General features: G+C 39.2%; 1 protein-coding gene and 3 pseudogenes across 14 annotated transcripts; 1 reads left to right on the forward strand and 3 right to left on the reverse strand.

The window, feature by feature from the left end:
- Positions 1–6,675: 6,675 nt before the first annotated feature.
- LOC101445251 (myotubularin-related protein 10 pseudogene) lies at positions 6,676–9,216 on the reverse strand (annotated as a pseudogene).
- An 8,755-nt stretch (positions 9,217–17,971) lies between these two features.
- On the forward strand, positions 17,972–137,335 carry LOC101443274 (zinc finger protein 596-like). Of its 14 annotated transcripts, none has more exons than XR_009183908.1 (10): positions 18,011–18,099; positions 18,880–19,055; positions 27,183–27,347; positions 39,863–39,934; positions 44,466–44,551; positions 113,821–113,879; positions 122,211–122,383; positions 124,879–124,974; positions 127,799–127,870; positions 132,861–137,335. XR_009183908.1 is itself a non-coding variant. In XM_058289655.1 (10 exons), exons 7-10 carry the CDS (start codon positions 52,459–52,461, stop codon positions 55,586–55,588), a joined length of 1,464 nt encoding a protein of 487 aa, XP_058145638.1. In that variant the 5' UTR covers positions 18,011–18,099; positions 18,880–19,055; positions 26,448–26,479; positions 27,183–27,347; positions 44,466–44,551; positions 47,194–47,288; positions 52,366–52,458; the 3' UTR covers positions 55,589–59,490. The 14 variants fall into 14 exon arrangements, 11 of the variants coding, with proteins under 11 accessions (XP_023446970.1, XP_023446972.1, XP_058145639.1 ...); XM_058289655.1 differs by lacking the exons at positions 39,863–39,934; positions 113,821–113,879; positions 122,211–122,383; ... (1 more) ...; positions 127,799–127,870; positions 132,861–137,335 and adding exons at positions 26,448–26,479; positions 47,194–47,288; positions 52,366–52,492; ... (1 more) ...; positions 53,757–53,848; positions 54,299–59,490; XM_058289656.1 differs by lacking the exons at positions 18,880–19,055; positions 113,821–113,879; positions 122,211–122,383; ... (1 more) ...; positions 127,799–127,870; positions 132,861–137,335 and adding exons at positions 47,194–47,288; positions 52,366–52,492; positions 53,119–53,166; positions 53,757–53,848; positions 54,299–59,490 and having other exon boundaries at positions 17,992–18,099.
- A 51,130-nt stretch (positions 137,336–188,465) lies between these two features.
- On the reverse strand, positions 188,466–189,638 carry LOC139437775 (myotubularin-related protein 10 pseudogene; annotated as a pseudogene).
- A 52-nt stretch (positions 189,639–189,690) lies between these two features.
- On the reverse strand, positions 189,691–190,454 carry LOC139437776 (myotubularin-related protein 10 pseudogene; annotated as a pseudogene).
- Between the last annotated feature and the right edge of the window lie 97,904 nt (positions 190,455–288,358).

Genomic DNA, 288,358 nt, shown 5'->3' on the forward strand with positions numbered 1-288,358 from the left:
GTGAGATGATAATCCTTTTTCATTCTTTGCATATGGATATCCAGTTCTCCAAGCACCATTTGTTGAAGAGGCCATTCTTTCCCAGTTGAGTGGGTTTGGTAGCCTTGTCAAATATCATATGACTGTATATATGAGGATGTATATCAGAATTCTAAATTGAGTTCCATTGGTCAGTGTGTTTATCCATGTGGCAATACCATGCCAATTTCACTACTGTAGCTTTGCAGTATGTTTTGAAGTAAGGTAGTGTGATTCTTCCAATTTCATTTTTCATTTTCGATATGTCTTTGGGTATTTGGGGCCTCTTCCTTTCCAAATAAATTTCATAGTTAGTTTCTCTAGTTCATTAAAAAATGCTGTGTTGATTTATATTGGGTTTTTCATTGAACATGTAGATCAGTTTTGGTAGGATAGACAGCTTAAAAATGTTTAGTCTTCCTTTCCATGAACAGGGAATATTCTTCCATTTATTTAGGTCTTCTTTGATATCCTTAAACAGTGTTGTGTAGTTTTCTGTGTATAAGTCTTTTATAACTTTACTTAAATTTATTCCTTGTTATTTGATATTTTTATTTACTATTGTAAATGGTATTTGTTTCTTGATTTCCCCCTTAGATTGCTTATTATTGGTGTACAGAATGGCTACTGATTTTTGTATATTAATCTTATAACCTGCGACTTTACTGAACTCATTCATATGTCCTGGAAGCTTTTTCGTAGACTTCTCAGGGCTTTCTATGTAAAGGACCATGTCATCGGTAAATAGTGAAATTTTGACTTCTTTCCTTCCAATCTGAATGCCTTTTATGTCTGGTTCTTGCCTCAGTACTCGAGCAAGTACTTCTACCACAATGTTAAATAGAAGGGATGATAGTGGGCATCCTTTCCTTCTTCCTGATCTTAGAGGAAAGATTTTAGTATTTCATCATTTTAAGTGATGTTAGCTGTGGGCTTTTCATATATACACGTTATCATCTTCACAACCTTTCCTTCTATTCTGATCTTTTGCAGTTTTTTAAATGAATAAAGGGTGTGGTATTTTGTCAAATGCTTTTTCTGCATCTATAGATATGATCATGTGATTTTTTTCCTTCAATCTGTTTATGTGGTGTATTACATTAATTGATTTCCTTATGTTGGACCATCCTTGAATACCAATAATGAATCCCATTTGGTCATGGTGTATAATTCATTTAATGTGTTGTTGAATACCATTAGCATTTTGTTGAGGATTTTCACATCTAGGTTCATTAGAGAGATTGGTCTATCATTTTCCTTTCTTATGGTGTCTTTGTTTGGCTTTGGTATTAGGGTGATATTGGCATCATAGAATGAGTTAGGCAATGTTCCTTCTTTTTTGAATTTTGGAAGAATTTAAGCATCATTGGTGTTTGTTCTTTCTGGAATGTTTGATAGAATTCCCCTGTGACACTATCTGACCAGGGTTCTTCTTAGTTTGGAGGTTTTCAATGACTGATTCTATTTCTTTACTTGCGACTGGTTTGTTGAGATTGTCAATTTCTTCTTTCATCAAAGTAGGCTGCTTATGTGTTTCTAGGAATTTGTCCATTTCCTCTAAATTGTCCTTCTTGTTGGAATATAGTTTTTCAAAGTATCGTCTTATGATAGTCTTTATTTCTGTGGGGTCAGTGGTGATATCCCCTTTTCCATTTCTTATTTTATTTGCATCTTTTCTCTCTTTATTTTTGTTAGTCTAGTTAAAGGTTTTTCATATTTATAGATCTTCTCAAAGAATGAGCTCTTTTGTCTATTTTTCTAGTGCTTTCTTATTTTCTATTTCATTTAATTCTGCTCTGATCTTTCTCATTTCTTTCTTTCTTCTTCCTTTGGGTTTAGTTTTTTGTTTTTGTTTTTTTACCAATTCCTCCAAGTGTGCAGTTAGTTCTTCAATTTTAGCTCTTTTTTCTATTTTTATGTATGAATTTATGGCTATAAATTTCCCTCTTTGTATAGCTTTTGCTGCATGCCATTAGTTTTGATATGTTGTGTTAACATTTTCATTAGTTTCAAGGTAGTTATTAAGTTCTTTAGAGATTTCCTCTTTGACTCACTGTTTTTCTAAGAGTGTGTTGTTTAATTTCCATATCTTGATGCCAAATCTGGGTCTCTGGCCCTTACAGATTTCCAGCTTCATTCCACTGTGGTCAGAGAAATTATTTTGTATGATTTTGATCTTTCTGAATTCATTGAGAATTTCCTTGTGGCCTAGCATGTGGTCTATCTTGGAGAATGATATATGTGCAATTGAGAAAAATGTATATCCTGGTGTATTTGGGTGTAATCTTCTGTTTATGTCTATTAGGTACAGCTCCTCTAATATATTATTCAAAGTCTTTGCTTCTTTATTGGTTCTCTTTTGAGATATTCTGTCCAATGGTGATAGTGGTGTATTAAAGTTCCCCACTATAATTGTAGAGGCATCTATTCCTTCACTTAGTTTTTCTAGTGTTTGCCTCACATATTTGGATGTGCCCTTCTTAGGAGTATAAATGTTTATGATTGTTCTTTCTTCTTGAAAGATTATCCCTTTCACTAATTTCCATCTTTGTCTCTCAAAATTTTTTGCATTTAAAATCTATTTTCACCAATATTAATGTAGCTACTCCTGCCCTTTGTTGGTTATTTTTTGCCTGTAAGATTGTTTTACAGCCATTCACTTTCAATCTCCTTGAATCCCTTGGTCTAAGATGTGTTTTTTGTAGACAGCATATAGATGGGTCATATATCCTTGTCCAAGCTTCCACTCTATGTCTCTTAACTGGTGAGTATAACCATTGACATTCCATGTTATTTACTTTCAAGTTATTACTTATATTAGCCATATTTTCTTTGGCTTTGTGTTTGTCATATTTCATTTGTTTTTTTCTCTGTCTTTTATTTGTTCTCCAACTCTGTCTCTCCTGTTTTTTTTTTCTTTCCTCCTGCAGCACTTCCTTTAGTATTTCTTCAAGGGCAGGTTTCTAGTTGACATACTCTCTTAGTTTCTGTTTATTTGTGCATATTTTGAACTCTCCATCATTTTTGAATGTTACCTTTCCTGGATAGAGTATTCTTGGTTGGAAATTATTTTTCTTTTAGTACTTTGACCATGTCAAACCCCACCTTCTTGCCTCCATGGTTTCAGATGAGAAATCAGTTCTTAATCTTATGGATCCTCCTTTGTATGTGATGGTTCTCTTTTCTCATGCTGCTCTCAGTATTTTCTCTTTGTTTTTAGCATAAAATCATTTGAAAAATATATGTCTTGGGGTAGTCCTGTTGGGATTTGTACTATTTGGGGTGCATTGTGCTTCTTGGACATGCACATCTATCTCCCTCTATAGACTTGGGAAGTTTTCAGCCATCATTTCCTCCAACACACTTTCTGTCCCCTTTCCCTTCTCTTCTCCTTCTTGGATGCTTATAATGCATATGTTTGTGCATCTTGCATTGTCATTCAAGTCCCTATGTCCCTGCTGGATTTTTTCTATCTTTTTATCAATCAATTCTACCATCTGTTTGATTTCAGATGTACTGTCTTCCACATCACTAATTCTTTTCTCTGCCTCTCCAAATCTGCTATTTGCTGAGAGTTTATTTTTGATTTCTTGAATTGTGCTGTTTATCACCATCATATCCATTATCTTTTTGCATATGATTGCAATTTTTTCTGTATGCATTCCAAGTGTTTTCTTAATATTCTTAATCTCTTCTTTCACTTGAATAAATTGGTCCATGATATATGTTTTGAGAACTTTGAATATTTGTTCAATGTTCTGCTCCTTTTCCTGGTTTTTAGTTTGTTCATTGAATTGGGCTATGTTTTCCTGATTATTGGTTTGATTTGAAGTTTTTGTTGCTGTCTGGTCATCATTTTATCTTGATGGGTTTATTCAGTTGATTAGTTTCTTCATCTACTCTTGGGGTTATTTAGTTGTTATTTTTGCATGCATGCTAAGTCTTCTCTTTGTCACTTTTTTCTTCTTATTCTATTTCCTTTTTGTTGGCTAAGTTCCCTTGATGGAAAATATTAGCTCCAGAGAAAGCAAAAGTGGTAAGCAAAGAAAAAGTATAGCAGTAGTATTGAAAGTACATGTTACAGAAGAACCATGTGAGATCTAGCAGAATGGATATTAAAATTATGTAAGCTGTGTAGAATTGTAACAGTAAGAAAAGTGGAGTACCTATAATGAGATAGTAAACTGAATTTGGGGAGGAATATATTATGAATTAAAAGGCCAGTGTTGTCAAGAGAAAGGGAAAGAGAAAAGAAAGGACAATAATATAAAGAAGCAATAATAGATAGAAAACAGAATAGAGGTATTAGAAATAAAAAGTCAGAAAAATTGGGGGCTAAACAAAGAGAGGTGGAATGTAAGAGAAACAATAAACAATGGAGGATAGAAAATGTAAAGGAAAGGGGGTAGCATTGCTAGCCAAAATCAGTACACACAGAAAAGAGGGAATCGAGGATGAGGAAACAAGAAACACTACATGCAGCACCTTGATCCAGCCCTACTTTTGTCTCAGTCACTCCAGATCAACATCCAGACACCTCCTGCTTTGTAGGTTCTGAAACAGCCTACTCTGGCAAGATTCTGACCCCATTGAGCCAGTTCTTTGAAAGAGAGATTAAGAGGTTGTACTCATCTGGACACCATCTTGTCCCGCCTCATGGATAATTGCTTTTTCAAGTCCTTTGCCCACTTATAACTGGATTGTTTTTCTTTTTATTGTTGAATTGTATGATTTCTTTATATAGCATGGGTATTAAACCCTTATCAGATATGTGATTGCCAAATATTTTCTCCCATTGAGTCAGCTGCCTTTTTACCCAGTTGACAAAGATCTTTGAAGTGCAAAAGTATTTAATTTTGAGGATATCCCATTTATTTATTTTTTCTTTTGTTGCCCATGCTTTGGGTGTAAGTTTTTAGAAACTACCACCTACTACAATATTGTGATGATGTTTTCCTATAATTTCATCTAGGAGTTTTAAGGTTGTCACCTGCTATATTTAGGCTCTTGATCTATTTTGAGTTAATTTTTCTCTAATTTGTGAGATCAGGATAGACTTTATTTGGGATATGGATATCCCATTCTGCCAGGACCATTTGTTGAATACGCTGTTCTGGCCAACTTTGTAGGTCTAACAATCTTCTCAAAAATCACTTGATTACAGATGTGAGGGTCTATTTTTGAGTACTTGATTCAGTTGTATTTGTCAGCAGGTCTGCTTTATGCCAGTACCATGCTGTTTTTTCCACTAGTGGTAAGTAAAATTCTTTTTCTAAAATTTTAATAGAATTTTTTTGACTCATGTTTCCCTCCCAGTTTCTCCTTATTGTAATGAAAATGGTTATCCTTTCTCTGTCCACTTGTGTATTGGAAACAGATAAATTGTTTTGTAAGCTTCAGAGTCTTTAGCAGACAGAACTTTGCCCCAAGACAAACTGAATTTCTTTAAATTCGTTGTGATATGATTTAGTACTTGCATTGTTACTGATTTAAGTTTATTTTTAAAATATTGTAATGTCTTTTTGGAATTCAGAGGGTGGAGTATAGCAATTTGATATGGTTATGAATTCCAAAAATAGATATTTCCTTATGTTTGTAATCTGTTCTGTACCTTGGCATGAGTGAGTTATGATTAGGGCTTTGATTGGGCCCTTTGGTAGGAGGGGACTCACAGATAAAAGGCATGGAAAAGGATAGAGTTGGGGTGTTTTAATGGGGAAGTAACTTATGCTTTATGGCCTGGTATCTGTAAGCTACTACCCTAAATAAATACCATTTAAAACGGCCATCAAATTTCTGGTATTTTGCATCAGCACCCTTTTGGTTGACTAATAGTCATACTTTCCTTAAACTCTTTGAATTGACTTAGGAGATTTGTGTGTTATCATGCTTGGTCTGAAATCCCATATCTCTTTTGAATATTTGTCTTTTTCATTTGCCAGGGTCATCTCTTCCTTTTTTCTGATATGGTCTGTAATTCTTTGCTGATGTCTAGGCATGAATATATTGGTGAATTTATTCTGATGATCAGTTTCTTTCTCTGACCTATTCTTTCTTTTTTCACATAACTTCTTTGATATTAGATTCAACTTATTCTGTGGTTTTAAAAATGTCCAGCTCAAGTTATCAAAATTGGGCCTTGACTCATTAATAGTGTGTAGATTTTCTCCTAGGAGTTTGGATACAGAGATATCTCAAAGCTGGTTTTTCATGCAATTTCCATACATGCCTGTAGATGGCACTTGCAGTGCATCTTTCCACTGAGGTGTTTATTTCAATATCTGTTTTCCTGTGTTTTGGTATGGCCAAAGCTCAGATAGAAATCAGACTCTGCTGCCTGAATTCATTGAAGAAAGTTCCCCCAATCCCTTTTCTTTTCCCTGTAACAGCTCACAGTTAGGAATATGTTCCCCTCTCAGTCAGCTGCGGTAAGGGTTTTACCCCAGTTTGATATCTTAGGGTTCAGGAATGGAGCCCTTCCAGAATGCCACAAGGGTTTGGTAACTTACACTTGTTGTTTTACATTCATCTCTCTGTCCCTTACTCTCCTATGAATTGTGAAGCATTGTCCTGGTTTGCTGTCCCCAAAAGCAGGCTCCTTGGACAGCTTTTGGCTCTTTCTCATTGTTTTTGTGAAAGAGTTGAGCACTCTCTGCCTCATATGATACCATCTTTCCATAATTCTGGTTTCAATTGTAATATTAGGGAGCTTCTCCTTTGATGAAATAATTGGTCACTGATGGATCCATTCTTGAAGGAAAAGAGCAGTCCTATTATTGTGGAGCTGTAGTTTATCTTTGCCCATTTAAAAGATTTCATAGAGCAATTCTGTGAATAAAACATGCTCTTCCCACTGTATAAGGGGTTACAGAAAATGGGGTGATGCTTTACTGTACATTGAAAAGACCAGTCCCAAACCAATGTGAATTTTAAGCCCTTTTAATCACCTAATTGACTGTTTTCACAGACAGCAAATTCTGTGGTTTGCTTCACCCACTGATGAGGACAGATGAATAGCAGCATACCTAACAGGGAGATGTGGGTGCTATTGCACAGGACCAGTAAGAAAGTTTCAAAGAACTTGAACATGGCTGGATATTGTTCTAACAGTTGCCATGTGGCATCCAAGAATCACAAAAATAAGAGAGATTCTATTTCTGATCACTTTAAATGGCTGTGTCTCTCCAGGAACAGATAGCCAGCCATAGAAATTATGAAGTAACTCAAATCTACTCTTCCGCCTATTGTAGGATTACAGTGGCATATTTGCTTTCCAGTATATACATAAGTTCTACTGAATGTTTAAGGAATGCCAGTACATATTATAACCACCTAGTACATTCCAATGAAGATAGACATTTCTATTAAGTTTCTTCAAAAGGCACATTAACATGTACTTGCTTAAGTTTTACAAATACCTTCTGTATTTCTTGGATATTAGACAAGGTCTTATTCAAATCTCATTTGTAAACATCACTTCTCGATGGATGATTTATAGTTATTGCATTACAGATACTCTGATCAATTTTTCTCTGCTGCAACATATCTTTTTGAGGGCCATTCACACCAAGAACTGCCATATGGTGGCTCCAGCACAGGAGTGGCACCCTTCTTCCAACAAATAATGGGAAAACTACTTTGATCTGCTAAAGAACTTGACAGTAAAAAGGATTCTGGAAGGCAAGGGGATATCATGTAACCCTAATGGAACAAACTCTCCACACAGAAACACCCATCCTATTGATTTCTCTGTCCCATTCTGAGTAACTTTCCAACCACCAGCTCTAACACCTCCTCCTCAACCAAGTGAGGGTATCCTTTTATTTTGCTGACTGAACTGTGGTAGTTTTTCCTAGCATATTCAAGTATAAAAATGAGATGCAAGTCTGTAGGCTAGGAATAGTGAGAAATTGCAACATTTACCTTTTAGCAGTTTTAGGATATGAGTTATCAAAGCAAAATCTGACATTCCTGGAATCTTTACAAAAAATAACTAACTCCGTTGGATTAAATTTGAGTGTTTGTTTGGACTTTCTAGGACTTTCTGCTTCTTTTTGTGGTCATTTACTGTGACAATTTGCTCAATGCATTACAAAGGAACATCGTGTTCACCAAGAAGAAGGTTTTGTAATGGACTTTCTGTAATGACGTTGGATCATCTGGAATAAAGGAAGTTTTTTAAACTTTTTAAAAATTGAAGTTTAATTCATAAATGAAAATCCATAAACAATAAATGTATAGAAAAGTTGTGAACTTACAAAACAAACATGCATATCAACATTCAGGGCTCCCATGTATCACCCCACCGCCATTACCTTGCATTATTGTCAAAAAATTGTTACTATGAAAGAGCATCATGAAAACATTGCTATTAACCTATAGCCAGTATCTTGCATTAGGTGTATTTTCCCCACAACCACTGGTTAGACACCCTGTATTAGTATTTTAAGCCTATTATTGTTCACAGGAGAATGTTCTCATATTTGTTCATTTAACCACAATCCATCTTCCACCAAATGATTCATTGTGTTATACAGTCCCATGATTTGTAAAATCCAATCAAATTTTGCAATAAGTGGCTCTCATATTCATAGTGGACTTGTACTGTCATCACCTCAGTTTTCAATCATTTTCCTTACTCAAAAAAGAAAAAAACCCATAACCGCTTCTACACCCCAGGAAATAGAATCTGGGTTGAGAATGAGATGCTTCATGTATGTAGACTTTTTAGTAATGTTTCCTGTAAATGTGTGGAAATGAGTAGATTTGATGATAATACATTAGAGTGAGTATAAGTAACACTGCTGATTTATAAATGTGATTGTGACTGAAAGAGGTAGTCTGTGGCGGTAATATTTTAATTGAAAGGAAGGTAGAGAATAATGAAGGGCTGTATAATATAGTGATCTTGGTGATGTATGAAGATCGTGATTAATAGTATAAGAATATTCTTTAATGAAGTGTTAATAAGGGAAACTTTAAAATTACTGGATATCAGCTTTCCCCACAAATCATATTGACTTGTGTCTGTTGCAATGTATTTTTGTACAAAATTTACTTCATTTATGATAATTCTCCTGGCAAAAGAACTAGCTTCAGTTTTTTAATATTTGGTTCCAAATTAAATCTATCATCAGTCCAGGTCAGCATTAGGGCATAGGATCTAAATGTGAGTCTAGGCAGCTTGAAGGAGAACATTTTGCCTCCATCTCTTCTCCCAGGATCTGCCACTACCAGTGGCAGCACTGAGGCCTCCCAACACCTCCAGACACCTCTGGGCATAGAGCTCCAGTTGCAGAGTTCTTGCCTGCCTGGAGCATGGCTGGGCAGACTGACAGTCCAGGACATGAAGGAGCAACTGCCCAAGTGGAGCAGGGACAGGAGAAGGTCTATGCTGGTGAAAGGGCCCATCATCCGAGGGGGCCTACCACCCCACTGAGACTACACACAAGGCTTGTGACCTGCATCTCAGGACCACTAACTGCTTGTATTTGAAGACAACATTGGGTCAAGTTTTTGACTTGCAAATATCTGCTAAATCAAGGGGTTTTGTGAGTGCAGAACTAGCAAAGTTGATGCTGCTATAATTTGACCAAAGAGCCAGAAACCAATTAGTAGGATTAAAGCCCCCAATTAATGGGAGCTAAATGTAAAAGCTCCCAACAGTCCTAGGTTTTGCTCAGATAGGTGATGAGAAGGACTCTGTTGCAAAATGGTTTTAAATCATATGGCCAAATTTGGGAGCATGTAGTTAATAATGTGTCAGTTTGTTTGGTAATTAAAATATTTGTGAATGATACTTGAGCTCCCGCATTAGCCTGTAGTCAGCTCCTCCAATCTATCCAATTCCCCTGGGTGATTTGCACCAATTGTTTCCTCAAGTGGGGATAGTCAAGTCAGCAAGGTGTTTGTTCAGCAGAGCTTGTATTAGCCAAATTTGAAGGTATATGCATCTCAGCATTTGACATTTTTTTTGTAATAATTGCTAATTTGGCAGATTTTAGCCCCTGGATTACAAATCACAGAACAAGGGAAAAAAAAAAAAACAAAAAAAACTAATGGAATGGTGTAGCTCTGCATTTCATAGGCTTTTTCTTGGCTTATTCTGTTTCCCTTCCTAGCATGAATAATTATCAATAATAAAATTACAATTAAAAATATTGCTAATATTGCCTGGTTTCATCAGGGTGGGAGAGGGTTTTTGCCCCACATTATTTTCTAATGTAATTATAATTTATCAAGTGGAATTGCTAATCTCCCTGGTGGCACATACCTTAATGTAAAAATCCTGGAGAACTAATTTGAATTTACTGAAGGATATTCATTGAGAAAGAGTAGTCTTCCATCTCATATATTCTGAAAAATGTGGAACATTTCTAGGTGGTGCAAATTTAGGTTTAAATGTGTGTTATAACAAATAGTGCCTTAATACATCCTGGGACTATATGACAATCTGTTACTAATGGGCCCACGTGAGTATCTATCTCTATCTGTCCTCCAATCCTGATGGGTTGGAGGCAAAACAGAAAGCCCATATTCATGAAGAAAGATAATATGGAATGGTCTCATGTATACAGAATCCTCATAAACATGAAGATAAGACATGACACTTTTAAATATAGAAAAGAGCAATAGAAATGTTTATAAAAATTAGGAAGTGATATAAGTCTTACAAAAGGTATAGAATTAAAAGAAATTAAATTTTGGGCAAAAGTGAAACCCAGGCAACAAAAATCAATGGTGAGAGTTCTGGGAAGACAGCACCAGAGTAGTTCAGACAGGATGCAGGTCTCATAAAAAAAAATGAGAAAGCATAGATATCATCCAAGGGAGCTAGTTTGGGGACCTGCAGGAAAGAAGAGTGCAACATTCATCATTGAAGAGAAATGGGGATGGAGATACTGTGGGCCCAAAAGGAAAACTTTGTGTTGCTGATCCCACACCTGGGAATGGCACCCATCCCCAACCCTCAAGGAGAACAAACTCCATAAAACCTACAGTTCTGCAGCCAATGGAGGAGGAAAAGGACATATACCTCCCAGGGAAAAGAGAGGGTGTGGCAGAGGCCTGACTGTGGTTTCTGTTAGGAGAGGTTAACCAGTAAAGTTGGTTTTGCATCTATGACTCAGAAGTCAATGAAAATTGAAGGATTCATCACAGTGGAAAGATTTGACAGAGCACCATCTGATGGCCAGTCAGGAAAGAGAAGAAAGACAGGCTGTTTTGCCCCTGATTCTTTCCTAGTCACCTTAGATCTACTCTGTGCCCAATCAGTGGATCCCTGACCCTGCTTGGATAACTTAAACAGGGAAAACTTAAAAGTTTTAGAAAAAACTGAACCAGAAATCAAAGAAGAGCTATGAAAAAAACCACTAGGCAAGAGAAACAAATTGATGAGCAGAGTAAGATCACCAAGATGACTAATGCCTAGATTAAAACAAAAACAAAAACAAAACATGTAAAGAAAGGAATATATGGTGAAGCAAGGAAACAAACCAAGAATCCAGATGAGACAAATATAACTAATCAGTGATGCTCACACAAATCTCCTTAACCAACTCAAGTATTTGAAGGAAGATATGACTAATGAAATGAAGATATTAAGATGACATTGTGTGAGCATAAAGAATAATTTGAAAGCCTGTAAAGAAAAGTATAGAACTTATAAAATGAAAGACAAATAGAATAGATTAAAAATACATTAAAGGCATATAATAGCAGATTTGATTTGGTTGAGGAAAGAATTAGTGAATTAGATGATAGAGCATCTGAACTTGAAAGGACAGATGAAACGAATGGAAAATGTGAACAGGGTTTCTAGGATTTGTATGATAGCATGAAACACACAAACCAATGCATTATAGGATTCCAAGAAGTAGGAGAGAATGGAAAAGGGGCAGAAAGAATTTTTAAGGAAAGAATGACTGAAAATTTTCCAAATCTTACGAAAGACATGAATATTAATATTCTAGAATTACAACTACCCTAATCAGAATAAGTCTAAGTGCTGATGTCTCATCAGAAGCAATGGAGGTAAGGAAACAGTGGCATAATATATTTAAGGTAATGAAAGAAAAATCTTCCAGCCAAGAATTCTGTCTCCAGAGAAACTATCCTTAGGAAATATTTGAAGTCTTCACAGACAAAGAAAAACTGAGAGTATGTCACCAAGAGACTGTTTCTACAAAAGATACTATATGGTACAGCCTGAAAGGAAACAAAAAGGGTGAGAGTCTTGGAGAAGAATTTAGTGATGAAGATAATAAATAAGGGTTATTGGAATAGTTAAAGGAGAGAAAATAGTAAGATATGACAAGAGAAAGCCAAGGGATAAAATGGACAAGATAAGTAATGTCTTTAGAGTAATAACATTGAATGTTAATGTATTGAATACCTCAATCAAAAGACAGAATTGCAGAATGGATAAAAAAAAATACATGAGACATCTGTTTGTTGACTGCAAGAGACTCACTTTATTTTTTAATTTTAGTTTTTTTTAGTTTATTTATTTTTAGTTATTTTTAGTTAATTTTTTTTTAGTCCTGGGGATTGAACCCAGAACCTCATTCATGGGAAGCAGGCACTCAACAACTGAGCTACACCCTCTCCCCAAAAGACTCACTTAGGTGCCAGAACACAATCAGGCTGGAAGTGAAAGTTTGGAAAGAGCTCTTCCATGCAAATAGTAATCAAAAAGGATCTGGATTGAGCCTGGGACCTCATACATGGGATATAGTCACTCAATCACTTGAGCTATCTTTTCCCAAGAAGTATTCATCAAATGCAACGAATGAGCCACACCAATGAAACAGGTTGTTTAATAGGAGGAGTGGGGGTCTATGGGAACCTCATATTTTTTATGTAACATTTTGTGTGATCTATGTATCTTTTAAAAAAGTTTAAAAAATCTGGAGTAATAATACTAATATCAGATTCTAAATGCAAACCTGTTATAATGGATGAAGTAGGTAACTATATATTAATAAATGGGAATAGTAAATGAGAAGAAATAACAATAACAAATATTATGCACCTAACTTAGTGCCCCAATGAACATGAGGCAAACACTGGCAAAACTGTAAGGAGAAATTGGTGTGTCTACTTTCAGAATTGAATTGAACACCTGGACAGAGGATAAATAAGGAAAATGAAAGCTTGAATAATATGATAAACGAGTAGATCTACATTTATAGAACATTATACCCCAAAACAACATGATACACATTCTTATTAAACTTTCTCCATGATAGAATTTTTGTTGGGATATGAGTCAGATTTCAATAGGTTTGAAAAGATTGTAAATAAAGGACTGTCTCTGATCATAATGGAATTAAGTTGGAAATTAATAACAAGTTGAAAAAATGGAAAATTCACAAATATATTTAGATTAAACAACACACTCTTAAATAATCAGTGATTAAAAGAAGAAATTGCAAGCAAAGTCAGTAAATATCTCAATATGAGTGAAACAAAGGCACAACATATAAAAACATGATTGGGAAGCAGATATGGCTCAGGAAACTGGGCTCCTGCCTACCACATGGTAATTCACTGTTTCAGATTCCCATGCCTCCTAAAGAAGACAGTGACTTGGCATACTGGGTAGGCATGGCAAGCTGACACAACAAGAAACACAAGAAGAAAAAGTATGGTGAGGGACACACAATAGCAGTGAGCATAGGTTCCTGGTGCCTCCTAAAGAAAAATCAAGGATGATGAACAGGCACAGAAGTGAAAAACAACAAGGGGGCAGAGAGAAATAAATAAATAAAATAAATCTCTAAAAAAAATTTAAAATGGGAGGGCAGATGTAGACCAAGTGTTTAAGCATCTGCTTCCTATGTGTGAGGCCCTGTGTTCAATCCCCTGTACTTCCTAGAAAAATTATGGCAGTGCTCAGAATGGAATTTAAAGCCTTCAATACTTACTTTATAAAAGAAGAAAGAGCTGAAATTAAAGTCATAACTGTACATGTGGAGGAACTAGAAAGAGAGGTGCAAACCAACATAAAAGCAAACAGAAGAAAAGAAACAAAGATCAGGGCCGGAATAAATAAAATGGCTAATAAAAATAGACAAAAGAGAGAATTAGCAGAAATAAAAGATGGTTCTTGGTGAAGATTTAAAAAATATAAAAATCCTTATCTAGTTTAAACAAAGGAAGAATAGAGACAATGTAAATAAAATCAGAAATGAGATGGGGGACTTGAATACTGAATGAGCAGAATTTAAAATATCAAAAGAGGATACTATTAACAACTATATGCCAACAAAATTGACAATGTTCATGAAATGCATGAATTCCTAGAAATCCATAAACAAACCTCACTGGCCCTAGAGGAAATCAAAGACCTCAGTAAGACAATCACAAGTAAAAAAAAAAAGGAATAGTCATCAGAAACCTCCCCCAAATCAAAGGCCCAAGACCACATGATTTCACAGTGAATTCTACCAATCATTCAAAGATGACCTAATAATGATCTTTTTCAGCCTATTCCTAAATTTGAGCAACATCCACTCCCTGATCATATGGGTTTTAGAACAGGTATGCAAGGATGAGTCAACCTAAGAAAATCCACACTAATAAATTGAAGATAAAACAATCACTTCATTATGCAATTGATCCAGAAAAGGCTTTTCACAAAATACAACATGAGTTCTTGAGAAAAACACCTGAAACATAGCAATAGAAGGAATCTTTCTCAATAGCATAAGGGGCATTTGTGAAATATCCAAGACAAACATGGTAGTGAATGGTGAATGATCATTTTTCCCAATGAGACTGGGAAAAAAACAAGGGTGTTCACTATTTCTACTGTTATTCAATATTGTGCTAGATGTTCTAACTAGAGCAATTATGCAAGTAAAACATATAAAAGGCACCAAAATAGGAAAGGGAGAAGTAAAACATTCACCATTCCCCCTGATGTTATGAATATCCTGAAAAATCCAGAACAAAATTACTAGAACTAATAGACATTTTAAGAAAGTGGCAGAATAAAAAATTAATACGCAAAAAATCAATAAAGTTTCTATAAACTGCCAAAGAGTAAACTAAGGAGGAAGGTAGGAAAAAAATTCCATTTATAAGAGTGACTAAAAGAATGAAACATTTTAGAATAAGCAACCAAGGATATACAGGGCCTGTACTCAAAGAACTACAAAACATTTTAAAAAGAAACCAAGGAAGAGTTCAATAAATTGAAGAACTTTCCATGTTCATGTGTTGGAAGACTAAATATCACTAAGATGTCAATTTTACCCAAAGAGAACAATAGATTTAGTAAATGCTGATATAAGTTCAAACTGCCTTTTTTAAAAATTGGAAATGTGAATTATCAAATTTCTCTGGAAGAACATGGGCCCCTGAATAGCCAAAAAATTTTAAACTAGAAGAGTGAGGTTGAAGGACCCTCATTCCTGACTCTAAAGCATATTATTTACCTAAAGTGACAAAAAAACCCAACATGTACTGGTATAAAGATAGATAGATTGATGGGATCAAATCAAGAGTTCCAAAACAGACTCTCATATCTACGGTCAAGTGATTTTTGACAAGGCTGTGAATCAAACACAGTTGAATAAGAACAGCCTATTCAACAAACGGTGCTGGGAAAACTGGATATCCACATCTCAAAGAAAGAAAAGGATCCCTGTCTTACACCTTATACAAAAATTAACTCAAAGTATGTCAAGGACCTAAATGTAAAAATTACAACCATAAAACTCCTAGAAGAAAATGTAGGGAAACAACTTTTAGATATTGTGGCAAGTGGTGGTTTCTTGGCCCTTACACCCAAACACAAGCAATGAAAGTAAAAATAGATTAATAGGTCTTAAGAATTCCTCAAAAAATGTGGCATTGGTGTGGGAAGGGTGGCCATGGTGGCTGCTGGGTGCAGGGAATGGGAGATAGAGATGAGATGTGGAGGCACTTTCGGGACTTGGAGTTGTCCTGGGTGGTGCTTCACGGACGATTACGGGACATTGTAGATCCCCCCAGGCCCACTAGATGGAACGTGGGAGAGTGTGGGCTATGATGTGGACCATTAACTATGAGGTGCAGAGATGCCCAGAGATGTACTTACCAAATGCAATGGATGTGTCATGATGATGGGAGAGAGTGCTGCTGTGGGGGGAGTGGGGGGTGGGGGCGGTGGGGTTGAATGGGACTTCATATTTTTTTAATGTAATATTTTTTTAAAAATGAATTTAAAAAAGCAAAAAAAAAGAATTCCTCAAAATTAAACTTTTTTTGTGCTTCAAACAATTTTTTAAGAGGGAGAAAAGGCATCATATTCAATGGGAGAAAAACCAACAAGGGTTTTATATCCATATTTTATAAAGAGATCACATAATTCAATGACAAAAAGACAACCTAATTTAAAAATGAGCAAAAGAATTGAATAGACATTTTTCCAAAGAGGAAATACAAATGGCCAAAATAGCACATGAAACATTGCTCAGGATCTGTAACCATTGGGGAAAATGCTGATCAAAACTACAATGTGATAATATTTCATGCCATACAGAATGGCAATTATTTTTTAAAAAAACAGAAAACTATGGTTGTTTGAGAGGATGTGGAGAAAAAAATGCTCTTTCACTGTTGGTGGGAATGTAAATGGTGTTGACTCTGTGAAAGATGATTTGGTGGTACCTCAGGAAGCTAAATATAGAACTGCTCTATGATCCAGCAATCCTACTATTAGGAATATATACAGAAGGAATGAAAGAAAAGGTGCTAGCAAATATTTGCAAATCAATGTTCATAGAGGCATTACTCAAAATTGCTAAAAGATGGAAACAACTTAAATGCCCATCAAACAATGAATGGATAAACAAAATGTGGTATAAACTTACAAGGTAATAGTATTCATATGTAAGAAGAAATGAAATGAGGATGCATGTCACAACAAAGATTAACCTTGAGGATATTATGTTGGGTGAAATAAGACAGAAAGAAAAGGATGAATATTGTATGTTCTCACTGATCTATACTAAATACTATTATTAAGCTTATGAAATTACACTTTAGACTATAGGTTAGTAGGAGATAGAATGCTGGCTAAGAAGGGGGACATGATATGGAATGTATATAAAATGTTTAATAAGGTAATTGTAAATATGTTGCAATGGATAGAGGTGAGAGTAGTACATTATAATGACTATTATACACACAGCTTACTTATAGCTTGGGATTGTAGTGGAAAGATGTACTCTAGGGAGCTTAATTTTAATTGAAAGACAGGTATAGGACAGTCTATGGGCTGAATAACAGTGATTTTGGTGGTGGATGAGATTGTGCTTAATAATATAAATACAAGAATGTTCTTCAACTATAAGATGTTAAGAATTTGGTGATGAATAAGAAAAAGACAACTAATATAGACTACAGTTACCAATAATACTGTAATATATTTGTAAGAAAGGCAAAGAAGGTACTATATCAATGCTAAAGGTAAAAAATAGGTTTAGCTTTATGAGACATGAGTAAGGTTAAAAGTTTTTTCTTTATTTTCTTCATTATGAAGGAAACGTGGGTCATATCATTTGACCAATCTCTGCTCATTTATTTATCTTTCTGAACACTGGAGAAATAATTGAGTTTGTTTTTAGGATTAAATATGGTAAATGTGAATGGACAGAAATTTTTAGATTAATGCTTTCATAATTTGTTAAGCTGCCTTTTGTATATTATTTTATTTTTTGAAGTTGAGATAGTTAAAAAAATCAATGAGGGAGTGGCTGTAGCTCAAGTAGAGTAGTTATTTCCTGCTTCTCATGTATGAGGTCCTGTGTTCAATCCCTGGGACCTTCTAAAAACAAATCAAAAAATGAAATGAACCAACTCTCACTGAAGAGTGGATCTACCTCAGTGGTTGAATGCTTCCTTCCCATGTAAGAGGTCTGAATTCAATCTCCCGTACCTCTTTAAAAAAAAAATCCTTGGCTGGGGGTGACGTCACAGCCCAGCAACGGAAGTCAAACCCTGAAAAAACCTCCGCAGATACCCTGGAGGATGGTAGAGACTGGAGAAGGGCTCCACAAATGCCGAGTTGAAGAGAGAGAGAAATATCAGGTAGGAAACTTCCATCCGGGAGATATTGGTCCTCTTCGCCTCCCTCTCGGTGGGTCCTGTGCAAAAGCAGTGCTGAAAACAAAAGCCCCCATTTTGGGGGACTGGGGAGTAAAATCGCTGCAGAATGGCTGTGGCGAGTGGTGCACTCGCTACTTCTAATTTCTGTTGGTTGAATTCCCTAAATGCCGAATCGAGTTTTCTGCAATGACCCTCTCTGACTCTCTGAGGCAGGATAACCTAGCAGGGAAGAAACTTTAGGGAGAAAAGCCTCACAGAGAAAAATGAAGAGGGAGGGTTAAACTGAACTGCTGCTGGACTGGAGAGTTCCAGAAATGAAAAGTGTAAGGAAAAGGGGGCCCTGGGTGAGGAAGAGACTAAACAAATCATAGAAGCTGGGGACAAAACTCTACACAGAAACAAAGAGAACACATCAAGATTCCTGGAGAAGGAAGCGAGGAAAGAAACTGGCATGTTATGGCAGATTGTTATGTTTCAGGTTCTGGGGAAAGGAGCACTTAAAAGAGCTAGGAACTAAGTTGAGCTTCGGTTTGCTGATGTTGGACTTAGCATAAAGGTCTTCATCAAAGGTCTACTTAATTTATTTAGCAATTTATCCCAGTTTGATCTGGATCTCAGCCATTGAGAGTTGTGATAAAAAATTTAAGGTGTTGAAATCATTTTCATTTACTGCCTGAAGTCTTGGTTAGTATTTCTGGTTGTTTTCATGTTGTGCTCATAGATGGCCATGATGTCAGTTTTTCCATGATCATAATTTTTTAGGTCATCCCAGACATAAAGAAATCATTTGCTGGGTCACAAGTGGTTGCGGACACACATTCAAAACTCTTGAAAAAAACCCAAAACACTCCACCAGAGAGATTATTGTAAGGAAATTCTCTGGGCCAGAGCCGGAAACAGGCTTTATTGGAGGAAAACCTGCCGGGTGGTACTCTCAGGTAAGGAGAGGAGCGCGCGCTTTCCAGGGAGTCTTTATAAGGGCAGGTAGGCTTAGCTGGGTGGCTTGATAAGGTTCATATAAGCGGGCGCATACAGAAGCAGAAGTTTGCAGTTATCATACAGAATCAGAAGTTTTGGATCGGTGACTAGCCAGGCGGCTTCCTTTTATCTGGCTTGTGGGAGCTGGTGGTTGTGGGGGAGGAGGGAAGGGGGTAGGGTGAGAGTTATACAATTATAATGAGTACTGTGAGTGATAAAAGGTCCAAATGCCACCTCATTGGATATGCCTAAGCCCAGTTCCCATGATTTGACCCAAATGAAATCAAAGTGATCAAATCAGAATCTTGAGGAGGGCCTTAGCTGATTTAATCATGTAGTGCATGTAATTATTTCATGCAATTGTGCCTTAACTTCCACCAAAGTGTGTACTCAAATACAACAAGTGATGTTGGCAATGACAAAAATGCCTCCTTGTTCAGCTAATAAGTGGCACGTTTGGCTTAGAAATCTAGTGACTTGCTGTGCAGCTATTGCTCTACAATAAATTCAGTAATTTCTCCTACTGTGATTGATAGATATCTAATTCTGCTTTCATTTGTGTTAACCCCAAGCTAAGGTAGCAGCAATCTGCCCAAAGAACCAAACCCAGAATCTTATTAACTCCCTGGGTAAATCCTCTTTCCCCTGAGACTGTACACTGAAGGGAGTAGTCCTGTGAGAAGTCTCAGATTTATCATAACTTCCTAAGATTTTAGCCATTTGTGTTTCTTCTTTGGAGAAGTATCTGCTCAAATCTCTTGCCCATTTTTTACATGGGTTGTTTGTCTCTTTATTTTGAAATATAGGATTTCTTCTTATATGCTAGATATTAGGCTCCTATTAGATATATGATTACAAAAGATTTTCTTGCATTTTGTCAGTTATCTTTTCACTTTCTTGATAAACTCCTTCAAGGTGAAAAAGGCTTTAATTTTGAGGAAGTCCTGTTTGTCTATTTTTTCTTTCATACCTCATTTTTTGGGTGTAAAGTTCATGAAGACTTTTCCTATTACAAGTTCCTGTAGATGCTTCCCTATTTTTTTCCCAAGGTCTTTATGGTCTTGGCTCATATATTTAGATCTTTCATACATCTTGAGTTGATTTTTGTATAAGGTATGAGATGGTATTCCTCTTTCATTTTGCATGTGGATATCCTGTTCTCCAAGCACTGTTTGTTGAAGAGGCCATTCTTTCCCAAGAGAGTGGGATTGGTAGCCTTGTTGAGTATCAGATGAAAGTATATGCAAGGATCGATATCAGAACTCAAAATTCAGTCAAGTGGTCAATATGTCTACCCTTGTGCCAGTACCATGCCGTTTTGACCACTATAGCTTTGTAGTATGTTTTAAAGTCAGGTAGTGTGATTCCTCCAATTTCATTTTACTTTTTAAATATATCTTAGGGTATTTGGGGCCTCTTTCCCTTCCAAATAAATTTGATAGTTAGTTTTTCCAGTTCAGTAAAAAATGTTGCATTGATTTTTATTGGGATTGCATTAAATCTGTAGATCAGTTTGGGTAAGATAGACATATTTAGTCTTCCTATCCATGAACTGCAATATTCTTCTATTTATTTAAATCTTCTTTGATTCCTTTAACAATTTTGTGCAGTTTTCAGTGTATAAGTCTTTTATATCTTTAGTTAAATTTATTCCTAGGTATTGGATTGTTTTATTTACTATTGTAAATGGTATTTCTTCTTGATTTGCCCCTCAGATTGCTCATTATTGGTGTATGGTAATGCTACTGATTTTGCACATTGATCTTATTACCTGTTATTTACTGAACTCATTTATAAGTTCTAAAATATTTGTTATAAATTACTCAGGGCTTTCTATTGATAACATCATGTCATCTGCAAATAACCAATTTGGATGTCTTTTAAAAAATTTTTATTGTATGTTTTTGAAGATACATAGATCACAAAAAATGTTACATTAAAAAATAGAAGAGGTTCCCATATACCCAACCTCCCAACCCCCATCCCCCACTCTTTCCAAATCAAAAACTTCTTTCATTATTGGGGCACATTCATTGCATTTGGTGAATACATTTTGGAGCACTGCTACACAGCATGGTTCCAGTTTACATTGTAGTTTACGCTCTCCTCCAGGCCATTCAGTGGGTTATGGCAGAATATGTAATGTCCAGCATCTGTCCCTGCAATATCATCTAGGACAATTCCTCAAGTCCAAAAAAATACCCCCACATCACATCTCTTCTTCCCTCTCCCTGCCCTCAGCAACTACTGTGGCCACTTTCTCCACATCAGTGCTACAGTTTCTTCCATTACTAGCCACAATAGTTCTATAGTAGAATACCATTAAGTCCACTCTAATCCATAGTTTGTTCCTCTGTCCTATGGACCCTAGGATGGTGATATCCACTTCACCTCTCTATTGAGAGTGGGGTTAGGTCCCACATGGTTGATGGATGCAATTTTCCTGCTTGGAATTATAGGCACTCTCGGTTTCCGGGTGTGGTGGTTGACCACTTTCACCTCCCTGTTAGCTGACCTGGGTAAGTTCAATGAATCAGAGAGTAGGAGTTGCAACTCTGCTGAGGGTCAGAGCCCAGCTTACACATGGCCAGTCCAGAGATTCAAGTCTCTTAAGTATACACCAACCCCAGTGCCAACCACAGGTTCAATAAAAGTGACAGAAGAGGCATGGTTTGAAAGGTCACATCTGAGTGCAACTCCATCCCACTCAGGAACACAAATTCCAAAGTAGAGCCCACTGACAAGGCACTGAACTCCAGAGCCATCTGCTGTGACCATAGAACCTGTGTGTCTCCATAGCCCTCAGGAGCACCAGTACCAGGGGTTTTATCTACTTCAGCTGTCTCTGGGATCCTGCTCAGCATGCATAAGTGCAATCCCTCTGATGAGCTCCAGCTCTTTTTTGAAAACTCTAGCCATTTAAACTCATTTGTCTTTATGATTTCCCCCTTTTATTCAAGGCCTTTTTCTAGTTGTATCACCAGTTAGTGATTGTTAGTTATCCCTTGGCACCAGGGAGGCTCATCTCCGGGAGTCATGGCCCATGCTGGGGGAAAGGTAGTGCATTTTCATGCTGAGTTTGGCTTAGAGAGTGGCCCCATTTGAGCAATATGGAGGCTCTCAGGCGGGAACTCTTAGGCACATTGCAGCTCTAGGCGTAGTACAAATTTTAGGCACAGAGGCTCATAAGCGTTGTCATCAGTATCAAGGGCTAATCATTGGACCATCCTTCTTCACTGGTCTTTGCCCTTGCACTTGGGGACTTATTGCTGTTCCATTGGGGAATGTGACAGAACTCCCCTGGCAAGGAACTGAGCACTCCCTCAATTTTTGTTTATATCTGTTTGCCTCAGTGCTCAAGCAAGTACTTTTAACAGTGTTAAATAGGAGGGGTGATTGGTCATCCTAGACTTTTTCCTGATCTTAACAAGGAAATGCTTTTTGCTTTCACCATTATAAATGATGTTAGCTGTGGGTTTTTTTATATATCATGTTCAGAAAGTTTCTTATTATTGCTATATTTTGCAGTGCTTTTATCAGGAAAGGGAGCTGTATTTTGTCAAATGCTTTCTGCAGCTATAGATATGATCATGTGATTTTTTTTCCCCTTTGATCTGTTTGTAGTTTGTATTACCTTAATTGATTTTCTTTTGTTGAGCCATCCTTGCATACCAGGGATGAAACCCACTTGGTCATGGTGTGTAATTCATTTGTTCTGTTGCTGAATAAGATTAGCAAGTATTTTGTTGAGGAATTTAGCATCTAGGCTCATTAAAGAGATTGGTCTGTAATTTTCCTTTCTTGTGTGTCTTTGTTTGACTTTTGTATTAGGGTACTGTTGGCATCATAGAATGAGTCAGGCAATGTTCCTTCTATTTTGATTTTTTTGGAAGAGTTTAAGCAAGATTGGTGTTAGTCCTTTCTGGAGAGTTTGGTAGAATTTACCTATGAAGCTATCTGTCCCAAGGCTCTTCTTAGTTGGGAGGTTTTTAATGACTGATTCTATCTCTTTACTTGTTATTGCTTTGTTGAGATCATCAGTTTATTATTTTTTCAATGTAGACTGCTTATGTGTTTCTAGGGATTTATCCATTTCCTCTGAATGTCCTCCTTTTTAGCATATAGGCTTTGAAAGTATCCTTTTATGATACTCTTTATTTTTGTGGGTTCAGTGGTGATATCCCCTTTTGCATTTCTTATTTTGTGTATTTGCATCTTTTTTTATTTATTTGTCTGGCTCAGGGCTTGTCAATTTTATTGATCTACTCAAAGATCCAGCTCTTTGTTTTATTTTTCCTAGTGATTTCTTATTTTCTATTTCATTTAGTTCTGCTCTGATCTTTGTTATTTCTGTCTTCCTTCTTTCTTTGGGGTTAGTTTGTTGTGTTTTTTACTAATTCCTCCAAGTGTGCAGTTATGCCTTCAATTTTAGCTATTCCTTTTTTTTTTTTTTTTTTTGATAAATGAATTGGTACTGATTTTGCTGCATCCCATAAGTTTTGATATGTCTTGTTGTCATTTTCATTGGTTTCAAAGTAGTTACTGATTTCTTTTGAGATTTCCTCCTTCATGACTCACTGTTGGTCTAAATGTGTTGTTTAACTTCACATCTTTGTGCCTATCTGGTTCTCTGGCCATTGCAGATTTCCAGCTTCATTCCATAGTGGTCAGAGAAATAGTTTTGTATGATTTTAATCTTTCTGAATCTATTAAGAGTTTCTTTGTGGCCCAGCATGTGGTCTATCTTAGAGAATGTTCCATGTACACTTGTGAAAAATGTATATCCTGCTGTATTTGGGTGTAGTGTACAGTATAATTTGTTTCTCTGATTTTCTGTTGAGATGTTCTGTCTAATGGTGATAATGGTATATTTAAGTTCCCCACTATAATTGTACAGGCATGTATTCCTCCACTTATTTTTTCCAGTGTTTGCTTCATGTATTTTGAGGTGCCCTGGTTAGATGCATAAAATGTTTATGATTGTTCTTTCTTCTTGAAAGATTATCCCTTTTACTAATATGTAATGTTCATCCTTGTCTCTCACAAGAGGTTTGCATTTAAAGTCTGTTTTGACCAATATTAGTATAGCTACTCCTGCCCTTTTTTGGTTATTGTTTGCTTGTAGGATTTTTTTTCCAGCCTTTCCCATTCAACCTCCCTTATTCCCTTGGTCAGAGGTGGGTTTCTTGTAGACAGTATAAAGACGGGTCATGTTTCCTTATCCTTTCTGCCAATCTATGTCTGTTGACTGGTGAGCTTGATCCCTTACCATTCAGTGTTATTACTCTCAAGGAGTTAGTTACAGTAGCCATATTTTCTTTGCATTTGTGTATGTCATATTTTGTTGTTACTTCTCTTTTATCTTTTTTAGTTGTTCTTACACTCTCCTCCAACTCTGTCTATCCTGTTTTTTTCTTTAACATGCAGAACTCTCTTTAGTATTTCTTGAAGGGCAGGTTTCTTTTTTTTTTTTTATTTTTTTTATTTTTTATTTTTTTTTATTGACTTTGTAATAATATTACATTAAAAATATATATGTGAGGTCCCATTCAACCCCACCCCCCCACCCCCCACTCCCCCCCCCCCAACAACACTCGTTCCCATCATCATGACACATCCATTGGATTTGGTAAGTACATCTTTGGGCACCTCTGCACCTCATATACATTGGTTCACATCATGGCCCATACTCTCCTCTGTTCCATCAAGTGGGCCCTGTGAGGATTTACAATGTCCGGTGATTAGAAGGGCAGGTTTCTTATTGGCATACTCTCTTAGTTTCTGTTTATCTATAACAATTTTGAAATCTCCCATCATTTTTGAATACCAGCTTTGCTGGTAGAGTATTCTTGGATGGAAATTTTTTTCTTTTAGTATATTGACTGTGTTGTACCCCTGCCTTCTTTTGTCCATCGTTTCAAATGAGAAATCAGCACTTAATCTTTTTTAAATTTTTTTATTTGTCTTTTTAAAAAAGATACATAAATCACACAAAAAATAAGAGGGTATCATATACTGCACAGCCTACTCCCCAACTCCTTCCACTTTAACAACTTCTTCCATCATTGTGGTAGGTACACTTTGGAGCACTGCTGCACCACATGGATTATAGTTTACATTGTAATATACACTCTCCGCAGTCCATTCAGTGGGTTATGGCAGGATGTATAATGTCCAGCATCTGTCCTTGCAATATCATTTAGGACAACTCCAAGCCCCCAAAATTCCCCCACATCTCATCTCTTCTTCCCTCTCCCTGCCCTCAGCTACTACTGTGGCTAGTATCTCCACATCAATGATACGGTTTCTTCCATTGATACAGTCACAATAGTTACTATATAGTAGAATACCAGTAAGCCCACTCTAATCCATATTTTATTCCTTTACCTGTGGACCCTGGGATGGTGATGTCCACTCCACCTCTAAATCAACAGGGTACTTAAATCCCACATGGCTGATGCATGTGATTCTCCTGCTTGCAGTTGTAGCACTTAATCTTATTGTGCTTCCCTTGTATGTGATAGTTCTCTTTATTTTGCTGCCTTTAATATTTTTTCTTTGTATTGAGCATTGAATAATTTGACAAGTATATGTCTTGGAATAGGCCAGTTGGGATTTCTACTGTTTGGGGTATGCTGCACTTCCTGGACTTGTACATCCATCTCCCTCAATAGGTTTGGGAAGTTTTCTGCCATTATTTCCTCCAACAATCCTTCTGTTCCCATTCATTTTTCTTCTCCTTCTGGGATGCCTATAATGCATATGATTGTGAATTTTGAATTGTCATTCAGATCCCTACATCTGTGCTGGATTTTTTCTACCTTTTGATCTATCAAATCTATCTGTTTGATTTCAGATGTAGTGTCTTCCACATCAATAATTCTTTCTTCAGCCTGTTCAAATCTCTTGTGATTTGCTGAGAGTGTATTTTTGATTTCTTGGATTGTGCCATTCATCGCCATCCTATTCATTATCTTTTTACGTATATTTACAATTTTTTCAGTATGCTCTGCAAGTGTTTTCTTAATATTTTTAATATCTTCCTTCATTTCATTAATTTGGTCCATAATATTTGGCTGGAGAGTTTTGATTAGTTGCTCAGTGGTCTGCTTCTCTTCCTGGTTTTTGGTTGTTCGTTGGACTGGGCAATGTCTTAGTGATTACTGGTATGGTTTGTAATTTTTTGTTGCTGTCTGGTCATCATTTTATCTTGATGGTTTGTTCAGTTGATTAGCTTCTCCATCTAGTCTCAAGTTTTATTTAGGTGCTGTTTGGGTGTGTGTGTTAAGTTTTCTCTCTGACATTTGTTCTTCTTTTTCTATTTCCTTGTTGTTTTCTATGTTCCCTTGAAGGAAAAAGATTAATGCCATGGAAAGCAAAAGAGGTAAGAAAAGAAAAAGTAGAATAGTGGTATTGATAATAAATTTTAGCAGAAGACCTATGTAAGACCGAGGAGAATGAATATTAAACTCATGATGCTGTGTGGAGTTATAGCAATAGAAGAGTGGAGTACTTACAATGAAATGGGAAACTGAATATAGAGAAGAATATAGTATGAATTAAAAAGCCAGTGTGATGAGGAAAGGGGAAAAGAGAAAAGAAGGGATGATAACAGAAAGAGTTAATAAAAGATAGAAAACAGAATAGAAGTGTTAGAAATAAAAAGCCAGTAAAAGTGAGAGCCAAAAAAAGAAAGCTGGAATGTAAGAGCAACTGTTGAAAGATGTATTGGAAGATAGAAAGATGTAGAAGGAAAAAAAATAGTGTTGGTAGCCAACATCAGTGCACATAGAAAAGAGTTAAATACACAACAAATGGGAAACAAGCTGGCATCCCCTCATTTTAAAAAAGTGGGGGTAAATAGCAAAGAAAGATAAGAAAGCAAAAAACAGACAAATCCACAGACAAGGAGTCAACCAAACAAAGAAAAACCAGACTTCCTTCTTAAGCCCTGATGGAGCTTTTCAGGCTGCTGGTGTTTGTCAATTAATTACCCTGCAGCTTTTTTGTTGCAGCTTTTGAAGTGAGTTTTAGTAAGTAAACTAAGTTAAATTATCTAACAAAAGTAACCTTTTTTTTTTTTTTAGGAAAAATAAGAAACCCAAGGGAAGCTAATACAAGGATAATGTCTAGGTTTCCTTGTCCTAAAGTATCAGCTAGATGCTTACTATCCCAGTGGGTCACAACTCTCAGAGGAGCATAGAGTTGAACTGGAGACCATGCACATTCAAGGCTGAAACTCCTCCACTTAGGTAAATGTTTTTTCTGGGTTGATTTGCTCTTCAAAAAGAGTCCCTTTCCCCTTGGCATGATTGATTCTTTGCAATTGGACAAACTGCTAATTAGGAATCTATCCTCCCCCTGCCCCCATTTTTTAGTTGCTTTCTCTCTCTGGGTGGCAGGAAGCAATATCTTGTGTGAGAGTTCCCATTGAAATTAAAATGAGACCCTGGTGAATTAACTCACCACAGAAAATAATGAGTCTCAGTCTCTTTGAAAGAGAGCACCCACACCTTGTTGGGAACCCTGAATATGCTCTTGGAAGCTTATTAAGCACTTCCTGTTGTCCCCCTCCCTTAAGTGAGTTGCACAGGACTAGTTAATTGCTTGGCTTCACCTTCTCCCATACAAAATTTTCCTTTCCCAGGGAGGTTATTTAGGTAAATCAGGCTGCCTCAGCAGATTCACCTCCCCCCCTTCCTGGTTTTCCCTCAAGCCAGCTGGTATGCTCCTCAAAGCTCAAAAAAGAGGGTCCAAACAATTGAACCCACACTCATGGTTCCCCTCTCCACTCATGGTTCCTCTCTCCACCCTTCATCAGAATCTTCCCACTCTTGGAGTTTGTCTCCTCTGGCTGTGTGGCCATCAAGGTTCAGGGAATGCCCTGGCTTCCTGACCTGAGGGAGGGGCTTAGCCATGCCACAGTTCCAGCCTCAAGCACCAGAAACTCATGGTTTTAACTTGGGCAATCACTCTTTTTGTTGCACTCTCTCCAGATGGAGATCCCAAAGCTTCCTGCTTTGTGGTTCCCAAAACAGCTCACTCAGGCAAGATTTTGTCCCCACTCAGCTTTTTTTTTTCAGGAGAGATGATGTGGGTGCACTTTCTCTGACACCATCTTGCCCCTCTTCTACCCAATACAGTTTAAAGTCCAATTTCTGAGACACTGTGAGAAAGTTTAGTTGCTAGGCAAGCAAAGAGATCATTAGTCTAACAACGGCCCAAAAATCTGCCTCCTTGATTTTGAGGAGTTTTGGGTTTTTATGGTTTCAAACAGGGGAGGGTGGAGTGGTTACAATCATAATAGTAAATATTCGCAAGCCTAGTTTTGAAATAACCATAAACAAAGGTAAGGTCAGACTGGAATAACCATCACAATAGTATGTAAACTCAAAGGTGTGCCTCCTTTGAAATAATCATAAAGGGTGAGGTTGACCTAGCCAGTTTCTGTAATACCAGGTATTATCTTTGGGCTATTCTATAATATAGTGGAAAATTTAGGGAAAAATCATCTGTATGAATCAGTAAATATAAACTTTTGCTAATTCTTAATTCTCAGTTATAGAGTTACAGGCCCAAGAAAGCTTAAAGTAGAGTAAATAAGACCTTGGTTCTTGTGTTCATATTTGATATGAAATAAATGGTATAGCTTGATCTGAAGAGACTGAAGCATTTGGGATAAAAAAGAAATTAGTTATGGGTAGAACTATGGGTTCCCTTGCAATGTGCATATATCAGGATTTATGTTGACAATTCAAATGGTCTATAAGGTTACATTCCTTTGAAAAGTCCTTGGAGAAACAGACAATGATATTGTCTTTCCAGGCCAGTGCAAGGGCAAAGCATAAGGAATTATAAAGATTTTATGTATTATGAGTATTATTAAGGCAGAGTCTGTGTGAGGACTTCTTTATGTTAGGATTTGATCTGTCACTTTGGGAATAAGTAGTCTACTTTGTGACATTGTCTTCTTCCCTTCCTGGCTAGTTGGATTTTTAAGTCTCCATAATTAGTCCAGGAGTCAGATGGAACCTTTTTTAGTTGAGTAATGTGGACCCATGACTCAAGACCTTGTAATTAACTTACATTACCAGAAGTTAGGGGAACTTGGCAGAATTCCTTTTAATGAGGATCTAGGGCTATATTTTGTCTGCATCATTTCCGGTATACCCATTACCCTCGTGTCAGATTGTGATTAATGGAATGTTTGTCATGTTGGACAGGAAAAGTGTCCTTTATTTATTGAAGGTAATCTTTGGCATAATGAATTAAGGATTTACAAATTGGGTCATGTCATGGTGTGACAATATTCTCAATTTATTCCCAGAGATAGGTCTGCTAGGAAAAATTTCATTTGAGGAGAATTTGAGTTTCCTAAAATAAATGCTATGAATAAACAGAGGGCCAAAGGTAAAATTTTGGACCTGGAAAGGCTAGGTTCTTCAGTTAATTTAGATAATATTCATATAAGTTTATAATTATACCTATTTTAGTAGTGGCTGTTTTTGAATGCAAGTATGCAAGTGCATTTTAAAAATACTCAGGCTCAGTCATTTTTGTGTAAGCCTTTATGTTAATGATAGCAACAGTAGATGGGAGTAAAATGGTAGGAAGGAGATAAGTTACTTGTCCACAATTTTCAGTTGACATACCAGATGAAGTGAGGAACTCTCTTTGCTTCCAGAGCTTGCTGAAATCACTATAGATCAGGGGTTCTAAACCAAGACTCTGTGGAGATTTCAGGGGAAAGATTTCAGGGGATCATTTAGCTTGAAAATTTTAATTTAAAGACATGCCAATGTTGAGTGTAGTAAAATTATCTGCTGCTGCATTCCATTCTAAGTAGGTGTCCATGGTGTTCACCTGACTGGAAAAGAGGTCCTTGGAACAAAAATGGTTAAGAATCTCTGTTATAACTGTTAACAGAATTTCCTTCTGATAGAAGCAGGGTTGGGTAAGAGTACAGAGTTCATCCTTTTTGGCAGAAGAAAATTTTGGAGTGCTATCTTATTCAATCAGTATGTGGTTGATAGTAAAGAATATACACTCTAGAACAATGAAAATTTTCCTTGATTTTTCAGCACAAATATTTCTACTTATATAGTTACATGGGTAGATTTCCATTTCTCTTAGATATACAGATTAGTAAGAATCTTTTTGCTGTAGGTGCTTTAGAGTACTTGCCCAGGACAACCAAAATCCATAAAAGTGTGACATATCTTTGAAACAGGAAGGTTGGTTTTGAGAGTTTTAGAAGGAAGGAATGACACAAGGTGTGCCTTGAGTTGATTTCTCTTGACTAACATCTGTGTTAATCAAGATGTGTATTTTGAGTTATAGGACTGATGATGTTATAACTACATTAAAAGAGAGTTTACCATCAAAATGGTGGTTTTTCTAGAGAGAAAGAAGCTCTGAACTAAACTTGTGATGAAAGCAGCTTTATTAAGACTTGGATTCCTTGCATTCTCAGTTCATTTGGATTCTCATGAATAAGGGAGTGAATTTTAACAAGGTGGGGGAGTCCTCATTTATTTTTTAAATAATTTGCTTTTTCATCAGTATATATTATTTTTGACTGAAGGAATTGGATCAAGGCCATCTGAGGTCAGATTAATTTATTGTGGATATATAATTATTACTCATTTTATAATTATTTACTCATTTTCAAAGGGAAACTCACTTAATATATTACCACTCAAGGAAGGGTTTTATGCAATTAGACTGGGGGAGAGACCAAAATATGAACAAAAACCCAAAAAATTATGCTATGAAAAATTATATGAGTTACCTGAAGGAATAGTAGAATTTTAATATATGCTATACAAAGGGCAAAGGATACTTTTGGTTGGAGTTTAGTGAAGATTCTGAGGAAATGACAAACAAAGACTAAAAGAACATGAGTATGATGTGGGAAGTTTTTTGAGGGGATTTCCACAGAAATGAAGGGTGGTTACAGTGTTCAGTGCTGAAATAGTAGCTAATATGAATGTATTTGTGTGTTTCTGAGTATTGAATTCTTATTCAATCCTTGGATGCCTGGAAGAGCCTTAACTTAAAATTACTTAATTTGAAGGGAAGTATTTTGTTAAAGTGGCATATCTTGATTATATTCCTCTTGATTTACATCTAGCTTAATCAAAGAGTTAGCTCTAGAAAAAGAGAATTTTTATTTCAAATTTCTGGGCTCATGGTGGTAGTAATGTCTCAAGTTATATTGGATTTTTTGCCTTTACCTATGAAAATAGAGATGTAATAGAGAGTCTCATTTTTGTGCCAACAGTGGTGTAAAATGAAGCAATTGAACATATGTGTGATTGTCATGATAGTGTAGAGAAGTGGGAGAGAAAGGGGCTACAATTCAGCCTCGAGATGTTCTAATAATACTGTTTGAGTACTGCCATGCAGAATACAAGAAGAAGGAATACACTTAGGGAACTGAGATATCAGAGATGTCTGGGAAAAAGAAATTTCCCAAAAGATCCAAATCTTTACTTCCAAGCTATAGACTGAAGCACACACACTGAATTTATTCATGGGGAGCTTATTGGAGAGGCTGGCATGACTTACTTAGGAGGAAGCCTGCCGTGTTAGTAAATCATCATTTAAGGTTGTGTGAGTAAATAGTGAAAGTGCTCATGTAGATTGTGAAAAAAGGAAAAGTAATATAGCCTGTGGATGAATTCAAAATTATCTAATTCTGTATCCAAGTGTGCCTAGTTTCTAAAATGCCAATTAAGTAATATAGGCCTAGGCTTTAAATATTCAGAAAGGATGTAGACTGAATGTGTGTTCACAGTTACATCCAGACAGAATGGGGTGATATGTTAGTTCAAGCTTACCTGGAATGTGGGCCATACGTTAATTCAAGCTTGTTTGGAATGTGGGCAATATGCTAATTCAAGCTTAGCTGGTTTTCAAACAAATGGCTAAACCTCTCCCAGGCCCCACCATGTATGTTTCTTGTATAAAAATAACCTAAAGCCCATACATGGGGCTTAGCTTTTTGGGGATGAGAGATATAGAATAGATGGAATCAGGGTAACTGGGGGACAATGGAAGTGTTCCACAAGATCATGCAATGATGGATATAGGACATGTTAAATTACACCAAAACATGTATAAAAGTCTACAGGCTAAAATGTAAACCATAATGTAAAACATAACATATTTAAAAATAGAACATTGTATAATCTAAAATATAAACCATAATATAAAACCCAATGGAACCATGTTTGAAAGCTATTGTTTCAATATCTGTACATCAGCTGCAGCAAATATAATATGAACATGTAAAAAGATCATTGCTGGGGAAGGGACAAAGTGTTTGATATTGGATATGTGGGAATACCGTATATTATATATGTGAATTACTGTGATCTAAAATTATTGTGAAGAAAACTTAATAATTAGCAAAAAGAAAGTATGTAGACACTGAGGAAGAAATGGAAGAAATTGCCTTGCCACTGTACACTTATTGCACTGATGAAAGGCAAAACATCAAAAACAAAGCTTTTTCATTTTTTCATTTTTTGATACCCCAATTTATTTTTACTTTAATTTTTCTAAATTAGTCTGTATTCTATATCGAACCTTTAAACTCATCACTATGTTCCATTTTACTATTAATGGAATGTGGCAATATATTAGGCTTCATTTTTGAAGAAGTTTTGGACCACAGAGAGGTTCAACTATGGCAGGGGAGGAACACGGTTGTGGGGTGTTATTGATAGGGGGTCACATGGTTGGGAGGGAGTTCTCCAGGGCATGTATACAGGGTACATAAAGATGTTTGGATATTTTCATAGTAGTTGCAGTTAAAAATGACAACTGAGGAAGTGTTGAGTTCCTAACGATGGGAGCTCTATTACCTTCACCCATGGAACAGCAAACATCCCCCAAGTGCAATGGCAAAGACCAATAAAGAAGAATGGTCCAAAAATGAGCCCTTGATACTGATGACTGTGCTTATGAGCCTGTGCACCTGAAATATGAACTAGGCCTAGAGCTGCAGGGATCCTAAGAGTTACCTCCTGAGAGCCTCCATTTGCTCAAAGGTGGCCACTCTTTAAGCCAAACTCAGCATGTAAATGCATTCCCTCCCCACCAGTATGGGGCATGAGTCCCATGGATGAGACTCCCTGGCACCAGGGGATTACTACCAAGCACCAGCTCATGATGCAACTAGAAAAAGACCTTGAATTAAAGGGTCAACTCAGACTAGCAGAATATCTCACCCTACATGTATTATTAGGTGTTAAAAATTACTTTTTGACTTTGAATAAAAGGGGATATGGAAAGGAAAAATGAATTTATTTGCTTATGCATCTCCAAAAAAGAATCAGGAGGTCATAAGAGGGGTCACACTTATGCATGCCTCACCAGGGTCCCAGATGCAGCCAAAGTAGATACAAACCCAGTCATTGGTTCTTCTGAGTGCTGCAGAGACCCACACGTTCTATGGTCATGGCAGATAATTCTGGAGTTCAGTGCCATGTCAGTTGGCCCTACTTTGGAGTTTGTGTTCCTGATTGTGATGGAGAAGGACTCAGATGTGACCTTTCTACACATGCCTCTTCTGTTAGTTTTACTGGACCTGTGGTTGGTGCTGGGGTTGGTGTATACTCAGGAGACCTGAATCTCTGGACTGTCCATATCATAGCCAGGCCCTGAGCCTCAGCAGACTTGCAACTCCTACCATTTGGTCTATTGGACTTACCCCAGCCAACTAACAGGGAAGTGAATAAGATCAACCTCCACACCAGGGAGCCAAGTGTGCCTACAGCTGCAAGCAGAATTACATCCATCATCCATGTGGAATCTAAGCCCCCTCTTGATATAGAGGTGGAGTGGACATAACCATCCCAGGGTCCACTGGATGGAAGAATAGAGTATGGATTAGAATGGACTTATATTCTACTATGGAATTACTGTGATTAGCAATGGAAGAAATTGTAGCATTGATGTGCAGTAAGTGGCCATGGTAGCTGCTGAGGGTAGGGAGAGGGAAGAAGAGATATGATGTGGGGGCATTTTCAGGATTTGGAGTTGTCCTGGGTGGTACTGCAGGGACAGATGCTGGGCATTGTATATCCTGCCATGGCCTACTGGGTGGATAGGGGGAGAGTGTAAACTACACTGTAAACCACAATCCATGTGGTGCAGCAGTGCTCCAAAATGTATTCACCAAATGCAATTATGTCCCACAATGATGAAAGAGGTTGTTGATGTGGGAGGAATTAGTGAGAGTGGTGGAGGTATGTGGGGACCTCATATTTTTTAATGTAACACTTAAAAAGAGAAAATAAATAATTAAAAAAATAAAAACCTTGCCATTTTTCATCTTCTTTAGCTTAACTGAAAAGAAAAATGCCTCTTTTCATTCCTATCATAAAAACTGATATTAATATTTTATATCTAATCCTGTTGTCTACTGCAATTTCTCTCTGAAGTTAAGCAACAACATAAAATAACTTAAAAAAAATACTGTTTCCCACCAACTTTAGGAAAATGCCACATTTGCAGGCACCTGACCTTTTCTACTTCTGTGGTCCAGTGTCCTCTTAGTGGGACCATATATTCTCAAAATTCTAATTATTTATTTCTTTCAGAATCAACATCTTGTTAGTCATATAAAAACTTCATCCAGCTTCATAAAGGATGCCAGATCCATCTTCTTCCAATCAAAATAGGGCCTTCAGCCCCAAACCAGCAGGAAGTAGCTACAGAAGAAAGATCATCTCCCTTCAGCACCCCTTAAGATTAAAGACGTAAACTTTCTGAGGGGGTAATAAAGCAGGCTAGTAAGATAGGAAATCGATAGATGGGTCTGGAACCTTGCAGAGAGTCCACGTGGACATCAGTAACCCCCCAGATGGCTGATGGAAGACCCCCACCCCCAGGATTCTGCTATCCAGAACAAAGACTTCTAATAGCAAGGAAAAATCCCAGATATTCCCCAAGGACTTTATCACTGGGCCCTCACTGGGGGATTGATAAGTGGGATAATCAAATCAGCAAACAGGTGCAACTCCTCCCATGCTCTTGTTACTGGATTTTTTTTTAGGTTCTTTGATTATGCTGGAGAAATGAATTTCAAGGGCACATTGATCCTAGAAGAAAAGCTTGATTAGAATTTTGAGAATATATGGTCTCAGTAAGAGGACACAGGACCACAGGAGTAGAAAAGGTCAGATGTCTTCAAAGGCTGCATTTTCCCAAAGTCTTCAGTAGAATAGGAAGAGGCATTGCCCTTTTTAGTTAAGCTAAAGGAGATGAAAAGAGTTAAGTTAAAGGGATGTCTGGTTTGCTCTCCCTCTAGCAATAGGCATTTGGGCTAGAGTTAGAGGGAACAGCTGAATTTAACACAGACATTACTTAGCTTTTTCTCTTGAAAAGGTATTTCAGGCCTCCAATGACTGGCATTCATACATCCCATTAGGTGCCTCAGGTGAGCTGGCACTTTTTTGGGCAGCTGGCTTCACTCAGGTTTAGTGTACCAAGCTGGAAATTCCTTTAATTTTAATAAGGACTAGGAGGGAGATCTGGGCTAAGCACATTCATTTCTTACTTAGAAAATGAAGTTTACCAGGACTTTTAACATTTTTAATGTTTTTCTGCACATGATTTAGAATAGAAAAGATAACACTATAATCATCAGGCTTATATCTAGAACAGGATAAATGTACATTACTTAATAATAAATTAATGTACTGAATGCATAAGTTTTTCTTTGAATTGTAATTAATAGATTTAAGTTTCAGGTTTGCATTACCTTACATGTTATCCCTCCATGGGAGCAGGCCATAATGCCAGTTTGTATTTAAGTTCTACCTACAGTACACTGGTAATTATGGCTCCAATTGGTATGTCCTTCACACAATGAGCAAACCGCAACACCATTGATCCTAGAGAGAAGCTGAGAAGGTAGTTTTCAGTATTCCACCAGCCTGGTGCATAGCGCTCTTTGGCCCTATGAAACAGTACCAGTCAGGAGGCGATATCTATTGTATATTTGGCTATACTGAGCTACTGTTGGCTGTTTCAGGAGTTTGATACTGCCACATAGTTTCCATTGACTTAAGGAGCACAACCATAAATGTAGTAGATAACTTTATTGTTTTAGTGGTCAGTGACCAACCTAGGCAATAACTCATGGAGAGGCAAACTGCAATGTATTCAAGGCCTGGTTTGAATGCATGAGAGTTTGACAATGCTGAAGTCTATTTCTTGGTTTTTATATACCTTTTAAAAATTTCCAATGCCGTGTGTTATGTATCAAGTAAACTTAACTCTAGTACTTTGCTTACTTCTAAACTTTTACCATGAAGACATTGGCAGGTATTTTACTTAAGCAGTAGAGGAAATACTATTTTTCCATTTTTAAAATGAAAACTGAAGATTCCCAATGAAATCAAAGTAACTTTTCATTACCACCACTTGAATATGCACATTGAGGTGAATTTCAGACATGTTTTATTGCTATGAAGTTACTTTTGGCCATTAATATCAATCTAGGTTTCTAGTTAATAGTGGCTTCTTAGAAATGGAGCCATTTAAATGCTTCAGTTTGGAAGATGCTTTTAGAAACTCCTTGTAATTGACCACAACCACAGACTGGCTGATTTACCTCAGACTACAATTGACAACTAATGGAATTTACTTTATGCATTTAAGAGAGGGCAGCCCCACATTTCTTTAACTTAGTTTTATAAAATATTAACTTTGAGTTGTCATTTGTTAATTTGATATTATCATCTTGATGTATGAAGTTATGCACTGAGCAAATAGGGAGACATGAATAGTTTGACATGGAAACACAACTTAGTTACTTAAAATTTTCATTCTTTTACAAAATAAGTTTAACTGTAAAATAATATTTGAAAGATCTTCTGGAAGGCTGTATCTTTAATTTGCACTATGACCATGCAGTTTTGTACAAGAATTTTGTTTCTTAACTAATGGCATATAATCAAAATGTCCCCAATGCTTTAATATGATTTTCCTTTGTTTCAGAACTTTATATTTTACTTTGACTTTAGTAGACTTTGGATGAGCAAGACTAATTCTATGTATATTCACCGAGGCTATTGAAGCCTCAGCGAGACTGGTTTCTCTCATGATCTGCCATCTTAGGAACCCCAACAGTCAAGGCAGAGGCCTCCTTCACTTCCCAGGTCTCAGGGATAAAACGTCTCCAGCAGCTGCTGGACTGGGAGAGTGGACGTTCAAGCCTGAGGGTCAAGAATTCCACCAGGCAGCAGTTTAGTCTATAGTTGGAGCCATGAGAGAAAGCAGGGTCACTAATACCAGTAGGACAGGAGACAGGGATGTCTCACATTTGCTTTACCCTGAGCCATAGGGGCAGAAGTTGTTATGAAATAACCATAAGCAAAGGCAAGGGGTGGGGTATAGGCTTGAAGTGACCATAAATGAAGGTAAGGTTAGTTTAGAATTTACACTTACAATAATAGGTTCAGTCTAAATTCACCCAGTTATAATTTTAGTTATTATTCTTCTGCTATTTTATAATATAAATGCATCTACAAATGATCTTAACTTTTAGTTTACAATTTCTAGTAAGTTTTTACCTTAAGGTGAATTGAGTACCTTTATTAACTAACTCTAGAATTTTATTATTAAAAACTTTGTGAAGTTTTTCTGCTTTTCTAGTAACTGAATTACTTTTACTCGTGATTTATGCCTTAAATCCACTAGCAAGATGTTATTGACCTTTAAAGACTCATTTTCATGTTACCTTTCACCATTTTTCAGTTTGTAGCAGGTGAACCCCAAATCTCATTTCCTAGGTGCAAGCAAATTGACAAAGTTAAACAGGTTTTAAAGTCCAACACAAGATTATGCACACATTAAAAGAGAAGAGAGAACTTTATACCTTTAGCATTTCAAGGAACTCTTTGACCCTAATTGATGGCTTGTGAAGTTTTTTAATTTTGATCACTATTCACACCTTTTATAGGCACAATTGAGTTTAAACTGAGAATTTTGAAGTTTATTTCCTCGTTTCTTTAAGCAGACATGACATGAGGTTTCTGGGCCTCAGATTTATCTGTTCTCTTTTCTTAGACTGGTTTAGCTTGAATTTAGGTTCTGTGCAGAGGCTGCTCTTGCCTATAGTGTGGCCACGTGGACCAGCAGTAGGTAGAATTTCCTGATTCCTAAGTGACTCCTAAGGGGAGTTTGCTGGTTGGCTAGAGACTTACACCCATTATTCTAGGAAGAATGAGAAATCACCCTTTTAGTTGATGGTTTTAGTTGAAGGTTCTGGTCTGACTGGTTCCTAGTCTGACTAAAAACATTTACAACCTGGGGGATATCTGATGCTTCCTCTGGCAATCAGATCAGTGCACCCAAGCTGAATTGCTGAACTGGTGGGAGGCTTACACAGTGGCCCCAAATCAAAGCACCTGAGAAGTCTGTCTCAGGACATATTTGGCTGCTCTCTGAATGGATGGTCCCAAGGAATGGGAGCCATTCAGTTTCCTGCTCTTGTTCTCAGCATCCCTACTTTTCAGGGTCCAAGACTGCCTGACCCAAACAGAAGTTCCTGAGTTCAATCTCCGGAAATGTTTGGCTGCTCTCTCATTCCCACCACCCCACAGAATCATAGAGCCCCTGATGTTGGGCATTCCTGGGGCAGTCCCGGACTTGGGGGTCAGGCTGAATAGATTTCAACCTGAAGCTGTCAAGCTGAATTGTGCTTCTTCCTCCTATCTTCCAGAAGTTTTAGATGTAATCTTAGTTCTATGATTTTACTGTCTGATAGTTTCCCAGTTAAACCAGTCATCAAAAGGCCATTAAGTGATTAGAGGTGAATTGCTCAAGCTAATAGGCTTTGGTGTCCTGAGGCAATAGCTTCTTTGCTAGACAAAGGCACTTTTCATTTTCACAGTTTTTAAAAAAGACCAAAGCATTCTAACACAAAGCTGTAAAGAGAAATTCAGTAGGAAGAAGTAGGGAAGGTAAAACATGGGTAAACATTAGAAATTCCAAGGGTGTCCTGGCCTGTGACATCCCTGGGGAAGGGAACTCCCATGGCATCCATCTTGGCTCTGCCATCCACTTTCCTCCTTCATCCCCCCAGGTAGCTGGGTGTGATTAGATAGGAAAGCTGCTTGCAAAAGCTTGGGCCTGGTGGGAGGGGTAAGCCCCCAGGGCTTTCTGCTATTGCCATGCTGCCTCTGAGGGGAGAGGGCTGGAGAAGGCAATGGCAGTAAGGACTGAGGACAAAGCCCCCAGCTGCTAAAATGGCTTGAAGAAGCTTTGCAGGGCCCTGGGCTCTCCCAGGGGACCTCTGTCCTGGCAGGGCCTTGATTTAAGCCACTGCCCTATGACACAGCCATCCTGGCTGGGGTCCGAGTTCATAAGTGGGTGTGTGGTGCAGAAATGGAGAATTCCGGAGCTCCAGTCCCCTTCCCTCCATGGATTATGACCTTTGCGCACTCCTAGGTGAGCCTGTTTAAAATAGAGAACCAAAGAAAGGCATTAAGCAGTAGGTCATAGTTTTACTCACCAATAACCTCCTGGACTGGCTAGCCAAATATGTTACTGGATTTCATTTAGGTTTTTTGACTATGCTGGAGAAATGAATTTGAAGAGCATGTTGGGTGATTTAGGCCAGTAATTTATTCAGGTAGGGAGGGAAGAGAACTGGGAGAAAATAACAGAGCAGGGGTCACAGGTAGAGAGGATGGGGCTAAAAAGTGATAAAGAGGGCTGATTTATAGGCTACAATTCTCTATTATAGGTTATAAATGCCCAGGTTTTACTTGCATGGTGATCCAAGCAGGGGAGAAGCAGCTGGAGCCCGGGTCCAGAGGTAAGAGTGCACGAGAGACAGAACTTGGGCCCGGTGCCATTTTTTAAACTCCTAATTATTCCACCCCTTGCTAATGGCATGGGAGAAGTTCCAACTGTTCACCACTTTGATTGCTTATTTCCTCAATCAATCTCCGAAGAGGGTCCAGTGATAAAGTCCTTGGGGGAATATCTGGGGCTTCTCCTGGTTCCAGAGGAAGCCTTCTTCTGAGTGGCAGAATCTTGGGGGAGGGTCTTCCAGCAGGCGTCTTGGGGTTACTAATGTCCACATGGACTCTCTGCCAGGTTCCAGATCTGTCTATTCCCTATCTTACTAGCCTACTTCACTCTTATCATACTTCCCTGCTTTCTCCCCTTAATCATAACTAGAGTACATGCTTTAATAAATAATACAGTAAAAACACAAACAGTGGCCTGCCTCATAACTCTGGAAATAGTGTTGCCAAAGCTTAATAAACTTAAGCAAGGCCTCAAAGGGGGGGATATAATATAGCCTGCACATGAATTCAGAATTATCTAATTCTGTATCCAAGTGGGCCTAGTTTCTAGAGCCAATTAAGTAATTCAGGCCCTATAGGCTTTAAGTATTCAGAAAGGATGTAGATTGAATATGTATTCAGGTTTACATCCAGATGGATTGTGGACAATATGTTAATTCAAGCTTACCTGTAGGGTGGGCAATATGTTAATTCAGGCTTAATTGGAATGTGGGTGATATGTTAATTCAAGCTTACCTGGAATGTGGGCAATGTGGTAATTCAAGCTTAGCTGGTATTCAAGCAAATGGCTAAACCTCTCCTGGCCCCCAGCACATATATCTCTTATGTAAAAATAATCTAAAGCTCATACTCAGGGCTTGGCTTTTTGGAAAGGAGTCTTCTGGGCCCGACCATTTAAAATAAATCTTCCTTCTCAGAATATTCCTGAGTCCTAGACTTCAATACATGATCATTGAATCCTATCTGCTTCTACAACAAAAGATCAGGCACAGGAGATGAAATAGGCACAGGGGGCACTTAGGTTCATAATAGAAGAGAAACAGTAAGGTTAAATGATGAGGTGATTGTGATAAGAGAGAGCAGTTGCTGGTACTCATTTCCAAAAGAAACAGGAAAGCCAGGATTTCAGTTTGAGACATTCAACTCTAACAAGTGGCAAATCCCTTCAATGAGAGAGGAGTAACTAATCGGTATGAATGCCGGGATATCTGTAGACACTGTTATGCTAAGTTTAGGTAATTTTTTAAAATTACATCATTAACCTGGTTATTTCAATGTTAATCTCATCTCGTAAAAGTAATGTGAAATGTGAGAACAGGTGGTATTCAAACCATAGGACTTGAAATGATTATGGAAGATGGAAGAATGCCTTAATTATCAAAATATAGTCTTTTTCCCAGATGTATTTGAAAGCACTATGAGTTGTGATTGTGTGCTTAGTCATAAAATAAGAGCTTAGTAATATGCTGTGTGACATGCAGTAATAAACATGACACAAAATTAGAGTCTCCTATGGACAGATATGGAAAATAGATATCGATTGACACATAGGGTAAATACAGTGGCATCAGAAATGTTGCTCTTGGAAAAAGACCTTTACAAAAAGGCGGAAAAGGTAAAGACAAATGAGTTTATATGGCCAAGAGACTTCAAAGCATGTTGGCACATGCTTCCAGAGGTTATGATTATGCCCATCTCAGCAGGATCTCATAGACTGCCAAAAGTGGATACTATCCCAAATAGCAGGGCTCCTGAGATGTTGAAGACATCCAGACACTATAGTTAGGTCAGATAGCTCAGGAGTTTGGTGCCTTGCCCGTGTGCTCCACTTTGGGATTTATGTTCCCCAGGAAGATAGAGTTGGTCTAAGTTTTGGTTTCCCTACACATGGCTCATAGTTAGGTCAGATAGCTCAGGAGTTTGGTGCCTTGCCCGTGTGCTCCACTTTGGGATTTATGTTCCCCAGGAAGATAGAGTTGGTCTAAGTTTTGGTTTCCCTACACATGGCTCTTCTGTCCTTCTATTTGAACCTATAATTAGTATTAGAGTTGGTAGGTGTACATCACAGAGACCTAAATCTTTGGGCTCTCCATGTGACAGCTGGGCTCTGAATCTCAAAGGAATTGCAACACTTAACTATTTCATTGGTCACACCCAGGACAACTAACAAGGAGATGACAATGGACAGTTTCCATACCAAGGAACTGAGAAAGTCTGCAACTGCAAGCAAGAGTGTTCCATCCACTAGCCCTAATGGATCAGAGCCCCCTCATAATTAGAAGTGGAGCAGACATCACCATCGTAGAATCCTCAGGATTGGGGAATGAACTATGGACTAAAATAGACTTACTGGTATTCTACTATAGACTTACTGTGATTCTAGCAATGAAAGAAATTTTATCATTGCTGTGGATGCAGTGGCCACCAGAGGTTCTGAGGGATGGGAGAGGAAAAGACAGGTATTTTTGAGACATTGGAATTGTCCTGAATGACACTACCATGACAGATACAGTCCTTTATATATCTTGCCATAACCTACAGAATTGCATAGGACAGAGTGTAAATAAACTGTAAAGTAAACTTTAATCCAAAGTTATTGTCCAAAATGTGTTCATCAGTTGCAACAAATGTATCATGCTAATGAAGGATGTTGTTAATGTGGGAAAATATGGGAGTTGTTGTGAGTGGGACATATGGGAATCTCCTACATTTTATGTAACATTTATATAATCTAAGTATCTATTAAAAATAAAAACTAAGTAAAATTTTAAAAAAACGTTCTCATGAGACATATGCTGAAATATACATACTTGCTTAGAATACATCTGGCAGTAAATATTATATGAGGTGGAAGGTAATGTTGGGAAATAGGTTTGAAGCAGGCTACTTAGGGAATCAGTAAATCTGGAACCTGGCTGAAAAACCACGACCATTAAACATGTAGGTATTGGTACCACCAAGATGGCTGCTGGAAAAAGCTGCAAGAATCGATTCAGAATGAGATTTCCTCTGGAAGCCAGGAGAAGCCCTGAATCTTCTTCAGGGGCCTCATCATTGATCCTTCTAGGGGGATTGATAGGTGGGGTAATCAGAACTGCAAACAGCTGGGACTCCTGTCATTAGCAAAGAGGTGTAATAATTAATGGTTCAAAAGCAAGTGCAAAGTCCAAACTGGCTCTCTCTTGTCTTTTGACCCCTGTTCTGGCCTTCTTCACCCCTCACCTAGATTAATACACAAGTAAACCTGTGGATTTATAATCTATAATGGAAATTGTCAGTCAACCCTCTTTATCACTCTTCAACCCTTTGCTCTTTACTTGGGCCCCATGATCTTTTATTTTCTCCCATTTCTCTTCTCACCATTCTTTAATAAGTTCCTGGCCTAGCTAATCCAGCTTGCTCTTGAAATTCATTTCTTGTAGCTTAGAGAAGAACATAGAGAAAATCTGGTAACAAGTTCAATGCAAAGGTTTCTTGAACAGGTTTGCTGTTCATGGTTGTGAGTATAACACACTGTATTAAGAGGAAGTTTTGACAACAGGGTGAGGACCTGAATACTGAAATGAGAGGGGACATTCCATGTAATACCTAGGTGCGGTATGTAACCCTTAAGATATTTGAAATTGGGAAACAGAATGAAAAAATTCAAACTCTAGCTATATCTTTCAGCGGCCCTATAAATTTGTCATTTTACTTCAGCTCTCAGAACCTCCATTTAGGACATTTGTCAACTGAGTAAATTAACCTATATCAGTTGGGTAACTGAGAAGATTAAATTTTTAAAAATATGTAATTCTCCAAACATATTGAATACAATCATTTTCTTCCTGGACTCGAGGTACAAATGGCTTTGTTAATCTTGGGTCTGATACACCTCATAATAACATATATTCCTTTTTTCTTTTTCCTTTTATTTTAATAATGTATATTCTTAAGTGTCTTAGTTGATTTCCAAATACATTTGGGTGGAATATAAAACTCAGTGTTGAGTAGTCTGCATTGTACATATGGAAGAGTAAAGATGTTTTAGGACAAGTGTATCCAGAAGGTCAGATTCATGGTAGAGCAGGAAGGGAGTGAGAATCCAGAAATCAGAAATGTATGCGAGAGAATGAATGCTATTGCAAAAACCAGTAATAATTATAACTGAGATATTCTAGTCTGCTTCCTTTTGTAGTGAGAACCCAATTCCAGCTATGATGTTGTTGGTCAGGGATTCCTATGTTTTGAAATCAGCAATGAATTAAAAGTCTCCAAACATCATGGGCTAGTTAATAAATACAATTCATGGATTTTCATGTTCTTATCTATAATATGAAGATAATCCTATCTTTATTAGCCAGAGAAAAAACGACCTCCAACATCTTGACCCTGGGAGAGGAGAGTCCTCTCTTACTTCTCTCATGCATACCTCATGTTCCTTTTGTTGTTTGGGCAGGGAATACTCCTAGGTGAAAAGTTGGGCATTCATGACAGGGGGATCTGAAAATTGTGGTCAAGACTTGAATCTTAAAACTTCTTTCTCATTCTCAGCTTTGCTCTCCTTCTGTTTGTCTGATTGTGAGTGAAAATCCAGAGGAAGATAGATGCCGGCTAAGGTCTTGGCAATGCAAACACCTGTGAGTATGTAATTCTCTTTCAACTGAAATTGGACCTCAGTTGCCAGCAGATGGGAAGATTTTTCTTCTTGGTATAAATATTTCAAGTGTACTCAGGAGTTATTCAAAGATCTTAGCTTAAGTTTATGTAGGTCCTCATCAATGAGTAATCTTCCAAGGTAATTGCAAGAGTTGGCTAAAGCTACCATAAAAACTGTGTATTCTCTGAGGAGATGGCAGAAGTTTTCTTTTTCTCACCCATCCCATGAGCTCTTTGTATAAATAATGAATCCATGAATCATGTTAGTGCCTGAGATTGGCCTGGGCATATGATGAATAGTGATGACAGAGATGAGTAAGAAGAGATGTTTATAGTCAGAAGGGAGGCTGAGTCTTCAGCTGTGCATTCAGTCAATCCAACATTACAGGTACTGGAGTATAGGGAGTAGGTATATTTGTCAGAAGCACATGAGAAGTTTTGTAAATTAAAGGAAATGAAGAATGATGTATTTATTTTCCCCAATTTTAGTTTTCTTCAAGTTTTGATGGAATAAATTTGTACATTTTGAAATTCTTTTTGAAAAGATTTTAAAAGTGTATGTATTAACTCCCCCTCATTGTTTGCACTCACTGTGTACTCCCTGTGTCTTTTCATTGTGTACTCATCTTCTGTTTAAGAGGAACCAGGAACTGAACCCAGGACCACCCATTTGGGATGGAGATACCCAATGGCTTGAGCCATCTCTTCTCCTGCATCTTGTCTCACATTGTATTTCCTCTTTGTATCTCTTCATTGCATCATCTTTTTGCATTGGCTTGCCATGCCTGGCCATTGCATCATTTTCTCTTCATTGCATCATCCTGTTGTTTCAGGTTGCTATTCCAACTCATCATTATAGCTTGCTGTCTTGCTCATCTCCTTTAGGGGGCACCAGTAAACAAACCCAGGGCTTTCCATGTTGTAAGCAGGAATCAACTCCTTGTTCCATATATATTCCCCTTGAAGTAATTTTTTGAAAACTTCAATTCCCCTTATCATCTTGTTCAAATTTCCCAACTTCAATTTTCTAAATCAAATTTATTCAAAATTTATAAATGGATGTCATATGTAGGAATGATTTTTTCCTTCATTTGTGGCTGTGGTTTCAGAAGCTAATAGTTGGAATAAAATTTATGTCTCTGTGAAAATTTTTTAAGATTTGTGGAGGCCAGAAGTATTGAACAGGATTATTCTAATCTTTCACAGACAGATGAAATGAAGATAAAAGTGAGGCAACGAAAACTGGTCTTTGTACACCCCAAACAAATTAGGATTGAGAGACCTCCTACCATGGGAATGGTCAGTCTAAGGCCATCTATCAGTACAGCTGTCTCAGGAGTCCCTGGTTTGTGACCTGGAACCATCTGTATTTATACATTACGAGGAATACCTGAGTTTTGTAGCACTGAGAAAAGCAGCATTATTGATTTGGAAATTATTCAGTGTTGTAAAATTCTGGACATTTCTTCAAGATTCCCTGTCATTATTTTAATAATAGACATTTGAATTGAATTTAGATAGAAAGCAATTCACACCTTAATTGACATTTGTCAAAATGCATTCCATATTCTTAAATGATTTTATTTTATTTTTTAACTTTTTTATTATCATTTTTAAAGATACATAGATCACACAAATTGTTATATTACAAAATAAAAGAGGTTCCCATATACCCCACTCCTCATACCACCTACTCCTCCAAAATTGACAGATTCTTTCATTACCATGGTACATTCATTGCATTTGATGAGGACAATTGGGAACATTGCTACAAAGCATGGATCATAGTTTATGTTAAAGTTACCCTCTCTCCAAGTCAGTGGGTTATGGCAGGATATATCATGTCCTGCATCTGTCCCTGCAGTATCATTGAGGACAATCCCAAGTACCAAAAATGTCCCAATATCATCGCTTTTTCCCCCTCCCTGCCTTCAGCAACTCCTGTGGCTAATGTTCCCACATCAGTGATATACTTTCTTCCTTTGCTAGAGTCACAATACTTCTATAGTAGAATACCCATAAGCCCACTCTAATCCATATTTTATACCTTCATCCTCTAAATTGAGAGGGGGCCTTAGGTGCCATGTGGTTGATGGATGGAGTTCTCTTGCTTGCAGCTGTAGACTGTCTTGGTTCCCTTGTGTGGTAGTTGACCATCATCATCTCCCTGTTAGCTGACCTGGGTAAGTCCAATGAACCAGAGAGTAGGTGTTGCAACACTGCTGAGGCTCAGGGCCCAGCTGGCACATGGACAGTCCAGAGATTCAAGTCTCCTGAGCATATACCAAACCCAGTGTGAAGCAGAGGTTCAAAAAAGTGACAGAAGAAGCATGTGTAGAGAGATCACATATGATTCCAACCCCATCACACTCAGGAGTGAAAATTCCAAAGTAGGGCCCCCTGGATAAGCATTGAACTCCAGATTCATCTGTCATTACCATAGGACATAGGTGCCTCTATAGCCCTCTGAAGAACTGTTACCTGAGGTTATGCTTACTTTGACTGTCTCTGAGAGCCTCCTGAGATTTGCATAAGGAAGACCCCTTGGATGACCTCCTGACTCATTTTGAAGTCTCTGAGCCATTCAAACTCATTTGTCTACCATTTCCCCCTTTTATTCAAGGTATTTTTCTAGTTGCGTCATCAGCTGATGTTTGGTGGTAATCCCTCAGTATCAGTGAGGCTCATTCCCAGTGTCATGGACCATGCTGGGGGAAGGTAATGTATTTACATGGTGAGTTTGGCTTAGAGTGTGACCACATTTGATCAACATGGAGGTTCTCAGGAGGTAACCCTTAGGCATCAAGCAGCTGTAGACCTAGTTCAAATTTCATTCACACAGGCTCATAAGCATAGTAATTTATATCAAGGGCACATCATTGGACCATCCTTCTTCACTGGTTTTTGCCCTTGTGTTTGGGGGATTGTTGCCACTTCATTGGTGAGTGTAACAGTGTCCCAGAATGGGAACTCAGCACTCCCTCGGTTGTCATGTGAAAGTCTACCCCCTATGTCAATACCAACAAACACACAACCATATCGATATACCCTATATGCATGCCCTGGAGAACTCCCTCCCACCCATGCATCCCCCATCAATGATACACCACATCAGTACTCCTCCCCTGCCATAGTTGAACCCCTCTGTGATCCAAAACTTCTTCAAAAATGAAGTGTAATATAGTGTCAAATATAATTAATAGGAAAATGATATTATATTGGTAGGTTTAAAGATTAGAAATAGAATACATAATAATTTAGAAAAACTAAAATTTAAGTAAAAAATTAATTAGGGTATTAAAAAATGAAAATATTATACAAAATTTTTGTGATGTTTTGCTTCTTCATTGCTGTAATAGGTGTTGCCCTGTATCTACAATGGAAGGTAATCTCTTCCATTTCTTCCTCAGTATCTACATTCTTTTTTTAATATGTCTTCAAAAATGTTTTATTTCACAGTAAAGCCACATATAGAATATAGGGGACACCCATATACCCAACATGAAACACTTTTCCCCCTTCCCAATGATGATCTTTTTACATGTGAAGGTTACATTTCCTGTCACTCATGTACAGATATTGAAACATAGCTACAAACCATGGTTCCATTATGGCTTACATTTTAGACTTTACACTTTTATATATTTTTGGTTACAGTATGGTTTACATTATGGTTTACGTTTTAGACTATACATCTTTAGAAATTTTTGGTGATATTTTAACTTGTCCTGTATTCATCATTGCAAGATGATGCCATTGCCCCCCAGCTACCCCCTCTTACAACTACTCTATTCCTCTCTCCCCTACCCTTGGGGCCCCCAATGACAACCAAGCTTCACTGCTTGAAGGACAAGATTTTACTTGCAACAATACTGAGGGCTGACACTAGTCTCTCCTCCCCCATAGGAAGCCACCCATGCTCTTGAGAGACACCCTCCACTCAGAGAACATCAGGCCTCCCCATTATGGGGGCATAACACCTCCCCACTCATTGTATGGGCCTCTACATGCTTATGTAACACATTATGACATGATGAGCACCCACACCCTCCCTAAAAGCCTGCCCCAGGTGCACCCTGTGCCAGATGCTCCCCAGCAAACATCTTAAACCAGTAACTCTTCCTTCTTACAATTTCTAAAGAGTTTTCTCAGTGTTATAGTTGGCCCAGAAGAAGGGTATGGCTCAGACAAGGAGTTTCAGCCTTGAATGTGCAAAGTCTTGGTTCAGTTCTTGGCTCTTCTTAGAGTAGTGACCCACTGGGATATTAAATATCTGGCAGATACTTTGAGACAGGGAAAACATAGACATTATCCTTGTATTAGCTTCCCTTCAGTCTCTTATTTTTCCTAAAAGAAAAGAGAGATTACATTTGTTACAAAATTTGACTTGGGTTTACTCACTACAACCCACTTCAAGGTCTGCAGTGAGAAAGCTGCAGAGTGATTGATTGGTGAACACTAGCCACGAGACAGGCTCTCCAGGAGTGTGGGAGGGAAGCTGATTTTTCTTAATGTTTGTTTGACTCCTTGCTTGTGGGCTTGTCTGAGTTTTGCTTTTTGTTTGTTTTCTTGTCTTTCCTTCCTCTTTATCCCCTCCACACTTTCTTTTTTTTTTTTCTTTTTCAGTTAGGTGCTCCTTGTTTTTTGCTGTGCTTCCTCATCCTTGATTTCCTCTTTTCTGTATGTACTGATTTTGGCTACCAATGCTATCTATCTCTTTTCCTTCTTGCATCTTTCTATATTCTACCTTCTGTCATTGCTCTTATATTCCACCTCTTGTTTAGCCATCAATTTTTTTCTGGCTTTTTATTTCTAACACTTCTATTCTGTTTTCTATCTTTTATTAACTCTTTCTATTATTGTCCTTTCTTTCCTCTTTTCCTCTCTCCCCATCATACTGGCCTTTTAATTCATACTATATTCTTCTCAATATTCAGTTTCCCATTTCATTGTAGGAACTCCACTTTTTTATTCCTATAACTACACTGCTAATGTGAGTTTAATATTCATTCTTCTAGTCTTACATGGTTCTTCTGCTGATATTTAGTATCAGTAATTGTGTTATACTTTTTCTTTTCTTACCTCTTTTGCTTTCCCTGGTCTTAATCTTTTTCCATCATGGGAACTTATAGAACATCAAGGAAATAGATTAAGAAGAACAAAGTGTCAAAGAGAAGACTTAACACACACATACAAACAGCACTTAAATAAACCCTGAAACTAGACAGAGAAGATAATTTACTGAAGAAACCCATCCAGATAAAATGATGACCAGAAAGCAACAAAAAATTATAAAACTTACTAATAACCAGGAAGACATGGCCCAATCCAATGAACAAACTAAAAGCCAGGAAGAGGAGCACAACATCAAACAACTAAACAAAGCTCTCCAAACAAATATCATGGACCAACTTAATGAAGTGAAGGAAGTTATTAAGGATATTAAGAAAACACTTGGAGAGCATACTGAAGAAATAGTAAATATACACAAAAAGATAATAGATATGATGATGAATGGCACAATCCAAGAAATCAAAAATACACTCAGCAAATAACAGCAGATTTGAACAGGCAGAGCAAAGAATTATTGTTGTGGAAGACAGTACATCTGAAATCAGACAGTAGAGTTGATAGGTTAAAAGATAGAAAAAATCAAGCAGGTGTTTAAGGATTTGAATGACAATGCAAAATTCACAAACTTATGCATTATAGGCATCCCAGTAGGGGAAGAGAAAGGAAACCAGACAGAAGACGCGTTGGAGGAAATAATGGCTGAAAACTTCCCAAACTTATTGAAGAAGATGGGTGTATATGTCCAGGAAGGGCAATACCTCCCAAAGAGTATAAATTCCAACAGGCCTAGCCCAATATATATACTTGTCAAATTATCCAATGCTCACGGCAGAGAGAAAATACTGAAGGCAGCAAGAGAAAAGAGAACCATCACATAAAAGGGAAGCTCACTAAGATTAAGTGCTGATTTATCATCTGAAACCATGGAGGCAAGAAAGCAGTGGTATGACATAGTCAAATACTAAAAGAAAAATTTCCAGCAAAGAATACTCTATCCAGCAAAGCTGGCATTCAAAAATGATGGAGAGTTCAAAATATTCATGAATAAACAGAAATTAAGAGAGTATGCCAATAAGAAACCCGCCCTTCAAGAAATACTAAAGGGAGTTGTACAGGAAGAAAGGAAAAAAAACCAGGAGAGACAGGGATGGAGGAGAGTATAAGAACAACTAAAGGGGAAACGGACTTTGGCCCAGCGGTTAGGGCGTCCGTCTACCATATGGGAGGTCCACGGTTCAAACCCCGGGCCTCCTTGACCCGTGTGGAGCTGGCCCATGCGCAGTGCTGATGCACACAAGGAGTGCCGTGCCACGCAAGGGTGTCCCCTGCGTGGGGGAGCCCCACGCGCAAGGAGTGCGCCCGTGAGGAAAGCCGCCCAGCGTGAAAAGAAGGAGCAGCCTGCCCAGGAATGGCGCCGCCCACACTTCCCGTGCCGCTGACGACAACAGAAGTGGACAAAGAAACAAGACGCAGCAAATAGACACCAAGAACAGACAACCAGGGGAGGGAGGGAAATTAAATAAATAAATAAATCTTAAAAAAAAAAAAAAGAACAACTAAAAAGATGAAAAGCAATAAAAGCAACATATGACATACAGAAATGCAAAGAAAATATGGCTACTGTAAGTAATTCCTTGGGAGTAATAACACTGAATGTCAATGGATTATACTCACCTGTCAAGAGACACAGATTGGCAGAATTGATAAGGAAATATTACCCATGTATATGCTGTAAAGTAAATAACCATAAAAGGGCAGGAGTAGCTATGCTAATATCAGAAAAAAATGTACTTTAAATGAAGAACTATTATGAGACACAAAGATGCACACCACACATTAGAAAAAGGGGCCATCTTTCAAGAAGAAAGAACAATCATAAACATTTCTGCACCTAATCAGGGCACCTCAAAATACATGAGTAAAACACCCGAAAATATAAGTGGAAAAATAAATGCCTCTACAATTATAGTGGGGGAATTTAATACACTATTATCACAATTAGACAACATCTCCACATAGAATCAATAAAGGAACAAAGACTTTGAACAATATATTAGAGTATCTGGACCTAATAGACATACACAGAATAAACCCAAATACAGCAGGATATAAATTCTTCTCAAGCACATATGGATCATTCTCCAAGATAAACCAAATGCTATGCCACAGAGAAAGTCTCAATGAATTCAGAAAGTTTGAAATCATACAAAATAATTTCTCTGAACACAGTGGAATGAAACTGGAAATCGGCAAGGGCCGAATGATTTTATAAATAAGAAAAGTGAGCTCATCTATATAGGAGAGTAATCTAACCATACTCATTTTTTTAAATGATATATGTCATGGATATTGTTTGCCTTATAGTAAGTCTACACATTTACTTAAAATTGTTGAGCAAGATTGATTTAGTTAAGAATGCTCCAATGAAAGCTTTATAATGAGCAGCAAGAAGGCATAATTACAAGTTTATTGGGATATTTCCAGGTTATATCACACCCTATGTCATGTGGTTTTCTTTTACAGTGAGTTCAGAGTATGTCTGTGAGTGCATGTGACAAGCAGGTGGCAGTTCAGCATTGATAATGATATTACTGTTACCACATACACGTTTTAAGTTTTATATACACATTTTATGCCTCTTTAGTGCTATTATTTTGTACATCCCACTCAAGACATTGGTAAGAATAACCCTGTGTGAACAGAAATTTCTGTGATGTTCTAGGAGTTAGTGACCTTCAAGGATGTGGTTGTAGACATCACTCAGGAAGAATGGGACCTGCTAGACACATCCCAGAGAAAGCTGTTCAGAGAAGTGATGCTGGAGAATATCAATAACCTGGTCTCAGTAGGTGAGACTCTCAAAATGTATCTACATCTATCTTTTATCTATCATCTGTCTAATTTATCTACCTATATATTTATCATAATCTTCCATTTTTAATTGAGATATCCAAATAAGTTTTTCCAAATTTTATCATCTTTCTCTTAACATTATATTTTTATATAATTTTAATGAATTTATATTATGCTAAAAAAATCCCAAAATGAATTTGTTTCCTCATTTTTTATTTACATCTAGTTCACCCAATAGAATTTAATCTTCATGACCACAATTTAATGTTTCTTGATCTCAATTTCCAGCACTCCGGGCTGTGCAGAAATTATATATTCTCCTTAACATAATATTCATTCACTTTGGAAACATATTTCTCTCTATTTAGAAATAGACAATTATGTAGTCTCTTTTTACAGTGCCTGAGTAACAACAACCAGTGGTCCTTATTGAAATAAATGAAAGGTCAAGAGATAGTTTTTGTTGAAATATTGTCTATAATCTAAGTTCGTTTTTATTGCATTGTGACCTTCAGTGCTTATTTTGGTTTTTTTTTTTTTTGATAACTTGTGATATGCATCATGATCATGCCATGTTACTTTCATAACTCAAAACCCAGGTAACTTTTTTTCATACAAACAGGATGTCAAGTCTGCAAAACAGATGTGCTTTCCGAGTTGGAACAGGAAGGTATGTGGAGAGAAAGAATAGCTTTTCCTCAATACCAGTATCCACATGAGCTCTAAAGACCTGTGCATTAGAAGAGGGGTCTCATGAATGCTTGAGTATTTTTTAACTTCAGGATTCCTTAAGTGAGTAATGATTTCTTCAGTGTTCCTGATATGAGTTTTTATTTCAAAAATGTAGATGAGGATATTGGGGAAATTTTAGTCACATATGTTTGTTCCATACACTTCTCAAGCTTTATTGAGTGTCATTGGCATTAGGAAAGGGATATTCATTTGTTATTGCAATTACTCCTTCACATAATAATCCTTGTTCTGGTCCTATTCTTGGAAGATTTTTCCCTCTTTTTTTACCCCCCAGACATCCCAATTTTTTTCTTATATTCCATGCCTCAAAATCTTTTCTAACTGTAATGTCCTACAATTATCTTACTTATGAATACTTATCCCTAAAATATTCATTTCTTTGATGTTATTTCCCAGCTGATTGTGAATGTGGGAAACATACTGAAAGGGATACTTGGAACTTTCTAAACTTCTCTTCCCCTAGTACTATTCTAGCAACTTATTCTGCTTTTTTCCCAATTACTACAGGGAGGAAATGTGCCTTTAAAACATGGGAAATCATAGAAATGTTACTCAATCAACCTACCTGTAGGAAAGACACTTCTAAGATTATGTCATTGGTAAGCTCAATTTTGTGAAACCTAGTATTCCGAATAGATACCTAGGGATAGAATAAATTAGGAATTCAGTAAAATAATGAATTTATAATTAATGTTTAGATTAAGTTCTAATCCAGCAAAAAGCTGTGATAGTTTGAATTTTAGGTAAAAATTAACTTAAATACAAACTCTAACCTTAGGTCACATGAAAAACAAATTGTACAAACAGATTTCATGAATGTAATCTTGAAACATCATGAAGCTCAAAAGCGATCTGGTACCTCTGCAATTAGATTGTTATATTAGAGAAAACCTGTATATGGAGTAGAATAATTTTTATATGAAACCAACATGGCAAATATTTTAATTGGAGACTACCACTACTGGATTAGTCTAAGTTTCATATGTAGGGAAGAAGGAATTCATGTAAATGGATAAAAGTTTTACAGTCTCTCATCTAATTCCCCACAGCACTGCTCTCACACCCAAAAGAATTCCTTCAAGTGTAATTCTTTCCAAGAAGATTCCTCTCATACTTCCACAGTGAGCCAATATGCCATGATTCACAAAACAAAGAAATCCAATTTCAGGAAACAATCTGCAAGAGTCTTCAGTGGCTATTCATATTTTAAAGAACATAAGCATCGTCACCATACAAGTAAATCATGTGAATGCTACCAAAGTGCTAAAAATTTTATCCAACACTCTGACCCCAGAGAAGACAATGTGACTTCCATTGGAAAGAAAGCCCATGAATGCCATGTGTGTGAGAAAACCTTCACCACAACCTCTTCCCTTAAACAACATGAGAGATGTCACACTAGAGAAAAACTGCGTGAATGCCATCTGTGTGGGAAAGCCTTTAGTTATTATAGTTCCCTTAAATATCATGTGAGTACTCACACTGGAGAGAAACCCTATGAATGTCGTCTTTGTGGGAAAGCCTTCATTCAGCTACCTAAACTAAAACAACATGAGACAACTCACACTGGAGAGAAACCCCATCAATGTAATCTCTGTGGGAAAACCTTCACTACTTTCTCTTCCCTTAAACAACATGAGAGGTGTCACACTGGAGAAAAACCACATGTATGCCATTTGTGTGGGAAAGCCTTCGTTCAATCATCTACCCTAAAACAACATGAAAGAACTCACACTGGAGAGAAACCCCATGAATGTCATCTATGCAAGAAAGTTTTCAGGCAATATTCACATCTTCAACAACATGAGAGAACTCACACTGGAGTGAAACCACATGTATGCCATCTCTGTGGGAAAGCCTTCACTATATCCTCTTCCCTTAAAAAACATGAGAGAGGTCACAGTGGAGAAAAACCACATGTATGCCATCTCTGTGGAAAAGCCTTTGCTACATCCTCTTACCTTAAACTACATGAGAGAAAGCACACTGGAGTGAAACCATATGAATGCCATCTCTGTGGGAAAGCCTTCATTACATCCTCTTACCTTAAACTACATGAGAGAAAGCACACTGGAGTGAAACCATATGAATGCCATCTCTGCAGGAAAGCCTTCACTACATCCTCTTACCTTAAACTGCATCAGAGATGGCACAGTGGAGAAAAACCACATGAATGCCATCTCTGTGGGAAAGCCTTCACTACATCCTCTTACCTTAAACTACATGAGAGAACTCACACTGGCGAGAAATCCTATGAATGTTGTGTATGTGGGAAATTTTTCACTTTTAGTTCTAGCCTCAGGAAACATGAGAGAATTCATGCTGGACAGGAACCATAAAAGAGAGAACATTTATTTTTCTAGCCTTAAACAACAGGAGATTACTAAACTAGAGAGAATCCCTGTGAATGCCAAAAATTGGACAAATCCATTAGTCAATATTCTTACTTTAAATGTAAAAACTAACAGTATAATAGTTTTGGATATGGAAGAGACTTCAGCCATAGATTTAACCTTTAAACATAGAAAAGAACTCACACAGTGAATAAACAGTTTTTAATCTGTTTAGTAGCTCCTGTAGTCATCCATATTACTTCAGATAATCTAATAACTTTCCTGCTGGTGGAGAATCCATATACATGTCATCTAAATAGCAAAGTCCTACGTAATTAAATGATATACTATGTGAGAGAACGCATAATATAAATATAATGGAGTTGGAGAAGGCTTTTCTACCACTCTGATAAGCTCACCAGAGAAATCACATTAGGAAGTCTACACCTGTACTCAATGTGGGATTGCCTTAAATCCTAATTTATCCTCTAAATTAATTGAGTGAACTCCACAATAGTGAAACAATAGGTCTGTAATCACTATGCAGTACCATTCAGTCGAAGCTAGGTCTTAGTGTGCTAAAGGAAACAGTTTAAGAATAACCACAAAACATTAAATAAGAGTGAAAAGTCTCTATTAGGAGGATGACATCCCTTCAGAGATTTCCAGAAAATTCATGATGGAGAATGCAGTCAATAAAAAATCATGGGAAATCATTTATTCAGAGATTGGGGAGGATGTGTGCATCAGTAATTGTGTTACTCTGAGGGATATTGTTTGAGGTGCCTGCTGATTTTATGAATATCAACTGTGGAAAATGTTACAGGTTTGGGGATAGAAGAATGTGTGAAGTCTGTGATTTTGAAGTCTTTCCCACATAGATGACTATATTTAGTTGCCTCTTCTGGGTCAGTGAATAAATAACTGAAGGGGAGGAACACATTTTGCCTCTTTGTTCCCAATCTTAAAGGAAACAATACTTCAACTCTGTGACTAGGATCTTTACCAGTGGGCATGAGAACCATGTACTCAGTCATTCTCTGTAACAGGCAGAGATCCAGATCATTCATACTTCCCATGGCTAGTTTCCCTGTAGGAAGTATCCAGGTAAAATGCACTGCAATAATCATCTTATTAATAATAAAATACCTGATAGAATTCAGAACCTTCAATGCCCATAGTCAATGCAATTCTGATGGTCGATATTTGGAAATTCTGTCCTTGGCATCCAGAGTGTGCAAACACGGAAATCTTACAGTTAAGTTTTAGAACAAATCAATTTTTTTTTATACATATTAGAGAAGCATACAATCCATCCAAAGTGTAGAGTCAGTGGTTTTCGATATAATCACATAATTGTATATTCATCATTTCAGTCATTATTAGAGCATTTTCATTATTTCAATAATGATAAAAAGACAAAAAATAGAAATTTATCACATCTCAATCTCTCTGTGCTTCCCCTGCTGTATATAGCTGCTCTTTCTGGGTATTCTTCCATATTTATTTTAAAGCAGATTTATTGAGATATATTTACATACCATACAATCTACCCTGAGTATGTAATCAATGGATTTTAGTATAATCAGAATGTTATGCCTTCATCAAAAAAGTTTTAGAACAATTTCATTACTCAAAAAAGGAAAACTCCACACCCCTTTGAAGTGACCTCACAATCCCTCTATCCTTCCACAGCCCTACATAATTCCTAATCTAACTTCATCTTTATAAATTGATTTATATTTACATTTTAAATGGAATCATACAATTTTGAGTTTATTTTTGTATATGGTGTGAAATAAAGGTCTATTTTTTACTCATGGTGGTTCAGTTTTCCCAGCACCATTTGTTTAAGAGGCAATTCTTTACAGATTGAGAGGTCTTTTCCACCTTGCCAATTATTGGTTGGCCAGAAATGTGAGGGTTGAATTCTGAGATCTCAATTTGATGTCATTATTCTATATATCTGTCATTGTGACATTACCATTGGCTTTTGATTATCATGCCTTTCTTATAACTTTTAAGATTGGGAAATGTGAGTCCTTCAACTTTAGTTTTCTTTTGAAAGATGGCTTTAGCTACTCAGGGCCCATTATCCATCCTTATAAATTTTGTGATTTTCTTTTCCATTTCTGAAAATAAACTTGTTTGTATTTTAATTGGAAATGCTTTGAATCTGCAAATTACCTTGGGCAGTATTGACAACAGGTTGATATCCAATCCATGAACATGGAATAGCCATCCATTTATTTAGATCTTTTAAAATTTCCTTTAGCAATATTTTATTGTATTCTGTTTAGATGTCCTTTTATACTTGGTTTATATAATCTTTTACATTTGATTTTTTAATCTGTTACTTTGAATGGGTTTTTTTTCTTCCAATTGTTCATTGTATGTAGAAGCACTAGTGATTTTTGCCTCTTGATCTTCCCTGACATTCTGCTGAATTCATTTATTAGTTCTAGGAATTTTGTTGTAGATTTTTCAGGATTAACTGGATGTACAATGATATTAAGTGCAAATAGGAAATGATTTACTTTTTTTTTTTTTCAATTTGGAAGTCCTTGTTTCTTTTTCTTGCCTCATTGCTCTGGCAAAACTTTAGTGCAGTATTGAACAACAGTGGATAAAGTGCACATCCTTGTCTTGTTCCTGATCTTAGATGGAGAGCATTCAGTTTTTCACCACTAAATAGGATGCTAGCTGTGGGCTTTTCATATGTGCCCTTTTCATGTGGAGGAAGTTTCCTCCTATTCCTAGTGTTCTAAGTGTTTTTATGTACAAAGGGTGCTGTATTTTTCAAATGCTTTTTCTGCTTTGATTGAGATGATCATGTGGGCATTTTCTTTACTTCTGGTAGTGTGGTGGATAAAATTAATTAACTTTCTCATGTTGAACCAAACTTGCATATCAGGAATGATTACCACTTCATCATTCATCATGTATAATTTTTAAAATATGCTGCTGGATTCAGTTTGGTGGTATTTTGTTGGGAATTTTTACTTTTAAGTTAATGAGATTTTTTTTCTGTGGTTTTTCTTTTATGTGTTATCTTTATCTGGATTAACTGTTAAGGTAATGCTGGCCTCATAGAATGAGTTAGGTAGTTTTCCCTCCTCTTCAGTTTTTTGGAAGAGTTTGAGCAGATTTAAAGATGTCTTCTTTAAATATTTGTTAAAATTTTCCTGTGAACCCATGTGGTCCTGGCCTATTCTTTTTTGGGGACATTTTGATTATGGATACAATCTCTTTGTCATTGATTTGTTAGATCTTCTATTCCTTCTTCAGACAATGTAGGTAGTTTATGTTTCTAAGAATTTGTCTTTTTCATCTACATTATTTATTGTATTGTCTTACATCTTGTGACGTGTTTGCAGTTCCTTTATGCACCCCAGAAAGGAAAAGATTAAGTTTGTGAACTATTCCCTTCCTGTGTCAAGCCCTTTTGATTGGAGTACATCACTGAAATGTGACACAGTTTGGAATTCTGTCCTTAGGCAAAACCTTATGTAAATATGACAGAGAAAAAGGAAACTGTCATTTTTGTTCCTGCCATGTGAGAGACAGCACGGAACAGTTCATGGTCAAAGAGATCAGACATATGCATTATAACAGATGACATTTGGAAGAAAGCAAAGCAGCCAAGACTGAAGAGGAGGCCTTGAAAGAGAGAATCCCTGTGACTGCTTGTCCACAGGTGAGCTCCATGTGATGGTAGGTTCTGTAAGTGAATTAGGGAGCTGGAGAGAGAATGGTGACCATTTTGCTTTGCTGTGTGGGAAAACCCCAATGTCAACAGTAGCTAATATTGGTGAAAAATGCATCTCTGTGGATAACTTGATCTGGACATTTCATAGCCTCAGAACTGTAAATTTTTGCCTTAATAAAATTCTTATTATAAAACCCAACCATTCGTGATATTTTGCATCAGCAGCCTGTGGCAAACTAAGACACATCTGTCCATAGAAGCCACTTATGGCCCTTTTATGTTTCACTAAGGATAGTAGTAATATCTCCCTTTTCATTTCTGATTTTATTTGTATCCTCTCTCTTTTCTTCTTTGTCGGTCTAACTAAATGTTTGTTGATTTTATTGATCTTTACAAAGAATGAACTTACGGTTCTTTAATGCTCTATTGTTTTCTATTTCATTTGTCCCTGTCCTTATCTTTATTATTTCCCTCCTGCTTGCTGTTGGTTTAGTTTGCTCTTCTTCACAACCTACCAGTTTTGTGGTTATGTGTCTGATTTGAAGTCTTTTTTCCATTTTAATGTAAGCATCTGGAGCTATAAATTCCCCTCTCAGTACTGACTTTGCTGCATCCCAAAAGTTTTGGTACATAGTATTTTCATTTTCATTCACCTTAAGATATTTCCTAATTATGCTTCTGATTTTCTCTATCTCATTGGTTATTTTAGATTATATTGTTTAATTTCCACATATTTGTGTATTTCCCCTTTCTCTCTGTTATTTATTTCTAGCTTCATTCTCTTATGATCAGAGAACTTGCATTGTATGATTTCAAAATTTTTAACTCATTGAGACTTGCACCCCAGTATATAGTCTAGCCTGCAAAATGAGCCCTGTGTACTTGAGAAGAATATGTACTTGTTTTTGCCAGATGCAGAGTTCTACATATGTCTGTTAGGTCAAGTTGGTTATGTATCTTATTCAAGTCCTGTAATACCTTAATGTTCTTATTAGATGGTCTATCCCTTATTGAGAGTGGTGTGTCAAATTCTTCTATTAATGTGGAACTTTTAATTTTTCTCTTCAAATCTGTCAGTACTTGCTCCATATATTTTTGGTTTCTGCTGTTAGTTGCATGTATATTCATAATTGTTATAACTTCATGTTGAATTGTTCCCTTTATCAGTATGTAATGACCATCTTTGACCCTTATATATGTTTTTGATTTAAAGACTATTTTGTCCTATATTATTATAGCCACCTCAGTCTTTTTGGGGGACAAATTATATGATATTTTTTTCCATCTTTTCACCCTCAACATATTTGTATTTTGAATGTAACATAAGTGTCTTGCAGACAGCATATAGTTGGTTCATGCTTTTTAATGCATTTTAGCAATCTCTTCCTTTTGAGAGGAGAGTATATTTCATTTACATTTAAGGAAACTATTGGTTATTTTTCTATTTTTCTATTTACCTTTGTAAGTCTTATACTATTTTTGTCTCTCATTGTAGCATATATGGATTTAAATTTTTCCCACAACCGTTTCATTTCTTTCCCCTTTCTAGTCACAGAAACATTTCATTTCTTAATAGTTACACAGCAATTATTGAGAAATAACTGAGCTCATGACAGATAAAGAAAATGTGTGCTTTGACTTCTCTCCCAGAACCCCTATGAATAATGTGATCTGTGAATTGCTTGACCACCTTTGTATCAATAGTTTCCTTAGGAATTATAGAGTCGTAACTTCAGCCCTGCTGACCAACATGGTAAATGCTTATTTTACACAGTTCCTGTGAATGTGTAAATTCTGCCCTGCTGGAAAATACTATGAATCACTGGGCATTGATTATCTCTCTGGAGCACTGCACTTTTAATCATACTCCCTCCTCATATGCCCTCTCCATCTGCACATAGACATGTGGTATCAAAGATTCCTCTTGCTTTGTGGCAAGTGTGTTGCAAGCTTCAGAAATGCCATGCTCTTTCTGCCTACTGCCACAGATCAGGATTTAGGCCATGACCAGTTTCAGATTCTGTAAGAGAGAGGATCTCCCCTCTGGACCATCAAGTTTGAGCCCCCACATAAGCCCCCTATAAAATGTTCTTTGTCCACTAAGTTTGACTTGTCTGAGCCTTTCTTTGGTCTGATGTATCCCTCTCAGTTTGGTGGGAAGCTGTCACTTTACATGGTGCCCTGCTTGGAACACTCAGTTCTATTTAACAATAATTTGCTTTCCTGTGTTGTACCCATATTGAGTGCCTCCCCAATTCTATCTGGATATGTTTTTCATTTGTTTTTAACCCATGAGTTTAAAATTTAACATCCTAAGTATCTGACAATTATCTTCAGTTTGATAATTACTTAACTTCAATAGCTTGCATGTATATTATAGTCCTCTGAACCCCCACAATTTTTTACTTGTTACCACTTATATGTTTGTGCATTGTAGTACAAAAGGCCTTATTAATGCCTTTTTACATTTTCATTTAGGCACTTATAGGAAGCAAGATGTGGAGATACATACCAAACAATGCAATACAATAATGCCGGCATTTACAATTACCCAAATGGTTACCTGTATTGCAGAACATTGTTTCTTTAGGCCGTTTTAAAGTATTTTCTACTGTACTTTCATTTCAGTCTAAAAACTCCCATTCGCTTTGCTTGCGACACAGGTCTAGTGGTGATGAATTCCCTCAGCTTTTGTTTAACAGAGAACATCTTAATTTCTCTCTCTCTTTTTTCTCCCTGCCACCTGCTCTTTCTGCCGTGTCCATTCACTGTGTGATTTTCCATGTCTATTTCTCTCTTTTCTTGTCTTCTCTTGTTTTCTCCTCCAGGATTCACCAGGATTTTATCCTGGGGACCTCCAACATGAAAAGAGGTTCCCTGTCATTTATGCCACCTCAGTTCCTGGTTTCTGTTGTGTCTCACCTTGACTCTCCCCTTTGTCTCTCTTTTTTTGTTGTGTCATCATCTTGTCTAGCTCACTATGTGGACACTGCCTCACTGCATGGGCACTGGATCACTGCAGAGGCACTGGTTCACTGTGAGAGTTGCTGTAAAGTCACTGGTTCACCATGCATGCATTGGCTTGCCATATAGGTCACCATGCAGGCACTGGCTTACTACTTGGGCACTGGCTTATGACATGGGTTGCCATGTGGGCACTGGCTCCCTGCATGGGTGCTGGCTTACTGTGCAGGCCTGGCTTACTGCATTGGCCTGGTTCGCTGTGTGGGCATGCCTTTATCAGGAGGCCCTGGGGATTGAATCCTGGGTTCTCCCTTTTGGTAAATGGAAGCCCAATCTCTTGAGCCACATCTGCTTCCCTCTCCTTCATTTTCGAAAGAATTCACTGTATATAAATTTTTGACTGGCAGTTGTTTTCCTTCAGCACTTTGAGTATTTCAACCCTCTGCCCTCTTGTCTGCATTGAGTTCCGATGAGAAATTAATCACTCAATCTAATTGGGACTTCCTTGTATGTAAAATGTTACCTTTCTCTTGCAGCTTTCAAAACTCTCTCCTTTTCCTTTGAATTAGGTAGTGTAATGTATGGTGGGGAATATTTTTACATGGTCATCCCATTTGGTGATCACTGAGCTTCTTGGATTTGCATATTCACACCTTCTTAAAAGTTGTGAATTTCTCTATTTTTTGAATAGCCCCTCTGGCCCTTTTTATCTTTCTTCTGCATCTGGCAGACCCTTATATTTTGGTATGCAATAGATGTTTTAGGCTATTTTCACTTTTAATACTTTTTTTCTCTTTGTCTTCCTCAGCCTGACTCATTTCAAACATCTTTATTCAAGATCACTGTCAGCTCCAGTCTACACTTGAAACACTCCTGATAAATTTTCATACCAGTAATTGTGGTCTTCAACTCAAGGACTATTGTTTTGTTACTTTTACATTTTTCTCTTTAAACGTTTATATTGCTCATTTATTGTTTTTCTGATTTACTTCAGTTCTTTATCTGGACTTTCATTCACCCTCTAGAATTTTTAAGACCTCTTTTTAAAATACTTTGTTAATTGTGTCCACATTCTCATCTCCTTCATTGGAGTTTTCTGTATTTTTATCTGCTTCCTTTGGATGGACCACCATTTCCTGTTCCTCTGTTTGTATTTTGTTTTTTCCTTGCACAATCTATGTGTTAATATGTAAAATGATAATTTTTGGATTTGTGCATGGAATGTATCTTTTTCATTTTGTAAACAGCTGATGAGAAAAACATTTTTTGGGGCTTCAGCCCTCCTATCAGGAAGGTTTGTCCAGAGAAATGGAGTGTATAGGGTTTTCCTTGTCTTTCTGGGCCTCTATCTTGTTCTGTGGCTTTGCTTGTTGTTTTGCATTTTCACTGTTGACAGGAGATTGGTTTTCTGCTCTTTTTATAGTATATAGACTATCCTCTCCTGAGTATTAGAAGCTGCAGGCTTTTACTCACACAGTCCACTTCTATAGTTTTTTACACTCCTTTCATTGTCTCACACTACTTTTGTGTACAGGAAAATTCTGGTAGGATGGTCACCCCAGGGAAGAATTTCCCAAGTTGGTTTTTCCCAGCCGTAACAAAGCCAGAGACTATTGAAAGGTACAGACTTTCTCTAATGTGTCCTATGGAGAAGAACAGTAAGGGCAACAGAATTTTTTTGAATGGCTTCCTAAAGCTTAGCTTTTCTAGCCTGGCAAGCAAATGCAGTACTTCAGCTTACTGTCCCTAGGGAACTACTGCTTCATTAAATCACCACTGTTTCTGCCTATGTCCAGGAAAGACTGAAATATTGTCTCCAGCCACCTTAGTGCAGAACAGGTTGTATCAATAACTTGTCAGAGCCATTACCCAGTGATCTGAACACTCCCAATGGGTTAGGGCAGTTGAATATGTCAAGCCTTTGACATTGTTGCAAGTATCTCTCAATATGGCCCTTCAAGTAATGAAAATTGATTGTCACTGTGGGTCCTGAGGTGAGGGGGAAAGAAGTATTGAAGAGATGGAATCAGTGTAAGTGTGGAGCAATGGGAGTGTTCTACAAGATCATGCAATGATGGATAAAGGACATGTAAAATTACATAAAAAATGTATAACAGTCTGTAGGCTAAAATGTAAACCATAATGTAAAACATAAGATATTTAAAAATTTAGAAAATTGTATAGGCTAAAATATAAACCATAATGTAAACCCAAATGGAACCATGTTTGAAAGCTATTGTTTCAATATCTGTACATCAGCTGCAGCAAATATAATATGAACATGTAAAAAGATCATTTTTGGGGAAAGGACAAATTGTTTGATGTTGGCTATGTGGGAGTACTGTATATTGTATATGTGAATTACTGTGATCTAAAATTTTTGTGAAGACAATAAGTAGGAAAAAAAAGGACGTAGACACTGAGGAAGAAATGGAAGAAATTGCCTCGCCACTGTACACTTATTGCACTGATGAAAGGCAAAACATCAAAAACAAAGCATTTTCATATTTTGATACCCCAATTTATTTTTACTTTAATTTTTCTAAATTAGTCTGTATTCTATATCCAACCTTTAAACTCACCACTATGTTCCATTTTACTATGAATGGAACCTGGCAATATATTAGGCTTCATTTTTGAAGAAGTTTTGGACCACAGAGAGGTTCAACTATGGCAGGGGAGGAACACAGTTGTGGGGTATTATTGATAGGGGGCACATGGTTGGGAGGGAGTTCTCTAGGGCATGTATACAGGGTACATAAAAATGTTTGGATATTTTCATAGTAGTTACAGTTAAAAATGACAACTGAGGGAGTGCTGAGTTCCTAGTGATGGGAGCTCTATTACCTTCACCAATGGAACAGCAAAAATCCAAGTGCAATGGCAAAGACCAATAAAGAAGAATGGTCCAAAAATGAGCCCTTGATACTAATGACTATGCTTATGAGCTTATGCACCTGAAATATGAACTAGGCCTAGAGCTGCAGGGAGCCTAAGAGTTACCTCCCGAGAGCCTCCATGTTGCTCAAAGGTGGCCACTCTCTAAGCCAAACTCAGCATGTAAATGCATTACCTTCCCCACCCTCCAGTCCCCAGCTTGGGGTATGTCTCCCATGGATGAGACTCCCTGGTGCCAAGGGATTGCTATCAAGCACCTGCTGATGATGTAACTAGAAAAAGACCTTGAATAAGAGGGTCAACTAAGACCAACAGAATATCTTAGTCTACATGTAATATCAGGCGTTAAAAACTGCTTTATGACTTGGATAAAAGGGGGAAATGGAAAGGACAAATGAGTTTATATGACTATGAGTCTCCAAAAAAGAGTCAGGAGGTCATCAGAGGGGTAATGCTTACACATGCCTCAGCAGGGTCCTAGAGACAGCCAAAGTAGATAGAAGCCCAGGAACTGGTTTCCTGAGGGCTACAGAGACCCACAGGTTCTATGGTCATGACAGATGACTCTGGAGTTCAGTGCCATGTCAGTTGGTTCTACTTAGGAGTTTGTGTACCTGAGTGTGATGGAGATGTACTCAGGTGTGACCTTTCTACACATGCCTCTTCTGTTACTTTTATTGGACCTGTGTTTGGTGCTGGGGTTGGTGTATACTCAGGAGACCTGAATCTCTGGACTGTCCATGTGACAGCCAGGCCCTGAGTTTCAGCAGATTTACAACTCCTATCGTCTGTTTTATTGGACTTACCCTGGCCAGCTAACAGGAAGGTGAAGAAGGTCAACCACCACACCAGTGAGCCAAGAGTGCCTACAACTGCAAGCAAGAGAATTGCATCCATCATCCATGTGGACTATAAGCCCCCTCTCAATTTAGAGGTGGAGTGGACATAACCATCCCAGGGTCCACAAGATGGAGGAATAGAGTATGAATTAGAATGGACCTACTCATATTCTACTATGGAACTATTGTGATTAGTAATGGAAGAAATTATAGCATTGATGTAGAGAAAGTGGCCTCAGTAGCTGCTGAGGGTAGGGAGAGGGAAGAAGAGATATGATGGGGCATTTTCAAGACTTGGAGTTGTGCTAGGTGGCACTGCAGGGACAGATGCTGGACATTGTATGTCCTGCCATGGCCCACTGGGTGGACTAGGGAGAGTGTAAACTACACTGTAAACCACTATGCATGTCGTAGAACAGTGCTCCAAAATGTATTCACCAAATGCAATAATGTGCTATGATGATGAAAGAGGCTGTTGATGTGGGATGAGGGGCGTGGGGGGTATATGAGGAGCTAATATTTTTTGAATGTAACATTTGAAAAATAAGGGGAAAAAAAGCTGCAATCAGTGATCAACTGTGCCGCCCATGTTCTAGGGGAATAGGATTTTTAAATACCTTTCTGACAATAGCAGCTAGCCAGAGACTGTACTCCATGGGGCTGGTCTGTTGTGATATTGTATGATGGACACAAGTAGCTGCCACTCAGAGACTGTAATTAGAGTTTTTTACTATAGTTTCTTTTCCTCCTCCTGCTCTTCCATGGATGTTGTTCAGTGTTCTCCTGTACTGTGGACATTTCAAATAGATGTTTCAGATGTTCCCTGCCTGTTTTATAATTGTTGTAGTAGTTGGATTGAGTACTGGAACTCCCTACTCTGTCATCTTCTTATTGTCTCATAATTTTGATTTCACCTCCAGGTCACCATATTCAGTTCTCATAATCTGAACAATCACTGGCCTCACACTCACCACGATATTATTCTTGCAGGCATGATTTTAATCCTGGTTCTAGAATGAATAGAGATAAAGGAAACCATGGGCCAGGCACTGGTACCCTCAACCTCATTGATCTCAGGATTAAACCAGCTAGACAATTCCCTGGTATTCATGGGGGATTCTTAAAAGCCATTTATTTATACCCTTCCTCAAGAGGATGTAGACATCATGCCATAGGTACCCCCGCTGTGGGGCTTTACTCTGGATTGTAGACAAGTTTGAAACATTGGCTGTAACCACCTATGTACAGTCCAGGTTGAAACAATAACTTTCCCCAGAGCCATTACCCAGTGATCTGAATTCAATAATCAAAAGCTGTGATCATTGGTCAGCTACAGTTTACTCCATAAATATACCATTCCTGCTTTGCTTGAGACACCACTGAACAAAAGGTATGAAAGAAAGATGAAAATAATTGCCAAAATTCATCCCATTCCATAATTTTCAAGATACTCAGCTTGCAGCCCACAAAATCAGTGGATCAAGTTGCTCTTTAGTGCATCTTGGGAACACAGGTTCAGACACAAAACCTCTTCTAGTAAATGAACAGTTTATTACTTAGCACAAATGTCTGAAAGAGGAGGGGAAAAGATTCAATCATGGCCATTTTCCCAGTCTGGCCAACTACCCAGGCCAGAGTTGGTAGATGGCTGCTTTTTATGCTTCACTAGGAGAGAATTGACTGTATTCTTTCAGTATTGAGTATTTATACACTCAGGGGCAAGAGGACAATAAATCTTGACATATTTGATCTTATTCATTTCACAATTTGGAATGCTTTGCACTTACATGCACTGAAAATCTGGCATTATGGTAAATCACTGTCACCTTGATGGTGCTTTATTACCAGCAATCCTAATTAAATGCCAGAAAAGATGTGTGGAGGTGTTTTCAGGACTTGGAGTTGTCCTGGGTGATGCTGTAGGGACAGTTACTGGACATTGTATGTCCTCCCATGGCCCACTGGGTGGAACGTGATAGAGTGGGCTATGATGCAGACCATTGACCATGAGGTGCAGGGGTGCTCAGAGCTGTATTCACCAAATGCCATGAATGTCTCATGATAATGGAGGAGATTGTTGTTATGGGGGGAGGAGAGGGGTATATGGGGACGTCATTTTTTTTTTAATGTAATATTAAAAAAATAAATAAAGACAAAAAAATAGCAATGCTTCAACATTGGTTCATCGATTTTAACAAATGGACCACACTAATCTATGATGTCAATAATAGTAATCATATATGGGTGCCAGGATGTTGTATGGGAATTCACTATATTTTATTGTAATTTTTCTGTAAATATGAATCTAAACATCTCTAAATATAAAGTTAAAACATAATCACACCAAAGAGTAAAAGAATAAATAAAGACTACTAGATCACTAAGAAAGTATAGGTGACTACAGAGATATCCTTTCATGTGAGATGAAGAGGCCTTCAGGCTTAGTTATGAAGAATTTGAAGGAGGCAGCCACTCAAAGTGCTCAGAAAAGAGCTTTCCTGCTAGCAGTTATAGGAAAGGCAAATGTTTTAAATGGGGAAAGAAGTTCCCCAGTTCAAGGAACAGAAAAGAAAGTGGGGAAAATTGGTTGGGAATGCAGTTGGAGAGCTGAGAAGAAGGCAGATCACATGGGACTTTGGAATCTCTATGGAGAGTGGTGGGAGCAGGGTAGAAGTGACTGGAGGAACATGGCATGTTTCTTGGTAAGTTAACCCTTCTTTGTTCTAACCTACTATGGTAAGGAAGAGTCAAATGGGTAAAAAGATGTTTCTGCCTAATTTACTTAATCTATCCTAAGTATTGGGTTTTAGAAAAATATGCCAATTGATGAACAAGATACTTGAATAAGAAAATATTAATAGGCCTAGTTCAGTTGGCCTTGACTATGTTACTTCTCATCTTTCCACAGCTACCTTGCTCAGTCCCTTCAGATGTCTCCTCTCTCTCTCTCTGGCTTTCCCTTGACACATAAGCATGCTTTTCCTCTTTTTGTCTCATCCAGAACTGAGATAACAGCTTTACTGAAGGCTTCCACCACTGTAAGTACTGCTCCCTCAATCTCCTCTCAGAGCTAAGGTTCTTAGATATCTGAGTCTGGGGTCATGACCTGGCACCATTTATACTCATTTCAAGTTCAACTAGCTGTGATCTTGTCACACTTCAGCCAACTACTCCACTGAAACTGCTCTCTTAAGGCTACATTCTAGTTTTCTACTGTAATGGACACATTCCTTTCTTTATCTTCTTGATCTTTTCTTCCTGATTTCTCATTATTTTTTATAGGTTTGATTATATCTTTCCCTACCCCCACCTTGGCTTACCCATATCATCCTTTCCAATGTTCTTCCTACTTCTCTGTTTCTTCCTTCTCAGTGTAGTCTTTCATCATTTATTCCTTTCCTGTTGATGCCCAAAGTTTCAATCTCCTGCCCATATACACCTCACTCTAATACATTTTTGGAGTGGTCACTTCCAAACTTTGGATTCAACTGAATCAAAATACAAGTGAACCAAACTCTTCACATCTAATGAGAACTATCTCCTCAGCCCCACATCTGAATTGCAGTTGGACTCTCATAGATACCTCAAACTCAAGCTCTTCATACAATGTGCTTCCCCCTCTTCCCTGTCAGGGTACATATCACCACAGATACTCTAAGCCAGAAGATGGAAGATCTCCTTTACATGTCCTACTCTTTCATTCATTAGTGCATTTAGTGATAATATGTCTACTCCCTAAAAATGTTTTCTTAATTTCCTTCCTCTTCTCTGTTTTTCCTGCCATAGACTTAGCCCAAGTCTTCAGACTATCACACTATTGTAGCCAGACTATCACAAAATTCCTACTAGTTCCTCTGCCTCTTGCCAGGGCTTTCTCCAATTCATCCTCTGTACTGATGCTATTTAAAAATACAAAAACCTTACCAAAATCCTTTCCTTTGTTTCTGTAGTCTGCACAATAAAGTCCAAATTCTTCAGCATTTCATACCAAAAATCTCATGGTCTGTTCACAGTTCATGTCTCCAGGCTCACTCTTACCATCTCTTCACAGTTATGTTTCACTAGAGGTCAGGATATTCTAAAAAGGATTCTGGGGAGAAACTCTTAAGTTATTAATACAATTCTGGACAAATAATTTTCATTTGTGAAAGTGGGGAAATTGGTTTAAACACAGTAGAGGGCATAAAGAATATCCATGAAAAGAACAGAATGCAAATTTTCCTGTTTTTCATTGAAAACCCATTAACATCACTAGGAATTCAGTTTAGAAAAGTGCTACTGAAGGCATTTGGAACAACTTATAACAGTTTCTAGAATATGCTATGCTCCCTTGCTTCTCCATCTCTGTGTGGGGTACCGTCCATTCATTCATTTACTCCTCTTTTTTTTATGCAAAAGTATTTATTGTATATCAGCTGTACATACTAATACTAGTATAGGTTGGACATTCAGAGGGAGAACATGATCTACATGAGCTAAATTAGTAAACATATGCTTGAAACAATCAGTCTAAATGCTATGAACTTGGCAGCATCAAGTATGAGGAACTGAATTGGGGAAAATCATGTGACAGTAACCTTGTTCCCTCCTTCACAGGGCTATTGCTAAGGTAGGTGTCAGGGGTTTATTTTAGTCATTTTGAGGCTTAGATATTAAATATGCATTTATTTAAAATTATAATTTATTCCTGTATTGATTCTTTTCTTATGAAATATCCATCATTGTCTCTAATAATATTTCTTGGAAAGTCTATTTTGTCTGATTCTAATGTAATTACTCCAATTTTCTAATGGTTTCTGTTTGAATGATATATCTTTTCTCATCATTTTATTTTTACTCATTTGTGTTTTTAATCTGAGATGGGTCACTTGTAAAAAATACATACTTAGAGCTTGTAAATTCATCCAGTCTGATGGTCTCTAACTTTGATTAAGCTGTTCAGGCAATTCACATTCAATGGGTTTGTTGGCATTTCTGGATTTATGTATCCCATATTAGCTATTTTCTATATGTCCTTTCTTGTTCTTCTGTATTGTGTAAATTATTATTTAGTGTACCATTTATATTGATTTGTTTACTTTTAATATGTCCTTTAGTTATTCCTTTGAGACTCTAATTGAAAAATTAAAATACAGCTTATTTTATGACAGTCTACTTCAGATCAACCCAGAAATATAGAAACTTTGCTCCATTGTACCTCCATTTCTTACCCCCCTTTTTTTATCTTGTTATGGTATATATTTTTATATGTTACAAATGCTTCATGTAGTATTATAATTTCTGATTTATACAGTTTTACATCTCTTAAGTTAAAACAAGAAATAAAAGTTATACCTATAGAAGCTTTTATATTAACCCACATGTTTATCATTTCTTGTGCTCTTCATTGCTTTCCAGTGGAGTAATATCTTTTCAGTCTGTCAAACTTTCTTCAATTTTCTTGTAAGGGATGCATGGTAGTTGAAATTATTTGTCCCCAGAAATGCCAAATTCTTATTCTTAATCACTATTAATTTGCGTATGAACATATTGGTAAATAGAACCTGATACTGGATCCTTTTTAAAATTTAATTTAATTTTTATTGTCTTTTTTAAAAAGTTACATAGACCACAAAAATGTTACATTAAAAATTTTAAGAGATTCCCATATACCCCACAGCCCACATCCTCATTCCTCCCACATCAACCTCTTTTGTCATTGTGGCACATTCATTGCATTTGGGGAATATACTTTGGAACACTGCTACACTGCATGGATTACAGTTTACATTGTACTGGATCATTTATAGGCAGAATTATTTTGGCAAGCATCAAAAGGACAAAGTCAGAAGTATAGATATATGACATCATCATGTGATAAAGCACTGCTATCACCAGAATGACTGACTGGAAAAGAAAGTATAGCCTTGCTGACATCTTCATTTAAGATGGCTAGTTTCTGAAATTGTGAGTGAATAATTCTTGTTATTTAAGCAACCACCTAAATATTTGGTATTCATCTATCTTGGATTGTCTTTATTTTACTTTCATTTTGCTGGATATAGAATTCATGCTTGACAATGTTTTTCCAGCAGTACTTTGAACATGTCATTCCACAGCTTTGTGGCCACCATCCATTAATTTTTTTTTTTAAGATTTATTCATTTATTTATTTCTCTCCCCTCCCCCCCCACCCTGGTTGTCTGTCCTCTGTATCTGTTTGCTGCATCATCTTTGTCCCCTTCTGATGTCAGCAGCTCAGGAATCTGTGTTTCTTTTTGTTGCATCATCTTGTTGTGTCAGCTGTCCGTGTGTGTGGCACCATTTCTGGGCAGGCTGCACTTTCTTTCATGCTGGGCGGGTCTCCTTATGGGGTGCACTCCTTGCACGTGGGGCTCCCCTACATGGGGACACCCCTGCATGGCAGGGCACTCCTTGCTCATAACAGCACTGTGCATGCGCCAGCTGCACATGGGTCAATCTGGCCTGGAGTTTGATCCATGGTCCTCCCATGTGGTAGACAGATGCCCTAACAACTGGGCCAAGTCCGCCGCCCACCATCCATGAATTTTATTTCTACTTCACTTTATGTAATGCATCATTTTTCTCTGGTTGCTTTGAAAATTTTCTCATTGTATTTGATTTTAATTTGATTTTAATTTTCTTTTTCTTTCTGAATTAAACTTTGAGTGTGTCACATATTAAAGGAATGCATAAGACAGAATAATTCTACCAAGTAACCGATCTTTAAATGATCTACCTACTAAAGTAATTACCATTCTGCAGGAATGATTAGACATACTGGATTATTAAAAAATATAACTTATATGGGAACAGTAGCAGAGGAGTCTTCTGATGTGGCAAATCAGTTTTGAGATTGATTTTCTGCTGGGCCCTCACATGGCAGTGGTATGTAGAAAACTGGCCTAGTTTCTCTGACTATCGCATGAACCCATAATTTGTTTTTTTGACTTAAGGACTTTTCACATGTGATACACTTGAAGGGCTTCTCCAGTTTGTGAAACTTCTGGTGCACATTGAGGTCTGATATCTGGAAGAAACGTTTCTGACACATGGTAAAAAAAAAAAATGGCCTCACATTCCTGTGTCTTCTCTGGTGTGTGTCTCACTGAGCTGGTACCTAATGATCCTGGGACAGTTCTCACACTTGTATGATGTTGGGGATCTGTGGACACTTTCTTGGTTTCTTTTTTACATCTGGATATTTCATCATTGCTTTGGTTGGTAGAAATAGGCTTAGGGCTACTTGATCTATCCTGGGAAGAAACTGGTTCCACCTACATAGGGACGTCTTGAGAAGAGGGTCCTCCTAGGGATTCTTCTGGATATGGAGGAGCCAAGATTTGCTCTTCTGGAGTGAGGCAGGTTCTCCCAAGATCCATACCCCTCTTCCAGCTTAGGGCTATAATCTTCCTGAATAATAACCAGGGAAGGTACTTGATAGCCTTGATTAGTAATATATTCATTTACTTGATTGGAATATCACAGAATGTTGATATTCATCTGCTTGTCCTGTTTGAAGGGGAATATTTTGGGAACCATGGAGGGGTGTCCTCATGCTCACTCCTCTTGGGGTTCCTGCTGGCATTTTTTTACATTAGATGAATGACTTCCCTTAAGATCATATTCTCTGAGAAGTGGGCTTTCTCTGCCTACTTGTGGACATGGACAAAATCAGGTGACTTCATGCAGTCATTGGTCAGATCTTCCATGAGTTTCCCTAGGATTCTTCCACTTGAACCCCAGTTCCTTCTCAAACTGGATCTGTTTCTACAGTATCTTTTCATCATAAACAGTTCCAGGACCAACTAAGAAATAATTTCTCCTTGTGTTTTTCTGGCTGAAGCCACACAATTCCTCCTTTTTGAATGAGCAATTGTTGGTTTGATATAAGCTGAACTGAGGTCTCTGAAACTTATAGTTCCCATCTTTCTTCTAGACATTGTTTCCTTTTATGGGTACTTGTATTTGGTTTTCATAGTTTGTCTGTGATGTGCAGATCTCTTTATATACATCTTAGCTTTTTTTTTTTTTAACTTCCTGGACATGAATATTGTTTATCATTATATCTAGGTAATTTTTGGTCTATATTTCTTGAAATATTTTTCTTCCCCTTTCTCTTCACTCCTTTTAGGAGTTCTGTTACATGGAAGTTGGTATATTTGATGTTTCTCACAGGTAACTGAGGTTCTATTAATTTCCTGTCAGTAATTTTCATTTGGATTCTGGAGAATGGATTATATTTGTTACTTAAAGATTCATTCTTTTGCCATCTTGAATCATCTGTTGCATTCCTCTACAGAATTTTTCATGAGTTTTTGTTTCACCAACACTAAAATGTCCTTTTTTTAAAAATAATTTTTATCTTCCTCTATAGAAATTCCTTTTGTTGCTTCATTGTAGTCCTACTGTTTTCTCATTCATTAAACATGATCTTTAGTTCTTGGACATATTTATAATAGCTGTTTGATGTCTTCATTTGAAAGACTTCTGAAGATAGTTATGGACCATTCCTATTCACTACATTTCCCCCTGTGCATGAATCACCTTCATTTTCTGAAAAAATGATCATTCTGGATGACTTAATATATTTTAGCATATTTGGAGTCTTAGCTTTAATTGTTATGGTGCTTACTGTTGCTGCTGTTAATTTTTCTCATTCATATTTTTATTTTGGTCTTGGCTTGGCCTAAATCTATGACTTCTCTCTCCCCTATAGTATACAACAATTTATGTCTGTTCTTGATATATGTGTGTGTATGTATATGCATAAACACAAATATGTAACATGTTTTATATAGATATATTGCGGCGGCTTGCTCGGTCGGTAGAGGTGGGGTCTGGCTGCGGACGAGGGGTTGGTCCAGCTCTGGACGAGGGGTCGGTCCCGCTTGGGACGAGGGGTCGGTCCCACTTGGGACGAGGGGTCGGTCCGGCAGCAGACGAGGGATCGGTCTCACAGGGGTTGTGCGGTTCGGCTGACGGGGTCGCCCGGCGAAGCCGGCGACAAAGGGGTCGCCCAGAGAAGCAGGCGACGAAGGGGTCGCCCGGAGAAGCAGGCGACGAACTGGGGACAAGGGAGGCCAGGCCCTTGTGGGGGGCTCTCAGGACTGGAGGGTGCACAGCAGAAGAACTACCGCGGAGACAAGGTAAACACGCAAGTCCACTTTATTGAGGGAGAGGCAACAGTTTTATAGGGGCTGGGGAAGGCTGATTGGTCGAAGCCACGTCCTGTTCTGATTGGTTGCCGGCGAAAGGTCAGTGGGCGGTACTGGACGGGGGAGGGGTGGTGATTAGGGATTGGCTGTCGCTGTTGCTGGGGGAAGGGGCAGGGTTTAGGGATTGGTGGCTGTTGCTGGGGTGGAGGGCAGACTGGAGTTTCCCGCCCACGCCTGGCTGTTGCTGCTGTCAGGGGGAGGGAAAAGGGCAGACTGGATTTCTCCACCCACGCCTGGCTGTTGCTGCTGTCGGGGGAGGGGAAAAGGGCAGACTGGAATTTTCCGCCCTGCGCCTGCACAGGGAGAAAGAAGAAGAAGGGTGCCGCCCCACAGGCATCGTGTGGCGCCATCCGGGAGGAGGGGCGGCCAGGGAAGCATGGCTGCCGAGAAGGGGAGACCCGAGGGCACTCTGCGCCCATGCCGAGCTTTCTTCAGGGGTGGCGGTGAGTCCGACCAGCCACCCTATTATGGGGGCAGCGGCTTGGCCTGCCGCGGCTGCTCCCCCACCAGGCCAGCAAACCACACTTCAGCCTGAGGGGTGACCGCATATATTACACATTTTTTTCTGGCTTCCTATAGGCTGTACCCATTTCTGTGTAGATTAACTGTCAACTAATAAATGGGCAGAAGTGGTTTTCAACCGACTTTGACCATAAGGGTTCAATCCTTTGCTCATCAGTCTATGGAGGTAGAGCATTATTGAAAGTTCCCTGACATTTTTGTATCTGCTCTGATGTTTTCTTTCTGCTGTGCCCTTTCATTTCTCCTATGTGCATGTGTATAACCTAAAGATCAGCTAGGAGTATATGGATAATGGGGCCTCTATTAGCCAGCCAAAGGGATCCTGATGCAAAATATCAGAAGTCTGTTGACTTTTATAAAGGGTATTTATTTGGGGTAGGAATTACAAATACCAGACCATAAAGCATAAGTTACTTTTATTGTCCCTCACCAATGTCTATGTTGGAGAAAGATGGCTGCTGATATCTGCCAAGGTTCAGCCTTCCTGGGTTCCTCTCTTCCCAGGGCTTGCTTCTCTTTCCTCTGTGTGCTTATTTCTCAGGGCTACAGCTTAAGATTTCAGCATCAAACTCCAACATTTAAACTCCAATATCAAAACTCCTAACTGTCCTTTGCCATGTCTTTTATCACTTGGTGGGTGGGGACTCACAACCCTACTGACATGGCCCAATCAAAGCCCTAATTATACTTTAATTATACCCAGGTATAGACCAATCCAATATCTACTTTTAGAATTCATAACTATATCAAACTTCTACAGGGCCCTATCTTCCCTCTACTACTCCTGCATGAAGCCCCATTTAGACCTGTAGTTCCCTACAACACATCCCTAGGTCATCCCCTATTTTCTGTCCCTGCTATCATCATATCAACTGATTATGCTGCTAGGAATGGGTGTGCCCACTGCTCCATATTTGATGAGACCCCTTTTATAGGAATTACCAGGGATTGAAACTGGGACCTCAAACATGGGAGGGAGTCACTCAGTCACTGAGCTTCATCTGTACCCATTGAGCCCTTTCTGACTGTGTGAGTGGTGCTCTTGGTATCATTGCATATCCTGCCTTAATAGCACCTCTACAATGACCAAGCTGGAGTGGGAGAGTGAATGGGAGCAGACTCAGATCAGATGCCACAGACTTCTAGGCTTCTTAGAAGTACTAAGATTATTGTATGCCTTTGATCTCTTCTCAGAGAGCTCAAATGGTTGTTTGGTTAAGCTTTACAGCTCAAGGTCTTATTTTGGAGATAGAAGTTCTGGAGGCAGGCCTTTTAGTTAAAAATGAGTAGGCCTTTGAGGGAGGGTAGATGAGTTGGCACAAGAAATAAGGAGTGAAAGACTAAACAGTAGCACAAGGTGAGAAGTTGAGTGGTTGGAGAAAAGTTAACTCAGCCATCCTGACTCATCAGCCACTTTTGGCTACTTGTGTCATGGAATTTAAAGTAGATTCCCAAATCATTAGAAGGCATGATCTGGACAAGACTGAATATCATTGAAGCCCTTACTGAAATCAGAAGAACCAGAAATGACAGGAAGGAAATGCTGAGAGTAAGACACTATCTAGAACCTTCCATTTACATGGCTGGTATTTATACAGAAGGGCAAAGAATGACTTTATTATAAGGATAAGTTGCAACCAAATATATGAGATTGAGTGTAGGAAAATTAATTTTGTATTTCAAAATCTGTATCTCAGGAAAATACTGATATATATCCTTTTTGAGGTATATAACCTTCTGAGAGAGTCACCTGTGCCCTGGCACATAAGCCTCATACTTAAACCAATATCCCCACATATTCTTGCCAAAAGTGTAGATTACTGTACTTACTGATACCTTGTGAGACAGGTGGAATGTTTTTTAATTAGTCTCATATTTAACACAGTGGGTGGAAAGAAACAAACCTTAGTTCTTCACTTCTATTTGATACATACCCACTCTTCTCTGAAAATGCAAGAATATTGCTCTGACAGATGACAAATATCTTTAGGGTTGTAGAGCTAGCATTCCAAACTACTTATCTAATGGCTACCAGTTACCAGTGTACACACAAGGTGGAATAAATTCCTGTGCCTTATTCTGATATATATCTTTGTATGATAAATATGGTAAGTATTTAAGACACTTGGAATTCCTGAATAATTAAATGTTTGAAAAAACTGGAAAATTAGTACAAAAAAAATACAAATAAGTTAAAAGCAGTAATAAAATGTTAAAATCCAATGAGACCTTTTCTTTTTAAACATGAACTCATGAAAACTTCTAATATTGTTCAAATAAATTGTATACTGAGTACAAAAGTAACTAAGATTGAGCATATTTATAAAATTATAATGTTACAGTGACACACCCCTTAGAAAGCTATCATATAAACTGAAGGAATGGCGGCGGACTTGGCCCAGTGGTTAGAGTGTCCATCTACCACGTGGGAGGTCCATGGTTCAAACCCCAGGCCTCCTTGACCCATGTGGAGCTGGCCCATATGCAGTGCTGATGCATGCAAGGAGTGCCATGTCACACAGGGGTGTCCCCCGCATAGGGGAGCCCCATGTGCAAGGAGTGTGCCCTATACGGAGAGCCGCCCAGCACGAAAGAAAGTCCAGCCTGCCCAGGAATGCTGCCGCACACACGGATAGCTGACACAACAAGATGATGCAACAAAAAGAAACACAGATTCCTGTGCTGCTTACAACAACAGAAGTGGACAAAGAAGAAGATGCAGCAAATAGACACACAGAATAGACAACTGGGATGGGGGGAAGGGGAGAGAAATAAGTAAATAAATAAATAGATCTTTAAAAAATCCCTGAAGGAATGTCATAAAAAATTACAAACTCTAGGTTGGATAAAGAAGAAAGCTGAGAGAAACAATGTGGCTCAAGCAATTGGGCTCCCACCTACAACATGGGAGTTCCCTGGTTCAGTTCCTGGTGCCTAGTAAATAAGACACTGAGCTGACATGACAGGTAAGTCTGGCAAGCTGACACAAGAAAAGGATGCAATAAGAGATGCAAGAAGAGAAGCATAATGAGAGACACAACAAATCAGGGAATGGAAGTGGCTCAAGTAATTAGGCAACTACCTCCCACATCAGAATTCCAGGGTTTGATTCCCAGTGCTTCCTAAAGAAACAAGGATGAGAAAGAGACAAAGCAAGTGGAAACAATGATGGGGAGTGTGATGGTTAGGCTATTGTGTCAGCTTGGCCAGGTAATTGTGCCCAGTTATTTGGTCAAGAAAGCCTTGAACTAACTGTAATGCAAGGGCATTTATAGACCTTAGTTACCACTGACTTCTGAAGTGAGAAATTAAGATAGCTGGTTATAATTCCATCGGTCAGGGAGATTACCATCAGCAGTGAGTGATGCTTAACCCAACCAGTTGACTGCCTTAAAAGGTGAAGTGATTCTAGTATTGAGAGAATTTCCCAGCTCATCTTGGACAGCGAACATCTCCCAGAACTTGTCAAGTATCTTCATTGGACTTTCATTGGAGCTCCTGGTAGCAGCCTGCCAGTGGAACCTGGACTTGTGCATCCCCACACCTCATGAAAGACTCTGATATATCTTTTACTATCAATGGATATCCCTTGTTTATTCTGTTTCCCTAGAGAACCCTGACTAATACAGGAAGAAATACATAAATAAAACGTATCCTTTAAAAAAGAAGAAAGCTGAGACACCCTGACCTGTCAAACTGGGAAAATGATGATTTCTACTTCACCATATTCATGCTTTTTCTTAACCCACAGTTATGTGCTCAGCAGCCATCTTGAGCCTCCATGAATACTATAAGCACTCTGTCCTAGACTCTGACTTTCACTCACACCTCTTCCACCTTTCCTATCTTGGGTTGGCTTTCGAAACACCTTGCAGAACAGAGCAATGGCACTGAGGTTTGCAGTAGGGTTTGGGCTGACGCTGCCCCAACACCACACACCATTTAAGCTCATGCCAACCCCATATCTACCCCCACCTCGAACCATTCTGCTTTAGGTGGGTGCAGAGATCCTGAAGTTCTGCCTTAAGGGAGGAAGGAAAATGGTGTGTGCTATTTCCACGATTTTGGGAAAGCATAGATTGAGGTGCTTCCAGGCACTTATGTGATCTTTCTCTCACTGGGCTCTGATCTGGAGGGAAGAAATCTCAGATCCTCAGCCAGATGTGGTGGAGGTCAGAGGCCCTGGACCTGGGCTCTCTGTTCCAGTGGGTGACTGGTGGACAATGAAGAGTGCCCAGGATGGAGAGGGAATGGTGAGTCAGAAGTTCATGCTTGGGCTGGACCAAGACAGGAAGACACTGGCCTGGGGCTGGGAATCAGAGAGATTGATTCCCCAGGATGTGCCACTGCTGCCACTGGCAGTCTCTAGTGGCATCTTCCCTTCTGAATCCTGCCAGTCTGTGTGGGAGGACCAATGGGTCCTGGTATGTCTTCCTGTGTGCTTATTTCTCTATTTCCAAGAGTGTTTTTTCTCATTCATCTACTTAGGGGCCCCCTGGAATTACTGAAAATGCCATGCATGTTTGCTAGAGATCAGAGGCCATGAACATGTCTAAGGGGGCCTGAGGCATAGGTGATGTGTCTTGCATTCTGGAGACTGAAGTACAATGGGGGTGTGTAGAAAGGAGTCAAGTTGCAAAGGGAAGGGATAGTTCCCTCACTTCATCAATATTGTGCCAGTGAAGGCAGCATAGGACAAGGGTGGCTTCTTTGGGGCCCATTTGCATGCAGGTGCCAAGGGGATTTAGGGCCCCAATGGCCAAGAAGAGGTCTAGCATGTGAGGGTTCTTTGTTTCTAAAGTTGCAGTCTCCTCTGCCCTTGTCAGGCCTGGACTTATGCTGATTGGGATGATCATATTAATGGTTGGGACAGAACTGCCTACCTATGTCCCAATGGCATAGGTAGAGGTGATGGTAACAGTGCAGGGTTATTGCAGAGGGACAGGAGGCATTGGTGAGGGAGTCATGCTCTGGGCAGGTGCTGCCAAAAGAAGAGGGAAGAGAGAGAGAAAGAAAGAACATACATGCATTATAGAAATGCTGCTGTTAAATTCTACAACATCTAATATTCCCAAGCAGTCTCCCATGCAAATACTAAGCAGATCCTACCCAGATTAGCTTTAAAAATCAGACATCAGTCTGTATCAGACATGTTCAGGGTGGTATAGCCATAGATGCTGGTTGTCACAGCCTGGAGCCTCAAGAGTATGTGCTGTGCATTGCTGCTAAAACTTGTCACTCTGCAAGCTCTAGGAGCCACTGGACCTGCTAATGTCCACTAGTCATCTGGGTGTCCTTGCCACCAAGTTACACCTCACTCTTGGGTTTTGCTCATACCCTGACAGCCAGCGTGGCAGCCAAAAGGCAGGCCAGGCATTGAGATGGCCCTGACAGTGCCCAGCTACCCATATAACAAACCAGAGGCCAAGGGCTCCCTGGGGTACCAGTCTCTTTGTTAGGCAGTTTCCAAAGAAGCTTGCCTCCCCTTGTATTCTGACATCCCACCAAGTCAGAGATCCTCTGATTCTGTGACCTTGGTCCCTTGTGTGCCCCACCCTTCCCAATCTGGCTCAGTCCCCATCTCCACACAACTACACACACACCCAGCCCACAAGTGTTCCACACACATCCCTGATGTGTATAGCTGGAACCACTACTCTACCCTGATGGCCTGCCCAGTCTGCAGGCCCTTCCTAGAATGCCCTTGGGCAGCCCACCTGGTCAAGGCCCCACCAGCCCAGCAGAATTGATCGAATGCACCAGGCTAGTGTCAGGAGGATGCCAAGGCCTCATTTTCCACACAATACTCAGGAACATCACTCCTATAGGGAACTTAGGCCAAGCAGTTCCCATGCCTATCTTCCCGTAGGGTGCAGCCATCCCAGAAGATGTCTTCCCACCCATGTGGCCACAGCACTCTTGCTACTGACCTCCATAAAATAAGTACACATTTTCTAGCCCAGGCTCTGTCCTCAGCCATCTGAGCCCAACCAGAATTACTCAAGGTGGAAAACTGACATCTACTCCGAGAGCTGGTGCTGGGGGAGCCACTGGCACCAAGATCCCACCTAGTCCACCCATGCAAATTCAACCAACACACACACACTCTGCAATGGAGCACCTGTTTAACTCAGCAGTGGGAGCCAAATCATGGCTCTGATGCAGTCCACTAGAATGGGAAACCCTAGCCATGGGCTGTGATGGACACTGGTGGACTTAGGCTTGGAAGCAGGTCATCTGAAGGCATGAGTGACTGGGAGAAAATGCCCCTGGAGCTGGGAACTTAGATGACCTTGGATAGACATATCTCAAGGTATTTGCAAGGAGAGGTGGGGCTCTAGAGTCTCCCCGTGATTCCCTGTCAGCAGCCTCCACAGTCCCATGCAGTGGGTGGAACCTCCACTGCCATCTCCTGTGCCTTTGCCATCTGAAAGCAGTCTTCCTTGGAAAGGCCCTTGAAGCTTATAACTGTGGTCCTGGTGGTGCAGTTGATTAGGTAAGGTGCTGCCCTAACACTTCACCCCCCTAAAAGCCCTCATCCACACTGTCTACACCTCCCATGGGCACCATCCCACTAGACATCCCTGCCACAGTGGATTTTGCCCTGGGCAGTACCAGAGCCCCTGACCGTCCTTCTGAGGGTGACTGGAACACATTTGATGCTGTTTTAAAGACCTTGGGATTTCATCAGGTACTTCCTGCCTCCTTGGGGTTCCTTTTCATAATGGGCTATCCCTTGGAGGACACTTCAGAATTCTCCCTAGCAAGGGAACCCTCCATCTCTACACACCCCAGATGGCTAGATCGACTCACTGCTCTGTTTCTCAGTGGTCTCCACCCACTTGACTCTAAGCCCTGTTAGCTCAGGCCATTCAGCCCTCTTTTCCCTCATCCTGGGGGAAAAATCCTAGCACAAGGTCGACCTGCAGCCAGTTTGCCACCTCCAACCCAAGGGAAGGAGGTGCGGAGGTGTGGTCACTCAGTCAGGAATAGCCAAGTTTGGGGGATTTGCCTCTGCTGTTGGCAGTGTCTCTTGACATCTTCATGCTAGAATCCTGCTGTCATGTGTAGGTTGGGGCCCTTGGATATGTGTGTCTCCCTCTCTGCCTGCCTGTCTGCCTAACCTACCTGACTGTTTCCTGGGTAATTTGTTCTTTGTCCAAATGATACAGTATTTTGCTGGAGCCATCATCCTAAGCAAATATTTCCACTCTAACAGCATTTAACCATCAGTCCATATCATTCCAGTCAAAATGTCAATATTGTGGACCACTCTGGTGAGCTGGTGGTTTTCCCTAGTGTTTCAAGGACACCACTCTATAAGTAAGAAGGATAGAGTCCACTGGCCATGGGAGACATCTTTTGAAGCCCAAGGACTTCATATACAGTATCTCAACCTTGGGGAAGAAATCTTTTGTATTGAAAGCATAAATGTCACCAGGCCACCCCTGGAAGAAGTTCCACATGACTACTGTTACAAAACAGTGGATTTGATTCTGAGGATTGTTTCTTTTGTGCTCACCTGAATTTAATGTTACAGTGGGCAGCAACACTATTTCAGGAATGACATAATAGCCCAATATACAATAATGGGTGCTTACAGGGAGCACATTGGAGAATCTAATACACTGGGGAAGTCAGAGATACACCTAGCGACCATCTCTCAGGCCTTATCTACTCCCATTTCTATTGTGTATGCATGCCTTATGTTTCTATTCCACAGCCTGGTGTCTATGTTAGGTCTAATGGAGAAGTCTGAACATCCCTTAAATGTAGAAACTGGAAATACTTAGCCCCACCTGCTTATCAGGGAGAGAATGCTCATTGCCAGGTCATCACATGCTGTGGTATATAAATACTGAACATTCAAAGATTATAAGTCTCTCCTCTCCAAGGAGAAGCATACAGAGCTGTCACTTCCAACAGTGGCACAAGCAGTTAGCCTTCCTGGGAGACTGGCCATGATGGTATCTTTTGCCCTGCACTTTTGGACAATTTGGACACTTTGTTCTGTGCAAGGAATAAGGTGTTCATTTACTAAAAGTTGTTGTTGTGCTTGAGCCTGTGTTCCCATTATGCACCATAGAGCAAATTGCTCCACAGGTTTTATTTTGGCAAGCACAGTGCATGGGGAAGTACAGAATGGAGGTTTTGTTTTGTTTTTGTTTTTGTTTTATGACCATTTTCATTGCTCTTGCATTCTTTTTGTACAAGAGCATTTTGGACAAAACAGGATGGGCTAAACTGAAGGTTCACCCCTTTCCTACCAGAATGGGTAGAGGTAATGGCCCACAGGTGGATGAACTAAGCATGTTGTTTCCATCCAATGGAACCTACCCAGGAATTCCAGGGAGTTAGCTGGATAGTTACACACTGAGTTTAATGAGATTGGGGCTTCAACTACCTGGAACACATAGATGAGATCTGCTCTCCAGTGGAGAACTTTGAGGAAAATATAACCTAGAATAAGGGTCACAGGCTCAGTAGGCACAATCTAACTCTTCCAGATCCACTCCCCTCAATTGCCAAATATAGACAGTGGAGGAAGAGCAAGTTGGAAAGCTCCTGCCTCCACCTTCAAATGTGAATGAAAAGTCTGGCCCCTGGGAGCATTCTCTTAAACAAGACATGACTAAATTGAAAACAGCTGAGGATTGTGGCCAAGAACTCCAGTAATTCTCCAGGACCCTAGGCCATATGCCTCAGTGTATATACATTTTGGGGGTAGTGAACAAAGCTTTATATCATTGTTGGATACAGATACCCATGTCACTATCATTCTAGGAGATGAAGAGGGGAGACCTTGGGCATTCCACAAGGGTTTGGAGATTGTAGGTTACTGCTACCCTGTTTATTGTTCCATTGGCCTCTGGCCACCACTGTGTTCATGCCTCCTGCCACAGAATACATTGTAGCAATTGATATCCTGTGCCACTGCACATCCCAAGCATGACAACAAGCATAAGCTCCCCAATGCCAACAAATTCTGGTTATCATAGTTGGGGGGAGCTGGGCTCAGCATTTCCCAGTGCTCCCACTTTTCTTCATTGTCCAACAGTGGCAATACTCCTTCCTGGTGGAGAAAAGGAACTCATAAAAGACCTTCCTTCTGCAGCTGTCCTCTGTTCCACCATCTCCATCTAGAATAGCCTATTGTGGCCATTGGTAAAAGTAAGTGGAGCATGCTTAACTATTTGCAGACTGTTGGTATTTGAAAGCAGAAGTATTGCCTCCGGCACATGGAGTCCCAGACATTGTGACACTCTTGTAAACCATCCTGGCTTCCCCTGATATGTGATATGCTATTTTGATCTTGTGAATATCTATTTTACCTTCCCAGTTTGAGAGGAAGACCAGAATCAATTTTTTTCAATAAAATGCCTACAGTGGATTTTCATTGAACAGCCACATGTGTATTTAAACTCAACCACTATCTGCCATCAATGGATGGGACAGGATTTGAGTAAGCTACATCCTCCCAAAGATCTCCAAGTGTTCCCTTATATTGTTGATCTCATGATGTTTGGCCAGGGTTAAGAACAAAGTGCTCAGAGAGAGCATGCATTGTTAAGTAGGACTTGGCAGTTTGGTTTGGTCATAAATTCTAACAAGATGCAAGTCCCAGCTCAACAGGTCAATTTCTTTGTTGGTGTATCAGCTCAAGCCAGCACTGGGTCCCTGAAGCAGTGCAAGAGAAATTAGCATTCCCAAAGCCATCCAAGTCCAAAAAGGAATCCCAGTAATTTATTAGGCTATTTGCATATTGGTGCTGACCTATTCCACATCTTCAAACCCTCCTGGCACTACTATATTGAGTCATATGGAAAGCAGAGTTACATGCTTTTAGGCCATAAAGTTCCCAGACAAAACCCAGAACTAGTCCTTCAAAGGAAATTTCTGATATACTACTGGACTTTGGTATAAATAGAAATGGTAAGGATTACCAAGAGCTCTCAGATCCTCCTAAGTCTTGAAATCCTCATCAGATAACATGTCCTGGGTAATCAGAACACTATCCAGGATGTGCCCAATGACAGAGTATTATCAAATGGAAGTAGTAAATTAAAGACTGTTCTTGGCTGGGCCTCCAAACAATTACATGCCTGCATGGAGTGGTGACAGAAGCCTCCCTCAACAATGATCCTGTTGTAATATGAGATGAAGGCCCTCCCCTCCCTGCATTGGAATCCAGAGGGCCCCAATTCAAGGATGCCCATCAGAGGCTGTTTCATTGATGGATAAGCCAAGCAGAAGGCATTGGCATCCCTTGAGCAGCAGCTGCTGTGTACCTAACCTCAGAAAGACAAGCTAACTATGGCACTGGGGGAAAATACACAATGTGCTGAACTATAAGTGATCTGCCTAACCATGGACAAAACTTGGACAGGAATGTTTACTGCCTCATGGTGGGAATCATAAACATTATCATGTCTCCAATCATGGGCAGAACATGATTAGAGAATCAGGAGTTCCTAGGTACAGCAAAGGGGTTAATGGAAACAACGGGCATTGTAGAAAGGCACAATTTATGTTACTCATGATGTCAGGGACAAGGTCTATATAATGATAGACATCTATAGAATTGTAGAAGTTGAGAGAGGTTCAATTGTTTACATATAGAAAGGCCAGGACTCAGGTGGTGGTGCCAAAACTTAAGGGAACTTGGACTTGGTCCCGAATGGGAAATATAATGTAGCCTGTGCATAAACTCAAAGTCAACTAATTATCCAAGTGTGCCTAGTCTCTAGAAAATCCAGTTAAGTGATATGGGCTTTGAATGTTCAGAAAGGATGAAAGACTGAATGTGTATTCAAGGTTGCATCCAGATGGAATGTGGGCAAGATGCTAATTCAAGCTCACCTGAAATGTGGGTGATATGCTAATTCAAAACCTATCTGGTACTCAGGCAAAAACTTAACTAACAAAGAAAGTAGTTTTCTTTGATAAAAGCACCATTTGACTTCCCACCTTGTATAAAAGGAACTTGAAAATCTTGTTGGAGGCTCGGGTTGGAAACAGAAAGCTCCTGAGTCTGGCAGGCCATCAATAAACAATTTTTCCCTTCTCAAAATCATTCCTGAGTCCTGCCCTTTCTATATGCAAATAATTGAACCTCTCTCAAATTCTACAACATTTTTGCGGGCTCTCCCGGGATTGCAAACGAAGGCCAGAGATGGTAGCATTTTGCTGCCCATTCCAAATCGCCGAGGAAGCCGGGAGGACTTGGGTGAACTACAAATCTGGCTGCCCCTGGATTAAATTTAATCCAGAAAAGATGTGGGCTCCACCAGAGTCTTCCCAACAAAAATTGAGGGCAATGGAAGGTCTGAAGAGAAAGATTCTGGGAACGAAAAAGAACTCCGAACATGGAAGGAGGTAAGACTCCCCGGGTGAGCACAGTCTGGAGAACCCTAGCTTTAATTGCTAGGAGGGGGAAGCTGATCACCTCCCGAGAGAACCCTAGTAGCCCCAGAAAATTGGAGGGAAGCCATTCTCTCTAGGTCTGGAAAAAGGAAAAAAAATGGGGAAAAAGATTGGAGTTTGAGGTTTGTCTAACTGCATGTTAGAATCTGGTACTATTCTTATATCCACTGAAGGAGTGGAGGCTTGATTATAATAGGAAGGGTTGTTTATAGGTTGAAGTCCTAATGTCCAGGAAATTGGTCTGGATTTTTTAAAAAACTTGGTTACAGGAAAATGGATCAGCTTTTCTAGTGAAGCTTGGTTGGGTGTAAAGTTAAACAGTGAAAAAAGGTCAGCTGGAATCTTTTGTTACGGTACTGAATTGCAAATGAGTTGTCTTTATACCAGATATTAATGTTAAGTGTTCTCTCTAAGGTTTGTGATGGCTGTGGGGGCAGCCATGCTGGAAAAATATATACATAGAACTTGTGGGTCATATTAGTGACCTTTGTGCTTCTCTCTGTGTCAGCTCAATGCTAGTGTTGGAGTTGTGTGGTTATGTAAAGTAGAATGTAGTTAAGCTGGAACCCTCCCTTGCCATTGGCAAGGGGGTGATGATTATGGGGCAAAACTGAGGAGTCTGGATGTTTGTGAAGTCTAGATGTTTGTGCATGCTCTGCTGTCTTGTCTCTGGTCTGCCCCTTTGCCAGGGCTTGGAGGCCATCTGTGTCTGCGCCATACACCCAAGTTTGTTGGGGCTGCCCCAGTCAGGGTGGCTGGGCCCCCGGGAGAGTTGCTGAATTTGAGTAGGTTCTGTCTGCCCATTTTGGCAGAAAACTGGAAAGGGGGGAGCGGCTTGCCCCTTTCCAGTGAGTCCACACCTTCTATTCATAAGCTGCATTCCTATTTGATTGTTGTGCACCCAACTGCCTGGAAGGGGGGGAAGTGAAGGGGGTGAAAAGGAGAATCAAAATAAATGCAGTAAAGTTCCCTCCCTAGGGCCTCAAGGCCAAAATATCTCTCTCTGTAAAACTGTAGAAATGCTTTGGAATATATTAGAACTGTAAAATCATCTGAAGAAAGGAAGCTATGACTTGAAACAATAGACCTCTAATCACTTAATAGCCTTTTCAATGGTCTGGCTAAGAACTTCAGGGTTGTGAGACTGTAGAGGGAAAAGAAAAAAAAAAATGAAATGCCACTTTGAAATCTATGTTTGACTTTTGTCAGTTGCTGGCACCTAAGAATTCATGGTAAAAAGGTAAAAAAAAGTAGTTTAAAATGAATCTTTAAATGCCAATACTCTCTTGCTAGTGAATTAAATGCATAACTTGCAGATGAGAATTTGTTCTATTACTAAGAAAAGGCAGGACTTCAAAGAATTTTTATTAATAAAATTCTTGCAGCTTAATAAAAGTATCCAATTCACCTTAAGGTTAAAAAAATTAATAAAAACTGTAACTAAGAATTAAGATCATTTCTAAATGCATTTAGAAAGGTAATAACTGAAATTATAACTGGGTGAACTTAGCCTGAAGCTATTATTTAAGTGTAAATTCTAAACTAACCTTACATTTGTTTATGGTTGCTTGGAGACTAGCCTCACCCCTTGCCTTTGCCTGTGGTTGTTTGATAACAGCTCCCGCCCTACTGCTATTAATAACCCTGCTTTCTCTCAGGAATCTAAGTGTGGACTGGATTGCTGCCTGGTGGAATGCTTAGCCTTTGGGTTTAAAGGACCACTGGAGTTTTATTATCTCCAAGGACTGGGGGAGAATAAAAGGAGTGGCAATTCATGAGAGAAACCAGTTTGTCTCCCTGAGGCTTCCAATAGCCTCAGTGAATATACATAGAATTAGTCTTGTTGCTTATCAAAATTCTGCTAAATTCAAGGTAAAATATAAAGTTCTGGGGAAAAAAATGGTGCGAAAGCATTGGGAACATTTTGGTTGCAAGCCATTAGTTAAGAAACAAAATTCTTGTGTAAAACTGCATGGTCATAGTGTAAAACTGCACAGTCATAGTGCAAATTAAAAAAAAGTTTCAGGAGTCTTTGAAATGTTTTGCAGTCACACTTATTTTGTAAAAAAAATGGAAGTTTTAAGTAACAAGTTATGTTTTTGTGTCAAACTATTCATGTCTGCCTATTTGCTCAAATTGTTGAAATTAAATATGCAGTTATATATGTGAATAAATATTCTTGGAGCCCAAATTAGACTAAGTAGGATGAAAAGGTCATATAGAAATCTGTAGGAACTATTGGGAAAAGGCCTCCTCTTTGCAAGAGCTTTGAAGGCAAAACTAGGTGTGGCAGATTAAACCTATCTACTAGGCTAGGGAATTAAGAATCAGTTTGCCCTGTAATTTCCCAGTTTAAACCTTTTGCCAGCCATAAAATGTAAAAAAAAAAACTGAGATTAGTTTAGTTTTCACATAAAGGAAGAAAATATTGATTAATGTAACCTGGCAGCCTATTGCCTCAGTCTCCCACTCCTGGGTTAAACAGCAACAAAGGAAACCAGCTTAAGCCAGTCCTATAGGCAATAAAAGATACCCAAGAAAAAGCTAAGTCATACCAATTCAGCACTAAATTCCAATCCTTATTTGACAAAGGGGAGCAGATAAAAAAACTAAAATGGCTGGAATGTGATGGAGGAAGCTGTTAAATCACAAGCTTTTGCATGGGAAACTTAGATCTTCTAGGATAGGCTGTAACTTCTGAAGTATCCAATCTATGGAGAAACAGAGGAAGAGCTTGCATGCTTGGCTTAGGGGTATAAATTGTGTCATTTTTCTTTGTTCAGGGCACCAGCCATATTTTCTGGTTCTGCGCCCCTTCTTGCAAGATTGAGAATAAATTCTTTTCTTCTTCACAACTGGGTGAGCCTTATTTTCTTCCAGAAGAAAATTTCTTTCCAACAAAAATAAAGGTAATTAGTGGCTCTGTTGACAAATTTCAGTAAGTAAAGTCCATAAAAACTATGGAGAGATCTTTCCTGGATTATGATTAAGTAAATGAAATAATTGTGTAATGTGTTTTGAAACCTGGTAGTCAGTAAACTTTTAAAAATTACTCATTTTCATAACTTAAACAAACAAAAAAAAAAGGATTTAGCTTCCTGTAAAGATAAAAAGAGAACATTCCTTGCATAAACTATAATGGTTTCCATTTTATTTAGCTTAAGTGTAATCTCCCATAGTTAACTTATAAACTAAATTAACATTATATGCACAAAATCTTTACAGTAATAAAAATTTAAGTTCACGTTAATAAAATTAAGCTAAAAAAAGGAAAGATTGTAGGTATGCTCTCTTAAAGAAATAAAGTAAATTTCTTTGGTTAGTAATTATAATTTAATAAGTTTATTGAAATGTAAGGTAACTAGTCAATGTGGTTGTAGTCAATTATAAAGAGTTTGTAAAACATCTTCCAAACTGAAAACGTTTAAATATTTCTAGTTCTAGAAGTCATTGTTAACTAAAACTTGAATTAGTATTGGTAGCAAAAAAAAAAAAAAAAATAACTTTGTGGTAATAAAACCTGTCTGAAGGCCCCCGCAAGGCGCATATTTAAGTAAATGGTAATAAAAAGTTATCTTGATTCTATTGGGAATCTTCTGTTTTCATTTTAACAATGGAAATGTTTTTTTTCCCTCTATTACTAAAGTAAAGTACCTACTGTTATCTTCATGGTAAAATTGTGTAAGTAAAGAGTCATTTGATAAATGATGTGTTGCATTAAATTGTTTAAAATATATATAAAAACAAGGAACAAACTTTAACATTGCCAAACTCTTTTGTGCATTCAAACCAGGCCTTGAATACATTGCAGGTTGCCTCTCCATGTGAGTTATTGGCTAGGCTGGTAGCTGACCCCTCAATTAAAAATATTTGCTATATCAGCCTCTGGTTCTGCTCCTGAAGTCAATGGAAACTATGTTGCAGTTTCAAGCTCCTGCAGCAGCCAATGATGACTCGGTACAGCCAAGTGTACAATGGACATCGCCTCCAGACTGGCACTGTTCCATAGTGCCAGAGAGCACTATGCACCAGGCTACTAGAATACTGGAAAATCTCTAGGATAAGTGATGCTGCAACTTGCTCACTGTGAAGAACATGCTAAGTGGAGCCATGATACCAGGATACTGTAAGTAAAACTTAAACACAATTGGCATTATGGCCTGCTCTCATGGAGAGATAACATGTAAAGTATTACAAACCTGAAAATTAAAACTAATAATTGCAACTCTGAATCCTTATGCATTAAGTAATACATTAGTTAATATTAAGTGCTGTACTTTTATCCTGTACTAAATATATGCCTAATAATTATAACATTATCTTTTCTATTTTGAATCAAGTGCAAAAGTATATTAGACATGTTAGATTCCTAGTAAATTCATTTTCTAAACAGTTAATAAACATGTCTATAGAATAAGGTGGCAGTGTCAGCCAGGCTCAGTCCACTTACTATTCTACTATACTCTACTGTGTCGCAAAAATGAGGCTTGCTTGCTAATAATGAGTCACCTATTGAACAAGTCAAAATTACCAGAAATTGTACAATTAAAACCAAAATGTAAAAAAAAACATTTATTCTGTAGTTCTGATCACTCCCACAGCTAAAAACTAAGAAAATTTCCAACTTGGTGTACTAATCCTGAATGGAACCAATTGCCCAAAGGGTGCCAGTTCACCAGGAGCATCTGACAAAGCACATGAGTACCAATCATTAAACAGCTTGAAATGTGTCTTCGAACAAAGCTAAGTATCTATTGCAATTTCTCTCTAAAAATAAATAACTTAGAAAAAGTGTATATATATATATATATATATATATACTGTTCCCACCAGCTTTTAAAAAGGAATGCCATCTTTATAAGCACCTAACCTTGTCTACCTCTGTAATCCAATGTCCTCTTTTAAAAATGAGTATTCCAAAATTTTAATTAAGTTTGTTTCTTTCAGAGTAAACATCTTATTAACCATATGAAAATTTCATCCAACTTCATACAGAAGGCCAGATCCATCTTCCTTCAGTTAAAATAAGAGTTTTACACCTTGTTTAGCTATGACTACAGCCCATGGCCAGCAGGAAGCAGTTACAGAAAAGAGATCATCTCCCTTCAGCACCCCTTTAAGATTAAAGGTGTAAACACTTTTAAGAGTAAAACAAAATTAATAGATGGATCTGGAGCCTGACTAGAAATCCACATGAGTGCTGGTGGCCCCAGGATGACTGCAGGGGTCCCCTGTCCCAGGATTCTGCTGTCCAGAACTTCTAAACTTCTAAAAACAAAGTCCTTGATGCTACACTAAAGATTGATAAGTAATCAATCAAAACAACAAACAGCCATCCACCTCATAGCGCCAACAATAATTATGCCCAAGCTTAGCAAGTTAAAATTTGGCATAAGGGGGGAGTGATGTGGGCTATGGGTGGGAGGCTCTTTGTCTATTAATAGATAACCTAAGCTGTCTGTGACTTGTGGGTATGGGACAGTAAGAGGCTTATCTGGAATGTGTGGAGTCCATGCTGGGGACTTGCCTAAGATGTAGAAGATATATACTAATTCAAGCCTATTGAGAACTGAGACAAAAGGACCAATTAGCCTTTCTTCTTGATATAAAAGGGACTCAGGAGTCTTGTTCAGCGCTTGGGATTGAAACAGAAAGCTCTTGAGTCCGGTCAGCCATCAATAAACCATTTTTCCTTCTCAAAATCATTCTTGAGTCCTGGCCTTTCTATACGCAAATAATTGAACCTCTCTCAAATTCTACAACAACATCTTTGTGGGGACCATTTTTGTCAGCTCAGTGGCTGCTATGTATGTGAAGCCAACCTCCAGCTCACCCACGTTTCTGGATATCTCACTTCTGTGCTCTATTCTATAGTTCCTCCTTTCTTGAATCTGATTGTGTATTGTCAGAAATAAGCAGATAAAGGATGTTTTAAAGACAGTTATGAGGAGAAAGCTTACTCAGGAAAAACCATAATTGTTTGAAGCTGAAACTTTCAATCATGAAAAATAATTATCAGAATAGTGTTTTAGGGAATTCCTTTTTACCTGTGATTCATTAGTGCTCTCCCTTGATCACAAAGTTGGTCTTTCTCTCCCAGTCATTATGTCTTCTTGTTTATCTTTGACCTTTTTAAAAATTATTTTTATTATCTTTTTTAAAGATACATAAATCATACAAAATGTTACATTAAAAATATATGAGGTTCCCATATACCCCACTCCCCACCTCCCTCACTCCTCCCTCACTGACTTCTTTCATTTGTGTGGTACATTCATTGCATTTCATGAGCTTTGCAGCACAGCATGGATTATAGTTTACATTGTAGTTGGCACTCTCCCCCAGTCCATTCAATGAGTTATGCCTGGATATAGGATATCCCACATCTGTTCCTGCAATATCATTGAGGACAACTCTTGAAGATAGGCTTATGTGAAATGTGGTGGGGGTAGAGGGGTGTTGTGAGCCAACACCCACATGGGTGAAATATTTGACCTTTTTAAAAACCCTTTCTGTAAATCAATCTGAACTCTAACCTATACCACTGTTGACAGAACATCACAGAGACTTAATAGATAGTCAGTAGGCAAGTGAACAAAACTGAGATGTCACTGAAGAATTGTGCAAGCTGTGTGATAACTAGGAGGAACAAGAGCCTGTGTAGTGAGTAATCTGGAGACACATCCAGATGTTGCTTTGCATATGCATTTTCACATCTTGTCTGGGTTCTATGTGTATTGGGCTTCAGTGAAAGACTTTTAAAATGCACCATTAATCAGAAATATTTTCAATGAGATTGAGTCATGTGAGACTTGGCAAGTATGTGCAAATCAAGTCTGCTTGAATTTCAACTTCTTTCAATGCAACTTTTATAAGAAATAGAGTAACAAATAGACAGTTCTCAACACGACCTTCTACTTAAGTTTCAAGAATAATTTGAATATTATTTTTGTACCTGAATTTTTGTTCACATATGAAAATGTGTTTCTAAACTAAATAATTTGATAGCAATTGATAAAGTAGATTTTACATATTTGTAAATACCACCAGTTAACTTTACCAAAATGATGGCAAATTTGTGCTCATGCCATTCTATTCACATACCTACTTACCTGTATGTGATATAGTCATTTACCAATTCTTATTAAAATTATGGGCAAAACATCTCGCTGATGCAATTTGTAGCTCCATTATTCCTAATGAAGTAGAGAATTAGTTCACAACATATAGAACTGAAATATTTTTGACAATATCAGGAGGTAGGAACAAAGCCATATTAGAATGAAAAAAGACAATGAATGGGAACAAAAATATACAGGAACAAATGAAGGTAATTAGAAATGTTAAATAAGGTTAATAAAAGAAACACCACAAATATATGTCTCTTTCTGAAGTAACGAAAACATTGCCTGAAAGGATGATAGCATAGTCTGATGAAACTGAGATCCACTGAGTGTATATTTTGATGGCTTGTACAAGGAATGGAACTATATAACACAGTGTACCCTGTGGTTGGTGATGAACTGTGGGTAATAGTACAAATAAAGAGCATTCTCTGCTGAACTATAACAAATTTACTATGCTAATACATAATGTTAAAGATAGGGAAGTTTATGGGAAAAATACACCTAATGTAACCTGTGTACCAGAGTTAGAAGTAATATTTTGATGATTTTCTTTTACAGTCTACAGCAAATTTTCCACAACAGTGCAAGGTGAAGGTGGAGTTGTGATGTATGGGAGTTCTGTACAATATGTGGGACTCTTTTGTGAGCTCACAACTTCCTTAACAAAAAATTTTTAAAAATTCCTACAATTCCACACTATAGGACAAAGAACCAAATCAAAATGTGGGCAAAGGACTTTAAAAGACATCTCTCCAAAGAACATATAGAAATGGTCCATAAGCACATGAAAATATTATCAGTATAATTAGGCATATAAGAACTGCAAATTAAAATCACAGTGAGATACCCCTTTACAATGAGTCAGATGACTATTACTTTCAAAATGCAAAATGACAAGTTTTGATGATACTATTGAGAAATGGAAATACATTACATTGTAGGCTGTAAGGAAAAATGGTGCAATTATTGAGAAAACATTTCAGTAATTTCTCAACAAGCTAAACAAAGAATTACCATATGATCTGGCACATCCACTCCTAGATATATATCCAAGATGAAAGGATAAACAAAATGGACTACTATTCAGTTGTAAGAAGGAATATAGGGAAGCCGACTTGGCCCAATGGGTAGGGTGTCCACCTACGACATGGGAGGTCCATGGTTCAAACCCTGGGCCTCCTTGACCCATGTGGAGCTGCCCAATGTGCAGTGCTGATGTTTGCAGGGAGTGCCATGTTATGCAGGGGTGTTCCCCGCATAGGGGAGCCCCACGTGCAAGGGGTGCACCCCATAAGGAGAGCCACCCAGTGTGAAAGAAAGTACAGCCTGCCTAAGAATGGTGCCACCCACATGGAAAGCTGACATCAACAAGATGACACAACAAAAAGAAACACAGATTCCCGTGTCACTGACAACAACAGAAGCAGATAAAGAAGATGATGCAGCAAATAGACACAGAGAACAGACAATCGGGGCAGGGGTGGGGGAGAAGGGGAGAAAAATAAATAAATCTTTTTTAAAAATCTTAAAAAAAAAAGAAGGAATATAGTACTAACATATGGGATAAAATGGACGAATCTTGAGGACATTATGTTGAGTGAAGCAAGCCAGGCATTGAAGGACAAATACTACAAGGCCTTTCTGATATGAATTAAGAAGATAAAATTGTCTCACAGAGCTAGAGATTGGAAGACAGGCTTACAGAAATGGGGGGGAAGGAGAGGAAGGTTGGCAGCCAATGTCCACATGGGTAAAATCTATGATAAAGTGTAGGTAAGTAGTTTTGCAGTGAAGGGATAAGATGGGGGTATAAGGATACTATTGGTTTGGGCTTTACAGGCTTGAGGGGGACTAGTATTGAGAGGATGGGTCAGAGGTCCAAGGAATTGGGGAGAGTGTTGGGGAAGCAAGGGAACATGGGAGGTTGTTGGGTATGTGGTTGAAACTATAATATTGAGAAAACTCTTTAGAAAATATAATAAGAAAAGGTGACTGGTATAATGTTTGATGGTGGGCATCTGGCACAGGGTGCACCTGGAGCAGGCTTTTAGGTAGTGTGTGAGTGCTCATCATATCAGTGGGTGGAGAAGTGAGGTGTTGTACCCCCATTCTGGGAATGCCTGATGTTCTCAAATAGAGGGGAATGTGTCTCTCCAGAGCATGGGTGGCTCATAATGAGAGAGGACAAATTAGTGTATCAAGCCCTCAGCATTGTTGCAAGTTCCTATGAATCTTGTCCTTCAAGCAGTGAAACTTGGTTGTCACTGTGGGCCTTGAGGGGAGGGGCAGAGAGGAATAGAACAGTTGGAAGAGTGGGTAACTGGGGGGCAATGGAAGTCTTCTGCATGATCCTGAAATGATGAATACAGGTCATGTTAAATATCACCAAAAATTAATAAAGTTGTATAATCTAAAATGGAAACCATAAAATTTATAAAACTGTACAGTCTACAATGTAAACTGCAATGTAAACCATAATGGAACCATGGTCCATAGCTATGTTTCAATGTATGTACATCAGTTGCAGCAAATGTAACATCCATATGTAAAAAAGCCATTGCTGGGGAAGGGAAAAAAGGGTTTGATGTTGGATATACAGGAGTACCTTATGTTCTATATGTGACTATACTGTGACCTAAAACTTTTTGAAGACCTAATGAAAAAAAAAAGGATGTAGACACTAAGGAAGAATTGGAAGCAATTGCCTTGCCACTGTACATACAAGGAGACACCTATTGCAGTGATGAAAGGAAAAATGTCAAAAATATTTTATATTTTTCATTTTTTAATACCTCGATTTATTTTTTACTTTATTTTAGTTTTTCTAAATTGTTATGTATTCTATTTCTAATCTGTAAACCTATCATTACTATTTCATTTTCCTATCAATTGAATTTGGCAATATATTATACTTTATTTTTGAAGTTTTGGATCACAGAGGGGTTCAGCTATGGCAGAGGAGGAGTAGAGTACTGAGGTGGGGTATCATTGATGGGGTAAGCTTGGGTGGGAGGAAATTCAGCAGAGCATGCATATAGGGTATGTTGATACATTCAGATGTTCACTGGATATTAACATAGTGGGTAGAGTTTTACGTGACAACTGAGGGAGTGCTGAGTTCCCATCCTGGGGAGCTCTGTCACATTCCGCAATAGAACAGCAACAGTTCCCCAAGTGCAAGGGCAAAGACCAGTGAAGGAGGAAAGCCCAATGATGGGCCCTTGATACTGATGACTATGCTTATGAGCCTGTATACTTGAAAGTTCAACTTGGCCTAGAGCTGCAGGGTGCCTAAGAGTTACCTCCTGAGAGCCTGCATGTTGCTCAAATGTGGCCACTCTCTAAGCCAAGCCCAGTATGTAAATTTATTACCTTCCCCCATAGCATGGGACATGACTCCTGGGGATAAGCCTCTCTGGTGCCAAGGGACTACTACCAAGACCTGGCTGGTGATACAAATAGAAAAAGACCATGAGTAAAAGATGGAAATGGTAAAGTCAAATGAGTCAGGAAGTCTTCAGAGGGGTCACACTTATGCACATCTCAGCGGCATATCAGAGACAGCCAAAATAGATACAAGCCCAGGTAGGGGATCTCCTGAGGGCAAATGAGAGACCCAGTTCCTATGGTCATGACAGATGGCTCTGGAGTTCAGTGCCTTGTCAGTGGGCCCTAGTTTGGAATTTGTGTTCCTGGGTATGGACTCAGATGTGATGTCTCTATGCATGCCTCTTCTGTCACTTTTACTGAACCTGTGGTTGATGCTGGGGTTGGTGTATGCTCTGGAGACTTGAATCTCTGGACTGTCTATTTGCCAGCTTGACCTTGAGCTTCAGCAGAGTTGCAACATCTACTCTCTGGTTCATTGAACTTACTCAGATCAGCTACCAGGGAGGTGAGGATGGTGAATGACCACACCAGGGAACTGAGAGAGTCTACAGCTGCAAGCAGGAAAATTCCATCCATCAGCCATGTGGGATCTAAGCCCCCTTGTAATTTAGAGGTTGACTAGACATCACCATCCCAGGGTCCTAAGGATGGGGGAATAAAATATGAATTAGAGTTGACTTACTGGTATTCTAGTATAGAATTATTGTGATTCTAGCAATGGGAGAAATTATATCATTGATGTGGTGACAGTGGGCAAGGCAGTTGCTGAAGGGAGGGATAGGGAAAAAGAAGTGTGATATTGGGGAATTTTCAGGACTTGTAGTAGTCCTCAATGATATTGCAGGGACAGATGCAGGACATTATATATTATGCCATAACCCACTGAATGGACTGGGAGAGAGTATAAACTGCAACATAAACTATAATCCATGCTTTGTAGTAATGCTCCTAATACACTCATCAAATGCAATGAATGTACACACTAATGAAAGAAGTTGTTGATGTGGGAGGAGTGGGGGGGTGGGGGGGGGCTAATGGGAACCTCAAATACATATTTTTAATACAATATTTCCCTTTTTTTTCCTCTCCCCTTCTCCCCAGTTGTCTGCTCTCTGTGTGCATTTGCTGTGTGTTCTTCTGTGTTCACTTTTATTCTTGTCAGTGGCACTGGGAATCTGTATCTCTTTCTGTTGTGTCATCTTGCTGCATCATCTCTATGTGTGTGGTGCCACTCTTGGGCAGGCTGCCCTTTTTTTTTTTTTAACATGGGGTGGCTCTCCTAATGGGGCACACTCCTCGTGCATGGGGTTCCCCTATGCGGGGGACACCCCTGTGTGGCATGGCACTCCTTGCACACATCAGCGCTGTGCATGAGGCAAGCTTCATCACACAGGTCAAGAGGCCCTGGGTTTGAACCCTGGGCCTCCCATGTGGTAGGCTGTTACTCTATCTGCTGAGCCAAATCTGCTTCCCTCATATTTTTTAGTGTAACATTTTGTGTGATCTATGTATCTTTAAAAAAGATAATGAAAGAAATGGAGAAAACCCTAAAATAAAAGGAATCATATACTTGTGCATCAAAGGTTATAGATGCATTATTTGTAATAGCCATAAGTTAAAAATATCTTGAGTCCATCAATAAATAAACAGATAAACAAGGGAATAATATTGTAATACTTATAATAACAATGAAATAATAAATTACAGTAAAAGGGGTGAAATTTGATAAACGGTCAACATGAATGGACTTGAAAACATTATACTAAGTAAAATATTCCAGACAAAAAGCACAATTATTTTATTATTCCATTTATATTAAATGTATAGAATAAGATCATTCATAGAAACAGAAAGTAGATTTCAGTATACCAGGGAATGGCAGGAGGAGGGTGATGGGAATGTTTACTTAATGAGGACACATGTCTACTTAGAAAGATGAAAAAAAATTATTAATATATGCTGGTGATGGTAGCACACAATGCATATGTAATTAATGTCCTTAACTGTAGTGCTTAAAAATGTATAAATAACAGATTAAAAAATAAGTTAAAATAATGAATTCCCTTTATATTAGCATTAAAAAGAATTGATAGTTCAGAAATAGTCACATAAATTTATGCACAATTATTCCCTACAAGGGGCCCAAGACAAATCAATTGGTAAAACAGTCTTTTCAACAAATTGTGCTGGAAAAAACTGGATATCCTAAGGCAAGCTAAAGAATTTGGTTTGTTACCACAGCAAACACAAAAATTAACTGAAAATGGATCATAACCCTATACATATGGGATATAACTATGAAACTAGACATGTTATAATAGCAATATCTCATGACCATATATTAAGCATGGGATTCTTAGATATAGCACCATAAACAGAAGAAACAAAAACAAAAATGGAACTCTTAAGAGTCAAATTAAAATAAAGCTATCATGGTCAAATGACATTACCAAGAATGTGACAAAGCACCTTATCAAATGGTAGAACATATTGCATGCCATATCTAGAATACAGTTCAATCTAAAATACACTGGCTTTCACTTACTAATATATTAGAATCTCTTACAACTCAATGATAATTTTTAACATAACTGATATTGTTTCCTTCTCTCTAGTTTATATGTATACATATTTCATAAAAGCAGTCATATATCCAATATCACCCATATTCATATTTTAGATGACGTTTCACTATATTGTAGCTTTCCTTCTAGTAATACATATGTCCTTAGGCTTTCCCTTTCAACCACTCTCATACCTGTATTATTCAGTCAAAGGAGTGCTGCTGCAAAATACCAGAAATTGGTTTTTATAAAGGGTATTTATTTGGGGTAGGAGCTTACAGATACAGGCCATGAAGCATAAACTACTTCTCACCAAAGTCTATTTTCACTGTTGGAGCAAGATGGCTGCCAATGTCTGTGAGGGTTCAGGCTTCCTGAGTTCCTCCTTTCCTGGGGCTTGCTTCTCTTTCCTCTGTGTGCTTACTTCCTGGGGCTCCAGCTTAAGGCTTCAGCATCAAAGTTCAACATCATAACTCCAACATCAAAAATCCTTAACTCTGTCCTCCACCATGTCTTTTATCTGTGAGTCCCCACCCACCAAAGAGTGGGGACTCAACACCCTATTGGCAGAAGAGGTTTACATAATTACTTAATCAAGTAAACCTCTGAATCCAATATAATCTAGTATGCCCAGAGGAAAAAATCAGTTTACAAACATAGTCCAATATTTCTTTTTGGAACTCATCAATAGTATCAAACTGCTACAATACCCATATAATATTTCTGCTAGTTACAAACATCATGATATGCTCTCACCATTTCCATGCATTTCCAAAGATTTACAAACTCCCTTTTAATCAGTTCTCCAGAGATAAATCATTAGTTTCCATTCTCTAACCTCATTCTAGTTTCTGGTGACCCAATTATTAACTCCATCAGTTTACATAATATATTTAGTCCATAATAGTGCAGTCATACAGTATTTGTTCTTTTGTGTCCAGCTTGCTTCACTCAACAAAATGTATTCCAGGTTAATACATTATTTCTAATGCTTCATGATGTCAATTCTTCAAACAGCTACATAATATTCCATCATGTGTATGCAGCACAATTTGTTTATCAGTTCATCAGTTGATGGCCTCCTGGGTTGTTTCCAATTTTTGGCTCCTGTAGATAACACAGCTATGAACATCGCTGTACACATGTCTATTCATGTCACTGCTCTCAGTTCTTCTGAATATATACCTAGTCATGGTGTTTCTCAGTCACATGGCAAGTCTATATTTAACTTACTTAGGAAATGCCAAACAGTTCTTCACAGTGGCTGTACCATTCTATATTCCCACAAACAATGAATAAGCATTCCTATCTCTCCATATCCTCTCCAACATTTACAGTTTTCCAACTTTTTAATAGTGGCCAATCTAATAAGTGTGAAATGGTATCTTATTGTAGTTTTGGTTTTCATTTCCCTAATTGCTGTTGATGTTGAACACTTTTCCTTGTGTGATTTTTTGTTGTTGTTGTTGTTGTTGTTGTTGTTTTTTGCCATTTTTTTCTCTTCCTTGGGCAACTATCTTTTTAAACCTTTGGCCCATTTTTAAATTAGGTAGTTCATCTTTTTATTGTTGAGTTGTATGATCTCCTTACTTGTCATGGATACTAATCCCTAATGGGATATGTGATTCCCAAATATTTTGTCCCATTGAGTCAGTTGCCTTTTAATCCTTTTGACGAAATCCTTTGAGGTACAACAGTGTTTAATTTTCAGAAGGTCACATTTACCTTCTTAATTTTACATTTTTCTTTATGTTTTTGGTATAAGGTTTTAAAAACTACTTCTTACCACAACATCCTGAAGATATTTTCCAACATTTTCTTCCAGAAGTTTTATTGTTGTCACTTGCATTTTTGGTCCTTTATCATTTTGAGTTAAATTTGTATAATATGTGAAATACTGATCAGTTTTCTTGTGGATATGATTATCCATTTCTCCAAGCACCATTTGTTGAATAGACTCTTCTGACCCCCCTGGGAGGGCTTGACAGCCTTGGGAAAAATCCTTGACTTTAATGTGAGGTCTATTTCTGAGTTCTCGATTTGGTACCATTGCTCAATGTGTCTGTCTTTATGCTAGTACCATGCTGTTTTTTAATACTGTAGGTAAGTAATATGATTTAATATGTGGAAGTTAGAGTTCTCCAATGTAGTCCTTTTTAAGAGCTTTTTGGTTATTCAGGGCCCCTTATTCTTCCATATAAATTTGATAATTGGTTTTTCCATTTCTGCAAAAAAAAGCTTTTGGGATTTTTATTGGGATTATGTTGAATCTATTAATAAGTTTGGGTAGAATTGACATCGTAAAGACATTAAATTTTCTAATCCTTGAACACAAGAATATCTCTATTTATGTTTCCTTGCATATCTTTTAGCCATGGTTTATAGTTTTCTAATACAGGTCCTTTAAGTCCTCAGTTAAGTTTTTTCCTGTGTTTTTGAATTTTTTAGTTGCTATTATAAATGGAATTTTTTTTTGATCCATTCTCAGAATGCACATCGGCAGTGTATGAAATGCTATCAAGTTTTGGGTATTAATCTTGTATCCTGCCACTTTGTTGAACTCATCTAGTAATTCAAGTAGCTTTATTGTGAATTTTTTAGAATTCTCTATGTATCGGATCATATAATCAGCAAATAGTGCATGTTTTCCTTCTTCCTTTCCTGTTTGGGTGCATTTTATATTTTTATCTAGTCTAATTGCTCTAGCTAGAATTTCCAGCATAATATTAATTAACACCACTGACCGTGGGCATCCTTGTCTTGTTCCAGATCTCAGCAGGAAAGCTTTCAGTCTTTCACCATTGAGTACAATGCTAGCTGTAGTTTTTTCAAATATGCACTTTACCATATTGAGAGAACCTTCCTCTATACCTATTTTTGGAAATTTTTTTTTTCAAGACAGAGTGCTGTATTTTGTCAAATGCTTTCTCTGCATCAATTAGGATGATAATGTGATTTTTCTTGTTCAATTTATCATTGTGGTTTATTACACTAATTACTTTCCTTGTGTTGACCTACCCTTGCATACCTGGGATAAAACCCACTTGAACTTGGAGTTTACTCCTTTTAATGTTCTTTTGGATTCAGTTTGCAAGTATTTTGTTGAGAATTTTTGCAAATATATTCAGTAGAGATATTGTCTGGAATTTTCTTCTTTTGTAATATTTCTGTCTGGTTTTGATATTGGGGTGATGTTGGTTTTATAGAATGGGTTTGGTACCATACTTTCTTGCTCAATGTTTTGGAAGACCTGGATAAACAGCTTTGAGCAATTAGAATTTCCTATGAAGCCATCTGGCCCCTGATTTTTCAATTTTAGGAAGTTTGTGCTGACTGTTTCAATCTCTTCACTTGTGATTGTTTTGTTGAAGTTTTCTATTCCTTCTACGGTCAATGTAGGTGGTTCTTGTGGTTCCAGGAATTTGTCCATCTCATCTACATTGTCTAGATTTTTGACTTAGGGATATTCATAGTGTCTTTCTTATTTCTGCTGGGTCTGTGGTAATGCCCCCCCCCAATAATTTCTGATTTTGTGTCTTCTCTCTTTTTTCTTTGTCAGTATAGCTAAGTGCTTGTAGAATTTAATGATGTTCTCAAAGAGCCAAATTTTGGTTCTTTGAGAGCCAAATTTGTTGATTCCCTCTATTTTTGTTTGTCTTCAATTTTATTTTTCCTATTCTGATCTTTACTATTTCTTTCCTTCTTCTTCATTTGTAATTAGTTTGCTATTCTTTTTCTAGTACATCTAGGAGTGCAGGTATATCTTCAAATTTAGCTCTTTGTTCTTTTATTTTTTTAAGTCTTTTTAAAAAAAGATTTATTTATTTATTTAATCCCCCCCCCCCCCAGTTGTCTGTTCTCAGTGTCTATTTGCTGCGTCTTGTTTCTTTGTCCACTTCTGTTGTTGTCAGCGGCACGGGAAGTGTGGGTGGCGCCATTCCTGGGCAGGTTGCACTTTCTTTCACACTGGGCGGCTCTCCTCACGGGCGCATTCCTTGCGCATGGGGCTCCCCTACGCAGGGGACACCCCTGCGTGGCAGGGCACTCCTTGCGTGCATCAGCACTGAGCATGGGCCAGCTCCACACGGGTCAAGGAGGCCCAGGGTTTGAACCACGGACCTCCCATGTGGTAGACAGACACCCTAATCACTGGGCCAAGTCTGTTTTCCCTCTTTGTTCTTTTATAATGTAAGAATAGAGGGCTATAAATTTTCCTCTCAGCAATGCCTTTGTGGTGCCCCATAGTTTTTGATATGTAGTGTTGTCATTTTCATTCATCTCAAAATATTTCCTGAATTCACTTGCAATTTCTTCTTTGAGCTACTGATTATTTGTGTGTGGTTTATCATCAATTTATGAATTTTCCCTTTTTCCATCCATTATCAATTTCCAACTTCATTCCATTATGATCAGAGAAAGTTTTTTTGTATAATTTCAATCTTTTCATATTTGTTGAAACTTGTCTTGTGACCCAAATATGGTATATCTTGGAAAAGTATTCATGTGCACCTGCTGTTTTGGGAGGCAATTCTCTATAGAGAATTTTTAGGTCTAGTTCACTTATCATATTATTTAGGATTTCAGTTGATTTATCTTCTCTCCAGATGCTCCATCCAATAAAGAGCATGGTGTATTGAAGATTCCAACTCTTATTGTAGAGATATCTATTTCTCCCTTCAGCTTTACCAGTGTGTGCCTCATATATTTTGGGGCAACACAGGTTGAGTGCATAAATATTTAGTGTAATTTTTCCTTCTTGTTGAATTGCCCCTTTTATCATGAACCTTTTATCCCTTATAACACTTTTGTATTTAAAATATTTGTTTCCATTAGTAATATTGTTGCTCTAGCTCTTTTTTGGTTACTGTTTGTATGGAATATCTTTTTCCAGGCTTTCTCTTTTAAACTGGTTGTTTCCACACATCTGAGGTGAGTCTCTCATAGACAACATATAGACGGTCATATTTTTTCATCCATTCTATGACTCTATGCCTTTTTTTTAAAGTATTTTTAATATTTTTAAAAGATAAATAGATTACATAAAATGGTATATTAAAAAACATAAGAGGTTCTCATATACCCCACTCCCCACACCACCCCTGCCTCTCCATCAACAATCCCTTTCATCAGTATGGCACGTTCATTGTATTGGTGAATGCACCCTGGAGTATTGCCACACTGCATGGACCATAGTTTACATTGTAGTTCACACTCTCCCCCAGTCCATCCAGTGGGTTATGGCAGGATATACAATATCCTGGCATGTGTCCTTGCAATATCATTGAGGACAACTCCAAGACCCAGGTCGCTAATGGGGAGGTGAGAAATGTCAACCACCACACCAGGGAATGGAGAGTGTCTACAACTTCCAGCAGGAGAATTGCATCCATCAGTCATGTGCGATCTAAGCCCCTTCTCAATTTAGAGGTGGAGTGGACATCACCATCCCAGGGTCCACAGGATGGAGGAATAAAATATGGATTGGAGGGAAGCAGACTTGGCCCAGTGATTAGGTCATCCATCTACCACATGGGAGGTCCACGGTTCAAACCCTGGGTCTCTTGACCCATGTGGAACTGGCCCACGTGCAGTGCTGATGCATGCAAGGAGTGCCATGCCACACAGGGGTGTCCCCCACATAGGGGAGCCCCACATGCAAGGAGTGTGCCCCATAAGGAGAGTCGCCCAGTGCGAAGAAATTGCAGCTTGCCCAGGAATGGTGCCACACACATGGAGTGCTGACACAACAAGTTGACATAACAAAAAGAAACACAGATTCCCATGCAGCTGACAACAGAAGTGGACAAAGAAGAACAGGCAGCAAGTAGACACAGAGAGAGACAACAGTAAGGGGGGAGAAATAAATTAAATAAGTAAATCTTTTTAAAAAATTAATTAAAAAATATGGTTTGGAGTGCATTTGCTGGTATTCTACTATAGAACTGTTGTGACTCTAGCAGTGGAAAAAATTATATCATTGATAAGGAGACAGCGGCCATGGGAGTTGCTGAAGGCAGGGAGAAGAAGGAAGAGGTGTGATATGAGGCATTTTTTGGCACTTGGAGTCTATGCCTTTTGATTGGGGAGTTTAAGCCATTAACATTCAGTGTTATCATTTATGTTGGTGCAAAATTAGCTGTGGTTTTGCATTGTTGAAATTTGCCACTTGATATTAGAATACATTCTTAAATAAATGTAGTTTATGTTATACATAAATTTAATATGCATTTCTCACTTTATTTTTTGCTAATGACATTACTTGCTGTTTATTTTATATTTGCTTTAGACTATGGAAATGATGGAACAATTTTCTTATTTGATTTCAAAATGGACCATTTAGCAGCAGTGACAAATTACAAGATCCACAATGCATTTGGCCCAGGAACTGCTAATGATCATACAGTGTAATGGTAGTTCAAGAAGTTTTGCAAAGGAGATGAGAGTGTTGAAGATGAGGAGTATAGTGGCTGGCCACCAGAAGTTGACAATGACCTACTGAGAGCAGTCATTGAAGCTGATAATCTTACAACTATGTGAGAAATTGCCAAAATACTCATCAACTGTCCTATGGTCATTAAGCATTTGAAGCAAATTGGAAAGGTGGAAAAACTTAATAAGTGGGTGCCTCATGAGCTAACTGTGAGTCAAAAAACGTATCATTTTGAAGTGTCATCTTCTCTTATTCTACAAAACACTAAACAATTTCTCAATTGGATTGTGATGAGTGACAAATAGTGGATTGTATATGACACCTGGTGACAACCAGCTCAGCAATTAGACTAAGAAGAAGCTCCAAAGCACTTCCCAAAGACCAACTTGCACCAAAAAAGTTCATGGTCACTGTTTGGTGGTCTGCTGCTGGTCTGATCCACTACCACTTTCTGAATCCTAGTGAAGCCATTGCATCTGTGAAGTATGCTCAGCAAATCAATGAGATGCACCAAAAACAGCAATGCCTGCAGCTGGCATTGGTGAACAGAAAGGGCACAATTCTTCTACATGACAATACTCAACCACACATTGCACAAACAACTCTTCAAAAGTTGAACGAATTGGGCTATGAAATTTTACCTAATCCATTATATCCACCTGAACTCTTGACAACTGACCATCACTTCTTCAAGCATCTTGACAACTTTTTGCAGGGAAAATGCTTCCACAACCAGCAGAATGCAGAAAAGGCTTTCCAAGAGTTCATCAAATCCCGAAGCACAGATTTTGACTCTACAGGAATAAACAAACTTATTTATCATTGGCAAAAAATGTGTTGATCGTAATGGTTCCTATTTTGATTAATAATAATGATATGTTTGAGCATACTTATAATGTTTATGTAAACAGAAAGCCAAAGGAAAAATGGATGAAATATATAATGCCTTTTTAGTATTAAGTTGGTGCAAAAGGATTTGCAGTTTCAGACCATGAATTTTGCTAATCCATGTCTCAGTAGGATCTCATTTACTGCTACAGTAAATATTGCCTCAAATAGAAGGGCTCCTAAGGGCTCTAGAGATAACCAGACAATATAGACAGGGCAGACAGCTCAGGAGATTGATGCCCTCTCAAAGCACCCTACTTGGGAATTTATGCTATGCAGTGTCACAGAGTTGGACTCAGTTGTGGGTTCCCAACACATGACTCTTCTTCCCCTTTTATTTGAAACTATAGTTAGTACTAGAGTTGATAGGTGTTTGTCCAAGAGACAAATCTTTGGGTTTTCCATGTGAAACTTGAGCCCTCAATCTCAACAGTGTTGCAAACACCTACTCTCCTGTTCATAGTACTCACCAAGGACAATTAACAAAGAGATGATGATGGACAAAGACCATCCCAAAGAACAGAGAGGGTCTGCAACTGCAATAAAAATAGTCCCATCCATCTGCCCCATGGAATCTAAGCCTTCTTTCAGTTAGAGGTGGAGTGGGCATCACCATCCCAGAATCCTCAGATATGGGAAATAAATGATGTAGAGTAGACACTATTTTCTACTATAGACATACTGTGATTCCAACAATGGCAGAAATGTTATCATTGAAATGGAGGCAGTGACCACTGTGTTTCTGAGGGGGTGGGAGGGAAAAATAGATGTAATATGAGGACATTTTTAGAACTTGGGAATTGTCCTGTATGACATTGCAATGACAGATACAGGCCATTATATAACTAGTCATAATTTACAAAATTGTGGAGAAGATAGTGTAAAGTACAAAGTCAACTATACTCCATGCTTAGTTGCTATTCTCCAAAATGTGTTCATCACCTATAACAAATGTACCACACTAATGAATAATGTTGTTAATGTGGGAAAGTGTGGTAAGGGTAAGGAGCAGGACATATAGAATTCCCCATATTTTTTATGTAATATTAATGTAATCTAAGAATCTTTTTAAAATATTAAAAAGTATATTAAAAAAAAGAAGCTACTGAAGAGGAGTCGATTTTCTTCCATGTTTGGAAGCTACCTAAGAGCCAAATGAAAACATACACAGCTACTATTAACTGTATTCATGTTTCAAATTAGGACTCACTGCTTATATTGTATACTTTTTTTTCTATCAGAATAAATAAGAATAAAAAGGAAATGAAGAAAGAGCTATTAAGATAAACATACTATTTTTTAAAGGAAAGTTTGGGACCTTAAATGATCAGTGTGATGATACAAAGTGCGAATGAGATCTCCATGAACATGGTAAATATGTATAAAAGTTATAAGGGAAGATAAGTCTAAAACATCATAAAGACTTATTAGAAAATTGAGAGGAGAAAACTCATTAGATTAGATCGGCCGATTAGGGACAATATGTCTAAAGTGAAGAGTTAACATTGCAAAGTAGAAACTGTGTACAGGTTTGCAGGAGGAAACTGAAAAAGCACCTTCTAGGTAAAACTTGATGGGAACCTCTCCAGAGATGCAACTGGAAATGTGACTGTTTACAGAAAAACAGGCAGTTTTGATTCAGGATAAAATGTTCAATGAACAACTTTAGTAATTTCAGCTTGAAGTAAAAATTATTATTTCACAAGATTTCACCTGAAAGCCAAGAAAACAAACAAACTGAATGGATTAACATATTTTATGAAAAGTATAGAAAGAAAATGCAGAAAATATTTTTTAAAAAAGGAAAGTGATGCCTGGTACAGATGTTAGAAAATTAGGCGAAAACATCCAGGTAGAAAATACCTAAATTGGAAGGGAAAATTAGGGCATGATTGTTTGAAGAGTGCCTGCTAAGAACCACAGATCATATATTTTCTAACACTTGGAAGGTAAATTCCATAGGACAGAATCTATAAGATTAAAAAGAGTGTCTTGGCCATAAAAGAATACAAAGTGTACAGTTCTCATTAGCCTGCCATGTAGCAGAGGAAAAGGAAAACAGAAAATCTAATGAGGCTTTCTGAAAGAAATGGGACAGTAAGACAGTAAGAAATGAATCACAAGGGGAATGAAGCAGTTTATGATAATACTTGTCTTGCAAGACTGGAAACACAGGTCTAGAAAGGAAAGTGAGATTACAGAGGTTATGGATATGCATAAATGAAAAATAAGGCACCAGAAATAAAATCTGGTTTAAAGATTGGCTTCTTGCAAATTTCCTAAACCAGGAACAAGGAAGGAAAATCAATGGTCTTCTCTAGAGACTGCATTATTTTTCACCAAACATAGCAAACATTTTTCATAATTGAAGATTGGTTGGGCAGACTCTGCCAACGAAATTTAGGCTCCCAGGTCATGACCTCTAGAAGCACATCATCATAGTAAACCAATAATGTAGAACAATTTTTCAACTTACATTCCTTCCTTTTTGTTGGAGTCGAGGGACCCGAAGGTATTGGGAATGAAAGACAAAAGAGAGAAGGGAGAAGGAAACAGAGAAAGAAAGAGCGAGAGAAAAAGAACAAGAGAGCTGGGATCAGGGGATCTGCGAGTAGAGACTCATCAGACAACTTTATTGATTACAAGGGGCTCTTTATATACCACTGTGTACGAGTCTACAAGCAGGACTACGACAGCCTACGTGCCAATAAGCACAGACCTAGTAGAAACATAGCTTATGTGACAGTAAGGAACAACTGGTATTAACTATCAGCATTACCTATAGTCTAAGGAATTTTAGAAAAAACCTTATCTCAAGGTACAAAGTCTAAGTGTTCTATACATTACAAAAGATATGAGCTCATCTTTTCCTTCAGCCTTTAACAGCTTCAGCCCATTTGCTGGAAACTCCCAATCACTGCATTCCTTAGGTTGGGAAACTCCCAATCACTGCATTCCTTAGGTTGGGAAACTCCCAATCACTGCATTCCTTAGGTTGGGAAACTCCCAATCACTGCATTCCTTAGGTTGCAAGCTTAGTCATGGAGACAGCAGGAGCATGGAGACAGCATGTCTCTCCCTGAGAGGCCACTGTGCCTCAGTTTCCAACACCTTTTGGCACAATCATTAGTAATTTTATTATTATTATATACATTTCCTTTTGTCCAAAGTTATGTGCTCTACACTTGGTGTGGAGGAGCCAATACTGTGGTGATTTGTGTGCCTGGAAAGTGTTGTGACTAATGAGATATTTAGCAACACACATATTTGTGAATTCCTGAAAGAATAGTCCCTGTTTCACACAAGAAGTCTTCCAGGCAGTAGAAACTAAGAAAATTAAAAAATTTCAAAAACACAAATAGAATCTGTTATATCAACCATGATACAAATTAGATTTCTTTGACCATTACCTGAAGGAGGACTTCATCCTTGTTCTTAATTCCCCTTCTGAGTAATTGATAAGGAAAAGTGACAATGAATCACATCTCTTCTGTGAGTTTCACTGGAACTTTTTCAAGGCATGTAATCTCATAGAAATACAGTATAGTTCATCTGGTTCATGCTGCTGGAGAACTTTAAGGAATTCAGTGCAATATTGAGTGAACTTTCACCTTCCCATGCACTGAGGCATTGAAGCTACTGTAAGTGGGACAATTTGTCCCATTTTGGGTTTTCTCTGGTTTAAGTTGACAAAGCTAGTACATTCCCTTAGAATGACAGTCATAAAAGCAGTAGTAATAGAGAGGAGCAGCCACTTGATGGGAATCTGGGAAAATGGATTTGACTCTATGTCTTCTGTTTCAATGGGAAGGTACCACCTCTTAAAAATAATTTTGGCAATTTGCTTCATGCTGTAGTCATTCTCCCCTAAAAATAAGAGTGGAGTACCTTATAAGTGCTTTATTTTTATGCATCTGAAGTAAAAGAGAAGTTGTGTGGAATAAAGGAGTGTAATGGGTTGAGTTGTAGGCCCTCAGAAGATATATTGACATCCTAAACTCAGCATATGTAAGGTGTAACCTGACTTCAAAAGAAGATCTTTACAGAAGTAATCAAGTTAAGTTAAAGTTATGATGGATTAGCATGGGACTTAACATAAAGACCCATTTTCTAGGACATTTCTTCATTTGGAGGGCTTTGATACTGACAATCTATTTAATAGTAATCACTATGTTGAGATGTGTTTCTTCTTTTCTTAAGTAGTAAATTGACCATTTTTACACCTGAGATGGCTCCCTTGTCTGCTTGTTGTTTGCTTGTTACCTCTTCTCATTACCTGCTCATTGTGTCTTCTCATTATCTCTGCTTCTTCAGTCTGCTCATTGTGTCTGCTTATCTTCTTTAGAAGACATTGGGAAATGAGCCCAGGATCTCCCATGTGGGAGGCAGGCACCCAACCACTTGAACCACATCCATTCCCTGCTCATTGTGTCTGTTCATTGCATTAATTCATCTTCTTTAGGAGGCACCTGGAATGGAATTTGGGACCTCCTGTGTGGGAGGCAGGTGCCCAACTGCTTGAGCCACATATGCTCCCTGAGTCCCTTGAATCAGAGAAGATAGTTTGGTGTTCAAACGAATTGTCACTTTCATCTAAGTTATCTAATATTTTGGCCTAAAAGTGATCATAGTATAATTTCATTATTTTTCATTTCTTTTGAGTCAGCTCTGCCACCCCTTCATTTCTCATGTCAGTAATTTGTCCCCTCCCTCTCTTTTCCTTTGTGAGCCTAGAGAAAGTTTTGTCAATGTCATTGATGTTTCAAATAACCATCTTTGGGTTTCATCTATTATTTTCACTAGTATAATTTTTATTTCCTTATTTCTGGACATTTTAGTTTGGTTTGAACCTTACTCTAATTTCTCTAGTTTGGGTTTCAGTCTTCAATTTGGGATATTCCTTCTCTTTAAATATTTTTAGAGCAATTCCTTATTCCCTCTTTGCTCTGAATTTGCCACATAACATGATTTGTAGTATGTCTGTTGTCATTTGTATTCATCTTATTTTCTAATTTACATATAATTTTTTTCTTTGTATCCTAGCAACAGGTATAGAAACAAGTTACTCTCAGATATCTAATCATCCTACATCTATCACATGTGCTTTTCTTAATATCCTCTAGAAAAGCCGGTGGATAAATGTCATCCTGGGAAAAACTATGGTTAATATGAGATGTTGACGATGGCAAAATGTTGTGGAAATAACCATTTAGATATAATGTCTTTTTACAACAAGCATGATTAAATACAAGAAAAAAGGAAAAGTAATTATATGTATCCACAGGCAAATGCAAAAAAAATGCATGTACAGTGATATAAGATTTCTCTAGGTAAAAAAGTGGTGGGTAGAACATTACAATTTCTGAAAGCAGTTGAGAGGGGAATGTTGGCACTTGTTAGAAATTTGAACTGCCTCTCAGGGTAGGAAAAGAAAAATTGCAAAAATGACTGATTAAAATATAAAAAAATAAATTTATAAAATGAATATTCATAGAGCTAGTGAACATTTATTAAAACACTTTAATTTACAAGAAAGATGTACGAAAGGATTATAATATGTATTTGCAACAAACAGGTATTTAAGAGAAAATTTTCAAACATGCTAAATAATTCTGGGAAATAGCAATGTTCTATGCTTGAATAAAACTAAGGGAAAATGAGTGTGGCTGTTCGAAATTATTTTATTAATCCACAAAAGAGAAAGATTTTGTTTGTGAACTAAACCATCCCTGTGGGAGTGATACCCTTTTGTTGGATTATGTCTGTGAGGTGTGACCCAGGTTGCTTTGTCTGATCAAATCAGAGACACAGAGGAAAAAGGAAACTTCATGAAACAGATGATTACAAAATGAAGGAGAGGAAAAAATTAAGGAGGTAGAAAAATCAGTAAAAGAAAGAGAAAGGAAACAAAGATAGGGGAAAGACAACAAACAAGAAACAAAACCACCACCACCCCAACAAAAAACAACCCAGGAAAGCACCCTTCCTTCTTAAACCCCTAATGAGCTTCTCAGGTTGCTGGTGCTCATCATTCACCCTCAAGTCTGCCCTCCATAGGTGGCAGGGTGTGGGGTATATAGGAATTCCTATATATTTCATGTAACAGTTATGTAACCTAAAGCTTTTTTAAAAATAAAAAAATTAAAAATCTTACTTGGGCAAACAAATTTAAAATTCCCAAATTAAACAAAATTGTAGTAAATCTTAAAATGCAACTGATTTTTTTGCATCTTTTGAGATGATTGTATGGTTTTTCTTTTTTTAGTCAATGTAGTGAATGACATGGAGTGATTTTCAACTGTTAAATCAACTTTACATTCCAAGGTAAAGATTTCTCATATTTTAAATATATGCCTAGATTTGATTTGTTTACATTTTGGGCAGGTGTTCTGTGGCCATGTTCATGAAGAATAATGGCTTGTGGGTTTTTTTTTTCCTTTATAATATTTTTTTGTGTAGTTTTTGGCATTAGGGTAATGCCAGCCTTATAATATGAGTTAAGAGATCTGCCCTCCTCTTCTATATTCTGGAAGATTTTGTGTAGAAGTGGTATTATTTCTTCTTTAACATTCAGTAGAATCTTCCCCTGAAGCCATTTAGGCCAGGAGTTTTCATTGTGAGGATATTTTTTCCCCTTATTTCTCCCCTCTCCACCCCCCCCCCCCCATTGTCTGCTCTCTGTGGCCATTTTCTGTGGGTTCTTCTGTGTCTGTTGTATTCTCATTAGGTGGCTCTGGGAACCCCTCCTGGGACCTTCTGGAGTGGGAGAGAGGTGATCATTCTCTTGCTCCACCTCAACTCCCTATTTTGCTGTGTCTCATATTGTCCTTTCTCTGTGTCTCTGTCTCTTTTTTGTTGTGTCATCTTGCTGCACCAGCTCTCCATGTGGGTGGCTCCACTCCTGGGTGGTCTGACCTCCTGTGTGGGGCTGCAGTCCTTGTGCAGGGTTCACTCTTTGCATGGGGGGCACCCCTGTGTGGGTTGACATTCCTTGCTCACAGGAGCACTCCACATGGTCAGTTCACCACATTGGCCAGGAAGCCCTGGGTATCGAACCCTGGACCTCCTATATGGTAGGTGGAAGCTCTATCCATTGAGCCATATCCACTTCCCTGACATTTTTTATTACAGCTTCAAATTCTTTAACTGCCTTTAGAACTGCTCAAGTTCTCTACTTTATCTTGAGTGATAACTGTTTTCATCTTCCAATAATAAATTTGTCCATTTTTCTAAACTTTTTATTTTTTAAAAAAATTTATTCTTAAAAGATACTTAGAGCTCATAAATGTTACATTAAAAATATAAGGGATTCTCATATGCCCCATTCCCTACCCCTCCCACACTTTCCAACATTAACAACATCCTTCATTAGTGTGGTACATTATTGCAATTGATGAACACATTTTGGAGCATTGCCACTGAGCTTGGATTACATTTAACCTTGTAGTTTACACTCTTTCCCACCCAATTCTGTATGTTATGGAAAGATATATAATGGACTGTATCTGTCATTACAATGTTATTCAGGACAATTCCCACGTCCCCAAAATTCCCCTGCATTACACCTGTTTTTCCCTCTCCCTGCCCTCAGAACCTCCAGTGGCCACTGTGTCCACACCAATGATATAATTTTTCCATTGCTAGAATCACAGTAATTCTATAATAGAATTCCAATAAGTCTACTTTAGTCCATAGTTCATTACCCAAACCTGAGGGTTCTGGGATAATGATGCCTACTCCACTTCTAATTGAAAGGGGTTGCCATCCATTAGGGTCAATAGATGGGACTCTCTTGCTTATAGGTATAGACATCCTCGGTTCCTTAGTATGGTAGTTATCCTTGTTAGTTTTCCTGGGTGAGACCAATGAACTCAAGTGTAGGTAATGCAACTCCTTTGAGATTCAGGACCCAGCTGGTGCATGGACATTCCAAAGATTTAAGTCTCTTGGATGTATACACCTACCAAATCTAGTACTAATTATAGGTTCAAATAGAACAGTAGATACAACCCTAGGTATTGGTTCTTCTGAGGGCTACAGAGACCCACAGGTTCTATGGTCATGGCAGATGGAGTTCAGTGCCATCTCAGTTGGCCCTACTTTGGAGTTTGTGTTTCTGTGTGAGGGAGCTGGACTCAGATGTGATCTTTGTCCACAAATCTCTCCTGTTATTTTTACCAGAACTGTAGTTGGTACTGGGGTTTAATGTATACTCAGGGAACCTGAATCTCTGGACTGACCATGTGGTAGCCAGGCCCTGAGCCTCAACAGACTTGCAACTCCTACACTCTGGTTTATTGGACTTACCCCACTCAGCTAACATGGAGGTGAAGAAGTTCAATCCCACACCAGGGAGCCAAGAGTGCCTACAACTGAAAGCAGGAGAATTGCATACAGCACCCATGTGGAATCTAAGCCCCCTCTTGATATAGATGTGGAGTGGACAGAACCATTCTAAGGTCCACAGGATGGAGGAATAGAGTATGGATTAGAGTGGGCTTACTGATATTCTATTCATGAACTATTGTGATTAGTAATCGAAGAAAATGTGGCATTGGTGTGGAGAGAGTGACCATGGTGGTTGCTGGGGGTAGGGAGTGGAGGAAGAGATGTGATGTGGGGTCATTTTTGGGACTTGGAGTTGTCCTGGGTGGTGCTGCAGGGACAGTTACTGGACATTGTATGTCCTCCCATGGCCCACTGGGGTGGACTGTGGGAGAGTGTGGGCTATGATGTGGACCATTGACCATGAGGTGCTCAGAGATGTATTCACCAAATACAATGAATGTCTCATGATGATGGAGGAGGTTGTTATGGGGGGAGGAGTGAGGTGAGGGGGTTGGGGATATATGGGGACCTCATATTTTTTTAATGTAACATTAAAAAAGTAAAGACAAAAGAAAAGAAGAGGCATGTGTAATGAAACTACAACTGAGTCCAGCTGTGTCACCCTGGGAAGCATAAATTCCAAGGTAGGGCCCACTAGCAAAGCACCAAATTCCTTAGTTATTTATTTGCCCCGGCTCTAGCATCTGGATGTCTCCAGAGCCCTCAGATTTACTGAGAGTAATTTATGATATCTGTCAAAATTATGCATGTAAATTCTGTGCATCAGCTATTTCTCTTCTAAAAATTATAAATATAAGAGGCTATTCATTGAAGCATGTTTGCATTTGTTTGTCCTAAAGGAGGGGAAGGAACAATCCTGGGCAGAGCAAGCTGTAGTCAACCTAGAGTCACCACATCTTTCACCACCAATTGTTGCCCTTTAAGGCTTGTTTCAGGGTCAATTCACCTTAATGGTTAAGTAGTAATTACCTATGTGCTGCACCAAACGACCTGCTTTAGTTTAAGGTTATCTCTTCCAGTAGACAGATGGCAGGAAACCACTGATCCCATACCCAGTTAACAGTAATACTTGTAAGCTGAGTTCAATCCAGTCATCTCTGGAGCTTTTCTATTAAGGTGTTTTCCATTGTTTTCAATGTTTTCAATGTTTTTCTGGATATTTCTGTCCTCATCTCCTTGTTATAAATAGAACTGCCTTCAAATGGGCCAAGCCCTTGAGTTAAAGCTTAAAAGAGCAAAAGCAGTAAATATAGTTGGGTTGTAATATAGGAAGAGACATGACCCAGTTCTTGCATCCATCCGAGAAAGAGCCAGAAAGAAACACAATACTTCAAAACATCCTGAAAGAGTTTGACTTGGGTGAGGACTCCATATACCCAAGCCCAACTCCTCTCTCCTTAATGGCTTTCTGACTCAAATTGTGGTCAATGATGAGGCACATCTGGGCATTGGGATGCATGAATAAACTTGGGGAGGAAAGTTTAGCCACCTTCTTGCATAATCAAAATGGTGAGACTGCAATGAAGATGAATGTGATTAGTGCTGAACACGGGTCTCTTCCTTCTGCTCGGTCTCCTGGTATCACACTGGGTCTCTGAGATTTCATTCCCCACCCATGTGTGCATTTGTATATCATCCCTCCATTCACCCAAGGAATGCACTCACTCACCACATCTACTATCACCATCTCCCTGAGATATGGAATCTTATCTTCTGCTCCTTGTTCTGAGATGGGTGTATCTTACTCCTCTTTTCTTCCGTTAAAAGAACCCACACACATCTGAACTATCTCCTAAGCAAGAACCCAATATTTAGGAGAAGGGGGACCTATGGATTTTAATTATAGGTGATACCAGTAAAACTAAGGATATTTTTTAAAAAAATAAAATGTTTTAAAGTTCAGGAATCTTTTAAACCCTACAGTAACTGATTTTCATATTATTCACTGAAATATTTCTAAGTGCTTATTTCTTCCTTATTCAGCCATCACTTAATTTTTCCTTACAGGCAATCCTACACAACCTCTTCTCTCTTCTCTCTTATCTCTCTTTTTTCAGTAGATAAGCCCAAATTGTAATTCTTATGTGCACCATTAGTCATAGTTAAAACTCCATTTAGGAGGTCTAGCAGGGTAAGGACAAGAGGCAGTGAATTTTGAATGCCATGCAGTTAGTCTCTAAATGAAAAAGGGAGACCAGAGCTATACTGTCAGTATGCTCCTGCTCCAGTCAGGGAAGTTACTTCTGATTCTTTTCTCAGATAGGCAACTGAGGGGAAATTGGGAATCACTTTCTGGCTCTGGCATAGCCACAGGTACTCACAATCTCTGTTGGCCAATTAGCCATGACATGGATGAGAAAGTGCAAGTAGATCCCAGGGGTGCAGGTCCCCACGGTGTTGGAATTTGCCTCTCACAGGAGCTGACTTCAAAAAAGTAATGGTTGTGTATGCCCCATGGTACTAGAAACCTTTAACATTTTTGGTGTATGGCATATGCTTGCTTTAATATAATTGAGTGGCCATTTTCTCTTTATGCAAAATTTAAAATAATATATTAACCACCTAATAATTTTAATAATTCTAGTTCTTTTTTTTAGAAAAAGATTTATTTATTTATTTCTCTCCCCTTCCACACCTCCACTCCAATTGTCTGTTCTCTGTGTCTTTTTGCTGCATCTTCTTTGTCCGCTTCTGTTGTTGTCAGTGGCATGGGAATCTGTGTTTCTTTTTGTTGCATCATCTTGTTGTGTCAGCTCTCTGTGTGTGCGACATCATTCCTGGGCAGGCTGTACTTTCTTTCACACTGGGTGGCTCTCCTTACGGGGTACACTCCTTGCGTGTGGGGCTCCCCTATGTGGGGCCACCCCTGCATGGCAGGGCACTCCTTGTGTGCATCAGCACTGCACATGGGCCAGCTCCACATGGGTCAAGGAGGTCCTGGGTTTGAACCGCAGACCTCCCATGTGGTAGATGGACACCCTAACCACTGGGCCAAGTCTGCCGCCTCCTTCTAGTTCTTATCATGTCTTCTTTGGGTTATTCCATATGCTTGAATTGTTTAGACCTTGATTCTCATACTAAGATACAAGAATTTTCATATACCCAGCCTTGGAAATAAAACCACTTGTTCCACGAAGATTGTATTACTTCATTTGGTTAGTACATTGAACTATAAATATAAAAGTATGGGTTATTGGGCAGTGGTGGGAAGAGTAGTCTTTGGCAGATGACAGGCCAGATTCAAATCCTAGCCCTACACTTCCTGGGTAACTTGAGTCAACTTACTCAAAATAGTATTCTAAACTTCAGTCTCTTGTTCAGTAAAACTAATGTGTAGGTGGGGGATAATACCTATCTTTCATTTTGTAAGAATTATGACCATGTAGTAGATTGTATGTTCTACTGCATAAACTATATTTAAGGTTTAGTAAATGGAAACTATTATTATAGGAAACATTAGCTTTGAACTTAGGAAAAAATATTCTCCTGAGATTGAAAATAAGTGAGTAAATCCAGTGTCTAGAATCCTGGCCAAGATTGACCAAAGTAAATTGTGAAGTCACTTGCCAAAGACGTTTCTTTCCAACCTCATTATTTCCCTATTTAAAATTCACTCTATAAAGAAAACATTCTAATATTGACTGAGGGTGAGGACAGCACAACTGTGATGAAAATGAGAGCCACTGATTGAAAATTTTGAATGGATTGTATAAAGCATGGGGCAGTATAACACAGGGAATCCTGTGGTAGAAGATGGACTGTGGTTAACAGAACAAATATGAGAACATTTTCTCATGAACATTAACAAATATATGATACTAATATGGTGTGTTAATAATTGGGTGGGCTGGGGGAAAAATATACCAAATGTAAGATATGGCTGTAATTAGTAGTAATATATTTTTCCCAGGGATTTATGGGCTCTTTAAGTGCTTTTTCCTTTCACAGATGTGTATCTGTGCATTTGGGGGGATGGATGCACACACAAATGTACATTCTATATCTATTTTCATGTTATGACTCTATAAAAATAAGGCTTACCCTTCCCTCTTAGAGAGGGCAGTATGCAAATATACTCTAATAATTGAGATCATTTTTAAAAATTTTATACAAATATATTTACATAGTTTTCTAAGGAATTATACATTGATTTAGTTTATACATTATTTCTAAGCAGAAAAATTCTCTCTACATATATATGTATATTTTACTACATTTTTGTGTTGTGTTGGTGAAGGTATATTGTATGGAATTCCTTACACGTGCATGTTTGTTTTGTAAGTTCATAATTTTTACTATATTCTTATTGTCCATCAATGTTCACATATGAATGATATGCTTCAATAAATGTTTCTGAAATTGACTCAAATGAAGATCACTGGCAGTGTGTTATAATAAGGGTTGGGTTTAAGGATGCAGAAGCATGAATCAGATCATCATTCCAGATTGCTATGTGAACTTAGGTAAATTACCTAAAACCTTTGAACCTCTGTTTCATCATGAATAAATAGGAAATATAACAATAATAACCATCTCACAATGCTGCTGTGAAGATTGACAATTTATACAGAAACAGTTTTATAATATTAAACAAATAACAGCTATTTTAATTGGAGGAAAAGAAGATTTACTCAGCCTGAAAATTACTGAGCTAATTAAGGTTTTAGCAAGGGTTCCTTAACATTTTAACATGAAACATACATTTAGGTACATGGAATAAAATGACAAAGGGGTGGCATTTGAAGTATCCATTGTCTTCACAATTTTGCCTACAGGGTCTTGAATTCCCAACACTCTCCACCACAGAAATCTCTTCATATCCTCTTTGCCATTCCTGCTTATTTTTTACTTTTTTCAATAACACTTCCTATAGGCTCTTTATTTTTATATTCATTTCTTCTCTTGTCTCTTCAGTCTTGCATGGAAAATAACTTGTCCGTGACACCAGTCAGCATTACTGAAAGTCTTGGAACAACTGATGAGATTTGATGCCTCCCTTTGCTCAGTTCTGCTGTAACGATTTTGCCTGTTCTTTAAGTACTTTACATCCGTGTTTGAGATTTTACATGTTCCTTGAAGTACATATGTTTGTGATCTCTTTATTTTCTCCAAGAATCATATAAGGGTAACCACTGCAAGACACCTTAGAAAAGAGACTAGAGATGTGAAGGGACATGGACAGGGACTTAGGTAATTAGTAAAAGGGCAGGATTGAGTTTACACCCCAATTCTCTGCCTTTTCCTAGTACCTTCCTCACATCCCCTTTCATATCCTTGTTCTTTAGGGTATAAATCAGAGGATTGAGCATGGGGGTATATATAGTACAAAAAGGGGCAACAAGCTTTCTTCATTCTGAGAATAACTCTCAATGGGTTGGAGATACTGTAGACAGCTGAACCATAAAAATGGGAAACCACCAATAGGTGAGATCCACGTGTCCCAAAAGCCTTTGTGCACCCAGCCATGCATTGACCTTTAACACTTGCTGAGCAGGTGTACATAGGAGCTTAGGATTAGTGCTGAAGAAAGCACCAAAGTAATAGCTTAGACCCCAAACCCCTTGGGCCACCTCCCTTGTGAGTTCTCACAAGCCAGTCTCAGGAGCACAGGCATCTCACAGAAGTGGTTCAGGTGATGAAAGGCCACAGAGGGACATGGCCATCAAAGACCAGACTATATCAGAGTGTTCATGAAACCTCCTGCCCAGGAGGTGACAGTGCCTTGCAGAGATGGGGGTGCATAATGGCCATGTATTGGAATTGTCAATAGACAGCAGAATAGTGGTCAAAGGCTGTCACCACTAGGGGCTCATACTCTGGAGCCCAGGGCAAGGGAGATGAAAAGCTGGGCCACATGCCCTGCATAGGTGATGGTCTGCTCTGGCCCATGAAGGTTGACTAGAAGCTGGGGTCTAGTGGTGGTGGTATAGCAGAAGTCCAGGACAGACAGGTAACAGAGGTGTGTGCAGCTGAAGGTTCAAGCAAAAGACAATAATAATGGTGATGTTGCCAAAGAGTGTTAGGGAGTAGAAAATCAAAATAAAAACAAAAAGGATGAACTTTAGTTGAGGCCAATCTGAGAGGCCCACCAAAATGAAGCCCTCTAGAAAACTGGTGTTGAACTTTCCTATATCCTTTCATTTGCACAATTAGCAGAAGACAGTTTAATGCTTTTTATGAAGAATATGAATTAATTCGTTATTTCATAGGACGGCCTTAATACTCCTAAGTCATTTGTTTTGTAAATTTCATGATTCACTTCCATTCTGTCCACTTTTCTCCTTTTCTTACTCTTCTCATATTTAGACTGGAGATCACTGGATTATGAATGATCTGGCCCTCATTCATACCCAGTCCTGCTGTCTGCTTATTTGGTGACTTCTGCCAAACCACTCCCTCTCATGGACCTGACGTTTCCTTATCTGAAAGTAGAGATGAAACATCGCCTCCCTCACAGCATTTGGTCAGGACCAAAAGCAGTAAGTGGGAACTGATTCTAGAGATCTAAGGTATAAAAATGTAACATTGTATTCTCTGTTGTTCTCTTTTACTTAATTTTATGTATCTTTGCTCTTCTAGGAATGGTGAGCTTCTCAGTGATGAGAACATAGTGAATATTAAAATAAATATTAGTGTCTTCCTTTATGGCACATAAGGTGCTAAATAGTTATTCATTCCTTTCATATAGTAGATGTTAAACCCATTTTGTTGAATGAATGAAGAGATGCTCCCTTAAAATCTCATGAAAACTCAGAACCAACAAGATATCTGCAGGTTCACAACAATATACATTGGCAAATTATGAAAGAGAGGAATGCATGAAAATTTGCATGCAATGGTATCTAGTTTTATTTACTATTATATCTCCATTTCCCATTGCACTGTTTGTTGAATGAAAGGCTCTCAATAAATATTGTTGAATGAATTAATGAATGCATTCCCAAAGCTAACATCATGCCTGATACACACATATCTTCCAGAAATTTTTGTTTCCTGTGCAAAATTAAAGAACACTTCTTCAATAATATTTCTCATTTTTAACTTAAATCTGCTCTATATTTTTATAGAGGGTTTTTATATTGACATAGAAATATTTTAATATATTTGCAATTGAACTAAAGGTTAGGACTGCAATTAATATGATCTGATGGTTCATTTTATGTGTCATTTTGACTGGGTTATTGTGTCTAGTATTTAGTGAAATATAGCCTAGATGTTGCTTTAAAGGTATTTCATAATTTACGTTAGCATCTACAATCAGTTGACTTTAAGTAAAGGGGATTACCCTCCATAGTGTGGGTGGGCCTCATCTAATCATGTGGTCACCTTTGGAGCAAAGTTCTAAGTGTACCAAGAAGAACTTCTGCATCAAACCTACATCAACTCCCCCTCATAATTTAAATCCTGCCAGCCTCCCATATGGTTTTCAGATTCTAAACTGTAATATTAATTTTCTGAGAATATCCCACCCTTCCAACCTGCACTACATATCTCAGATTGTGGGTGCCTTGCAACCACATAAGTCATTTCCTTAAAATAAATCATATATCCTATTGGTTCTATTTCTGTGGAGAACCGTGACTGATAAAGGCTATAAATGATAGAACCATAATCAAAAGGATCTCAACATGATGAGAAAGGAGACTTATTGGAAAGAGAAAATATATTAGGAAAATGGGATGAAGCTTCAAAACCTTAGAAATATAAAATGCAGGAGACCTAATTTGAAATATAAAATGGAGGAGACCTAATCTGAGAATCATTCATTATAAAGTAGAGAAACATGACTTAGGGATATATGACCAAAACCTCAACACAAGTCAAAAGTATGCACTTTGACTGCTGAATTTTCTCAGATACAAGCTCATGCAATGGGATGGATTCCATCCTCTTGTTTATTCCTTTTTTAAAAATATATTTTTTATTTATTTTTTTTAAATACTCAGATTGCTCAAAATATTACACACAAAAAAATAAGGAATCCCCATACACCCCACTCCCCACACCTGAACCCTTCCCCAAAGTAACAACTTCTTTCATTAGTGTGGTACATTCATTGCAATTGATGAACATATTTAAAGCATTGCCAGGAAGCATGGATTATAGTTTACATTGTAGTTTACACTCTCTCCCACTCAATTCTGTAGCTTGTGGCAGGATATATAATGGCCTGCAGCTGTCATTGCAATGTCATTCAGGACAATTGCCAGTCCTGAAAATGCCCCCATATTACACCTCTCTTTCCCTCACCCTGCCTTCAGCATCTCTGTGGCCACTGTCTCCACATCAATGATATAATTTCTTCCATTGCTAGAATCATAATAAGTCTATAGTAGAATGCTAGTAAGTCCTTATTTTGTTCCCCAATCCTGAAGATTCTGGGATGGTGATGGCCACTCCACCTCTAATTGAGGAGGGACCTCAATCTCATATGGCTGATGAATGAGACTCTCTCACTTGCAGTTGTAGACTCTCTTGGTTCCTTGGTATGGTGACTGTCCATTCTCACCTACTTGTTAATTGTCCTGGGTTAGTCCAATGAACAGTAAAGTATGTTTTGTAACTTTGCTGAGGCTCAGGGTCCAGCTGGCACATGGACAGTCCAGATTCAAGTCTCTTGGATGTACACCTACCACCTCCAGCATCAACTATAGGTCCAAATAGAAGGGATGAATAGGCATGTGTAGAGAAGTCCCAACTGAGTATACAACTGTTCCATTTGGGAACACATACTACAAAGAAGGGCTGACTGGCAAGGCTCCAAACTCCAGAGCTATCTGCCAAGACCATAGGACCTGGGTGTCTCCAGAGCCCTCAGGAGCCTTGCTAATTGGGGTAGTATCTATTTTGGCAGTCTGTGAGATCCTGCAGATACATGCATAAGTATTACCTCTGGGATGACCTCCTGACTCACTTTGATGTCTCTTAGCCATATAAACTCATTTCTCTTTATCTGTTCCCCCTTTTATTCAAGGTTTTTTTCCAGTTGCATTTCTAGTTGCTGCTTGGTAAAAATACTTTGGTGCCAAGGAGGCTCACCCCAGAAGCCATGTCCCAAACTGTGAGTAAGGTAATGTATTTATATGCTGAGTTTGGTTTAGAGAGAGGCCACATTTGAGAAACATGTAGACTCTTAGAATTTAACTCTTAGGCACCCTCCAGCACTAGGTTAAGTTGCAATTTCAAGAGCAAAGACTCATAAGCATAGTTGTCAATATCAAGGGTCCCATCAATTGACCATCCTTCTTCACTAGTCATTGCCCCTGCACTTGAGGGATTGTTGCTGTTCCATTAGAGAATGTGGCAGGACTGCCTAGGATGGAATTCAATCTTCTTTCAGTTATTGTGTGAATCTCTACCCACTGTGACAATGCCCCATTTACATTTGAACAAAGTTCATATCTGAGTCCAACTCCATCACACTCAGGAGCACAAATTCCAAAGTGGAGCCCAAAATCCAGAGCCATCTACCATGACCATAGAACCTGTGTGTCTCTGTAGCCCTCAGGAGCACCAGTACCTGGGTTGTTTCTACTTTGGCTATCTCTGGTATCCTGCTGAGATGTGCATGAGTGCAACCCCTCTGATGCCCTTGCAACTCATTTTGAAGTGTCTTAGCCATATAAACACACTTGTCTTTACCATTCCCCCCTTTTGTTCAAGGTCTTTTTCTAGTTGCATCACCAGCTGGTGGTTGATAGTAATCCCTAGGTGTCAGGGAGGCTCATCCCTGAGAGTCATGTCCCATGCTGGGGGGAAGGTAATGCATTTACATGCTGCGTTAGACTTAGAGAGTGGCCACATTTGAGCAAAATGGAGGGCCTCAGGAGGTAACTCTTAAGCACCCTGCAGCTCTGGGCTTAGTTGAGATTTCAAGCACACAGGCTCATAAACATAGTCATCAGTATAAAGGGCCCATCTTTGGACCATCTATCTTCTCTGGTCTTTGTCCTTACACTTGGGGGATTGTTGCTGTTCCACTGTGGGATGTGACAGAGCTCCCCCAGCTAGGAACTCAGCACTCCCTCAGTTGTCATGTGTAACTCTACCTACTATGACAATGCCCAATGAATATCTGAACATTTTAATATACTCTATATACATGCCCTGGAGAACTTCCTTCCAACCATGCATCCCCCATGAATGACAACCCACACCAGTGCTCCTCCCCTACCATAGTTGAACCCCTCTGTGATCCAAAACTTCTTAAAAAATGAAGCCTAATGTATTGCCAAATTCAATTAGTAGGAAAATGTAATAATAATGCTAGGTTTAAAGAATAGAAATAGAATACATACTAATTTAGAAGAGCTAAAATAAAGTAGAAAATAAATTGGAGTATTAAAAAAGGGAAAATATCATAAAACTTTGTTTCTGATGTTTTGCCTTGCATCCCTGTAATAGGTGCTGCCCTGTATGTACAGTGGCAAGGCAATCTCTTCCTCTTCTTCCTCAGTGTCTACATTTTTTTGTTTTTAATTTTGTCTTCAAAAAAGTTTTAGATCACAGTAAAGTCACACATCCAATATAGGGGACTCCCATATACCCAATATCAAACCCTTTCCCCCCTTCCCCAGCCATGTTCTTTTTAGATATGCATGTTATATTTGCTACAACGGGGGACAGACATTGAAACATAGCTACTAACCATGGTTCCATTATGGTCTACATTATGGTTTATATTTTAAACTGTACATTTTTCTAAATATTTAGTTACATTATGGTTTGCATTATGGTTTACATTTTAGACTATACACTTTAATAAAATTTTGGTAATATTTAACATGGTCTATATATCCATCATTGCATGATCTTGTGGAACATTTCCATGCCCCCCAGTTACCCTCTCTTCCATCTCTTCTATTCCTCTTTCCCCCTCCCCTTGGGGCCCAGAGTGACAGCCAAGCCTCACTGCTTGAAGTACCTGATTCATGGATACTTGCAACAATGCTGAGGGCTTGACACACTAGTCTATATTCCCCAACTGGGAGCCATCCATGCTCTTGAGAGACACCCTTCCCTCAGTTTGAGGATATCAGACCTCCCCATAATGGGGTACAACATCTTCCCAGTTATTATATGGGTCTCCAGCCAATGATATAACACACTATGATAAGATAAGAACCTCACACACTCCCCAGAAGCCAGCCCCAGTTGCATCCTGTGCCAGATGCCCCCCATCAACCACTTAAACAAGTTATACATCCTTACTATATTTTCTAAAGAGTTTTCTCAACATTATAGTTTCAACTATGTACCTGACAATCTCCCATCTTCACCTGCTCCCCAAAAACCATCCCCCAAATTCCCTGGACCATCTGACCCATCATCCCAACCCTAGCCTCCTTCAAGCCTGCCATTCCCCACCCAAGAGTATACTTATGCCCCCATCTTATCCCTTCACTGCACAACTACTTACCTCCTTCACCCATGTAGGCATCAGCTCAAAACCTTCCTTTCCCCCCCCCCCCAAATTTCCTTTAAGCTTATCATCCAGTCTCTAGCTCTCTGAGTCTGCTTGATTTGCTTAATTCATATCAGTGAATTCATGCAGTATTTTCCTTCAATGCCTGGCTTGCTTCACTCAACATAAGGTCTTCAAGATTAATCCATGTTCTTCCATGTGTTAGTACTCTATTCCTTCTTACAGCTGAGTAGTACTCTACTGAATGTATATACCACATTTTAAAAATCCATTTATCTGTTGATGAGTATTTGGGTTGTTTCCAACTTTTGGCAATAGTGAATAATGTTGCTATGAACATTGGTGTGCATATATTTGTTCGTGTTGTTGCTTTCCATTCTTCTGTATATATACTGAGCAGTAGAATTTCTGGATCATATGTCAGATCTATAGTTAGTTTTTTGAGGAATCACCAAATTGTTCTCTACAGTGGCTGGACCATTCTACATTCCCACCAGTAGTGGATGAAGTTTCCTATTCCTCTACATCCTCTCCAACACAGGTAGGCCTCTTTTTTTAATGGCCAGAGTCTAATGGTGTATAATGACATTTTTTAAAAGAGATTTTAAAATTTTCTCTCCCCTTCCCCCACCCCCAGTTGTCTGCTCTCTGTGTTCATTCGTTGTGTGTTCTTCTTTGACCGCTTCTATCCTTATCAGCAGCACCGGGAATCTGTGGGTTTTTTTGTTGTGTCATCTTGTTGTGTCAACTCTCTGTGTGTGTGGCTTCACTCCTGACAGGCTGACTTTTCTTTCACACTGGGTAGCTCTCCTTATGGAGCTAACTCCCCACGTGTGAGGCTCCCCTATGTGGGGGACATGCCTGCATGGCACGGCACCCCCTGCATGCATCAGCTCTGCACATGGGTCAGCTCCACATGGGTCAAGGAGGCCCAGGGTCTGAACCACAGACCTCCCATGTGGCAGGTGGATGCCCCATCCATTGGGCCAAGTCCACTTCCCTATAATGACATATTGTTGTAGCTTGAATTGCATTTCCCTAAGAGCTAGTGATGTTAAGCATCTTTTCATGTGCTTTTTTTTGGTCTTTATTAAATTTTAATATCACATTCAAAAAATATGAGGTCCCCATATACCCCCACCCCCCTCATCCCACTCCTCCCCCCTTAAAAACAATCTCCTCTATCATCATGAGACATTCGTTGCATTTGGTGAATACATCTCTGAGCACCGCTGCACATCATGGTCAATGGTCCACATCACACTCTCCCACGTTCCACCCAGTGGGCCATGGGAGGACATACAATGTCCGGTAACTGTCCCTGCAACATCACCCAGGACAACTCCAAGTCCCAAAAATGCCTCCACATCTCATCCCTTCCTCTTTCCATGTGCTTTTAAACCATTTGTATTTCTTCTTTGGAGAGTGTCTGTTCAAATTACTTGCTCATTTGTTAAATGGGTTGTCTTTATTTTTGAGACATACGATTTCTTTATATATGCTGGATATTTGGCCCCTATCAGATATATGATGGCCAAATATTTTCTCTCATTGTATATGCCATCTTTTCACTTTCTTGACAAACTCTTACAATGTGCAAAAGGTTTTAATTTTGAGGAGGTCCCATTTTTGTATTTTTTTCTTTTGCTGCTCACACTTTGGGTGTGAAATTCATGAAAACATTTCCTGTTACAAGGTCCTGCAGATTCTTCCCTACATTATTTTCCAAGGTCTTTATGGTCTTGGCTCTTACATTTAGATTTTTGTTGCATCTTGAGTTGATTTTTGTATGATGTTAGAGATGTTGTTCTTCTCTCATTCTTTTGGATATGAATATCCTGTTCTCTCAGAACCATTTGTTGAAGAGGCCGTTCTCTCTGAGTTGATTGGGCTAGGTGGCCTTGTTGAATATCATATGACTGTATATGTAAGGACCTATATCAGAACTCAGTTTGGTTCCATTCATTGGTATAACTATCTTGTGCCAATACCATGCAGTTTTGACCATTGCAGCTTTCTAGCATATTTTAAGTCAGGTAGTGTGATTCCTCCAATTTCATTTTCCTTTTTCAATATGTATTTGGCTATTCGGGGTCTCTTGCCCTTCCAAATAAATTTTACAGTTAGTTTTTCCAATTCAGTAAAAATGCTGTGTTTATATTTTTTGGGATAGCATTAAATCTGTAGATCAATTTGGGTAGGATAGATGTCTTAATGACATTTAGTTTTCCCATCCATGTACAGGGAATATTCTTCCATTTATTTAAATCTTTAATTTCCTTTAACAATGTTCTATAGTTTTCTGTGTAAATTGTTTACATCTTTAGTTAAATTTTTCCTAGGTATTTGATTCTTTTAGTTGCTATTGTAAATGGAAATTTTTTCTTGATTTCCTACCATGAAAATATAGGTGATTCCATATACCCCTTTTCACAATTTTTCTTATTAATAACATCGCACATTTCTGTGGTACAGTTGCTACAATTGAACAAATGTGAAAGCATTGTGACTAATCATGGTTTACCCTTTGCACTGTACAGTTTGTAGAGTTTTACAAAATGTATAACAACCTGCATATATTATTGCAATATCATGCTGAGCAATTCCAATGCCCTAAAAATGCCCTTTATTCCACTTATTCTTCCCTAATCCTCCCCTCAGAACCTCTAGTAGCCACTATCTTTATATGCAGCCCAGTGGTCTTAAGAACCTAATGTAAGGGGGAAATGGAAAGGAGAAATGAGATTATAAGGCTGTGAGTCTCTAAAAAAGAGTCTGGAGGTTGTCAGAAGGAATAGCCCTATGTACAACTGAACAGAGTCTAAGAGACAGATAAGGTAGATACAACCCCAGGTATTGGTTCTTTTGAGGGATAAAGAGACCCACGGGTTCTATGGTCATGGCAGAAGGGGTTCACTGCCATGACAGATGGCCCTTCTTTGGAGCTGGTGTCTCTGCCTGATGGAAATGGACTCAGAGGGGATCTCTTTTCACAAGACTTGCATGCTACTTTATTGGAATTGTAGATGGTGCTGGGTTTAAGATATATGTAGGGGATTTGAATCTCTGGACTGATAATATGACACCCAGGCCCAAAGCCTCAACAGACTTCAGCTCCTACACTTTGACTTATTGGACTTACTCCACTCAGCTAACATGGAGTTGAAGAAGGTCAACCACCACAACATGGAGCCTAAAGTGTCTACAACTAGAAGCGGGAAGAGTGCATCCAGTACCCATGTGGAATCTAAGCCCTCACTTGACATAGGTGTGCAATGGACACAACCAATCCAATGTCCACAGAGAAAATGTGGAATGGGTGTGGGAACGGTAGCCATGGGGGCTGCTGGGTGTGGGGAACGGGAGGAAGAGATGAGATGTGGAGGCATTTTCGGGACGTGGAGTTGTCCTGGATAGTGCTTCACGGACAATTACGGGACACTGTAGATCCCCCCAGGGCCCACTGGATGGAACGTGAGAGAGTCTGGGCTATGATGTGGACCATTGACTATGGGGTGCAGTGATGCTCAGAGATGAACTTACCAGGTGCAATGGATGTATCACGATGATGGGAGAGAGTGTTGCTGTGGGGGGAGTGGGGGGCGGGGGCGGTGGGGTTGAATGGGACCTCATATATATTTTTTAATGTAATTAAAAAAATAAATATTAAAAAAAAAGAGAAGAGAATAGGAAGGAAAGTCTAGAAGATTTTGGGCACTATATTAAATTTAGAAGCAACATCTGAGGTCTTTACCTAATTCACAGACCTACTCTGCACCAAGATCCATGGTGGCTTCACAGCTCCTATTTAAAGTCTCTTGGGTGAGAAGCCTATTATCTCCCAGGCAGTCACTTTTCATCAGACTTTTCTTACCTTTGAAAGTTGTTCCTTACAGCAAGCCAAATTAAGTCCCCAACAAGCTTCAGTGTATCAGTACATGTTCTTATCTTTGGAATCTCAAGGAAAAATGAAAACCCCTCAAATATTGAGGTCACAATTGACTTGAATGTCAGTGAATCACATTCTTCAAGTTCCTTCATAATATTTTAACATGATAAATGATGTTGAATGGCTGCTTATATTTTTTAAAAATTTGCTTCCCCTTGCAGCTTGCTTGCTGTCTGCTCTCTGTGTCCATTCGCTGTATGTTCTTCTCTGTCTGCTTGTCTCCCTTTGTTCTGTCACCTTGCTGCACCAGCTCTCCATGACCACAGGCCATCAGCTCCCTGTGGGCATAGGCCAGCTTGCCTTCACATGGAGGCTCTGGGATGTGAACCTAGGGCCTTCTATATGGTAGATGGGAGCCCAATCAATTGAGCCACAGCCACATCCCCCTTTATACTTTTAATAGCACTTGGATTAAAAATATATTGGTAATAAGAACATTGATAAAATCACTAAAGCAAATTATTTTGGCTACCACAATCCCTCAAAATTCATTCAATGGAAATAGTCTTTTCCCTTCTTTGACTGGGATGAAACTTAAGCAGGCCTCACAACTTTTTTTTTCATATTGTGCCTGGGTAAATCCTTGAAGTTCAAGGCTATCACAAGATAGATGCACCTTACATTTGCTCTTCCAGCCCACCTTACCCCTAATATTAGGCAAAGGATCAAGTTCTTCAAGGGTCCCATGGATACTCTCCTCTCCCTTTTGAGGGAAATGAGACTCTCAGCACAGATTTCCCAAATACAGTTCTATTTATATATTTTTTCCCCAAGGACTATGGTCGTCTGTGCCTGGATGCAGGTGATTCTGGGGCTCTTTGCTTTTTTGTCACAAGACAATGCATGTCTTCTCTTTTTTCTTCCAGTTTCCATAGATTTCCAGCATGTTGCTCTACCAATGGTTATCTCTTTGTCTGAACTCCATTCTGCTTATGAAGAACTCCAGAAATTCATATTAAAGTTGCCTTGTTCAGTAGGCCACACCTTGACTCAAGATACCTTCCAAAGACCCTATTTAAAATGGGTTCATACTCACAGGAATCAGATTAACATGAATAACATTTTTCCCTGGAGTACATAATTCATTCTACAACATCCAACCTTGCATCCTTCAGGGAAAAAAGGCTTGATAACAATTATTATTTTTAATTAATTTTATTTCATAGTTAAATGTCTAATAAGTAAAATTACTTATAATTTTCTTTACTTGTACAGATCTTCTTGGATTATGCTAGCTCTGTTAAATAATTTGAAAGTATAACCATCTCTATATTCCAGAATATTTTATATAAGAATATAATTAATTCCTCTTCAAACATTTAAAAATATGTTAGAGAAATCATCTATACCCCAGATATTTCTTAATTGGGGAATTTAATTATAGCTTCATTTTTAAAAAATAGCTTTAAGATTATTTATGTTTTCTATTTCTTCTAATGTGAAGTTTCATGTTTTTAGAACTTAGTCCATTTTATTGAGATTTTAAAACATATTTTTATAAAATTCTCCATAATACTCAACTATCTGTTAATTGTCCTCAGGAAACATAATGATTTATTTATTTAGTTTTCATTTTTTTCAGGTATCCTGTGATCAACACCATGTGAATAACAGAGGCAAGCTCCTTGGTATTAAGACACACACTGCCCAGTTACCTCCTTGACCTAGTCAATAGCCATTCAACTATCAGATAAAATATAGACAAATAAATTATCACAAGAGTGATCCCAGCTGATATCAGTGTGTCTGCTAAGCAAATCCCAAATTACTGACCCAAAGAAGGCCCAAATGATATGTGTGTGTGTGTGTGTATATATATATTTCCCTAAATTGCTACAGTTGAGGGCAGTTACTTAGCAAACCATAACTGGCTACTGATATTTGAGTACTAGAACTAACTAAAATATCATGAAAACTTGTATGGAATTTTGAGATGTATTGTAAAACATGTATTGAGAAAAGAGAATTATACATTCTTAATATATCTTAAACAGATTTTGTGTTTGTGCAGTGGAGGGCAGTGTTTAGGGAGAGACCGGAGTGTCCTGGGTGACCCAAGTGCACCTGGAAGACACAAGACTGGGAGGCTGGACCAGTGTGGGGCTGGTATAGGGGTTGGTGAGGTGCTGAAAGCACCAACATTTCCTTACAGATGCAGAAAAGGAGGCACAGAGATGTAAAGTGATTTATTTGTCCAAAGTTGGGTGGTGAGGAAGTAACTGAGAGGGAGCACAATTTGTACAGTCATTCTGGCTCCAAAGCTCAGCAGTGTTGGTTAGTGACAAACAACCCAGGCTCTGGGACTCCATCACCTGTGTTCAAAGTCAAGCTCTACCACTCAGTAGCAGTGTGGCCTTGGGTAAGATATTCACATCCACCTAACTCAGATTCATCATGTGCAAAACTGGAGAAGTATTCTAACCAAATATGAAGCTTGAATGAAGGTGATGATGGTGCCTCTTCTGTGGTCATCCAGGCCATTGAGTGTTGGCTGCTGGACTGGTCCTGCATACAGGAGCACATCAAGATGCCTGTGAAGCACTTAGTGCGGTGTGCACTCCAGACTGGACCATCAGGTCATCCTCAGGCATACCTTGTTCTCATTCTCTTTAATACTTTGTATTCTATCCTTCAAATGCTGTCCTTCTAAGCGACAGAAATGTAGGAGACACAGAGACAGAGAAGAGATGTAGACATCATCCCCACAGGCAGACAAGGGAGCTGTAGCTGAGAGAGTTGGAGTGGCTGACCTCAGGTCGGGGGTACCACTGGCTTTTTAAAAAAAGATTTATTTATTTATTTCTCTCCCCTTACCCCCCCACCCCGGTTGTCTGTGCCTTCTTTGTCTGCTTCTGTTGTTGTCAGTGGCTTGGGAATCTGTGTTTCTTTTTGTTGCATCATCTTGTTGTGTCAGCTCTCTGTGTGTGTGGGATCATTCCTGGGCAGGCTGCACTTTTTTCATGCTGGGCGGCTCTCCTTAAGGGGTGCACCCCTTGTGTGTGGGGCTTCCCTATGTGGGTGGTACCCCTGCATGGCAGGGCACTCCTTGTGCATATCAGCACTGCACATGGGCCAGCTCCACACGGGTCAAGGAAGCCTGGGGTTTGAACCACAGACCTCCCATGTGGTAGATGGATGTCCTAACCACTGGGCCAAGTCCGCCACCACCACTGGCTTTCAAAACCCAGTTCTCTTCAACTTTTCTTCCCTCCAACTTTGTAATCACTTCATTACACCTCTGCCTCAGAAATTGTTCTTTCCTCAACATTCTGAAGTCTCAGTCTTTCCAGTTCACTCAAGGAAGTCCATGGCTTGTGGACATTTGCTCAGTGTCACATGTATACATGTCATGCAGTCAGGTACTTTTGCACTGGGTCATAAGCTGTGTCACCACAGGCAAGTCACAGGTACTCTTTAGGCCTCAATTTTGTCATTTGTTAACCATTTTTATGGGAGAAAATATTTTTTAAATTTTTAAAATTTTTTTATTTTTAAAGAAGCTTTAGATTGAATAAATGTTACATCAAAAATATAGTGGATTCCCATATATCCCACACCCTTCCCCTCATACACTTTCCCCCATTAACAACATCTTTCATTAGTGTGGTACATTTATTACAATTATGAACACATTTTCAAGTATTGCTACTGGATCAATTTGATACTTATGAATTCCAAAAATAGATATTGGATTATGTTTGTAAACTGGTCTGTTCCTCTGGGCATCTGAGATTATATTGGATTTAGATGTTTCAATTTTAGTTGATTAAATAACAGTGAAGGCTTTGATTGGATCATGCCTGTAATCCCCTGGGTGGGCAGTGAGTCACAGAGAAACCATACTGCAGAGAAGGAAGGTGAGCATTTTGATCCTGGAACCCAGAAAATAAACACAAAGATAAGCAGATAATTGAGGAAAGATAGAAGGCTTCATTAGACATGGCAGAGGCCCTGGGAAGAGATGAGCCATTTGCCTGATAGTCTACAGCTGGCCTTACAGAGAGAGCAACCAAATGAGGTTAGAGAGAAACAATCTCTTTGAAGAGAGGGACCCAAGAAGCATGAACCTTGCAGTCTTCAGCACCCATCTTGCTCCAACACATGGCAACAGATTTTTGTGAGGGAAGTAACTTATGACTTATGGCCTGGTAACTGTAAACTTCTACCCCAAATAAATATTCTCCATAAAACCCAACAGATTTCTGTTTTTTGCATCAGCACCCCTTTGGCTGACTCATACAACTACTAACCATGGACTATAGTTTACATTATAGTTTATACTATGTCCCACAAAAATTTGTAGGGACAACATACATAATGTCTTGTATCAGTCATTACAATGCCTTGCAGGACAATTCCAATGTCCCCAAAATTTCCAATGTTCTTATATCTCCCTCCTTTAAGAACTTCTGGTGGCCACAGGGTTTTCATCATAACTGAAAGGAAAACTCATAATGTTCAGAAGCTGAGGTCATGCTGAAGAAGGAGGATGCCCTATGTTCTTTGCAGAAGGTACCCAATAAGTTGGCTTCAGCCTTGACTTCCATAATGAAGAGTACATCTGCAGAAGGAAATGTGATGGTATTACACCATATATCTGTAGAGGATCTGAGAGAAATGAACCACTGCTGGTGGCTCAGGTTATTGTCACCATGGAAACCCTGGCTGGTATCAGTGTTGGGTACTCTAGGAACACTGGTCAGTGGGCTGTGCTGAAGTTTCTTGCTACCCCTTGAGCTCCTTCTATTGCCAGAAGCTTCAAACCTGGAACCTTCATTAAACAAATCAAAACAATCTCCTAGGAGTTGTGTCTGTTGGTGATAACTCATCAGACTGAGCACCTGCCTCTCATGAAGCCTTCTTATGCTCATCTGCTAAATATTGCTCCAGATAACACAGATTCTCCTCAGTTCTGAGTAGACATCACCATTCCATGGCAAAGGAAGGCAGCCCACTTCCAGTCTGATGTGGAGGAGGAGTGCTGGATGATGAAGCTCTGTGATACTTGGCACCATTTCCCCACTTCCAGTCTGATGTGGAGGAGGAGTGCTGGATGATGAAGCTCTGTGATACTTGGCACCATTTCCACATCAACACCAATGGTGTCATGCCTGGCCTTACCTCTGGGTATCTAGAGCAAAGCAGTCAATTCCTGATTTCAGAGTTTCAAAAGACAGGCACACTCTCTCATTAGGGTCTAATGCAGCAATATCCATTTACCATCCTAAAATCCTAGGATCATTAAAAATTATGCTAAATCTATTCTGCTTGTGCCCTCTAAATGGAACAATAAATCCTGGGGGATACCATATCTGTTTACAACACTGTTGATTAAATATTTTAAGCCCACTGTTGAGAGCTACTGCTCAGAAAATAGATTCATTTCCAAATATGACTGACCATTGACAATGCATCTCATCACCCAAGAACACTAATATATATCTACAATGAGATGAATGTTGTTTTCATGCCTGCTGATAGCAAACATTTTGTAGCTCATGGATCAAGGACTTATTTTGGCTTTCAAATTTTATTATGTAAGAAATGCATTTTGTAAGACTATGGCGGCCATAGATAGGGCATCCTCTGATGGATAAAGAAAATAATAAGTGAGAAAGAAATTGAACATCGAGTAAATTCATCAACATATGAACTGATGCATAGACTTCAGTAAAAAATTACAAGTCATACTAGGATACAGGAAGAGAAGGCCCAACTAAAGGAAACAAACAAATATACTGAAGAGATACAGGATTTAAGACAATTAATCAATAATAATCATACAAAACTTCTAAATCAATTTAAAGTTTTCCAGAAAATATGACTAAAAAATAAACACTATTAAGTAGACACTGGGTGAGCATAAAAAACAATTTGAAAGTCTGCAGAGAAAAGTAACAGACTGTATGGAAATGACACCATGGATGAGATTAAAAATACATAAAAGGGAGTGGGTGTTGCTCAAGCAGTTGAGCCCCAGTTTCCCACGTGAGACATACCAGTTTTGGTTCCCAGTGCCTCCCTAAAAACAAAATAAACAAACGACAAACAGAAAAATGAAAAGCAAGCAGAGGGGAGCTGATGTTAAGCTCCAGCTTCCCACATGTGAGGTCCTGGGTTCAATCTCTGACCCCAGTACCTAAAAAATAATTAGTGGCATATAAGAACTGATTTGAAATGCTTGAACACAGATTTAATGATATCAAAGACAGAACATCAGAAATGGAAAAGGCAGGAGAACAGAGAGAGAAGAAATTGAAAAAAATGGAACAGGGTCTCAGGGATAGAATGACAACATGAAATGCACAAAGATGCATTATGAGTATCCCAGAAAGAGAAGAGAATAGAAAAGGGGCAGAAGGAATGCACGAGGAAATAATGACCAAAAGCTACCCAAATCTTATGAAAAATAAAATATCAATATCTGAGGACAATGCACCCCAAAAGGAATAAATCCAAATAGACCAACACTGAGTCACCTGTAATTCAGAATGAAAAATATACGAGATAAGAGGATTCTGAAAGTAACAGGAGAAAAGTAAAACCTCACACACAAGGGAAGCTATAAGAATAAGTGCCAACCTTTCATGAGAAACCATGGAGACAGGAAGAAATTGTTATATTTTGAAAGAGATTAACTGCCATCCAGGAATTCTATATCTGTCAAAGCTGTCCTTGTCCTTCAAAAATGATGGCAAGAAGTCTTGAAGCCAAACTCAGCATGTAAATGCAATGCCTTCCCCCCAGCGTGGGACATGACACCCAGGGATGAGCCTCCCTGGCACCGAGAGATCACTACCAAGTACCAGCTGAAGATGCAACTAGAAAATGACCTTGAACTAAAGGTTCAACATGGACCAGCAGAATATCCCTGTTTACATATAATAACAGGAGTTAAAAATGCTGTTTGACCTAAAGTAAGGGGGAAATGGAAAGGACAAATGAGTTTATATGGCTATGAGTCTCTAAAAAAGAGTCTGGAGGTTGTCAGAAGGATTGCCCTTATGCACACCTGAGCAGAGTCTCAGAGACAGATAAAGTAGATACAACCCCAGGTATTGGTCCTTTTGAGGGCTAAAGAGACCCACAGGTTCTATGGTCATGGCAGATGGGGTTCACTGCCATGTCAGTTGGCCCTTCTTTGGAGCTGGTGTTTCTGTGTGATGGAGCTGGACTCAGATGGGATCTCTTTTCACAAGCCTTTCATGCTACTTTACTGGAATTGTAGTTGATGCTGGGGCTTAAGATATATCTAGGGGATTTGAATCTCTGGACTGAAAATATGAAAGCCAGGCCCTGACCTCAACAGACTTCAGCTCCTACACTCTGGTTTATTGGACTTACTCCACTCAGCTAACATGGAGTTGAAGAATGTCAACCACCACACCATGGAGCCTAGAGTGCCTACAACTGAAAGCAGGAGGATTGCATCCAGTATCCATGTGGAATCTAAACCCCCTCAACATAGATGTGGAATGGACACAACCAAGCCAAGGTCCACAGGAAGGAGGAATACAGTAAGGATCAGAGTGGACTTAATGATATTCTATTCATGAACTATTGTGGTTAATAATTGAGAAAATGTGGCATTGATGTGGAAAAAGTGGTCATGGTGGCTGCTGGGTGCGGGGAAGGGGAGGAAGAGATGAGATGTGGAGGCATTCTCGGGCCTTGGAGTTGTCCTGGGTGGTGCCCCCGGGACAATTGCCAGAAGTTGTATGTCCTCCCATGGCCCACTGGATGGAACGTGGAAAGTGTGGGTTATGGTGTGGAACATGGGACATGGGGTGCAGCGATGCCCGGAGATGTACTCACCAGACGTAATGGATGTGGCATGAAGATGGGGGAGAGTGTTATTGTGGGGGGAGTGGTGGGGTGGAGGCGGAGGGGGCGAATGAGGTCCTCATTTTTTAAAATGTAATATCTTTTTAAAAAAATGAATAAATTGAGTAGAATTTGGAAAAAAAACTGATGGCAAGAAGGTCAACCACCACACCAGAGACCCAAGAATTCCTGCAACTGAAAGCAGGAGAATTGCCTCCAGCATCCATGTGGAATCAAAGATCCCTCTTGATATAGATTTGGAGTGGACACAAACATTCCAGGGCCCACAAGATGGAGGAATAGAGTATGGGTTAGAGTGGACTTACTGATATTCTATTCATGAACTATTGTGATTAGTAATCACAGAAAATGTAGCAATGATTTGGAGAAAGTGGCCATGGTAGCTGCTGAGGGTAGGGAGTGGGAAGAAGAGATGTGATGTAGGGGCATTTTCAGGACTTGGAGTTGTCCTGGGTGGTACTGCAGGGACAGTTACTGGACATTGTGTGTCTGCCCATGGCCTACTGGGTGGACTGGGAGAGAGTGTAAACTATAATGTGGACCATGTGATGCAGCAGTGCTCAGAGATGTATTCACCAAGTGCAATGAATGTCCCATGACGATGGAGGAGGTTGTTATTATGGGAGGAGTGGGGTGATGGGGGTGGGGGATATATGGGGACCTCATATTTTTTTAATGTAACATTAAAAAATAAAGAAAGACAAAAAAAAAGTGATGGTGAATTCAAAGTCTTCACAGGAAAACAAAGACTGATAGAATACTACCAAAGGACCAGATTTAATGTGATACTAAAGGAAGTGTTGCAGACTGAAAGGAAGGAAAAAGCAATTATGAGAGACTTGGAAAACAGTGTTGAAATGATGGTTATTAGGAAGGGTAAATTAAAGGGTGAAAAGAAAATAGTAAAATATGACAACAGAAAGCCAAAGGACAAAACAGGTGAAGTAATGTCTTTACATTAATAATATTGAATGTTAATGTCTTGAAATACCTAATCAAAACACATAACCTGTACTAAAATATATGAGCTACTTATATATTGTCTACAAGAGACTCACCTCAGAAGTAAGGACACAACCAGGCTAAAAGTGAAAGGTTGGAGAAAAATATCCCACGCAAATAGTCAGAACTAAGCTGGATGCTAATACTGATGCTAATACTGAACAAAATATATTTTAAGTACACAACTATTATAAAGGACAAATTATGTGTGATTGCCCTATTATGTAAACTCATGGAAAAAACAATTAGAATATAAGTCACCAGAAAATAGAAAGAGGATAGAGAATGGAAGCCTGATGGTTAATCTGTGCAGAATTGTTTAAAAAGTTGTTTGTAAATTTTTGGAAATGAATGGAAATGGTGAAAACACATCATGTTGTGGCTAGCATAGCTATTATATGGGTATGGCACTGGTTAAAAGAGAAAGCCTAAGGACACTTATATTACTAGAAGAAAAGCTAAAAAATATAACATGGGAATATATAACATAGTGAAAGCTCATGTAAAATACAAATGTGGGTAATATTGTATCTGTAAGTCTATTTTTTTATAAAATATAAATGCAAATGTATTAGAAAGAAGGAGACAATAACAGTTATATATGTTAGGGGAACAGAGAGAGATTGAAAGTTGAGTTTTGTTTGGTTCTTTTTTATTGTTGTTATTATTACTGTAATAATGAAAAGCTCTGAAACAAATGAAGTGAAGAATGAACAACTGTGATTAGACTGAGTAACATTGAATGTAAATTTTGGATTGAATTATGCTTTATTAATATGTATCAATAATAGCAATTAGTGGGAGATGGATATGGCTCAATGGATAGAGCTTTCACTTACCATATAGTGCGGCGGCTTGCTCGGTCGGTAGAGGTGGGGTCTGGCTGTGGACGAGGGGTCGGTCCTGCTTGGGACGAGGGGTCGGTCCCACTTGGGACGAGGGGTCGGTCCGGCAGCAGACGAGGGATCGGTCTCACAAGGGGTTGCGCGGTTCGGCTGACGGGGTCGCCCGGCGAAGCCAGCGACGAAGGGGTCGCCCGGAGAAGCAGGCGACGAACTGGGGACAAGGGAGGCCAGGCCCTTGTCGGGGGCTCTCAGGACTGGAGGGCGCACGGCAGAAGAACTACCGTGGAGACAAGGTAAACACGCAAGTCCACTTTACTGAGGGAGAGGCAACAGTTTTATAGGGGCTGGGGAAGGCTGATTGGTCGAAGCCACGCCCTGTTCTGATTGGTTGCCGGCGAAAGGTCAGTGGGCGGTACTGGACGGGGGAGGGGTGGTGGTTAGGGATTGGCTGTCGCTGTTGCTGGGGGAAGGGGCAGGGTTTAGGGATTGGTGGCTGCTGTTGCTGGGGTGGAGGGCAGACTTGAGTTTCCCACCCACGCCTGGCTATTGCTGCTGTCGGGGGAAGGGAAAAGGGCGGGCTGGATTTTTCCGCCCACACCTGGCTGTTGCTGCTGTCGGGGGAGGGGAAAAGGGCGGGCTGGATTTCTCCGCCCACGCCTGGCTGTTGCTGCTGTCGAGGGAGGGGAAAAGGGCAGACTGGAATTTTCTGCCCTGCGCCTGCGCAGGGAGAAGGAAGAAGAAGGGTGCCGCCCCACAAGGCATCGGGTGGCGCCATCTGGGAGGAGGGGTGGCCGCGGAAGCATGGCTGCCGAGAAGAGGAGACCCGAGGGCACTCTGCGCCCATGCCGAGCTTCCTTCAGGGGTGGCGGTGGGCCCGACCAACCACCCTATTATGGGGGCAGCGGAATTAGGCCTACCGCGGCTGCTCCCCTGCCAGGCCAGCAAACCACACTTCAGCCCGAGGGGTGACCGCATTTCCCCCTTCTTTTCAAATAAGGGCCAGGATGGCAGCAGCAACAAGTAGCCGAGGCCCAAGAGGCAGTAAGCAATGAGGGAAGCGGGGCTGAAGAGGGAGGTGAGTATGACGGGGATACAAATGTACAATTTGGGGGGCAGTATCTTGCCATTGCAAGCAAGGGTGGCCAATGTCCAATTCTTGTTGATCTCGGTGGCTATAAGGTCCATCTGCTTGTTAAAAGTCCAGGATGACAGCGCGTTACAGGTAGTTGATCTCTTCTTGGCGGCGAAGAGCGGTAGAGGCAGACTGTGTGATGGTCTGGAGGATCGCAGCGATGAGGACAAGTCGCGTCAGGGCACCAGCGATGGTGGTGGCGGCAGCGTCGGGAGTGGTGGAGACGTAGGCGAGGACAATAAGAAGGCCAAAGTCTTCATGGGCGCGAGAGAGGCCGATGTTAATGGGGCGGGCCGACATGGGGCGGCCCAATCTGCAACGCAGTAGGGGTTCAAGCGAAAAAAGGAGGGGGGCGGGGGACGAGAAAGGACGCTTTGGATGGCTGAGAAGAGGAGTGAGGTCGAGACAGGAGGAAGCTCCACAGAAGTATGGGGAGCTGTTAAAAGCAGAAACGTTATTAGATGCTAGAAAGCAGGCCGCAGGCCGGGGAAAGCAGGTTGCGGGCTGTTTCGCGGGGCTGGAGCTGCTTGAGAGCGATGGCGGCATGGGGGGCCGTGGTTACAATCTTCTGGGGTGGTAGTGGCTAGACAGATGGCGGAAAATATTATCAAGAAAGCAAAGGTTATGAGGAAGAAATAGAGTATTAAAGGCTGTGGGGGAAGTGAGAAGATCATTTAGAGGATAGGGTTGAGAATGGTATGTTTAAGACAGAAACTTTGTGGTTTGTAGGAGACTGCTTTATAAACGAAGGAGAATGAGGGCAGTAAATATAGTAACGATAGATAGGAAGATGACAGTGAGGAGGAGTCTTTGTTTAAGGTTCCAATCGTCCGGCGCAACAGTGGCTAGGCCGATAGCGAGGGGTGTTGCTAAGTAGACAATGGCTGCAAAGACAAAATCATCTTCTGTTTCCTCAAAAATAACTTTTCTTTAAATACTTAGTAGCATGCAATATTAGAAACCGTTTCCTAAAAGCAAGTTGGTAGGGGAGCTTGGTTGCTGTTAATCTTTCCTGTTATAAAATTACCTTTTATTATTATTATCATCAATTCAGTTTTATATATATATATTTAAGAATGACCTTTTGGAATTAGCCATTTAATACCTTAATGTAAGCTATTGAAGATAAATTTTATCTTTACAGAACACATTCCCTTACGTAAAGTTATCACAATACCTTTTACACTTGCCGCATGCAAATTAAATTTCAAGAGTTTATGAAAAATTAGCCATCTTACTTTAGGACAAAATACGTCTTTTTGCAAAACTTATTACATTTCCGTTAGCATTTTTACAAACTTTTAACCTTTTTAATATTCATATAAGTTTTACATTCTTCATATTATCCTGTGAAGAAAAATAAGTTATTCATTTTAATCTAGGCAAGAACAACTTTTTATGAAGACGTACAGTTAATTTTGTTAATTAAGACTTACAATTTTTTTAATTGTAGATATCTTATTAACATTTAAACTTATGTATTAATATAATAAACTTAAGTATTAATATAAGCGCTTATTTAATTTTTGGCCATTTGAATAGAGCTCTTTTAAAGATTTCTAGTAATTTATATTTACCATCCGGAGGTATCACAATATACGTTGACATTGAACGAACAGACAGACAAACACAGAACAATTACAACACATTAACAGAAATATATAATTTATTTACAGTTGACTCATAATTCTTACTTTCTTGGTATAGCTGCTTTTAAATCCTTTTTTATATAGCATATCATAGATTATACCCTTCAAGATTTCTTCTGGACTTCATGTTGCCTGTAATAAGCCAGGAGGGAATCTTTTACCTTCCTGCTCCACAGCAAAAGTGACCCTATTTATAAGGCGAGTATAGGTGTCCGGGTCCCAAAGCTGACACGTGGTAAGCCACAGATTAAAGGGGAGAAGAAGGTCCCAATATACTTGAAACTGTTTGAAAGAGATCTTACACCGGTGAGTGTCTAGGAGACCGGCGAGAGTCCGAACTTGTGGGGCTTGCTTAGCAGATAGGATGTTACCCATTGCTAATGGCCTTTTGGAGCCGATAAGAAAAGGGGCCCTTACCTTGAGAGCGCGGCGATGGGAGCCGAGGTGCGCGGTGAGACGAAGGGTCGGAGCCGGTGGGGCTCCGATGGTGGTCGCGGGCCAAGAGAAGGCCCCGACGAGGGGAGGGCGGGACGACGAGCAGTGGAGCAAGGCAAAGGGGAGCAAGCGCGGAGGGGAGGAGGCAGAGGTGAAGGCAGGAGAGGAGGTGCTCAGGCACGCGCTCCTGAGAGTTTTATTGGTGCCTCAATCATAGCGGGTCGGTATAAGCCCCCGACATGGAAGGAGAAAGCCATCCAGCGATTCTCCCAGACCGCCGTGGATCATATGAGGTCACCAAGGTTCAGGAGCAGCAATGCAGAGCGAAAAGATAGGGGTGAGAAGAGAGGAGGGCGTAGGGCTGTGGTAGGGTTACTTCAGACGTGCAAGCACGTGCTCCCGAGAAATCCAAGGCTCCTCTTAATCATAGCAGGTCAGTATAAGCCCCCGACATGGAAGGAGAAAGCCATCCAGCGATTCTCCCAGACCGCTATGGATCATATGAGGTAGCCAAGGCTCAGGTAGCAGCAATGTTGCACGAGAGAAGTCCCAAGGTGAGAAGAGAGGAGGGGGTAGGGCTGTGGTAGGATTACTTCAGACGTGCAAGCGCGCGCTCCCGAGAAATCCAAGGCTCCTCTTAATCATAGCGGGTCGGTATAAGCCCCCGACATGGAAGGAGAAAGCCATCCAGCGATTCTCCCAGACCGCCGTGGATCATATGAGGTAGCCAAGGCTCAGGTAGCAGCAATGTTGCACGAGAGAAGCCCCACGGTGAGAAGAAAGGAGGGGGGGGGCCGCCAGGTTATGGAGTGAGGCTGTGGTGGAGTTGCCTTGCCCCACGTTGTGCTGTGGTGGGGTTGCCTTGCCCCACGTTGGGCGCCAGCTGCGGCGGCTTGCTCGGTCGGTAGAGGTGGGGTCTGGCTGCGGACGAGGGGTCGGTCCTGCTTGGGACGAGGGGTCGGTCCCACTTGGGATGAGGGGTCGGTCCGGCAGCAGACGAGGGATCGGTCTCACAAGGGGTTGCGCGGTTCGGCTGACGGGGTCGCCCGGCGAAGCCGGCGACGAAGGGGTCGCCCGGAGAAGCAGGCGACGAACTGGGGACAAGGGAGGCCAGGCCCTTGTCGGGGGCTCTCAGGACTGGAGGGCGCACGGCAGAAGAACTACCGTGGAGACAAGGTAAACACGCAAGTCCACTTTACTGAGGGAGAGGCAACAGTTTTATAGGGGCTGGGGAAGGCTGATTGGTCGAAGCCACGCCCTGTTCTGATTGGTTGCCGGCGAAAGGTCAGTGGGCGGTACTGGACGGGGGAGGGGTGGTGGTTAGGGATTGGCTGTCGCTGTTGCTGGGGGAAGGGGCAGGGTTTAGGGATTGGTGGCTGCTGTTGCTGGGGTGGAGGGCAGACTTGAGTTTCCCGCCCACGCCTGGCTATTGCTGCTGTTGGGGGAAGGGAAAAGGGCGGGCTGGATTTTTCTGCCCACACCTGGCTGTTGCTGCTGTCGGGGGAGGGCAAAAGGGCGGGCTGGATTTCTCCGCCCACGCCTGGCTATTGCTGCTGTCGGGGGAGGGGAAAAGGGCAGACTGGAATTTTCTGCCCTGCGCCTGCGCAGGGAGAAGGAAGAAGAAGGGTGCCGCCCCACAAGGCATCGGGTGGTGCCATCTGGGAGGAGGGGTGGCCGCGGAAGCATGGCTGCCGAGAAGGGGAGACCCAAGGGCACTCTGCGCCCATGCCGAGCTTCCTTCAGGGGTGGCGGTGGGCCCGACCAACCACCCTATTATGGGGGCAGCGGAATTAGGCCTACCGCGGCTGCTCCCCTGCCAGGCCAGCAAACCACACTTCAGCCCGAGGGGTGACCGCAATATAGGAGGGCCAGTGTTTGATACCCAAGGTTGCCCCCCACACAACGAGTGCCTCCTGATACAGGAGGGCAGCATGCCCAGGAGTGGTGTCTCCCACATGGAGAGCTGATGCAGCAAGATGATGCAACAAAAAAAAAAGAGACACAGAGAAGAGACAATATGAAATGCAATGAACTAATGAACTAGGAAGCTGAGGTGACCCAAGGGAATGATCACCTCTCTCCCACATCAGAAGGTCTCAGGATGGGTTCTCAGAGTCACCTAATGAGAATACAACAGACATAGAACACACAGCAAATGGACACAAAGAGCAGACAATGGCGGGGGGTGGGTAGAAATAAAAAAAAAATAGTAATTAGTTAAAGCACTGATATCACTTGCAAAAGAGAAAAAAGGCAGATAAAACTCCCATATCATTATAGTGTCATTAAATGTAAACAGATGAACCTGTCTAGTCAAAAGGCAGAGATTGGCAAAATCAATTAAAATAGCATGACCCTAATATATACTCTGCGCGAGAGACTCACATTAAATTCAAAGACACAACTAGCTTGAGGATGATAGGATGAGGAAAATATACCATTCAAGTAGGAAAGAAAACAGACGCGAGATGGCTAAATTAATATCAGATAAAATAGACCTTCTGTCAAAACCAGTTAGAAAGGACAGAGATGGTCTTTATGTACAGAGATATTTGAAGGAAGAAATTGATGGTTCTACATTAGTAGTAGGAGACTTTAAAACACCATTCTCAATTATTGATAGTACATATAATTAGAAGATCAATAAAAAAAGTACAGGGATTGAAGGATATTCTAAACAAATTAGCTCTAACAGATACATATAGAACACTTCATCCAAGAAAAAGAGAACACAAAATTATTCTCGACTATACATAGATCATACTCTAGGATAGACCATATGTTAGATCACAAAGCAAATCTCAATAAATTAAAAAATATTGAAAATATACAGTATTTATTTTCTGCCTACAATGAAATGAAGCTATAATAGAAATCATCAACAGAGGAGGAAGTGGAACATTTTAAATGTGTGTAAATTAAATAACATATTGTTAAACAATGGGCTAAACAGATAATCAGAAGCAAAATTAGGAAATATTGAGGAGAATGAAAATGAAAAAAACAATATACCAAAACTTCTCAGATGAATTGAAGGCAGTGTTGAGATGGAAAATTATAGCTCTATATTCTTACATCAAAAAACTCATAATACTTCAATCAGAAAACTGACACCAAATCTGGAAGACCCACAAAAATGAGAGCCAGCATAAGGAAGGAAATATCAAATATTAGAGTGTAGATAAATGAAGCAGGTAACTAACAAAAAATTGGAAAGAATCAACAAAACCAAAAGTTGGTTATTTGAAAAGATGAATAAAATTGACACAACTTTTGCTATAAGATGGAGAAAAATTGAAAGAGGATGCAAATAATGAAAATCAGAAATGACAGGGGGACATTATTATGGACTCCATTGAAATAAAAAAAAAAAACACAAAACATAAGAGGGTATGCTTTGATTTCATTACAAGCTTCTAGAAGAAACCAGGCTGCACAATCCACAAATACTTTGGAAATTTTTTCAATTTAAATATCAAAGTTCATCATTTTCAGGTTGGTTCTGCCTTCAGTCTGATATCAGAATTCAATTTCATCAAAATCTCTGTGAATTTCAAACAAGGTTCACCTTTCCTAAAGTTTCCAATAACATATTCATCGTTTCCATTTAAGGCCACATCAAATGCCCCTTTACTATTCATATATATACCAACAGTTTCAAGGCAATCTAGGCTGTTTCTATCAAGCACATCACAATTCTTCGAGTTTCTAGCCATTACCCAACTCCAAAACTTTTTCTGTATTCTTGATATTTGCAAAAACAGCACTCCACTCTTGGTACCAAAATACATTTTCATTTTCCTGGGATACTCAAGAAAATACCATGAAATGGGTTAGATTAAAGAATGAACATTTATTAGCTCACAATTTTGAGACTGAGCTAGAAGTCAAAACCAAGGCATCATCAAGGTAATAATGTTTTGTCATGAGGACTGTGATCTTCTAAGGCTGGCTGCTGGCAATCCTTAGTCCTTAGTTTTTCTCATGGCAAAGTACACATAGGTATCTCCTGATCTCTACCTTCTATTCTGGGTTCTATTGATGTTCATCTTCTGGCTTTTTCCCCTCTGGCTTTCTCTCTCTGAGCTTCATTTCACTAATAAATAATTCCAGTAATATAATAGAGTTAAGATTGGGCTGAGGGAGCAGATACGGCTCAAGCATTTGGGCAACTGCTTTTGAAATGGGAGATCCCAGGTTCATTCCTGGTGCCTCCTAAAAACAAAAACACCAACAACAAGCAATCAAATGAAAAAAGCAAACTCAGGGGAGCTGATGGGGTCAGTGGTTGAGTGAGTGTTGGCTTCCCACATATGAGGTCCCAGGTTTAATACCCAGCATGGTAACTCAAAAAAACAAGAAAAGCTTGGGCTGAGTCACACCTAGACTGAATTAACTCCATCAAAAGGCACTGTTTATTATAAGTTCACACCCACTGGAATGATTTAAGTTTAAGAAAATGTACTCCTGGGTTACATACTGCTCCAAACAATTACATGTGGATATGTGGATCTTGGTCTTTTCAATAAATCTGCTTGGTTAAAAACCAGACTCATCACTTGAGTCTTATACCTGTGGGAAGCTACTTTCTCCCTCAGGGTAGTTATCTGTAAATTATGCATTATTAGAATATTTACCTTGGAGATTTATTTTGAAAATCCAATGAGATAATTCATGTTGAGGAGAAAGATGCCATTTTTTTTTCTCATTAAACATTTTCTGTTATTGTTAGGGACCAATTATCATGATTATAAAATAAATATGAGACTATTCAATTTTTGCTTCATACTCAGCTATCACCTTCAGGGCTTTATTAATTCATTATTGAGCAGAGACAATCTACAGTTTATCCAGAGCCCCATGTGATTAGTAAACACATTAAAGTTTAAGAAGGGATGTTATAAATAACTGAGATTTTGCAAAAACTTTTATATGATGAGAGAATAAAAATGATATACACATCTTGTGGCACATGCAGTTTGTAATTTTTCTTATATTAATTTTTTTGCAAATGATAGCATAGATTGTATTAAAACTATATTAAATATTTTTTCTGAGACTAGTTTTCCTTATCAAAGCAGTACACAGTCATGAAAAATATTGCCAAGATTTCCTCTATTTATAAAAATGAAATTTTGCCACACATTGTTCTTAAAATTTTCATTTCCAGCAGAATGCCAAAAGCTATTTGCAAACTATTGCAATAATAGTGAGACATTCTGAATCAAAGAACAGCAATTTCTGTACATACTCCTAACTACCTCCTAAAAGTAGTAATCTTCCCCAAATCTTAGTCCTTGGAATAATGTATAATAATACATGCATCTTTCACTCAGTTTTCTCTTTGTCACTTCATATCTCCTACAACTCTCTGTCCTTCTTTTGTTAGGGCAAAACTGGAGCTTGAATGGGCAAACTATACCACACTCAGTGCTCATGGATCACAAAATCAATTCCAATTTGAAGTCTTATGAAAGCTCACTTCACCCTTTCATTCATTTCATCCTAATATTATATTCTTATAAAATTTTAGAACCTCTAAAAAAAACAAAATAAAATTATATAGGTCTATGGCATTAAAATGAGACTGAGCTGTTTGTAGAATATTTTCCCTGTGGATGTATTATTTAGCACTCAGAATCTCCTTCACATTCATCACTTTTGAACAGTAAGATCATTCACCTTCCCACTTGTTCTCTTTTAACTCAAGTCACAATAGTTTCAAATACAAAGGTTTTCGTTTTATCTCAAAGTCAAGTTTTAGCTATTTGATACTACTGCAAGCAGATTTTGTTGAAGAATGTATTAAATAGCTTTCACACTCTGTTAGTACAAATTAATATGCTTTCCTTTAAAAATAAGTAGACACTTTTGGTTTTAAATTTGATTTTAATCAGAGAATAACAGGAAGACATTGTACATATTTAAGTTCAAACTACAAAGTCTGAATCTGCCACATATCTGGTGGCATTTCGCTATCACATGTTTCACTTACAGGTCATGGGACATGGAGTACTGAGCTCATTTTGGCACAGTGCACATAGCCACTCATGACTTCTTCATCACAATGCCCTTTCTGCTAGCAGGCTTGCCAAGCAGCTCTACAATGGGCAGGACTTAAGGATGCTCTAGTGGTTTTTCATATTATGCATAATGAATTGTGGTACAAAAAACATAATTTAACCACTGATCAGCAAAAATAAAACAAACAAATGTATTTTACATCATTTGATTACTATATAAAAATACACATCTATTTTTAACACAGTATTAATAGTACCTAATTTTAAAAACCTGTAAATTAATGAAATAATTACTAATGAAGTTGAAATGAATTTGTGTGAGAAGAAAAGTATAAAGAGATACTCAAGCCAAAAAACAATAATGAATTTAAAACAATTTGTAATAAAATAGCAGCTTAATTAAAAAGGGAAAAACATTATACTTTCAGTGACAGGATAAGCTGTTATATTTTAAGGGGATTGGAGCTAGTTTACAATCAAGGACTACAAAATGTTTAGTGACAATAATGCTATTTTCATTCATTGAAAATGGTGCTTAGTTTCTAGGCAACAAATTGGTAGAAACATTGGGTTTATCAAGAAGGCAAACTTCATAAGACATTTTAATAAAAACTCCTGTGTCTTTTAATACAGAGACATTATCATATAATTTTTAAAAAGCAAATAATTGAAATAGCACCATCGCTTTTTTATATATAAAGGTAAAACATGGTGCTTTGGAAAAAAACTTGGTTTAGAAAATGAAATAAGCTAACTGAACCCTTTACTATAAAAGTGTTTAAAATCTTGATAAAGATGGAAATATCAGAAACTCTAAATAATAAAACCAAATTTGAAAACATCTATTATTTAAACAGGGAGTGGGGTGGGGAAAGAATGGTGCTAAATGTCATTCCTGTAATAAACTTAGGCTTTGCCCCACTGAGTTCTGGCTAGAATCCCAGCAGACTTGGCCCAGTGGTTAGGGCATCCATCTACCACATGGGAGGTCCATGGTTCAAACCCCAGGCCTCCTTGACCCATGTGGAGCTGGCTGACATGCAGTGCTGATGTGTGCAAGGAGTTCCCTGCCATGTAGGGGTGTCCCCCACATAGGAGAGCTTCACATGCAAGGAGTGTGCCCCATAAGGAGAGCCGCCCAGTGTGAAATAAAGTGCAGCCTGCCCAGGAATGGTGCCACGCACCCGGAGAGCTGACACAACAAGATGACTCAACAAAAAGAAACACAGATTCCCATGCCACTGACAACAACAGAAGTGGACAAAGAAGAAGATGCAGCAAATAGACACAGAGAACAGACAACCGAGGCCAGGGGGAGAGAAACAAATAAATAAAAACAAAAACAAAATCAAGGGTGTTTCAGACTAAGATGACACCTTTGCTTCTCAGTCGCCTCTTAAAATTGCTGCAAAAGTCAGGGATAGGGTGGGGGGAGATTCTTTCATTTTTTATTAAAATATGGCAGGATTCTGGGAATGCATTTTTATTTCTCCTGTCCTCTAGTCTGATTCCTTAGTGGTAATAATCTTGTCTGAGAGAAGAGGGAATTCTATGCAGGTGATCTGTCTTCTGGCACTTATTACTTCCAAGGAAAAGTGCCAAGGATAGTTTCCCAGAGTGTAAATACTGACATATTCTCAGGCCAGCCCAAATGCCTCCAAGCAAGTCCTGTATGTTCTGTGTGTGGTCCCAGATCAGGCAGCACTCTCAGCCAGAGGGGAAATCCAAGGAGTCTCTAAGAATCACACGCATAGGCCCTTTGCATATTTGGTGACTTTCAGAAGAAGAGAAATATGGCTTTGGGGATCCCCAGCTACCGGTATGAAGAGCCTCCTGTGCAAAGCCTGATTCCAATATACAGTGGGGTTTTAACAACCTATTTTTGAAAACTGAAATGTCACTCATTCTTACCATAATATCAACATCAAAAATGCAGTAGTTGCTGAGGGCAGGGAGAGGGAAGAAAATATGTGATGTGGGGCATTTTTGGGACTTAGAGTTGTCCTAAATGATATTGCAGGGTCAGATGCTGGACATTATGTATTCTGCAATAACCCATGAAAAGGACAGGGGGAGAGTGTAAAGTACAGTGTAAACTATTATCCATGTAGGGTAGCTGTGTTCCAAAATGTATTTACCAAATGCAATAAATGTGCCACATAGGCCCTTTGTGTCTTTGGTGACTTTCAGAAGAAGAGAAATATGGCTTTGGGGATCTCCAGCTACTGGTGTTGTTGTAGAACTTGAGAGAGATTCAATTATTTGTGTATAGAAAGGCCAGGACTCAGGAATGATTTTGAGAAGGAAAAATGATTTATTGATGGTCGGCTGGACTTGAGAGCTTTCTGTTTCAAACCCAAGCCCTGAACAAGAATTTTGAATTCCTTTTACACAGAGGGAAAGGGTTAAATTGTTCTTTGTTTCAGTGCTCAATAGGCTTGACTTAGCATCTATCTTTTACATCCTAGGTAAGCTTTTAGTATGGACTTTATACATTCTAGATAAGCTTTTAGCACATTTGGTTTGCATTTTCTCTGAATATTTAAAGTTTATAGAGTTCGCATTGCTAAACTGTTTCCTGGGACTGGAGTCATTGCCATGGTCACCAAGGGCAGGACTGCAGCCTCTTACCATCCCACACCCACAAGTCAGGACAGACAGCTTAGGTTATCTCTGAAGATACAAAGAGCCTCCCACCCATAGCCCACATCATTTTCCCCCCTTATGCTGAAGCTTAACTTGCTAAGCTTTTGCATAATTATTGTTGGAGCTATGAGGTGGATGGTTGTTTGTTGTTTTGATTGATTACTTTACTTATTAATTTTCAGTGTAGCATCCAGGATCTTGTTTTTAGAAGTTCAGAAGTTTTCATTCTGGACAGCAGATTCCTGGGGCAGGGCTGCCCTGCAGTCATTTTGGGGCCACCGGTGCTCACTCAGATTTTCAGTCAGGCTCCTGATCTATCTATTCATTTTGTTTTACCCTTAAAGAGTTTACAGCTTTACTCTTAAAGGGGTGCTGTAGGGAGATGATCTCTTTTCTGTAATTGCTTCCTGCTGGTCATGGGCTGTAGTTATTACTTAACAAGGTGTAAAACTTTTATTTTATTTTAACTGGAGGAAGATGGATCTGGCATTCTGTATGGAGTTGGATAAAGTTTTCATATGGTTAATAAGATGTTCATTCTGAAAGAAACAAACTTAATTAAAATTTTGGAATACCCATTTTTAAAAGAGGACATTGGATTACAGAGGTAGACAAGGTTAGGTGCTTAGAAAGATGGCACCCCTTTTTAAAAGCTGGTGGGAACAGTGTATATATATATATATATATATGTTTTTCTCTAAGTTATTTTCAGAGAGAAATTGCAATGGATACCTTTGTTTTGAAGACACATTTCAGACTGTTTAATAATTGGCACTTGTGTTCTGTTAGATGCTCCTGGTGAACTGGCACCTTTTGGACAATTGGTTTTATTCAGGATTAGTGCACTAAGATGGGAATTTTCTTAGTTTTCAGCTGTGGGAGTGGGTCAGAACTACAGAATAAAGTTTTTTTTTACACTTCAGTTTTAATTGTACAATTTCTGGTAATTTTGACTGTTTAATAGGTGACTCATTATTAGCAAGCAAGCCTCATTTTTGCTACAGAGTAGAGTACAGTAGAATAGTAAGTTGGCTGAGCCTGGCTAAAACTATTGCTTTATTTTATAAACATGTTTATTAACTCTTTAGAAAATAAAGTTACCAGGAATTTAACATGTTTAATATACTTTTGTACCTGATTGAGAATAGAAAAGATAACATTATAATTATTAGGCATATATTTAGTACAAGATAAAAGTACAGCACATTACTATTAATTAATGTATTTCTTAATGCATAAGGATTCTGAGTTGCAATTAATAGTTTTTTGTTTCAGGTTTGTAATTCTTTACATGTTATCTCTCCATGGGAGCAGGCCATAATGCCAATTGTGTTTAAGTTTTACTTACAGTATCCTGGTATCATGGCTCCACTTAGCGTGTTCTTTACACAGTGAGCAAGTTGCAGCATCATTGATTCTAGAGAGAGTTTCCAGTATTTTACCAGCCTGGTGCATAGTGCTCTCTGGCACTATGGAACAGTGTCAGTCTGGAAGCAATATCCATTGTACACTTGGTGTACCGAGTCATCATTAGTTGTTGCAGGAGCTTGAAACATAGTTTCCATCAACTTCAGGAGCAGAACCAAAGGCTGATATAGCAAATATTTTTGAGGGGTCAGTGACCAGCCTAGCCAATAACTCACATGCAGAGGCAACCTGTAATGTATTCAAGGCCTGATTTGAATGCACAAGAGAGTTTGACAATTTTAAAGTTTATTCCTTGTTTTTATATATATTTTAAACAATTTAATGCAACATATCATATATTAAATGACTGTTTACTTATACAGTTTTTACCATTAAGATAGTAGTAGGTATTTTACTTTAGTAATAGAGGGAAAAAACTATTTTTCACTGTTAAAGTGAAAACAGAAGATTCCCAATAGAATCAATATAACTTTTTATTACTATTTACTTAAATATGCAACTTGTCGTGGCCTTCAGACCGGTTTTATTATCACAAAGTTATTCATTGCCACCAATACCAATCCGAGTTTTTAGTTAAGAATGACTTTTAGAACTAGAACTATTTAAACATTTTCAGTTTGGAAGATGTTTTACAAACTTTTACAATTGACTACAACCACATTGACTAGTTACTATATGTTTAAATAAACTTATTAAATTACAATTACTAACCAAAGAAATTTACTTTATTTAAGAGAGCATATTTACCATCTTTCTTCTTTAGCTTAATTTCACTAACATGAACTTACACTTTTTACTACTCAAAGATTTTGTACATATAATGTTAATTTATTTAATCGGTATTTTATAAACTAAGGGAGATTACACCCAAGCTAAATAAAATTGAAACCATTATAGTTTATGCAAGGAATGTTCTCTTTTTTTTCCTTACAGGAAACTAAAAACTTTTTTCTTTGTTTAAATTATGAAAATGAATAATTTTAAAAGCATACTGACTACCAGGTTTCAAAACACATTATACAATTACCTAATTTGTCTAATCATAATCCAGGGAAGATTTCTCTATAGTTTTTATGGACTTTACTTACTGAAATGTGTCAACAGAGCCACTACTTACCCTTATTTTATGGCTGTTAAAAGGTTTAAACTGGGAAATTACAGGGCAAATTGATTCTTAATCCCCCAGCCTGGTAGATAGCTTTAATCTGCCACACCTAGTCCTGCCTTCAAAGATCTTGCAAAGAGGGGGCCCTTTCCCAATAGTTCCTATAATCAGATTTATATATGACTTTTCTATCCTGCTTAGTCTAATTTGGGCTCCAGGAATATTTATTCACATATATAACTGCATATTATTTTTTTAACAATTTGAATAGAGCTCTTTTAAGAATTTTCATTTGTTAATTGGATATTATCATCCTGATGTATGAAGACATACACTGAGCAAATGGGCAGACACAAATAGAGTTAGACACAGAAACACAACTCATTGGTGTTACGTATAATTTGCATTATTTTATATACTGTTTTAGCTTAATTTGGGTTCCAGAAATATGTTACTTATATAATTGCATATTTAACCTCAACAATTTGAGCAAATAGGCAGACATGAATAGTTTGACACAAAAACATAACTTTAGTTACTTAAAAACTTCCATTTTTTTACAAAGCCAATGTGACTGCAAAACATTTCAAAGACTCCAGAAACTTTTCTTGATTTGCACTATGACTGTGCAGTTTTGCACAAGAATTTTGTTTCTTTACTAATGGCTTGTAACTAAAATGTTCCCAGTGCTTTAGCACCATTTTCTTTTGTTTCAGAACTTTATATTTTACTTTGAATTTAGCAGAATTTTGGATAAGCAACAAGATTAATTTTATGTATATTTACCAAGACTATTTGAAACCTCAGGGAGACTGGTTTCTCTCATGAATTGTCACTCTTAGGAACACTCACAGGTAAGGCAGGAGACTTCCTTTTTTTCCCCCCAGTCCTTGGAGATAAGAAAACCCTAGTGGTCATTTAACCCCAATGGCTAAGAATTTCACCAGGCAGCAATTTAGTGTACACTTGGGTTCATAAGAGAAAGCAGGGTTACTAATACCAGTAGGAGAGGAGGCAGGGATGTCCTGGCTTTTCCCTGGACTGTAGGGGCGGAAGCTGTTATGAAATAACCATAGACAAAGACAAGGGGTGAGGCTAGGCTTGAAGTAACTATAAACAAAGGTAAGGTTAGTTTAGAATTTACACTTACAATAATAAGTTCAGGCTAAATTCACCCAGTTATTTCAGTTATTATCTTTCTGCTGTTTTATAATATAAATGCATCTATAAATGATCCTAACTCTTAGTTACAGTTTTTATTAATTTTTTAACCTTAAGGTGAATTGGATACCTTTATTAAGCTACAACAATTCTGTGAAGTCCTGCCTTGTCTTAGTAATGGAACAAATTCTCATCTGCAAGTTATGCATTTAATTCACCAGCAAGAGAGTACTGGAATTTAAAGATTCATTTTGAACTATGTTTTTTACTTTTACTGTGAATTCCTGGCACCAGCAACTGACAAAAGCCAAACATGGATTTCAAAGTGGCATTTCATTCTTTTTTTTTCTTTTCCCTCTATAGTCTCACAACCCTGAAGTTCCCAGTCAGACCATTGAAAAGGCTATCAAGTGATTAGAGGTTTATTGTTTCAAGCCATAGCCTCTTTTCTTCAGACAAGTTTACAGTTCTAAAATATTTCAAATTATTTCTACAGACTTATAGAGAGAGAGATTCAGAAAAGTAAAGAACCTGGGCAGAATGCAAATGTATTTTGGCCTTTGACACCCTAGGGAGGGAACTTTACTGCATTTATTTTGATTCTGCTTTTCATCTCCTTCACCTTCCCCCTTCTAGGCAGTCAGATGCACAACAATCAAATAGGAGTGCAGCTTATGAATAGAAAGTGTGGACTCACTGGAAAGGGAGAAGCCACCCCCCCTTTCCAGCTTCCTGCCAAAATGGGCAGACAGAACCTACTCAAATTCAGCACCTATCCCAGGGACCCAGCCACCCTGACTGGGGCAGCCCCAACAAATCTAGGTGCATGGTGCAGACACAGATGGCCTCCAAGCCCTGGCAAAGGGGTGGACCAGAGATGAGGCAGCAGAGCATGCACAAATGTCCAGACTCTGCAAACATCCAGACTCCTCAGTTTTGCTGCATTATTAATTCACCCCCTTGCCAATGGCAAGGGAGTGTTCCAGCTCAAATAAATTCCACCACTTTACATAACCACACAACTCCAACACTAGCATTGAGCTGACACAGACAGAAGCACAAAGGTCACTAATCTGACCCACAAGTTCTATATATATGTTTTTTTCAACATGGCTGTCCCCACAGCCATCACAAACCTTGGAGAGAACATTTAACATTAACATTTGGTATAAAGCGAATTCATTTGCAATTCAGCACCATAACAAAAGATTCCAGCTAGACCTTTTCCACTGTTTAACTTTACTCCCCAACTAAGCATCACTAGAAAAGTCAGCCCACTTTCCTATAACCAAGTTTTTAAAAACCCAGACCAATTTCTAGGACTCAAACCTATAAACAGCCTTCCTATTATAATCAAGCTTCTACTCCTTCAGTGGATATAAGACCAGTATCAGATTCTAACATGCAGTTACACAAACCCAAAATACGAGGCTTTTCCCCAGTTTTTGTCCTTTTTCCAGACCTAGAGAGAATGGCTTCCCCCATTTTTCTGGGGCTACTGGGGTTCTCTCAGGAGGTGATCAGCCTCCCTCCCTAGCAATTAAAGCTAGGGTTCTCCAGGCTGTGCTCACCTGGGAGTCTTACTTTCTTCCATGTTTGGAGTTCTTTTTCATTCCCAGAATCTTCCTCTTCAGACCTTTCATTACCCTGGATTTTTGTCAGGAAGATTCTGATGGAGGCCACATCTTTTCTGGATTAAATTTAATCCAGGGGTGCCCAGATTTGGGATTCACCCAAGGCCTCCCAGCTTCCTCAGGGATTTGGCAGGGGCAGCAAAATGCTACCATTTCTGGCCTTCGTTGGCAAACCCCGAAGAGCCCCCAAATATAGAATTTGAGAGAGGTTCAATTATTTGTGTATAGAAAGGCCAGGACTCAGGAATGATTTTGAGAAGAAAAAATGATTTATTGATGGTCGGCTGGACTTGGGAGCTTTCTGTTTCAAACACAAACCCTGGACAAGAATTTTGAGTTCCTTTTATACAGAGAGGAAAGGTTAAATTGTTCTTTGTTTCAGTGCTCAATAGGCTTGACTTAGCACCTATCTTTTACATCCTAGGTAAGCTTTTAGTATGGATGTTATACATTCTAGATAAGCTTTTAGCACATTTGGTTTGCATTTTCTCTGAATATTTAAAGTTTGTAGAGTTCGCATTGCTAAACTGTTTCCTGGGACTGGAGTCATTGCCATGGTCACCAAGGGCAGGACTGCAGTCTCTTACCATCCCACACCCACAAGTCAGGACAGACAGCTTAGGTTATCTCTGAAGATACAAAGAGCCTTCCACCCATAGCCCACATCAGTATGAAGCCTCCTGTGCAAAACCTGATTTGAATATGCAATGGGGTTTTAACACCCTATTTTTGAAAACTATAATATCACTCACTATTACCATAATATCACCATCAAAAACACTTGTAAGTTTAATTATATTATCTAGAGTAAATGCTTTAAAGGTAACAGTGAATATCATTTTTAAATTAGTCCTTTGAAGTAAAAGCAAGCTCATGATTTTAAATAGTGATCTAAAGTTCCAAAGAAAGTGATCTTAAGTAATGAAGTATGGGCTTGGAACACTGAACCGGCATCAGTTGAATCCCTTTAGTGAGAACAGAAAGTAATCAGAAAAACAAGAAAATGTATTAGCCTTTGGGTGGGTTAGCAGATATTTCTGGAAAAATACTAAAAAATTTTTTTGAAATCAAAGAAGACTTAAATAAATAGAAGAATATTCCCTGTTCATGGTTAGGAAGAAGAAATATCATAAAGATATCTCTCCTACACAAACTGATCTACAGATTTAATGCAATCCCAATAAAAATCAACACAGCATTTTAAAAATGAACTGGAAAAACTAACTATTGAATTTATTTGGAAGGGAAAGAGGCCCTGAATAGCCAAAGATGTATTGAAAAAGAAAAATGAAGTCAGAGGAATCACACTACCTGAGTTTAAAACATACTACAGAGCTATAGTTGTCAAAATAGCATAGCATTGGCACAAGGATAGACACTCTGACCAATGGAACCAAACTGAGAGTTCTGATATTGTTGTAGAATTTGAGAGAGGTTCAATTATTTGTTTATAGAAAGGCCAGGACTCAGGAACGATTTTGAGAAGGAAAAATCGTTTATTGATGGCCGACCAGACTCAGGAGCTTTCTGTTTCAAACCCGAGCCTTGAACAAGATTTTCAAGTTCCTTTTGTACAGTGTGGAGAGTCAAACGGTGCTTTTATCAAAGAAAACTACTTTCTCTGTTAGTTAAGTTTTTACCTGATGACCAGATAGGGTTTTTTTGTTTGTTTTTTGTTTTTGTTTTTGGTTAATTATGGTTTTAATTATTATAAAAAACTATGTGTCACAGAAACAACTCTTATCATAAATTAAAATAACAGATAGGTTTTGAATTAACATATCGCCCATACCTCAGGTGAGCTTGAATTAGCATCTTGCCCACATTCTGTCTGGATGCAACTTTGAATACACAGTCAGTCTTACATCTTTTCTGAATATTCAAAGCCCATATCACTTAACTGGACTTCCAGAGACTAGGCACACTTGGATACAGAATTACATGATTTTGAATTTATGCACAGGCTATATTATATTTCCCATTCAAGTCCAAGTTCTCTTAAGATTTGGCATCACCACCATCAGAGTTTCCCTGGACTGACTGGTATGTACATAGAGTTTGCATTGCTAAATTGCCTCCTGGGACTGTAGTCATTGCCATGGTCACCAAGGGCAGGACTGAAGCCTCTTACCATCCAACACCCACAAGTCAGGACAGACAGCTTAGGTTATCCCCGAAGAGACAAAGAGCCTCCCACCCATCTCCCACATCAATATAGATCCTCCCATATACACTCATCTGATACTCAATAAGGCCACCAAGCACACTCAACTGGGAGAGAATGGACTCTTCAACAAATAGTGCTTGGAGAGCTGGATATCCATATGGAAAAGAATGCGAGAAAATTACATTCTTGCAACTTATACAAAAATCAACTCAACATGGATCAAAGACCTAAATATAAGAGCCAAGACCATAAAGACCCCCATGGAAGACAATGTAGGGAAGGATCTATTGGACCTTGTAATAGGAAATGGCTTCATGAATTTCAAACCTAAAGCACAGACAGTGAAAGGAAAAATAGATAAATGGGACCTCCTCAAAATTAAAGCCTTTTGCACTTCAAAGGAGTTTATCAAGAAATTGAAAAGATGGCCTACCCATTGGGAGAAAGTATTTGGTATATATCTGATAAGAGCCTTATATCCAACATACTTAAAGAATTCCTGTATCTCAAAAATAAAAAGACAACCCATTCAAAAAATGGTCAAGAGACTTGAACAGTCACTTCAGCAAAGAAGAAATACAAATGGCTATGAAGCACATGAAAAGATACCCAACATCATTAGCTATTAGGGAAATGCAAATCAAAACTATAATGACATACCATCTTACACCATTAGACTGGTGGCTATTAAGAAAAAAAGTACTACAAGTGTTTTGGGAAGGATGCAGAGGAGTAGGAACACTCATCCACTGCTGGTCAAATGTAGAAGTTTCCAGCCATTCTGGAAAGCAGTTTGGCAGTTCCTCAAAAAACTAGCTATAGATTTGCCATATGCCATATTTGCCATAAAACAACTATTGATTTGTATATACCCAGAAGAACTGAAAACAAGGGCATAAACAGGTACATGCACAGCATTGTTCATAGTGGCATTATGCACTATTGCCAAAAGTTGGAATCAACCCAAATGCCCATCAACAGATGAAGGGATAAACAAAACATGGTACCTACATACAATGGAATACTACTCAGCTATAAGAAGGAATACAGTACTAACACATGGGATAACATGTATGAATTTTTTTCTTCTTCTTTGTTTTCTTTTCAATGTTACATTAAAAAAATATGAGGTCCCCATATAACACCTACCCCCCCATGCCACCCCTCCCACATCAACAAACTCTTCCATCATTGTGGCACATCCACTGCACCCAGAAAATACATTCTGGAGAAATGCTGTAGCACATGGGCAGTGGTCCACATTGTAGTCCACACTCTCCCCCAGTCCACCCAGTGGGCCACGACAGGACACACAACGTCCAGCAATGGATGAATCCTGAGTACCTTATGTTGAGTGAACAAGCAAGGCATTGAAGGACAAATAGTACATGACCTCTCTGATATAAATTAAGTAAATCAAGGTGTGTCAGAGAGGTAGAGACTGGAAGATAGGCTTACAGGAAATGGGAAGAGAAGAAGGTTGTGTTCTGATGCCTACATGGGCACAATCTATGATAAAAGGTGGTAAGTAGTTGTGCAGTGAAGGGATAAGACAGGGACATAGGGATACTACTGGGTGGGGCTTTGAAGGCTTGAGGAGGGTCAGATGGGTCAGATGGTCCGTGGAATTTGGGGGAGGTTTTGGGGGAGCAGATGAATATGCGAGATTGTCAGGTACATGTTTGAAACTGTAATGTTGAGAAAACTCTTTAGAAAATATAAGGAAGGGTTACTGGTTTAAGGTGTTTGACAGTGGGCATCTGGCACAGGGTACACTTGGGGCAGGCTTCTAGGGAGTGCTTGACTGCTCATCTTGTCACAGTGTATTATATCAGTGGGTGGAGACACATACATGAGTGGGAAAGTGTTGTAACCCCATACTGGGGAGGCCTAATATTCTCAAACAGAGTGGTGGGTGTCTCTAGAGAGCATGGGTGGCTCACAATGGGGAGGACAGACTAGTGAGTCAAGACCTCTGCATTTTGTACCTATCTGTGAATCTTGTCTTCAAGCAGTGAAGCTTGGTTGTCACTATGGGCCATGAGGAGAGGGTGAGAGAGGAATAGAACAGATGGAAGTGGGGGTAACTGGGGGGCAATGGAAGTATTCCACAAGATCACACAAGGATTATTATAGGTCATTTTAAATTTCACCAAAAATTATAAAAGTGTATAGTCTAAAATGTAAACCATAATGTAACCAAAAATTTATAGAAGTGTAGATTCTAAAATATAAGCCATAATGAAATTTGTAATGGAACCATGGCTAGTAGCTATGTTTCAATATCTGTACATCAGCTGTAGCAAACATAACACCCACATGTAAAAAGATCAGTGCTGGGGAAGGGGGAAAAGGGTTTGATGTTGGGTATATGAGAGTCCCATATATTCTATATGTGACTTTACTATGATCTAAAACTTTTTTGAAGACATATTTTAAAAATTTAAAAAAAGGATGTAGACATGGAGAAAAGAATGGAAGAGATTGCCTTGCCACTGTACATACAGGGCAACAGCTATTAGAGTGATGAAAGACAAAATGTCAAAAACAAAGCTTTCTGGTATTTTTCATTGTTTAATACCCCAATTTATTTTTTACTTTATTTTAGTTTTTCTAAATTATTAGGTATTCTATTTCTAATCTTTAAATCTATTATTACTATTCATTTTCCTCCTAAGTGAATTTGGTATTATATTCACCTTCATTTTTGAAGATGTTTTGGATCACAGAGGGGTTGAACTAGGTTGTGGGGTGTCATTGAAGGAGAATGCATGGGTGGGAGGGAGTTCTCCAGGGCATGCACATAGTGTATATAAATATGTTCAGATATTCATTGGGTATTGTCATAGTAGGTAGAGTTACCCATGACAACTGAGGGAGTGCTGAGTTCCCATCTGGGGACTTCTGTTGCCTTCCCCAGTGGAATAGCAACAATTCTCCAAATGCAAGGGCAAAGACCAGTGAAGAAGGAGGGTCCAATGATGGGCCCTTGATACCGATGACTATGCTTATGAGCCTGTGTGCTTGAAATTTCAACTAGACTGAGAACTGTAGGGTGCCTGAGTTACCTCCTGAGAGCGTCCATGTTGCTCAAATGTGGTCCTTCTCTAAGCCAAACTCAGCATGTAAATGTATTACCTCCCCCCCAGTGTGGGACATGACTCGTGGGGATGAGCCTCCCTGGCACCAAGGGATTACTGCTAATCACCAGCTGGTGAAAAAGACCTTGAATAAAAGGGGGAAATGGTAAAGACAATGAGATTATATGGCTAAGATACTTCAAAATGAGCCAGGATGTCATAGAGGGGTCATGCTTAGGCACATCTCAGTCAGACCTCAGAAACAGCTAAAGTAAAATACAACCCCAGGTAGTGGTTCTCCTGAGGTCTATGGTGACACCAGGTCCTCCTGTCATGGCAGATGACCATGGAGTTTAGTGCCTTGCCAATGTGCCTTACCTTGTAATTCGTGCTCCTGAGTGTGATGGAGTTGAACTCAGATGTGACTTCTCTACAAATGCCTTTTCTGTACCTTTTATTGAACTTGTGATGGACACTGGGGTATGCTCAGGAGACTTGAATCTCTGGACTGTCCATGTGCCAGCTGGGACCTGAGCCTCACCATAGTTGCAACACCCACTTTCTGGTTCATTGGACTTACCCAGGCCAGCTAACAGGGAGGTGAGACTGGTCAACCACCACACCAGGGAACTGAGAGAGTCTACAACTGCAAGCAGGAGAATCGCTTCCATCAGCCATATGGGATCTAACCTCCTCTCAATTTAGGCATGGAGTGGCCACTACCATCCCAGAGTCTGCAGGACTGAGGAATAAAGTATAGATTAGAGTGGACTTGTATTCTGCTATAGAACTACTGTGACTCTAGCAATGGAAGAACCTGTATCATTGGTGTGGAGACAGTGGTGACAGGAATTGCTGAGGGCAGGGAGAGGGAAGAAGAGGTGTGAAATGGGGGCATTTTCAGGTTTGTAGTTGTCATGAATGATACTGAGGGCCAGATGCAGGACATTATATACCTGCCATAACCTACTGAACATGCTGGGGAAGAATGTAAAGTACAGGGTAAACGATAATCCAGATGGTGTAGCAGTGCTCCAAAATGTATTCATCATATGCAATGAATGTGCCACACTGACAAAATAGGTTGTTGCTGTGGGAGGAGTGGGGGTTGGGTGGGGAGTGGGGTATATGGGAGCCTTTTATGTATATATATATGTGTGTGTGTGTGTGTGTATATATATATATATATAGTAATATAAGAAACAGATTTTTACTAGATCCACATTCTCAGTTTCTTTACAATCTTTACAAAACAGATTAATGTATATTAGTATAGACAATATTTATCTTATCTCAAATTTGTGTTTAAAATATCATAAACTCAGAGATAACATTTGATGTTATAATTTTTGAAATGCTAAGTTCTAAGAGGAACCCCAAGGAATATGAACTCAGGGCCCTTTGATTCTTCAAATAGTCTTAGTCTGGGTTAGGGCCTAAAGAGGAATAAAAAAGTTACACAGCTCATCTCAAAGTGAAATGTATCTCTAGGTTTCACCACAGGACTTTTGTGAGAAGATGTGGATCAATATACCTATTTTTGGAACTATGAAAGTGATGCTTTTCCTGTGTATGTAGCTCTGTGCCGCAAGTTTGACATCTGTATTCAGTGGAGAACACCTGATTAATATCATAAGTAACTATTAACCAAATATTTTTCAACTATTAAGTAAGGTTTGATTTTTTTGGTTCTATGATCTCTTTATTATTATTTTTTAAAGTTACATTTAAAAAAAATGAGGTTCCCATATACCCCCCACCACTCTCACCCCAATCCTTCCACATCAACAATCTCTCATCATTGGGGCACCTTCATTGCATTTGGTGAATACATTTTGGAGCACTGCTGCACTCATGGATAATAGTTTATATTGTGGTTGACACTCTCCCTCAGTCCATTCAGTGGGTTATGGCAGGATATATAATGTCCAGCATCTGTCTCTGCAATATCATTTCGGACAACTTCAAGTCCCCAAAGTGCCCCTACATAGCATCTCTTCTTCCCTCTCCCTGAATGTAACATTTTGTGGGATCTATGTATGTTTAAAAAAAAGACAATAAAAATTTTCATTTAAAAAATTGTTCATAGTGGCAGACTTGGCCCAGAGGTTAGGGTGTCCGTCTACCACATGGGAGGTCCGTGGTTCAAACCCCGGGCCTCCCTGACCCATGTGGAGCTGGCCCATGCACAGTGCTGATGCATGCAAGGAGTGCTGTGCCACGCAGGGGTGCCCCCCTCATAGGGAGCCCCACACGCAAGGAGTGCACCCCATAAGGAGAGCCACCAGTGTGAAAGAAAGTGCAGCCTGCCCAGGAATGGTACCACACACATGGAGAGCTGACACAAGAAGATGACTCAACAAAAAGAAACACAGATTCCCATGCTGCTGACAACAACAGAAGCGGACAAAGAAGGCACAGCGAATAGACACACAGAACAGACAACCAGGGTCGGGGGGGGGGGGAAGGGGAGAGAAATAAATAAATCTTTTTTAAAAAATTGCTCATTTTCCTGCTGTCTGCTTCTCTGGGTTGCTGAGTTGGGCAAGGATTAGGTAACTGTTAGTAGGTGGTAGGAAAAATGGATGCAAACAGAATAAATTCAGCAACAATATCTGATTATCCTCACTACAGTTATAATAAGAGGATACTGCCTGTAAATCATCTAAAAATGAACATCTATAATGACAGATATATATAAAACCCAAAATTTATACTTCTTCCCTTCACTTTAAAAAATATGTGAAGGAAGTAAAGCTCAAGAGGTTTTAAAATTTTAAATAGTGCAAGCTTCAATGGTTATTCTTACATATAGAATTATTGGAGCTTCATATGCCTGAGTTAGCAGTTTCAATTCAGAGGGAAAAAATTTTACAACTACTCTCCAAATCAGAATATATATTCTATAGTAGAATAACAGTAATTCTACTCTAGTTCTAGTTCTAGTTCTAGTTCTAGTTCTAGTTCTAGTTCTAGTTCTAGTTCTAGTTCTAGTACAGGTTCTAGTTCTACTTCATTCCTGAGGATTCTGGGATGGTGATGCTTACCCTGCCTCTAATTTTGAGGGGGCTTATATCCCATGCAGTGGATGGATGGGAGTAACTTGCTTGCAGTTTTAGACGGTCCCATGGGATGGTTGTTGTTCACCATCATTTCCTTTTAAGTGTCTTGGGTGAGCCCAAAGAACTTGAGAGTAGTTGTTGCAACTCTCTTGAGATTCAGTTCCCACTGCACATGGAAAGTCCAAAGATTTAAGTCTCTTGGACATAAATCCTATCAACTTTAGTGCTAACTATGGGTTCAAATAGAAGGGGAAGAAGAGCCATGTGTAGGGACATCACAACTGAGTCCAACTCTGTCACACTGAGAAGCATAAGTTCTAAGGCAGGGCCCACTGGCAGGGCAGAAAACTCCTAACCTGTCAGCCCTGTCTCTAGTGCCTGGATGTCTCCAGAGCCCTGAGCAGCCATACTCTTTCAACAATTTTATGGTGGCTGTCAATGAGATCCTACTGAGAAATGCATATATGCATAACCTCTGGAATGGCCTCCAGGCTCACTTTGAAGTCTCTTAGCCACATAAAATTGTTGGTCTTTACTCTTTCCCCCTTTTGGTCAATGTCTTTTTCAGGTTGCATTGCTAGTTGGTGCTTTGTAGTAGTCCCTTGGTACCAGGAAGGCTCACCCCTGGAGTCATGTCCCATGCTGGTGGGAAGGTAATGCATTTAAATGCTGAGTTTGGCTTAGAGAGCGGTCACATTTGAGAAACAAGTAGGCCCTCAGGAGGTAATTCTTAGGTAACACATAATACTCGATTAATTTTCAATTTCAAAAGAAAATTTTCATAAGTATAGTCATCCATATCAATGGCCTGTTAGTGGTTCACCTTCCTTCACTAGTCACTGCAACTGTACTCAGAGAATTCTTGCTGTTCCATTAGAGAATGTGTCAGAACTCCCCAGGATGGGAATTTGATAATTTTTGTTACTGTGTGGCACTCCACCCACCATGACAATGTCCCATGAACACTTGAACTCATTTATATAACTTATATGTATGTCCCATTTGAATCTCTTCCCATGCTTACCCATCACTGACACTCCACACCAAAGATCATCTCTGCCAAATGTGTAAGTTATGTGATCCAAAAATTCTTTAGAAACGTAGCGAACAAAATAATCAAATAAAATTTAAAAATGAAATAATAATTTAAGAAATGACAAAAGTAAGAAAGTTAAAAGAATTTGAAATAATAAAATATAATTAAAATAAAATTTAAAAATTAATTTGGTATGTCTTTCATCACTGTAAGATCTGTTGTCTTGTACAGACAGTGACATTTTCTTCTGTTTATTTCCCAAATGCCTTACTTTTTTCATTTTGTCTTCCAGTAGCCCTCCCCTGCCATAATTGCCAAAAAAAACCATTCTCGACATTATAGTTTCAACCACAAACCTGCAAATCTCCAGAGTTCATCTGCTCTCTCCCCTGACCCACCCCTCAGTGTAACCACCCCACCCTACACTCTTCAAAGGCCAGCACTTCCCAAACCAATAGCTTCACTTCACCACTGTCATGCTCATCCATTGCACAACTATACCCTTCCACCTTATCATACATTTTGCCCATATGGGCATTGGCTGACAACCCTCTCCTCCCTTTCTGTCTCCTATAAAACCTATCTTCCACACTCTAGCTCTGTGAGTCTGCTCAATTTGCTTAATTCATATCAGTGAGGTCATGTAATATTTGTCCTTCAGTGCCTGGCTTGCCTCACTCAAATAAGGTATTCAAGGTTCATCCATGTTATCCCATGTGTTAATACTGCATTCCTTGTTATAGCTGAGTAATATTCCATTGTATGTATACATTACTTGATGGACATTACGGTTGTTTTCATCTTTTGGCAGTAGTGAATACTCCCACTCTGAACATTGGTGTGCATATATCTGTTCATGTCCCTGCTTTCAATTCTTCTGGGTATATACCGAGTAGTGGGATTGCTGGATCATATGGCAGTTCTTTAGTTAGCTTTCTGAGGAACCACCAGAATTTCCTCCACAATGGTTGCACCATTCTGCATTCCCACCAACAGTGAATAAGCATTTCCATTCTTCTACATCCTCTCCAACACTTGTAGTCCTTAGTTTTATTAAATATATGCCAGTCTAATGGGTGTAAGGTCTCATTGTAGTTTGATATGCATTTTCTTAATAGATAGTGATGTTGAGCATCTTTTCAGGTGCTTCTTCACCATTCATATTTCCTTTTTGGAGAAGTATCTATTCAAGTCATTTGCCCATCTTTTAAATGGTTGTCTTTTTATTTTTGAGGTATAGTATTTCTTTAAATATGCTGGATATTCTATCAGATATATGATTACCAATATTTTCTCCCATTAAATAAGCTGCCTTTTCACATGCTTGACAAACAGCTTTGGGGTGCAAAAGTTTTTAATTATGAGGAGGTCCCATTTATCTACTTTTTGTTTCATTGGTTGTGGTTTTGGTGTAACGATCTCAAAACCATTTCCTAATACAAGAACTTGTATTAGGAGCTTCCCTACATTATCTTTCAAGATCATGGTGACTCTTATATTTATATCTTTGATCACCTAAATATAATTTTTGTGTAGTGTGTGAGATGGTGTTCCTTTCTTAATCTTTTGAATGTAGATATCCAGTTCTTCAAGAACTATTTGATGAAGAGACAGTTCTCTCCCTGTTGAATGGGTTTGGTGGCCTTGTTGAATATATCAGTTGACTGATATATCAAGGACGTGTATCAGAACTCTCAGTTCAGTACCAGTGGTCACTTTGTCTATCCTTGTGCCAATGCCAAGCAGTTTTAACCACTATAGCATTGTGGTTTGTTTTAATGTCAGGTAACATATTTCCTCTGATTTTGTTTTTCTTTTTCAAAATGTCTTTGGCTATTTTGGACTCCTTGCCATTCCAAATAAATTCCACAGTAAGCTTTTCCAATTAAGTAAAAAATACTGTGGTAATTTTTATGGGGTTGCATTCAAACTGTAAATCATTTTGAGCAGGATAGACATCTTAATGATGTTTCTTATTCCTATCCATGAATAGGGAATATCCTTCCATGCATTTAGGTCTTCTTTGTTTTCCTTTAACAGTGTTGAGAAGTATCCCACATACAAATCATTTATATCATTAAATTTATTCTTTGGTATTTGATTATTTTAGTTGCTATTATAAGTGGAGTTTTTTTCTTTTTTACTTCCTCAGATTGCCCATGATTTGTGTAAAGAAATGCTACTGATTTTTGCATATTGATCTTACAACCTGCCACTTTACTAAACTCATTTATAAGCCCTAGAAGCTTTGTTGTAGGTTTCTCAGAGCTTTTGAGGTATACAGTCCTGTCATTGGCAAATATTGAAATTTTTACTCCTTCTTTCCAATTTGGATGCCCTTTATATCTTTTTCTTGTCTAAGTGCTTGAGCAAGAACTTTTATCACAATTTTAAATAAGATCAGTGACAGTTTGCATCCTTGTTTTGTTCCAGATCACAGAGGGAATGCTTTTATAATATCACTATTGAATACGTTGTTAGCTGTGTGGTTTTCATATACACCATTTATCATGTCATTTATCATGTTCTAGTCCTATCTTTTGAAATGTTTTTAATCAGGAAAGAGTGCTGTATTTGGCAAGTGCTGTTTCTGCCTCTATAGAGAGAAATACATGATTTCTTTCTTTCAAGCTTTTTATACGGTGTATTATTTTGATTGACTTTCTTATGTTCAACCATCCTTGCATACCACGGATGAAACCCCTTGGGCATGGTGTTTAATTTGTTTGATGTGTTGTTGAATACAATTGTCAAATATATTGTTGAGGATTTTAGCATGTAGGTCCTTAGAGAGATTGGTCTATAATTTTCCTTTCATGTGTCATTTTTGTTTGGCTTTGGTATTAGGGTAATGTTGGCATTTTAGAATAAGTTATTCAATGTTCCCTCCACTTCTATATTTTGGAAGTGTTTTTCCAGGATTGGTGTTAATTCTTTTGGAATATTTAATAGAATTCACTTGTGAAGTCATCTGGTCCTGGATTCTTCTTATTTGGGAGTTTTTTGATGACTAATTCTATCTCATTACATGTGGTTGGTCTGTTTAGTTCATAAATTTCTTGTTTCACCAATGTGAGCTGCTCGCTGTTTCTCGGAATTTCTCTATTTCCTCTAAATTAGCTATCTTGTTGACATACACTTTTACAAAGTATCCTCTTATGATACTCTATTTCTTTGGGTTCAGTGGATGATAAGCCCTTCCTCATTTATTATTTTAGGTATTTGCAAGTTCTCTATTTTTTTCTTTGTTAGTGTAGCTAATAGTTTGTAATTTCATTAATCTTCTCAAAGATCCAGCTTTTGGTTTTGTTAATTTTTTTCTAAAGCTTTCTTATTTTTTATATCATTAAGCTCTGCTCTAATATTTATTTCCATCTACTTCTGCTAGTTTATTGTTCTTTTTCTAATTCCTCCAGGTGTGCAGTTAGGTTTCTAATTTTATCTTTTTCTTCTTTTGTAATATAGACATTTATGGCTGTGAATTTCCCTCTCAGTACAGCTTTTGCTGCATCCCATAGGTTTTGGTATGCTGTGTTGTCATTTTCATTCATTTCAAGTAGTTACTGATTTCCATTTCCTCCGTGACCCACTGATGGTCTTAGAGTGTGTTGTTTAACTTTCACATCTTTGTGCCTAATCTGCTTCTCTGCTTTTTATTGATTTCCCACTTCATTCCATAATGGTAAGATAAATTATTTTGTATAATTTCAATGATTCTGAATTCATTGAGAGTTATTCTGTGGCCTATCATGTGGTCTATCCTCAAGAATGATCATGTGCACTTGATTAGAATGCATATCCTTCTGTATTTGTCTGTAATGTTTTGTATATGTCTATTATGTCCAGATCCTCTAATGTGTTTACTGTCTGTTTCTTTATTGGTTTTCTGTCTAGTGTTCTGCCTAATCATTATAATTGTGTATTAAAGACCCCACTATCATTGTAGAGACACCTGTTTCTCCAATTAGTTTTTCCAGTGGCTGCCTCATGTATTTTGAGGTGTCATGTTTAGTTGCTTAAATGTTGATGATTCTTCTTTCATCTGGATATATTACTGCTTTTATTAATATATGGTGGCCTTATTTGTTCCTTTCTATAGTTTTGCATTTAATGTCTATTTTGCCCAATATTAGTATATCTAATCCCAGCCTTCTTGGTGATTGTTTGCATGCAAAATTGTTTTATGACCTTTCACTTTCATCATCCTTGTGTCCTTGGGTCTGAGGTGAGTTTATTACAGATTGCCTATAGATGGGTCATGTTTCTATATCCATTCTGCCGATCTGTCTCTCAATTGGAGAATTTAATCCATTACCATTTAAAATTATTAGTTTCAAGGAATTACATTACCCACATTTTCTTAAGGTTTATTTATGCCATATGTTGTTTATATTTCTCTTTTTATAGTTTAGTTATTCTTACACTCTTTTCTAGCTCTCTCTCTCCTGTATTTTCCTTTCAACCTATAGAACTTCCTTTAATGGTTATTTTTTTTCTAGTTTATTTTATTTTACTTTATTTTATATTTATCTTTATATTTTTTCCTGTTACATTAAAAAATTATAAGTGGTTCCCATATACCCAGACCCCCTAACCCCACTCCTGCCATGTCAACAACCTCTTTCAACCTCATAGCAAATGCACTGCATAGGATGAATACATTTGGAACACTGCTGCACCACATGGATAATGGTTTACATTATAGTATACACTCTTTCCCCATCCACCCAGTGGACCATGACAGGACATACAATGTCCAGCATCTGTCCCTACTGTATCACCCAGACAACTCCAAATATTGACAATGCCCTCAGATCATATCTCTTCTTCCCTCTCCCTACCCTCAGCAGCTACCATGGCCACTTTTTCCACGTCAATGCCACAATTTTTTTCCATTACTAATCACAATAGTTCCAATAGTAGAATAACAGTAAGTCCACTCTAATCCATACCCTATTCCTCCATCCTGTGGACCCTGGGATGGTTATGTCCACTCCACCTCTAAATTGAGAGTGGACTTAGATTCCACATGGATGATGGGTGCAATTCTCCTGCTTGCAGTTATAGGCTCTCTTGGTTCCATGGTGTGTTCATTGACCTTCACCTCTCTGTTAGCTAGCCAGGGTAAGCCCAATAAATGAGAGGGTAGGAGTTGCAAGTCTGCTGAGGCTCAGGGCCTGGCTGTCACATAGACAGTCCAGAGATTCAGGTCTCCTGAGTATATACCAACCCAAACACTAACCACAGGTCCAGTCAAATTAACAGAAGAGGCATGTGTAGAACGGTCATATCTGAGTCCAACTCCATCACACTCAGGAACACAAATTCTAAAGTAGGGCCAACTGACATGGACCTGAGCTCCAGAGCCATCTGCCATGACCATAGAACCTGTGGTTCTCTGTAGCCTTCAGGAGAGCCAGTACCTGGGCTTATATCTACTTTGGCAGGCTCCGGGACCCTGCTGAGGCATGCGTAAGTATGAACCCTCTGATGACCTCCTGACTCTTTTTTGGAAACTCAGAGCCATATAAACTCATTTGTTCTTTCCATTTCCCCCTTTTCTTCAAAGTCAAAAGCAGTTTTTAACACCTTATATTACATGTAGGCTGAGATATTCTGCTAGTCTGAGTTGACCCTTTTATTCAAGGTCTTTTTCTAGTTACATCATCAGCGGCTGCTTGGTTGTAATCCCTCAGCACCAGGGAGGCTCATCCCCGGGAATCATGTCTCACCCTGGGGGGAAGGTAATGCATTTACATGTTAAGTTTGGCTTAGAGAGTGGCCACCTTTGAGCAACATGGAGGTTCTCAGGAGGTAAGTCTTAGGCACCCTGCAGCTCTAGGCCTACTTCATATTTCAGGTGCACAGGCTCATAAGCATAGTCATCAGTATCAAGGACTCATTATTGGACCATCCTCTTTATTGGTCTTAGCCATTGCACTTGGGGTATTATTGCTTTTCCATTGGGGAATGTGATAGCACTCCCCTGGCTAGGACCTCAGTACTCCCTCAGTTATCATTTTTAACTGTATCTTCTATGAATATATCCAAACATTTTTGTGTACTCTGTATACATGCCCTGGAGAACTCCCTCCCAACATGTGCCCCCCATCAATAACACCCAACATCCGTGTTCCTCCCCTGCCTAGCTGAGCCTCTCTGTAGTTCAAAACTTCTTCAAAAATGAAGCCTAATGTATTAACAAGTTCCATTAATAGTAAAATGGAATGTAGTGATGAGTTTAAAGGTTAGATATAGAATACAGACTAATTCAGGAAAAAATTTTAAAGTAAAAATAACTTAGGGAATCAAAAAATGATAAAATGAAAAAGCTTTGTTTTTGATGTTTTGGCTTTCATCACTGCAGTAGGTGTTGCCCTGTATGTACAGTGGCAAGGCAATTTTTTATCATTTCTTCCTCAGTGTCTACATCCTTTTTTTAAATTTTCTAATTATTAAGATTGTCTCCACAAGAATTTTAGATCACAGTAATTCACATAATGCAATATAGGGTACTCCCACATATCCAGCATCAAACATTTTGTCCTTTCCCCAGCAATGATCTTTTTACATGTTCATATTATATTTGCTGCAGCTGATATACAGATATTGAAACATAGCTTTGAAACATGGTTCCGTTTTGGTTTACATTATGGTTTATATTTTAGACTATACAATTTTCTAAATTTTTAGTTATCTTATGTTTTACATTACAGTTTACATTTTAGCATATAGACCTTTATACATTTTTGGTGTAATTTAACACGTCTTATATCCATCATTGCATGATCTTGTGGAACACTTCCATTGCCCCACAGTTACACTGATTCTATCTATTCAATACTTCCCTCCCTCCCCTCAGGGTCCACAGTGACAATCAATCTTCATTACTTGAAGGACCATATTCAGAGATACTTGCAACAATGTTGAGGGCTTGACATACTTGACTGCCCTAACCCATTGGGAGTCACCAATTCTCTCCAGGGACACAATTCCATCTTACTGAGAACATCAGTCCTAACCAGGATGTGGGTATACCTCATTGTACGGGTCTCCACCCAATGATATAACCCATTATGACAAAATGAGCACTCACACACTCCCTAGAAGCCTGCCCTGTGTCAGATGGCCCCTTTAAGCATCTTAAACAGGTAACCTTCCTTATTATATTTTCTATAGAGTTGTCTCAACCTTATCGTTTCAACCACATACCTGAAAATCTCCTGTTTGAATGTTCCCCCCACACTCCCCCCAATTTCTTGGGCAACCGGACCCATCCTCCCATCCCTAGCTCCCCTCAAGCCTGTAAAGCCCCACCCAAAGGTTTCCTTACACCCCCATTTTATCCCTTCCCTGTGCAAATACTTACCTCCAGCTTATCATTGATTTCACCCATGTAGGTGTCAACTCACAACTTTCCTCTTCCCCCAAATTCCTTAAGTCTATCATCTGGTCTCCAGCTCTCTGAGACAGCTTGGTTTACTTATTTCATTTCAGTGAGTTCATGTAGTATTTGTCCTTCAATACCTAGCTTGCTTCACTCAACATAAGGTTCTCAAGATTCATCCATGTTATCACATGTGTGTGTACTGTATTCCTTCTTATAGCTGCATAGTATTCCATTGTGTGTATACCACATTATATTTATCCATTCATCTGTTGATGGACATTTGGGTTGACTCCAACTTTTGGCAGTAGTGAATAATGCTGCTATGAACATTGGTGTGCATATATTAGTTTGTGTCCTTGTTGTCCATTCTGGGTCTATTGCCAGCAGTGGAATTGCTACATCATATGGCAAATCTATAGCTCTAGTTTTTTGAGAAACCTCCAAACTGTCCTCCAGAATGGCTGGATCCTTCTGCATTTCCACCAGCAGTGGATGAGTGTTCCCATTCCTCCACATCCTCTCCAGCACTTGTAGTCTTCTATTTTTTGATAGCTGCCAGTCTTATGGGAGTAATACGGTAATTCATTGTAGTTTTGATCTGCATTTCCCTAAAAGCTAGAGATTTGGAGCATTTTTTATGTGCTTTTTAGCCATTTGCATTTCTTCTTTGGACAAGTGTCTGTTTAAATCTTTTTCCCATTTTTAAAACGGGTTGTTTGACTTTTTTTCCTGAGATATAGGAGTTCTCTTATATATGCAGGATATTAGTCTTCTATCAGATATAGTTACCAAATATTTTCTCCCATTGTGTAGGTTGTCTTTTCACTTTCTTGACAAACTCCTTTGAGGTGCAAAAGGCTTTAATTTTGAGGAGATCCCACTTATCTATTTGTTCTTTTGCTGCTCATACTTTTGGTGTGAAGTTCATGAAGCCATTTCCAATTACAAGGACCTGTAGAAGCTCCCTACATTGCTTTCCAAGGTATTTGTGGTCTTGGCTCTTATATTTAGGTCTTTTATCCATCTTAAGTTGATTTTTGTATAAGGTGTGAGTTGGTAATCTTCTTTCATTCTTTTACAAATGGAAATCCAGTTCTCTAGGCACCATTTGCTGAAGAGGCCATTCTCTCCCAGTTGCGTGGGTTTCATGGCCTTGTTGAATATCATATGACTGCATACATGAGGATCTATATCAGAACTCTCAATTCTGTTCCACTGACCGTGTGTCTATCCTTGTGCCAATACCATGCCATTTTCACTACTCTAGCTTTGTAGTATGTCTTGAAGACAGATAGTGTGATTCTTCCTATTTCATTTTTCATTTTCAATATGTCTTTGGTTATTCAGTGTCTATTTCCTTTCCAAATAAATTTCATAGTTAGTTTCTCTAGTTCATTAAAGAATGATGTGTTGATTTTTATTGGGATTGCCTTGAATCTGTAGATCAGTTTTGGTAGTATAGACATCTTAATAATATTTAGTCTTCCTATCCATGAACAGGGAACATTCTTCCATTTATTTAGGTCTTCTTTGATTTCCTTGAAGTGTTGCGTAGTTTTCTGCATATAAGTTTTTTACATCTTTAAATTTATTTCTGGGTATTTGTTTTTTTTAATTTACTATTGTAAAAGGTATTTGTTTCTTGATTTCTTCCTGAGATTGCTCTTTATTGGTGTATGGAAATGCTACTGATTTTTATGCATTGATCTTATAAACTGATTTTACTGAACTCATTTATATGTTCTAGAAGCTTTGTTGTAGTCTTCTCAGGGTTTTCTATGGATAGGATCATGTCATCTTGCAAATAATGAAATTTTGACTTCTTCCTTTCCAATTTGGATACCTTTTATGTCTGGTCCTTGCCTCAGTGCCCAAGCAAGCACTTCTATCACAATGTTAAATAGAGGGGTGATAGTGGGCATCCTTGCCTTTTCCTGATCTTAGGGGGAAAGATTTTAGGATTTCACCTTTGTAAATGATGTTGGCTGTGGGTTTTTCATATATATCCTATATCATGTTCAGATAGGTTCCTTCTATTCCTATCTTTTGAGGTGTTTTTATCAAGAATGAATGCTGTATTTTGTCAAATGCTTTTTCTGCAGCTATAGATATGATCCTGTGATTTTTTCCCCTTCAATCTATTTATACGGTGTACTACATTAATTGATTTTCTTCTGTTGAACCTTTCTTGCACACCAGGAATGAATTCCACTTGGTCATGGTGTATAATTCATTTAATGTGCTGTTGAATACGATTAGCAAGTATTTTGTTGAGGATTTTTGTACCTAGGTTCATTAGAGAGATTAACCTGTAATTTTCCTTTCTTGTTGTGTCTTTGCTTGGCTTTGGTATTAGGGTAACGGTGGCATCATAGAATGAGTTAGGTAATGTTCCTTCTCTTTCAATTTTTTGGAAGAGTTTAAGGAAGATTGACATTAGTTCTTTCCGGAATATTTGGTATAATTCACCTTAGACGCTATCAGGCACAGGGCTCTTCTTAGTTGGGAGGTTTTTAATGACTGATTCTATGTCTTTACTTGTGATTGGTTTGTCGAGATCATCAATTTCTCTTTCATCAGTGTAGGCTGCTATTGTGTGTCTAGGAATTTGTCCATTTCCTCTAAATTGTCCTTCTTGTTAGAATATAGTTTTTCAAAGTATCCTCATGATCTTTTTTTCCTGTGGGGTCAGTGGTGATATCCCTTTCTCATTTCTTATTTTGTGTATTTTCATCTGCTCTCTCTTTATTTATTTATTTTGTTAGTCTAGCTAAAGGTTTGCCAATTTTATTGATCTTCTCTAAGAACCAGCTCTTGGTTTTATTTTTTCAAGTGTTTTCTTATTTTCTATTTCATTTAGTTCTGCTCTCATCTTTGCTTTTCTTTCTTTCTTCTTCCTTTGGGTTTAGTTTGCTCTTTTTTTTACTAATTCCTCCAAGTGTGCTGTTCTTCAGTTTTAGCTATTTCTTCTTTTTTGAAGTATGTATTTATGGCTATAACTTTCCCTCTCAGTACTGCTTTTGTTGCATCCCATAAGTTTTGATGTGTTGTGTTATCATTTTCTTTGGTTTCAAGGTAGTTATTGATTTTATTTGAGATTTCCTCTTTGACCCACTGTTTTTCTAAAGTGTGTTGTTTAACTTCCATATCTTGTTGCCAAATTTGTGTCTCTGGCCCTTGCAGATTTCCAGCACATTCCGCTCTCATCTGTGAAATTATTTCATATGATTTCCATCTTTCTGAATTCATTGACTTTTTCTGTGACCTAGCGTGTGGTTCTTCCTGGAGAATGATCCATGTGCACTTGAGAAGAATATATATCCTGCTATATTTGGGTGTAATGTTCTGAATATGTCTATTAGGTCCAACTCGTCTAATATTGTTCAAAGTCTTTGTTATTTATTGATTCTCTTTTGAGATGTTGTGTCCAAAGCTGATAGTGGTGTATTAAAGTTCCCTACTATAATTGTAGAGGGATCTATTCCTTCACTTAATTTTTCCAGTGTTTGCCTCAAGTATTTGGAGGTGCCCTTGTTAGGAGCATAAATATTTATGATTAGCCTTTCTTCTTGAAATATTATCCCTTTCACTAATATGTAGTGTTCTTTTTTGTCTGTCACAATTGTTTTGCATTTTTCTATTTTGTCTGATATTAATCCTACCATTTTTTTTTCTGTTACTGTTTGCTTCTAAGATTGTTTTCCAGCCATTCACTTTCAACCTACTTGAATCCTTGGGTCTAAGATGTGTTTCTTGTAGACAGCATATAGATATATCATATTTCCCTATCCAATCTTCCAGTCTGATTCTCTTGACAGGTGAGTTTAATCCGTTGACATTCAGTTCAATAGTTCTTGAAGTTTAGGTTTCTTTTCTTTAATGACTTATTTATTTATTTATTCCCCCAACCTTGCAACTTGCTTGCTATCTGCTCTCTATGTCCATACTCTTCATGTTCTCCTGTGTCTGCTTGTCTTCCTTTGTTATGTAATCTTGCTGCACCAGCTCTCCATGGGCATGGGCTGTCAGGTCTTCATGGGCATGGGCCATCAGCTCTCCATGGGCACAGCCCAGCTTGCCTCACAAGGAGGTCCTGGGATTCAAACCCAGGGCCTCCCATATGTTAGATAGGAGCCCAATCGATTGAGCCACAGCCAATTCCCTGTAGGTTTCCTTTTTACAAACTCTCTTAATTTCTGCTTTTCTGTGAATATTTTGAACTCTCCCTCATTTTTGAATGCCAGGCTTACTGGATAGAGTATTCTTGGTTGATAACTTTTTTCTTTTAGTATCTTGACTACCTTATACCTCTGCCTTTTGCCTCCATGGTTTCCAATGAGAAATCAGCACTTAAGCTTATCAAGCTTCCCTTGTATATGATGGACATCATTTCTCTAGCTGCTTTCAGTATTCTTTTTGTCTTGAGCATTGGACAATTTGACAAGTATATGTTGAGGTTAGGCCTTAATCCAATAAGATTGAATTCTTTAGAAGCAAAAATGGAAACTAGTGGAGAAGCCAGAGGAGGAGAGAGAGATTTCCATGTGATGAATGCAGAGATGCAACTACAAGTTAAAGAACTCTAAGAATTACTGGCTAGCTAGCACCAAAACACTACAGGTTCTGGTAGAAAGCACAGCCTATGGATACTATGATGTTGGGATTCTAGCCTTCAGAGCTGTATGACAATAAATTCCTGTTGTTTAAACCCAACACTACATGTTATTTGTCATAGAAGCCCTGGTACACTAAGACAGTCAGTGAATGACACAAGATCTAATTTTGGAAGTATGTCTTTACAATTCCAAGGGTTAGATGGCCCAAGCTGTCGCTGTGTAAAATCACAAATTCAGTGTTCTTATTAGGCTTATTATGTTTACAAGGAGATTTCTAATGAGGGAGAATGGGAAGCATTTGCCCCTTTCCTCTTTTTTAAGTAAAGAAAATTTTATCCTTTTATCCTAACACAACTGAGAAGTTCAATTTGAATATATTTGTTAATAATTTGAGTACCCAATAGAACTATGTGTTTATATATGTGTTTCATTTTTTAACAAATCCAATTTATTGATACTTATTAGTAAAGTATAAATCCACACAAAGTACAATCATGGTATTTGATATAATCACACAGTTGTGCATTCATCAATTCACTTTTAGAGCATTTTCATTATTCTAGCAATAATAGCAATACTAAAAAACTCCAATGAAATACACACATCACAATCTCTCTATGCTTCCCCTGTTGTACCTGCTATTCTGTTTCCATCTGTCTAGTTTATTTGTAATTATATTTTGTAAAACAGTCTTATATATGCAATGCTACATTTTTTAGGTTTCCTTCTAGTAATATAAATGTCCTTAGGATTTTCCTTTTAACCATTGTCAAAATCATAAAAGAGCTCTGATTCTAATAAAAGGCATGATGTGCTCTCACAATTTCCCCTCATTTTCAACGTTTTACAAGAAACCTTTTTACCAATTCTGCACAGATAAACTCTCAGCTTTCCATTCTCTACCATCATTCTATTTTCTGGTGACTATATTCTAATTATTAATTCCATGACTTTACCTAATATAATTTAGTTCATAATAGCACAATCACACAGCATTTGTCATTTTTGTGTCTGGTTTGCTTCACTCAACATAATATCATTAAGGTTCATCCATGTTGTCATATGCCTCCATGATTTATTTCATTTCTTCTCACCACAGCATAACATTCCATCATATATATACACCACAATTTTTTTATACATTCAACAGTTTATGGACACCTGTATTGTTGGACACCTGTATTGTTGGCAATTGTGAATAAGGCAGTGTGCAGAAGTCTGTTCATGTCACTGATCTCAGTTCTTCTGGCTATATACCTAGGAATAGTCACATGAAAAGCCAATATTTAAATTCCTTAGGAACTTCCAAATCATCCTCCACAGTGGCTGTACAATTGTACATTCCCACCAATGAATAAAGCATTCCTAGCTCTTTACATCCTCTCCATCATTTTCAGTTTTCTGACTTTTTAATAGTGGCGAATCTAATAGGTGTGAAATGATTTGTATTTCCCTAATTGCTAGAGATGTTGCACATTTTTTCATGTGTTTCTTCACCATTTGTATTTCTTCTTTGGACAATTGCTTTTTCAAGTCTTTTCCTTACTTATAACTGGGTAATTTGTCTTTTTATTGTTGAATTGTATGATCTCTTTATGTATCATAGGTACTAAACCCTTATCAGATAAGTGATTGCCAAATATTTTCTCCCATTGAGTCAGCTGTCTTTCACTCAGTTGAAAAAGATCTTTGAGGTACAGAAGTATTTAATTTTGAGGATGTCCATCTTATCTATTTTTCCTTTCATTGCTCATGCTTTGGGTGTAGGTTTTAAGAAACTACCATCTACTAAAATATTATGATGATGTTTTCCTACAATTTCATCTAGGACTTTTAAGGTTGTCACCCATTATATTTAGGCCCTTGATCCATTTGAGTTAATTTTTGTCTAATTTGTGAGATCAGGATTGATTTTCTTTGGGATACGGATATTCCATTCTGCTAGGACCATTTGTTGAATACACTGGTCTGGCCAACTGGGTGGGCTTAACAACATTGTCAAAAATCACTTCCCTACAGAAGTGAGGGTCTATTTCTGAGTTCTTGATCCAGTTGTATTTGTCAATAGATCTGCTTTATGCCAGTACGATGCTGTTTTTGCCTCTAGAGGTAAGAAACATGCTTTTACTTTTGGAAGTGAAAGTCTTCCAATGTCATGTTTCTTTTTTGAAGACAGTTTTGGCAATTTGGGGCCCCTTGTCCTTCAAAATAAATTTGCAAATTCGCTTTTCAACTTCTTCAAAAAGCCTGCAGTGTGTTTTATAGGGATTGCATTGCATCTGTAAATCAGTTTGGGTAGAATATCTTAATGATATTTAGTCTTCCAATCCATGAACATGGAATGTTTTTTCATTTATGTAAGTCTTTTTCATTTTCTATTAGCAATGCTTTGTAGTTTTCTGACTACTGGTCCTTTATACCCTTGGTTATGTGTATTCCTAAATATTTTATTGTTTTATTTGCTATTATAAATGGATTTTCCCCTAATTTCCTCCTCAGATTGCACACCAGCAGTGTATAGAAAAACTAATGATATTTGCATATTAATCTTGCATCCTTCCACTTTGGTGAACTTGCCTATTAATTTTAGTAACTTTGTTGTGAATGTTTCAGGATTTTCTAGATATAGGATCATAGCATCAGGACATTGTGAAAGTTTTATATTTCCTTTCTCATTTGGGTGCCTCTGATTTCTTTATCTAGCCGAATTGCTCTAGCTAGTAATTCTAGCACAATATTGAACAATAAATGTGACAGTGGGCACCCTTGTCTTGTTCCTCATCTGAGCAGGAAAGATTGTCTTTCACCATTGAGTACAATACTAGCTATAGGTTTTTCATATATGCACTTATCATACAGAGAAAGCTTCCTTCTATTCCAATCTCTTGGAGTGTTTTTATCAAGAAAGGGTGGTGTATTTTGTCAGATGCCTTTTCTGCCTCAATTGAGAGGATCATATGATATTTCTTCTGTAATTTATCAGTTTATTACACTAATTTTTTGTGCATATTGAACCACCCTTGCCTACCTGGGTTAAACCCACTTGATATTGATGTATAATACTTTTAATGTGCTTTTGGATACAGTTTGCAAGGATTTGTGGAGGATTTTTGCATCTATTCTTTAGAGATATTGGATTGCAATTTTCCTTTTTCATACTATCTTTATTGGATTTTGGTATTAGGGTGATGTTGACTTCACAGAATGAGTTTGGTAGTGTCCTTTCCTGTTCAATTTTTTTTTTTTTTGGAAGACTTTGAGCAAGATTGGCAAAAGATCATCTTTGAATAACTGGTAGAATTCACTGTGATGTCTTCTGGACCCTGGCATTTCCTCTTTTAGAGATTTTTGATGACTGTTTCTATATTTTCCACTGTGATTGTTTTGTTGAGGTCTTCTATGTCGATCCTGTGTTTCTAGGAATTTGTCCATCTTGTCTACATTGTCTAGTTTTTTGATATAAAGTTGCTCATAGAATCCTCTTATGATCACATTTATTTCTGTGGTTTCAGTAGTCATGTCCTCCCTTTCATTTGTTATTTTATTCATTTGTGTCTTCTGTCTTTTTCTTTGTCATTATAGCAAAGGGTTTGTTAAGTGTGTTGATTCTATTTTTTTCTCAGCTTTAATTATTTCTGCTCTGAACTTTATATTTCTTTCCTTCAGCTTGGTTTGAGATTACTTTGTTGTTCTTTTTCTAGGTTTTATACATAGCAGTAAGCTCTTCAATTTTAGTTCTTTCTTCTTCTTTACCATAAGCATTGAGGGCTATAAATTTATCTTTCAACACTGCATTTGCAGTGTCCCATAGGTTTTTCTAAATTGTATTTTTTAAAGATACATAGATCACAAAAAAAGTTACATTAAAAAATATGAGGTTCCCATATATGCCACAACCCACCACACCCCACTGCTCCCACATTAACAACCTTTTTCATCATTGAGGCACATTCACTATCTTTGGTGAATACACTTTGGAGCACTGCTGCAGCACATGGATCTAAGCCCCCTCTTTCCTTTTGAAAGATTTATTTTTTATTTCTCTCCCCTTCCCTCTCCCACCCCAGTTGTCTGTTTTCTGTGTCCATTTGCTGTGTGTTCTTCTTTTTGTCCACTTCTGTTGTTGTCAGTGGCATGGGAAACTGTATTTCTTTGTATTGAGTCATCTTGCTTCATCAGCTCTCTGTGTGTGTGGTACCATTCTTGGGCAGGGTGAACTTTCTTTCATGCTGGGTGACTCTCCTTATGGGGCACACTCCTTGCACATGGGGCTCCCCTATGTGGGGGACACCCCTGTGTGGCATGGCATTCCTTGTGCACATCAGCACTGCACGTGGGCCAGCTCCACATGGGTCAAGAAGGCCTGGGGTTTGAACTGCGGACCTCCCATGTGGTAGACGGATGCTCTATCCACTGGGCCAAGTCTGCTTCCCTAAGCACCCTTTGATATAGAGATGGAGTGGACATCATCACCCCAGGGTCCACAGGATGGATGAATGGATGAGAGTGGGCTTATTGATATTCTACTATAGTGCTATTGTGACTAGCAATGGAAGAAATTGTAGCACTGATGTGGAGAAAATGGCCATGGTAGTTCCTGAGGGCAGGGAGAGGGAAGAAGAGATGTGATTTGGAGACATTTTTGGAACTTCAGTTGTCCTAAATGATATTGCAGGGACAGATGCTGGACATTATATATTCTGCCATAACCCACTGGATGTACTGGGGGAGTGGGGCGAGGAGGAGTTTACAATGTGAACTATTATCCCTTAGGTTTTGATATATTGTGCTCTCATTTTCATTCATCTCAAGATATTTGCTGAATTCGCCTGTAATTTCTGCTTTGACCCACTGATTAAGTATGTTGTGTAGTCTCATATATTTATTAATTTCCCTTTTCCCATCTTTATCAAGTTCCATCTTCATTCTGTTATGATCAGAGAAAGTATTTTGTTTAATTTCAATCTTCTAAAATTTATTGAGATTTTTCTTGTGACTCCAAGGTCTACCTTGGAGAAGGATACGAGTGATTGAAAAAAGAAAGCTGTTTTGGGGTGCAGTGCTCTGTAGATGTCTTTTAGATCTAGTTAATTTATCATATTATCCAAGTTCTATGTTTTTTTTTATCCTCTGTCCAAATGTTCTATCTAAAACTGAAAGTGGTGTATTGACGACTCTAACTCAGCTTTGCCAGTATGTGCCTCATGTATCTCAGAGTACTTGGTTCGATATTTCTTCTTGGTGACTTGACACTTTTATGAATATATAATGACCTTGTTCACCTCTTAAAACAGTTTTGCATTTAAAATCTATTTTGTCCAACATTAGTATCACTACTAGAGCTTTTCTTAGTTATTTGCATGAAATAACATTTCACTTTTTATCAAGATTTGTCCTTATGTCTGATGTGAGTCTCTTGTAAACAACATATATTTATTTCATATTTTTTATCCATTATATCAGTCTATTTCTTTTGATTGGTGTGTCCAAGACCTTAACATTCAAAATTATTAGTTTAAAGGCATTATTACTTCTTGCATTTTGTCCTTTCACTTTGTGCTGTCATATCATACTATTTATACTTCAATTTACCCTTTCTAACAATCTTCATTTCTACATTCTTCTTAATCTCTTGCCTTTGTTTTTTTTTTTTTCCTTTCATGATGCAACACTCCCTTTGGTAGCTCTTGTAATTTTAATGTTTTGGTAAAAATATTCTATCAGTTTTTGTTTGTCTGGGTAGAATTTGAAATTGCCCTTGTTTTTTTAAGGACAGTTTTCCTGGATACAGAATTTTTGATTGACAATTTTTCCCTTTCAGTACTTTGTTTTGTTTTGTTTTTTTAAAACATTTATTTATTTAATTCCCCCCCTCCCCCCGTTGTCTGTTCTCTGTGTCTATTTGCTGCGTCCTGTTTCTTTGTCCGCTTCTGTAGTAGTCAGCAGCATGGGAAGTGTGGGCGGCGCCATTCCTGGGCGGGCTGCACTTTCTTTCATGCTGCGTGGCTCTCCTTATGGGTGTACTCCTTGCACGTGGGGCTCCCCTACGTGGGGGACACCCCTGCGTGGGGCGGCACTCCTTGCGCACATCAGCACTGTGCATGTGTCAGCTCCACATGGGTCAAGGAGGCCCGGGGTTTGAACCGCGGACCTCCCATGTGGTAGACGGACACCCTAACCACTGGGCCACATCCACTTCCCCCTTTCAGTATTTTGGAAACATCATACCATTTGTCCATGATTTCTGAAGAGAAGTTAGCATTTAATCTCATTGCCGGTCCCTTGTAAGTGATGATTTGCTTTTCTCTTGCTGCTTTCAGAAGACTTTGTTTATCTCTGCATTTATCCTCTGAATAGTATCTGTCTTGGGGTAGGTCTATTCAGATTTATTCTGTGTGGAGTATCTTGTCCTTCCTGGCTATTGATATTGATGTCTTTCATAAGGGTTGGGAAGTTTTTGATCATTATTTTCTTAAATATTCTTTCTGTGACTTTTCCATTCTCTTCTCCTTTTGGGAAACTGATAATGTGAATGTTTGTGTCTTTGGCATTGTCATTCAATTCCCTGAGACTCTGTTTCATTTTTTCCATTCTCTTTACTTTCTGTTTTCCTGTCTTTTCCAGTTCAGATGTTTGACCTTTGAAATCACTAATTCTGCCTTTGAGCAATTCAAATTTGCTTTTATGCGCCTCAAATGTATTTTTTAAATATTTATTTTATTTATTTCTCTCCCCTTCACCCTGTTGTTGTGTATTCTTCTGTGTCCACTTGTATTCTTAGCAGCACTGGGAATCTGTCTCTTTTTGGTTGTCTCATCTTGCTGCATCAGCTCTCTGTGTGTGTAGTGCCACTGCTGGGCAGGCTGTGCTTTTCTCCTGCTGGGCAGCTCAATGTGGGGTGCACTCCTTGCACATGGGTCTCCCCTATGTGAGGGACACCCCTGAGTGGCACAGCACTCCTTGCTCATGGCAGCACTGCATGTGGGCCAGCTCACCACATGGGCCAGGCGGCCCTGGGTCTGTACCCTGGACCTCCCATATGGTAGGAGGATGCTCTATCAGTTCAGTCATGTCTGCTTCACTCTAATGTATTTTTAACCTCATCTATCATGACTTTCATTTCCATAAGGCTTGTTACTTTTATTTTCAGTCCTTCATGTGGTTCTTAATACCCACCCAGAGTCTTCTTAATATCTCTTATTCCTTTAGTCATTCTTTCTTTCAACTCTGAATTGACTTAGGAGATGTGTGCATTATCATATATTGTCTTAAATCCCATATCTCTTCTGGGTACTTGGTTTGTTCATTTGCCTGGGCCATCTCTTCCTGTTTCCTGATATGGTCTATAATTTTTGCTGATGACTAAGCACCTGAATATGCTGGTGAATTTATTCTGATGATCAGTTTCTCTCTCTGGCCTTTTTTTTTTTTTTTTTCACATACCTTCTTTGATATTTGGTTCAACTTATTCTATGTTTTCAAAAATGCTTACGTTAAGTTATCAAAATTGGGCCAAGGACTCATTAATGGTGTGCAGATTTTCTCCTAGGAGTTAGGGTACAGAGATATCTCAATGCAGTTTTTTTCTATGCAATTTCCATACATGCCTGTAGATGGCACTTGTCAGTGCACCTTTCCACATAGGTGTTTATTTCAATATTTGTTTTCTGTGTTTTGGTGTGGCCAAAGCTGAGATTGAAATCAGACTGTACTGGCTGAATTCACCAAAGAATGTCCTCCAGTACCTTTACTTTTCCCTGTAAAATCTCATGGGTAGAAATATGTTCCTCTCTCAGTCAGCTGCAGTAAGTTAGTCATTTTACCCCAGTTTAATATCTTGGGGTTTGGAAATGGAGCCTTACAGGCTGCCACCAGTGTTTGTTAATTTATGTTTGTTGGGGAAACGGACTTTGGCCCAGTGGTTAGGGCGTCCGTCTACCACATGGGAGGCCCGCGGTTCAAGCCCTGGGCCTCCTTGAACCGTGTGGAGCTGGCCATGCGCAGTGCTGATGCGCGCAAGGAGTGCCGCGCCACGCAGGGTGTCCCCCGCGTAGGGGAGCCTCACGCGCAAGGAGTGCACCCATAAGGAGAGCCGCCCAGCGCGAAGGAGGGAGCAGCCTGCCCAGGAATGGCGCCGCCCACACTTCCCGTGCCGCTGACGACAACAGAAGCGGACAAAGAAACAAGAAACAAGAAACAAGACGCAGCAAAAAGACACAGAAAACAGACAACCGGGGGAGGGGAGGGGAATTAAAGAAATAAAAATAAATCTTAAAAAAAAAAAAAAAAAAAGAATAATTTATGTTTGTTGTTTTAAATTCACCTCTCTGTTCCTTTCTTTCCTGGGAATTGTGAAGCACTGTCCCGGTTTGCTGATCCCAAAAGCAGATCCCTTGGACAGCTTTCGGCTCTTTCTCCATTGTTTTTGTGAGAGAGTTGAACACTCCTTGCCTCATATGATACCATCTTCCCATAATTCTGATTTCTATTGTGTATTAGTCAGCTAAAGGGGTGTTGATGAAAAAATACCAGAAATTGGTTGGTTTTTATAAAGGGTATTTATTTGGGGCAGAAGCTTACAGATACCAGGCCATAAAGCATAAGTTACTTCCCTCACCAAAGTCTATTTTCATGTGTTAGAGGAAGATGGCTGCTGGTTTGTGAGGGTTCAGGCTTCCTGAGTTCCTCCCTTCCTGGGGCTTGCTTCTCTTTCCTCTGAGTGCTTACCTCCTGGGGCTCCAGCTTAAGACTTCAACATCAAACTCCAACATCAAAACTCCAACATCAAAGACCCCTCAACTCTGTCCTTTGCCATGCCTTTTATCCCTAATGACATGGCTCTATCAAAGCCCTAATCATAACTCAACCACACTCAGGTACAGACCAGATCACAATCATAACCCGATATCCCCATTTGGATTCATAACCATATCAAACTGCTACAAAGTATAATATTAAAGAGTTTCTCCTTTGATGAAGTAATTGGTCACTGATGGGTCCATTTTTGAAGGAAGACAGCAGTCCTATTATTGTGGAGTTATAGCTTGTCTTTGCCCATTTTAAAGATTTCATAGAGCAATATAAGGCATGGTCTTCCCAATGTAGAAGGCATTACAGAAAATGGTGAGATACTTTGCTGTAAACTGAAAAGACCAGTCCCAAACAAATGTGAATTTTAAGTCCATTTCATCACCCAATTGACTATTTTCAAATTCTGTGGCTTGCTTCACCCACTGATGAGGATAGTTGAATAGCAACATGCCTAACAGTGAGATGTGGATACTGTTGCACAGGTCCACTAAGGAAGTTTTAAAGAACTTGAATATGGCTGGATATTGTTCTAACAGTTGCCATGTGGCATCCAAGAACAGCAAAAATAAGGGAGATTCTTTTTCTGGTCTCTTTAAGTGGTTGCATCTCTCCAGGAACTGATAGCCAAACATGATCCACTCCTTCTGTATCAGACACTGAAATACAGAAATTGTCCTAATGCAGGGATCCAGCATCACTTGAATAAGAGAAGATATGAAGTAACTCAAATCTACTATTACTCCTATTCTAGGACTACAGTGGTGTGTTTGCTTTCCAGCATATACATAAGTTCTACTGAATCTTTAAGGAATGCCATTACATATTATAACCAGCTAGTACATTCCAATGAAGATAGACATTTCTGTTAAATTTCTTCAAAATGCACATTAACAAAAAGTTTTTGCTTAAGTTTTTTTTTTCTTTTTTTTATTAAATTATTTATTTATTTATTTTTAAAATTACATTAAAAAAAATATGAGGTCCCATTCAACCCCACCGCCCCTGCCCCCCACTCCCCCCACAGCAACACTCTCTCCCATCATCATGACACATCCATTGCACCTGGTAAGTTCATCTCTGAGCATCACTGCACCCCATAGTCAATGGTCCACATCATAGCCCAGACTCTCTCACGTTCCATCCAGTGGGCCCTGGGGGGATCTACAGAGTCCCGTAATTGTCCGTGAAGCACTATCCAGGACAACTCCACGTCCCGAAAACGCCTCCACATCTCATCTCTTCCTCCCGTTCCCCACACCCAGCAGCCCCCATGGCTACCGTTCCCACACCCATTCCACATTTTCTCTGTGGACATTGGATTGGTTGTGTCCATTGCACACCTATGTCATTGCTTAAGTTTTAATACCTTCTGTATTTCTTGGCTATTAGACAAGGTCTTATTCAAATCCAATTTGTAAACATCACTTCTCAATGGGTGATTTATAGTTATCGCATTATAGATACTCTGATCAATTTTTCTCTACAGCAGCACATCTTTTGTGGGGTCCATTCTCACCAAGAACTGCCACAAGGGTGTTTCCAGCACAGGACTGGCACCCTTCTTCCAACAAATAATGGGAATCTACTTTGGGTCTTGAGCTGCTAAAAAACTTGGCAGTACAAAGGATTCTGGAAGACAAGTGGATATCATGTAACCCTTAATAATGGAACAAACTCTCCACACAGAAACACCCATCCTATTGATTTCTCTGTCCTATTCTGAGTAACTTTCCAACCACCAGCTCTAACACCTCCTCCTCAACCTCCTGAGGGTAGTCCATTTATTTTGTTGACTGTGTTGTGATATTTTTCCCAGCATATTCAAATATAAAGATGAGTTGCAGGTTTGCTGGCTGGGAATAGTGAGATATTGCAAGGAATACCTTTCTGGCAGTTTTGGACCATGATTTAGCAAAGCAAAATCTGACATTCCTGGAATCTTTACAAAAAATAACTAACTCTTGGATTAAAGTTCAGTTTTTGCTTGAGGCCTAGGACTTTCTGCTTCCTTTCGTGGACACTTACATTGACAATTTGCTCAATATATTTCAAAGGAACATCATGTTCACCAAGAAGAAGGTTTTTTTAATGGAATTTCTATCATGGCATTAGATCATCTAGAATAAAGGGAATTTTTTTAAAAACTTTTTAAAAATTGAAGTTTATCATTCATAAATGAACATCCATAAACAATAAGTGATAGTAAAAGTTGTGAACTTACAAAACAAACATGCATATCATCCCTCAGGGCTCCCATATATTACCTCACCACCGACACCTTGCATTGTTGTGAAACAATGAAATGCATTGTTGTGAAACAAATGAAAGAGCATCATCAAAGCATTACTACTACGTATTGCAAGCATCTTACATTAGGTGTATTTTTCCCTCGACCCACCTGGTTACAGACACTCTGTATTAGTATTTTATACTTGTTATAGTTCATAGGAGAATGTTCTCATATTTGTTCATTTAATGACAATCCATCTTCCACCAAATGTTTCATTGTGTTATACAGTCCCATGATTTGTAAAATCGATTCAAAGTGTACAATAAGTGGCTCTCATATTCATCACAGAGTTGTACTGTATCATCACTCTATTTTCAATCATTTTCATGTCTCCAAAAAGAAAAATCTCATAACCCTTTCCACCCCCAGTAAATAGAATATGGTTTGACAAGGGAAGCTGATGCTTAATGTATGTAGACTTTTTAATAATGTTTACTGTAAATGTGTGGAAATGAATAGATTTGATGGTAATACATTAGAATGAGTATAACTAACACTGCTGATTTATAAATGTGCTTGTGACTGAAAAGGGTACTCTGTGGATGTAATATTTTAATTGAAAGAAAGGTAGAGAATAATGAGGGACTGTATAATATAATGATTTTCATGATGTAAGAAGATTTTGGTTAATTGTATAAGAATATTCTTTTATGAAATGTTAATAAAGGAAAGTTTAAAATTGAAAATTCTTTCTGAAAATGGATTTTTTTTTCATTTTCATATCATGACCATGGTGAAATTACATTGTAATACCTACTTCTTCATCTGTGTCAAACATTCCATGGGCAAAAGTATTATGTGAAAAAACAACAAATTTCTGAGACTTCTGGGAAGATGAGAAGTTATTGGACTCTCTCATCTCCCAGAAATATAGCTAGTGGACAGGTAGAAATGGCATGGAAAAAAGTGTTCTAGGGTTTTGGAAATTAGGGGAAGCCTGGACATCATCCACAAGAGAGAGGGGCCAAGGAAAATAATCTCAATAGCAAAATTGTCAGAGCTGCAGCTGGAGCTGCTGGTGCCTTTCCCCACTCTGTAGACAATTTTGAATTCTCAAGACTCAGGTACATGGCTACTGACAAAGTGGACCACAAGGGTCTATCTCCCCTGGAAATGGGTGAAAGAAGGATGCAGCTTAAAATGGACTCTACTTTTAGACCACAAATATGGTCTTCTCTGTCCCACGAGCCCTTCCAGGCTAGGAATGGCCACACCATTGTTTGCTTTGGCAGCCTGCATGGGATTAAGGAGATGGGACCCTTTTGATCTCCCCCTCTACTGACCAGGACTGGTTTTTTATGACACAGAGGGTAGTGGAAATATTTCTTACCCAGGAAAAGAGAGGGGGCTGCCAGTAAAGATTTGAGAATAACTTCTGAGAATGTTTGAATAATGAGTCTCTTAGCTTCCAGGCAGGAACCTCTGTCACATTGATCCAGGCTAACTTGCATTGAAATCACTGACCAGACTTTGAACTGAGAGGGCTGCAAAAGAATGCCATCTGCTGGCAGACCAAGGAAGTGCATGTGAAGAAATTAAAAGTAACTAAAAGAGGAATTTTTTCCATCTTCTTTTCCAAGGCCCTTGGAAGAATGTCTGAAATCATAAGTAAGTCTAACACTCAGATTTGAGCAACTAATAGGGACAATCATAAAGAACCAGAACAGATTGAACAAAGAATTAAAGAACGGCAGTAGCACCACCTCCTACCACTACAACCTTGTAAAAAAGAGAGAAATTGAGCACCAGAGTAAACCCACTAGCATAATCAGATGTCTAGTTATCAGCAAAAAATTACAAACCATACCAAGAATATTGAAGAAGTGGCACAAGCAAAAGAATATATCCAAGGTCCAAATGAGATACAGCATCTGTCAAATTAAGATTCATACAAATTTCCAAAATCAAAATAATGAGTTGAAAGACAATATGGCTAAAGAGATAAAGGACATTAAGGAGAAAATGAGTGAGTTCAAAGAAGAATATGAAAACCTGAACAGAAAAATAATGGAGCTCATGGGAATGAAAGACTTGGGAATGATTGGATCCCACAGCCAGCACCCAGTTCCGTTGCATGTGGTATTCTATGTTGTGAAACACCCTTTCTTATAATACTTACATTTCTGAGTTTCTTTTACCTATTGAAACATCAGCCCAGGTCTTTTACATTTATTATCTCACATACACTTGATGACCCAGGCTAAAAATTAGAAGCTAGAATGTTCCCCATTGTGTAGATACAGAGAATGGGATGGTACTGAGAGGTGCCCAGAGAGCACTCAATGCTCAGAACGGCCTCTCTGAAACAACAGAAATGAGTGAGAGAGGAGACTCAGAGTTCCAGCTTCATGGTTGGGATCTTGGTGCTGGTGCCAGCTGCTCATTCTATAATATGGAGCTCTCTGAGCGCCCACGAGGGGATTCCTAAAAAGATTGACTGCCCCCCACACAGCCTGATGGTTGGTCCCTCTTCCTTTCTTTTCCCCATCTCACCCCTACACCAGGAGGTCCTCTGAACCCACTTGTCCTCTGCTTCTGTGCTTCTGTCAAAAAGGAGGGGGCAGAGGTAAAAGATGAAGCAGAGAGAGGAGGCCAGCCTTCTCTTCAACCAGGGCTCAGGACGTACTTCCAACCTCCTGGTCCATACTCACCCTGGCCATTTGCCTAGCTAGTCTTTTAGGGTTGTATCTGGGGACCATTAGGAGAGAGGCAAGAAATTTCAGTGTCCCCTGCATCTTCAATCTTTCCATGTCCACCAGACAGAGTATCTGACTAGTTTGGGCTGGTCCCAAGCCCCAAGTAACATTTGGGCACAGAGTGGGTAGTGGCAAGGGACTGGGTGTATCAAACCTGACTACTCCTGTGAGGACATTTTTCATGGAAGGACTGTTAGAAAACGCGGCATGTGCATGTGCTCCATGAAGCCCACCACTCACACCTGACAGCCTTGTCGGTAATTCTGGGGAGATGTCAGGCTGGCCTGGACCTGACATAAGAAAAGACCAGGGGTGCTATCAGAGTGGACCTTGGCAGAGGTGATGTGGAGTGGCTGGTTAGGGCTGAGGTTCTTCCCACCCACCACGGACTGAACACCTGCTCCCAGGCTAACACAGCAAATGGTCAGGACCCCCAGCAAACAGGATCAGAACAGACTCCCAGAGGAGTGGGAGGGGCAACTAGGGCAATGAACCCTGAACCTGCCAGGGACAGAGCCCAGGCCTAGAGTTCTGTCTCACCCCTTACTGACCCTTGACCTTTGGCAAGATTCTTTTCCCATCTGTAATATTTCTCCATTTAGGAGACTTGATGCAGTCAGAGTCCTGATTGCTGTGGACAAGCAGGGGGCTCATGATGCACTCAAATATCTGCAAACATGCTACTAAAGCCTATCTCATTCTTCAAATATTTAAGAAATGGCTACCATGGACTATGTTATTTTCGGCCCTGAGCCAATTTTTGAGAGCCTAGCAGATAGAAATTCTGCCCACCTCAGATATCCATTCTTGTCATGGTATCCAAAAGTAACACTAGATACCGTCAGCAGGAGGTGCCTGCAGTGAAATGTGACACCATCAGAGGCTCCTCATGACATGGACATACCTTCCCTCACTGGGACCAGCAAGGTGCATACCAACCCCCATCCAAAAAAGTGAGGGACTGTGAGTCAGGAGAGAGCAAGATGGGGAATTAGTTGGTTCAGACAGGGAGGGGCTGGGTATAGCCCCAGTCTCCACGTGCCCTTGATGTCCACTGGAGGGCAGGGCTGGAGTCAAAGTAAGCTGTGTCTGGGAAGCTGGAGTGGTGGATACAGAGGGGACTTTGGGACTCAGAATCAGCCCACGAGAGAATCAGTCCTTAGCACAGTCCCATCCCAGTTCCACTCCCCCCCCCCCCACTACCACTCCATTAGCCACAGATCTGAATAATATCTGTACTGGTCAACCTCAGTCCTGCATGTTCCATAACTGTGGGACTACAGTACTGTACGCCTGGTCTTTGGGAGCACAGTGACAGTGGGAAGAAGAGACCCACACATGGCATGCAGAGAATGAGGCAGCATGTTGGGGTATAGGCTAAGGATTGAGGGTCCATGAGGTTTCAGGATAGGCTGAAGCAGGATGACAGACTCATTTCCCTCAAGTGTCAGGTATTTATGAAGCTCCTTGTGTGTGCTTGTGCCTAGACATCATCATCAATACAACCCATCCCTGCTTTCATGGAGTTCCAATAGGAGGAGGCAGGGGATGATATAGAAATACTACAGACTGCAGAAGATAGGAAGAATTAGTCAGACATAGATAAAGAAAATCTTACAATTGAGGCTCTTTTCAAGCTCCCTTCTTGAGTCCCAGTCAGCCAGTGCAAACACAAGCCAAGTGGGATTGGGAAAGGGAAATGCTGTCTTCTGTACTGGCAAGTACAGATACAGGAGTCCAGCCACCAAGGGGGTTACCCTTTTATGACCTTGTGAACCTGCAGGCCATTACCCTCATGTGTAGCCTGCCCATCTGTCCCAGCACCATCTCATTCTTCCTTGGCACCTGGCTGGCCTAGGCATCAGAGTCTATTTCTTGCAGCCTTCAGACCATCCCTGTCCCAAGCAGCTGGTGGCCTATATGCAGCTCACCACACGTGGCTTACTAGGGCACCACCATGCCCACCTTTTATTTTGCTCAGCTGGACCTGGAAACCCCTGAATCAGAAACAGAGTGAGGTGGACTGGGGCTGGGTTCCTATGTGCATGTGGGGATTGGGCTGGACATGGCTCACACAATGAGGAACCTCCTGAGATGGCCTTTGCCCAGGAGTAAAGATCATTCTCAGACAATTCAACAGGGTTATTGCAGTCTGTGGAAACATCTACAGTTGGGTGGGGTTACTGGGCCAGTACAAATCTTGACTAGTAGTTAGCTCTGTGCCTTTTCATCAACCTTTCTGCCCTGGGCAGAACTGGCCACCATAGCACCAGCACAGTGCAAAAGAAGACATTGAGGTAGGCCTTCTCACCCATGGATCAGAGATCTTGGCTTGGTGGGGGTAGATATAGATCCACTAAGTTTATTCAGCTCTGAGTTGTTGAGACTGTCCCCATGATCACCCATGTCATCCCCAAAATGCAGTGCAACTTTCCACCAGACTTTCTTTCTGTTCTGTTCATAACAGGCTCCACAAGATCCTCCCTTCCCCCTAATACCAGTGTAACTGGGACCTTCTTTACCTGGAAAAAGGACATGTGTTTGCATATCTTAGAGCTCCCTCTTTTGTCGGCCTGCATTGCTCTTCTTTTTTTAATATACTTTTATAAGATACATAGATTACATAATTGTTACATAAAAAATACTGGAAATTCCCATATGTTTGGCTACCTAACCCCCACACTCTTCCACATTAATAACATCCTTCATTAGTGTGGCACTTTTGTTATAATTGATGACCACATTTTGGAGCATTTCCACTAAGCATGGATTATAGTTTTCATTGTAGTTTACATTCTCTCCTCCACAGTTTTATAAGTTATAAGATATACAATGGCCTGTGCCTGTCACTGCAATGTCAGAATGATCCCCAAGTCCCCCAAATGCCCTCATATTTCACCTATTTTTCCCTCTCCCTCCAGAACCTCTGCTTCTGCATCTATGACAAAAGTTCTTCCATTGCTAAAATCACAATAAGTCTATAGTAGAACATCTGTAAGCCCACTCTAGTCCCATCTTTCATTCTCCAATCCTGAGGATTCTGGAATGGTGAAGCTCACTCCACCTCCAGTTCTGAGGGGGCTTAGATCCCATGGGGCAGATGGATGGAACTACCTTGCTTGCAGTTGCAGACTCTCTCTGTTCCTCACAATGTTTGTTGTCCATCATCATCTCCTTATTAGCTGTCCTGGCTGAGAACAATGAAATGGAGTGTAGGTGTTGCAACTCTGTTGAGATTCAGGGCCCATTTGACACATGGACAGCCCAAAGATTTAAGTTTTTGTACATACAACTATCAACTCTAGTACTAACTATAGGTTCAAATAGAAGAGGCAGAGGAGCCATGAATAGGGAAACAACAACTGAATCCCACTTGTCACATTGGGGAACATAAATTCCAAAGTAGGGCCCACTGGCAGGATGCCAAACTCCTGAGTTGTCTGTGCTTCCTATACTCTCTGAGCATCTCCACAGCCCTCAGGAGCTCCACTATGTGAGGCAATATTTACTTTGGCAGTCAATGAGATCCTGCTGAGGGTTGCTAAAGCATAACCTCTGGAATGACCTCTTGATTCATTTTGAAGTCTCTTAGTCAATAAGCTCATTTGTCTTTACACTTTCCTCCTTTTGGTCAAGGTCTTTTCCCAGTTGCATTGCTAGTTGGTGCTTGGAAATAGTCTCTCAGTACCAGGGAGGCTCACCACTGGGAATCATATCCCAGACTGGGGGACAGGTAATGCATTTATATGCTGAGTTTGGCTTAGAGAGAACAAGGAGGTTCTCAGGAGGTAACACTTAGGCACCTTAGAACACTAGGCTAACTTTCAATTTCAAAAGTAAGGTTTCATAAGTACAGTCATCATCGAGGGTCCATCAAAGGACCTTATTAGAATTTATGACCAAACCAAACAGTCAAATCCCACTTAACAGTGCATGCTGTCTCTGGGCAGTTTGCTCCTCACACTGGCAAACCAACATGAGATCAACAATATAATGGAGCACTTGGAGTTCTTTGCGAAGGAGTAGCTTACTCAAATCCTGACCCACCCATTGATGGCAGATAGTGGTTGAGTTTAAATACACATGTGACTGTTCAATGAAAATCCACTGTAGGTGTTGTTATTGGAAAGAAAATTGATTCTGGTCCTCCTCTCAAAGCGGGAAGACAAAATAGGAATTCACCAGATCAAAATAGCATATCAAACATCAGGGGAAGCCATGATGGTTTACAAGAGTGTCACAATGTGTGGGACTGCAGGTGCCAAAGGCAATACTTCTGCATTCAAATGCCAATAGCCTACAAATAGCTACCATGCTCTCCTTGCTTTTTCCAATGACCACAACAGCCTATTATAGATGGAGATGGTGGAACAGAGTACAGCTGCAGAAGGCAGGACTTTGAGCTTCTTTTCTCCACCAGGAAGGAGTATTGCCATGGTTTGACAATGAAAAGAAGTGGGAAAACTGGGAGATGCTGAGTCCAGCTACCCTCCAACTATGATAAACAGAATTTGTTGGGATTGGGGATCTTATGCTAGTTTTCATGCTTGAGATGTGCAGTGGTGCTGGATATCAACTGCTACAATGTATTCTATGGCAGGAAGCATGACCACAGAGGTGGCCAGAGACCAAATGGACCAATGAATGAGGTATCAGTAACCTCACATCCCCAAACCCTTATGGAATGCCCAAAGTCTCCCCTCTTCATCTCCTGGAATGAAAGTGACATATGTGTCTGTATCACACAATGCTATAGAGCTTTGTTCACTGACCCAAATTGTATATACACTCAGGCATATGGCCTATGGTCCTGGAGGATTATTGGGGTTCTGGACCACAATCCTCAGCTGTTTTGAATTCAGTCATGTCTTGTTTAAGACAATGCTCCAGGGACCAGTCTCTTTACTCACATTTGAAGGAGCTTTCCAACTTGCACTTCCTCTACTGCCTATATTTGGCAATTGAGGGGAGGGGATTTGGAAGAGTTAGATTGTGCCTATTGAGCCCATGGCCTTATTCTATCTTATATTTTCCCCAAAGTTCTCCACTGGAGATCAGATCTCATGTATTCCAGGTAGTTGAAGCCCCAATATCACTGACCTCAGTGTGTAACTATCCAGCTAACTCCATGGAATTCCTGGGTAGGTCCTTAAAGTCCCATTTATTGCCACACTTCCTCCACTGGATGGAAACAACATGCTTAGTTCTTCCACCTGTTCCACTGTTGTTGCCCATTGTAACATTAAATTCAGGTGAGCTCAAAAGAAACAATCCTCAGAATCAAATCTCACCATTTTGTAACAGTAGTCATGTGGAACTTCTTCCAGGGGTGGCCTGGTGACATTTAGGCTTTCAATACAAAGGAATATTTCTTTCCCAAGTTTGAGACACTCTGTATGTGGATTTCTTGGGCTTCAAAAGATGTCTCCCATGGCCAGTGGACACTATCCTTCTTATTTATAGAGTGGTGTCCTTGAGACACTAGGCAAAATAACCAGTACACCAGTGTGGTCCACAATATTGACATTTTTTGCTGGAATGATGATTAAATGTTGATAGAGCTGAATGATTTTCTTAGGATGATGGCTCCAGCAAAAGCCTGTATGATTTGGACAAAGAACATATTGTCCAGGAAACAGTCAGACAGGCAGGTAGGCAGACAGGGAGACAGACATATCCAAAGGCCCCAACCTACACAGGACAGCAGGATTCCAACAGGAAGATGTCAAGAGACACTGCCAGCAGCAGAGGCAAATCCCCCAACCTCAGCTAATTTCTGGCCCAGAGGCCACACCTCTGGGCCTCCTTCCCATGAGTCAGAGAGGTCAAGCTGGCTGCAGGAAGACCTTGTGCTAGGATTTTTTCCCCAGGATGAGGGAAAAGAGGGCAGAATGGCCTGAGTTAATGGAGCTTAGAGCAAAGTGGGTGTAGACCACTGAGAAACAGAGCAGTGAGTCAATCTAGCCATCTGGGGGGGGGGCGGTTACAGATGTAGGGCTCCCTTGCTAGGGAGAATTCTGAAGTGCCCCCCAAGAAGTAGCCCATTAGGAAAAAGAACTCCAGGAGGCAGAAAGTGCCTGATGAAATCCTGAGGTCTTGGAAACAGCATCGAATGTTTTCCAATCACCCTCAGAAGGATGGTCAGGAACTCTCTCACTGCCCAGGGCAGAATCCAGTGGCATGGAAATCTAGTGGGATGGTGCCCATGGGGGATGTGGACAGTGTGGATGAGGGCTTTTATGGGGTTGAAGTGTTAGGGGAGCACCATACCTAATCAACTGCACCACCAGGACCACAGCTATAAGCCTCAAGGGCTTTCCAAGGAAGACTGCTCTCAGAAAGCAAAGGCACAGGAGATGGCAGTGGAGGTTTCAACTATTACACAGGACTGTGGAGGCTACTGACAGAGAGTCACGGGGAGACTCTAGAGCCCCACCTCTCCTTGCAGACACCTTGAGATATACCTATCCAAGGCCATCTAAGTTCCCAGCTCCAGGGGCATTTTCTCCCAGTCACTCATGCCTTCAGATGACTTGCTTCCAAGCACAAGTCCACCAGTGTCCATCACAGCCACTGGCTGAGGTTTCCCACTATAGTGGGCTGCATCAGAGCCATGATTTGGCTCCTACTGCTGAGTTAAACAGATGCTCCATTGCAAAGTGTGTTGGTTGAATTTGCATGGGTGGACTAGGTGGGATCTTGGTGCCTGTGGCTCCCCCAGTACCAGCCCTCTGAGTAGAAGTTAGCTTTCAACCTTGAGTAATTCTGGTTAGGCTCTGATCGCTGAGGACAGAGTCTGGACCAGAATATGTGTACTTATTTTATGGAGGCCAGTAGCAAGAGTGCTGTGGCCACATGGGTGGGAGGACTCCTTGTGGGATGAGATGTACCCTATGGGAAGATAGGCATTGGGACTGCTTGGCCTGAGCTCCCTAGAGGAGTGATATTCCTGAATGCTGGGTGGAAAATGAGGCCTTGGGCATCCTCCTGACACTAGCTTGATACATTCAATCAAGCCTGCTGAGTGGTGGGGCCTTGACCAGGTGGGCTGCCCAAGGACATTCTAGGAAGAGTCTGCAGGGCTGGGCAGCTGCCCACTGGGCAGGCCATCAGGGTAGAGTACTGGTTCTAGTTGGACACAGCAGGGATGTGTGTGGGGTACTTGTGGGCTGGGAATGGGTGTGTGTGTGGTTGTGTGGGGATGGGACCTATCCAGGGACTGAGCCAGGCTGGGAAGGGTGGGGCACACATAGGGCCCAAGATCACACAATCTGAGGATCTTGGACTTGGTAGGATGTCAGAATACAAGTGGAGGCAAGCTTCTTTGGAAACTGCCTAGCAAAGGGATTGGTACTCCTGGGAGCCCTTGGTCTCTGGTTTGCTATATGGGTAGCTGGGCACTGTCAGAGCCATCTCAATGCCTGGCCTATCTTCTGGCTCCCACCCTGACCCTCAGGGTGTGAGCAAAATGCAACAGTGAGGTGTACTATGGTGGCCAGGGCACCCAGTTGAATCAGCACATCCAGTAGCCTAGATCTGGGCTCCAGGGGCACATAGACCTTGAAGCTGGACAAGTTTTTAGCATCAATGCACAGCACAGACTCTTGAGGCTCCAGGCTGTGACCACCAGCATCTATGGCTATACCACCTTGAACATGCCTGAAATAGACTGATTCTGATTTCTAAAGCTAATCTGGGTGGGATCTGGTTAGTACTTGCATGGCAGACTGCTTGGGTATACTAAGTGTTGTAGGCTTTTGACAGCAGCATTTCTCTCATGCATGCATGCTCTTTCTTTCTTGCTCTCTCCCCTCTTCTTTTGGCAGCACCTGCCCAGAGCATGACTCCCTCACCAGTGCCTCCTGTCACTCTGCAATAGCTCTGCACTCATACCATCACCTCTACCACACTATATGCCATTGTCCCAGCTCTGTCCCAACCATTAATTGGATCATCCCAATCAGCATAAGCCCAGGCCTGGCAAGGACAGAGGAGACCCCAACTGCAGAAGCAAAGAATCCTCACGTTAGACCCCTTCTTGGTCACTGGAGTCCTAAGTCCCCTTGGCACCTACACGCAAATGGGCCCAAAAGGAGCCACCCTTGTCCTTTGCTGCTTTCACTGGGACAACATTGATGAAATGAGGGAACGATCCCTTCCCTTTGTATCTGGGCCCCTTTCTACACACTCCCATTGTACTTCAGTCTCCAGAGTGCAAGACCTATCACTTATGCCTCAGTCCCCCTTAGACATGTTCATAGCCACTGATCATTAGCAAACATGCTTGGAATTTTCAACACCCCAGGGGACCCCTATGTAGATGAATGAGAAATAATACTCTTGGAAATAGCCAAGCACACAAGGAGACATACCAATGACCTGTTGATCCTTACACACAGACTGGCAGGATTCAGAAGAGAAAACACCATGAGAAACTGCCTGTGGCAGCAGTGGCACATCCTGGGGAATCAATCTTTCTGATTCCCAGTCCCTTCCTCTCTTGCACCAGCACAAGCATGAATTTTTCGCTCACCATTCCCTCTCCATCCTGGGCACTCTTCATTGTCCACCAGTCACCCACTGGAACAGAGAGCCCAGGTCCAGGGCCTGTGATCTCCACCACATCTGGCTACAGATCTGAGATTTCTTGCCTTCAGAGGGCCCAGGCTGGCTGCGGATCTGCCCTGTGCTGAGATCCATTCTCAAGGATGGGAGGAAAGCTGGCTGAGTAGCTTGCTTTCATGGAACTTAAAGTTGAGTAGGTGAAGACCAATGGGAAACAGCAGGGAGCCACTCTAGGGTAGGGGAGGTTTACAGAAATTGGGCTCCTTTGCAAGGGAGAATGAAGAAATGCTCCTATGTCCAAGTAATAGCCACTGAGCAGAAGATGACATAGTGCCTGCAAGCACCTCTATCTATGGTTTCCCCAAGTCTTGGAAATAGCACACAACATTTTCCCCCTTCTCCCTTGGGCAGAACTTCAGGATCTCTGCACCCACCTAAATCAGAATGGTTCGAGGTGGGGGTAGATATGGGGTTGGCATGAGCTTAAGTGGTGTGTGGTGTTGGGGCAGCATCAGCCCAAACCCTACTGCAAACCTCAGTGCCATTGCTCTGTTCTGCAAGGTTTTTTGAAAGCCAGCCCAAGATAGGAAAGGTGGAAGAGGTGTGAGTGAAAGTCAGAGTCTAGGATAGAGTGCTTATAGTATTCATGGAGGCTCAAGATGGCTGCTGAGAACATGGCTGTGGATTAAGAAAAAGGATGAATATGGTTAAGTAAAAATCGTCATTTTCCCAGTTTGGCAGGTCAGGCTGTCTCAGCTTTCTTCTTTCTTTTAAAGATATGTTTTATTTATGTATTTCTCTCCATCATTGTTTCCAGTTACTGTGTCTCTATATCATTCTTGTTTCTTTAGAAAGCACTGGGACCCAACCCTGGAACTCTGACGTAGGAGGGAGGAACTAATCACTTGAGCCACCTCCATTCCCTGCTTTGTTGTGTCTCTCATTATGTTTTTCTTCTTGTATCTCTTGTTGCATCATCTTCTTCTGTCAGCTTGCCACACTTACCTGTCATGCCAGCTCACTGTCTTATTTACTAGGCACCAGGACCTGAACCAGGGACCTCCCATGTTGTAGGTGGGAGCCCAATTGCTTGAGCCAAGTTGTTTCTCTCAGCTTTCTTCTTTATCCAACCTAGAGTTTGTAATTTCTTACATCATTCTGCCAGTTTTCATGATAGCTTTCTAAGGGGTGTGTGACTGTAACATTGCAGTTTTATAAATATGTTCATTCTTAGTGACTGTTGTAGTTCAGTGTACAATTTATTTGAACAAGGTTATATGTAAGCTTTCATACAGTTCATGCATAAAAAGAAAAGGTCTCATTGGATTTTAGCATTTCTATTACTCCTTTTAACAAATTTGTATTTTTTGTACTAGTTTTCCAGTTTTTCCAAACATTTAATTATTCAGCAACTCCAAGTATCTTAAATCCTTACCATATTTATCAGTAAAAGAGATATGTCTGAATAAGGCACAGGAGTTTATTCCACCTTGTGGGTACACTGGTAACTTGTAGCCATCAGGTAATAGTTTGGGAGGCTAGCTCTACAACCCTAAAGATATTTGTCATCTGTCAGAGCAATATTCTTGCATTTTCAAAGACGAGTGGGTATGTATCAAATAGAGGTGAAGAACTAAGGTTTGTTTCTTTCCACTCACTGTGTTACAAATATGAGACTAATTAAAAAACATTTCACCTATCTCACGAGTTATCAGTAAGTAGAGTAATCTCCACTTTTGGCAAGAATATGTGGGGATATTGGTTTAAGTATGAGGCTTATGCTCCAGGGCACAGATGACTCTCACATAAAGTTATATACCATAAATTATACAAACTGTGCCCTCAAAAAGGATATATATCAGTATTTCCAAGATACAGATTTTGAAATATAAAATTAATTTTCCTACACTCGATCTCATATATGTGGTTGCAACTTATCCTCATGATAAAGTCATTCTTTGCTCTTCTGTATGAATCCCAGTCATTTAAATGGAAGGTTCTACACAGTATCTTACTCTCAGCATTCCCTCCCTGTCCCTTCTGGTTCTTCTGATTTCAGTAAGGGCTTCAGTGATATTCAATCTTGTTCAAAACATGCCTTCTGATGATTTGGGAATCTACTTTAAATTCCATGGCACAAGTAGCCAAAAGTGGCTGATGAGTCAGGATGGCTGAGTTAACTTTTCTCCAACCACTCAACTTCTCACCTTGTGCTACTATTTAGTCTTTCACCCCTTATTTCTTGTGCCACCTCATCTATGCTCCCTCAAAGGACCGACTCATTTTTAACTAAAAAGCCTGCCTCCAGGACTTCTATCTCCAAAATATGACCTTGAGCTGTAAAGTTTAATTAAACAACCGTTTGAGCTTTCTGAGAAGAGATCAAAGGCATACAATAATCTTAGTACCATTTATGCTTCTAAGAAGCCTGGAAGTCTGTGGTGTCTGATCTAAGTTTGCTCCCATTTACTCTCCAACTCCAGCTCACTCATTGTAGAGGTGCTATGAAGGCAGGATATGCAATGAGACCAGGAGCACCACTCACACAGTCAAAAAGGGCTCAATGGGTACAGATGAAGCTCAGTGACTGAGTGATTCCCTCCCAGTTTCTATCCATGGTAATTCCTAAAAAAGGGGTCTCATTAAATATGGAGCAGTGGGCACACCCATTCCAAGCAGCATAATCAGTTGCTATGATGATCTCAGGGACAGGAAATTAGGGAGGGCCTAGGGATGTGTTGTAGGGAAGCACAGGTCTAAATGGGGCTTCATGCAGGAGCAGTAGAGGGCAAATAGGGCCCTGTAGCAGTTTGACATAGTTATGAATTCCAAAAGTATTGGATTGGTCTGTACCTGGGTGTGTCATGATGATGGGGGAGAGGGTTACTGTGGGGGTAGTGGTGGGGTGGGGGCAGTGGGAGTGAATGGGGACCTCATATTTTTTGAATGTAATATTTTTTAAAAAAGGAATAAATTGAGTAGAATTTGGAAAAAAAATAAATTATAATTAGGGTTTTGATTAGGCCTCCTCAGTAGGGTGTTGAGTGCCCATCCACCAAGTGATAAAAAGACATGGCAAAGACAGATAGTGGTTTTGATATTGGAGTTTTGATGTTGGAGTTTGATGCTGAAATCTTAAGCTGCAGCCCTGAGAAATAAGCACACAGAGAAAAGAGGGGCAAGCCCTGGGCAGAGAGGAACCCAGGAAGCCTGAACCCTGGCAGACATCAGCAGCCGTCTTTCTCCAACATAGACTTTGGTGAGGGAAAATAGACTTTGGTGAGGGAAGTAACTTATGCTTTATGGCCTGGTATCTGTAAGTCCTATCCCAAATAAATACCCTTTATAAAAGTCAATAGACTTCTGATATTTTGCATCAAGTCTCCTTTGGAAGGCAAATACAGGTCCCATTTATCCATATACTCGTAGGTGATCCTACATGTGCACATAGGAGAAATGAAAGGGCACAACAGAAAGGAAACATCAGAGCAGATACAAAAATGTCAGGGAACTTTCAATAATGCTCTACACACATAGACTGATGAGCCAAGGATTGAACCCTTAGTGGTTGAAGTTGGTTGAAAACCACTTCTGCCCATTTATTAGTTGACAGTTAATCTACACAGAAATGGGTGCAACCCAAAGGAAGCCAGAAAAAAATATGTAATATATGCTATATAGAACATGTTACATATTTGCGTGTTTATGCATATATATACACACACATATGTCTAGAGCAGACATATATTATTGTATAGTATGGAGGAGAGAGAAGTGATAGATTTAGTCCAAGCAAGACCAAAGTAAAAATATGAATGAGAAAAATTAACAGCAGCAACAGTAAGCACCATAACAATTAAAACTAAGACTCCAAATATGCTAAAACATATTAAGTCATCCAGAATGATTAATTTTTCAGAAAATGAAGGTGATTCATACACAGGGGGAAATGCAGTGAATAGAAATGGTCCATAACTATCTTCAGAAGTCTTTCAAATGAAGACATCCAACAGCTATTATAAATATGTCCAAGAACTAAAGAAGACCATGTTTAATGAATGAGAAAAAAGTAAGGCTACAATAAAGCAACAAAAGGAATTTCCATGGAGAAAGATAAAAATTATTTTTTTAAAAAAGGACATTTCAGTGTTGGTGAAACAATAATTCATGAAAAAAATTCTATAGAGGAATGCAACTGATGATTCAAGATGGCAAAAGAATGACTCTTGAACTAATACGGCTATGATTCTACAGAACCCAACTAAAAATTACTGACAGGAAATTAATAGAACTTCAGTCACCTGTGAGAAACATCAACTATACCAACTTCAACATAACAGAACTCCCAAAAGAAGTGAAGAGAAAGGGGAAGAAAAATATTTGAAGAAATAAAGACCAAAAATTACCTAGATTTAATGATAAACAGTACTCATGTCCTAGAGTAAAAAAAATTAAAAAATAAAAAAAAACCTGCTAGGATATATATAAAGAGATCCGCACATCACAGACAAACTATAAAAACCATATGCAAGGACCCATAAAAGGAAACAATGTCTAAAAGAAAGATGGGAACTCTAAGTTTCGGGGACCTCAGCTCAGCTTATATCAAACCAACAATTGCTCATTTGAAAAGCAGGAATTAAAAAGGCTCTGTAAGGCATTTCACTTGTGGCTTTAGCCAGAAAAACACAAGGAAGAACTTATTTCTCAATTGGTCCTGGTACTGTATATGATTAATGGATACTGTAGAAACATGTCCATTTTGAGAGGGAGGTGGGATTCAAGTGGAAGAATCCTGGGGAAAATCATGGAAGATTTGACCAATGATTGCATGAAACCATCTGATTTTGTCCATGTCCACAAATAGAGACAGGAAGCTCACTTCTCAGAGAATATGACCTTAAGGGAAGTCATTCATCCAATGGAAAAAAATGCCAGCAGGAACCCCAAGAGGAGTGAGCATGAGGACACCACTCCATGGTTCCCAAAATACTCCCCTTCAAACAGAACAAGCAGATGAATATCAACATTCTGTGCTATTCTAGTCAAGTAAATGAAAATATTACTAACTGAGGCTGTCAAGTCCTTCCCTGGTTATTATTCAGGAAGATAATAGCCCTAAGCCTGAAGAGGGGTGTGGATCTTGGGAGAACCTGCCTAACTCCAGAAGAGCAAATCTTGCCTCCTCCATATCTCAGGAAGGATCCCTATGAGGACCCTCTTCTCAAGATGTCCCTATGGAGGTGGAACCACAATTTCTTCCCAGGATAGATCAAGTAGCCCTAAGTCTATCCCTACCAACCAAAGCAATGATGGAATATGAAGATGTAAAAAAGAAACCAAGAAAATATCCACAGATCCCCAAAATCATGCAAGTGTGAGAACTGTCCCAGGATCATCAGGTGCCAGCTCAGTGAGATACCCACCAGAGAAGACACAGGAATGTGAGACCATTTGTTAGTGCCAAGTGTCAGAAAGGTTTCTTCCAGACATCAGACCTCAATGTGCACCAGAAGATTCACAAACTGGAGAAGCCCTTCAAGTATAGTACATGTGAAAAGCCCTTCAGCCAAAAAAACAAATTTTGAGCTCAAGAGAGATTCAGAGAAGGTACTGCCAGTCTTCTACATATCACTGCCATGTGAGAACCTACCAGAAAATTAATCTCAAAACTGATTCTGCCACATCAGAAGCCTCTTCTGCTACTGTTCCCATATAAGTTATACTTTTAAATAATCTAGTATGTCTAATCATTCCTGCAAAATGGTAATTACTTTAGTCGGTAGATCATTTAAAGATTGATTACTTGGTAGAATTATTCTATCTTATGCTTTCCTTTATTATGTGACAGACTTAAAGTCTAATTCAGACAGAAAAAGAAAATTAAACAAAATCAAGTACAATGAGAAAATCTTCAAAGCAACAATAGAAAAATGAGGGATTACATAAAGTGGAGTATCAATAAAATTAATAGATGGTGGCCACAAATCTGTGGAATGACATGGTCAAAGCATCACAAGAAAAATACTGTCAAGTATGATTCTATACCCAACAAAATGAAAGTAAAATAAAGACAATCCCAGATAGACAAATACCAAATCCTTTTGTGGTTGTCTTAAATACTAAGAATTATTGACTTCAGAAACTAGCCATCTAAAATGAAGTCAGGAAAACTATGTTTTCTTTTCCAGTCAGTCATTCTGGTGATAGCAGTGCTTTATCACATGACAATGTCTTATATCTATGCCTCTGACTTTGTTCTGATGTTTGCCAAATTAACTCTGCTTATAAACTATAATACATGCAGCAATGCTCCACAGTGTATTCACCAAATGCAATGAATGTGCCACAATGATGGGAAAAAAGGTTGTTAGGGGTGGGAGGAGTGGGGTTGTGGGGTGTGGGGTATATGGGAACCTCTTAAATTTTTTAATTTTGCATTCTTTGTGGTATAGTATGTATCTTTTAAAAAAGACAATAAAAATTTAATTTAATTTAATTTAATTTAAAAAAGGACCCAGTAATTAGGTTCCATTTACCCATAGGTTCATACCCAAATTAATAGAGATTAAAATAAGAATCTGGAATTTCTGAAGACAAATATTTTCAACTACCATGCATACCTTACGAGAAAACTGAAAGGAAGTACTTCAGACTGAAAAGAACTTACTCCATTTGCAAAGCAATGAAGAGCACAAGAAATGATAAATATACGGATTAATATAAAAGCTTCTATAGGTATAACTTTCTTTATTTCTTGTTTTAATTGAAGAGATGTAAAATTGTATAAATCAATGATTATAATATCACATGCAGCCTTTGTAACATATAAAAAATATATATCATAACAACCTAAAGAAAAGGAGAAGAAATGGAGGTACATTGGAGCAAAGTTTCTATATTTTTGGATTGATCTGAAGTAGATTGTCATAAAAAAAAGCTGTATTTCAATCTTTCAATTACAATCCCAAAGGAATAACTAATGGTAATGTTAAAAGTAAACAAATCAGTATAAATGGTACACTAAATAGTAACTTACACAATACAGAAGAACAAGCAACAGACATAGAAAATAAATAGCTACTAGTATGGGATATATAAATCCAGAAATGCCAACAAACCCACTGAATGTGAATTGCCTGTACAGCATAATCAAAGTTAGAGATCATCAGACTGGATGAATTTACAATGTCTAACTATGTATTTTCTACAAGAGACCCACCTCAGATTAAAAACATAGAGTGAAAATAAAATGATGAGAAAAGACACACCATTCAAACAAACCATCAGAGAATTGGCATAATTATATTAGGACCAGACAAAATAGACTTTCCAAGAAATATTACTAGAGGCAATGATGGATATTTCATAACAAAAGTATCAATACATGAATAAAGTATAACTTTCAATATATGCATACTTAATATCTAAGCCTCAAAAAACCTAAAATAAAATCCTGATACCTACCTTAGTGATAGCCCTGTGAAGGAGGGGACAAAGTTACTCTCTCATGATCTTCCTCAATTCAGTTCCTCATACTTGATGCTGCCAAGTTCATAGCATTGAGCCTGATTGTTTCAAGCACATGTTTACTAATTTGGCTCATGTAGATCATGTTCTCCCTCTGAATGTCCAACCTATACTACTTTTAGAATTTACAGTTGATAGACAATGAATGCTTTTGCATAAAAAAAGAGAAGTAAATGAATGAATGGATGGCACCCGACACAGAGATGGAGAAGCATAGGAGCATAGCATATTCTAGGAACAGTTATGAGTTGTTCCAAATGCCTTCATTAGCATTTTCTAAACTGAATTCCTAGTGATGCCAATGGGTTTTCAGTGAAAAACAGGAGTTCAGTACCCAAAATTTACATTCTGTTCTTTTCATGGATATTCTTTATGCCCATTACAGTGTTTAAACCAATTTTCCCACTTTCACAAATTAAAATTATTTGTTCGGGATTGTATTAATAACTTGAGAATTTCTCCCCAGAACCCTTTTTAGAATATCCTGACCTCTAGTGTAACATAACTCTGATAAGATGGTAAGAGTGAGCCTGGAGAGATGCACTGTGGCCAGACAATGAGATTTTTGGTATGAAATACTGAGGAGTTTGGACTTTACTATGCAGACTACATAAACAAATCAAAGTTTTTTTTGATAGGGTTTTATATTTTTTAATAGCATCAATATAGAGGATGAATTGGAGAAAGTCCTGTCAAGAGGCAGAGGAACTAGTAGGAATTTTGTGATAGCTAGGCTACAAGTAATGAAGACTTGGACTAAGTCTGTGGCAGGAAAAACAAAGAAGGAAATTAGAAAATATATTTAGGGAGCAGACACATTATCACTAACTGCACTAATAAATGAGAGAGCAGGACACGTCAAGGAGATCTTCCATCTTCTTGCTTTAGCATTGGTGGTGATATGCTCCCTGACAGGGAAGAGGGGGAAGAACATTGTATGAAGAGCTTGAGTTTGAGGTATCCATGAGAGTCCAACTGGAAATTCAGATGTGAGGCTGAGGCGACAGTTCTCATTAGATGTGAAGAGTTGGGTTCACTTGTATTTTGATTACATTGAATCCAAAGTTTGGAAGTGGCCATTCCAAAAATGTATTAGAGTGAGGGGTATATGGGCAGGAGACTGAAACTTTGGACATCAACAGGAAAGGAATAAATGATGGAAGACTACACTGAGAAGGAAGAAACAGAGACATAGGAAGGAAGTTGAAAAATTCTGTAAAGGAATTTTCCCAAGGTGGGGGTGGGGAAAAATATAATCAAATCTATAAACAATGATGAGAAATCAGGAAGAAAAGATCAAGAAGATAAAGAAAGGAATGCATCCATTACAGTTGAGAACTTGAATGTAAATGGAAGCCTTAGAAGAGCAGTTTCAGTAGAGTAGTTGGTTGAAGTGTTACACGATCACAGCTAGTTGAACTGGAAATGAGTAAATGGTGCCAGGTAATGATCTAAGATTCATCTAAGAATCTTAGCTCTGACAGGAGATTGAAGGAGCAGTACTTACAGTGGTGGAGGCCTTCAGCAAAGCTGTTAACTCAGTTCTGGATGAGACATGAAGAGAGGGAAACATGCTTATGTACATGCCAAGGGAAAGCCGGGGGCAGGGGAGACATCTGAAGGGCAAAGTAGTTGGGGCAAAATGAGAAGCAACATAGTCAAGGCCAACTGAAACAGGCCTATTAATATCTTCTTATTCAAACATCTTGTTCATCAATTGGCATATTTTTCTAAAACTCAATATTTAGGATAGATTAAGTTAGGCAGAAACATCTTCTTACCCATTTGACTATTCCTTAACATAGTAGGTTAGAACAAATAAGGGTTAACTTGCACAGAAACATGCCATGTTCCTCCTATTGCTTCTACCCTGCCCCCACCACTCTCCATATAGAGATTCCAAAGTCCCATGTGATCTGCCTTCTTCCCAGCTCTCCAATTGCATTCCCAACCAATTTTCCCCACTTTCTTTTCTGTTCCTTGAACTGGGGAACTTCTTTCCCTATTTAAAGTGTTTGTCCTTCATGTGACTGCAGCCAGGAAAGCTCTTTCCTTAGCAATTTGAATGCCTGCCTCCTTCAAATTCTTCATAACTAAGACTGAAGCTCACTTCATCTTCTCACATGAAAGGATACCTCTGTAATCACCTATGCTTTATTAGTGATCTTAGTAGTCTTTATTCTTTTTTTCTTTAGTGTGATTATGTTGTAACTTTATATTTAGAGATCTTTAGATTCATATTTACAGAAAAATTACAATAAAAATACAGGGAATTCCTATACAACATCCTGGCACCCACACATGGTTACCACTATTATTGACATCATAGATTAGTGTGGTCCATTTGTTAAAACTGATGAGCCAATATTGAAGCATTGCTATTAATCAAAGTCTATAGATAATAATTCCCTTTTTAATTCCTTCAAATCCTTGCATTGAACACTGGCTATCTTTTCTGGCATTTAATTAGGCTTGCTGGTAATAAAGTACCATCAAGGTGACAGTGATTTACCATAATGCCAGATTTTCTGTGCACGTAAGTACACAACATTCCAAATTGTGAAATGAGTGAGATCAAACATGTCAAGGTTTATTGCCCTCTTCCTTCTGAGTGTATAAATATGCAACACTGAAACAATACAGTCACTCCTCTCCTAGTGGAACATAAAGAGCAGCCATCTACCAACCCTGGCCTGTGAAGTTGCCAGACTGGGATATTGGCTATGATTGAATCTTTACCCCTCCTCTTTCAGTCATTTGTGTTAAGTAATAAACTGTTCATTTACTAGATTTTTTGTGTCTGAACCTGTGTTCCCAAGATGCACTAAAGAGCAACTTGTTCCACTGATTTTGGGATCTGCAAACAGAGTACATGGCAAATTATGGAATGGAATGGGATGAATTTTGGCAATTATTTCCATCTTTCTTTCATACTTTTTGTTTGGTGGTTTCTTGAGCAAAACAGGAATGGTATATTTGTGGAGTAAACTGTCTATAGCTGATCAATGATCACAGCTTTTGATTATGAATTCAGATCACTGGGTAATGGCTCTGGGGGAAGTTGTTTCAACCTGGACTGTAATAGGTGGTTACAGCCAATGTTTCAAACTTGTCTACAATCCTGAGTAAAGCCCCACAGCTGGGGCACCTAGGGCATGATATCTACATCCTCTTGAGGAACGGTATCAATAAACGGCTTTTAGGAATCCCCCATGAATGCCAGGGAATTGTCTAGCTGGTTTAATCCTGAGATGAATGACATTGGGGTTAACATTGCCTGGCCCATGGTTTCTTATATCTCTTTTCATTCTAGAACCAGGATTACAATCATGCCTGCAAGAATATTATTGTGGTGAATGTGAGGCCAGTGATTTTTCAGATTATGAGAACTGAATATGGTGACCTTGAGGTGAAATAAAAATTATGAGACATTAGGAAGATGACAAAGTAGGAAGTTCCAATACTCAATCTGTCCATAACAACAATTACAAAACAGGCAGGGAACATCTGAAACACCTAGTTTGAATGTCCACAGTATAGGAGAACACAGAACAACATCCATGGAAGAACAGGAGGAAGAGGCCAATAAAGCATACTAAAAAACTGTAATTACTGTCTCTGAATGGCAGGTACTAGTGCCCATCATACAATCTCACAACAGACCAGACTCATTGAGTACAGTTCCTGGTAGCTGCTACAGGCAGAAAGGTATTTAAAAATCCTTTTCCCCAAGAACAAGGGAGGCACAGCTGATCACTGATCACAGCTTTTAATTACTGAGTTCAGATCACTGGGTAATGGCTCTGAGGGAAGTTACTGTTTCAACCTGCTCTGCACAAAGGTGGTTGAAGCCAATGTTTCAATCAGACAGGCAGAGGTGGTTTAAAGAAGCTGCAGTTCCCCAGTCTATGGGGAGAGTAAACTGAAGTGTTGCATTTGCCTGCCAGGCTAGGAAAGCTCAGCTTTAGGAAGCCATTCAAAAAGATTTTGTTGGAAGTGGACTTGGCCCAATGGATAGGGCACCCGCCTACCACATGGGAGGTCCATGGTTCACACCCTGGGCCTCCTTGGCCCGTGTGGAGCTGGCAGGCACAGTGCTGATGGGTGCAAGGAGTGCTGTGCCACACAGGGGTGTCCCCTGCATAGGGGAGCCTCACACACAAGTAGTGCACCCCATAAGGAGAGATGCCCAGTATGAAAGAAAGTGCAGCCTGCCCAAGAATTGGCGCTGCACACATGGAGAGCTGACACAACAAGATGACGCAACAAGAAACACAGATTCCCAAGATAGCCTTGCCACTGATAAGGATAGAAGCGGTCACAGAAGAACACACAGCGAATGGACACAGAGAAGACAACTGGGGGTGGGGAGTGAAATAAATAAATAATAAATCTTTTTTTAAAAAAAGATTTTGTTGTCCTTACTCTCCTACTCCATAGGACACATTGGAACAAGTCTGCAACCTTTCAGTAGCCTCTGCCTCTTTTATGACTGGGAAACAACAACTTGAATTCATCCCTGGGGTGACTTTCTGACCAGAATTTGCCCTCTACACAAAAGCAGCATGAGACAATGAAAGGAGCATAAAAAAACTATAGAAGTGGACTGTGTGAGCAAAAGCCTGCAGCTTCCAATACTCAGGAGAGGGGTGTCTATATACTATGAAAAGAGCAGAAAACCAATCTCCTGTAAACAGTGAAAGTGCAAAACAACTCACAAAGTCACAGGACAAGACAGAGGCCCAGGAAGGGAAGGAAAACCCTGTGCACTCCATTTGTCTTGAAAAATTTTCCTGATAGGAGAGCTGAAGCCGAAGAAAATGTTTGTTTACAAAATGAAAAAAATACATTCCAGGCATAAATCCAAAAATTAACATTTTAGGTATTAACACATAGATTGTGCAAGGAATAAACAAAATACAAACAGAGAAAGAGGAAATGATGGTCCACCCAGAGGAAGCAGATAAAAATACAGAAAACTCCAATGAAGAAGATGAGAATGTGTACATAACAAAGTATTTTAAAAGAGGTCTTAAAATTTCTAAAAAAAGGGTGAATGAAAGTTCAGATAAAGAACTAAATTATATCAGAAAAACAATAAATGAGCAATATAAAAGTTTAAGAAAAGAGAAAAATGTAAACGTAACAAAACAATAGTTCTGGGGTTGAAGACCACAACAACTGGTATGAAAAACTGTCAGGAGGGTTTCAAGCATAGACTGGAGCTGGCAGTGATCTTGAATAAAGACATTTGAAATGAGTCAGACTGAGGAGGACAAAGAAAAAAATATTAAAAGTGAAAATAGCCTAAAACATCTATTGCATACCAATATATATGGGTCTGCCAGATGGAAAAGCTAAAAAGGGCCAGAGAGGATATTAAAAAAATAGCAGAGAAATTCACAAACTTTTAAGAAGGTGTGACTATGCAAATCCAAGAAGCTCAGTGATCTCCAAATGGGATGACCATGTAAAAACATTCCCCACCATTTATTACACCACCTAATTCAAAGGACAATGAGAGAGTTCTGAAAGCTACAAGAGAAAAGCAACATTTTACATACAAGGAAGTCCCAATTAAATTGAGTGGTGATTGATTTCTCATCAGAACTCAATGGAGGCAAGCGGGCAGAAGGTTGAAATAGTTAAAGTGCTGAAGGAAAACAACTACCAGCCAAAAATTCGTATACAGTGAGTTGCTCTTTCAAAAGTGAGGGAGAGGGAAGCAGATGTGGCTCAAGTGATTGGGCTGCCATTTACCAAATGGGAGAACCCAGGCAGGTTCAATCCCCAGGACCTCCTGATAAAGGCATGCCCACATAGTGAGCCAGGCCAATGCAGCAAGCCAGGCCTGCACAGTGAGCCAGTACCCATGCAAGGAGCCAGTGCCCACAGAGCAACCAGTCTGGTGAGTCAGTGCCCATACAGTAAGCCAGTGCCTGCATGGTGACCTATGTGGCAAGCCAATGCGTGCACAGTGACCCAGTGACTTTACAGCAACTCTCACAGTGAGCCAGTGCCTGGGCAGTGAGCCAGTGCCCACATGGTGAGCCAGACAACAAGATGATGACACAACAAAAAAAGAGAGAACAAAGGGAAAATCAAGGTGAGACACAATAGAAACCAGGAACTGAGGTGGCACAAGTGACAGAGAACCTCTTGCATGTTGGAGGTCCCCAGGATCAAATCCTGGTGAATCCTAGAGGAGAAAACAAGAAGAGAAGACAAGAAAAAAGAGAAATAGATATGGAAAATCACACAGTGAATGGACACAGCAGAAATAGCAGGTGGCAGGGAGAAAAAATGAGGGAGAAATTAAGACATTTTCTGTTAAGCAAAAGCTGAGGAAATTCATCACTACTAGATCTGTGTCACAAGCAAAGCTAATGGAAGATATTTACACGAAAATGAAAGTACAGTAGAAAGTACTTCAAAACAGTCTAAAGAAACAATATCTGCAGTATAAGAAACCATTTAGGAAATTGTAAATGCCAGCATTATTGTATTGTATTGTTTGATAAGTAACTCCACATTTTCTTTCCTACAAGTGCCTAAATGCAAATGTAAAAAAGGTAGTAATAAAGCCTTTTGTACTACAATGTACAAACATATAAGTGGTAACAAGTAAAAAATTGTGTGGGTTCAGAGGGCTAAAATATAAATGCAACCTATTAAAGTTAAGTAATAATCAAACTGAAGATAATTGTTAGATATTCAGGATGTTAAATTTTAAACTCATGGGTTAAAAACAATCAAAAAACATATCCATATAGAATTGGAGAGGCACTCAATATGGTACAACACAAGAAAGCAAATTATTATTAAATAGAACTGAGTGTTCCAAGCAGGGCACCATGTAAAATGACAGCTTCCCACCAAACTGAGAGGGATTCATCAGACCAAAGAAAGGCATAGACAAGTCAAGCTTAGTAGACAAAGAGTCTTTTATAGGGGGCTTCTGTGGGGGCTCAAACTTGGTGGTCCAAAGGGGAGATCCCCTCTCTTAGAAAGTCTGAAACTGGTCATGGCCTAAATCCTGATCTGTGGCAGCAGGCAGAGAGAGCATGGCATTTCTGAAGCTTGAGCCATACTTGCCACAAAGCAAAAGGAACCTTTGATACCACATATCTATGTGCAGATGGAGAGGGCATGTGAGGAGGGAGCATGATTAAAAGTGCAGTGCTCCAGAGAGATAATCAATGCCCAAACATTCACAGTATTTTCCAGCAGGGCAGAATTGACACATTCACAGGAACTGTGTAAAATAAGCATTTACCATGTTGGTCAGCAGGGCTGAATTTACAACTTTATAATAATTCCTAAGGAATCTATTGATACAAAGGTGGTCAAGCAATTCACAAATCAGATTATTCATAGACTTTCTGAGAGAGAAGTCTAAGCATGCATTTTATTTATCACTCAGGAGCTCACAGTTATTTCTCAAGGATTGCTGTGTAACTATTAAGAAATGAAATGTTTCTGTGACTAGAAGGGGAAAGACAGTGAGAGACAAAAACAGTATAAGACTTACAAAGATAAAATAGAAAAATAACAGGAGAAATTTCTATATTACCAAGTTCCCTTAAATGTAAATGAAAAAAACCTCTCCTCTTAAATGGAAGAGATTGCTAAAATGCATTAAAAAACATGAACCAACTATATGCTGTCTCCAAGACACTTATGTTACATTCAAAATACAAATATGTTGAGGGTGAAAAGATGGAAAAAAATGCCATGTAAGTTGTATCCAAAAGAGAGCTGAGGTGGCTATAATCATATAGGACAAAACAGTCTTTAAATCAAAAACATATATGAGAGTCAAAGATGGTCATTACGTACTGATAAAGGGAACATTTCAACAGGAAGGTGTAACAATTACAAATACATATGCACCTAATGGCAGAGACCAAAAATATAAGAAGCAAGTATTTACAGATTTGAAGGGAAAAATTAAAAGTTCCACACTAATAGTAGGAGAATTTCACACACCACTCTCAATAAGGGACAGACCATCCAATAAGATCGATAAGGAAATACAGGACTTGAATGATTAGATACATGCAACCAACTTGACCTAACAGACATATGTAGAACTCTGCACCTGGCAAAAACAAAGTACATATTCTTCTCAAGTGCACATGGATCGTTTTCCAGGATAGAATATATATTGGGGCACAAAGAAGGTCTCAATGAATTAAAAATTTTGAAATCATACAATGCATGTTCCCTCATAACAATAGAATGAAGCTAGAAATAAAAGAGAAAGGAGAACCTCACAAATATGTAGAAATTAAACAATATAATCTAAAGCAACCAATGAGATAAAGAGGAAATCAAAAGCATAATTAGGAAATATCTTAAGGTGAATGAAAATGAAAATACTACATACCAAAACTTTGGGGACACAGCAAAGTCACTGCTGAGAGGGGAATTTATAGCTCCAGATGCTTACATTAAAATTGAAGAAAGACTTCAAATCAGACATGTAACCACAAAACTGGAAGGTAATGAAGAAAAGTAGACTAAACCAATAGCAAGGAGAAGGAGGGAAATAACAAAGATACAGGCAGCAACAACTGAAATAGCAAACAAGAAAACAATACAGCATTAAAGAACCATAGGTTCATTCTTTGTAAAGATCAATAAAACCAACATTTAGTTAGACTGATAAAGAAGAAAAGAGAGAGGATACAAATAGAAAAAATCAGAAAAGAAAAGGGAGACATTACTATCATCCTTACTGAAACATAAAAGGGCCATAAGTGGCTTCTATGGACAGATGTGTCTTAGTTTGCCACAGTCTGCTGATGCAAAATATCACAAATGGTTGGGGTTTATAATAAGAATTTTATTTAAGGTAAAAATTTACAATTCTGAGGCTATGAAATGTCCAAATCAAGTTATCCACAGAGAGGCGTGTTTCACCAACATTAACTACTAGTGACATTGGGGTGTTGCCACATAGCAAAGCAAGATGGTCACCATTCTCTATCTAGCTCCCTGCATTCCCTTACAGAACCTACCATCACATGGGCCTCAACTGTGCACAAGCAGTCACAGGGATGCTCTCTTTCAGGCCCTCCTCTTGTCTTGGCTGCTTTGCTTTCTTCCAAAGTTCATCTGTGGGCTACAATGCATATGTCTCATCTCTTCAACCAGGAACTGTTCTGTGGGCCTATCCACTTGGGAGTATTGTACTTAAATTTTGAATACTAGTGATCCTCAAGCTGTCTCTCACATGGCAGGAACAAAAACAACAGTTTCCTTTTTCTCTGTCTCATTTACATAAGGCCCAGCCTGTGGGCATAATTCCAAACTGTGTCACATTTCACTGATATACTCCAACCAAAGGACTTGACACTCTCAGGAAGGGAATAGTTCACAAATTTAATCTTTTACCTTTTGGGGTGCATAAAGGAACTTCAAACTGTCACAAGATGTAAGACAATACAATAAATAATGTAGATGAAAAAGACAAATTCTTAGAAACATAAACTAACTACATTGTCTGAAGAAGGAATAGAAGATCTAACAAATCAGTGACAAAGAGATTGCATCCATAATCAAACTGCCCCCAACCAAGAATAGTTCAGGACTTCAAGGTTCACAGAAAAATTTTAACCAATATTTAAAAACAATTTTAATTCTGCTCAAACTCTTCCAAAAAACTGAAGAGGAGGGAAAACTACCTAACACATTTTATGAGGCCAGCATTATCTTCATAGTTAATCCAGATAAAGATAACACTAGAAAAAAACAGAAAAAATCTCATGAACTTAGAAGTAAAATTTCCCAACAAAATACAACCAAACTGAATCTAATAGCATATTTTAAAAATTATACAGGATGGCGGTGAAGTGGTAATCATCCCTGATATGCAAGTTTGGTTCAACATGAGAAAGTCAATTAATCACACTAACAGAATGAAAGAAAATATCCACATGATCATTTCAATCAAAGCAGAAAAAGCATTTGAAAAAATACATCACCCTTTGTATATAAAAACACTTAGAACACTAGGAATAGAAGGAAACTGCCTCCACATGAAAAGGGCATATATGAAAAAACCCCAGTGAGCATCCTATTTAATGGTGGAAAACTGAATGCCCTCCATCTAAGATCAGAACAAGTCAAGGATGTATACTTCATCCACTGTTGTTCAACACTGCATTAAAGTTTTGCCAGAGCAATTAGGCAAGAAAAATAAAGACATCCAAATTGAAAAGAAAAAAATAAATCATTCCCTATTTGCACTTGATATCATCTTATATCCAGATAATCCTGAAAAATCTACAACAAAATTCCTAGAATAAATTAATTCAGCAGAATGTCAGGGTAGATCAATAGCCAAAAATCACTAGTGCTTCTATATATAATGAACAATTGGAAGAAGGAAAAAAATAATCCATACAAAGTAACATATTAAAAAATCAAACATAAAAGAATATATAAAACCAAGTATATGAAGGAATTCTAAACAGAATACAATAAAACATTGCTAAAGGAAATTTTAAAAGCTCCAAATAAATGGAAGTCTATTACATGTTCATGGATTGGATATCAATTTGATGTCAATACTACCTAAGGTTCACAAGACTTTCATGCTACTTTACTGGAATTGCAGTTGGTGCTGGGGCTTAAGATATATCTAGGGGATTTGAATCTCTGGACTGACAATATGATAGCCAGGCCCTGAGCCTCAAGAGACTTCAGCTTCTACACTCTGATTTATTGGACTTACTCCACTCAGCTAACATGGAGCTGAAGAATGTCAACCACCACACCATGGAGCCTAGAGTGCCTACAACTGAAAGCAGGAGGATTGCATCCAATATCCATGTGGAATCTAAACCCCCTCTTGACATAGATGTGGAATGGACTCAACCAAGCCAAGGTCCACAGGAGGGAGGAATACAGTAAGGATCAGAGTGGACTTAATGATATTCTATTCATGAACTATTGTGGTTAATAATAGAGAAAATGTGGCATTGATGTGGAAAAAGTGGCCATGGTGGCTGCTGAGTGCGGGGAATGGGAGGAAGAGAAGAGATGTGGAGGCATTCTCGGGACTTAGAGTTGTCCTGGGTGGTGCCCCAGGGACAATTGCCAGATGTTGTATGTCCTCCCATGGCCCACTGGATGGAACATGGGAAAGTGTGTGCAATGGTGTGGAACAAGCAACATGGGATGCAGTGATGCCCAGAGATGTACTCACCAGATGCAATGAATGTGACATGATGATGGGGGAGAGTATTACTGTGAGGGGAGTGGTGGGGTGAGGGTGGTGGGGGCGAATGGGGACCTCATAATTTTTTTAATGTAATATCTTTTTAAAAATGTATAAATTGAGTAGAATTTGGAAAATAAAAATAAAAAAATAAATATTCATTATAAATTTCAAAAAATAAAAAATACTACCTAAGGCAATTTGTAGATTCAAAGCATCCCCATTTAAAATACAAACAAGTTTCATTTAAGAAATGGAAAAGAAAATCATAAAATTTATAAGGATGGATAATGGGCCCTAAGTAGCTAAAGCCATCTTTAAAAAGAAGATTAAAGTTAGAGGAAACACATTTCCCAATCTTAAAGTTATAACAAAGGCATGGTAATCAAAAGACCATGGTAATGTCACAATGACAGACATATAGAACAATGACACAGAATTGAGATAACAGAATTTAACCCTCATATTTCTGGCCAATCAATTATTGGCAAGGTGGAAAAAACTTCTCAATCTGGAAAGAACTGCCTCTTCAACAAATAGTGTTGGGAAAACTGGACCACCATGAGTAAAAAATAGACCTTTATTTCACATCATACACAAAAAGAAACTAAAAAAATGTATGATTACATTTATTTGATATGTAAATATAAATCAATTTATAAAGATGATGTTAGATTAGTAATTATGTAGGGCTGTGAAAGGATAGAGGGATTGTGAGGTGATTGCAAAGGGGTGTGGAGTTTTTTTTTTTTTTTAGTAATAAATTGTTCTGAAACTTTTTTGATGAAGGCACAATATTATGATTGCACTAACACCCATTGATTATACACTTAGGGTAGACTGTATGGTACGTAAATATATCTCAATAAAACTGCTTTAGAATAAATATGCAAGAATACCCAGAAAGAGCAGCTATCAACACCAAGAGAAGCATAGAGAGATTGAGATGTGATAAATTTCTATTTTTTATCTTTTTTGTTTTTTATCATTATTGAAATAATGAAAATGCTCCAATAATGAAGTGGTGAATACACAATTATGTGACTATGCCAAATGCCACTGACTGTACACTTTGGATGGATTGTGTGCTTCACTAATATATATCAATAAAGTTGATTTGTTCTAAAAAAACTTAACTGTAAGAGTTCCATATTTGTATGCTCTGGATCTTAATGTTTTAATAATGTCAAGGACAGGATTTCCAAATATTGACCATCATAATTGCATTGACTATGGGCATTGAAGGTTTTGGTTTCTATCAGGTATTTTATTATTAACGAGATGATTACTGCAGTGCATTTTACCTGGATACTTCCAAAAGGGAAATTAGCAATGGGCAGAAGGAATGATCTGGATCTCTGCCTGTTACAGAGAGACAAGTTGTGTTCCTCCCCTTCAGATATTTAATCACTGATCCAGAAAAGGCAACTAGAGAAACATATTCATTTATGTTGGAAAAACTTCAGAATCACTGACTTCACACATTCTTCTTTCCCCAAACCTATAGTTTCCAGAATTGATATTCATAAAATCAGCCATCAGATACCCAATAATTTGCCCAAGCCCCTCAAACAATATCTGTCAGAGTAACACAATTACAGATGCACACATCCTCCCCAATCTCTGAACAAATGATTTGCCATGATTTTTCATTGATTACATTCTCCACCATGAATTTTCTGGAAATCCCTCAAGAGATTTCATCCTCCTAATAGAGCCTTTTCATTCTTGTTCAATGTTTTGTGGTTATTCTTAAACTGAGTTTCCTTTAGCACATTAAGACTTAGCTTTGACTGAATGATAGTGCACAGCAATTACATAGCTATTGTTTCACTATTGTAGAGTTCACTCAATTAATTTAGAGGATTAATTAGGAATTAAGGCAATCCCACATTGAGTACAAATGTAGAATTCATCACACGTGACTTCTCTGGTTAGCTTATTAGTTAGAGTGGTAGAAGAGGCCCCTCCAATGCTGTTATATTTATATTATGTATTTTCTCACATACTATATTATCTATCTACTGAGGGCTTTGCTATTTAGATGACATGGACACGGAGTCTCACCAGTAGGAAAGTTACTAGATTATCTGAAGTAGTATGGATGACTACAGGAACTACTAAACCAATTAAAAACAGTGTTTATTCACGGTGTGAGTTCTTTGCTATGTTTAAAGGTTAAAACTATGGCTGAAGTCTTTCATATCCAAAACTATTATACTGTTAGTTTTTACATTTAAAGTAAGAATATTGACTCATGGATTTCTCATTTGGCATTCACAGAGATTCTCTCCACTTTGAGGAATCTCCTATTGTCTAAGGCTAGAAAAATAAATGTTCTCCCATACGTATATTATGGTTTCTGTCCAGCATGAATTCTCTCATGTTTCCTGAGGGCAGAACAAAAATTGAAACTTTTCCCACATAGACAACATTCATAGGATTTCTCTCCAGTGTGAGTTCTCACATGTTGTTTAAGGTAAGAGGATGTAGTGAAGGCTTTCCCACAGAAATGGCATTCATGTGGTTTTTCTCCAGTGTGACATCTCTCATGTAGTTTAAGGCAAGAGGATGTAGTGAAAGTTTTCCCACAGAGATGGCATTCATGTGGTTTTTCTCCAGTGTGACATCTCTCATGTAGTTTAAGGCAAGAGGATGTAATGAAAGCTTTCCCACAGAGATGGCATTCATGCAGATTTTCTTCAGTGTGACATCTCTCATGTAGTCTATGGTAAGAGGATGTAGTGAAGGTTTTCCCACAGAAATGGCATTCATGTGCTTTTTCTCCAGTGTGACATCTCTCATGTTGTTTAAGGCCAGAGGATATAGTGAAGGCTTTCCCACAGAGATGGCATTCATGTGGTTTTTCTCCAGTGTGACATCTCTTATGTTGTTTTAGGTAAAAGGATGTAGTAAAGGCTTTCTCACAGAGATGGCATTCATGTGGTTTTTCTCCCATGTGACATCTCTCATGTTGTTTAAGGTAAGAGGATGTAGCGAAGGCTTTCCCACAGAGATGGCATTCATGTGCTTTTCCTCCAGTGTGACATCTCTCATGTACTTTAAGGTAAGAGGATGTAATGAAGGCTTTCCCACAGAGATGGCATTCTTGCAGTTTTTCTCCAGTGTGCCATCTCTCATGTTGTTTAAGGGAAGAGGATGTAGTGAAGGCTTTCCCACAGAAATGGCATTCATGTGCTTTTTCTTCAGTGTGACATCTCTCATGTTGTTTAAGGCCAGAGGATGTAGTGAAGGCTTTCCCACAGAGATGGCATTCATGTGATTTTTCTCCAGTGTGATATCTCTCATGTAGTTTAAGATAAGAGGATGTAGTGAAGGTTTTCCCACAGAAATGGTATTCGTGTGGTTTTTCTCCAGTGTGACATCTCTCATGTACTTTAAGATAAGAGGATGTAGTGAAGGCTTTCCCACAGAAATGGCATACATGTGGTTTTTCTCCAGTGTGCCATCTCTCATGTTGTTTAAGGGAAGAGAACGTAGTGAAGGCTTTCCCACAGAGATGGCATTCATGGGTTTCTCTCCAATGGCAGTTACATTGTCTTGTCTGAGGTCAGTGTGTTGGTTACAATTTTTAGCACCTTGGTAGTGTTCATATGATTTACTTGTATGGTGAAGATGCTTATGTTTTTTAAAATATGAATAGCCACTGAGAATTGCTGAAGGTGGTTTCCTGAAATAGGATTTTTTTTGTTATGTGAATCATGGCATATTGGCTCACTGTGGATGTGTGAGAGGAATCTTCTTGCAAAGAGTTACACCTAAAGGAATTCTTTTGGGTGTGAGATCTGTGCTGTACAGAATTAGATGAGAGACCGTAAAACTTTTATCCATTAACATGAATTCCTTCATTTCCCTACATATGAAACTTAGACTAATTCACTAGTGGTAGACTCCAATTAAAATATTCGCCATGTTGGTTTCATGTAAAAATTATTCTACTCCATATGCACAGATTTTCTCTAATATAATAATCTAATTGCAGAGGTACCTCATCAATTTTGAGCTTTGTGTTGTTTCAAAGATTACATTCATGAAATCTCTTTGTACAATTTGTGTTTTATGTGACCTCAGGTTAGAGTTTAAGTTAATTTTTACCTAAAATTCCAACTATCACAGATTTTTGCTGGATTCGCACTTAATCCAAACATTAATTACAAATTCATGATTTTACTGAATTCCTAATTTATTCTATCCCTAGGTATCTATTTGGAATACTAGGTTTCACAAAATTGAGCTTACCAATGACATGATTTTAGAAGTGTCTTTCCTACAGGTAGGTTGATTAGATATCATTTCTATCATTTTCCATGTTTTAAAGGCACTTTTCCTCCCTGTGTAATTCGAAAAAAGCGAATAAATTGTTAGAATAGTATTAGGGGGAGAAAGTTTAGAAAGTTCCTAGTATTCACTTTCAGTATGTTTCCCACATTCACAATGAGCTGGGAAATAATATCAAGGTAATGAATACTTTCCGGATGAGTATTCGTAAGTAAGATAATTATAGGACATTACAGTTAGAAAAAACTTTGAGGCATGGAATATGAGAAAAAAAGTTGGGACGTCTGGAGGGTGAAAAAAAAAAAAAAAAGGAAAAATCTTCCAAGAATAGGACCAGAACAAGGATAACAAATGAACATCCCTTTCCTCATGCTAATGAAACTCAATAAAGCTTGAGAGGTGTACGGAACAAACACATGGAACAAACAAATTTCCCCAATAACCTCAGCTACATTTTAGAAATAATAACTCATGTTAGGACTACTGAAGAAATCGTTACTCACTTAAGGTATCCTGAAGTTAAAATATTCAAGCACTTACTATATCATGAGATCCTTCTTCCAATGCACAGGTCCTTAGAGCTCACCTGGATGCTGGTTTTGAGGAAAACCTATTCTTTCTCTCCACACATCTTCCTGTTTGAAATGGGAAAACACATCTTTTTTGCAGACTTGATATCCTGTTTGTATGAAAAAAAGGTACCTGGGTTTTGAGTTATGATAGTAACATGGTGTGATCATGATGTACATTGCAAGTTATCAAAAATACTGATAAGCACTGAAGGTCAGCAATGCAATAATAACTTGTACTTAGATCACTGACAATATTTCAACAGAAACTGTAACTCTTGACCTTTTCCCTATTTCAATAAGGATGACTGGTTGTTACTTATGTACTATAAAAAGAGAGAATGCATAGTTTTCTATATTCTAAATGGAGAGCAATATGTTTCCAAAGTGATTTAATATTATGTTTAAAAATAATCCAATTAACATAAATTCCAACAGAATTATCTAAATATTATATGAAAAAGGATATATACAATGTTTTTACTACTGGGTCCTGAAGTCTCAGCATAGCCTGTGGAGAAGAATACTTATTTCTGCACAGCCCTGAATGCTGGAAATTGAGATCAAGAAATATGTTAAATTGTGGTCATGAAGATTAAATTCTATTGGGGTGAACTAGATGTAAATAAAAAATGAGGAAACAAATTCATTTTGGGATTTTTTTAGCACAATATAAATTAATTAAAATTATATAAAAATATAGTGTAAGAGAAAGATAAAATTTGGAAAAACTTATTTGATATCTCAATTAAAAAATGGAAGATTATGATAATATATAGGTAGATAAATTAGACAGATGATAGATAAAAGATATAGATGTAGATAAATTTTGAGAGTCTCACCTACTGAGACCAGGTTATTGATATTCTCCAGCATCACTTCTCTGAACAGCTTTCTCTGGGATGTGTCCAGCAGATTCCACTCTTCCTGGGTGAAGTCTACAACCACATCCTTGAAGGTCACTAACTCCTAAAACATCACAGAAATTTCTGTTCTCACAGGGTTATCCTTACCAATATCTTGAGTGGGTTGTACAAAATAACAGCACTAAAGAGGCATAAAATGTATATATAAAATTTAAAATGTGTATATAAAATTTAAAATGCTGAACTGCCATCTGCCTGTCAGATGCACTCACAGACACATCCACACTCTGAACTCACTGTAAAAGAAAATCACATGACATAGGGTGTGATATACACCTGGAAATATCCCAGTAAACTTGTAATTATGCCTTCTTGCTGCTGATTATAAAGTTTTCATTTGAGCACTCATAACTAAAACAATCTTGCTCAACAATTTTAAGCAAATGTACAGACTTACTATAAGGCAAACAATATCCATGATAATACATCATTTCAAAAAATGAGAATGATTACTCCCCTATATAGATGTATTCACTTTCCTTATTTATAAAATCATTTGGTCTTGCAGATTTCCAGCTGCATTCCACTGTGTTCAGAGAAATTATTTTGCATGATTTCAAACTTTCTGAATTGAGACTTTCTCTGTGGAATGGCATTAGGTCTGTCTTGAGGAATAATTCTTATGTGCTTGAAAAGAATGTATATCCTGCTGTATTTGGGTTTAATGTTCTGTGTATGTCAGTTAGGTCCAGATCCTCTAATATACTGTTCAAAGTCTTTGTTTCTTTAATGATTCTATGTTGAGATGTTGTCTAATTTTGATAACAGTGTATTAAAGTCCCCAACTATAACTGTAGAGGCATCTATTTTCCACTTACATTTTCCAGTGTTTTACTCATGTATTTTGAGGTGCCCTGGTTGGGTGCATAAATGCTTATGATTGTTCTTTCTACCTGAAAGATTGCCCCTTTTTCTAATGTGTGGTATCCATCATTATCTCTCACAATAGTTTGGCATTTAAAGTCTATTTTTTCTGATATTAGCATAGCTACTCCTGCCCTTTTATGGTTATTTTTTGCTTGTAATATTGTTTTCCAGCCTTTCACTTTCAACCTCCTTGAATCCCTGGGTCTAAGGTGGGTGTCTTATAGACAAAATATAGATAGGTCATATTTCCTTATCCATTCTGCCAATCTGTATCTCTTGACAGGTTGAGTATAATCCACTGATATTCAGTGTTATTACTATCAAGGAATTACTTACAGTAGTCATATTTTCTTTGGATTTCTGTATGTAATATGTTGTTTTTATTTTTCTAATCTTTTTAGTTGTTCTTACACTCTCTTCCAACACTGTTTCTCCTGTTTTTTCCTTTCCTCCTGCTGAACTCCCTTTAGTACTTCTTCAAGGGCAGGTTTCTTATTGGCATACTCTCTTAGTTTCTGTTTATCTGTGAATATTTTGAACTCTCCATCATTTTGGAAAGCCAGCTGTGCTGGATAGAGTATTCTTGACTGGAAATTTTTTCTTTTAGTACTTTGACTATGTCATACCACTGCCTTCTGGCCTCCATGGTTTCTGATGAGAAATCAGCACTTAATCTTATTGATCTTCCATTGTATGTGATGGGTCTATTTTCTCTGGCTGCTTTTAGTATTTTCTCTTTGCCTTGAGCATTGGATAAATTGACAAGTATATGTCTTGGGGAAGATCTGTTGGCATTTATACTCTGTGGGGTGTATTGCACTTCCTGGACATGTACACCCATCTTCTTCAATATGTTTTGGAAGTTTTCACCCATTATTTCCTCCAGCATCCCTTCTGTCCTGTTTCTGTTCTCTTCTCCTACTGGGATGCCTATAATGCATATGTTTGTGCATTTTGCAGTGTCATTCAAATCCCTAAGGACCTGCTGGATTTTTTTCTAACTTTTTACCTATCAATTCTACTATCTGATTGATTTCAGATGTACTGTCTTCCACAACAATAATTCTTTGCTCTGCCTGTTCAATTCTGCTGTTATTTCCTAAGAGTGCATTTTTTATTTCTTGGTTTGTGCTATTCATCACCATCATATCTGTTATATTTTCGCATATATTTACAATTTCTTCAGTATGCTCTCCAAGTATTTTCTTAATATCCTTAATAACTTCCTTCACTTCATTAAGTTGGTCCATGATATTTGTTTGGAGAGCTTTGATTAGTTGTTCGATGTTCTGCTCCTCTTCCTGACTTTCAGTTTGTTCATTGGATTGGGCCGTGTCTTCCTGATTATTAGTATGGTTTGTAATTTTTTGTTCCTTTCTGGTCATCATTTTATCTTGATGGTTTGTTCAGTTGATTATCTTCTCTGTCTAGTCTCAGGTTTATTTAGGTGCTGTGTGTGCATGTTAAGTCTTCTCTTTGACACTTTGTTCTTCTTAATCTATTTCCTTGTTCTCTAAGTTTCCATGAAGGCAAAAGACTAAGGCAGGGAAAGCAAAAGAAGTAAGAAAAGAAAAGGTATAATAGTAGTATTCATAGTAAATATCAGCAGAAGAACTATGTAAGACCTAGGAGAATGAATATTAAACTCACGTTAGTGGTGTAGAGTTACAGGAATAAAAAAGTGGAGTACCTATGATGAAATGGGAAACTGAATATTGAGAAGATATAGTATGAATTAAAAGGCCAGCATGATGAGCACAGAGGGAAAGAGAAAAGAAAGGGCAATAATAGAAAGAGTTAATAAAAGACAGAAAACAGAATAGAAGTGTTAGAGATAAAAAGCAAGAAAAAATTGATGACTAAACAAAGAGAGGTGGAATGTAAGAGCAAGAACAGAAGGGGGAAGACAGAAAGATGTAGGAAGGAAAAGAAGAGCATTGGTAGCCAAAATCAGTACATACAGAAAAGAGGAAATTGAGGATGAGGAAGCACAGCAAACAAGAAACAAACCAGCAGCACCTAATTGAAAATAGCAAACAAAAGTGTTGGGGGATAATGGAAGGAAAGACAAGAAAACAGCCAAAAAAAAAAAAAAAAAAACCCCAGACAAGCCCACAAGCAAGAAGTCAATCAAAGATTAAGAAAAACCAGACTTCCCTCTAACACCCCTGTGGACTTTGTTAGGTGGTTGGTGTTCAACAATCAATCACCCTGCAGCTTTCTCACTCCAGACCTTGAAGTGAGTTTTAGTGAGTAAACCAGGCCAAATTTTGTAACAAAAGTAATCTCTCTTATTTTAGGAAAAATAAGAGACTGAAGGGAAGCTAATACAAGGAAAATGTCTATGTTTTCCCTATCTCAAAGTACCTGCCAGATATTTAATATCCCAGTGGATCACTACACTAAAGAGCCAGGAACTGAACCAGAGACCTTGCACATTCAAGGCTGAAACTCCTCAACTGAGCCAAATCCTTCTTCTGGTTCAATTATAATGTTGAGTAACTCTTTAGAAACTATAATAAGGAAGATTTACTCGTAAGGTGTTTGATGGGGGCATCTGGCACATGGTGCACCTGGGGCAGGCTTTTAGGGAGGATGTGAGTGCTCCTCATGTCATAGTGTGTTATATAAACAGGCAGAGAAACATACAATGAGTGAGAAGGTGTTATGCCCCCATAATGGGGAGGCCTGATGTTCTCAAACAGAGTGCAGGGTGTCTCCCAAGAGCATGGGTGGTTCCCAATGGGGGAGGAGTCTAATGTTTCAAGCCCTCAGCATTTTTGCAAGTAACTATGAATCTTGTCCTTCAAGCAGTGAAGCTTGGCTGTCATTGTGGGCCCCAAGGGGAAGGGAGAGAGGAATAGAATAGTTGGAAGAGGGAGAAACTGGGGGGCAATGGAAGTGTTGGACATTGTCCTCCAAAGATGGATACAGGACAAGTTAAAATATCATCAAAAATTTCTGAAGGTGTATAGTCTAAAATGTAAACCATAATGTAAACCATACTGTAACCAAAAATTTATAAAAGCCTACAGTCTAAAATGTAAATATAATGTAAAACATAACAGAATGTTTCAATATCTGTACATGAATGGCAGGAAATGTAAAATCCACATGTAAAAAGATCATCATTGGGAAGGGGGAAAAGGGTTTCATGTTAGGTATATGAGTGTTCCCTATACTCTATATGTGAATTTACTGTGACCTAAACCATTTTTGAAGACATATATAAAAAAAAGAATGTAAGCACTGAGGAAGAAATGGAACAGATTACCTTAGATTGTAGATACAGGGCAACACCTATTACAGCAATGAAAGGGAAAATATCAAAAAAAATTTTTATGGTATTTTTCATTTTTAAATACAAATTACTTTTCATTTTTAGTTTTTCTAACTTACTATGTATTCTATTTCTAATCTTTAAAGCTATTGTTACTATTTCATTTTCCTATTAATTATATTTGGCAATATATTAGACTTCATTTTTGAAGAAGTTTTGGACCACAGAGGGTTCAAATATGGCAGGAGAGAAGCACTGATGTGGGGTATCATTGACGAGGGATGTATGGGTGGGAGGGATTTCTCCAGGGCATGCATATAGGGTATATAGATGTGTTTGTATGTTTGTTGGATATTGACATAGGTGGTAGAGTTTCATATGACAACTGAGGGAGTGCTGAGTTCCCATTCTGGGAGACTCTGTCACAGTCCCCAATGGAAGAGCAACAATCCCCCAAGTACAAGGGCAAAGACCAGTGAAGAAGGATGGTGCAGTGCTGTGCCCTCATACAAATGACTTTGCTTATGAGCCTGTGTGACTGAAATTTCAACTAGATCTACAGCTGCATGGTGCATAAGGTTTACCTCATGAGAGCCTCCATGTTGATCAAATGTGGCCACTCTCTAAGCCAAACTCAGCATGTAAATACCTTCCCCCGCATGGGACATGGCCCCCTGGGATGAGCATCCCTGGCACTGAGGGATTACTACCAAGCACCAGCTGATGATGCAACTAGAAAAATACCTTGAATAAAAGGGGGAAATAATAAAGACAAATGAGATTTTATGGTGAAGAGTCTTCAAAATGAGTCAGGAGGTCATCAGAGGGGTCTTGCTTATTATCAGCAGGATCTCAGAGACAGTCAAAGTTAACATAACCCAGGCAATGGTTCTTCTGAGGACTACAGAGACACCCATGTCCTAAGGTCATGACAGATGGCTCTGGAGTTCAGTCTTTTTCCAGAGGGCCCTACTTTGAAATTTGTGCTCCTGAGTGTGAGGGACTTGGATTCAGATGTGACCTCTCTACACAGGCCTCTTCTGTAACTTTTATTGAACCTGTGCTTCACACTGGGGTTGGTGTATGCTCAGGAGACTTGAATCTCTGGACTGTCCATGTGCCTCAGCAGTGTCAAAACACCTACTCTATGGTTCATTGGACTTACCCATGTCAGCTAACAGGGAGATGATGATAGTCAACTACCACACCAGGGAACTGAGTGAGTCTACAGATGTCAGCAAGAGAATTCCATCCACTGACCACACGGGATCTAAAGCCCCTCTTAATTTAGAGATGGAGTGGACATCACCATCCCAGGGTCCTCAGCATGGAGGAATATGGATTAGAGTGGGCTTACTGGTCTTCTACTATAGAATTATTGAGACTCTAGCAATGGAGGAAATTATATCATGGATGTGGGGATATTAGCCACAGGAGTTGCTGAAGGCAGGGAGAGGGAAAAAGAGGTGTGATATTGGGACATTTTTGGAACTTGGAGTTGTCTTCAATGATATTGCAGGGCCAGATGCAGGACATGATATATCCTGCCATAACCCATGGAATGGACTGGGAGAGAGTATAAATACAACATAAACTATGATCTATGCTGTGTAGCAATGCTCTCAAAGTACTCATCAAATGCAATGAATGTACCATGGTAATGAAAGAATTTTTCAATTTTGGAGTAGGTGGTGTGAGGAGTGGGGTATATGGGAACCTCTTTTATTTTTTAATGTAACAATTTGTGTGATCTACGTATCTTTAAGGAAGATAAATAAAATCATTGAAGAATAGGTAATGCATTTTGACGAAAGCCAGTTAAGGTGTGAATTGCTTTCTTATCTAAATTCAATTCAAATGTTAATTATTCATTAAAATGGCAGGGAATCTTGAAGAAATATCCAGAATTCTGCAAAACTGAATAAAATTCAAATCAGTAAGTTCTCCTTTCCTCAGTGCTACAAAACTCAGGTATTCACTGTAATGTATAAATATAGATGGTTCTGGGTCACAAGCCAGGGACTCCTGAGACAGTTTTACTGATTCATGGCCTTAGACTGACCATTCCTTCCAATCCTAACTTATTCTGGGGTGTACAATGACCAGTTTTCATTGTCTCACTTTTATCTTCATTTCAGCTGTCTGTGAAAGATTAAAAGAATGATGTTCATTGCTTCTGGTCTCTACAAATCTTCAAAAATGTTCACAGAGACATACATTTTATTCCAACTATTATACAGCATCTGAAACCACAGCCACAATGAAGGGAAAAATAATTCCTATACATGACATTCATTTATAAAATTTGAATAAATTTCATTTAGAAAATTGAAGTTGGGAAATTTGAACAAGAGAGTTAAGAGGAATTGAAGTTTTTAAAAAATTATTTCAAGAGAAGTGTATATAGCTCAAGCAGTTGAGTTCCTGCAGACAACATGGGAGACTTGTGATTTGGTTCTTGGTGCTCCTCTAAAGAAGATGAGCAAAATACCAAGCTGTAATGATGGGCTTGTATACTGAGCTGACACAACAGGATGATGCAATGAAGAGGAAATGATGCCATAGCCTGGCATGACAAGCTGATGCAACAAGATGATGCAATGAAGAGACACAAAGAGGAAATACAATAAGAGACAACAAGTAGAAGAGGTGGCTCAAGTTATTGGGTGCCTCCCTCCCACATGGGAGGTCCTGGGTTCAGTTCCTGGTTCCTCTTAAATAGAAGATAAGCACACAATGAAAACACACAGAGAGCACACAGTGAGTGCAAACAGTGAGGGAGAGTTAATAAATACAATTTTAAAATCTTTTTAAAAATTATTTCAAAATGTCTCAAATATATTCCATCAAATCTTGAAGAAAATTAAAATTGGGGGAAATAAATATATTTATTCCTCATTTCCTTTAATTTACAAAACTTCTCATGTGCTTCTGACAAATATACCCACTCCCTATACTCCAGTACCTGTAATGTTGGATTGACTGAATGCACAGCTGAAGACTCAGCCTCCTTTCTGACTTTAAACATCTCTTCTTACTCCTATCTGTCACCAGTACTCATAATTTGCCCAGGCCAACCTCAGGTACTAACATGATCCTTCAATTCATTGAGGCCATGGGATGGGTGAGAAAAAGAAAACTGCCATCTCCTCAGAGAATACACAGCCTTTATGGTAGCTTTAGCCAACCCCTACAATTACCTTGGAAAATTACTCATTGATCAGGACCTAACTTAGCATAATTATTAAAGAGTCCTATATAAACTTAAGCTAAGATACTTGAATAACTCCTGAGTACACTTGAAATATTCACTCAAATAGAACTCTTCCCATCTCCTGACAACAGAGGTGCAAATTCAGTTGAAGAAGAATTACATACTGACATGTGATCGCATTGCCAATACCGTAGCTGGCATCTACCTTCTTCTAGATTTTCACTCACAACAAGGCAAGCAGAAGGAGAGCAAACCTGAGGATGGAGAAAGAAGTCTGAAGATTCAAGTCTTGACCACAATTTTCAGATCCCCCTGTCATGTATGCACAATTTTTCATCTAGGAGTATTCTCTGCCTAAACAACAAAAGGACCATGAGATATACTCAAGAGAAATAAGAGAGGACTCTCCTCCCAGGGTCAAGATGTTGAAGGTCTTTTCTTCTTTGGCTAATAAAGATATGATTACCTTCATATTACAGATAAGAACATGAAAATCCATGAATTGTATTTATTAATTAGCCCAGGATGTCCGAAGACATTTAATTCATTGCTGATTCCAAAACATAGAAATCCCTGACCAAAATCACAGCCTGAAGCAGACTAGAACATCTCAGTTATAATTACTACTGGTTTTTGCAATAGCATTCATTCTCACATACATTTCTGATTTCTGGATTCTCACTCTCTTCCTGCTCTACCATCAATCTGACCTTCTGGATACATTTGTCCTAAAACATCTTTATTCTTCCTTATGTATAATGCAGCCTTCTCAGCAATGAGTTTTAAATCCCACCCAAACATATTTGGAAATCAATCAAGAAACTTAAGAATGTACATTATTAAAATAAAATAAAAAAAGAAAAAGAGAATGTTATTATCAGGTATATCAGACCCAAGATTAACAAAGTCACTTGTACCTTGAGTCCATGAAGAAAATGATTGTATTCAAAATGTTTGGGGAATTACATATTTTTTTAACAATTTAATCTTCTCAGTTACCCAACTGATAAAGGTTAATTTACTCGGTTAACAAATGTCCTAAATTGAGGTTCAGAGAGCTGAAGTAAAATGACAAATTTATATGGCCACTGAAAGACACAGCTAGAGTTTAAATTTTTTCTTACTGTATCCCAATTTCAAATATCTTAAGGATTACATACCACACCTACGTATTACATGGAATGTCTGCTCTCATTTCAGTATTCAGGTTCTCAACCTGTTGTCAAAACTTCCTCTTAATATAGTGTGTTACACTTACAACAATGAACAGAAAACCTGTTCAAGAAACCTTTGGATTGAACTTGTTGCCGGATTTTCTCTATCTTCTTTTCTAAACTACAAGAAATGAATTTTAAGAACAAGCTGGATTTGTTAGGCCAGTAACTTATTAAAGAATGGTGAGAAGAGAAATGGGAGAAAATAACAGATCATGGGGTCCAAGTAGAGAGGAAAGGGCTGAAGAGTGATAAAGAGGGTTGAGTGACAGACTACAATTCCCATCATAGATTATAAAACCCAGGTTTACTTGTGTATTAATCTAGGTAAGGGGTTAAGAAGGCCAGAACAGGGGCCAGAAGGCAAGAACAGATGTCAAAAGGCAAGAAAGGGCCAGTTTGGCATTTGCACTTGCTTTTTGAACCATTAATTATTACACCCCTTTACTAATGACCGGGGAGGAGTACTGGCCGTTTGCTGTTTTGATTACTGCACCCATCGATCCCCCAGGAGGGATGAATGATAAGGTCCTGAAGAATATCCAGGGCTTCTCCTGGCTTCCAGAGAAAATCTCATTCTGAATGGGATCCTTGCAGGTTTTCCCAGCAGCCATCTTGGCGGTACCAAAACCTACATGTTTAATGGTGGTGGTTTTTCCACCAGGTTCCAGATCTGCCTATTGATTCCCTAAGTAGCCTGCTTCAAACCTATTTCCCAAACATTATCTTCCACCTCATATAATATTTACTGCCAGATGTATTCCAAGCAAGCATGCATATTTCAGCGTATCTTTCATGAGAACATTTCTTTTTTTAATTTTAATTTTTAATAGATACTTAGATTATATAAATGCTGCATAAAAATGTAGGAGATTCCCATATGCCCCATTCCCAACAGCTCCCACATTTTCCACACTAACATCCTTCATTAGTGTGGTACATTTGTTGCAATTGATGAACACATTTTGGAGCATTGCCAATAAGCTTGGATTAAAAGTTTACATTGTAGTTTATTTACACTCTGTCCCACACAATTCTGTAGGTTATGACAAGATATATAATGGCATGTATCTATCACTGCAGTGTCATTCAGGACAATTCCAATGTCCCCAAAATACCCCTGTCTTTCCCTCTCCTATCCTTCAAAACCTTCAGTGGCCACTGCCTCCACAGCAATGATAAAATTTCTTCCACTGCTAGAATCACAATAAGTCTATTTTAGTCCATAGTTCATTCCCCAATCCTGAGGATTCTGGAATGGTGATGTCTGCTCTACTTCTGATTAAGAGGGGGCTCTGATTCCCTAAGCCTGATGGATAGAACACTCTTGTTTGCAGTTGTAGACTTTCTCAGTTTCTTGGTATGGAAATTGTCCATTGTCACCTCCTTGTTAGTTGTTCTGGGTGTGGCCAATGAACTGGAGTAAGTGTTGTAATTCCATTGAGATTCTGAGCCAAGCTATCACATGGATAGCCCAAAGATTTAAGTCTCTTGGATGCACACCTACCAACTCTAATACTAATTATAGGTTCAAATAGAAGGACAGAAGTGCCATGTGTAGAGAAACCACAACTTAGTCCAACTCTGTCATACTGGGGAGCATAAATTCCAAAGAGCACGCTGGCAAGGCACCAAAATCCTGAGCTATGTGACCTGACTATAGTGTTTGGATGTCTCCAGAGATCTCAGAAGCCCTGTGATTTGGGATAGTATCCACTTTGGCAGTCATTGAGATCCTGCTTAGATGTGCATAATCATAACCTCTGGAATGACGTCTCGACTCACTTTGAAGTCTCTTGGCCATATAAACTCATTTGTCATTACCTTTTCCCCTTTTTGGTACAGGTGTTTTTCCAAAAACAACATTTCTGATGTCACTGTATTTACCCTCTGTGTCAATAGATATCTTACTATTTTCTATATCTGTCCACATAGGTGACTCTAATTTTGTGTCATATTTATGGCTGCATTTCACACAGCACATTACTAAGCTTTTGTTTTATGACTAAATACAGAATCAAAACTCCTAGTGCTTTCAAAAACATTAGGGAAAAAGACAATATCTTGATAATTGAGTCATTCTTCCATCTTCCATAATCAATTCAAGTCCCATGTTTTGAATAACACATGTTCTCACATTTCACATTATTTTTACCAGATGAGATTAACATTGTAATAACCAGGTTAATGATGTAATTTTTAAAAATCACCTAAACTTAGCACCACAGATATCCTGCATTCATACCTATTAGTTACTCCTCTCTCACTGTCACCTGATTAAGTTGAATGTCTCCAACTGAAGTTCTGACTTTCCTGTTTCTTTTTGAAATGATTAACAGCAACTGTTCTCTCTTATCACAATTACCTCATCATTTAACCTTACGGTTTCTCTTCTATTATGAACCTAAGTGCCCCCTGTGCCTATTTCATCTCTTGTGCCTGATATCCTTTTGTTGTAGAAGTAGATAGAATTCAATAATCACATATTGAAGGCTAGGAGTCAGGAATATTCTGAGAAGGAAGATTTATTTTGACTAGCCAGGCCCAGTGGACTCTGGTCCAAAAAGCCAAGCCATGAGTATAGGCTTTACGTTATTTTTATATAAGAAACATACATGGTGGGGGCCAGGAGAGGTTTAGTCATTTGTTTGAATACCAGTTAAGCTTGAGTTAGCATATTGCCCACATGCCAGGTAAGCTTGAATTAACATAGTAAAAGACACTTTTCCTGTCAAACATGACAGACACTCCATTGACCACAATCTGAGACCAGGGTAATGGGTCTACCAGAAATGATGCAGACAAAATACAGCCCTAGATCCTCATTAAAAGGAATTCTGCCAAGTACCCCTAACTTCTGGTAATGTAAATTAATTACAGTGTGTTGAGCCATGGGTCCACATTACTCAGTTAAAAAAGATTCCATCTGACTCCTGGACTAATTATGGAGACTTAAAAATCCAATAGCCAGGAAGGGAAGAAGACAATGTCACAAAGTAGACTACTTATTCAAAAGGTGACAGATCAAATCCTAACATAATCAAGTCCTCACAGAGATGTTACCTTACTAATCTCATAATGCATAAAATCTTTATATTTCTTTTTTTTTTAGATTTTATTTATTTATGTAATTCCCCCCCCCCTCCCCCACCGCTGGTTGTTCTCTGGGTCTATTTGCTGCGTCTTGTGTCTTTGTCTGCTTCTGATGTCATCAGCGGCACGGGAAGTGTGGGCAGCTCCATTCCTAGGCAGGCTGCACTTTCTTTCATGCTGGGCGGCTCTCCTTACAGGGTGCACTCCTTGTGCGTGGGGCTTCCCTACGCGGGGGACACCCCTGCGTGGCACAGCACTCCTTGCGCGCATCAGCACTGCACATGGGCCAGCTCCACATGGGTCAAGGAGGCCTGGGGTTTGAACTGTGGACCTCCCATGTGGTAGATGGACACCCTAACCACTGGGCCAAGTCCGTTTCCCAAAATCTTTATATTTCCTTATGCTTTGCCCTTGCACTGCCCTGGAAACACAATATTATTGCATGTTTCTCTACAGACTTTTCAAAGGACTGTAACCTTATAGACTCTGAACTGTCACCATAAACCCTGATATATGCACATTGCAAGGGACCCCATAGTTCTACCCAAAACTAATTTCTTTTTCTTTTTTATCCCAAATGCTCCAGTCTCTTCAGATTAAACCGCACCATTTATTTCACATCAAATATGAATACAAGAACCAAGGTCTTCCTTACTTTGCTTTGAGCTTTCTTGGACCTGTAACCCTATAACCAAGAATTAAGAATTAGCACAAGTTTTTAATTACTGAATCATAAAGATGATTTTTCCCTTATTTTTTCACTATATTATAGACTAGCTCAAAGTTAATACCTGATATTACTGAAACAGGCTAGGTCAACCTCACCCTTCTTTATGATAATTTCAAAGGAGGCATACCCTTGTGTATACATACTATTGTGATGTTTATTCCAGTCTGACCTTACCTTTGTTTCTGGTTATTTCAAAACTAGTCTCATCCTTGTGTTTACTTACTATTGTGGTGTTTATTCCAGACTAATCTTACATTCGTTTATGGTTATTTGAAAACTGGGCTTGTGAATATTGTAACCACTCTACCCTTTCCTGTTTGAAACCATAAAAACCCTCAACTCCTCTAAATCAAGGAGGCAGATTTTTGAGCCCTTGATAGACCAATGACCTCTTTGCTTGCCTAGTAAATACACTTTCTCACCTGGAACCCCAGTGTCTTCAAAATTGGACTTTAAAGTGGATTGATGGGAAGCGGACTTGGTCCAGTGGATAGGGCATCTGTCTACCACATGGGAGGTCCGCAGTTCAAACCCCAGGCCTCCCTGACCCATGTGGAGCTGGCCCATGTGCAGTGCTGATGTGTGCAAGGAGTGCCCTGCCATTGAGGGGCTGCATAGGGGAGCCCCACGGGTAAGGAGAGCCACCCAGCGTGAAAGAAATTTCAGCCTGGTAGGAATGGTGCCACACACCTGGAGAGCTGATGCAGCAAGATGACATAAGAAAAAAGAGACACAGATTCCCATGCCGCTGACAACAACAGAAGCAGACAAAGAACACGCAGCAAATGGACACAAAGAACAGACAACTAGGGTGGGGGGGGCGAGAGAAAAATAAATATAATAAATCTTTAAAAAAAAGTGCATTGAGTGGAGCAGGGGCAAGATGATGTCAGAGTCAGTGCACTCACATCATCTCTGCAAAAAAAAAACAAAAACAAAAAACAGCTGAGTGGGAACAAAATCTTGCCTGAGTGAGCTGTTCTGGGAACCACAAAGCAGGAAGCTTCAGGATATCCTTCTGGAGAGAGTGTGACAACCCAGGCATTGAAGGACAAATACTACATGACCTCAATGATATGAAATAAACAAGCTGCCTCAGAGAGCTAGAGACTGAACGATAGGCTTACAGGAAATCGGGGGGTGGAGGAAGGATGTGAGCCGACGTCTGCAGGGGTGGAATTTATGATGAGCTGGCGGTAAGTATGAACACAAAGAAGAGATAAAATGGGGGCAAGGGGTTGCCTTTGGGTGGGGCTTTGCGGGTTTGAGGGGGGCTGGGGATGGGCGGATGGGTAATATTGCCCAAAAAGTGGGGGGAGGGAGGGGTAGCATACGAACACAGGAGAGTGTTAGGTGTTGGTTGAGAGTAAAATGCTGAGAAAATCGTATCAAAATATAATTAAGAGGGTTACCTGTTTAGGATGCTCAGAAGGGATGGTCTGATGCAGGCCCGGCTCCTGAGGAATGTCTGAATGCTCATTTTGCCAGAGTGGGTGATACCACTGTGTAGAGACCCAAGTAGTGAGAGTGGGGGTGGACCCACATCCTGGGGAGGACTAATGCCATCAAATAGAGGGAACTGTATCTCTCGAGAGAAAGGGTGGCTCCCAGGGCATTGGGGCCGCTGAGCAAGTTAGGACCTGAACACTGTTGCAAGTATCTCTGGACGTGGCTCCTCGGGAAACGGAGGTTGGCTATCACTGTGGGCACCAAGGGGATGGGAAAATGGATGTTAAATGTGTGGAACCAAGGTAAATGTGGGTTAAGAGAGGAGTTTCGTGAGAGTACACAAGGATGGATATAAAATATGTAATATTACATCATAAACATATAGGGGATGACAGAATGATAATGTAAACCATAATGTAAAACATAGGATAACTAAAAATGTTAGAAAACTGCATGTCCTAAAGTATGCACCACAATGTTAGCACAGATGTCACCTGATTTAAAAGCTATTGTCTCAGACACTGTACATCACTTTAAGTAAATATGTTGTGAATAGGTTGTAAGAGTATCGCTGTGGAAGGGAAAAGGTTTTGTGGTGGATGTGTGGGAGTGCTGTATATTGTATACATGAATTGCTGTGGTCCAGGGCTCTTGTGAAGAGAAGTTCAATAATTAGGGGAAAAAAAATGCAAAGAAAAAGATAGGATGTAGAATTTTTCCAAGTCAACACGTATTCTATATCTAACCTTTAAACCCATCACGATATCCCAATTTGCTAGTAAGAGATCCTGACATTATATTGGGGCTTCAATGTTCAGGAAGTTCTGGATCCCAGAGTGGTCCAACAATGGCAGCGGAGGAATACTGGTATAGGATACTATTGACAGGAGATATATGGCTGACAGGGAGCTATACAGGGCATATGTCCAGGGTGCATGGTAATGTTTGGATATACTCATAGTGGCAACAATTAAAAACTACAGCTGGGGGGCTACTGGGTCCCTGGCTGGGGGTGCTGTGCCGTGGTCCCTAGGGGAGCAGCAGCAGTCCTCCAAGTGCAGTGGCAAGGACTGAGAAGGAATGAGGGTCCAACAGTGAGCCCCTGATACTAATGACTATGCTTGTGAGCCTATATGCCTGAAATAAGAACAAGGCCTAGAGCAGCACTGTGCCTGGGAATTTCCTCCTGACAGCCTTCATGTTACTCAAATGTGGCCAGTCTTGAAGCCTAACTCAGCATCTAAATGCAATGCCTTCCCCCCAGCGTGGGACATGACACCCGGGGATGAGCCTCCCTGGCACCGAGGGATCACTATCAACTAACAACTGATAATGCAACTGGACAATGACCTTGAATTGAAGGTTTGATGTGGATCAGTAGAATATCCCTGTCTACATAGAATAATATGACTTTAAAATGCTGTTTGATCTAATATAAGGGGGAAATAGAAAGGAGAAATGAGTTTATATGGCTATGAGTCTCTAAAAAAAAAAAGAGTCTGGAGGCTGTCAGAAGGATTGCCCTTATGCACAACTGAGCAGAGTCTAAGAGACAGATAAAGTAGATACAATCCCCAGGTATTGGTTCCTTTGAGGGCTAAAGGGACCCACGGGTTCTATGGTCATGGCAGATAGAGTTCACTGCCATGTCAGATGGCCCTTCTTTGGAGCTGGTGTTTCTGCGTGATGAAACTGGACCCAGAGGGGATCTCTTTTCATAAGACTATCATGCTACTTTACTGGAATTGTAGTTGGTATTGGGGTTTAAGATATATTTAGGGGATTGAATCTTTTTACTGACAATATGATAGCCAGGCCCTGAGCCTCAACAGACTCCAGCTCCTACAATCTGATTTATTGGACTCACCTCACTCAGCTAAGATGGAGTTGAAGAAGGACAACCACCACACCATGGAGCCTAGAGTGCCTACAACTGAAAGCAGGAGGATTGCACCCAGTAACCATGTGGAATCTGAGCCTCCTCTTGACATAGAGGTGCAACAGACACAACCAATCCAAGGTCCACAGAGAAAAGGTGGCATTGGAGTGGGAAAAGTGGACATGGTGGCTGATGGGTATGGGGAATGGCAGGAAGAGATGAGATGTGGAGGCACCTTTGAGACTTGGAGTTGCCCTGGATGGTGCTTCAGGGGCAATCACCGGACATTGTAAATCCTCCCAGGGCTCACTGGATGGAATGGGGGAGAGTGTGAGGTGCAGAGATACCCAGAGATGTACTTACCAAATGCAATGGATGTGTCATGATGATGGGAGTGAGTGTTGCTGGGGGGAGAGGGGTGCGGTGGGGGTGGTGGGGTTGAATGGGACCTCATATTTTTTTAATGTAATATTTTTACAAAATCAATAAAAAAAATTAAAAAAAAAAAAGAGTGATTGCCCAAGTTAAAACCATGAGTTTCTGGTGCATGAGGCTGGAACAGTGGCATGGCTAAGCCCCTCCTTCAGGTCAGGAACCAGGGCATTCCCTGAACCTTAATGGCCACACAGCCAGAGGAGATGAACTCTGAGAAGGGGAGGGTTCTGATGAAGGGTGGAGAGGGGTACCAAAGCTCTTTTTTGAGCTTTGAGGAGCATACCAGCTGGCTTGAGGGGAAATCTGGAAGGGGGGAGGTGAAACTGCTGAGGCAGCCTGATTTACCTAACGTCCCTGGGAAAGGGAAATTTTGTATGGGAGAAGGTGAAGCCAGGCAATTAACTAGTCCTGTGCAACTCACCTAAGGGACGGGGACAACAGGAAGTGCTTAATAAGCTTCCAAGAGCATATTCAGGGTTCCCAACAAGGTGTGGGTGCTCTCTTTCAAAGAGACTGAGACTCATTTTCTGTGGTGAGTTAATTCACCAGGGTCTCATTTTAATTTCAGTGGGAACTCTCACACAAGATATTGCTTCCTGCCACCCTGGGAGAGAAAGCAGCTAAAAAAGGGGGGAGGGGGATAGATTCTTAATTAGCAGTTTATACAATTACAAAGAGTCCATCTGGCCAAGGGGAAAGGGACTCTTTTTGAAGAGCAAATCAACCCAGAAAGAAAGTTTACCTCAGTGGAGGAGTTACAGCCTTGAATGTGCATGGTCTCTAGTTCAACTCTAAGCTATATTCTTCTCCATATTCAGACTCATTTCACTGTAACTACTCCACTTTTCTATTGTTATAACTCTACATTGTTTCATGGGTATAATATTCATTCTCCTAAGTCTTACATGGGTCTTCTGCTAAAATTTATTATCAGTACTTCTATTATACTTTTTCTTTTTTAAAAAATTTTATTTATTCATTTTTTAAAAAATATTACATTAAAAAAATATGAGGTCCCCATTCACCCCCACTGCCCCCACCCCACCACTCCCCCCACAGTAACACTCTACCCCATCATCACGACACATCCATTGCATCTGGTGAGTACATCTCTGGGCATTGCTGTACCCCATGGCCTGTGGTCCACACCATAGCCCACACTCTCCCACGTTCCATCCAGTGGGACATGGGAGGACATACAATGTCTGGCAATTGTCCCTGCAGAACCACCCAGGACAACTCCAAGTTCCAAAACTGCCTCCACATCTCCTCTCTTCCTCCCATTCCCCGCACCCAGCAGCCACCATGGCCACTTTTACCACACCAATGCCACATTTTCTCGATTATTAACCACAATAGTTCATGAATATAATATCATTTGGTCCACTCTAATCTTTACTGTATTCCTCCTTCCTGTGGACCATAGCTTGGTTGTGTCCATTCCACATCTACGTCAAGAGGAGGCTTAGATTCCACATGGATACTGGATGCAATCCTCCTGCTTTCACTTGTAGGCACTCTAGGCTCCATGGTGTGGTGGTTGACATTCTTCAACTCCATGTTAGCTGAGTGGGGTAAGTCCAATAAATCAGAGTGTAGGAGCTGAAGTCTATTGAAGCTCAGGGCCTGGCTATCGTATTGTCAGTCCAGAGATTCAAATCCCCTAGATATATCTTAAACCCCAATACCAACTACAATTCCAGTAAAGTAGCATGAAAGTCTTGTGAAAAGAGATCACATCTGAGTCCAGCTCCACCACACAGAAACACCAGCTCCAAAGAAGAGGCCAACTGCCATGGCAGTGAGCCCCATCTGCTGTGACCATAGAACCTGTGGGTCTCTTTAGCCCTCAAAAGAACCAATACCCGGGGTTATATCTACTTATATATCTCTGAGACTGCTCAGGTGTGCATAAGGGCAATCCTTCTGACAACCTCCAGGCTCTTTTTAAGAGACTCATAGCCATATAAACTCATTTGTCCTTTCCATTTCCCCCTTACTTTAGGTCAAACAGCATTTTTAACTCCTGTTATTATATGTAGACAGGGATATTCTGCTGGTCTGCATTGAACCTTTAATTCAAGGTCATTTTCTAGTTACGTCATCAGCTGATACTTGGTAGTGATCCCTCAGTGCCAGGGAGGCTCTTCCCTGGGTGTCATGTCCCACGCTGGGGGGAAGGCATTGCATTTACATGCTGAGTTTGGCTTCAAGACTGGCCACATTTGAGTAACATGGAGGCTGTCAGGAGGGAACTCTTAGGTACAGTGCTGCTCTAGGTCTTGTTCTTATTTCAGGTGTATAGGCTCACAAGCATAGTCATTAGTATCAGGGGCTCACTGTTGGACCCTCATTCCTTCCTGGTCCTTGCCATTGCATCTGGGGGACTGCCGTTGCTCCCCTAGGGACCACAACAGAGCCCCCCCAGCCAGGAACCCAGTACCCCCGCAGCTGTTGTTTTTAATTGTTTCCACTATGAGTATATCCAAACATTTCCATGTACCCTGGACATATGCCCTGTATAACTCCCTGTCAACCATATGTCCCCTGTCAATAACATCCCATACCAGTATTCCTCTGCTGCAATTGTTGAACCACTGTGTGATCCAAAACTTCCTGAAAAGTGAAGCCCAATATAATGTCAGGTTCCCTTACTAGTAAAATGGAACATAGCGATCAGTTTAAAGGTTAAATATAGAATACATATTGATTTGAAAAAATTCTCTACATCCTATCTTTTTCTTTTCTTTTTTCCTAATTATTGAGCTTCTCTTCACAAGAGCCTTAGATCACAGTAATTCATATATACATATACAGTACTCCCACACATCCACCATAAAACCTTTTCCCGTCCACAGCAATAATCTTTTAACATATTCATACCATATTTACTGAAACTCTTGTACAGATATTGAGACAATAGCTTTCAAACAAGGTAACATTTGTGTTTACATTGTGGTTTATACTTTAGGCTATACAGTTTTCTAAATTTTTTAGTTATCCTATGTTTTACATTATGGTTTACATTATTAGTCTGTCATCCCCTATATGTTTTTGGTGTAATATTACATGTTTTAAATCCATCCTTGTGTACTCTTGTGAAACGCTTCTTTTGCCCTCACAGTTACTTTGGTTCCATCTATTCAATATCTATTTCCCCCTCCCCTTGGGGCCCACAGTGACAGTCAATCTTCATTTCTTGAGGAGCAATGTTCAGAGATACTTGCAACAGTGTTGAGGGCTTGACTTGCTCAACTGCCCTAATGCCCTGGGAGCCACCATTCTCTTGAGAGATATAGTTCCCTCTATTTGATGGCATTAGTCCTCCCCAGGATGTGGATCTACCTTCACTCTCATTATATGGGTCTCTACCCAATGGTATAACCCACTCTGGCAAAATGAGCATTCAGATATTCCCTAGGAGGCTGTCCTGCATCAGATTATCTCCTTTGAGTATCTTAAACAGGTAACTTTCCTAATTATATGTTAAAAAGATTTTCTCAGCATTATACTATCAACCAACACCTGACAATCTCATATGTTCGTATATTGCCCCACCCTCCCCCCAATTTATTGGGCGATATTACTCATGCGCCCATCCCTAGACCCCTCAAACCCGCAAAGCCCTACCCAAAGGTAACCCTATGCCCCCATTCTATCCCTTCCTTGTACACATCCTTACCTCCAGCTTATCATAGATTTCGCCCATGTAGATGTCAGCTTACATCCTTCCTCTACTCCCCGATTTCCTGTAAGCCTATCTTCCAGTCTCTAGCTCTCTGAGGCAGCTTGCTTATTTCATATCATTGAGGTCATGTAGTATTTGTCCTTCAATGCCTGGGTTGCTTCACTCAACATAAGGTTCTCAAGATTCATCCATGTTATCACGTGTGTTTGTAGTGTATTTTTTCTTAAAGCCGAGTAGTATTTCGTTGTATGTATATACCACATTTTATTGATCCACTCATCTGTTGATGGGCATTTGGGTTGGTTCCAACTTTTGGTGATTGTGAACAGTGCTGCTATGAACATTGGTGTGCATATATCGGTTTGTGTCCTTGTTTTCAGTTCTGATGGGTATATACCCAGCAGTGATATTGCTGGGTCATATGGCAAATCTATGATTAGTTTTTTGAGAAACTGCCAAACTGTCCTCCAGAATGGTTGGATCCTTCTGCATTCCCACCAGCAGTGGATGAGTGTTCCCATTTCTTCACATCCTCTCCAGCATTTGTATTCTTCTGTTTTTTTTTTCATAGCTGCCAATATTATGGGAGTAAGATGGTATCTCATTGTAGTTTTGATTTGCATTTCCCTGATAGCTAAAGATTTGGGGTTTTTTTTCATGTGCTTTTTAGCCATTTGTATTTCTTCTTTGGAGAAGTGTCTAAGTCTTTTTCCCATTCTTTAAATGGGTTGTTTATCTTTTTATTTTTGAGATATAGGAGTTCTTTATATATGCAAGTTATAAGTCTCTTATCGGATATATGGTTGCCAAATATTTTCTCCCATTGTGTGGGTTCCCTTTTTACTTTCTTGACAAAATCCTTTGAGGTGCAGAAGGCTTTAATTTTGAGGAAGTCCCATTTATCTATTTGTTCTTTTGCTGCTCGTGCTTTTGCTGTGATGTTCATGAAGCCATTTCCTATTATAAGGTCCTGTAGATGTTTCCCTACACTGCTTTCTAAGGTCTTTATGGTCTTGGCTCTTATATTTAGGTCTTTGATCCATCTTGAGTTGATCTTTGTATAAGGTGTGAGATGGTAATCCTCTTTCATTCTTCTACATATGGCTATCCAGTTCTCCAGGCACCATTTGTTGAATAGGCCACTCTCTCCCAGTTGAGAGGGTTTGGTGGCTTTATCGAATATTATATGGCTATATATGTGAGGTTCTATATCAGAACTTTCAATTCGATTCCATTGGTCTGTCTGTCTCTCCTTTTGCCAATACTATGCTGTTTTCACTACTGTAGCTTTGCAGTATGTTTTGAAGTCAGGTAGTGTGATTCCTCCAATTTCGTTTTTTTTTTTTTTTTTTTTTTTTAATATGTCTTTGGCTATTTGGGGCCTCTTTCCTTTCCAAATAAATTTCATAGTTAGTTTTTCTAGTTCCTTAAAGAAGGCTGTGTTGATTTTTATTGGGATTGCAATGAATGTGTAGATCAGCTTTGGTAGGATAGACATCTTAATAATATTAATCTTCCTATCCATGAACATGGAATATTCCATTTATTTAGGTCTTCTTTGATTTCCTTGAACAGTCTTGTATAGTTCTCAGTGTATAAGTTTTTTACATCTTTAGTTAAAATTTTTCCTAAATATTTGATTTTTTAATTTACTATTGTGAATGGTATTTGTTTCTTGATTTCCTCCTGATCTTGCTCATTATTGGTGTACAGAAATGCTACTGATTTTTGCGCATTGATCTTATAACCTGCAACTTTACTAAACTCATTTATGACTTCTAGATGCTTTGTTGTAGACCTCTCAGAGTTTTCTATGTATAGGATCATGTCATCTGCTAATAATGAAATTTTGACTTCTTCCTTTCCAATTTGAATGCCTTTTATATCTGGTTCTTGCCTCAGTGCGTGAGCAAGTACTTCTAAGACAATGTTAAATAGAAGGGAAGACAGTGGGTATCCTTGTCTTGTTCCTGACTTTAGAGGGAAGGATTTTAGGATTTCTCCATTGTAAATGATGTTGTCTGTGGGTTTTTCATATATACTCTTTATCATGTTCAAAAAATTTCCTTGTATTCTGATCTTTTGGAGTGTTTTTATCAAGAAAGGGTGCTGTATTTTGTCAAATGCTTTTTCTGCATCTATAGATATAATCATGTATTTTTTTTCCTTCAATCTGTTTATATGGTGTATTACATTGATTGATTTTCTTGTGTTCAACCATCCTTGCATACCTGGAATGAATCCCAATTGGTCGTGGTGTATAATTCATTTAATGTGCTGTTGAGTACAATTAACAAGTATTTTGTTAAGTATTTTTGTGTCTAGGTTCATTAGAGAAATTAGTCTGTAATTTTCCTTTCTTGTGGTGGCTTTGTTTGGCTTTGGTACTAGGGTAATGCTGGCATCATAGAAGGAGTTAGGCAATGTTCCTTCTGTTTCGATTTTTTGGAATAGTTTCAGCAGGATTGGTGTTAGTTCTTTCCGGAATGTTTTGTAGAATTCGCCTGTGAAGTCGTCTGGCCCTGGCCTCTTCTTAGTTGGGAGGTTTTTAATGACCAATTCTATCTCTTCACTTGTGATTGTTTTGTTGAGATCATCAATTTCCTCTTTCGTCAATATGGGCTGCTTATGTGTTTCTAGGAATTTGTCCATTTCTTCTGAATTGTCATTTCTGTTGGAATATAGTTTTTCAAAGTATCCTCTTATGATAGTCTTTATTTCTGTGGAGTCAGTGGTGATATCTCCTTTCTCATTTCTTATTTTGTGTATTTGCATCTTCTCTCTTTTTTTCTTTGTTAGTCTCAATAAAGGTTTGTCAATTTTATTGATCTTCTCAAAAAACCAGCTCTTGGTCTTGTTTATCTTTTCAAGGGCTTTTTTATTTTCTATTTCATTTGGTTCTGCTCTTATCTTTGTTATTTCCTTCCTTCTTCTTCCTGTGCAATTGCTTTGTTGTTTTTTTTTTCTAATTCCTCCAAATGTGCAGTTAGTTCTTCAATTTTTGTTCTTTTTCTTTTTTGATGTATGAATTTATCGCTATAAATTTCCCTCTCAGTACTGTTTTTGCTGCATCCCATAGATTTTGGTGTGTTGTGTTATCATTATCACTTGTTTCAAGGTAGTCTTTGATTTCTTTTGAGATTTCCTCTTTGACCCACTGTTTTTCGAAGAGTGTGCTGTTTAATTTCCATACCTCGGTGTGAAATCTGGGCCTCTGGCCCTTACAGATTTCCAGCTTCACTCCACTGTGGTCAGAGATATTATTTTGAATGATTTTGATATTTCTGAATCCATTGGGCCTTTCTTTGTGGCCTAGCATATGGTCTATCTTGGAGAATGATCCATGTGCACTTGAGAAATATGTATATCCTTCTGTGTTTGGGTGTAATGTTCTATATATGTCTATTAGATCCATCTCCTCTAATATACTGTTCAAATGTTTTGTTTCTTTAGTGATTCTCTCTTGAGATGTTCTCTCCAGAGTTGATAGTGGTGTATTAAAATCTCCCACTATAATTGTAGATGCATCTATTCTTTCACTTAGTTTTTCCAGCGTTTGCCTCATGTATTTAGAGGCACCCTTGTTAGAAGCATAAATGTTTATGATTGCTTGTTCTTCTTGACAGTTTGTCCCTTTCACTAATATGTAGTATCCTTCTTTATCTCTCACAATTGTTTCGCATTTAAAGTCTATTTTGTCTGATGTTAATATAGCTACTCCTGCCTTTTTTTGGTTATTGTTTGCTTGTAAGATTGTTTTCCAACCATTCACTTTCAGCCTCCATGAATCTGGGTCTAAGATGTGTCTCTTGTAGACAGCATATAGATGGGTCATATTTCCTTATCCACTGTCCCAGTCTGAATCTTTTGATAGGTGAGTTTAATCCGTTGACAATCAGTGTTATTACTTTCAAGGAATTATTTATGTTAGCCATATTTTGATTGGATTTGTGTTTGTCATATTTTGTTTTTTTCCTCTTCTCTTTTTCTCTTTTTTGTTGCTCTTACACTCTCCTCCAACTCTGCCTGTCCTGTTTTTTCCTTTCTTCCTGTAGAACTGCCTTTAGAATTTCTTGAAGGGGAGGTTTATTGTTGGCATACTCTTTCAATTTCTGGTTATCTGTGAATATTTTGAACTCTCCATCCTTTTTGAATGCTAGTTTAGCTGGATAGAGTATTCCTGGTTGCAAATTTTTTTCTTTTAGTTCCTTGACTATATCATACCACTGCCTTCTTGCCTCCATGGTTTCAGATGAGAAATCAGCACTTAATCTTATGGAGCTTCCCTTGTATGTGATGTTTTTCTTTTCTCTTGCTGCTTTTAGAATTTTCTCTTTGTCTTGAGCATTGGATAATTTGACAAGTATATGTCTTGGGGTGGGCCTGTTGGGGTTTATGACGATTGGGGTTTGCTGTACTTCTTGGATATGTTCATCTGTCCCTTTCAGTAGATTTGGGAAGTTTTCAGCCATTATTTCCTGCAACACTCCTTCTGACCCCTTTCCCTTCTCTTCTCCTTCTGGGATGCCTATAATATATATGTTTGTGTGTTTTGCATTGTCATTCAGGTCCCTACGTCCTAGCTGGCTTTTTTCTATATTTTTATCGATCAATTCTACTATCAGTTTGGTTTCCGATGTACTGTATTCCACATCACTAATTCTCTGCTCTGCCTCTTCTAATCTGCTCCTATTTGCTGTGAGTGTATTTTTGATTTCTTGAACTGTGGTGTTCAATCCCATCATATCTGTTATCTTTTTGTGTATGTCTGCAATTTACCCTCCAAGTGTTGTCTTCATATTGTTAACCTCTTCCTTTACTTCATTAAATTTGTCTATGATGTATGTTCTGAGATCTTTAATTACTTGTGTGACGTTCTGCTCCCCTTCCTGGTTTTTAGTTTGTTCATTGGATTCAGTGATGTTTTCCTGATTAGTGGTTTGGTTTGTAGATTTTTGTTGCTGTCTGGTCATCATTTTATCTTGATGGGTTTAATCAGTTCCTTAGCTTCTTTGTATAGTCTTGGGGATTAATTAGCTGTTGTTTTTGTGTAAGCATTATATCTTTTCTTTGTCACTTTGTTCTTTTTGTTTTAATTTCTTATTGCTGGCTGAGTTCATTTTGGAGGAATGTATTAGGGCCAGGGAAAGGCAATTGTGTAAGAAAGGAAAATGTGTAAAGTAGTATTGGTAATAAATGATAACAGAGCAACAATATGAGATCTGGGAGAATGGATATTAGATTCATGTAAGTTGTGTATAGTTATAGCAGTAAGTACAGTACCTATAGTGAGGTAGCTGAATGAATATGAGAGGAATATGGTATGAATTAAAAAGCTAGTGTTTTTGTGAGAGAGGGAAAGAGAAAAGACAGGCAATAGTTTCAAGAGTGGATAAAAGAAAACAAAACAAAGGTATTAAAAATTAAGAGTTAGACAATTTGGGAATCAAAGAAAGGGAGGTCGATTACAGGAGAGACAGTAGATGATGAAGGACATCAAGATGGGGGAAAGGGGAGAGTGTAGGTAGCCAAAATCAATTCACACAGAAATGAGGCAATGGAGGATGAGGAAATCCAGCAAGTGTGAGGTGTTCCCTGCAGCACCTATTGTATAATTAAGATAAAATAAAATAAGAAGAAAATGAGGGAGAAGAGAAAAGAGAGAAAAAAAGAGAGAGAAGAAAGAAAGAAAGAAAAAGGCGGGGTGGGTAAAGAAAAGGGAGGGGAACAAGTAAGGAAAAGAAAAGAAGATACAGAACACCAACAACAGTAACAACAAAAAAACCCTAAATAAATGAAATAAAAAGACCTTGGGGGATACAATGGGAGAAAAGACTAGGAAATAATGCACTATTAGCAACCAGGACAATAAAAAATAAAAATAAAAATAAAAAATAAAAATTAAATTTGAAAAAAAAAAAACAAACGTTGAGGGCTAGGACAATCAAGGACTTCAGATGGGCCTCAGGGCGTGGTGGATTCAGGGATAGAAAGTCTATGATATTGCAGACTCAAGAGGTGTGAGTCTCTGGGGTGTGGGCCACCAGGGTTTAGGGGACACAGGCCTGGCAACCTCAAATCCGGTTAAGAGGGAGCTTGGGAGCACTGCAGTGCAACACAGCATTCATGGATCCCTGCAGCTGGGTGCCAGCCCTATGGGGGAGGTCACATCCACAAATTCTGACCTATGTGTCCGAAACCCACAATTTCCCCTCTCTCTAGGGTCTCTTCTGTGGCTGTATCACCAATTCAACTTCAGGATACCTCCTGCCCTTCAAGGCCCTGAAACAGCCAGTTGGGGGCGCCTCTATATTGCAGCCAATTTAAGGATGCTGCAGATCCACAGCCAAGCCTAGGGGGCGGGGCTCTGGCTGGAAATGTTGTATCAGTGTCCAAAACTGAAATTCCCACACCTCGCAAAAGATTCCCCTAATCGGCTTCCAGATGCCTCCCACCCTGCAATCCCCCGAGATAGCCTCCTGGTGATGTCTCTTTACTGCAAGTGATTTAAGGCCACTGCAGATCAGCAGCTGGCCTTGGGGGCGGGGCTCTAGCTGGAAGCGCTATTATTCGTGTCAGAAATAAAAAATTCGAACATTCTCCAAGATTGACCATATGCTAGGCCACTAATAAAGGCTTAATGAATTCAGAAAGATCGAAATCATACAAAACAATATCTCTGACCACAGTGGAGTGAAGCTGGAAATTTGCAACGGACAGAGACCCAGACTTCACACGACAATTTGGAAATTAAACAGCACACTCTTAGAAAAACAGTGGGTCAAAGAGGAAATCTCAAAAGAAATCAATGACTACCTTGAAACAAATGATAATGATAACACAACATACCAAAATTTATGGGATGCAGCAAAAGCGGTACTGAGAGGGAAATTTATAGCCATAAATTCATATATCAAAAAAGAAGAAAGACCAAAAATTGGAGAACTAACTGCACTTTTGATGGAATTAGAAAAACAACAACAAAGTAACCCAACAGGAAGAAGAAGGAAGGAAATAACAAAGATAAGAGCAGAACTAAATGAAATAGAAAATAAGAAAGCACTTGAAAAAATAAACAAGACCAAGAGCTGGTTTTTTGAGAAGATCAACAAAATTGACAAACCTTTAGTGAGACTAACAAAGAAAAAAAGAGAAAAGATGCAAATACACAAAATAAGAAATGAGAAAGGTGATATCACCACTGACCCCACAGAAATAAAGACTATCATAAGAGGATACTTTGAAAAACTATATTCCAACAAAAATGACAATTTAGAGGAAATGGACAAATTCCTAGAAACACATAAGCAGCCCATACTGACGAAAGAAGAAATTGATGATCTTAACAAACCAATCACAAGCAAAGAGATAGAATCAGTAATTAACAATCTCCCAACTAAGAAGAGCCCAGGGCCAGACGGCTTCACAGGTGAATTCTACAAAACATTCCGGAAAGAACTAACACCAATCCTGTTGAAACTATTCCAAAAAATCAAAACAGAAGAAATAAAAAATTCCCTCCCTCGCCAAAACTCCCGTCTGTCTCACCAAATCGGTTTGCGAAGCCTCCTGCCCTGTTAGCCCCTTAATAGCCCACTCAGGGCTTATGAATTCCCCAGTACCACAGAGCCTCCAGGAATCACTGCTGCGGTGCCAGTGCCATGGTTCTGCCCACTCCAGGGGGGAGCATCCCGCATGCAGCCCCTAAGTCCGTGTAAGAGAGCCTCAATTTTATCTTTTACATGAATTTTCTCTGTTACCTTCCCATGAAATCAATGTCTAGACACCTCCTGCCCTGCACAATCCTGAAACAATCTGGTCCTGAAGAATTTCTAACGCTGCCCAGCCGCTTCTTTGAAGGAGAGACTATCATATGCACTCACTCGGCCACCATCTTGCCCCACCCTCCCAGAGTGTTTTCAATGCAACTTAGCCTGGATCAATATGACAGAGACTCCTGCCTGGAAGTTAAGACACTCATAACTCAAACATTCTCAGAAGCTATTCTCAAACCTTTACTGGCAGCTCCCTCTTTTTTCCTGGGTAAGAAATAGTTCCATTCCCCTCTGTGTCCTAAAAAACCAGTCCTGGTCAGTAGAGGGGGAGATCAAAAGGGTCACATCTCCTTGATCCCATGCAGGCTTCCAAGGAAAACAATGATGTGGCCCCTCCTAGCCTAGAAGGGCTTGTGGGACAGAAAAGACTACATTTGTGGTCAAAAAGTAGAGTCATTTTAGGCTGCATCTTTTTCTCTCCTATTTCCTGGGTAGGTAGTCCTTTGTGGCCCCCTTTGTCATTAGCCATGTACCTGAGTCCTGAGAATTCAAAATTGTCTACAGGGTGGGGAAAGGAACCAGCAGCTGCAACTGCACCTCTAACTGACAGTTTTGCTATTGAGATTATTTTTCTTGGCCTCTCTCTCTTCTGGATGGTGTCCAGGCTTCTCCTGATTTCCAAAACCCTAGGACATTTTGTCCATGCCATTTCTGCCTGTCCTCTAGCTATTTTTCTGGGAGATGAGAGAGTCCAATATCTTCCTGTCTTCCCAGAAGTCTCCAAAATTAGTATTTTTTTTCCATTGATGCTTGTGTCTATGGAATGTTTGACATGGGTGAAGAAGTAGACATTACAATGCAATTTCTCCATGGTCATGATATGAAAATGAAAAATATCAATCCACTTGCAGAAAGAATGTTCATTGTTCTCATTAAGGTCATGTTTCCATACAAGATAATAGCAATAATGGTGAAAATTAGCATTATTATCTTACCATTACCTTTTTTTTTTTAAGATTTCTCTCCCCTTCCTCTCCCCCCCGCCGCTGGTTTTCTGTTCTCTGTGTCTATTTGCTGTGTCTTCTTGGTCCACTTCTGTTGTTGTCAGTGGCACAAGAATCCATGTTTCTTTTTGCTGCATCATCTTGTGTCATTTCTCTGTGTGGGTAGCACCATTCTTAGGCAGGCTGCACTTTCTTTCACACTGGGCGGCTCTCCTTATGGGGTGCACTCCTTGCACTTGGGGCTCCCCTACTCAGGGGACACCCATGCGTGGCAGGGCACTCCTTGCGCACATCAGCACTGTGCATGGGTCAAGGAGGCCTGGGGTTTGAACTGCAGACCTCCCATGTGGTAGATGGATGCCCTAACCATGGGCCAAGTCTGCCTCCACCATTAAATTTTTAAAATATATCTTTTTTTTTTAACATAAACATAGATTACATAACTGTTACACCAAAAATATAGGGGCTTCCCATATGCCCCACTTCCTAGCCCTCCCACGTTTTCCCACATAAGAAACATCATTGGTGTGGTTTGTCAAAACTGATGAATACATCACGGAGCATTGCCACTAAGTGATGATTATAGTTTACATTGTACTTTGACACTCTCTCCCATTCATTTCTGCAAGTTATTACATGATATATCTGTGTCTGTCATTGAAATGTCATTCAGGATAATTCCCAAGTCCCCAAAATGCCCCCAAATTCCACCTATTTCTCCCTCTCCCTCCCCTCAGAACCTTCATTGGCCACTGTCTGCACATTCTTGATAAATGCTCTTCCATTGCTAGGATCACAAACCTACAGTGGAACTGTAAGTCTACTCTAGTCCATCATCCATTCTCCAATCCTGTGGATACTATGATCACGATGCCCTCTCTACCTCTAATCAAGAGGAGGCTTAGGTCCAATGGGGCAGATGGATGGGAGTTTCTTGCTTGCAGTTTCAGACTCTCTCTGTTCCTTGAGATTGTCGTTGTCAGTCATCTCCTCCTTGTTAGTTGTCCTGGGTAAGTCCAATGAACTGGAAAGTAGGTATTACAAGTCTGTTGAGAAACAATTAATGGTTTTTTGTGCTTCCCCTTTTTTGCTTCCTGCCTGCTCTATGTGTCCATTTGCTGAACATTCTTTCTATGTCTGCATTTATTTTTATTTTTTTATCTCTCCCCCTCCCATTGCAGCTTGCTTGCTTTCTGCTCTCTGTGGGCTCTTCTGCATTTTTTTTTAACTTGTCTCCCTTTTTGTTGCATCACCTTGCTGAGTTGGCTCTCCAAGGTGCTTGCAGGCTGGCAGCTCTCCACAACATGCAGGTGAGCTTCCCTTCACAAGGTGGCCCCAGGGTGTGAACCCAGGGCCTCCTGTATGGTAGATAGGAGCCCAACTGATTGAGCCACAGCTGCTTCCCAGAGACAAGTAACTTTCATTGTCCAAATGTATTATAAAAATGATCATGTGAAATGAAAGCAAATTTGGCTGGCTTCCATGAAATAGATGATGAAATCTAGATAATTTGCTGAGCGTCATTCATGAAGAAAATGAAGAATTACTCTTTAACCCAGTCTGCTTCTGGGGCCTGAAATGTTAGTTTCTTGCAGTTAAACACTTGCACACACATTTTGAGAACCTTTGAAAACAGCAATTTGACAGAAAGAGACAAAAGTGGGACAGTGAAATACTGAATTAAGAATCATGCAACTATCCCTGCTGGGCCCTCAGTCACATCCATATATAATATTATGCATTCCCCAAGCATTTACTTGCTTGGAGACCCCACAGTAGCATTTGGATTTTCCCTCAGGCCCACTAACACTTTTTCTTTTAACCCTGTAATCCAATCTTTCATCAATACAAGCTTCACTTTGGATAATTGTGTCCAAGATCCTCGAATTTTTAGGTTAATATATTCAGGCCTTGCCTTCCCAAGTGATCTTCTCCTAGTATTAATGTCCCACCCAGTTTCCTCCTAGCTGTAGAACTGTCTGAAAGGCAAGAAGAGCATTAAAAGGCATTTGCTGGTGACTTCTGAATCCCATACACTCTGTGTCCCCTGGTCCAAAACAGAGGTGATGGAGCAGCATTTTCCTGTGAACAGCAGGCCTGGAATTCTGCAGAAGGGGCGCCAGGGCCCCAGAAGATGCCAGTTCTGAAATCAGAAGACTCTGGGTCCTGGATACTCACTTTCTAATCCCAAGCTGGCTCTCTCAGGATGCCTTTTGTGTTCTTAACATTGTGTATCTACATAATGAAAATTCATTTACCAATGTAGACATACCATTTGGGGATTTGAACTTATTTATTTCTAACATCATACTGTTACACATTTCTAAACATCTGTGTTTCAGCAAAAATATTTAACTTGAGTAATTTTGTTTTCTGTGTGAAGAATACAGTGCCCTGTGTTAAAGTTTTGGGTTTCAAGAATACGTGCATTATAAATTAATTCACATATTTCTATTGTCCTTTAAATTGCTGGACAATTGCAGTTTTTTCCAAAGTTAGGCATGATATAAGGAGGTGGAAAGAGATTAAAACCAAGATTTATTTCACTTTAATAACTTTACCCTGTATTGTTACAGTATCTTCTGCCAAATAGCTTCCATTCCCTTATTTTCTACTGATCTGTATCTATTTTTTTGGGGAAAAAAATTGTTCTAAAAAGTTGACAGGGCTTTTTATGAGTTCTGATTTTCTTTTTAAAAAATTTTTAAAGATTTATTTATTTCTCCCTCTACCCCATTCCTCCCATTGTCTGCTCTCTGTTTCCATTTGCTGTGTATTCTTCTGTGTCTGCTTGTATTCTCATTAGGCAGCTCTGGGAAGAGTTCCTGGGACTTTCTGGAGTGGGAAAGAGGTGATTACTTTCATGTGCCACCCCTATACCCTGTTGTTCTACATCTTTTTTCTCTCCTCTGTGTCTCTTGTTGCATCACCTTGCTGTGCCAGCTCTCCACGCTGGTGGGCCTGCCTGCATGGAGTAGCTTTCTTATGCAGGACAGCATTCCCATGCAGGGCAGCACTCCTGCATGGGGTAACATCCCCTGCATGGGCTGACACTCCACGTGGCAAACTCCAGTTTGCACTCACCAGGAAGCTCTGGTCATAGAACCTTGGACCTCCTATATGGTAGAAAGGAGCCCAATTGGTTGAGCCATGTCCATTTCCCATGTTTTTCTTTTTAAATTGGACTTCAGATGCACAACCTTGTATAGCAGATTCATCTTATTCCTGATTTCATCACTGTAGTACGTCTTCCTTTGAGGTCTTCAGAGCTGATTAAGACATTTGACAATTAGATGGCACTAACACACAAAAATTTATTGGATTGCACAGGAACAGGCTACCAGGGAGGGGTGACTCTTTGCAACATTGGACCTTCCAGATGCTGCAATGACCATCAGAAGGAGAAGAGGGCAATTGAGGGGAGGTTTAACACTCAAGGCGATGTCTGAGAATCAGCAAGGTGGGGTGCCTCGGGGTCGGATATTTCCTAGGCACAGAATTTATAACAATAGGATTTTACGTTTTCTATGGCCAGCAGATATTGGATGCAGTTTTGAAGGGTATGCAAAAACAGATCAGCTGTAAATGGAAAAGAAACGCTTATTTGGGCTACTTTTAACCAATGGGTTCGGTACAGATTTGGGTTTCACATTGGGGTGGGTTTTTTTTTTTTTTTTTTTTTGGAGGGGGACTTACATGTCCCAGACTGCTGTGAAGAACTTAACAACAAACAATCCCAACACAGGGGCCATCTTTGGCTTAACTATTTACCAGTTACACACTTTCAAAATGACCTTCCCTTGTTATTTCCCTGCTCACAATCCCTTCCTTTACAATAATGTATGAGACACTTCTAAGCTCTTCACCCAAAACACAAACTAGGTTCTTGATATTGTTTAAATAACAACTCCAAATACAGAGGCATAAGATATCCAATCTCAGAGATTTTCTCATTTCTGCCTCATTCAAAATGTGATTTTTATTTTCCATGCTTTATCCTACTATTTTCTCTCTGTGTAACTTTCCCAGCCATAACCTCAAAGCATTCTGACTTTCCTCTCTGACTGCAAGGAATGAAGTTGGAGAACCGGAATTTATATTGTGCTTCTCTAAGAAAGCCTAGGAATCACTTAAGGATTTCAGTATAATTTACATTCAGGCAGCCACTCCAGCAATTCTGGTCCAGTATACCTGGTGTGGGCCTAGGTAATTTGCATTTCTAAAAGTCTTCTTTGAGAAGTGCTAGTAGAAAATATACATGTAGGCCAGATGTTTCTGTGTTCTGCAATTATCTTTCATTTATATTCCATTAATTTTAACATTTTTCCTTTTAATTAATTCCCTTGTGGCTATGAGGAGCAGACATATATTTGGTGTTGGATTATGACTCTTTTTTACTTTCAAATAAACAAATTTGCTTTTGCCATAAATATATTGGGTGATTTTAAAGGAAAGGATATATCAAATGTACCTGGTTATTGATTGTGCTTGTAACAGGAAGGCCCCACTTACATATTCTTAGTTGTTGAACAATTTGGTGGATGAATTGGGAGAGGAGCTGTAGGAGACAAGGGCCATACATGAGAAGGAATATAATAATTATTAGTGGGGTTATTAGGAGTATTAATATAGCTTTTAAAGGTAAAGAAAAATATGAGAGGAAAGAGGAGAGTTGGGATTGGCTTTTATAACTTTTTATTACTGTGTAGTGTGTGGTTTGGGGAGGGATATGTCATAAGAGGTTGTAGGGGTTGGGGACTAAGGAGACTATAGGCTGGGCTTTCTGGTTGAAGCTCTTAGGCCTTGCATGAGATAATAACTGCCACTAGGTTTTTTAAAAGTTTGGAGAGATGTATTGAGTAGAGAGTTGTTGAGGCATAACAGCTGTGCAGCACAAAGATTGTCAATGGTGGGTTTAAGCCTGTGCTTGGCACTGAAAGACAGAGGATATTGGGGAATTTTGATGAAAGAAGTGCTATATTTTAGGGTGATTCTTACAGGGGAGAGGTGTGAGGCTATTGAGGGAGAGCCAGTGTTCCAGACTCAGGCCTTACTTCCTCTTGTAAGATAGGAGAAATGTTGGTAGGAGGGAAGTAAGAGTTAAGGCTGGGGCTGGGGACAAACAGAGAAGGAAGCTAGCTTGTGGAGAAGGTAGTGAAAAGGAGGTAGAGGAGTGCAATTTTGATAGAATGTATCATCCTAAGAGATGGGAGAGGCATGATGGTATAACTAGGAATTGGCATGAGAATGTGTGATTTCTATAGTGTAAGGAAGGGGGTGTGTAATTAAAACAGAGGAAGGAATACCATCAACTCCCACAATAGAGGTTGAAGGAGATGTTAAAGGTCCTGAATGTTCTGAAAGGATGGAATACATGGCCTCTGTGTTATTAAAAAGGAGATCGGCTTACCTCCAACCTTGATGATAACTCTTGGTTTGGACTTACTGATGGAGATGAGGGGCCTCTCCAAACCTGGGATCCATCAGTCTTCTGTGTTTTTTTCGATTATGTCAGGAAGGGAAGGTGATTTCCTTCCTTCCTTCCTTCCTTCCTTCCTTCCTTCCTTCCTTCCTTCCTTCCTTCCTTCCTTCCTTCCTTCCTTCCTTCTTTCCTTCCTTCCTCCCTCCCTCCCTTCCTCCCTCCCTCCCTCCTTCCTTCCTTTTTTTAATATTATATTCAAAAAATATGAGGTCCCATATACCCCCCACCCCTCACTCCACTCCTCCCCCCATAACAAAAATGTCCTCCATCATCATGTGACATTCATTGCATTTGGTGAATACAGCTCTGAGCACCGCTGCACCTCATGGTCAATGGGCCACATCATAGCCCACACTCTCCCACAGTCCACCCAGTGGGCCATGGGAGAACATACAATGTCCGGTAACTGTCCCTGCAGCACCACCCAGGACAACTCCAAGTCCCAAAAATGCCCCCACATCTCACCTCTTACTCCCACTCCCTACCCCCAGCAGTCACGATGGCTACTTTCTCCACACCAATGCCACATTTTCTTTGATTACTAATCACAATAGTTCATGAATAGAATATCAGTAAGTCGACTCTATTCCATACTCTATTCCTCCATCCTGTGGACCTTGGAATGGTTGTGACCACTCCACATCTACATCAAGAGGGGGCTTAGATTCCACATGGAGGCTGGATGAAATTCTCCAGCTTTCAGTTGTAAGCACTCTTGGCTCCATGGTGTGGTGGTTGAACTTCTTCAACTCCATGTTAGCTGAGTAGGGTAAGTTCAATAAAACAGAGTGTAGGGGTTGCAAGTCTTTTTGAGGAGCAGGGCCTGGCTATCACATGGTCAGTCCAGAGATTCAGGTCCCCTGGGTATACATTAAACACCAGCAACTACTACAGTTCCAGTAAAAGACACAGGAGAGGCTTGTGAACAAAGATCACATCTGAGTCCCTCTCCATCACACAGAAACAAAAACACCAAAGTAGGGCCAACTGACATGACACTAAACTCTGTCTGCCATGACTATAGAACCTGTGGGTCTCTGTAGCCCTCAGAAGAACCAATACCTGGGGTTGTATCTCCTTTATCTGTCTCTGGGACTCTGCTCAGGTGTGCATAATGGCAACCCCTCTGATAACATCCAGCTCTTTTTGGAGACTCATAGCCATATAAACTCATTTGTCCTTTCCATTTCCCCCTTATATTCAGGTCAAAAAGCATTTTTAACTCCTGGTATTATATGTAGATTGAGATATTCTGCTGGTCCAAGTTGACCCTTTTATTCAAGGTAATTTTCTTTTTTCTTTTTTCTTTTTTAAAGATTTATTTATTTATTTAATCCCCCCCCCCCCGGTTGTCTGTTCTTGGTGTCTATTTGCTGCGTCTTATTTCTTTGTCTGCTTCTGTTGTCGTCAGCGGCACGGGAAGTGTGGGCGGCGCCATTCCTGGGCAGGCTGCTCTTTCTTTTCACGCTGGGCGGCTTTCCTCACGGGCACACTCCTTGCGCGTGGGGCTCCCCCACGCGGGGGACACCCTTGCGTGGCACGGCACTCCTTGCGCGCATCAGCACTGCGCATGGCCAGCTCCACATGGGTCAAGGAGCCCTGTGGTTTGAACCGCGGACCTCCCATATGGTAGACGGATGCCCTAACCACTGGGCCAAAGTCCGTTTCCCGGTAATTTTCAAGTTACATCATCAGCTGGTACTTGGTAGTAATCCCTTGGCGCCAGGGAGGCTCATCCCTGGGAGTCATGTCCCTCACTGGGGGAAGGCAACACATTTACATGCTGAGTTTGGCTTCAAGACTGGCCACATTTGAGCAACATGGAGGCTCTCAGGAGGTAACTCTTAGGCACTTTGCAGCTCTAGGCCTTGTTCTTATTTCAGGTGCACAGGCTCACAAACATAATCATTAGTATCAAGGGCTCATTGTTGTACCTTCATTCTTTTTTGGTCTTCGCCGTTGCACTTGGGGGATTGTTGCTGTTCCTTTAGGGACTGTGATAGCCCTCCCTTGGCTAGAAACTCAGCACTCCCTCAGTTGTTTTTAATTTTAACCTCTATGAAAATATCCAAACATTTTTATGTACCCTGGATATATGCCATGTAGAACTCCCTGCCAACCATGTGTCCCATGTCAATAACATCCCATATGAGTATTCCTCCCCTGCCATTGTTGAACCTCTCTGTGATCCAAAACTTCTTCAAAAGTGAAGCCCAATATATTGACAGGTTCCATTAATAGTAAAATGGAATATAGTGATGAGTTTAAAGGTTAGATATAGAACACATATTAATTTAGAAAAATTAAGGTAAAAATAAATTGGGGTATCAAAAAATTTAAAAATGTAAAAGCTTTGTTTTTGTTGTTTTGCCTTCTATCACTGCAATAAGTGTTGCCCTGTATGCAAATTGGGAAGGCAACTGCTTCCATCTTTTCTTCAGAATCTCCGTCCTATTTTTTCTTCTTTTTTTCTAATTATTAAGCTTATCTTCACAAAAGATTTAGATCACACTAATTCATATATACAATATACAGTACTCCCACATATCCAATGTAAAGCCCTTTTCCCTTCCACAGCAATAATTTTTTTACATAAGCATATAATATTTACTGAAACTGATGTATAGATATTGAGACAATAGCTTTCAAACTAGGTAACATTTGTGTTAACATTGTGGTTTATATTTTAGACTATAGAATTTTCTAAATTTTTAGTTATCTTATGTTTTACATTATGATTTTACATTTTAGCCTATCAGCCCCTATATATTTTTGGTGACATTTAACATGTCTTATATCCATCCTTGCGTAATCTTGTGGAACACTTCTATTGCCCACACAGTTACATTGGTTTCGTCTATTCAATACCTCTTTCCTCCTCCCTTTAGAGCCCACGGTGACAGTCAATCTTCAGTGCTTGAAGCTCCATATTCAGAGATACTTGCAACAGTGTTAAGGGCTTGACATGCTCAACTGCCCTAATGCACTGGGAGTTACCATTTCTTTTGAGAGATACATTTCCCTCTATTTGAGAACATCAGTCCTCCCCAGGATGTGGGTATACCTTCACTCTCATTATATGGGTCTCTATCCAATGACATAACCCACTATGGCAAAACGAGCATTCACATATTCCCTAGGAGCTTGTCCTGCATCTGATTATCCCCTTTAAGCATCTTAAACAGGTAATCTTCCTTATTATATTTTTGAAAAAGTTTTCTCAGCATTATACTCTCAACCAAATACCTGACAGTCTCCTATGGTCATATGTTGCCCAACCCTCTCCCCAATTTCTTGGGCAATATTACCCATCCTCCCATCTCTAGGCCCCCTCAAGCCCACAAAGCCCCAACCAAAGGTAACCCTCTTCCCCCATTTTACCCCTTCCTTGTACAAATACTTATCTCCAGCTTATCATAGATTTCACCCTTGTAGGTGTCAGCTTGCATCCTTCCTCTACATCCCCAGTTTCCTTTAAGTCTATCATCCAGTCTCTATCTCTCTGGGGCAGCTTGGATTACTTATTTCATATTATTGAGGTCATGCAGAATTTGTCCTTCAATGCCTGGGTTGCTTCAAAAACATAAGGTTCTCAAGATTCATCCATGTTATCATGTGTATAAGTTCTTAAAGCTGAGTAGTATTCCATTGTATGTATATACCACATTTTATTTATCCATTCATCTGTTGATGGGCATTTGAGTTGATTAAAACTTTGGCAATAGTGAACAATGCTGCTATGAACATTGGTGTGTATATATTGGTTTGTGTCCTTGTTTTCAGTTCTGCTGCATATACCCCAGCAGTGGAATTGCTGGGTCATATGGTTAATCTATAGCTAGTTTTTTGAGAAACCACCAAACTGTCCTCCAGAACGACTGGATGGTTCTGCATTCCCACCAGCCATGGATGAGTATTCCCATTCCTCCACATCCTCTCCAGCATTTGTCATCTTCTGTTTTTTTCATAGCTGCCAATCTTATGGGAGTTTGATGGAATCTCAATGTAGTTTGATGTGCATTTCCCTAACAGCTAGAGATTTGGAGAATTTTTTCATGTGCTTTTCAGCCATTTGTATTTCTTCTTTGGAGAAGAGTCTGTTTACATGTTTTTCCCATTTTTTAAATGGGTTGTTTGTTTTTTTATTTTTGAGATATAGGAGTTCTTTATATATGTAAGTTATAAGTCTCCTATCAGATATATGGTTCCCAAATATTTTCTCCCATTGTGTAGGTTCTCTTTTCACTTTCTTGACAAACTCCTTTGAGGTGCAGAGGCTTTAATTTTGAGGAAGTCCCATTTACCTATTTGTTCTTTTGCAGCTCGTGCTTTTGGTGTGAAGTTTATGAAGCCATTTACTATTACATGGTCTTGTATTTGCTTCCCTACACTGCTTTTCAAAGTCTTTATGGTCTTGGCTCTTGTCTTTAGGTCTTTGATCCATCTTGAGTTGCGTTTTGTATAAGGTGTGAGATGGTAATCCTCTTTCATTCTTTTACATATGGATATCCAGTTCTCCAGGCATCATTTGTTGAAAAGGACATTCTCTCCCAGTTGAGAGAGTTTGGTGGCTTTATTGAATATTATATGACTATATATATGAGGATCTATATCAGAACTCTCAATTAGGTTACACTGGTCTGTGTGTCTCTCCTTGTGCCAATACCATGCTGTTTTCACTACTGTAGCTTTGTAGTATGTTTTGAAGTCAGATATGTGATTCTTCCAATTTCGTTTTTCTTCTTCAATATATCTTTGGCTATTTGGGGCCTCTTTTCTTTACAAATAAATTTCGTAGCTAATTTTCTAATTCCTTAAAGAATGCAGTGTTCATTTTTATTGGGATTTCATTGAATGTGTAAATCAGTTTTGGTAGGATAGATATCTTAATAATATTTAGTCTTCCTATCCATGAATATAGAATATTCCTCCATTTATTTAGGTCTTCTTTGATTTCCTTGAACAGTGTTGTGTAGTTCTCTGTGTATACGTTTTTTACATCTTTAGTTATATTTATTCCTAGGTATTTGATTTTTTTATTGACTATTGTAAATGGTATTTGTTTCTTGAATTCCTCCTGAGCTTGCTCATTATTGGTGTACGGAAATGCTACTGATTTTTGCACATTGATCTTATAGCCTGCGACTTTACTAAACTCATTTATGAGTTCTACAAGCTTTGTTGTAGACCTCTCAGTGTTTTCTATGTATAGGATCATGTCATCTGCAAATAATGAAATTTTAACTTCTTCCTTTCCAATTTGGATGCCTTTTATATATGGTTCTTGCCTCAGTGTTCAAGCAAGTACTTCTAAGGCAATGTTAAATAGAAGAGGTGATAGTGGGCATCCTTGTCTTTTTCCTGATCTTAAAGGGAAGGATTTTAGAGTTTCACCATTGTAAAGATGTTGGCTCTGGGTTTTTGTAATATATACTCTTTATCATGTTCAGAAAATTTCCTTGTATTCCAATAGTTTGCAATGTTTTTATCAAGAAAGGGTGCTGTATTTTGTCAAATGCTTTTTCTGAATCTATAGATGGAATCATGTGACTTTTTTCCTTCAATCTGTTTATATGGTGTATTATATTGATTGATTTTCTTATGTTGAAACATCCTTGCATACCGGGAATGAATCCCACTTGGTCTTAGTGTATGATTCATTTAATGTGTTGTTGAATATAGTTAGCAAGTATTTGTTGAGGGTTTTTGCATCCAGGTTCATTAGAGAAATTGGTCTGTAATTTTCCTTTCCTGTGGTGTCTTTGTTTGGCTTTGGTACTAGGGTAATGTTGGCATCCTAGAAGGAGTTAGGCAATGTTCCTTCTGTTTTGATTTTTTGGAAGAGTTTCAGCAGGATTAGTGTTAGTTCTTTCCGGAATGTTTTGTAGAATTCACCTGTGAAGCCATCTGGCCCTGGCCTCTTCTTAGTTGGGAGGGTTTTAATGACTGCTTCTATCTCTTTACTTGTGATTGGTTTGTTGAGATCGTCAGTTTCTTCTTTCATCAATAGAGGCTGCTTATGTGTTACTAGGAATTTGTCCATTTCCTCTGAATTGTTGTTTTTGTTGGAATATAGTTTTTCAAAGTATCCTCTTATGATAGTCTTTATTTCTGTGGGGTCAGTGGTGATACCTCCTTTCTTATTTTGTGTATTTGCATCTTCTCTCTTTTTTTCTTTGTTAGTCTCACTAAGGGTTTGTCAATTTTATTGATCTTCTCAAAGAACCAGCTCTGGTTTTGTTTATCTTTTCAAGTGCTTTCTTATATTCTATTTCATTTAGTTCTGCTCTTATCTTTGTTCTTTCTTTCTTCTTCCTGTGGGGTTACTTTGTTGTTTTTTTACTATTCCTCCAAATGTGCAGTTAGTTCTTCAATTTTTGCTCTTTCTTCTTTTTTGATGTGTGAATTTATGGCTATCAATTTCCCTCTCAGTACTGCTTTTGCTGCATCTCATAAGTTTTGATATGTTGTGTTATCATTTTCATTAGTTTCAAGGTAGTCATTGATTTCTTTTGAGATTTCCTCTTTGACCCACTGTTTTTCGAAGAGTGTGCTGTTTAATTTCCATACCTTGGCATGAAATCTGGACCTCTGGCTCCTGCAGATTTCCAGCTTCACTCTCTGTAGTCAGAAATATTATTTTGTATGATTTCAATCTTTCTGAATTCATTGGGCCTTTCTTTGTGGCCTAGCACATGGTCTATCTTGGACAATAATCCATGTGCACATGAGAAAAATGTATATCCTGCTGTATTCGGGTGTAATGACCTGTGTATGTCCATCAGATCCATCTCCTCTAATATACTGTTCAAAGTTTTTGTTTCTCTATTGATTCTCTTTTGAGATGTTCTGTCCAAAGTTCATAATGGTGTATTAAAGTCTCCCACTATAATTGTAGAGGCATCTATTTCTTCACTTAGTTTTTCTATTGTTTGCCTCACATATTTGGAGGAGTCCTTATTAGGGGCATAAATATTTATGATTGTTCATTCTTCTTGAAAGCTTACCCCTTTCCCTAATATGTAGTATCCATTTTTGTCTCTCACAATTGTTTTGCATTTAAAGTTTATTTTGTCTTATATTAATATAGCAACTCCTGCCTCTTTTTGGTTATTGTTTGCTTATAAGATTGTTTTCCAGCCATTCACTTTCAACCTCCATGAATCCCTGGGTCTAAGATGTGTTTCTTATAGACAGCATATAGATTGGTCATATTTCCTTATCCAATCTTCCATTCTGAATCTTATGACAGGTGACTTTAATCCATTGACATTCAGTGTTATTACTTTCTAGGATTTACTTTCAAAGAATTATTTGTGTTAGGCACATTATGTTTGGACTTGTGTTTGTCATATTTTGTTTCTTTTTTCCTTCTCTTTTTGTCTTTTTTGTTGCTCTTACACTCTCCTCCAACTCTGCCTGTCCTGTTTTTTCCTTTCTTCCTGCAGAACTCTCTTTAGTGTTTCTTGAAGGGCAGGGTTCTTGTTGGCATACTCTTTCAATTTTTGTTTATCTGTGAATATTTTGAACTCTCCATTGTTTTTGAATACTAGTTTAGCTGGGTAGAGTATTCTTGGTTGGAAATTTTTTCTTTTAGTCCCTTGACTATATCATACCACTGCCTTCTTGCCTCCATGGTTTCAGATGAGAAATCAGCACTTAAGCTTATGGAGCCTCCCTTGTATGTGATGGATTTCTTTTCTCTTGCTGCTTTTAGAATTTTCTCTTTGTCTTGAGCATTGGATATTTTGACAAGTATATGTCTTGGGGTGGGCCTGTTGGGATTTATGGTGTTTGGAGTGTGTTGTGCTCTCTGGACATGTACATCCATCTCTCTCAGTAGATTTGCGAAGTTTTCAGCCATTAATTCCTCCAAAACTCCTTCTGCCCCCTTTCCCTTCTCTTCTCCTTCTGGTATGCCTGTAATACATATGTTTGTGCATTTTTCATTGTAATTCAGGTCCCTAAGTCCCAGCTGGATTTTTTCTATCTTTTTATCCATCAGTTCTACTATCTGTTTGATTTCAGATGTACTGTCTTCCATGTTACTAATTCTCTCCTCTGCATCTTCTCTGCTGATATTTGCTGAGAGTGTATTTTTGATTTCTTGAACTGTGATGTTCATCCCCATCATATCTGTTATCTCTTTGCATATGTCTGCAATTTCCTCTCCAAATGTTTTCTTCGTATTTTTAATCTCTTCCTTTACTTCATTAAGTTGGTCTCTAATATATGTTTTGAGATCTTTAATTACTTGTCCAATGTTCTGCTCCCCTTCCTGGTTTTTAGTTTGCTCATTGGATTCAGCCATGTTTTCCTGATTATTGGTTTGGTTTGTAGTTTTTTGTTGCTGTCCGGTCATCATTTTATCTTGATGGGTTTAATCAGTTTCTTAGCTTCTTTGTCTAGTCTTTGGGATTAATTAGTTGTTTTTCATGCATAAGTGTTATGTCTTCTCTTTGTCACTTTGTTTTGTTTTATTCTGATATCTGTGTATGCCTGAGTAATAAAGTGGCATGTAAGTATAGTTGTTCAGATTCAGAATCTGGGTCTAAATTGTTATATTTGAGGAATGGTTCAGTTAATTTATTAATAAAGGCAACAGGGTTTTCATCTGATTTGGGGGAAATTTCTTTGTTCTTGTCATAATTTACTGCTTTAAGGGCTGCCTTTTCCATGCCTTCTATTATGCAGGTTTTAATGTGTGCCATATGATCTAAATCATTATAGGCTGCCTGATATTCCCATGGAGGGGAGGCTGTGGGAAATGTGTCAGTGGCAGGGGATTGTCAGTGAGGGTCCTGTGTATGTAGGGAATCAGCAAAGCAGTGGCTGCAGCCCAAATGTGGCTTTTTACCTTGGGAGTGGTAGAAGAAGTTATGATGACATAGACACCCTGACATGTGAGATCATAGGAGTGAGTGAGGTACTGGAATTCTTTAATGTCTGTAGTAGGATTTTCTGAGAAGGGGCCTAATCACTCTTCTATCTGACTAAGATCCTAGAGGGTGAAAGTAACATGTACTTGGATGATACCTTCAACTCCCACCACATTCTTAAAGGGAAGTAGGGGGACCAAGAATGGCTCAGGTTGTGGGGTGGAGGGTGTCATTCTGCAGGAACAAGTATGAGGGGGAGGAAAGGAGGAAGAAGCTGAGGGAGGGGATGGAGGTGGAGAGCCTAAGTTGGGTGAGGCTGTAGGCTCAGAAGGGAACACTGATGAAATGATACGGAGGAGGGGGAGTGTGTTCAGATGGATCAAAATCGGAAGAGTCTTTAGGTGGGGGTGTCTTAGGAGAAGGTTTCTGATTGAACAATAGGATTTGGTAAGAGGAACACGACTGACAGAGGGCCATTGCACTGGATGAAGTTTTTCAGATCTCTAAGGATCTGTATGTCAAAGGTACCATGTTCCAGCCCTTAACTTTCATGTTCCAACTTGTATTGAGGCCAAATTGTAGTGGAGCAATAGATAAGTTTCTTGGGTCTGATATCTCCTTCAGGATATAAAGTTTTAAGGTCTGAAGGAGTCAGCCCAGTGCTGTACTATTTGGAGGAGCATTTTCAGAAACTGGGAAGAGATCAGAGACTCTCAAATGTTAACTGAGCAAGTCAGGCATCCCCAAGTTAGCCAGAGAACTTTATTAGCAGGAAGTCCACACCCAGGATCAGATGTCTCTGATTTCTGAGGAGCTTCTGGGGTGCAGATCAGGCACCTGCCATGGTCACCCAAAATGGAGAGGATCACTGACCTACTTAGGGTTTGCAGAGTTATCTAAAACAATGGGAGAAAGAACAGGATCTTTCAGAGAATTCCCTTAACTCACCCAGTTGGTAACCAGAGTGTGGTGTAGGATGGAGTTACAGCTGTGGCAAGGGTAGGTCTCTCACCAATCTGCCAGCCTCAATGCACTCCCAAGTGTCTCTGGGCATCAATCTGGGGAGTTCCAGGAGAGGGCGAAAGGACCAAGAGTTGCAGGATAAGGATTAAGGAGTAAGCCCAGGCAAGTTTCCACTGCCCATTGCTTCCTCTTTCCAAGATGAGGCAACAATCTCACCAACCACAATCTGGGAGTAAGCCTGAGTGAGCTGCTGCTGCTCATTGCTTCTCAAGTTGCCAGGTACAGTGGTGGGTGTCTCCTCTTCCCAGTTTCTGGGGTTTGACACAATATGTTAGATGTTGGGATGAGAAAATTGGGATGCAGAGACAAGCGATTACAGGCAAGGATTTATTGGGAAGCTCTTCCAATGGAGGGAGTCTGAAGAGAATCTTCAGTCCACCCCTGGCAGAGGCAGTTATGAATTTATACAGTACATCAATATGCTTAGTCAGTGGGAGTGGGTTGGGGCTTGGGTAAGACTCAGGGGCTGGTAGGGATCCTAGGGGTTGTGGGCTAGGGGCAGTGAGTGCTAGGGGTGTGGGAGGGGTTGGTGGGGTCATGTAGCTTGCCTATTCTTGTGAGTAAATGAACTGTGTCAGCACATTTAGGCTCAGGATGGGGGTCTGTTCTATGTCATGGGATGTGGCTCCTTCTGAGTAAATGGTCACACTTCCACAATGAGGCAGGTTAATAATAAACTTGCAGCTTCTGCAAGTTGTGGCTGTTATGGGGGCTAGGGATGGGGCCAAGTCCTGTCACCATTTATACCTTATTTTCCAGTTCTTTTTCTCCATCCCATCCCCTGGTAAGCAGTATTCTAGATCGTGTCTATGAGTTTGCTTATTCGAATCATTTCCTATCAGTGAGATCATACTATATTTGTCCTTTTGTGTCTGCCTTATTTCACATAATATAATGTCTCTAAGGTTCATCCATGTTGTCACATGTATCAAAACATCATTCCTTTTTAAGACCCTATGCATATTTCTATCCTAAATGAACAGTTTCTATACATCCATTCCTTTTAATATTCCATTACACGTAAACTGGCCAAAAGACATACTCCCTTTGATGCTTAGGATATTGTGTTAAATCGGCCAGGTAATTGTGCCCAGTTGTTTGGTCAAGGAAGCACTGGGCTAACTGTAATACAAGGGCACTTATTGACTTTAGTCACCATTGACTTTGCTGCAGTGGGAAATCATAGATAGCTGGTTATAACTACATCCATCAGGGAGATTGCCATTAGCAGTGAGTGATGCTTAACCCAATCAGTTGAATCTCTTAGAAGGGAAATGATCCCAGCATTGAGAGAGAATTTCCCAGCTCATCTTTGGACAGCCAGCATCTCCCAGAACTCATCAAAAATCTTCCTTGGACTTTCATTGGACCTCTTGGTTGCAGCTTGCCTGCAGAACCTGGACTTGTGCATCCCCACAGCTGCATGAGAGACTCTGATAAATCTCATACTATCAACAGATATCTCTTATTGATTCTGCTTCCCTAGAGAACCCTGACTAATACAGCTTGACACCGGGAGTGGGGTCTTGAGGAACAGAATCTTAAGGATGGGATGTCTGAGGTGGTTCTGGAAGTTTTGCAATTGTTTTTCTACTCTAACTGGCCTCAAGGGTACTGATGACTCTCTTTCCAATAACAAAGAGGCTACTAACAGTCCATGGTACGAGTAAGCAATCGAGATCCCCAAAATAGCATCACCAGATTCCCCTACTTCCACAGTTGTAAGAAGCAAGGATCTGGGTGAGAGTGTTTTCAACACCTTAACAGAGTTTTGTGGAGTCAAATGGTATAATGATGTTGAATGGCTCCTCCTAGATACTGTGGATATTGTTACCAAAGAAAGAGATGAGTTAAAGGCTTTGATTTTGAAATTTAAACACCAAATGAATGAAGTGAAATTTTCTAGTTTTGCTCTGAAAGAAAACCTTGTCTCCTGAAGCCACAGGCTTGAAATAGCTGAGAACCAAACTCAGACTCTCATTGTCCAGGTAGCGGAGTTACAAAGGAAACTAAAATCTCAACCCCACAGGATTTCTGCAGTTAAAATGAAGGAATTGGTTGGAAAAGAGTGGAATCCAGAGAATTGGGATGGAGACATATGGGATGATGATGATATTGACAGAGACATTGGAACCCTGAGTTCTGCTGAGACTTTGCCAGATAAGCCTGCCATGGTCTGCCCAGTCCAGGCCACACCTTGTCAACCTTGTAACATCCAGCCTCCATCCTGCCACAGGGAGTATAAAAAACTTCCAGCCCTGAGGTGTGTACCAGGGCAACTGAGGCCTGCCCTGCCCAGGCTTCAGACTGCCCCAGGGATTCTGGACCTCATCCCAGCCCTGAGGCGTGTACCAGCCAAACTCAAGCATGCACTGCCAAGCCTCCAGTCTTCCCTGAGGAAACTGAATTCCAACCCCTGCCTAAAGAGATTAATCCTGTCTCAACAGAAGAAAATGCAAGGGAATGCCCTGAGGCCAGTCACTTGCAAGGCATTTCTAATCCTCCTTACCCAAGAACTTGCACCCTATTCTGTATGGAATGAATGCATTTCCTATTATATGCAGGAGTTGAACATTGTTAGGCAGAAATATATATATATATATATATATGTCTATTATTGTTTTTACTTAGAGACTAAGTATGGTTTAAAGTAATGTGTATGGTTGCCAAGTTGACAAGGGGTTGACTGTGATGGCTAGGCTATTGTGTCAAATTGGTCAGGTAATTGTGCCCAGTTGTTTGATCAAGGAAGCACTGGGCTAAATGTAATACAAGGGCATTTATGGACTTTAGTCACCATTGACTTTACTGCAGTGGGAAATCATAGATAGCTGGTTATAACTACGTCAGTCAGGGAGATTGTCATCAGCAGTGAGTGATGCTTAACTCAATCAGTTGACTCTCTTAAAAGGGGAGTGATTCCAGCATTGAGAAAGAATTTTCCCAGCTCATCTTTGGACGGCCAACATCTCCCAGAATTTATTAAGAACCTTTATTGGACTTTCATTGGACCTCCTGGTTGCAGCCTGCCTGCAGAACCTGGACTTGTACATCTCCAAGACTGCATGAGAGACTCTGATAAATCTCTTACTATTGACAGATATCCTTTGTTCATTGTGTTTCCCTAGAGAACTTGGACTAATACACTCCCCAGTGACCTCTAGTCAAAGCTATCTTATATAAAGTCCAACAGAAAGTTTTCTGCTCAGATGTGCCCATGATTAACACCCTCACAGCCCAAAGGTACTTGCTGAGTGGATTTTTTGCATTAGCCTTGTGTCAAGTGATCTAGACATGGTCCCAAAGCTCTACAAACAGAGACTCTATCCAGCAACTGCAGGTTCACCCAAACAACTCAGCCATGAGTGGTTGTCTACCGCTTCCCCCTGCTTAGTAACAATGAGCTTATATAACGATGATGTCTTTTGACAATCAATTAGGTATTTAAGACCCTCTTCCATTCTAAAACTGGTGCAGGGGTCTACACCACTGGGGTGGTGAGAATGAGAACATCCCAATGAATGGTGAGAAGAAGATGCCAAATGGGCCTGTTTTGATCCAGGGCCTAAGTGGTCTACAGAGAGATCTGGACAGTTCATGCTGCATAATGTGTGGGTCTCTCCACTTTTAAGCCTGTTGCATCTCCTCCCTGAATTCTGTCCCCCTCTCTCATTTGTGCCTCCTGGCTCCCCCATGGCTTTGTCATCGGGCCCTCAGTCAGCAGGATAAACTTCTGCAGTCCTGGTGAAGGCCCGGTGGAGCACCTTGGATAGGAGAGGAGCAGGACCTGAGGACAGAACTGTTCTGTGCAGGGAAGGGTGACAAGAGCAGCCTCCTCTACCCAAACTGCACAGCAGCAAAGCAAAGGCTCACTGCAAGGCACTGGGGAAGGTGGCAGGTAGGGTCAGAAGAGGACATGGTCTGAAGGTGGAAGTGAAGAGGAGGAGGTGTGTGTGTTTCCATACACGTGCGCACATGCATCATGCATATCAAGGAGTGTGCATGTGCATGTGTGCTTACACATATGTATGCATACATGTGCATGTGTATCTGTGCAGAGAGATTCTTTTTTCCCCTTTATTATGGATTTTATGGGTTTTCAGAGCAATCATGTATAAAATACACGATTCCCATTACCACCCCATCACCAACTCCTTGCTTGGGTATGGGATATTTGTGACATTTGAGGAAAGCACTTTTTTATGATTGTACGATCAATTAAAGTTCATGGTTTAACTTAGGGTTCACTAGCTGTATAGTGTACGACCATGATTTTTTTTAATTTATGAAAAAAAGACAAAGAAGACAAAAAAATTATATTATTGTTACTGTAATACAATAATTTCCCCCTTTTAATCATATTCAAATTTTATTTCATTGTTCTTTATTTCATTTTATTTTAAATTGTATTAACTGTATACAGATGGAAAGTTATAAAGGTTAGAGAGTAGGGATGCTCAATCACTTTCTCTTTTCATTATACTGATTAATACTGGCATTTCCTGAAGACCTTTATGAAAGTAAAGAGCATAAGAAAACTCATTGTTTAAACAAACTAATAATTTAAGGCTTAAAGATGTCTTTTAAGTCATGTTATTTATAAAGTTATGCTTTGCTGGGAAAGTAAGATGCTACAAATATACCCTACAAACAAAAACTTACCAACAAAAATACCTTTAAGGCCTTTTTATTCTCCATTGAAAAAATGCACTTCAAGTTTCTCCAAAAACAAAGTATTCACAGTGTTTTTTCTCTAGTAAACCCTAGGTCCTGGATGTAGTCGAGAGATTTATGGAAAATAATTTTGGAATAGAGTTCTAAGAATATAAGATATTGATTTAAAATATAGGATATGTGGTCACCTAAAAAGTTTTGTTTCTGTACATGAAATATTTTGATCAATTTGGTGGATTTCCTTGCTTCAAGCTACATTTAAAAATAGCAAATTATGGGGGGAGGATGTAGCTCAAGTGGTTGAGCACCTGCTTCAGATATATGAGGTCCTTACTACAATTCCTGGTAACTCCTAAAAGAAAAAACAGCAGGCAATTACCTTTTTAACAATTGTGTCCTGCCCTAGGACACAATGCAAATCATTGATGATTTAATCATTGACTGTGGGTCTTTTGATTGTTTTTTTCTCTTTCCATTTGTTGGAGTCTTTTAATCAGATTATTTTACTGGCTTCTTAATCCAAATTGAGATTTTAGAAATCTTGGTCTGTAATTCTCAAGATGATTTGCAAAGTTTGTTTACACTCTATGTAACAAAAGAGTGAACTTGAAAATAAAATTGCCAAAGTAAAATTAAATTTTTCTCTGGACTTGCTAACATGCATTTCTGGACATTGATTTTATGTTATGAACCTCCTGCAATTCCACATTTGCACTTTAGATTAGTAAAATTAGATCATGATGCTTACAAATTGTCTTCCCTGTAAATTTCATTTCTAACATATTAGTGGCATGGTTTTCTACTTCCAACAACTCTGCTAGGGTGTTCTAGAGAAAGCATATATAAAAGGTTTATGCTTATTTTAAACATTCATATTACTGGTGTAAAACTTCTTTTTAAGAGTAGAGTTTTAGGAAAATCTATAAGAAACTGAAATTTTTAATACAATTTTTGGGGGCCTGAAGAATTTTTGAAATTGATTATAAACCTATAAACCACTAAGGCCACTGAAAAACCACAACTGGGATTTTAAAAACTACGTTTCAGAAGTACTGTTAAAAACCCCTGAGGAGATTTTGATTGAGGGATCAAAGCAGGAGAAACTGCTCCAAGTTGGTGATCTGTATGTGTATGGCTGGTCAAGTCCTGTTATGTTTGCATGGCCTGTAAACATAACTTACTTTTTGAACTGATTGGCTAAAATTCTTTTCTTGTCATGGTATTTTCTAATAACTAAATTGGGAGTTTTTATTATCTGACCACTCAGTTTGAGGTATGTAGAAGCACTAAAAGTACTCAGTCTGGCCTAAAGACAGTTTGAATTTTTAGGACTTTGACCCAAAATCTAGTGTTTCTTCATACTATACCACATTGTTCCTCCAAATGGTTAGTTAATTCACAGGCTTTCAAAGTCATAAAGAGCCCCTTCAATTGCTATGACATGTATTGTTCCCGAACCTTTGCTCTTTCTTAATTTCTGTTGCCCCCTGTTTTGTATCCTCTTGGGACCTTATTTCTCCCCCTTCTCCCTGCCACCCCAAAATGGCTTCCTTGTCTTTCTGCTTGTCTGCTGTGTCTGCTCATTGTGTCCACTCATTGTGCCTGCTCATCTTCTTTAGGATGCACCAGAAACCAAACCAGGGACCTCCTTTTTAGGAGGCAGTGCCCAACTGATTGAGCCACATCTGCCCCCTTCTCCTTTTTTTATACTTCCTTCATATTCTCAGTTGGATATTAGTGGTTAAGTCTTTTTACTTTTGCTTTTTTCCCCCTTCAATCTTTTCCCCTTTGGAGATCTCTTTTACTTACCCACATTTACATGTACTTTTTATATAATTATCCCCAAATCTGCAATTTAAGCATTGGCTTTTCAACAATTTGTTTGAATCCAACTTTTCCCTTCAGTAGCTTTACATGAATGCGCCTTCTTTGGGTCTGATGTAATATGTCTAAAATATACTTTATTATCTTCCTGTGAAACCAACTTTTGGGACTTATCTTGAAGCCTCACCTAGAATTGGAAACTTATATGTCATCCTTCACCTTACCCCCACCTTGAATGTAGGCACTTACTAGAGTTCTGCAAAATTTGTCCTTTTTCAGTTCTTACTACTTCATTGCCCCAGATTTTTCTTTTGTTTTAAACTTTTTTTTTTGTTAGAGAAGTTGTAAATTTCCAGAAAGATCATGCAGAAAGGGTTTCCATATACCTTTTCTCATTTTTAACACTTTGTATTAGTGCAGTACCTTTGTTACAATTGATCCGAAGGTACTATAATAATTCTACTATGTTTAATATCTTCATTTCAAATTCAAAAAAAAATTATAAAATAGAAAAATGCAGCTCAACAAGTTATGGAAACATTGCTCTGAAAAGTTCATTCCAGGCACTTCAATCTCATCTAATTCCAACTACTATCTCAGTTGTTCCTCTAGAGTTCAGAAAGATACACAGATGAACACAAATTAAATGACATAGTCACTCCTTATTAATGAAAAAAAAATGATGAGGTGAAAAAATGCTAATCATTTTCATATCTCACAAAACCAAACTCCAGATTCTTTTTTTTTTTTAAGATTTATTTTATTTATTTCTCTCCCCATTTTCTGCTCTCTCCATCCATTTGCTGTGTGTTCTTCTGCGTCCGCTTGCATTATTAGGTGGCACCAGGAAACTGCGTCTCTTTTTTGTTGTGTCATCTTGCCACATCTGCTCTTCATGTGTGCAGCTCCACTCCTGGGTGGGTTGCATTTTTTTTTATCATGTGAGGCACACTCCTTGTGTGTGGGGCCATCCATATGTGGGGTGCCCCTGTGTGGCATGGCACTCCTTGTGTGCAGCAGCACTGCACATGGGCCATCTCACCACATGGGTTAGGAGGCCCTGGTGATCGAACCCTGGGCCCTCCATGTGGTAGGCAGATGCTCTATCAGTGGAGCCATGTCTGCTTCCCAGAATCTCTTTTTTAACCTTTAGCATTAAGAGAGCATCAACTTTGCTTTTGCTACAAAATCATTACAATGTTTTCTTAAGTATAGTCCATAAATTATATATTATTTGTATGTCTTGATTGTATCAGCACATTCTTCACAATGTGTGGAAGTCCACTACTGTATTTATATTATTAACCACAATTCTTTTTTTTTAATTATTTATTTTTTAAATTACATTATGAAAAATATGAGGTCCCATTCAACCCCACCGCCCCCGCCCCCCACTCCCCCCACAGCAACACTCTCTCCCATCATCATGACACATCCATTGCACCTGGTAAGTTCATCTCTGAGCATCACTGCACCCCATAGTCAATGGTCCACATCATAGCCCAGACTCTCTCACGTTCCATCCAGTGGGCCCTGGGGGGATCTATAATGTCCCGTAATTGTCCTTGAAGCACTATCCAGGACAACTCCACGTCCCGAAAACACCTCCACATCTCATCTCTTCCTCCCGTTCCCCACACCCAGCAGCCACCATGGCTACTGTTCCCACACCCATTCCACATTTTCTCTGTGGACATTGGATTGGTTGTGTCCATTGCACATCTATGTCAAGTGAGGGCTTAGATTCCATATGGGTACTGGATGCACTCCTCCCGCTTCCAGTTGTAGACACTCTAGGCTCCATGTTGTGGTGGTTGACCTTCTTCAACTCCATGTTAGCTGAGTGGAGTAAGTCCAATAAATCAAAGTGTAGGAGCTGAAGTCTGTTGAGGCTCTGGGCCTGGGTGTCATATTATCAGTCCAGAGATTCAAATCCCCTACATATATCTTAAACCCAGCACCGACTACAATTCCAATAAAGTAGCATGCAAGTCTTGTGAAAAGAGATCCCCTCTGAGTCCAATTCCATCACGCAGAAACACCAGGTCCAAAGAAGGGCTATCTGTCATGGCAGTGAACCCCTTCTGCCATGACCATAGAACCCGTGGGTCTCTTTATCCCTCAAAAGAACCAATACCTGGGGTTGTATCTACCTTATCTGTCTCTTAGACTCTGTTCAGTTGTACATAGGGGTATTCCTTCTGACAACCTCCAGACTCTTTTTTAGAGACTCACAGCCTTATAATCTCATTTCTCCTTTCCATTTCCCCCTTACATTAGGTCAAACAGCTTCCCGAAGTCATGTTATTATATGTAGACAGGTATATTCTGCTGTTCCGCATTGAATCTTTAATTCAAGGTCATTTTATAGTTGCTTCTTCAGCTGGTATGTGGTAGTGATCCCTCAGTACCAGGGAGGCTCATCCCCGGGTGTCATGTCCCACGCTGGGGGGAATGCATCGCATCTACACGCTGAGTTTGGCTGTGAGAGTGGCCACATTTGAGTAACATGCAGGCTGTCAGGAGGAAACCCCCAGGCACAATGCTACTCTAGGCCTTGTTCTTATTGCAGGTGTATAGGCTCAAAAGTGTAACCATTAGTATCACGAGCCCACTGTTGGGCCCTCCTTCCTTCCTGGTTCTTGCCGTTGCACCTGGAGGATTGCCGCTGCTCTCCCAGGGCCCACAACAGTGACCCCCCAGCCAGGAGCCCAGTACCCCCCCAGCTGTTGTTTTTGTTTCCACTATGAGTATATATAGACATTACCATATACCCTGGGCATATGCCCTGTATAACTCCCTGTCAACCATATATATCCTGTCAATAACATCCCATATCAGTATTCCTCCGCTGCCATTGTTGAACCACTCTGTGATCCAAAACTTCCCGTAAAGTGAATCCCAACATAATGTCAGCTTCAGAAGAGTCTTAGATCACCAAAATTCATATATACAATATACAGTATTTCCCCAGATCCACCATAAAACCTTTTCCCTTGCACAGCAATAATCTTTTAACTTATTCATATCATATTTCCTGAAACTGATGTACAGATTCCAACACGATAGTTTTCAAACAAGGTGACATTTGTGCTTACTATGTGGTCCATATTTTAGGCTGTACAGTTTTCTAAATTTTTTAGTTATCCTATGTTTTGTCTTATGGTTTTCATTATTAGTCTGTCGTCCCCGATATGTTTTTGGTGTAATATTAGCTGTTTTATATTCATCCCCGTGTACTCTCACATAACTCCTCTTTTGCCCCCTTATTTACCTTTGTTCCATCCATTCCACATCCATTTTCCCCTCCCCTTAGGGCCCACAACGCCTGCCAATCTAATACCCTGGGAGCCGTCCTTTCTCACGAGAGATACAGTTCTCTCTATTAGACGGCATTAGTCTTCCCCAGGATATGGGTCCACCCCACCCAATGGTAGAACCCACCTTGGCAAAATGAGCCTTCAGCTATTCCGTCCGGAGTCCATCACGCATCAGACCATACCCCCTGAGCGTCCTAACCAGGTAACCCTCCTACTTATACTTTGATACGTTTTACTCAACATTTAGTTCTCAACGAACTTCTGACACTCTCCCATATTCGTATGTTGCCCCTCCCTCCCACCTATTTCTTGGACAATATTACCCCTCTTCCCATCCCCAGCCCCCCTCATGCCCAGAAAACCCCACCCGAAGGTAACCCCTTGCCCCCATTTTGTCCCTTCTTTGTGCTCATACTTACCGCCAGCTCATCACAGATTCCACCCCTGCAGACATTAACTCACATCCTTCCTCCACCCCCCGATTTCCTGTAAGCCACTTTTCCAGACTCTAGCTCTCTGAGGCAGTTAACTTATTTCATATCATTGAGGTCATATAGTATTTGTCCTTCAATGCCTGGGTTGCTTCACTCAACATAAGATTCTCAAGGTTCATCCATGTTATCACGTGCGATTGTAGTGTATTGGTTCTTACAGCTGAGTAGTATTCCATTGTGTGTATATACCACATTTTATTGATCCACTCGTCTGTTGATGGGCATTTGGATTGATTCCAACTTTTGGCGATAGTGAACAATGCTGCTATGAACATTGGTGTACATATATCGGTTTGTGTCCTTGTTTTCAGTTCTGATGGGCATATACCCAGCAGTGGTATTGCTGGGTCATATGGCAAATCTATGGATAATTTTTTGAGAAACCGCCAAACTGTCCTCCAGAATGGTTGGATCCTTCTGCATTCCCACCAGCAATGGATGAGTGTTCCCCTTTCTTCACATCCTCTCCAGCATTTGTATTCTACTGTTTTTTTCATAGCTGCCAATCTTATGGGAGTAAGATGGTATCTCATTGTAGTTTTGATTTGCATTTCCCTGATAGCTAGAGATTTGGAGCATTTTTTCATGTGCTTTTTAGCCATTTGTATTTCTTCTTTGGAGAAGTGTCTGTTTAAGTCTTTTTCCCATTTTTTAAATGGGTTGTTTATCTTTTTGTTTTCAAGATATATGAGTTCTTTATATATGCAAGTTATAAGTCTCTTATCAGATATATGGTTGCCAAATATTTTCTCCCATTGTGTGGGTTCCCTTTTTACTTTCTTGACAAACTCCTTTGAGGTGCAGAAGGCTTTAATTCTGAGGTAGTCCCATTTATCTATTTGTTCTTTTGCTGCTCGTGCTTTTGGTGTGATATTCATGAAGCCATTTCCTATTACAAGGTCCTGTAGATGTTTCCCTACACTGCTTTCTAAGGTCTTTATGGTCTTGGCTCTTATATTTAGGTCTTTGATCCATCTTGAGTTGATCTTTGTATAAGGTGTGAGATGGTAATCCTTTTTCATTCTTCTACATATGGCTATCCAGTTCTCCAGGCACCATTTGTTGAATAGGCCATTCTCTCCCAGTTGAGAGGGTTTGGTGGCTTTATTGAATATTATACGGCTATATACATGAGGTTCTATATCTGAACTTTCAATTCGATTCCATTGGTCTGTGTGTCTCTCCTTATGCCAGTACCATGCTGTTTTCACTACTGTATCTTTGTAGTATGTTTTGAAGTCAGGAAGTGTGATTCCTCCTATTTCGTTTTTCTTTTTCAATATGTCTTTGGCTATTCAGGGCCTCTTTCTATTCCAAATAAATTTCATAGTTAGTTTTTCTAGTTCCTTAAAGAAGGCTGTGTTGATTTTTATTGGGATTGCATTGAATGTGTAGATCAGTTTTGGTAGGATAGACATCTTAATAATATTCAGTCTTCCTATCCATGAACAGGGAATATTCTTCCATTTATTTAGGTCTTCTTTGATTTCCTTGAACAATCTTGTATAGTTCTCGATGTATAAGTTTTTTACCTCTTTAGTTAAATTTATTCCTAAGTATTTGATTTTTTAATTTACTATTGTGAATGGTATTTGTTTCTTGATTTCCTCCTGATCTTGCTCATTATTGGTGTACAGAAATGCTACTGATTTTTGCGCATTGATCTTATAACCTGCGACTTTGCTAAACTCATTTATGAGTTCTAGGAGCTTTGTTGTAGATCTCTCAGGGTTTTCTATATATAGGATCATGTCATCTGCAAATAATGAAATTTTGACTTCTTCCCTTCCAATTTGAATGCCTTTTATATCTGGTTCTTGTCTCAGTGCTCAAGCAAGTACTTCCAAGACAATGTTAAATAGGAGCGGAGACAATGGGCATCCTTGTCTTGTTCCTGAGTTTAGAGGGAAGGATTTCAGGATTTCGGCATTGTAAACAATGTTGGCTTTCGGTTTTTCATATATACTCTTTATCATGTTCAAAAAGTTTCCTTGTATTCCGATCTTTTGGAGTGTTTTTATCAGGAAGGGGTGCTGTATTTTGTCAAATGCCTTTTCTGCATCTATAGATATAATCATGTGGTTTTTTTCTCTCAATCTGTTTATATGGTGTATTACATTGATTGATTTTCTTATGTTGAACCATCCTTGCATACCTGGGATGAATCCCACTTGGTCATGGTGTATAATACGTTTAATGTGTTGTTGAATACGATTAGCAAGTATTTTGTTAAGTATTTTTGTGTCTAGGTTCATTAGAGAAATTGGTCTGTAATTTTCCTTTCTTGTGGTGTCTTTGTTTGGCTTTGGTACTAGGGTAATGTTGTCATCATAGAAGGAATTAGGCAGTGTTCCTTCTGTTTCGATTTTTTGGAATAGTTTCAGCAGGATTGGTGTCAGTTCTTTCCGGAATGTTTTGTAGAATTCACCTGTGAAGCCGTCTGGCCCTGGGCTCTTCTTAGTTGGGAGATTTTTAATGACTGATTCTATCTCTTTGCTTGTGATTGGTTTGTTAAGATCATCAATTTCTTCTTTTGTCAATATGGGCTGCTTATGTGTTTCTAGGAATTTGTCCATTTCCTCTAGGTTGTCATTTTTCTTGGAATATAGTTTTTCAAAATATCCTCTTATGATAGTCTTTATTTCTGTGGGGTCAGTGGTGATATTGCCTTTCTCATTTCTTATTTTGTGTATTTGCATCTTCTCTCTTTTTTTCTTTGTTAGTGTCGCTAAAGGTTTGTCAATTTTGTTAATCTTCTCAAAAAACCAGCTCTTGGTCTTGTTTATCTGTTCAAGTGCTTTCTTATTTTCTATTTCATTTAGTTCTGCTCTTATCTTTGTTATTTCCTTCCTTCTTCTTCCTGTTGGGTTACTTTGTTGTTGTTTTTCTAATTCCTTCAAATGTGCAGTTAGTTCTTCAATTTTTGCTCTTTCTTCTTTTTTGATATATGAATTTATGGCTATAAACTTCCCTCTCAGTACTGCTTTTGCTGCATCCCATAAATTTTGGTATGTTGTGTTATCATTATCATTTCTTTCAAGGTAGTCATTGATTTCTTTTGAGATTTCCTCTTTGACCCACTGTTTTTCTAAGAGTGTGCTGTTTAATTTCCAAATTGTGGTGTGAAATCTGGGCTTCTGTCCCTTGCGAATCTCCAGCTTGACTCCACTGTGGTCAGAGATAATGTTCTGTATGATTTCAATCTTTCTGAATTCGTTCAGCCTTTCTTTGTGGCCTAGCATATGATCTATCTTGGAGAATGATCCATGTGCACTTGAGAAAAATGTATATCCTGCTGTGTTTGGGTGTAGCGATCTATATATGTCTATTAGATCCAGCTCCTGTAATATACTATTCAGATATTTTGTTTCTTTGGTGATTCTCTTTTGAGATGTTCTGTCCAGAGTTGATAGTGGTGTATTAAAATCCCCCGCTATAATTGTAGATGTATCTATTCTTTCACTTAGTTTTTCCAGCGTTTGCCTGACGTATTTAGAGGCACCCTTGTTAGGGGCATAAATATTTATGATTGTTTGATCTTCTTGACAGATTTTCCCTTTCACTAAAATGTAGTATCCTTCTTTGTCTCTCACAATTGTTTCACATTTAAAGTCTATTTTGTCTGATATTAATATAGCTACTCCTGCCTTTTTTTGGTTATTGTTAGCTTGTATGATTGTTTTCCAGCCATTCACTTTCAATCTCCATGCGTCTCTGGGTCTAAGATGTGTCTCTTGTAGACAGCATATGGATGGGTCATATTTCCTTATCCAATGTCCCAGTCTGAATCTTTTGATAGGTGAGTTTAATCCGTTGACATTCAGTGTTATTACTATCAAGGAATTATTTGTGTTAGCCATATTTTGATTGGATTTGTGTTTGTCATATTTTGTTTGTATATATATTTTTTGTCTTTTTTGTTGTTGTTGTTGGTCTTATACTCTCCTCCAACTCTGCCTTTCCTGTTTTTTCCTTTCTTCCTGCAGAACTCCCTTTAGAATTTCTTGAAGAGGAGGTTTCTTGTTGGTATACTCTTTCAGTTTCTGTTTGTCTGCGAATATTTTGAACTCTCCATCATGTTTGAATGCTAGTTTAGCTGGATAGAGTATTCTTGGTTGGAAATTTTTTTCCTTTAGTACCTTGACTATATCATACCACTGCCTTCTTGCCTCCATGGTTTCAGATGAGAAATCAGCACTTAATCTAATTGAGCTTCCCTTGTACGTGATGGTTTTCTTTTCTCTTGCTGCTTTTAGGATTTTCTCTTTGTCTTGAGCATTGGATAATTTGACAAGTATATGTCTTGGGGTGGGCCTGTTGGGGTTTATAATTAGTGGAGTGCGCTGTGCTTCTTGGATATGCACATCTGTCTCTTTCAGTAGATTTGGGAAGTTTTCAGCCATTATTTCCTGCAACACTTCTTCTGACCCCTTTCCCTTCTCTTCACCTTCTGGAATGCCTATAATACGTATGTTTGAGCGTTTTGCATTGTCATTCAGGTCCCTAAGTCCTAATTGGATTTTTTCTATCTTCTTATTGACCCCTTCTACTATCTGTTTGATTTCTGATGTACTGTCTTCCACATCACTAATTCTCTGCTCTGTCTCTTCTAGTCTGCTGATATTTGCTGCAAGTGTATTTTTGATTTCTTGAACTGTGGTGTTCATTCCCATCATATCTGTTATGTTTTTGCGTATGTCTGCAATTTCCCCTCCAAGTGATGTCTTCATGTTGTTAACCTCTTTCATTACATCGTCAAATTTGTCGGTGATAAATGTTCTGAGATCTTTCATTGCTTGTGCCAAGTTTTGCTCCCCTTCATGATTATTGGTTTGTTGATTGGATTCAGCCATCTTTTCCTGGTTACTGGTTTGGTTTGTAGATTTTTGTTGCTTTCTGGTCATCTCTTTATCTTGACGGATTTAATCAGTTCCTTAGCTTCTTTGTCTGCTCTTGGAGGTTAATTAGCTGTTATTTTTGCATAGGTGTTATATCTTCTCTTTGTCCCTTTTTTCTTCTTATTCTAGTTTCTTGTTGGTTAAGTTCACTTTAAAGGAAAGTATTAGTGTTGGGGAAAGGCAATTGTGTAAGCTAGGGAAAAGTGTAAAGTAGTATTGGTGATATATGTTAACAAAGCAAGAATATGAGATCTGGGAGGATGGAGGTTAGATTCATGTAAATTGTGTAGAGTTATAGCAGTAGGTAGAGTACCTATTATGAGGTAGATGATTGAATATGGGAGGAGTATGGTATGAGCTAAAAAGCTATTGATTTCGTGAGAGAGGGAAAGAGAAAAGAAAGGTAATAGTTTCAAGAGTGGATAACAGACAGAAAACAAAACATAGGTATTAGAAATTAAGACTTAGACCCTTCGTGGATCGAAGAAAGGGAGGTGGGAGGTGGAACATAGGAGAGCCAGTAGATGGTGACAGATATCAAGATGTAGGGGAAAGAGGATAGTGTAGGTAGCCTAAATCAGTTCACACAGAAATGAGGCAGTGAAGCATGAGAAAACCCAGCAAATGTGAGGTGTTTCCTGCCGCACCTATTGTATAATTGAGTTAAAATAAACTAAGTAGAATATGAGGGATAAGAGGGAGAGAGACAACAGAAAAAAAGGGGAGAGAAAAAAAAAGGGGGGGAGGAAGGGACGAGAGGAAGAAAGGAAAAGAGGGTGGGCAAGGGGTGGGGAACAGGTAGGGGAAAGAATGAAAACAAAACAAAACAAAACAGATATACACGAACCAGAATTAAAACACCCACTACACAGCACCTACCACACACAAAAAAAACCCTTAAATAACTGAGTAAAAAAAGACTTTGGGGGATACGCTGTGAGAGAAGACTAGGGGATAATGCGGTGTTAGCAATCAGGAAATTGAAAAAAGTAAAGAATAAGTCACAATGAAAATAAAAACAAAACAAAATGAAACGATAAAGAAAAAACGCCAACGTTGAAGGCTAGGGCATTTAAGGACCTCAGATGGACCTCAGTGCGTGATGGATTCAGGGATGGAAAGTCTGAGATAATGAGGACTCAAGAGGTGTGAGTCTCTGTAGCGTGGGCCACCAGAATTTAGGGAATTCAGACCTGGCAGCCTCCAATCTGGTCAACAGGAAGCCTGGGAGCCCCGCAGTGTAACACAGCCCTCAGGGATCCCCCCAGCTGGGTGCCAACCCTATGGGGGAAGTCAGATCCGCAAACTCTATATTGTGACTGAACCCTGCAATTCACTTACTTTGCTGGACTCCTTAGTATGTTATCTTTCACTTCAGCTTTTGGACAGCTCCCGTCCTGTGATTCCAAACCACTATCAGTAGAGGGCGCCTCTACAACGCAGCCACTTTACTAGTACAGATCCGAAGCCCGGCCTGTGACGCCGAAAACAGATTCGAAAACCGGAATTCTCAAGCTTCGCAGAATATTCCCTAATATTCTGCTTCCAGACGTGTCACCCCCCCTTGCCGCAGCCTAGAACAATTTTCCAATTAGTTCTCTTTATTGCCTACAGCCTATTTGGGTTGGAGAACGGTTGCCGGGCTTTTGGGGGTGGGGCTTCAGGCCAAAGGGCTATTGTTTATATTCGCACTCAAAAGTTTCTCCCGCTTCACAACAAAACACCGTCTATCTTCCCAAATCGATCCACAAAGGCGATCTGTCACATCAATCTGTCAACAGCTGGCCCAGAGCTCGCGAACTCCTTAGCCCTTCAGAGCCATCCAAAAGCGTAACCCCAGGACAGGACCGCGGTTCCCCCCACCCCCAACAGGGAGGAGCCCGTGCGCGGGTCTCACCTGCGGGCAATAGAACCCAAATTATATCTACTAGACCAATCCTCTCCATTACCTTTCCACCCAATCGATGTCCCGACACTTCTGCCCTGCAAAAATCCCAAAAAAGCCTTGCCTTGGAGAACCTGCCACCGCACCCAGCCGTCTCTTCCCGGGACAGACCACAAAGGCAAGTTCACTCAGCGACCATCTTGTCTCCTCCTCTATTTTCTGTTTTAATTTCAGAGTGATTACTGTTTGGGAAAGTTCTTCAGAGAATGTTTTATAAATTACTATTTCTCGTTATCAGTCAGGCCCTAATGATCCCAGCAAGCTAATGTCCTGCCTCTAAGATATGCATCAAACCTAGTACACACTAATATTCTTATAAGACCATGGATAGTTTTTATGTAATTAGTTATTAGAGAAACAATAATTTTCCTATTATAATGATGTGGTGTTTTGTGTGTTAATAAAAGACTCTGTCAATCATTAAAAGAGGTCTGCATTGTTTGTGTCAAAATAAGAATAATCTTAATATTCTTTATCATTTTTACTGCTTATGTGTGGGGAAGAAAAAATAAGTGGTAGGGAGTTGAAATTTTGCTCTTAAAACTCTGAAGGAACATGAACTTTATCATCCAGTTGTATCTATAAGTAACACTTGATAATATAAAAGCATAGTATTTTATAATTTATAAATTATTATGTTCTTATTTTATAATCTAACATCTTAGAACTTTAGCCACACAGAGAACATTATCTTTAACACTGGGATTAAAAAGTAATCAGGGAAGTGGACTTGGCCCAATGGAT

The sequence above is a fragment of the Dasypus novemcinctus genome, chromosome 28 (assembly GCF_030445035.2).
Source record: "Dasypus novemcinctus isolate mDasNov1 chromosome 28, mDasNov1.1.hap2, whole genome shotgun sequence".
In the NCBI taxonomy this organism is placed as follows: Eukaryota; Metazoa; Chordata; class Mammalia; order Cingulata; family Dasypodidae; genus Dasypus; species Dasypus novemcinctus.

Bases quoted from the DNA above. Each gene is read 5' to 3' on its own strand.
- LOC101443274 (XM_023591202.2), top strand. From the start codon at position 44,519: ATGCCGGCTAAGGTCTTGGCAATGCAAACACCT. The intron at 44,552-52,365 runs GTGAGTATGTAA...GTGATGTTCTAG, and splicing joins TCTTGGCAATGCAAACACCT to GAGTTAGTGACCTTCAAGGA. The intron at 53,167-53,756 runs GTATGTGGAGAG...CAATTACTACAG, and splicing joins TTCCGAGTTGGAACAGGAAG to GGAGGAAATGTGCCTTTAAA.